The sequence below is a fragment of the Pipra filicauda genome, unplaced genomic scaffold (assembly GCF_003945595.2).
Source record: "Pipra filicauda isolate LSUMZ 115617 unplaced genomic scaffold, ASM394559v2 scaffold66_size7647185_pilon, whole genome shotgun sequence".
Classification (NCBI taxonomy): domain Eukaryota; kingdom Metazoa; phylum Chordata; class Aves; order Passeriformes; family Pipridae; genus Pipra; species Pipra filicauda.
The window spans coordinates 6577213-6865570 of record NW_024104831.1 but is presented as its reverse complement, the minus strand read 5'-3'; the positions used below and the strand labels follow the sequence as shown (position 1 = coordinate 6865570).

Genomic DNA, 288358 nt, shown 5'->3' with positions numbered 1-288358 from the left:
ACTCAGAGAGTGTTCATGTGTAGCATCTTAACTAGCTAAAAAAGTAAAATACGTACAATAGCTTAAGACAAAATGCTACTATTCACACTGTTTACAACCAAGCAGAATGATGAGCAAAGCACTAATGATGATTTTGTTCCAAATTGTGTGAATGATTTGACCCTGACTTACACGATATGCTGTTGCTGCTAGGGTGAGCCTGGCAATGTTGGTGCTGCTGGTGCTCCTGGTCCTGCTGGCCCTGGTGGAATCCCAGGAGAGAGAGGTGTTGCTGGTGTTCCAGGAGGCAAGGGTGAAAAGGTGAGGTGGACAACTGCTTTGTCACTGCATGCACAGGTTTGGGAGATGCCTGAAATTAACTTGAAAAAACCTGAAGGTTACCCCAGTTGAACTTTCATTTAGTGTGAAACTGTATTATTTAGTGAGCAAGTAGAGGTTTTGTTGGTCTAACAGACTGGCAGTCTTTTCTAAGGTTTTATTCTTATCTTTGCTCAGCATTTGGGATTGGTTTAAGTGGCAATTGGTTCTTCCCAGGATTGGGTAACAATGAACTTATCTTTACCAGAGAAATACTAAAGCTGTCTTTGAGTACAAACTTTATAGTAGGAATGGGCCTACCAATCACAAAGGACTAAGTCTCTGGATCAAATCCATGACTGCTCTAGGTGCAGTGACAATATAAGTAAATCAGTTGCAAAAAGTTTTGGATTGTATCAGTTTTCTAAAAAATCAGAAAGTATTTTAGCCAATTTAAACTCTTATATAAAGCTGTAAACTCTGGTTGCAAGTTCTGTTGCTACTTCTGCTTTGCCATATAATTATCTATAAAATTGATTTTTATCTTGCTATGTACCTTTCATTCCGTATTCTCTCCTGTTCATTATTTAAAATCTAAACTGAGATTTTTAGAACTGCATTATTTGACTAAAAATCCATAGTCATTTATCATAAATGAAGTTGTAAGGAAATTTTTAAAAATTCTTTGCAAACTTTTTAAAAAACACTATGTATTGACATGCAAATTAATGCAGAAGTCTAGGCTGTATTTAGAGGAAAAAAAGACATAGAGAACAGAGTGCTGGTCTGATTTCTTGACTCTAGTGGTGGCGTGGATGTAACTTTTTGTGATATGAAACATATGGCATTTTACGTGACCACCCATATGACATCATTGTTGGTAACAGCTGTTTTCCTGCTTCAATTAGAAAGTATAACACAAATACCTAGAATAATTTTTACAGATAGCTATTTCTTGACCAAAAGTAAAGGGGTTTTGACAGCGGATTTATATTCATAATTGGTAATATACATCAACTTGGTTTTGAATTTTTAATTCCATCCAAAATTCTTGGGACCTCGTAGAAACTAAAAAGGTTTCCCATGAAAGAAGCAGACTTATAATTCTGAAAAGCATGTCAATCCTCTTTGCAAATTTTCACTTTTCAAGTCAGTACATAGTCGGAAATAAGAATGAAATAATAATCAAAGTCCATTCCCAAAAAATACCCTAGTATTATAAGCATCTTGTATGATGTCCAAGTAACATACAGATACCCAGCAAACAGTTCAAGACTTATTTCATACAAACTACTGTGTTCGTTACCAATATAATGCTTTTCTCCCCTCTGTGTATTCTAGGGTGCCCCAGGTCTGAGAGGTGATATGGGTGCAACAGGAAGAGACGGTGCTCGTGTGAGTATCTTTGGTTCTACTTGAGTTTGCCTTGCTGCACCTCAGAACTTCAGTGACTGAAAAGGATGTTCAGGACTTAAGTTTCCCCCTTATTGTGTTAGTGCTTCTTTCTGCTTATTTTAATACAAATCAATGTGATTTTGTTGCCCCTTGTCCAGGGATGTTTGAATTTAGGGGGAGAAAGAGAGAAAAGTGTTTACTTCTCATGCATCCAAGCAGAGAAATTACATGAGCAGAGAACCTTGGATTGCATAGCTGTTCACTGTGACATTATCTTCTTTAATTTCATGGGCTCAGCCCAGACAGCTAATTCTAAAGGCAGCCTGCAAAGCTACACAAAAATTATCATTAATTTGAGATTTAAGGTGCCTATCCTGGAATTAATACTTGGGAAGGAAATAACAATAATAACAATAATAATAATTGGGAAGGAAAATAACAGAATAGATCATGTGTCCTTTTATCTTGAAAACATCTAGAAGAAAGTAACACACCTTTCTCTAGGAGGAAAGAGAAAAATTATTTAAAGTACTTGCTCCTACTCACATTTTGTTAGAAATGGTGTCCTGTCTCTTGACCTGCAGGGTCTCCCTGGTGCTATTGGTGCTCCTGGCCCTGCTGGTGGTGCTGGTGATCGGGTAAGTCTACCCTTTGAATGAAAAAGCGTCTTGTTTGTTTATGCAGTTTGCCCACGCATGAATATTAAAGATGATTTCCATCTTTCTAATGTGCACAAGTTCAGTACATTTTTCAGACTTGGGAGGCAACTTTATTGGGACTATTCAGCAAAGTTTGCCATAGGACCCCAAACCTTTTCCTAAAAGGGCGGGGAAGTGATGCACATCTACATGGTACTGTGTTATATGGGGAGAAGATTCTGATTCAGGCTTTGGCTGAATTCTTCCCAGTCAAAGTTAAGCTCCACAACCCTTCTCACAGTGTGAGAAGGGGTTTTGATAAAGTGATGAATAACCACATATTATCTCAGAATGATCCTGTCTGAGAATTGTTAGAAATTATTAATACAGGGTGGGTCAAAAAAAGAAGCATTTTCAGCAACATCTCCTCCAGTGGAGACACAGGGGACTGCACCAGTACCACAAGGTCACCCCTATTCTGGTTACAGCAAGGCCTTTCCCCACAGTGTCATAATGTTTTCTGCTATCTGTTTAAGGGTGAAGGAGGTCCTGCTGGTCCTGCTGGTCCTGCTGGTGCCCGTGGTATCCCTGTAAGTAGCAATTTCTGCAACTATTCTTGTGTCAAAGACATGATGTTCAGAAAACTGCCCTTTTAAAGCCCAATCCAACCGTTCCTCTCTTCTTTGTTCTCTCTTTAGGGTGAACGTGGTGAGCCTGGTCCCGTAGGTCCAAGTGGATTTGCTGGACCCCCTGTGAGTTCCGTTTGTGTTTTCCTGATATTGATGCCATGCCATTCCTCTCTTTCCTTTGCAAGAGTTCTAGCTCCTCATTCTGTCTGTTTTTCTGCCTGTAGGGTGCAGCTGGTCAGCCTGGTGCTAAAGGCGAGCGTGGGCCTAAAGGACCTAAGGGTGAAGTTGGACCGACAGGTGCTATTGGCCCAATCGGTGCTTCTGGACCACCAGTAAGTGAACTGTGTCTTGTTAAAATGCACAGTTCTTAACTGTGCCATGCAGGCAATACACTAATCTGAAGGCCTTGAGTTTTGAAAAAGTAATTAAAAAAAGAAACAAAACTTCAAGACAAATTAGGCTGTGTGGAAAGTCACCATACTGATTTTTCACGCATTATATAAACTTTGTCAATCTATTTATGTGGGCTCAGATTGTGAGTCTGGAACTGAAACAAGGAGAAAAAAACCCAAACACCTACTTTTCACCTTGCTCTGAAGATCAGCAAAATCAGTCTATCTTGGGCCATTCAGGGAGAGATTGTGGGTAAGTTCTGAGCTGAGGATGTTGATACCTTTTTCTCAAATTCAGGATGTGCTGTCACAGACTAGTTTTCAGACTCAGTCATCCAGAAGTGCATGTGGAAATTTGTTCATGCACCCACTTGCACACAGGCTTTTCATGTGCTACCAGCATTATAGCCCAAAGCTATATTCTGCTTCACATGCATGCAGCCCATTATTGGGGAACTGGTTGAATCATGCAGAAAGTCAGACCCAGGTAGTTCAAATACCATAAAGTGTTGCAAGATAACATGACTTGGGGTACTTACTGTATAATTTTAATAGACCAACACCAGGCTCTTGCACTATGTGGATGTGTAAGTCACACAGTGCAAAAGGGGGACTTACTGGTTTTGCCCTACTTTCACATTTTGATTTCCAGATTTGTTTAGATGCACATAACATTTGCAAGGAAATTCATTTGAATCATAAATGCCTTATATGCAACTCTTCCTAGGCCTTATGATGCTGATTTTAAATGTCTGTGAGAACTTAATACCCTAGTACCAGGATAGTTATCCTCCTGCTGGAGTAAAAATTACCCTTAGCTATCACAAGAGAGACACTGAGCCCTTATTGTAAATAGGGAACATTAACTGCCTTTGCTTATTCCATCTCTCTTTTTCAATCCTTCATACCTAGGGTCCTGCTGGTGCTGCTGGTCCTGCTGGCCCTCGTGGTGATGCTGGTCCTCCTGTAAGTCTTCAAACTTTTGGTACTGATGTTGTTGCTTTTCATGAAGTTATTGTTGCTTTTAAAATTAATCTTCCTTTTCACTATCATTTTTAGGGCATGACTGGTTTCCCTGGTGCTGCTGGAAGAGTTGGTCCTCCTGGCCCTGCTGTAAGTAACTAATGAAGTTCTAATGGGAGATAAATAAGAAGTTGCTTTGGTTAGGGATAATCCTAAATTTTGTTTCATTGACACAAATTCTAATTGCACTAGATATCTCAGATCCCTATAGGATTGGATAAGAAAAAAAATCTAACTGTTCAGACTCCCAGAGTAGGAGCTAGGCATTTAATTCTTGGGGGTTTTTTACAGCGTGTCAAGCATTCTTACTCATCTTGAAGTGCCCAATCATTTGCAAAATCTGTGTTCATTTGCTTTTGTTCAAATCAATGGCTACACAGTTATTCCTGGTGGATTGGAATAAGGACATCATGTCCAATGTGCAAAAGCATATTAAGGTTATCTTGTATCCACACTTTCTAAACTATCTGCAGTTCCAGCCCCTGTCTTGAGCACGGAAATGTCTCATTATGTTTTAGAATGTGAATCCCTGCTTATTTATTTTTCAGCCAGAAAATCTCATTCCAGATTGACATTTGAAATGTTTCTTTTCAAAGGTGTTTCCAACCTTTACCAAAAAGTAATTCTTTCCCTAGATACCCTAGATATAAATAAATTTTAAATCCCAGTATCTAAAGCAAATAATCCTGTTGAATTGGAAGAGGTTGGGTTTTTTTCTCATAGATTTTATAATTGCAATTAATGTCTCCAGAGAGCGCTAAATCTATATTTTCCCACCAAATTATGCCGCTTTCACCTGCCCTGATTAAAAAAAAACTCAGTTCAATAACCCTACAGCTATCCTCTGCTGACAAAGCTATAGAAGTTGCTGCATCAGAGTAGCTGATAACGTGTTTATTGCAAAGCACATCTTTTTTACATGGACTTAAAGTGAAGTTTATCTCTGATATCCCCAGTTAATGGGTCTATATTGTAATGATGTCATATTCATACTCGATCCTAGGGCATCACTGGTCCCCCTGGTCCTCCTGGCCCAGCTGGCAAAGATGGTCCTAGAGGTCTGCGTGGTGATGTTGGACCAGTTGGCCGCACTGGTGAACAAGGTATTGCTGGCCCGCCTGGCTTTGCTGGTGAGAAAGGTCCATCTGGAGAGGCCGGTGCTGCTGTAAGTTACTGAGTATAACAGCTCGTTAAAGGTGTTTCTCTTATGTAAATGTTATGGCTTCTAAGATACTTTCGATGTTTGTGAAGGGCTTTTGTGTTTTACCCACAAATTTAGCAAAGCTTTTAAATAGTTCCAGTGAGACACAAGAAATTGTTTATAGGTGTGTTTGACAAACACGCCTTTAAAAAGTGAACCTGATCCCTGGATCAGGTTTTTTTTGCTCTTTGTTTTTCTTGTGGCGCGTTGTATCTTTCTCTGTAAGTGGAGCAAATGAAAGCAATATGACTAATTAGAGAAAAAATTGATACTTAGTCTGAGAAAGGGGAGCAGAGTCTCCTGCTCTGAAATTGATCATCATGGATGGAAAAGGGAACATGTAAACATCCATTTAGAACAATCTCAATTCATAGCTGCATCAGAAACTCTGATTTGTGGGGATCATGATGTTAAAGTTGTCTTCCCCCAGGTTGACTTAGAACTATGCAAATAAATTAATTAATTTTGAGTATCTTTAAGCTTGCACATCTAAATTACTGGCTTTTTTTAAGGTCATACACATTTCTGTCTTATTGAAGTGAGTACCTCTGTGAAATACTCCCATTGTTTCTCAACAAAAAAATTATAGAAATGTCTTCTGTGATCTGCAGAAGTTGCAGCTGAGAACGAAATCTTCAGTATCATTGACAGATATGTATGTTAAATTTATTATTGTCTTGTAATATAAAAATTATGCTCTTCACATCACAGGGTCCTCCTGGTACCCCAGGTCCTCAGGGTATTCTTGGTGCTCCTGGTATTCTTGGTCTGCCTGGTTCTCGGGGAGAACGTGGTCTTCCAGGCATCTCTGGAGCAACAGTGAGTATATGATTAGTAAACTGCTTTAAACAGATAATGTGTTAAAAAAAAAAAAAAAAAACCAAACCACTTGAGGTCCACTCTTATGGGAAGCCAGGGAAAAGGAGATGTAGATTCTCCTCTTTCCATTGCTGCTGGAAACAGAATATATGAACCTAACAGACTTAGAGCAATGGAAGAAATTATGACTTGTTGCAGACAAACAAGATTTGTGTCAGTAAGTGAGCATATTTCTCACTGTCATCAGAGGTTTCTGATAGTAAAATTTAGAATGAAGATAATATTTGATATAGTTAGATATGTTTCACATATCTTGATTCTTTTTCACTTCCTGAACTGGTTGCAGAGAAATATTTCTCTTAGATAAAGACCAAAAGTTCTGTAAGACTGGTTTGTGTTGTATTATAATATCACATTTTGTTACCACTGTTCCTGTATTAGGGTGAACCTGGTCCCCTGGGTGTTTCTGGTCCTCCTGGTGCCCGTGGTCCCTCTGGTCCTGTGGGTTCTCCTGGTCCAAATGGTGCTCCTGGTGAAGCTGGACGTGATGTAAGCTGTCTTATTTCCACTTCAGGTTGCTTTTCTTTTATTCTGAGGCAAAGACAAATACACAGAAAAAGTGGATGGAACTGGAGATTGTTCTGCTAGCAAACTTGTACCTTGCAATGTCTTCAGAGAAAATTATATCAGGATTTTTATAGGCATAGATTCCCATCCCCAATTAGGTGACAAATTCTTCAAGGCACAAGTTATGTCTGAAATACATTCTGGAGTCACTATCAAAATCTTTTGACTTCTTTACTTAATTACCAAGAAAGATGGAGTGGGGAAAAGATTACTTCATTGCTGGAACTGAGAACAAATAGTACGTTCCAGGGGATGTACCTTGGCTATAGAGAAGAATATATCACAAAAGCCTTGTTTATCAATAAATTTTCTTAAACATCATGTAAGACACATTATACATATCTTTCAGGGAAGTATAAAAATTGCAGTCACTTTTACTTGAGGTATCTAGTGATTCATGGTATTAAAGACAGAGCTTTTTAAAATTAAGGCTCAGAAGGCCTATGAAGCACATTACACAAAATGTTGTAATTCAGTTTTTGGAGTTGTGCAACACTCAGCACTGTTTTGGAGTCCTCACAAAACAGATACACTTAAACATTGTGGCTGAGCTACGCAGTGTTTCCCAATGCGCATTCCCTCTCCACAAAACGTAAGGTAAGTTTGCAGGGTAAAAACACTACAGAGCCAACTCTGGCCTGTGTGGCAGGCACTGCTGAACTGCAGGTTAAGGCACAATGGTGACATGAGCCCTGTGCAGAAGGGGGAATGTAGGAACACTGGAGTGGAACAAATTGTTCTCACTAACATCCTGCCTCGTGGGTGATTACTTGAAGGACAGAGTCCTGCTCCAACACCTTCATAGAGTAGCAAATAAACTTATCCATTTAATTTAACCATCCAAGTTAGTAGTTCACCTTAAAGCAGGGAATCCATACAGTGGCTATACATGACTTACACTTTGAGAACAGTTCAAGTAAAATACTAACACATTGCCTTGTTTCCTGTTAGGAGAACTATATAAAGCTTTCCCTGAAGGGGAAAGGGAAGGGAAGCGTATTTGATAACCCGAAGTATTTTTAATACAGGGCACCCACAAGTCCTGAGACTTGCAGGATCTGAAAGAGAACAGAGAATAATAATTAAAAAGAAACAAACTTTCTCTTCCATTGGAATTTTCTGAAGGAAAAGGTTCACTTTTGTACACAGTGAAACAGGTGAAGTGAGATTAACATTCACAAAGGAAGCCATTTAACCTTGTGAAGTACTACAGCGAAGTAATTTAGATTTCTGAGAAAATTAATATATCTGAGGGATTCGAGAATAGTATCTATAAGGAAGACCTTTTTGTCTTCAAGTTTGATACTATCCCATTCAATGTCTTCTTACTGTCATTGGAAGCAATTAGTCTGACACACAGTTCCTTATGAGATGAAAGGTGATGGAATTTGATTTTTTTTTCATGGTATTTTAACAGGGCAATCCTGGAAATGATGGTCCTCCAGGCCGTGATGGTGCTCCTGGTTTCAAGGTAACTTTTTTTTATTTTATTTCATTACCATGGAAGAAATATTCCAATATGTGTAAGTCAGTAGTAACACACTGTCTCTCCTGTTGTGTTCCTTTGTTCCCAGGGTGAGCGTGGAGCTCCTGGTAGTCCTGGTCCCAGTGGTGCTCTGGGTGCTCCTGGTCCTCATGGCCAAGTTGGTCCTTCTGGAAAGCCTGGAAACCGTGGTGAACCCGTAAGTTGATGAAACCTTAATTTTTTTATTAAGGTCTAAGAAGACTAAGATTTGTCCATCAGATATAAAATACCTCTCACCTCTACAACGTGTGGATAATTACTTTCTGCAGAAATGTGTTGAGCATGGAACCTTCATTAGAATAGTATACAGCAGTGCCATGTATTTTCTATTCTTGTTTCAGGGTCCTGCTGGTGTTGTCGGTCCTGCTGGTGCTTTTGGTCCAAGAGGTCTTGCTGTAAGTCTGATTTTTAAATACATTACCACATTGATGCAAAAAGAGAAAACATACTTTATTAACAAGGACTAATGACTCTGCTCAAGATACTGGCTAAAAAGTAGTGCTTAAGGACCTGTAAATATATATGGATCTAGAATCTCAATCAGCATTCTCTTTTGTGGGATTGGTCCTGAAACTTTTGGGATTGGCACTTTTCCTAGTTGTGTTAACAGGATGTAATTTATACAAATTGAGGCAACCTATGGCATAATATAGAGTGCTTATGTTTATTCCTCTGGCAACTGTGTTCCTTCCTAGGGCCCACAAGGTCCACGTGGTGAGAAAGGTGTACCTGGTGATAAGGGTCCTAGAGGTCTGCCTGGCTTGAAGGGACACAATGGATTACAGGGTCTTCCTGGTCTGGCTGTAAGTAATTGATTTTTAGGATTTTGAATAGAAAGAGTTAAAAAAAGAGGAAATAAGGTCACCCTAGGGTGGAATTATATATGCACAACCCAGCAGATTGATACCACTTACTCCATTCTGCATCATCTTTCAAAGGCCATTAAGAGTCTCTTTAACGCTCAATGCTCTTCATATAAAATGGCAAATTTTAATAGGCTTTTATTAATAATTTTAATAATTAATTATTTTAATGGCTTTAGAACTATGAGTTGCCTTGAAACTCAACTGCATTTGGCTAGCACAGAATTAAAAAAAACTCTGTCTTTTTTTTAGTCTTATTTCTTACTTTGGCCAGAAATTGTAAAGCCTCTGTATCAGAGAAGCAGAAGTAATTTATGAATTTTCTTCCCTTTTAAACTGAGGTATTGCCTTTTGGGAATTCTGAAAACCTGAAGAAACAATATAGAGAATTTTATAGGTTATCCCATTAAATACCTCTTTACGCCCTTTCTCCTTCCCTCCCAAAACAAGCATTTTATATCCCAACTCCACTAATAAATGTAATTAGCCCTAGAATACCATTCTCTAACTATAGCTCCTTCTTGAATCATGCAAATACAAACATGTGCCACTGCACTTTTTAATGACTATGCATATATCTTTCCCAATAGGGACAACACGGTGATCAAGGTCCTCCTGGTAACAATGGCCCTGCTGGCCCGAGGGTATGTGAATTTCAGAGCATATTCTAATAATTCTCCCATTACTTTTGTGCAATATATATGTACACTCCCATTTATATGAATCTCTATTTGCAGTGCTTTTACTGTAATTAAACTGTTCAAATTTCCTTTTAGGGTCCACCTGGTCCCTCTGGTCCTCCTGGTAAAGATGGTCGTAATGGTCTCCCTGGACCTATTGGCCCTGCTGGTGTGCGTGGCTCTCATGGTAGCCAAGGTCCTGCTGTGAGTATAACTCTTATTTTGCTGATTTAACACATTTATGTCACACTAGAAGCCTAGCAGTGTAGGAATATATGTGGGTTTATTTATTTAAAAAAAATATTGAAGCATTTCCCTATTAGGTTTAAACTTGAAGTCCTTATTCACTCCTTACAGCCAGACAGCAAGTACACAAAAGAGGTGTGGTAGTCCTACACTGTGCATCTTCCACTGCTTCAGCCCATAGCAATCACCACAGGGCAAGCCCATATGTGCTGCCTCCGATTAGAGCTAAGGGTGCCAGGAGTTAAGTAGGACTATGCATGTGTGGAAGCATTTAATGGAGAGAAAAATATGTCTAACAGAATGCCTCTTGTCTTTTGCTTTTGAAACACTTTAGGGTCCTCCTGGACCTCCTGGTCCCCCTGGTCCCCCTGGTCCCAATGGTGGTGGATATGAAGTTGGCTTTGATGCGGAATACTACCGGGCTGATCAGCCTTCTCTCAGACCCAAGGATTATGAAGTCGATGCCACTCTGAAAACACTGAACAACCAAATTGAGACCCTGCTGACCCCAGAAGGCTCCAAAAAGAACCCAGCTCGCACTTGTCGTGACCTAAGACTTAGCCACCCAGAATGGAGCAGTGGTATGTTGGTGCCAGATATTTGCCCTTTCTGGCTCATTTCTTTGAATGGCATCCTTGGCCACCTGACAAAAATACTAAGTGACAAAGAAGAAGTTATTGCTGTCTCCACTGAAAACAGATACATTCTGAAAAGCTCTTTATTGCTATTGCTGCACATTATTCCAAAAATTTTTCAAAATAATGCAAAAATACTTAACCCTAGATTTCAAATACAGTTGCTTATACATTAACAATCCAAAATATCTATGAATCCCGCTTATCACCTTAATATTGTTCCTAGCTGTGATATTTATGGCCTCTCTCTGAGTTCCTATATCAGACAAGTGAATATGAACTGAATGCAAAGGCTAAGCTAAGTGAACTATTGTCCACATTTCTTTCCTCAATGGCAGGCTTCTACTGGATTGATCCCAACCAAGGCTGCTCTGCAGATGCCATTAGAGTATACTGTGACTTTGCCACTGGTGAGACTTGCATCCATGCCAACCCTGACCATATTCCCGCTAAGAACTGGTATATCAACAAGAATGCCAGGGACAAGAAGCACGTATGGTTTGGTGAAACTATCAATGGTGGCAGCCAGGTAAGTGATGTATGGGAGGATGATTGTTTTCTATAACGCTGTCTGAAGACACTGACTCTCAGCAAGCAAGCAAGCAGATAAATTAAACTCTCTTAGGGGAGAAATATGGAAAACGGAACTACCTTTTATCTCAAGGGCACAGAGCTCTGGTTCTGGTTTAGGGCACAGTTTGCTAAAAGTATTTTTCAGTATTGTTCTAATATTTCTTGATGTCTACTAGTGATCAATTCAACATGACTAATTGCTATTGCTGAGGGAAGCCTGGACTGGAATATGGTACGTTAGTATAAAGACAGTCCAGAAATTCTGAAAAAGTAAGAAACCCAAATTTGCTTACTCTTTTAATGGAGATTTTTTTACATACTACACTATTCATGGAGAGATATTTATATTACACATCACAGATCCACACTGTATGCCACCGTAACATTCAGAATTATCAGTGTAAACAAAACCAAGAAATATGTTTTCTTGCACATTAAACACTGTCCCAGCCAGTTGCAAATAAATCACTTTTGTACAGCTAAGGAGGTCTAATTACAGAATTCTTAAATTAAATTGAGTTGATCTTTTGATGAAATCGAAGTGTCCAAGATCTTTAATATTAGAAGATTAGATTGATCCCACTGGGTCAAAACAATCTAGGGTCCTGTTTCTTACAGTTGCTAAAAGTAGATGCTGTAAAAAGAATTTAGGAATGAGGTAAACATTTGTAATATCCACAGACACTATTCTATTAGATTCAAAAAAGAATAAGATTCAGGGTTTTCTTGAGACAGGCAATGTTTCTGTGTATCTGTGGAAACAGGAAATTGTCTTCCTTGAACTTATTTGCTCTTGTCTCTGAATCCACATAAACTGTTAACACCATATCTCAGAACAGAGTTCTACAATTTAACTACCTTCACTCATGGATGTTGTCAGTCTACCTCCTCCTAGTTTTATTTGATATTCTTTAGCTCTGAAATTGCAATAGACAAGTGACTGCAGACTTAGGTGATTCTTGTTTTTAATGTTTCTAGAGCGACTATCACACACTTGCATTACAAACATCCAGCAGTACAACTGACTGGGTTCCTCTCTGTTTTTCAGTTTGAATACAATAGTGAAGGAGTGACCTCAAAGGATATGGCCACCCAACTTGCCTTCATGCGTCTACTGGCCAACCATGCCTCCCAGAACATCACCTACCACTGCAAGAACAGCATTGCCTACATGGATGCAGAAACTGGCAACCTTAAAAAGGCTGTAATGCTGCAGGGATCCAATGATGTTGAACTACGAGCTGAAGGCAACAGCAGATTCACTTTCAGTGTTCTTGAGGATGGATGCTCTGTAAGTAATGCATAAACCATGGGCACAGTGATTGTCCATGCTTAAGCATGTGACTGGGGACAGAGTCATGCTTTGATTTCGAATTAAATAATCAGTCAGACCAGCAAAATTTTACCCAATGAAGACAAATAGCCTACAAACCCAGCTGGCCCAGATCCTTAACAAGTGGAAAGGACTGGGCTATAAACAAATCCTACCTTGTACTGTGCAGTGTGGCAGAAAAAAAAAAAAGCTTCTCAGAGGGACAAGATCCAAATTCTGTGTAAGCCGAAGACTGATGACAAAACAGTGCACAAGCTGTAGAAGGGGCAGGATCTTTAAGACCTGAAACACTCAGGCAGGGTTCTTTGTGGATTTAACATCAGTGTAAATAAATTAATAATAGCAGTTTATGTAGAGCATCACATATACAACTTCAGAAGGTTCAAGTAAATATTTTATCTGTGTCAGAGATCTAAATTGTTGGATATTGGGTATCTGATTTGCAAACAATGGAAGCAAATTAATACAAAATTCTTTCAGAAATTATCCATTCAGGTGAAACAACTACTTAATACTATGAACAATGCAATAACAATTGTAATGAATCTTGTCTTACAGAGAAAGAACAACCAATGGGGCAAAACGATCATTGAATACAGAACAAATAAGCCATCCCGCTTGCCCATTCTTGACATTGCACCTTTGGATATTGGCAGCGCTGATCAAGAATTCAGTGTGGACGTTGGCCCAGTCTGTTTTAAATGAATGAACTAAAATTAACTTAAAGCCTCTCCCAAATTATTCTCTTGTCATTTCTTTTTATAATGAAAGCTGACTCCTTCCATTTCTTCTGTTCATCTACTTGCTTAAACTCTGGGCGAAAGAGAAGGAGAAGAACTGATTGGAGAATTGTGCAATGAAATTTAATACAGCCCCAAATGGACTTGGAAGTCTTTCAAGATTTAACACCTTGTTTTGGGAAATGTCAACCTTTGTAAAGAAAAAAAAAAACCAAAATAAAAAGTCATGAAAGTTTGCACCATTTGTGGCCTTTGAATATCTTCCACAGAGGAAGTTTAAATCCACAACTTCCAAAGGTTTAAACTACCTCATACACTAAATCAAGTGTGATCCACATCTTTTGTAGGAACTTCTCCATACAATCTGGGGTACTTTCAGTTCCACTCATTAGTGGTGCTAATTGCGTAATTACAGAGTATCTTTCCAATACTTGAAGTTCAATGGTGCTAATGACATTTAAAGTATTGCTTCTTGTTTCTTTGAAGTCTGTCTTAAAACTTAGAATGTCCTGTCTCACCCACAGCTTAAGCATGTGGATCATTTTTCCTCATCTTTGTCCTCTTCCTCCAAAATCAGGTTGCTCCTGCTTTCAAATCTCATTTCCATCTTCTACAAAGGGTAAAAAAAAAATCATTTCTCAAAAAAAGAAAGAAAATGTATTTTGTATATGTGAGATGTTTAAATAAATTGTGAAAAAAAGTAATGAAATAAAGCATGTTCAGTGTTCCAAAAGAAAGTATTTAATGAGTTAAGTTACTTGCTTAGATGCAGTGGCAGATGCTCACACCCAGATATTACAATACATTTGCATTGCTGTAACTCTATTAGCCCATTGCTGTAAAACATTTGCTTAAAGTCTTGGGAGGCTGCTTACAACTTTCTTAAGGTTGTGATTGTCTACTTGACTCTTCATTTCAACAGCATCTTTTGAAAAGATCCCAAGAAACTCACTCAGTAACTCTGTGCCTCATAGTATGAGAAGTTCAGAAGCAGAAATAATTCCTTCCTTTTTTCCAAAAGTTAAGCAGGAGTAATGGCTGAAAGACAGATCATGATCTCACTTAAAAGGTAGAAGGAAAATGAAGCTTCTGTCTTACACTTGGAGACAGAAAGCTCCTGGCTCTTGAGAGAGCTGTACTGGCTGGTGCTGTGCTGTAATCAGCAGAACTGTGCCTGTGCGCTTTAGAAAGGATGTGCAGAAGTCTGTGAAAGGAATCTCAAATTTAGTTGTCTTGTCAGGAAGCTCAGGGTTGTTAGGCCCTTATTCGGTTCTGTATGAGACACAGAACTACCTGCTGTTGCTAACCTTAATAATTTACCTTCGCAAAAGACACCGCGAGAAGCAAAGACTGTTCTTCTCTGAGACCTTTTAAGAGAGTGCTAAAAGCACTAAATGATCTGCAATTCCAACAGCCATGTTTTTGGAATTGAGAACATGCTTGGGACAACGCAGAGAGGCCCATGAAGACAACAGCAAAAGCAGGTAAGGGGAGAGATGAGACAGGCTTAGTCAGCGGGAACTCCCAAAGGGAAGCATGAAGAAAATATCCAGACTGAAGTCCCTGTAACCTGAAGAAAGCACCACTCCAAAAGTTAACAGTGGAGAGACTGAAGCAGCTCCAAATGTTGCAAGGAGGAATAACCACTAAAAACTGTTTCTAAAGACATTTTTTGTCTTGGTTGCAATGAACTGATTAAGAAAAAAATTGTATTGCTTTCTAGCTACCGAAATTGGTTCTTTGGGTGAAATGAAACAACTTTTCCCAAATGCTATTTCTGAAGACCCTTAGTGAAACAGCAGAGCAGTTCTTCGGCATTTCCACCGGTGTTGTGCACCACCTACTGACTCACATGCTAATTACTGGCCCCTGAAGAATATTTCTTTAGGGGTTTTTTTCCTGAATTCACAGTCATTTTTACTGTCAAAATATTTTGAACTGCCTGTGGCTGTTTCTCCAAAACATCAGGCTCAGAACTCACCCTAAAACTATATAAACACATCAGAACAAAACCCATCCAAACCAGGAAACCTTCTGGTAGCAAACTGCATGCTCACTCAGGGCGGAAAAAATACAATAATAATTTAGTCTTTCATTTGTCGAGTTCTGTGAATCTGAAATTATCTTCTCTCTGTATTGGTCTAAAGGAAAGGTTTTTTTCTTCATGGAATCACAGAATCTTCTGAGTTGGAAGGGACTCACAATGATCATCAAGTCCGACTCTTAAGCAAATGGTCCATACAAGAATCAAACCCACAACCTTGATATTAGTTGCACCATGCTCTAACCAATTAAGCTAATCTCAGGGCTGAGATCCTTCCTCCATAATAAGTTCTTCTGGGCAATTTTATCCAAAAGGGTTTACCACTACCTTTTGGCAACATTTGGTATTTAACATCTTGAGGTGTTAGAGTTTGCTCCCCATTTCTGGTAAATTCTCTACAACAGTGCCTAGAATGTGTGGCAAGAAGAGTCACCCAAACAGAGCCTGCCTTAATTTGGGAAAAATGTTTTTCACAATTTTTCTGGTTAATAGTCTTTTTTACCTTCTTGTTTATTTTTATCTTTCAGCATTTAACGGGGAATAAGACTAATTCCTCAGTTTGAAAGAACATCCATTGCTGTTATGGCTATACCTGCCTCTATACCACGTTTGGTTTACCACAGTCATCTGAAATTTAAATTCCTGCAGAAACTGCATACCCAAAGTTATTGGTTCCCCAGATTCTGCAATGATATCCTAAAGACCTCTGCTTATTCTTCTGAGGAGGAGCAAAGAGGGCAAACTGCATCCATGCAGACCGCCTGCCTCACAATACACAGAGTCGAACTAGAGTTCTCCATAGTTTCTCTCAGCTACTTTAATAAGCTATAGATACAAGAGAAACAAGATAGATACAATAGATACAAATAGATACAATAGGTCCTTTGAACTTTTTTCAGTTCCATATATGGTTCTAGGGTACTGACTTCAAATACTTTGTTTCAAATAGTTCCTGTAGCTTTTGAAACTATTGTTTTACTAGCAGCATCCAATCTGCTGAATAGCTTAAGAGTTAATGTTAAGAATTTCTTCCCTGTGCAAGACAAGCTGGTGGTTAGTGCCTGTAGATGAAAATGTCCTTGGCTGTCTCCAGGTGAGAGGAACTAGCATTTCATGTCCCTCCTCCTGAGCTGGGATGACCTCAACTGCTTTGGGAGCATGAGCTCTTTGTCCCTCCTGGAGATTCAGGAGCTACATTTCTACCCCCCACCTACATATGTCCCACAGATTAACCATTTAATAGGCAGGAAAACAGTACTGTTTCTAAGACCTTGCTCATGTTTAGGACAGTGCTTCTCTGGCCCTGTATACAATGATATTACCATCTCTATAGCCTTTACTGTTGTCTGTATATCAGCACTTGGGTATCCATTTGTAGTGGGTTGATCCTGGCTGGACTCCAGGTACTCATTACAGCTGCTCTCTCATTCTCCCTCTGCAACTGGACAGAGGAGAGGAAAAGAGAAAACAGCAAAGGACTCATGAATTGAGATAACAGCTGGAAGAGGTCACTTACTGATTACCTTCACAGGCGAAACAGACTCAAAGTGGGGATATTACTTAAATTTATTACTAACAGGATCAGAGCAAAAGAGTGAGAAGTAAAATAATCTTAAAAACACCTTCTCTCCATCCCTCCTTCCTTCCATGTTCTCCTTCCTCCCCCTCAGCAGTGCAGGGGAATGAGGAATGGGGCTTATGGTCAGTTGCTTTCTACTGCTGCTCAGAGACAGGAGTCCTTCCCCTGCTCCTGTGGGGTCCCTCCCACCGGAGACAGTCCTTGATGGACCTCTCCACCATGAATCAATCCCTCACGCAATAGTTATTCCCAAACTGCTGTCCTGTGGGTCACTTCTCCATGGGGTGCAGTCCTTCATAAATGAGCTGTACCAATGTGGATCCCCCACAGGGGCCACCAGTCCTACCCGGGAAAAACCTGCTCCAGCGTGGGCTTCCCTCTCCAAGGGCTGCAGGTCTCTGGCAGGACCCTGCTCCATCTTGGGCCTCCCAAGGGGTCACAGATTCCTTCAGGCATCCACCTGATCCAGCATGGGCTCCTCCATGGGCTGCAGGTGGGTCTCTGCACCCCAATGGTCCTCCATGGGCTGCAGGGGCACAGCTGCTCCACCATGGGCTGCACCACGACCTGCAGGGGCCTCAGCTCTGGTGCCTGGAGCACCTTCTCCCCCTCCTTCTGCACTGACCTTGTTGTCTGCACTGTTCCTATGTTCTCACTCTGCTCTTCCCTGGCTGGAATTCTCATCTGCGCAACAACCTTTGGTGCTTAAATATGTTACCACAGAGACATTACTATCACTCCTAATTGGCTCAGCCTTGGCCGGTGGCAGGAAGCCCACCCTGGAGCTGACTTGGCTGCACCAGACAGGGGAAGCTTCTAGCAGCTTCTAACAGAAGCCACCCCTGTTGCCCCCCCGCTACCAAAACCTAGCCACAGAAACCCACTACACCATTCCAGATGTGACCACTTTGTTAATAAAATTATGAGCCAAGGACTGACCTTTGGATTGAGTTGCTCTCTCACTTTCCTTCTAGGTCCATAGCAATGTTCTTATATTTTCCTTATCCTCTGCTCCAGAAGGACTTTTTGGTCTAAAAATCTGTTCTCTATGTTAACCCTGCATAAGTACTGTGGAAATTTCATATGCAACAACTCAGCAGCTGTTTTCTGTGGGTTTTGTCTGAACAACTCTTTTACCTCCTTGCCACACACATGATAATGCGCTGCCCAAACACAATATGAAGACTATTTGCATTGGTTCCTACTGACCCCTTCATCTGTTTCTTAGTATGGTTATGAAGTGTAATAGATTTTTCAGTGAAACTCATAGCCTTTTACTATCTGAAGCTCTGAAATTTAGGATAGCATGATGTTCTAAAAAAATATTAATTTTAAACTCATTATCTGATACGATCTGAATCTAGTGTGTTGAAAACCAACTGGAATTTGTATTCCGTTCCCAAGTTGCTTTGCACTCTTCTGCCACCTGGAGGGCACAGAGGCACCTTCTGAAAACTAGAAACTGCTTTTCTTGCTCCTTATTTGAAGAGTAGAAGCACTCTGTCAAAGCCAACAGACAATATCAAAGATCTCATCTGGTTTTATTAGCAGCTCTATTGCACCTAGATCAAGGCCAGAATTTTTTCTTGGCTATCGGCTCATCTCTTCACCATGTAATTGTCAGCTTCCTGCTCCCAAGTTGATTGAATGCTGGAGTTTTTGCCTTCAACTTTGAAAGCAGCATTTTGATTGCCTCTTTCCTAGTATTTAGATACTTATGCTCCAGCACTAAGAAAGGAAGACATCTCAGAAAGATTGAATTCTTGCACATACCATGAAAACAGGACTGTGGAGAGAGAGCTCTGTGAGAGAAGGGCTGCCTCATAGAATAGAATCACAGCATCACAGAATGTTTAGGGGTTGCAACAGACCTTAAAGATCATCTAATTCCAAACCCCCTGCCATGCACTCTAGACCAGGTTGCTCAAGGCCTCGTCCAATCTGGCTTTGAACATTCTGTGGGGGACAGTGCTCAAAGTGTCAGGGCATCCACAACTTCCCTAGGCAACCTGTCCAGGGTCTAACCATCCTCACAGTAAAAAATTTCTTCCTAATGTCTAATCTATATTTCCTCTCTTTCAATTTGTACCCATTACTACTTGTCCTATCACTGAAGTTCCTGCAAAGAGTCCACAAGAGAGCTGCTGAAGGATAATGGGCTTCAGTGGTTTCACTGCATATGGATTTGTTCTGGGTTTAGGCTTTAGAGAAAGTCATATACTGTTAGTATATGACTACACTTGTACTATCTCAGTACAAGTGTTTTTAAAGCATAAGCAAAAACATGCACAGGACATTTAAAGCTAGAAGCAAACAATAACAGCTGTCCTGTAGATTCCAACTCCCCAAGCTTTTACACAAAATTCCTGAAAGTGACACAACTACTCAGTTATCTGTTAATTCCTAAATGACAAATCTTTGCTAAGCCTGAGGGGCACAGTAGTCCATGTTGATATTTTGTATAAATATGTTTACATTTCAACATAATAAAATAACACATACACTTTAGAGCTCACAGCAACACAACAGAGCACCATACAGAAAAAACAAATATGATAGAACAAGGAACACTGCAATATTCTTCTTAAATGAAACCATTTCTATGCAATTTCAGTTTAGAATAATGACACATGGAAATATTTTAGTCTGTTCATCCATTGCTGATACTTCAGCAAACTAGGGTTTCAATGAACCCGAGGCTAACAAAGAATTCTAAATTTCCAAAATTTCATAGAATAGTTAGGATTGGAAAGGGATCTTAAGGTCATCTGATTCCAAGCCCCTGCCATGGCAGAGGAAAGGGAAGAACACGTCCCTGGGTGGGCTTGAACCACCAACCTTTCGGTTAACAGCCGAACGCACTTACCAATTGCGCCACAGAGACTCCCTTGTTCCTGTAACTTTCATAATAAAATATAATTTCCACTTCCAAAATAAATTTATCTCCCTAAAAATAATGATTTCAAGTAGCAGGCATTTAGTGCAGAGGTGCTAAAAGAGAACATGGTAATCCTATGGCATTGGTATTGCTGGCAGCCAGAAGAGAAGGCTTCTAGTGTTCCACAAATGCAACACAGCTTGGACAGTGGCTGGGTTGGCTTCCAAAGGCTGCCCCATAAATATAAAGAATTCTGAATATTAAGGAGGCACATCTGGGAGCATAAGGGGAAACCAGGAAGAGGAACAATATGAAAACAAAGTGTTGATAAAAAAAGAATTACTCAATTTGACAAGGAACTAACAGTGACTGCCATTTTCCCTCAACCAGGAGTCAAGAAAAGAGAGGGGGGAAATAGAAAAAAATTGTACCTGAATACCAAAAAAACTCATCTAAATTGAAAATTCTTAACCCATAACCCTGATGGATACAAAGCTTCGAGGATAAGAATCTAAGCAGCTGAAAGAAAAATAGATTTGCATTAGTGAGCTGAGCAGAGTCCCAGCCTGGACTCAGAACTGTGTAGCTGCACAGAGATGACACAACCCATGATGCAGAAAGGTGTAGTCCCTTGACTGTCCTTAATGAAAGGGGACAGATGACATAAGCATTTGCAGTCTGCCTATTTCCTTTTCCTGTCTTCATCACTCCAATCCACATCTGTTTTGGACGCACAGAAACCCTAAACAAAAGCACTATTAAGCTTCATATTATAGAACTGCAGATGTATTTATCTCTTAGGGATAAAGTTAAGTATGGCCTTCATACATGTGATTTCATAACTACTTCACCTAATATCAGCTTGACTTCAGTACAGACTGTTGAGGAACCATTTTTATAACTTTTACAAAATTAGAAATCTGTAAAAACAGTAATTTGTGATAGAACTTCCAAGATCTTACAAGTTTGGGGGCATATTTGTTTTAGCATTTGGCTGCAACAGTACACAGGCTACAGTGCTTAATTGAACAAGTCCACTGAGAAAAAACTTTCTTACTATCTGTACTCCCTCTTCATTAATGCAATTAAATATTTGAAATAGGTGACTACCATGCATGCACACACCACATGGAAACTTGACGCTTAGGAAAAATTGATTGCCATTATGAGGCTGAAAACTCAGCAGTTAAAATGTCCGATGCCATCATTTGGTGAATACACAAAAGCTGCCAAAGCAAAAGCTGCACTGCTGAAAATAATACACTGTCTAGGAACATGTTGGAAATGCAGCTTTATTTCTGGAATTGCAATATGACCGGCACAATCCAGCAATGCTTCTCCATTTAAATTGAGAAGTGATATGGTTTGGGGTATGGCAAATCCTACTAATTAATTATTCAACACTTAACCTGTAAGTTAATGTAGGGAATATTCCAGTTATTGTATATAACAAATCATCATCACGGCTGGGCTTCGTGAACAAAGATTTGGGAAGGGCTCTACCCACGTTTTTTACAAGCGCACTTGGCTAAAATGGCCAATACGAGATAGACAAGTCCAGTTGCAAAAGGCACAGCAGAAAGACTCCTTAGGTGGTATATTCTGCAAGACACGATTCTTTCCGTGTTGTCTTTTCTCCTTGAGAGTGACCCTGCCTTCTGAAAAGAAGCAGCAGTGTTGTAGATGGTGTGTCTCCAGACCTCCCCATTGGAGGCCAGAGTAGACCAGTTATGTTGATCAATATGGCCAAGGCTGAGATGTTGTTTCAGGGAGTCTTCTCTTTAGGGCTCCTCTCTTGTGGCAGCCGGTGGCAAGTTCACCATAAAGCAAGATCTTAGGGAGGCGGTGGTCCTTCATCTTTGAGACGTGCCCTGCCCAGCACAGCTGTGTTCTCAGCAACATGGCCTCTATACTTGTGACTGCTGCCTGTTCTAGAACAGATGTATTGGTCACGTAATCTGACCAGTAAATGTTTAGGATTGTTATACAACAAATAGTATGTTCCTTATGAACACATGAATATTTTCCTCATGAAACTTATAGATTAAAGGTAATTTAATTTTTCTTCCATCATTGGTCCTTATATTCCTTGCTATATATACTTGTGAAAAATTAATTACACTCTTATAAACATATAAAAACTTTAAAGGGAAAATATCATATGAGAATGCCCTACTATTCCTCTGACTGAAAATGTTTAAATACCAGCTCTCTATAATAGCTGACTTTATACTATAGTAGCCATTTTATCTTCTTACATGTTTCCAGTCCTTGTGACTGCCTTGTGCCTTTGACTGAGGACAGCAGCTCCAACTCCAGAACATGGAGTAATGCTGTAATGCTGAAGGAGATCTACCATGAACGAAGCTTATCAGCAAAATTGTATGTGCATGCCAGGTCTGACCCATGGCACAAAGTTCTCCTTCTATGTACACTGAGCCTGCCAAACTAAGTCAGGAAGCATTAAAGGAAGAACTATCTCATCTAAATTATACCTGTGTAAATTACATCTATCCAATTTAAACTTATTTTCTAAATTGAATAGAAATTTGCCATTCCTCCTCATTCACCTTATTCTAACTTATGAGTAAATTACCAGCATTCTAGTGAGTGTTTTCAGTTAGAGGTGTTAAAAAATATTTAAATTGCTCCTTAAAGTGTAAAATGCATGTGAAATGAGGACAAAGAAAGCTAAGCACTAACAGAAATATTTTAACAAACAATAAAGTTTGTTCACAGTATGAAGGCTTTGAAAGTTCTTGGCTTTTTGAATGATACATGAGACAAAAATTATGCATCAATGGGAATTTTTCATTTATGGAGTAAAATAACCCATACTACAACCAGAATTGAGGTGGTTGGTTTGTTTGGATTTTTGTTGTCATTTTAGTTTGGTTTTGTTGCCTTTTTTTTTTTTTTTTTTTTTTAAGAAAAACATAACCCAGTAACCACCCATCTGTATACTTTGGAGTTTAAGGGATACCTTTTCTCCCTCTATCCCTGAGAGAATAAACCTAAGCACTTTAATATAGTGTTTTTATAATTTAAAAACAATGCTGAGAAAGTGATTAACAGGCATACTTGAATAGAAAAAAATATAGATTATATGTCAGCAGATAGTAAAGACATTGGTTGGATGGAAATGAACATATCAATATCAATACATTGAACATATAGTAATAGAGGAATACCTGAACTTAAATTTTGCATGCACATTACATTGTGTTTATTCAGGTAATATTTCAAAATAAAACATTGCTTGAGTGGATAGACTTCCTGTTTTTTGTTTCAAATATTTCACTGTTTTCCCCCCCACACACAGTTATTTTTTTCATCTATTATTAAATGAATAATCAAATTCAATGATTTTCAGAACTTCCAGAGTAGCGTTTCTTGAATGACAGGGAAATGGAAGGTTGGTGAAATGAAAATGGAACTTTTTGTGTGTTCAGAACCCAGATTGTTCATTATTATTGTTTACCTGTTCGGTTAAAAAAAACCAAAATAAACAACATTTTTTCTGTTCCTTTTTTTCCGGCCAATCCTAATGAAAAGAATTCTGCTGGATCTGAGGGAATCTGTCTAGCACAGTACGTACTTCATAATCACCCAAGGCTTGGCAACTGCTCACTGTTTATTTGCCATATTTGTTTCCCATATTTATCTGACTGTGTACTGCACACTTTTCCTAAGTTCTATATTTGTTTATATGGTTTATATGTGGTTACTTTATTTTGTGGAAATGTCTTTCCTGTGACAGCTTGTCCTGCTCCGGGCCTGGAGGGTTCAGTGGCTGCCTCCCAACTCCCCTGCTGTTGAGGGACTGGACTCAGAGCCCAGATTTGCTGCCCTGTATCTTTTCCCAGGTACAACTCAGGCAGCTGCTTGTGGAGGAACAGGATTTCCCTTTTTGTAAGACTTCAGCAATCATTTCATGTATCCCCTCAAATCCAGCTAAATCCATGGGGGTTGGCCTCTTCTCCCAGGCAACTATTGATAGGACAAGAAGACTTAGTCTTAAACTGCACCAGGGGAGGCTTAAGTGGACATTAGGAAGAGTTTCTTCACAGAAAGGATGGTTAGATATTGAAACAGGCTGCCCAGGGGGGTGGTGGAATCACCATTCCTGGAGGTGTTTAAGGAAAGGCTGGATGTGGCACTTAGTGCCATGGTTTAGTTGACATGGTGGTGTTGGGTCATAGGTTGGACTCGATCTCAGACATCTTTTCCAACCTTATTGATTCTGTGATTGTGTCAACTTCCTTGTACACTTACCCGCGTTCAGAGGGAGTGAGCGTCTCCCAGCCTGGAATGACCACTCCCTTGTCAATAGAAGAGTGACAAGTACTTAAAATCGCATTATTTAGCAAGAAGCTCTCACTGTCCAGTGCCAGCCGTCACGCATAGGGTACTCCTTCACGGAGCACGGTCCCAACGAGGTCCCCACCACCGCCCCCTCAGCCGCGGGGCCCGGACCGAGCAGGGCGGGACCCACCGGCACCCACCGCAGCCCCACGGCGGCCGCGGGGCGGGGAGTCGAGCGCTGGGGCCGCCCGCTGGCGGCCGAGAGGAAGCGGCAGCGCCAGGAGGGCGGCAGTGGCTCCGCCCCGGCTGCAGCGGGGCGTGGGGCTGCTCTCGGCCGCGGCGGCGGGGACGGCGGCAGCCGGCGGGGTCCGCGTTGGCCGCCGGCGGGGACCCAGTGCTGCCCCGCCGCGCCCGCCCGCCCCATCGCACGCTGTTGTCATGGAGGAGCCAAGATGGCGGCGCTGGCCTACACCGGGGGCAAGCGGGAGATCAACTACTACTTCAGCGTGAGGAGCGCCAAGGCGCTGGCGCTGGGCGCCGTCCTGCTCCTCACCGCCTGCCACGCCGCCTCCCGCCGCTATCGAGGTGAGGGGGCGGCCGCGGGCGCGCCGCGGGGGGCCGCGGCTGCCGGGCAGGGGAGGCGGAGCCCCGGGACCGCGGCCGTGCGGGGAGGGCGGCGGGTTCCCCCGCCCGGGGCAGCCGTGGCGGGCCGGGGGGCGGCGGAGGTGGCAAGCGCGGCCCTTCCCCGGCGGGCCGGGGCGGCGGGGCAGGTCGGCGGGAGACGAGCGGGGACCCGGCCCGCGGGGCCCGACCGGGGGGTCACTGCAGTTCCCGCCATCCGGGCGAGGCCGAGGGGGGTGAGCGGGGCTGGCGGGGCCGCGGCGATGCGGTGTTTGCACCGAGAGCGCAGCGCAGCTCCCGGGGCCCGGCCTGCGGCAGGTGAAGCTGCAGGGCTAGAAGGTGGCTTCTTCCCTGTCACTTGTTCCCTTACGGGATGATTAATTACCTTGGCAATTAGTGGTTAAAGTCTTAATTGGTATGAGACTTGGTGTACGTAATTTCACTCCTTGAACCATCGCCTCGAACATAACAGAGTCCGGCCGCGCTGGCAGATGAAGCGAGCCGAGGAGCTGTTCGGTTTCACGCGTTGTCAGTGGCCGTGGAACAGGCGGTGACCGAGCTCCGGGACCGACCGCAGCCGTGCCCGTGCCCGCCTCTGCACGGGGCGCCGCGGTCACGGGGCGCTGGGAGCTCCGCCGGCTCCGCTTCTCCGGGGTTGTTTTGGCCTCGGAGCAGCGAATCTTGGCGTGATCCGTAAATGCAAATGGAAATGCTGAAGGAAATATTTTCTTGTTTCCTTGTCACGCTAAAAAATGTGGTATGTTTCTGTGGGCAAATCAGAAAGTTGATCCATAGAGAGATCACTGCGGCTGTGCTTGTTGTAGGACAAATGGTGTCGGGTTCTAACACCTGCTGCCAGCATCCATGCAAGGCAAGGCTGAGGCAGTTCGCTGTGGAAATGGGGAAGGGGGTAGGGATCTTTATGGATACAGTTCCCCAGGTTCACCCTCTGGCTGGCATGTCAATAAGTCTGATAAACTGACTAGTGTTAAGTTGGAAGACACAGAAGCATTTACTAAATTCTAGAGGAGCTCAAGCATGAGGGAATTAAACTTGCCTGTTGTGCAGTGTTCTTAAGGCACAAGAGAGTCACAAAACTAGACAGGAGGAGGGTGGCAAGACCAGCCTAAGAGAATAGGGACTGCCATGTCAAGCAGGTTACAGGGAAACTAAAATATGCATAATTTCAATATATTTTGGGAGAGTTAATTAGAGGGGTGAGTCACAGATTCAAAATGGTGAGAGTCTACTGGACTTTATGTGAGTTGATATAGTCTGTATGGATTGTTACAAACCTTTCAACAAGTTTTTTTTTGCCTAAATCTTTTAGTTTTTTGAAGCAATTAGAGGGTGAGAGGTTTTCCTGTAATTGTTTAAAAGGTAGGAGGACATGGAAGTCAGAGAGAATAGAGAGTTACCAGTTTGGGCTTCTTTGAACAAGTAGCATTCAGAAGAATGAGTGGTTTAGGAAAGGAGGGTGGAAGATTTGTAGCAGACAAGAGTTTTTGGGATAGATAAAAGCAGAGGTGCTTGAGAAATCATTCTGCAACCCTGCGGTGATATCAGACATCTGAAGTCCAGCAAATGTCACAATACTCTTGGCAACTAATGAAAAAAGCAGATTTTACTGTGATACTGCACAACTAAAGCTAACTGGCACCTCACTTATTGTTAGTGGTGTTGGTCACCTCCTCTTAGTAGTGGTATAATAGAACTTGAAAAGCATGAACAAAGGAGTAACACAAACAGCAGAAGAATCAAACAGCTTCTCTATAAGAAGTAATGAAATGGAATGAAACTCTGTAGCCTGAACAGAAACTTAGTAACTTGTTAATGGTCTCAAATATTACAAATTATTGGGGAAAGGTAAATTCGTTGTGATTGTGTCATAACACAAAAAGTATCAACTGAAAAATGAAATTAGCAGGCAATATATTTAAAATTATCAGAAGAAAGCACTTTTTTTTCTACACAAGACATTCTGTACCAAGATTTTATACCAAAAATACTCCCAAAAAATGTTGTCCTGATTTGCAGAGGGTGGATGAGGTGGGCCTGCAAACAGGCTCAAAGTTACCAGGCTGTGAAAGCTGGGCTCTGCCAGGGAAGGGATTGCTGTGCTTTTCATGCTTTTATGCTTTTTCTTTTGTCTGATTGTCATTACATGTAAAGGTTTTAGCTAATTTTGGCCTCAGTCATGCAAGTACATATTATAGATAGGAGCAGCCCAGTGCAATTCCCAGTCAAACTTGCCTGTATTAAAGTTAATTGTATGAAAAAATGCTGGACTGGGGTTATGGAAGGTCAGGGAAACTTATATTTATGGGTCACCAGCAGCACTAGTAGATTCTCTTTAAAACTACATTTTTTTTATTTTGAATGATAGAGAACAATTGAATTTCCAATTTTTCGAAACAGAGAGTGTGCCTTTTAGAGAAAGCATTGTGAAACTTAGTCTGTTTGGACTGAATGAAGACTTAGAGATTTCACAATTTTGGTGGAATAACCATGATTTTGAGGAATGATAAATTAGAATAATGAGCATAATAAAATTCAGAGAAATTATACACTTTGTATAACTATACTGTAGTGTAGCTATACCAACATAAAAGGTAATATGTTGGAAGGATAACTTACACAAAGGAAGAGTTTAAGAAGAATGTTCTGTGTTTTGTGTATAGAATGGCTCTTGGAATTCTTTTTCTCAGGTTTTAGGTTGGGGTTTTTTGTTGTTGTGTTTGGGTTTTTTTCTTTTAACATCTCATTACTGGCTAAGAAAAGGGTGTGGTATATTAATATGAGCATTGTTCTTCAGCTGATATTTCATTTCCTAAGCCAGACTTGGGCATTTCTGGAGGAACTGTCTGGTCTGTAACCTCCAGTTTACTTTCTTGGCTGCTGTTCCAGTCTGGTTTTATTCCCCTCCCTCATCTTCTCCTCATGACTTCTACTATTATGTTTAAAGGAAGATTTCAGACATCAGTAACTCTCCTAATGAGTTTCTGGAGCTTTCTAATATTGCTCAGTGCAACAGTAAGATATTCAGTACCTGGAGTTGGGAGGGAAGGTGTAACTTCTTGACCTGAAATATTGTCTCTCTGTTTAAAATGTATACAATGTGTGATGTTTGGAATGTTACATCAGTGAACATACTGTAGATGGAGGATTGTTTCATTTGTGGGTAACTATGGAGTACTGAGGAACCAAGCTTGGGTCATGAACTCAAGATACAGATATTCTTCTGTCTTGAAAACCTAAATGAGGGAGGATTGATAGTGGTCTACAGATCATAATAGACATGAGTCCAGACTGCCTTTTCCTATGGAAGAACAAGGGACTGCCAAGTAAATAGTAGAAACTGCATTTAAAATAAAGGCAGGTGATTCTTCAAGCATCAGCTGTGGGTATGGAAAACTCTTTTAGAAGGATGCTCTGGATGCCAAAAGCTGAGGACTGCATGTCCAGTTGAGGAAGTCCCTGGACTAAACATAGTTGGAAGAATATTAGACAAGATCATAATGTTTACTTGCCTTCTTCTTATTCATCTCTGAGCATCTGTTTATGGCCCCTGTTGAAGGCTAGACTGACCATTGGTCTGACCATGAATAATTGTTCCTATTTCCTTATGTATCTTTTTCAGCAAGTTAATGGATTTCAGAGGGAATCTGATTAGTGATAGATATTCTTTTATATGGTTCACTCATATCACTTTGATACATCTCCTAGTTTTCATCATCTGCAAAGTGGCGGACTTTGTAGCAGTAATAACTCTGAGTCACCTATTCTCATTATCAGCGAGAATGTGTCATGTTGCTTTTGATTAGATTGGTTTTTTATTGTTCCTGACCGTTTCATTATTCTGCAACTTACTCAAAATGATAGTTTACATAAGTGTGCATGTTTGAGAATTAGAGAAATTGTGTTGCTTGAAAGCCAAAATATAAGTTGAGTTTAATGAAGTCAAGGTTTCACAGAAAGTGTCAAGTAGGGGCAGCAGTACATTGTTTCTGCACAAGCAGCACAAGTCCCTACCATTTCATTCACCACCATTTCCCTGGTTGTCAGTGCTCGGAAATGCCAAGTATGACAAAAATGTTGGAGGGCAACTTCTCTTGCAGTGAATGGTGTTCTGTTGCATTCAGTTATAAGGCAGCAGATTCTGATGTGGAGTTGGGAAGATAACAGTCACTGATTGCATAACTTTATTTATAAGAAATTAACATGACTGAAACATCATCACCTGTAAAGTGATTAATCTTAATTACTGTAAAACTTAAGGAGTGGAAAAGGTACCTGAAGTCCTTAATGATCAGCAAATTCTTGTGTAAATGTTTTGGGTTTTTTCTGCATTTTAACCCAGCAGGTTAACTCACCTGTTCTAAGGTGACTGGTAAGTCTTAAGCAGGGAGATGTAATAAACTTTCTTCCCAATCTTATGTTGAGATTCATGTTCTATACAAGATGCTGTGCATGATGATTCTGTGTAGAAGATTATTATATTGAACAATTGTATTCTTTAATTTCATATTCCGATGTACTCTGGATAGTAGATAGCACAGTGAATTGGCATCTTTTAAAGGAAATACCATTCTAGGTCACAACATCTTTCTGATAACAGAAGTGGGATCACTAACGTTTTGGGTAGAGGGTTGTGATTTACAGAGCAGGGCGGTATAATAAACAAGAAGGCAACTTGCAGAAACTTGTGCAGGATGTTTTTATGATAAGTTATATTTGTTTACTACCATTGATTGTTCCAATTCTTGTGTTTCAAATATTGTCAAATTATTTTTTATAATAGCAGTGGAGCTATGTTTTACATTTCATGCAGCTGAATTCTAATCGTAATATAACATTTTCAAGGTGGTGATACATGTGAGTATCTTCTGTCCAGTGGGAGATTTCTTGGAGAAAAAGTATGGCAACCTCACAGTTGTATGATGCATAAGTATAAAAATAGGTAAGGAAACTCATGTCTTCTGTTCATCTGCATAGAAAGAAGAGTCGTTGTTTGACTACAGCTGTAGTAATTGCAGTGTCTTTTATTGTTCACTTCATAGCTGGTTCTCTAGGCTTTCAAAAATATACAGTATATGTCAGAAAGAAATCTTTTCTTTGTACATTATGTGTATGTCTACAGTGCTTACCATAGTTGTATTTCTATATAAAAATATAAATAAATATTGGTGATAGAGGTACTGGTGTGAGTTATGGAGAGCCACATGAGACTGCATAGCTTCATATGTCACTCTCAGATTGCTGAAAGGGAAAATGCTGACCTTATGTGTCAAATTGCAAGTAAAAATATCCCAAATAAAATTACTAATCACTTTGTTTCACCTACTGGTAAGAAAACTTTTTTTTTTTTTTTTTTTTAAGAATTATGCTGTACGTTACCATTTTGAAACTACTGTTTGAAACAACTGTATTTGTAGCACCACAGAATAGGAAAGCCTGCATGGTTCTTTGCCTAATCATATTGTTCACATTCATTTTCATTTCTGTGCAAATTGCACTGAAGTTTTTATTGATGCAGCATGTTTAGAAAAAGATTTATCATACCTTAGTTATCTATATTGCTCTGTAGATTTTCAAAATACTTTTTTTCTGACATATAAATTTCCTGTAACATGAATGTTGCTGTTTTGTTTTACAGTGAAGCAAAAAGTTGCCTCATAGACAAACATATTGTGTTCATAGGAGATTCTAGAATTCGACAGCTGTTCTATTCATTTATAAAACTCATAAATCCTCAAGTCAAAGAAGAGGGAAATAAGGTGAGATAGTTTATTTTGATGATTTTTTTTGTTTCTTCCCAATTTACCTTATAACTCTTTTCCAAACTTCAGAAAATCAAGAAATGATATTGTTTGCTGACCTAGCCCTCAGGAAGGGAAGTGCAGAAAGATCTTTTGAAGAATAACAAGATTAGACCAAAATAATTGTTTGGATACAGATGAGATGATTGTAAATCTGAGAAGGGAACTAGGAAGCTCAAGAGAAAGCTTGCAGCAGTCTGGGAATAAATAAATGAAGCTGACTTGTCCCATAGCAACTTATGTTTCATATTTGGTATCTTGATGAGAAAATAATTGTTCCTTTATGTGTTTTTAAATAATAGTAGTTCATGTCTTATAATTTGTCATTTAAAATGTCAGTTAAATTGCTGATCTAATCTGTTCATACAAATTTGTGGGGCAATGACAGATTTCCAGGTTTAACTTGAAGCTGAAACTAAAAATAGCTTCTGGTCTTACCTTCCTTTTGATCACTGATGAAGAGCTGTCTGAATTTTATAAGGTAAAGAATGTAAACAGCAGCTTGCTGGGGGAAACAGTAAGAAAGGATTTAGCTCTATCATTTGTTGGACAGAATATTGATTTCTTTTGCTATATTGTACGTCTTAGGCACATAGTTTCATAGATGTATGTACATATGTGAGGGAAAAGACACATTTCACTTTCAACAGTGCATCAGATTTGTCAATTATTTAGTAATTCTGTCATTTAGAAGTTCAGGCTGGTGGCTTGTCCAGCACACAACATGAAGCCGCTTTCACTTGTCAAAACAAGATGCTTGATTGATCCAAGAACCCAGGTTTTCCTAGTCAGTTGGTTAGGTCACAGTTACTTCCCAAAAGTGATGCTGAGATGATAGAGTGCTATAATTGATTTTGAGTCAAAAGTATTATTTGTCAAGTGTTATTGAAATCAGGATCTCAGTTTGTGGAAGAGAAGTAAACTTATTCTTTTGGACCATGATTGAAACTAATTCTGTATTTAGTATATTTTAAAGGAGTAATGTGTATGCATATTTGAGTCCTTCCTTTCTGATTTCTTACAGTTTCACTCAGCAAATTTAATAATGTGTTCCAGATTTTACTTCTGCCTAAGATTATTTTCTTTTATTTTTTAATTAAAACTGTTGGTTGTTATGTGTGAAGGAGATGGGCAGATGAAAAGGTTGGGGAAAGGCAGTGTAAGAAAAGAAAGAGGGAAAAGGTCTTAAGTTTTTCTTGTGTTGGCAGGCTAAATTTAGAAAAATATTTGATACATTTGTAACAGAGCGAACAGAAAGCATTTCAGACTTTGTTGGCTAGATTTCTTCCAGGAAGAATAATCGTTTATTTGAGTAGCTTGTTTTATCAAGAAAGTAACATCAACATTTTGTATGAGTACAGTGACAAGTTTATACAAGAAAAATCCTTTCCACTGAAGATAAACTTTTGGGTGAGAGCAAGTTAGCATAGGAATGTAAATATTTTGTTTTCATTCTGAAAGTTTTTCTTACTTTGTTTTTATTGTTTCGGGGGTTTTTTGACAGCATGGAAATATCCCATTTGAAGATAAATCTGCTTCAATTAAAGTGGTAAGTTTTTATCTAGCGTTAAATTGCAAGCCATAAGCATGTTATTATTTCATACAATGTAAATGAAATTGCAGTCAGAGCTGAAAAATTAAAAGAAGGTTTAGACCGTCAGTATTCTTTATAAATATTTCACAGGTATTTCAGAGTGTATCTTCATATACTGTATTTTGAGAGACTTTGGCATTGAGTACTTGTATTCTGTGTTAGTTTTGGGCATAAGCTCTGGAAATGTGTATAATTTTTCTTTGTATCAGATCTTATAATTTGGCCTTCCCAAGAATAGCTTTTGCCAGGAAGTGTACTCTTTCACTGCTGTAAGAATATGTATGTGGGGCTAACTTCCTTGGATTGGTAATGCTAATTGCTGTTGAGCTTTCTATGCTATCCAAACAAGTATTCCTTCCACTGTTTTTGCATTAAGAAATAAACACAATGTTGATTATAATGTGGATATTTAAAAAAGAAAACAAACAAAATGCTTGAGGGTAGGTTTTCTGAAGGACTCTGTTCTCTTCTGCCCTGGCAGTGGAAAGGCTGTCCTCAATAGCTTTCTTTGCTTCCTATGACAGCTGTCAGCAGTGCAGGGATTCTGCTAGTCATGTATTTGTTTATGCCTTGGAGACAACTCATTCTCTATTCACGAAAACCAAAGAAGCAGTGTATTTGCTGAGTTGTCTGCAAGTGAGTTTTCAGTACCTGTTTGTGTACATGGTTAAGATTTAGGGTTTAGAATAACATTTTAGGGTGTAAGGCCATGGCAGTTCAAGCCTGTGCTGTTCCAGTCCCTTTCCCTTCACAGTATGTTCCTGTGTTTGTGCTGTAACTATTCCTGATACAGCTGTGGAGTGGGCTGTTTTAGGAGTCAATTCAGCCAAAAAGTTACCTTGTAGGATTCCTTTTTGATCAGGTCTGATGTGGCTCATCGTATGGTTATCTGAATGCTGGAAAAGGCAGGACAGAACTCAAGGCAGGACAAACAGGCCAGTGCAGTGTGATTTGCGTTGGCCTGACCTGACACAGGATTACATCTTCAAAACTCCTTAAACCTTGGTAGGTGCCTAACAACCAAGATTTTAGATGGCAGGTCTGGGCTTTTAGGAGATGTCTGGGTAGTTAAGAATATATTTGGAGTCTGCTGCTTCCTTGTTTTGATACTATATTGTTCTTGGCATTATTGGTATGGTAGCTGAATTTCCACGTTCAGAACGGCTGTGACCCAGTAACCTAAATGTGGAAAATACTTGACCAACAAAAGAGAAAATTACTGGGAACAAGCGGAGAGTTTAATTTTGCCCTTTCTAGTCATCATAGTGACCTTCTGTCCTTCAGCAGAGGACTGTGTGGTTGTTAACATTATTGCCAAATAATGAATTGACAGTACTCAAGTGAAGTACCAGAATCTTTAGGTCAGTGCAAACGGAAGATAAGGACTTCCTTTCTGCTGGTAATGTTTCTGCATTCCAACTTTTCTCACAATAGTTTCTGCATATGTAATCCCTGCCATTTCACTTTAATATGTATTTTTAGACCATTTGATAGTGCTGCACCTGAGGAGTAACTAGATGCTAGGAAGTCATGGCTTTGCCTGGGAGACATAATAGTACTAGCCAAAGTCTAGACTGACTTCTAGAAGGTTGAGCACTACTCCTGGCATCTGAAAGAATGCCGGTAGGTAATGTGTTTAATAGCCATGGCACTGTTAGATTTAAACAGCTGATAATTTTTGAAGTTGTAAGGTAAATTGTTAGGTTTTATTTTTGTTTGAAAATTGTGATTTCATGCTATCAATTATGTTATGCTCTGGAGCAAAGAAAATCTGCTGGTAAAAATGTGGAAAATTGAACGAAAAGCAAATTTTAATGAATAAGTTATAGATGTGACCATAGATTTATCCCTGATCACATAGGAAACCCAAGGACATCCAATTTGGCAACTGTTAAAAAATTACCTTCTTGGTGAAATCCCAACTCCTGAACCAGAAATGAAAATTTGGAGTTTTTTTATGAGGGAAAAGTTTTGTGGGATTGCTGCCTTTTTTTGCCTTTGCTTTCTGTTTTCCACGCTAGACCAAGGTGTCAGGCTTTTCATACTAACTATAAGGGAAATCTCACTTGGGGCCGAATGGTTTTCCATTACAGTTGAGTTGATGGCATTAGTCTGTTTTTTTGAATTTTTTGTTTTTAGTCTACTGATTGCTTTTTAACTTACAGAGTAACTCTGCCTTTGTCTTACAGGATTTTCTATGGTATCCAGAAGTTAATGGCTCTATGAGGCAACGTATCAAATCTTGGACTGAGGTTTGTCTTAAGAGATCTGAAATTTGAAGTCAAAGTAGTGAAAAGGGGATGTTTACTAGCTTATATGTTTCTGGGTGTCTTCTGGTCTCCAAAGGACGACTTCACTCGGACCAAAAAACCCCAAAGCAAACCAGAAAAACCCTACTCCCTAGGAGGAGGTTAATTCACCCTGTTAAAAGCTGCAAGGATTTCACTCTGATCTAGTGTTTCAATTCCTCTGTGTCTGCAATAACTCCACTTTAATGTGACCAAATATTTCGATCCTTTGGTCCATTCCAACTTGCGATATATTATGATTCTATGATTTTATATTTATGTTAATTTGAGTGTTTCAGACTGAAAGACAAAGGTGATCTGCAAAGTCAAGGTTTTCTTGATTTTATTTGTTTTGAATATTTCCCTCAATTAACATCCTATTAATTTTAGATGTTTCAATTATGATGCAGGTTGTCATGTTATTTTGTATGTAATTCTGATAACAAGTCATATGTTTGCAGATTGGCAACTAAATACTTTTTCTTTTTTCCATTGTTAACCTTTAAATAGCCTGGAGTTATTATCAGTGGTAGCCCTGAATGATTCTTTTGCTACCCTATAGGTCATTCTTGCACACCACCTTCCATCAGGATAGTTGAAGTTACCATTTGGTTTTCTTTTTCTATGATTACTACAAAAAAATGAGAGGTGCTAAGCCCTTGCTGTGCCAGAGCAGAACTCATACTGAGGTGGTCAGGACTGTTTCCTTCTGCTCTTCTGTTTGACTACATGTGCTGGTCCTTGTCCTGGATAGAACTGTCAGACCTGGAGCAACAACTGGTCACCTCAGTCATACAACAGATGTTTGAAAATGCTAAGACAGGCTGAGACAAAAAGTACTTCAGTAGTGTGATCTAGAGATTACTTGACCTTAGGAGAAGAAGTTTAAATAGCTTTTAAAGAGAAATACACTACTAAATTAATAATGATTGTAAGTGCTTATTGATACTTCACGCTTTTGCAGCTGCTATTTTGTGAAAATTCAGGTATATCACAAGTTGATGTTCTCTGTAATATGTCTGCAGTCTACTATTTTGTAACCATTAGCTAATGGACAAGTGAGTCACAGTTAATTAAGATATGAATTGTAATAATAGGTATAATTTATGAATATTTTAAAACTAATTCCTTTTTACTTTTGTGTCTTAGGGTTCTGTGGCAAAACCTCATATAATTGTAGTAGGAGCTGCCACGGTAAGTTAGACATATGTGGGACATTTTAGTAAAGAAGGAAGTTTTGTAGGATGTTCTAAGGAGAACATTAATGCTCTCAAGTTGGTTACAGGATGAAGTCGTTAAACCCAATTTATAATAAAAAGTCTACTCTCAGTGAATTTGCTGTTACAAGTAGTTTTAAAATATAAGGTGTATTTTATTGTAGCTGTGTAAGGTACAGTACTTGCTTTTTGTCAGCAATACTGGTTAATAAGCATTGATTAGCTCTAACCTAGCTAATAAAGAAGCTTTAATTAAAAGCAGATTATTAATTTAAAATTTTAAATGAAAGTACTTGCATACTAACTAAGATGCATTTTTAATTAACTGTTTTCAGTCACAAAATACTGCTTTTGAGCATGGTCCAATTTGGAATGGTCTTTTTGACCACACTTATTTCCCTTAGATTTATGTGGGTAAAAATGAATAATTCAACCACCAAAGAGATTGCGGTTCCTGAATCTTCTTCCACTGGAAGTTTCCACAACTGCTATGTGCTGCAGTGTCACAGTAAACAAGGCTGACAAGGACCAGAAGAGGTCTCCTAACCCATCAGTTTGCCACAAGGCAGGATCAGTTATACTTGTGTTGCACTTTGCAATAGTCAACCAATTCTTTAAAACTTCCAGGGATGGAATTTAACAGCCCCTCCTAAATATTCTATTCTAGTAGTTCACTGGTACTGGGAATCAAGAGTTGAACAAGTGCCCGTCTCATTATTTCCATGTTTAATATCCCTTACTTCCAAATATTTGGGAATTGGAATTTGAAAGGGATTAGCTGTTATATTTTCATACCAGCTGAAATGTAAAGAGGGGAAAATGTGTTCCATTATAAATAAAATCCTTTGGAAAAAGTTTTGTTTAGGGATGCTTCAGGCATTCTACCAGTCTGGAAGCTGCTGAGCATACCAATCTAAGGGTGAATTCCCTCAATTTTAAGGGAATGTCATGTGTGTATGGAGACCTCCACACATTTCCTGAGGGATGAGGAATTCTCTTTTGCCTTTAGGTGAACCCCTAAATTCCCATCTTTTGTAGGATTCACATAAATATTTGAGCTCTAGGATTCATAGTAAGCCTAGAATATCTCTTCTCAGTCTGAGAATGTAGCATGTATTACTAGCACGAGTCATTGTATTTCACACAGAAAATGCCATTATATATGGATAGTGTTCTGGCATGCAGAAGGTCAGGTTGCAAAGCTACAGGACTCTTAGCTAAATAATGTCCTTTGCTCATATGTAAAACATTAGCCATTGCTGCTTGTCCTTTGTGGACAGCAGGAGATACAAACTAACAATATGCAAGTGAGGCTCAGCTCTTCTTAACACCAGTATATTTACACAAAACATTAATAGTGATATCTAAAGTGGGACAAAGATAAACATCCCCTATTTTAAGGATCTTGCGAAAAAATAAAAGGTTCAAAAACCAGATGCATCAGCAACCTCCTCACAGCTGACACTGCTGTGGTAACCTGCCACTAGATTAAACTGGTGTGTGCTCTTGGACTTGTCAGCATTTTGAAACTTCCTTTTATCTTTTAACTTAGCTTTCAGTTTGGTCATGCTGCTTTGGCCTGGACGTGTCTGTCTTAAGATGTCAACTGCGTGACAGTTTATAAATAGAAGCAAAGTCTTACAAGCTGGAGAAACTCCAGCTCGTACAAAACTCAGTTGCTTGCTTATTTTGGGAAAAGGAACTACTCAGAGAATGTCACTATAGTGTCCTGCTTCTTAATTCCTGACTTCCTGTTGAATGGAATATGCTGTTTTAACTGTCTGTTAAATACTGTAGGTGAATCACTAGTACAGATGTAGCTACTGGGAGAAAGAAACTGCCTTTTTTTTTTTTTCAGTGTGTGAGCTCTCAGAGCAGCTGCATGTTATTTTGTTTCATGAAGTATTAATTTATATTCAGTAATATTCTGAGGAAGTGCATTAATTGGTGGCTTACATCAAAATTTTTATGTAGATATTTAGAAATAACTATGAGTTTACTACATTCAGGCTAATTGTTTTGGGTTTTTTTTTCCATTTGTTTACTAAATTAGTATAGATACAGTAATACTTAAAAAAAATGCTAAATCCATTTTTTCTACAATGTGGGAAATTCTTTTCAGAAGTTAGGAGAAATTCTAGTGTGGCTATATCATTCTCCCAGTCATTTCATTTAGAAGATTAAACCGCAAATTAAATGGGCTCTTTTTCTTTTTTTTTTCTCTGTGGGCATCTGCAAAACAGATGGAAATGTTGGAACTCGATACCACCATCAAGTTTTGTTTGCACGCATCTCTTGCTGTGGTCAGTTTTCCTAGAGTAGAATTGACCGAATTGGACATGCTTTTTAGTGGCTTTGCTACTTCATTGTTGATTAAAGTCAGGAGACTTTGAATTAAAACACCTTGTGTAATTTAATTTATGAAAAGTCAAATGTGCCTAAGTTGAATGTTATATACTCTGCATTTAAATGATCTGTTTGAATGTAATTACCTGCTTGGTCCGAAAGAAATTTTTTAGCACTTTTGAATAGAAAACTAAGGAAATCTAGCTATATAGAAATAATGACAAATAGCTACCGACAGAGCAAGGGAATCGGTGAATTAAGAGTCTTCAGGCATACAGGTTCTCAATCTATTTCTTTATTTCTTCAGTGGTCTATCAAGATTCACAATGGCAGCAACGAAGCCCTTGCACAATATAAAATCAATATCACTTCAATTGCACCTCTTTTGGAAAAATTAGCAAAAAGTAGTGATGTTTACTGGGTCTTACAAGGTAAAGTAGTGAACAGTAGGTAACCATTTGTACCGTCACTGTCTGTTGAATCATTGTCTTGTAGGATATGGAAAAGTTAGTCCATACTGCTTACTTGCAGATTTAAAAGGGTGTTGGTTAAGTTTCAGTCTGGCTTTTCTTGCAGTCTTAACTAGCTGATGCCTAACTAGCTGCTACTAGTGATGGAGATTCCAAAGCTCTCTCAGGAAGATCTTTTGCCTTATGAACTCTTAATTCTTTGTTAGCTTACTCTGAGACTCAATGTGCCAGGTCTGTTCTCTCTGTGCTGTGCTCCATACATGCCTCCTGGGAGTCAAGAACACAAGCAAATGAAATAGCAGAATTCCTGTGATTTTGTTCTATTAAATTTTCAAATTACATTAATAATAGGAGAGGTTCAACAAGTGCATCCTCTATGTGTGTCTAGAATAAATAGACATGCTTTTGAGAATACAGAGAATTTAGGTGTGTAGAATGAAACTTGCTTCTGTGCACCGAGATCAGAAATCATGGTTCACAATAAGTCAGTGAGATTTTTATCATGGTGCCAAGCTTACATTCTTTTGCTTTTCTTCAATAAAACTAAATTATATCCCTGACACTGAACAATGATCTCATAGTGACAATGTGCTCCTGGTTTCTTTGCCATAGAGCACAGCATTTTATATTATCACCTCAGTTAGAAAAGTAGGCACATTTTGAGCCCTGATAGCAATTTACTCAGTTGTACCCTTACAGTCACATCCAAGTTCCTCTCAAAGATGGTTCTAGAGGTAAATCTGAATCAACAAATTAATCTTCTTGCATTCCTTTCAAAACCATGTTTATAACAGATGCAATTAGCTGTCAGACATGTCCCCCCATTCTGTTGCTAAAGATCTAGTCCATTTGAGTAATCTGTGAGCTCTTTAATGAAACGAGTGGAGAAGCAGCCTGTACACAGAGTTGTCTAGACATTGTCCAAAAGTAGGCACAAGTTAGCTAAAGTAAATCAACTTGCATCTCATAGGGTGTGTCACATCAGCAGCTTTTCACAGCAACTTATTGATCTCCAGCTGACCTTTTGATCTAGAATCCTGTACAGCTTTGGTGTTAAGCTTTATATAATTTCTGAAGCCTGTAGGCAATTAAGTTGTCCATTTTTCTGTAAAGCTGAGATTCTGCTATCAAACTGGAATCAAGAGAAGCAAGTGGAATATGCTTATGGAGTGTGACTTAGAGAAATGAGAAGCTTTTTTTTTTTTCACAGAAACTAGAGGGTTTGGGAGAGTTTTTTATTTTTTTTCTGTATGTCTATTCAGCTGCTTGTCTTCTGTCCTCTTTCCTTTGGAGACTTATCATGAGGGATTCCATTACTGAGAGAAGGAATAAGCAGCTCTGCACTCCAGCATTATATGCCTTTCGTAGGTTTGGGGAAATTAAACAGGCGTTCATGTCTGGCCAGAGCTTTCTAATCTGTAAATATATATGCATGACTAGGGAATGGTGATAAGAGCATTTAATCATGAACAACTCTAGTAACTGTAGCAGTCATTTATTCCTTGCTGTACATTTTTTGTACCATTAAACAGTTGTACACCTAATTGTACAATAACCACCTAAATGAAAGTAGCCTGTACAACTTGACCTAAGCAAATGTCTTTGACAAGCTGAAGATTAATGTACTCGTTCCTTGTTCTTTGAAATTCAGATCCTGTTTATGAAGATATGCTGAGTGAAAGTCGGAAAATGATCACTAATGAGAAAATAGATGCTTATAATGAAGCAGCTGTTCGTATTCTAAACAGCAGCTCCCGAAATTCCAAAGCTAAAGTTAAAGTGTTCAGTGTATCAAAATTGATAGCACAAGAAACTATCATGAAGTCTGCAGATGGCCTGCATCTCCCTGAATCAAGCAGAGATACAGTAAGTGTTTTTATAACTGGTCAACATTAAAAAGTAATAATAGTAAAACAAGATTTGAAGTGAATGTTCTTCAGTGGCAATGTATAAATGTAACAAGGACTGCATTCATCAGATTTTGTTCAGAAAATCCCAGTAGGTGGGAGTGCAGTTTTACAGGAGTTTTAAAAAGCACATTAGTGTGTAGCTATTTTAAAATAGCTGTTAATCCACTAGATCTTTCAGATATTGAGTGCAAACTTTGTGCCTTCACGTGCAAAAATGAGCTAAAGTGATAATGACTTGTAAAGCAGTGCTAAGAAGTAAGTCTTAAATTTTCACCTGTCCAGAAAATTTTGGTTGGTAAGGAAGATGAAGAAGATAAGAAAACATACAATATACGCCTTCCTGGTTGCATGGAGTGCCTCTGACTTTATTTCTTCTCTTTAACTTACCAATACATATATGCATGAAGTGAGCCTCTCTGAGCGTTGTCAGTCTGCTCCTCTTGTGAAAGAGCTCTCTTGTTGTGTCACTTTTGGTTCTACTCCTTTGCAGGTTTCAGTTGCTTTAAAGTACTTGATGAACTAAATATCCTCTCACCCCAGGTTTCAATCTCGTTGTCGTGTTTTAGAGACTTGCACTACTGTGCCCCTTTAGGACCCAAGTTTGTGAGCAGTTTTTCATTTACAGTCCATTTAGCTCTTTATAGCACTTCTTACAGCGAGTAGAGCAAACACTTCTCTTCTAAGATTAGGATTTTTTGCTTACCTCTAGAAGCTCAAGCATTTTTTGTTTGGAAGAGGTATTTTGTCTGGACTGCTGAATGCAAGTGGGTGTATGGTAGAACTGTGCAATTTTATCTTTGTATGATAAGGGAGAATTGCACATGTTTTATGTCAGTGCATGAGCTTGAAAAAAATTTCTTATTGTGTAAATATTAACTTTTTTATTGGAGTCTAATTAACAAAACTTTTTTTTTGGCAGAATGCAATGATTCTTATGAATGTCTACTGCAATAAGATAATGAAGCCCATTGATGGCTCCTGCTGCCAGCCTCAGCCTCCTCTCACTCTGATACAGAAGATGGCTTTCTGTTTTTTTACTTTGTCCATTATTGGATATTTAATTATCAGTTTAATTCATCGGAATAATTATCGGAAGAACAAATCATGCACTGATTTGGAAAGCGGAGAAGAGAAGAAACCTTCCATCAGCACGCCTAACGTTTCTACTTTAGAGATGCTTCTACACTGCTTTTGCAAACTTGGTCTAATCATGACCTATTTTTATCTGTGTGACAGAGCAAATCTTTTCATGAAGGAAAATAAATTTTACACACATTCATCTTTCTTCATACCAATCGTCTATATCTTGGTTTTGGGGGTATTTTATACTGAAAACACCAAAGAGGTAATGTTCACATTGACATCCAGCTTATAATGTTGTTTCCTAATTTGTGTGTAAATAACCAATTGCTAAATATTGAAAGTTAATTTTTCAAAGCCAGTATAACTCATCTGCAGAAATGCCTTTGTAAGCAATATAGTGTTTGTATGGAATTGGATGCAAAAGCTTTTTGAAACTATATGTCTGTGAGCACTTAAGCTGTTCTCACAGAGTCAAATTGGAAGTAAGCAGAGATCAGCTATAAGAGAGTGTAGATCATGTTAAGATCTGGTAGACCTATGTCCACCAGGCAGAAGATTTTTACAGTTGAGACCCATTTACTCATAAGGTGGTTTATTGCTTTGAACTTTTCTCCTCATTTTGTACGTGTTCCTTGTTCTTTTTGGAATAGCAACACTCTTGTTTTGTTTTGCATTAGACTAAAGTGTTAAATAGAGAACAGACTGATGAATGGAAGGGCTGGATGCAACTTGTTATTTTGATTTATCATATCTCTGGAGCAAGCACTGTAAGTGATTTGAAATTTATTTTTTTTTTTCTGCTGGGAATGCAATTTGGGTATGTTATTTGAAAGGGAAAGATAGTGTAAATGTGTGTTAGAATTGAATTCCTGGAGTTTTAAACATGGTATAAGGAGAATTAGTTTTTCTCTCTATTTCAAGTGTAGACTTGATTGATAAAAGCATTATATACATTACTTGACCAGTGAAAAAATGTACTTCTTTCCTCTATGTAGAATATTACTTTAATTTATTTTTAATTGCTAGCAAGATTCTTTTTTATGTTCTGAATTGAAACTGCTGAAGGTGAGCTTTCAAAGAACCCTTAAGTCTTTCTTAACTGGTAGTTAGAATATGGAAAGTATAGAGCAATAAATAGGAGAAAATGATTTTAACATCAAAGAGGTTAGGGCACCAGAAGAGCATAGTAAGAAACAGGGAAATGTACCATAGGGTTTCTTTCCTTAGTTAAATCTGGTTTACTACAATGCAGAAAAATCATAAAATAGAGGTGGGAAAAGGAAATCCGAAAGCATTTACGTGGCCATTAATAAAAGGTACTTTATTTTTCTCAACAGTTTTTGCCTGTGTACATGCACATTCGAGTTCTGGTTGCTGCGTATCTGTTCCAAACAGGTTATGGGCACTTCTCATATTTTTGGATAAAAGGAGACTTTGGTGTATACAGAGTGTGTCAGGTGAGAATATCTACTTACTGTTTTTATAAAGAAATCTGTTCAGATAGCAAAATATCCATAATATATCCATCCTCCCTAAATGATGTGATATCAGATCACTTAAAAAAGGTTTGCACAGTAAAAATGGCTGTTGTGTCTATGTAATCTGATCTGTTTAGTCGGTAGTGTTTATCTAATACGAACCTAAATCGTATAAATGGTACTTACAATGTAGAAAATTTAGTATGTATACTCTAAAATATCGAGACAAATATTTTCTAATAAATAGCAATGGAGGTTCCATTGCAGTATCAATTTACAATATATATTAATATATAAGTAATGATCCAGGCAGGCTTCCAAAGGTGGTGTTGGAGCTACATTTATTACTAAAGAAAGCTAATTTTCACACCATAACAATACTGGGAAATGTACCTGGTTTCGTGGCTTTCCTCCACGTTTTTGCAGCATGTATTGTAGCAGTTTACATTTATTTTTTTTTAGTATGTGTCTTTTATTGCTGTTAAGTGGTACACTGTCATGTGACTCAGGTCATTGTGCTTATTAAATGTATGTCTACAGCCTAATTGCAGTGCTGATAATGGCATTACCTCGCTTTAACTGAGCTAGCCCAGGTAGCTGTGGGAGTGAAAACAGAGAGATTAACAGCATCCAGCAACTGGAATACTTGGTCCTCAGCCTGGGAAATAGTCAGGTCTGGTTAACCTTATTTTCATTGCAATCTCTACCCAAGCAGTGTAGGACAGGTCCAGAACCACATAATCAGCCTGCAGTCTTACATTGCATTTTTGATCTTCCCTGAGATACTTGCCCATGTTTCCACTGAAATATAATCACCCTGTGAGATGTAAATATGTAGATATTTTTGTACAGTGCTAAAGAAACATGTCCCCTACATCTCTCACTTTGCCTCCCAGTTTATATATCCTCTGTCTTCTCTGACACCCTTCAGGTTTTATTCCGTCTCAATTTCTTGGTTGTGGTACTGTGCATAGTGATGGACCGACCTTACCAGTTCTACTACTTTGTGCCATTAGTCACTGTTTGGTTTATGATCATTTATGTCACCTTAGCTATGTGGCCTCAGATTGTCCAGAAGAAAGCAAATGGTAAGATTTTTTTCTCTTCTTTCTGCTGTAAAACATTTGCATGTTACTACAATGATAATCATAGAGAAAATGGCATTATTAGTAGATCTCAGTCTCTTTGCAGCACAGCACAGCTGTTCACAGAAATACAGTTTGTCATAGATGAATTATGTGAGTTGAAAAAGTTAACAGGTGATAACTAAACTCTGCCTCTGGCTGCAGTCACATTAGAATACTTTTTAATAGGTTTTGATCATCAGAAATGTGTTTTATCAGGAATTGAAATATTACTGAATGCAAATTAAAACCATAGTTTGCACTGTCTATGCTTGCTGAGACTGTGTCTGTCCTGGGCTAATAGGTACTAATAGGTTCACTAATATGAACAGGGAGTGTTTAGACTTTCCTGTTCTGCTTTGCCAATGTGTCTCATCCATCTTGAGCACCAGTTCTGCCATATCTGGCCAAATACGAACATGGGGTTTGTAGTCTTAGTATCTAAGATTAAGTCAGCTATTATGTCTTGTGATAAAAGTATTTTAAATAAAAATTTAGGTGAAATCTCAGTTTACATTATGCGTTGCTATTCATTGAAAAAGCTGTCATTATGTCATAAATGCTTATTATTTAATTCACCTAAATTAGAACTACAACCTTAGAAGTCTTAAATCCTCTTTCCCTATGGATGGAGGAGTATCTCCATTTGATATTCTGCAGATATGACAGTGAATTATACCAAATATGTACTAGGAATAGATGCTGCAAAAATACACTTAAAAGTAGTTTCACATGGTATCTCAAAGGCAAATAGCTTCAATTTTATTTTCCTTTAAGTACAAAGGCACTTCTATTCCAGAAACAGAGAAATTACTTGTGTGTACTTCGGAGCAATAGTGTACTGTGAAACTAGAAAATCTTTCAATGTCAGCTTTCAGTCGTTTATGTCCCTGTTTACTGTTTACAGCCAATTTATATGGCAGGAGAGGGAGATGATCTCTGTTGCAGTGTTGAGGCTTAGGTAGAGCTTAATATCAGTCGACAGGTTTGAGGAGTAGTTTCTCAGGCTTCTTTTAACAAGATACTTGTCCTTAATAACCTGAAGTTGAGCTTTGGAGTACAAGCAGTACCCCAGAGTTTAATAATATTTTCTCTATTTGTTTCACATGACAAAAGCTGTTGGGTATTTTTATATATTTATTTATTTACATTCACCTAGAGTAAGGACTGCCTGTGCAGAGTGTTTGGGAAAGCAGAGGTTTTAAAGTACAATTTCTGTTTGAACACCTAAATTCTCATCTTCCTGTATGTATGTTGTCCCTGTCCTAGACATGAGGCTCAGTTTAGGATTAATAGGTTGTTAATTGCTGTGAATGTTTATTTTAATTGGTTAAAGTAAAATTTAAATGTAAATAGCGATAAAATATTGCTGGTAATATTTAAACGTTTATTTATGAATGGATCTATTACAAAGCACAGCTACATTAAATAAGTGGCAATTATTATTTAATGTGTCCTGGGTTTTGCTATTGAAAAATTAATGACAGTATAATGATTAATTTATTTCTTCCTCAGGGAACTGCCTATGGCACTTTGGTTTACTGCTGAAACTGATTTCCTTACTGACATGTATATATTTTCTGTCATATTCTCAGGTTTGTAAATCTTGACTATTAATGACCTTAGAGTATATTATTGCCTGTCTCTACTTCTTAATGTGCTCATAACTTGTATGTTTGCTCCAGTATCATAAATACAGAACCAAAAAAAAAAAAAAAAAGAAAAAAAGAACCTTTTGGTTTCTTTTCGTATTTGAATTGGTTTGGATGCTGGAAAAAAACTCAATTCTGTATCTTACTCATTGGTTTGTTATCTTGACACATTTTCTGTGTACTACTACTACTACAAATGTAATAAATACAAAGGTCTCTGCTTTGGTTTTGGGGTGAGGTTTTTTAATGTGCTTAAAGTTCCTGATATTTGGCAGCATATGGTGATATGTGTGGTGATATGATGTCTCTGAGAGACGCATCAAAAGCCTGGTTCACAGGCTAAATTAGGGACTTACTGCATGCAGTCAGTACAGCTGACAGAAATCAGGGCAGAGTTTGTCACTCTAGGATCTTACAGGGGAGTTTGTGTGGTTTTAATCCTTCACTGGTTTTAAGCCTTTTGTACTGTAGGCATCTGTAGAGTGTGTTTTTGTTATCACAGCGTATCAGTGGATCTCTCCCTTTAAGTCAGCAGTACAAAATGAAAGATGTGCCAATAGCTTTATGGGAGGCAAAACTGAAACCCTCTTTCATGTGAAGAAGTTTTTTTTTCTTTTTTTCTTTTTTTTTTTTTTGTGTGGAAAGACTTCCAAGGAACCCTGTAATTTTACTAATGCCACATAGCCATTGAAATAGGGATGAAATAATATTAAAGACAGCGTACTGATTTAAATTTAGTAAATACAGTTGACATCCAAGTTAAAGCATTTGCCATGTTTATCTTTTACAGGGTACATTTGAGAAGATATTTTCATTTTGGCCATTGTCCAAGTGCTTTGAACTGAATGGGAATGTCTATGAATGGTGGTTTAGGTGGAAGCTGGATCGCTATGTATGTAACATTTGCATAAATTTATACTGGTCTTTTAAGTGTATTTTTTAATAGAGGGGGGAGGGGAGGGAGGGTTGTGTTTTCCTTTCCTCCAGAGAAAACAGGAGTTTGCCCCACTGTTTAATAAAAGACTAAGCTGCATTCATCTTAGTTCTGCAAATGTCTGTCAAAACCTTGCTTAAAAGAAGTTGCAAAAGGAAGTTGATTTATTTGCTTCTGGATTTAAAAAATAAATTCATAAAGTGTCCTAGATTTGTCTTATCTCAGAAATTTTACTGTGAAAATTTAACACCTGTAGCACTTCAGGCTGTTGTGGTAGCTTTCTTAGTAATACTTTTTGCAAGTTGTATCAATTAAGGATGTATTTCTTTTAAGATAGCATTAAAATCAGGGTCTGGATGCCCAAACCAGACTATTCTTGCACATACTTTTTAATGGTTTTCCAGGGGGAAAGTGCTTTTTTTCCCAGTTACTGACCCTACAGTGTGGGGGAATAGAACTGGGAGACATTCGGGTTTTTTTCTTTTGCTTTCTTGATAAAGGTAAATGCAGTTTCTAAGATGGGAGCATTTATCTGCTAAACTTACACTTAATGGGATCACTTGCATGCTTTTCCCTCTGGGGCTCTTCAGTAGCTGGAATTTGGGGAGCACACTGTTGTCACACCCTGGGCTGCCCCCAGCAGCAGCACGTGCTGTTTTGGACTCGGAGCCTTGTTGCTGTGGACCCAGGAAGGCTTAAAATAAACACAGAAGAGAAGCACCACATGGGCCTGAAACAGCCTGGTGCTGACAGCTAATGAGAACTTGGCGTAAGATCGCAGAACGCTCTGTTGAAGAATTGTGTCTGTGAGAAAGGGAAGCACTTGTCCTGCTTCTCAAATGTTTTCACCTGCCAACTTGGGAGAAAGCCAGAGACTTGTGGTTTTTCCCCAGAGAAAACCTTTTTCAGTGTTGGCACTGATTGCAGAGAGGATAGTAGGTACTTGAAAGCTTCTTGACAAGCTTTGTCAAGACTTGACAAGCATTGTCTTGTCTCTAATGCTCTCTGAAGCATTAGCAAAAGTTGGGGTTTTTTGTAGTTTGTAGTTTTTGTAGTTAAAAATGCAGTTTATGACTACCTAGTGTAGAAAGTCTGTTTTTGTTTGCTTCAGTAAATCTGGGAAAGGACCTTTTGAAATGTAGCTTTAAAAATAGTTTATCTTGTAGCATTTCTATTAAGTGTTTGTACCTAAGTACTTGTAAAGGCCATGAAATACTCTTTGCATTCTATTCGTCTTTTACAGGTGGTTTTTCATGGGATGCTGTTTGCTTTTATTTATCTGGCATTGCAGAAACGTCAGATGATATCAGAAGGAAAAGGAGATCCTCTTTTCTCCAACAGAGTTTCAAATGTTTTATTATTTATTTCAGTTGTCTCCTTTTTGGTACGTACCAACTATAACCTAGTATAATCAGGTTTGTAAATATTTAAATAAGTTTTCAGAAGTTCTTGTTTAGAAAATACCTTAAGAAATGAAATCTTGATCTGGAGATATTTCAGCTGTGTTTTTCTGTACAGCCCTACCTATCTACTCATTAAAATATTTTTCTGTTCAGTCAACTGTAGATAAAAACATCATCACTCTTTCAGTTAATTGCAAAGGTTACAAGAAAATTGGATCATAAAAATAAAATGGTAGATAATGCATCTCTGATCTCCACCCTTGATTGCTTCTTTATTTGTGATGAAAAAAATTGTATGAATAAGTATAGTATTCACCAGTTGCAAAGAATTTGAGAGAGACACAAAACTAAGCCAAATGTAGGGTTTTTTTCTACTAGTGTCTCACATCTTAGTGAACAATACACCACTAAAGCAACTCAAAATACCATACTCTTGTTTCATTTTTAAATGTTACATACAATTGCTACACAGACTGATTTTTTTTTTTTATATCATTTAGACCTACTCTATTTGGGCTAGTAGCTGTAAAAACAAGACAGAGTGCAATGAGCTACATCCTTCTGTTTCTGTGGTGCAGGTAATTTTAATTATAGTCCTTTTCATTACAGTCATAGAATCTAGTCTGTTCTTATTTGGTCTTGTTTTTAAATTGTTTTTAAATATATTTGTGCCTTAGCGTGGAATGTCAGATATTGCACTTCATTCTCATGTCTGAAAGTGAAAAAGGGTTTAATGACATTGCTCAGTTTTTCATTGCCTTTAAGCACTGAAATTGGACACTGTGACTGTGTTTTTGATTAACCTGGATGTCCCTAGCGTAGGTTTCATATGCACCGTTTCAGTCCACACCCAACTTTTGACTATTTGAGTAGCAGTAGAAAAGAAGGCAGCTGTAGGAAAGCACGAATGTTTGTGAGGTATTACTGTAGGAAGCAACCTATGTCACTTTTAGGCATAGAAGAGGTGAGCCACAGGGGCGTGCATGTGGTTTTTTTAAATTTAGATTTTCCTCTTGCTTTGTCCCCTGCTCACTAAGCACCAGGTGTCTGATTCTGTGCCCTCTGTTTCTTTTTCTTAGTAGTTTGTCCTGCTCTCTTGAAAGGCAGCATGCATGACTTAATTTTTTAATATTAATTTGTCCATCCTGACACCCTGTCTTTAAAAATTGAGGGTTAATTCAGATTTGTGGCCACTTTTATTTTAGGCTGGCATGGTGTAACACGTTTTGTGGCCATGCCTAGTAACCGTATAGTAACAGCTGTCAACATCAAGGCCATGATTCTGCTGGAGATGTAAATGTGACCTGCTATGCTTTAAGAATGTGTGTAAGAGATTTTCAGTTTCAATGCCTACTTTGTTAAGTATAAACTGCTTGGATTTTTGTTTGGTTTAGATAGATATTAGATATTAAAAAAATTTTAATGCATGAAGCAGTTCACTTCAGGCAGTGAATATGAATAAACCTTTTATCTGTTTGTAATTGGCTTGTCATCCACAGTTGCTTTTTTTTGTTTTACTTTTTTTTTAAAAAAAAAAGATTTTAGCTTTCATCCTCATCAGGAACATTCCTGGATATGTCCGATCTGTGTATAGCTCGTTCTTTGCCTGGTTTGGCAAAATTTCTTTAGAGGTAAGTAGAATGACCAGAACTACAGTGAACTGAAACTTAGAAATGTAAGGATGTTTTATCTAAATCTTCATATAACACATAGTGAAAACATTTATTGGTTTACTCAATACCATGCTGTGGTGTTTGACCTCTTTTAGCATTATAGCTTCTGTTACACTTAAAAATCACAACTGAAATAGCAGTCTCACATTAGCAAGTTAATTCTTGTGCTATTTTGGGGGACAGAGTGATTTAAGGTTGTGAGGGTGGGGATTTAATGCTGGAGTATGCTGTGAGATGTATGGAGTTGGAAGATAAAAATTTAAGCCAGTTGAAGAATCAGCATGAATTATACTTACTAGTGTAAGTAGACTTATAAATGTGTTTGCCCTAGAAAGCTTTTTGTGAATAATTAACAAATGTAACTTTACAAACAATGTATATGTATATGTAGTACATGATTTTGTGGGGGTTTTTTAAAGGATCACATTCCATTCTTCCAATTTCTGATGAATTTTAGGTGCTGGTCAACTGCAGGGATCTGTGCATTCATCAGTTGAAGCATTATCTCTTATTTCTAGGCTTGTTAGTTCAGACCCTCACCAGAGAGACTAACTGAGCAGAGGTGGATTCTTCCTCTGCTCTGACAGAATGTATCCCATGCTCCTCGGAGCCTTATTTGGTTAAGGGCCAAGCAAACCCATTTCACTGTGTGTTCTTACAAGCTCATAGTTTTGTCTTATAGTGAAGACGTGGAATGCAACTTCTGATTTAAACAGAAGTATGTCAGTTGATGCAACAGTAATAATTATATGGCTTTAGGTAAGTAAAAATATTTATAAATATTATTAAACACCTTCTTTTTTCTTTCAGCTTTTCATTTGCCAATACCATATTTGGCTGGCAGCAGACACAAAGGGGATCTTGGTGCTCATTCCTGGATATCCAATGTTTAATGTTCTTGTCAGCACTTTTATATTTGTGTGTGTGGCACATGAAATTTCTCAGATCACTAATGACCTAGCACAGATTGTGGTTCCTAAAGATAACTCAACTCTGCTGAAAAGGTTGCTATGCATAGCTGGATTTTTTTCTGGACTACACCTCTTCTCAGCAATTCAAGATCAGTCAAGGCATTAACTTGGAGACTTTCTTCAGGTTTACTGTTTGTGTGCCTGAACAAAAATTCTCAACTGGAGGTACAAGAAGACATTTAAATTAAGCGTGTGGAAAATGTATATAGCGCAAATGTACATATTTTGTGTGGAAATAGCCTTCTCAAATAATCTGAGAAACAAGTGTGCACTGTACAGAATTGCATGTGAAAATGAGTCTTTTCTACTGGATGTATGTTTCTGTTTACATATCTGTTTAAACGTGACACGAAGAAGTGAGGTGGTTTAGCAGCATCATGGGCGTCTCACGGGACTGAGCCGGCACTGCGGGAGCCGAGTGGAGAGCGGGTGTTACACGTCGCACGTGCCGCCATCATTCCCAGCAGGAACAAAACTGAGCAAACCTGTGATCCTTCGGAATGGCCCCTTCTGGCTGATGTGAAACCAGGGCATTTTTCTGAACAAAAGGGTAATTTTTTGTTTAGGAATCAGTATTTCGGGTGGAAATAGTACATATTATATGCAACCCTTTATAAATGGAAATAAAAAGTAATCATCAGTTGAGTGATTGAAGATTATATACAAGTTTACGTAATATTTTATGGGAGTTTTTTTTAGAAATTTAAGATGTTTTCACAAATATGGTGAATTCTGAGATTAAATTTTTTTATAAAGAAAGTTTGATTTTTTTTTTCCCCCTAAAATTGATAATCCATAAGTTTTACACTAATTCATCTAATTGTGTGTAATTCCCTGTACAACCCCCATGAACAAACAGATGAATAATTTTCAGAGACTGAGTTCAAGATGGAGAATTTTTGGAATACCTTTTCAAATGAAATCACATCATATCCACTCCATCAGATCTTAAGGAAATTGGAGAACAGGGAGATGGTGATCACTGAAGCTTTCACTGAGTTTGTAGGTGACCTTGAACTAGGTCTCATTAGGGAACTGGTGCCATATTCTATCCAGTAATAATATTTTCATTTAAAAGGATGCAAGTCAAGGACGCAAGCCACTCTGTTGGTATGAGGAGAAGGTACTGAGTGGTCATCTTTGTTCCATGCAGATGGTTGAATCTCAGAATTACAAGTGAAATGAGATTGCAGCTGTTTGGAGGAACCTTTTTTCCCATCCTTCTTAGCAGTGCTCATCTTTCTTATTAACTCTTTCCTTTAGAAAAAAACCCTAAAATTAAAAGAAATAGTCCTTCAGTGTGGCAGTGACATGCTGTTGTTTACATTCTACTTATCAGTGAAGTTATGGACATTTCTTCCTGTTTGTGGGTTTGATTCAAGTAATAGTTTGACCTTTAGTTGCTTTTTCATTTTATTCTTCTCCTGATTATTTGTTAGCAGTCAAAAAACATGAGCACAGTATTATCTTCCAAGCATGTGTGCAATTATGTATGATTATAAACAACATGAGTCCTAATTTGTACCATATTTACCATCCCATGCATGTTCTTGATCTTATTCCAGGTAAAACATTGAATTCAAACTTGCAGCCATGAACGAGTGCAAAAGAAAATTTGTGAGAATGGCTTCAACTTTTTTTTTTTTTTTGGTGGAGAACAGTTTTCTTTTAAAACTTGTTTTAACAGTTTTCATCATAAAAACACTAAAAAATCAATCATTCACTTGCCCCAAATTCAGCAGTTTTACTAAGCCTGCCAGCTATTTTAAAGCTATTGGAAAGATACTCAGCTGTTTGTTCTGTGTGTGCATTACTCCTGATGTTTGGGAAGTTAAACCTCCTCAAAAAATACCTATGAGTGACTGAAGGAAAGGGTGTAGGTGAACACCGTAGACAGGGATAGCATGCATAACCTTCATCTATGCCAGTATTTTGAGCAACAGGAACTGTGAGTTTGAGGGATAACTTTTGTTTTGTTCTTCACAACTTAAGTATTGTAGATATAATTCTATTTATCTGTTGTACAGACTTGGTTAAAAGATTTATTTTTAATGTTTGAAATAATGCACTTGTTTACTATTACTGTATGTGGGATAAATATATTTTCTTTTCAGGTTATGTAAAAATATGAAGTAATTTAAACATTAAATAAATGTGCTGTGGATGCTTATTTTTGTAATGGGAGCAGCATCAATTAAGTAAAAACTTTTTATTGCTTGACTCGAGCTGCGCTTCGGTTCACTGTTCAGCCTGCCTGGAATCACGGTTTAGTATTGCAGTTTGTCCAGAGCTCTGCACTTCTGGATACCGTTCCTTCGAGGTATTCACTGTATCACAAATTATGTCTGATGCAACGCAGGAAGAAAGATTCTTCTGCAGTAAATGGCACTGTCCCTGCTCTGATGAAATTACAGTTCCAGTAGCCAAAACCACCCTGGAGCTCAGGTGTCCTCAGCAGAATTCTGCAGTGGAGGCGTAGAATACTTTTCTGCCCAGGTTAGAAGGCAGGAACTCCGAGGCACAGCTCTGCAGGAAAGGACAGGAACTGACTTGGGTTTTCTTTGGTCTGGCAACATCAAGAAACCAAACCCATCTTTAAGATTCGTTTGGGTTAAGGAATTTAGCTTCTAACTGAGCTACTTAAATCCCATACTAAATAGAAGGGGCTCCTTGAGCAAAGGACTCAGTGGTGGTTCCTATCCCCAGAGCTCCGTGTATAATCAGGGAGATAGTATCAACACAGGCACCTGAACTAAGTGCTGCAAACACTCTCCATCCTCTCTAGTCGTGACACCTGCTTAGGCATCGCCCCCAGCTAAAACAAACCCTGCACCATCAGCTCCACCCCAGTTCTCAGACACCGACCATCCAGTATTGTTTCAGTAATGTTAACAGCTGTAACACAGTGTTCTTTGGGCATCATTTTGTAAATTAACCAGGCAACAACTTCACTCCTTCATGTTTTCCTATTTATTAGATTTTACATTTCAGATATGTACAAAGACAGCGGCAGGGCTTTCTATTTAATTTGATTGCAACTTAATCAATATAATATCAGTTCATACTGCCATCATAGGTTAAAAGAGGCTGTGAATTTACTGTCTTAATTAATTCTTTAGCCATTAAGTGTCTTTAACCAGCTTTATAAATCTATGCTTTCAGAATAATTGTTTTAATAAGTAAAAATAAATAATTTGTTATTAAACTTACCTCAGATAAATGAAGCTTTCAGTCATAAAATAGGTCAGGTATGCTTAATACCTGAGTCACCTACATCATCAGATTTTTTTCAAAATAGGTGGAACCTCCACTGCTACAAACTAATTTTTTATGCATGTACATAACAGCGTGAGACATTTCCTTAAATATATTGGCACTGTTACATTAATACAAATAAGGTGGGAGCAGCTCAACTGGTAGTTCATTGATTGTCATGTCATCCTCAAGTTACCAGAAATTGTTATGATCCAAACCCAATACTATTTACAAAGTTCAGTCTTAGGTTGCATTAAAAACCATTATTTAAAATCCATTCCATTCATTTCAGTTTCAAAACACTGGCAGCTCATACCTTTGAAAACAGTAGTATAAACTAACAGAAACCAAATGCTGATTGTATTCAATTTTTTTTTCACAGCTTGAGTAAAAGATGTAAATGTCTAATTTACTATAAGCCTCAGTGGGCAGTTTTGTGATTCACTTTTCCCTGCTAACCATGCAAGCTGCTGGAAAGGGGGGGAGGGCATGTCTCTGAGGAAGCTGATTGACTGGGGAAGTCTTCCCTGGTGCCTTTTGGATGAGTTAGCAAGGTGTGATGGATGTCACTTTGAAAGTGAGTAGGAATGGCTCTTTATTCCAACTGTTTCAGAAACTGCCTTAATTTTTCAACTTTAATGCCTGTAGCTTGAGCTACCTCTCCTGGTCTAACAACCACCAGCGAGATTCCTATGGAATTCCTATGCATTTGCTCCCAAGTTCTGTGGGCTGTGCTGAGCATTCAGGGCAGCTTTGCAAACTGACATTGGAGGTTTGACAATACACAAGTATGTACTATGTCCTGAGCACTGATTATATACTTTGCTGCAAGAGTTATCATACTTGTTGCACAAAATTTGTCTAAAAAGCAGCTCAGGACTTGTTCTAACTATCTGCTGAGATGCTGCATTCAGGTTCGAGCCTATAAACACGTTTGCTTAAAAATTAAAATAAGTTTTTGTTTTGACAGAACAGGGTCATAACTGTAAAAAGAAAAAAAAAGCAAAACCAAAAGTGACTACCTTGGTCTTTTTACAAATTCTAATAACCTCATTTTACAAATTCCTTTTATCCTCAGTCTTAAATTCCAGAATTACTCAAATTTCTCTTAGCAGAGACCCCACAAACCTCAGCTAAGGAAATGTAGTCAGCATTTAGTAATTTTAAAGCAGACGCAGTTTTCTGCTTACAATGCAATGTCCTGATGAGCATACAGCTTCTGAAAGAGAAAATATTACAGAAAAAAAGACAAAGCGTAAGTGTCAGCTTAAAACAATACAATGCTTTGAGGTAAAACCCCAAGAAATGTTGGTGTGAGCTGTTACAGCTGCAGACCCTGAAGTCCTGTGTTATGCTGTATTTGAAGATTTAAAGAAGCATCAGAAACTCATTTAAAATCTTGTGAAAAGTGTCAGGAGATAAATTATCACTGTCTATTGAAAGATATGGAAACCTCAGTACAGATCCTTTTAACAAAGTCCATATTTTTAAGCTTTCAGCTGCAGGGACAAATGCCTCTCAAAGTAACCACCTCCCAGGAAAGTATGTCTTAAATCAACTCCTTTTTATGGTTGATTAGATAGCTTGTTCTCCCACAACTCTTTGTACTCCAAAAAGAACAAAGAACGTGGAGGATACAAAAAAATTACCTGCATTGCAAACATCACAAAAAATTTTAAAGATTTTTTTTGAAGAGTTAGTCCAAGTATACAGTAACAAAATTAACCATTTTTTATTTGCACACATTAATTTCTGCCTACAGTAGTTTGCAACAGTTTCTTGTAAGATAATCAGATGAATGAATGGACAGATTTTAAATGTTTTATTGCTTACAAGTTTTCAAATATGGTAAATATCTCGTAAAAGAACAGAAATCCAATTTTCATCAGGAGTAGTTTTAGTTATTTTGTTTGAGATTTTATTTCTGGGGTTTTTTTCCAAAAATAATTTTTCTCATTATCTTTGATATTCTCTAAAAAATTAATGCCTAAAAATGTGAAGTACTATTTCTGAGCCTCATCTTATTGCACAAGTTTTTGTGCTTATATACTACTGCTTTTCCTGTGCAAATATAAGGCAATTTTATCATCCCATTAAACACTCTGAAATCCTTTGAAGTTTTGATTTCCCTGTTAAAACTTTCAGGAGAGATCACAAGACAGAATAAAGCTTGATATTTATTAATACATATAGATATATATATAGATATGAAAGATTATTATCTGAATGTAACAAATATAAAAAGTTATCAGTGTTTACAAATTGTCAAAAATGTCCAAAGTACAAAAGGATACAGTACATTAGTTATATGGAAGTGATTGTACTCTCTGGCACTGAAAGCATCGTAATACTGTGGGCATGCACAATATACACCAGAAAAACTCATGCATCAACCAGAACAAATAAGGAAGTAAGACAATTTGCTGCCTTCTCTGATTACAAATTCATTGCTTCTGTTAGTTTTCTTTCCTCAGGAATACCATTTACCTGCAAATAGATGAGAATCTTTATAATCCATCAGTGGCACATGATGCTTCAACAATATTGAACTGTCAATTGAGAGCACAGCACATAAATAGTATTTATGAGTCCCTTATCAACAACCACATTGGAGAAACACTGCAAGTACAACCTGGACCAAGAGACGACATACACATGACAGAGCTTTGCTTGCTTTCTTCTGGGAAGGGAGAACACTGGGAAAAGGTTGTTTAACTGGGAGTTTATCTTTCTGTTTGGGATCTAACAGGCCTCATAGTCAGACTGAAGCACAAACCAGAAAAGGCAGTACACGGTGTACATGCAATATTTAGTCTTTTGCATTATACCCTATAAACTTTCTCATCTAAACACCTTAAACAGTCCTCATGAATTCCGACTATTGACAGAGAGACAACTACAAAACTTAATGTATCTTTTCATATTGGAGACCAGTAGCAATTTTCATCAGTGTAATATAAATGTTAGATGTGAGTGGTCACCTTTCACACAATTCTTTCCCAGTTAGTTTCTAACCTTGTGAAATAGCCAAGCATTATGTCACCTACTAACTCTGCCTTTTTAGTTAAGGTTAAAATAAAACCATTTCTTATTGGGGATTCAAATAGTTCCTGAAAAGGACAGTGGTTATTAGCCATGGTCTGCTCTTCAAATTACTAAATATGGCCAACTGAAGATTTAAAATAGAAATTTCTTATTCATAGTAATCACTGATAGTATGTTAACAATCCTGAATATATTACTGGGAATTTGAATTTTCTGTACAAAAGGAAGAAAATTTATCAATGAAAATCTAGGTTTTTTTGACCTCAGGTGTTTTATTTCTGTAAATTTCTTACTTGAACAGATGAATAAAATTGATTGCTAAGTTTGTACTCATGCTACGAAAAAAACTTAGTAGTAGCTGAATTTTGTTTTAAATTATAACTTTCTAAAAATCTAACCTTCTGACAACAGGAGTCATAGATACCCTGAAGATACCACAGAAGATAAACTGAAGAGGCACATGCCATCATGTCATGGAAGTGCTTGCAGGTTCACCTGCACATCTGAGTTACAAAGCTTATTATAAACTAAGTCATTATAAACTAAGAGGAGAGGAGGAAACACTGTCTGTCCCAAAAACATTCCAACACCTGCCCCTCCCCACCTCGGATTTCTGAGAGCTTGTCACAAGCAGTGTCTGTGATGAATATGAAAGAACAGTTGTATTCTACAAAAATTATGTGCTACAGAAAATATAGACACAGGAGGATTTTTAAGATCTATTTTTAGGCAGTTTTTCAGTGCGACTCACAAGTGCCAAACCCATGCTAGCTTGTATTTCATACCTTTTCAAAAATTCCTCTCTGCTGTCACCATACAGCACTACCAGCTGATTTTGCATCTTTTTTTACTGCAAGACACACTGGAATTCTTGTAACAAAACAGTCATAGCAGAAGAGTAGCACTGTGTGACATTTTTATTCTGCCTTCTAAATGTCTGCAGTAGTCAGTGTGAAGAGCTGTGCTAAATGTCAACCCAAACCAGTGCTGGAGGCTTTGGATCAAGGCTTTGACTGCCAGGGTCATCAGCCATTTCCAGCATATGTGCAATAAAGCACACAAATAGCAAAGCTAGCAGAACTACAGTCAGGCTTTTTATAACTGCTTTTAATTTCCAGATAACAACACAACCCGCATGGGCAAAAAAATCTATTATATACTTGCCTCAAATCTTTGAAATGTTGTCATACGAAATTCTCCTTTAATCCCCGAAAGCAGTAATGAAGAAGAAGGATTTTCAATGAAAAGAAAGAGTTGCTTATGTAACTCCTAAGTTAAAAGAAATCTTCCACTTGGAGCTGTAGTTCCCATATTATGTTCAATACATATGTATCTCTCTAGTGTTTTGCTTAAATACCTCTTTGAATATTTAAAAATTGTGCTTTGGCCTCTATCTGTTCCCTGTGTGATTCTTACCCCCTTTCACATGGCTCTATGGCTATAGCTTTTTCTCAAACCTTGAGGTGGCAAGTGGAGAGACCAGTCAAGCCTTAGTCTGACAGGGCATTCCTGACCTCCATCAGTGCATGAGCATTTGTGAAAAGATACAAAAGTGATGACTAAGACAGGGGAAACCTGAAGCATGCATATGTGCCTCACCACAGATTCCCCAGTATCGACCCTTTATGTCTAATAACAGCAATTAAAGAACTCCTTCAGAGCTTAACTAGTACTGGTGGGAATTAAAAATCTGGGTTTCCTACCGAGTGTCAGAGAATCCCAACCATGTAACTACATTTGGGAATCTGGCTGTAGCTTCATGTTGTAACAGAAAATTATTTATACGAGGTTTCTAACTCAGCTGTACCCAATTCCAGGGTCTCATGCAGAGTCCTAATGTAGCATTTCGCCCACCTGTTCAGTCATTCCCATCCCACAATTTTCAATGCTGTATCAAAAAAAAAAAATTGGAATGACAATGCTGTAATACTTTACTATATTTGAGAATTATTTCCACTGTCTATAGACTGTATACATTTTGACTAGTGATTCCTCCACACTAGTCACTTAATAGTTACAGTATTCTCTGAGTACTGACCTGCACACTGCTGCTGTGGAATCTGAGTCTGATGTGGCAGGTTCCTATAAAAAAACATTTAATATCTTTAATGCTTCCATACAAAGTCTGAACTGTCTTATGATGAAAGCTGAGTATTTACACTTCATTTTTTTTGCTTATGAAGCAATAATCTATTTTCAGTATGCAAATACAGTTGTCCAAAGGTTAGCCAAGTCCATGAAACAAAGAAAACTAGTGCTAAAGTAGTTCCTATTATTTCACTTATCAGCTAGGTTCAAAGGCTCAGACTTGGTGAAATGCCAGAGGTAACAAGAGTCACCATGGGTTTCTGATGTTAAGCAAAGTTTGGTTTCTGTAAGCGATGGGTACAGCAAAGGTGACAGCATTTGCCACTTAGTTATCGACACTGGAATGAATGAACAGTCAGCCAGTTTTATGGGTTGGACCAGTTCACTTATCAAGGCAAAGTTACATTTTTGTGCCCTGCTTCAGTGTCTGTTTTCACAGTTACCATATATTAAGGTGTTTTTACAGAAAGGAATTAAGGGTTGGAATATAGGTGAAGCAGATAAATACTTTATGTACAACTCAAGAAAGCCTTTGGTACAAGATTTGGCACCCCAGTCATAAAAAACTGCTATTCTGAATAAAGAAGCCCTAAAAGACAGGGCAGAGCACTTTGATGCAGTTGTACAAGGAATAATTTATACAGCTGTACTTCCTGGAGACTTTAGCTTTGGGACAGGGAGAAGAAAACACGGAACTACATTATGAAGGGAATTCAGGACAAGCATGTGTAAATTAGGGCCTAGTTAGTGCTGCCACTGGACCACTGGGACCATGCAGGCCTGCCAGCAGAGGAGCTACCAGCTCGAGATGGTGTTGTAGAGATGGCATTGAAAAATGCCAACCACTTCTGAGACCACTGCCTCAGATCTGCTCAGCCCCAGGCACCTCAAGCAAATCTTACCAGAAATGCCTTTTTGCTACAGCACTATGGACTTGTCTAAACTAGAATGTGTGCAAAGCACTGTGTGGGTTTGTCTTAGTAGCTTCATTAAGTTACTGGTAAATGAACTCTAAAGAACAGGAATGAGTATTTTTCTGGTTTCTGTCTTGGAGAGAGGGTGGCAACAATGGAAACGGGTGAGAGCTCTAAGTGTTTTCCTTGACGGGTCTGTATTTTTTATCTGTGTAATGGAATATGTTCTTCTGTTCAACATGAACATTTCAAACATAAACCATGTGTGACAGGTACATGACTAACCATTTACAAAGTCTGGATTTCCTGGTATGAAACTACCACCAACCTGGTGGTAGTTTTATACCAGAACTCCAAAGACATTGGTTGAGAGACAGGGTGTCTAAAATAGAACAGTTTTAATTGATTCCTCTATCAAAAGTAGTTTTTCTCCAAAATATTCACACATCTAACTGTTCCATGCAAAGCCTCTTGGTAAGCTTTCAGACTGAAAGCCAGCCATCTAATTTTATAACAGAAGGCCTTTCTTGCTGCTGGAAATGCAGACATCAGAGCAATCCTGAACTGAGAGTCAGTACTGAAACCTCCATAAGAAACACATTTCCGAAGGCATGCACCGGAATCTACAGTTAAAATGTGCAACACAGTGAGCATTAAGAAATAAAATCTAAACACTTACTGCTGTGTTTGCATCAGTGGCATGCTGGTATTGTCGTAGCTGTCCGTGTGAAGGGGCGGGACAATTTCCCCAGTCACAGGGTGAAACACGGGAAGCGTTGAAAGAGGCCACGCGATCTCTCTGTTTTTAGACATGTCACGAAGCTCTTTGGTTGATTTCTGTATAGCACTGTGGTGGACCAACTGGATGCTATGTCAAAAGGAAATAAAATAGTGAATACATATTTTAAGTGCTCTACCAAAATGGATAGATTTTTACAATTATTATTATTCTTAAAAATATAAGGACTTTGACGCATGCTACAGACTCTACAGTGCAGCAATTACTGTACCTTTACATAGTTAAATTAATAAATATTGCCTTTATTTAATTTTTAAGGCAGTAATTATTCTATTAGATTTTTTCTGCCTGAATAGATATTTCTCATAGGATCCAAGACTGTGCAATTTATGGCTAATGTTCCATTTATTTGCTGCAGTTAAAATAAAAGCTTTGGTTAACTCCTGATTCTTGTGGTAGATTCATAAAAGCTCATAAATTAATTTTAAAACACTCCATAGTATAGACCCTGGATACCTTCCAGGATACTTCTTCTCCTGGTCACTGCCTTTAAGAGACAGGCTGGTAAGTCCAATAACCAGGAGTATAAATGGCATATTAACATATTTATTCTAACAACACTATTTTATTTTGAATTATGAGTCGTTAATTTCAAACCCTTTTTATTCTGGTCTTCTATCCTTGCCAGGACTCTGATTTAAAAGCAGCTTTCACATTTATGAATTAAACCATGGTTTAGAGAGAATGAAAGAAGATTATGACACACATGTATGAAGCATGACGAGCTACTGAGAATGAAAATTAAATGGTAAAAGAAAAATAACAGGAAAGAAGACACTTACTCTGGTGTTTGCATGTTTCTCTTTTCCCTAAAAACAAAACAAAATTTATGAATTAAATAATAGCATTGATAGTTGGAACATTAAATCTATCTGATGATGAAAATAGTACATGATGTAGGAATGCTGACAAGGTTATTGCTAAACGCAACTTGGCAGCATTTGCAACGGGGTTTATGAAGAGGCCTTGATGAACGGACATAGAGAGATGTGATAATGGTGACAGACATACACACACAGACACACACACAGAGGGAAATGAAAATGCAGGTTAAAGAACAAGCTTCTGGCTAAAATAAATTCTGTGACAAAATGAAATTGTAGTTTGTGTAAGAAATGGCAGGAATCACGTTACTTGCTGCTTTCCTTTTATGTGTTTTTCTTTTATAGTATGTCTAAATTCAGTTATTCTCAACCAGGTTTATGTTATGAAGGTTAGCATTTTAGAAATTACTTAACATCCTCCTGAACCAATGATCTTTTATTAGTATTTTATTTGCTGGGGGCATTTTGGAGAGCTGTGCACATGTGGAGATTTTGGGGAGTTTTGTGCATATGTTGAGCATTTTAAACCCTTCCGCTAGAACAACTAAAGGCCCTATGTCCACTTGCTTGGAAATGAGTCCATGTGCTTAGGTGAGAAATAGTCCAGCATTTCAAGAAGATATCTTTTGGCCTGTTTTAAAGGTTTATAATGAACCAAATGGAATTATTCTAACGAATAGTCCTCTATGCGTTATAATCTTAGAAAAGTCTACAGTTACTTATTAGCGTGTTAAAGTACTCACACTCCTTCCCGTCGGCAGCACATGATATAGGCAAGGATTAGAAAAAGCACCAGTGCTATTGCCGAGGGCACTGCCAGTGTAATTAGGAAATCCGAGTAATAGTCTCTGCTTTTCAGTGTGTCAGAAGGTGGCTTGTATTCTCCACCATCAGGTAATATTCCCTCTCCACGAATCACTTCCTGAAAGGTGGAAACTTGTTTTGTATTGTCAACCTGATACCCAGGGGAAAAAAAAAAGAAGAAGAAAAAAAAAGATGATCAAATAACAAAGTAACAGAATGTAAAAACAGGCAGTATCTAACCAACGATAACATATAAAAGGATCCATATTACATGTTAGACAAATTCTATACAATTTTATCCAATCACTTTTTTTACTCAATAGAACCTTACATTTTATGAAAGCTTCTGATCAATGTGATAGTAATGTTATAATATGACTCTGTTTCATGCCTACCAGAGATACCATGGTTTTTACAGATTAATTTCAGGCATACGTCACACAAACAGTAGTTGAGTAAAAATTCAGTAAACATCCCTAGTGCAAACTAATTCTTTAGTACTGATTTCTTTTTGATGAATTAATCCATTTCTTACTAGTCTTCCTAAATAACAATACTGCCCTCTCTTGTATGAGTGTGGCAGAGATGAGAGTCACATACCTATGACTTTCTTCCTCCTCCTTAGCCTTCAGTGCTTTCCATCCAGTGCTCAAAAAAGCAAGAGGCATCAACTGAGCTGCTGAGGGCTGAGCAGCTCATTGCCTGCCCCACACACCCAGTGCAGGAGGCACCACAACAGGAGATGTGCATTTAGTTGATCAGTCGGAGTTTCAAGGGGTTTTTTTTTAATTCAACTAACCTTCAGAAGGCTGCATTCCTGGTCACAAGTAATTTTGTTTTTATATTTTTTTATGTCTATACCTAATGTTCCTCAAAATACAACCTTGTTTTGCTACTGAATTTCCTATTGCATTTGACTGCCTTTCCCAGATGACTTTTTAACTTTCTGCCTCTGTTTTCTTGTTATCTTTAGTTAGATATTAAATTTTATCAGTGTTGGCTTAAGACTCTCTTCAGATCATTAATAAAAATCAAATATATTTGCATACATGGTTGAACTTTTGTCTGACTGTTCATTGAGAAATCTTGCAACTTATGGTCATTTCTTTATAATTTACACTTTAGGTAACAACTTATGCAATGGATGAACAGATTTTCATGGAATGCCAGAAATTTTGCTGAGCCTAAAATGCACACATATATGTATATTACTAGTGCAACACAGTTTGCAAAACAAAAATTAACTTATGTATTCTCCACTCATTAATTCCGCAGTACCTTTTAGGTACCCTGAGTTCCACCTGGCTGCTTAGCTGAATCTCAAACCCTAACAAATGCACAAAAAATATTGATGTACTTTTTATGTGACTGACAAAAGCCCACACACAAAGTGAGAATAAGCTATCAAAAAGCAGCATTAAGAAGAAGCATTTATTACCTTGTCCCTCTTTGCAGAATTTGGGACCCCCAAACTTGAATCCACTCTTTGATTTGGTGCTAACTGCCTATGTCACCTCATAAAAATGGGAAGAAGAGGTTATGATGGCTGTATTTTTAATCACTTATCTACGTTGTGATTATGGGAAATAGAGCTCAACTCCCTCCCAGCCCATGGCAGAGGAGAATTCCTGCCCCTTGGCTTGCCTTGTGAAAAGCAGACTGTGATTAGATAGAGAGAAGCTCGCCTCCCTTTTCCCTTTGATGAACCAGGTTACAGCAGCAATGCTGCTGGCAACAGTAAACACCCCTAAGACTGTTTAAATTCAGTTATTGTGGCAAGCCGCCAAAACAAATGTTGAATTCAAGAAGGTTGAGTTATAGGCTGCTGCAGAAAATTAGACTTCTCTGAGAGCCTGTTCCTGTTACACATCCCAAGGTGATCTCTACTTTTATCAAACCAGCATGGCAATGCTGCTTCATGATTACTTTATGAGCCACTGCTACTATCAGACCTTTTTTTCTGAAGTACTCCTAACCAGCCACTCTTCATTCTGCATGAACACTGCTGTGTGCACTATACCTCTGCTGCTCCTTTTAAAATTCACCCTGTTTCCTAAGGCTGTTTCTCCAACTTCTCAAGATCTTTCTGAATGCTATCTGGTCCTTCCATGCAGCTGCAGAGCCTTTCAGTTTCACGGAGACTGCAAATTTAATTTAATAAGCCCATTTCATCATCCAGCTATTAATGAAGAATAGCAAGGAATTATTGACAATTATTCTAGGATTATGGCTACCAGCCAGCTCTTCACTAGGTCCTAGCTTCACCTAGGCCACGTTCCTCAGCTTGTTTGTGAGACAGTATTAAAAAACCTTACCATAAAGGAATGACATCTGCTGCTGCACCTCTGTTCTACTTCTGTCTTGTAGGAGGAAACTGAAGACTTGACATAGTTTGTTCTTCACAAAGACTAGCTACCTTCTGCTGTTTTTCAGGTGCTGGTAAGTATTGCTGTGTACACTTGTGCCTTTTGCAATTTCTCAACAGAAGGCCAATAAAATGTAAATAACCTGGATATTCTTTTGAAAACAAGTATTTCTGAGTTTTCTAGCAGCTTTCCTAATTTATAGTGTATAGGAAGAAATGACTTGAAGTTATTCAATCAATTTTGTGTATGAATAACTTTTCTCATACTCAATATGTTTTTTCCACTATAAAAAGCATTTAATATCTCCCTTTCAGCTTCCTTCTCAGTAATGTGTGAAGCAGCTCAACAATTATCTAAATTTACTTTATGTACCTTCACCATCATTGTTCAAACTTTGCAACATTCTCTTCCAATACTGTATTATTTCTTGATTTTCCTTACTGGAACTAAAAAAAAAATAATCTTAAAAAGCCTCTTTAGGAGTTATACTCCTTCCATGGCAAATAGTCTACTGTTTGGTTATCATTTTTCTTGTGTTTGAGAAAAATGTTCCCATTTATTTTCATTTACTTCATCAACATTATTTTCTTTTCATTTCAAACATGAAATATGTTGTAGACAATTTCCAGAAACAGTTTTTTAACAGCATAAAAATGCTATTTAACTGGTCAGTGCTCTAGAATCAATATCTGAGAAAACATACATATATATAGACACACACTTTTTTTTAGGAAAGCAAGTGTAACTAGCAGTATTAGCATTCTAAATTAATGAACTACATGTACCCAAATAATTATCTCATTACTTTTAGTTCTGTAAGGCCTGGAGTTCTCTGGCCATTTATAGCATTCACTGCTAGTGAAAACAAATATGGTGGTTTCACTGGGGCTCACCCCTAAAAGAATTTAGCCAACATAGCAAAATCCTTTCACAACCTTAAGCGTGTCTGGTAGATGGAAAAAAAAGTCAGTCACAATAAAGTGCAACTGGCAAAGTTGTCTGGCCAGGCTGGCCAAACTCGCACCTGTACTTCTACAAACATCATTTTTATGCAATAATAAAATAACTCACCAGAGAGATTTTACACCAGTCAATATGAAATTGAGTACGAAATTTTTTATCACAGGTTATTACAGGCTCCATTTCTTGACTGCACCTCAGCTGATTTTGTGGGTTTTCCACTTCTCGTAAACAGGAAGAGAATGGAACATCTGCCCCAACCATCACATACACACTGCAGAAAAAGAGGAGTGACAGACCAGCAGGATGTCTCACAAATCCCCACAGCACAATTATATACTCTTCCAAACATTACTGCTGTTTACAGCAACATTCAGCTGTTCTTTAAAGACTGAAATTACTTTTAAAAATTATTTTTCTTCATAGTATACTTTATCTAAGCATACGAAAAACTGACTGAAATCAAAAGGATTTTTCTAGCTGCACATTACAACATACTCTGTTTTCCCCCATAATGTAAATATTTGCTTACCAGCAGAAGTGTCAATTTCCATGCAGTCACAGAGCTCCAGGTGTAGTTTCCTCATATAAGTAAATCAGTACTACTTTTGAAAATTGGATTAAAATAGTGTCATTTTATCTTAAGGAAATCTTTAGTCTTGTTCATCATAGTATTTTTGAAGAGTTTCCTCCCATGTTTTCAAACTAAATTCACGATGACTAGTTATTTCTAAACCTAATACTAATATGAATCTGCCAAATCCCCAGCTCTTCCTAAAAGATTCCATACTGTAGCTATGCTCTGCCAACAAAATTTCCTTCAGAATACTGAAAGCTGAATGTAAACTTAATAATTCATTTAGCATTACCATACATAAAATAAGAGCTACTACACTAATTGTCATATTTAGATATATAGAATTCTGCTGGAAAATACAGTCTGCTGCACTGGATAATAATGTACCAATGGACCCTGAAACAGAAATTAGGTCCTGGTTGCCACTTGGTATATCAGGCATTATCTAACTAAATATTTGAAGTGTAGCCACTTGTATTAAGTGGTTCTGCTATTACTCTGGCTAATACAGAAATGACTTGCCTCCTTTAAATGTGCTCAAAACCTCCAGATACACAAAAAGGCTCTGAAACAAGATTTTCTGCACCCATCTCAAATTTTGAACCGTCAGCCCTTTCTCAGATATTATTTGACACCAAAATATCTAAATTGTCTAAAAATAAATAGGCATCTTTATTTTCACCCTGGAAAAGCCCTATCACAATCAGACTTTGAAAAGACTGAATCCTTATTAGTTTCCAAGAGAAGTACAGTATTTCAGAACAGAATTTATGGTTATGAATCAGAACTGGAAATAGTGCATTCCTGAAGTTTACACTAAGTGACCTGAGCTCCCCAGATACCTCAGGTTATGACTTTCAGAAGAAAGTCCACAGTGCTCCTGAATCACATAACTAACTAAGTGAGTACAGCTAGAAATTACACTGTTATATGCTAAATGCTTTTAGAAATTTAAGTGTCCCTGTAACCTATGCTTTATCACACCTTGCTTCAAAATTCTGAGTTTCATGAATTGGAAACCATTAAAAACTTGAAAAGCATGCCAAATGACTGCTCAGAAGTAAAACTGGAATTACAAAATAAGCATATTTACTACCAACTGGTTCATAATTAATGGAATTTGTTAGTATTCCTTGGACTGTAACATCAAACAGGAGCTGTTGCCTGTTGTAATGGTATCTATCATAGTAAACCTGTACTATAATTAGGGCTCAGAACACCAGTGATCTTATTATATCTAAGTCCAAAATATAAAACAGCAATTGCAAAATTTCTAGAAAGCCTGAAAAAATATTAAGCTTTTCAGTAAGAAAACAAAGTGTAAAGCAAAAACATCAGACTGACACATGTGCTTACCCCTCTTTCATGTCATTAATAGGAAGTGGAACTCTCCCTCCCCTGTCAAGGGCTGAAGTGATGTTTATAGCATTCAAGCGCTCTGGCTGCCACACATTTTTCACTGCTCCGAGGAAGTCACCAAGAACTTCACTTGCTAACATTTCTTCTACATTCATATTCCTTATGAAGAATTCCGCTTGATATGGTAAAGGAAAATCTAGTTGTGATGAAAGAGTGTTGCATTAAACAAAGGCTCCAATATCTGAAGTAATGATTAATGTAATACTACTTTAAGATTATACAGCTTTCCAAAATTCTTGTATTTGAATTAGTTCATTTTGAACCTAATGTGATTATATTTAATTCAATAGTGAGTACCATTAGCTGTTACTCGAGCTGAAAATCTTCAGTTATTTATAAAGCAACTGGGACTGGAGAAGAGGACTGGAGGAAAAAAGTCTCACCTGGTAAAACCTCGTGAAACAGATAAAGTTACATTCATGTTAATTTGCGGGTCAAAACTGATCTGCAGCAACAATGGATTCCAACCCACAACACTGCATAATGTAAATAGGTAAATATGATGAAAAGAACTAATTTTAAGGACTAAATGTCTATATATGCCTTAACCTGTTTTTTTCTGAATCTGCCTACATAAGTGTTCTTTGCATAAGGCACATGCAGAACTAAGAAAACTAAACAACATGCAGAAAGAGAGGGAAATCCTTCATGTAAAGTCCATTTGAAAAGACAGGGAGAAATTTAAAATTAAAACCAGTTTAATTAAAAACAAAAAAGCTAACTTTTTTTTACGAGTGAGGAAAAGCAGTCCTGTATGACAGAAATAATCCATCTTAAATTAACAAAATTAATTAAAGCAGGAAAAATTCTCTTATTTCTCCTTTGTGCCCCTGCATTTGGCTTGAACACTGGACAACTATTTTACAGTATTTTTTATCTCGAAAAATCAAAGCCTATGAGATGGCTTTGCTTATTCAGTTCAAAACACAACAAGCTATTTTCTGTACATACCTTCTGCTGACATTATATTAATGATCAAATTATGTCTTGCTGTCTCAAAGGTACGCCTGTTGTACGCAGTGATCTGGAGTGAAAAAGATATGATTGCAAAACAATGCAAAAATAAAAATTAGGTAAATGAAACATCCGTGAAAATTAAACTGGTAATTCAGAAACACTTATCCCCTTTTAAATGCTTTGCCTCCTTATTTTGAAATGTATGAACATTCATTTGCTAATATAAAATAAAATTTGAAAGGTAAGGTCAATTTATTTAATGCAGTACTACCTTCAAGGCAGAATACTAGAGTTTTCTTGACCAGTCTGTAGCCAAATACAATTATCCAAGAAATGTATGTCAAAATAATATTTTGGCCCTGACAGAAGTGTTCTACCACACGTGTATTCTTTCTTTTCTGTTTTCTTTAAGAACAACCATAAGCAACCATTTTCCCATCCAGCCTCCAAACCCCTCCATCAATACTGTAAGATCTACATTCATTAATAGCTCCTAGAGAACTAAACTAGACAGAGATTTTTTTTTTAAAGCAAAAAGTGTTGGGATTCTCATCTCTGAGACGGGGGTTTAGTTTTAGCTCTAGACCCAGTAAAGTCATACTCCATGAATGGATTCACAAATGTTGCTCCAACATAAGTAGTTTTAAAAAAATCTTGAAATCTGTAACTATAGGGGAAGTGAAAACTAGGGGGTAGATGCAACATTCTTGCAACTTATTTTTGGAAACATACACCTTCATGATTAAAATATGCAAGTATATCAATCTTAAACTTTAAATATCTAGGATGCCTGAAATGTGTGCAAGTGGTTACTTCCCAGTGGTGACTGTACTCCGAAGTTGTACTATATCAAGTGCTCATTCATAAGAAACACTGAATGAAGCGGGATATCAGTATAAATATGTACTATTTTTGCTACTTTTTTTCCCCTGAAAGTTGATAAATCTTTTATGAAACAAACTTACAAAAACTAATCTTCTTTCTAATTTTAGACTTTATTTCACTCATTTCAGAGACAAAGGAGAGGCAGAGGAGTGACAATAGTGACAGAACTATGTTGCTTCTCAGCAAACAGCTACAAACTATTGTGACATTGACTATTATACAAACAAAGTAACAGATGTAGCACTTTTTTAAGGTATTTGAATGAAAAGGAAAAATGCTGTGGAATATCTTCTGCAGGTTCATTTAAGTGGAGAAGGAAAAGCTTACCTGACACAATTAGATCTTGTGTAATTTAACAATTTCATTACAAAATTAACAGAAAATATATTTCTGAGATTTCTCCAATCCTCAATTCTGTTAATTTTTCAAAGGGTTGTAACAGAAGTTACAAATCCCCTGGTTGTAAAAGCTCTATACAGGAGCACAACAGTACCCACTTTGAGCCTGCACTCCAGCAGTGGGAGCTGCCAGTGTGGCCATGCCCCAGCACCAAGGAATAGCAACGGCAGCAGAGATTGCCCTGTCCTGAATATTCATTCAAACACAAACTGTCTTTGCACAGCTTTCATAGGAGCTGAGCTCAAGAATGTTACCTGCTGTACTGCAGTGCTGTGCATAATGTTAGGCTCTTCTAATCATGAGGTCTCCTCCAATAAATTGACCTACCCATGACATCCTCTCAGGACACGACAAAGTTATACTCAGGTCAGGAATATGTAACCACTCAGATGGCACTAGGAAGTGGATCAAATGCCATCTGCCCTCCTCACGTACCATAGAATTAATTCAAAAGCCACATCTGACACTAGGACTGCAAAGAATTAACTTGTATGGTAGGCAACATTTAGTTCAGATATAAGCTTGGGGTCATGCTTAGAATGGAGGTCTTGATATAGATCCTAGACTCTAAAAGCACGTGCCATTTAAAAACTGGCAATTTTAAATAATGGCTTCCTCTACAGAAAGCTAAGCAGTCTGTAAGAGCTTCTGCACATGATTAATTCTCAGATGTCATTAGTCCTGCTGAAATCAAAACTGAATCATGTATATAAAATTAACCATGGGTGAAATTATCTACATTATAACTTAACATCCAGAGGTGCCATTCTTGAGGAAGAAAAACTATATCAAATGCAATTTAGAAAAAAAAAACCACCATTAAGGGTCTAAGACAAATGTACTACTGCTGCAGCAAAATGGCTGGAGCAAGATAATGTGCAGATTTCTTAAACACTGTGAACCACACAGTGTCTGATTCAGTCTGCTGTCTATGAAATACATGGCAGAAAATATACTCCTTTTTCCCTTTCAATTGCTGCTCAGTGAATAAGTAGCGCTTTTAAACATTTGGATAGCTAATTGTCAAAAATAAAGTTTTGTCATGGTTAACACTTTTATGAACAGAATTACATACATGTAAGTGCTAACTAAAATCTAACAATAAACATGAATAATGAACAAGGGAATACTCGATGAAAAGGAATTAATAAAACTCCCACAAACCAAAACTAAATAAAGCCCCACAACTGTTTATTGACTCAAACCTATTTTCCAGTGGGGAGAAGTCTGTCCCATATTTAGGTTGAATGTTACAAAGTTCAGAATTCAGTTATTCTTCAAGTACAGTTGTTTACAAAGATTTTTTGTTCTGTATTTTAAATAAAACTTTTATATAGTCATCATTTACTGAATGCCTCTTAGAAAGTTAAAAAGACAAAAAACAAAAAGTATTGCATGTAGAAGTATTAAGCTTAACTAGTTATTGCTACTTATTTGTTACACCTTAAAAGTAAACTATAAAATGTCATATAATCTGTCTTTCTCTCAAAAGAGGATAAAATGGTACCTAAGAGAAAACGTTAATGTCACAAGTCTGTCCCTGCATTACAATCTTTTATATAACTATTGGAATTAACTTTTCAAAAATAAGGGGCAATATTTGTTGACAGTTCTGAATCCTACACTCTAAAACTTTTTGAACATTTGAAAGAAAATACCTCAATGATGGTTGGTTTGCCCACATTTTCTACAGTTGGTGAGCCATACAGCACTCCATCACTGTATGGTGTCCTTTGTATATAGCGGAGCCATCCAGGTCTGTCAGGGTAACCCATTAAATTGGTATTAAATGTTATAGGATCATTACTTATTTCACCTAGATAAGAAAAATTATATTAGAATATTTACAAGAAAATGCTATATGCTTTGATTTTGATGTTTCCACTAGAAAGTCTTATTCTGGCTGCCAGTTATGTTTTCTGAACCTTTCCAAAATGAAAAAAAAAATTGCTAACCTTTACTATATTAGAAGTATGTGAACTCCAACTTAGCACTTTTAAGTATTAAGAAAGTCACACATGAAAAGTGTAACCAACTGCAGAGATAATATACTGGCACTTCCTACAGTCCTGGCCAACTGAGTGCTCATGTTCAGTAACTAGCGGGTTTGATTTTTAGAGCTCAGTTCCACACAGAATTGAAGCATCTCACCTCCTCACAGACAAAAGCACAAAGGTTTCAGTCCTTTAATTCTCTCCCCGTCCCAAGTTTCTTTTATGTTTTTAATGATGGCTCCAGGTACTCAATGTACCTGGGAGGGCTTACTGTAAAGAGTGGCTGTGTAATCACCAATGCCTAAAAGCTTCTGTTAGCATCAGGACATACACACACGTCTTCAGCACCAACAGCCTGGCAGTCATTTTTCTTCAGCAAACACATTGATTCAAAGAAGGGCCAGACACTCCTGTGAAATGGATCCACTGATGGCTACTAAATACAATGGTCCAGCTGCAATCTGTAGAAGTCCCTCAAGTCAAACCACTACCTTCATTCTTGTGGTTCTCATTGATACTCTTAAAAATGCCTGAGTCCGACTTGTTTATTTTAGCTTTTGTACATGAAATCAAGCATGGCTGAACACTACCAGATCCTCACTGCTGAGGCAGCATCCAGCTGAGGCACAGAATCCAGTCAAATCCCTTATGAGCCTGCAGACACCTCTGCCTCATGCTCCAACTCAGCTTTCAGATGACAACAGCAGGCACTTTAGGACAAATGTTGAGAGAAGAAAACAGGCAGGCTGGCACAGAAGGCAGAAACTGAGCCCACTGAGGAATGAAGAGCTGTCATCTCCTCCAGAGAGGAACAAAAAGACCGAGACCTGTTGCCAGATTAGTCTTCAGGTACACATTTACACATCTGGTTATGAGTAAAATTAACCAGAACCAGACCAAACCAGCACCCGGGTGTGTAACACAACTTCCCTCGCAATTCCCTCAGGACATCTCAGTAACCTAATCTATCGCATTCATAACAAAATTCCCAGCATCACAAATGATTCAGGGAAAATTCTGAAAGCCACCTGTGAGACATTTTGGTTAGCCCTTCCTTCATCAAGGAATTATGCTAATTATCCAGCAGACAAAAATAAAAGGACCATGGTAACATCTTGCCTTACAGTGAATTTCTGATATGATCACAATCATCTACGGGGACAGCAATTTCAGTAGGACCTGAAATCAGATTCCTATTGCCAGGAATGTTGAGAGAGGTTGCAGCTGTAAGGACAATCCATCATTAGTAAAATTTCCAGGTTCCTTCCATCTGTTTGCCAAATCTGGGAGGAAACTGGGACAGAGGCAAACTTCACTCTGCCAGTCACCATGACATAAATGAAGACTCAGGTATTCATGTCAGAAAAAACATCAATTTTTCAAAGAGAAGAAATTTTTAAAACATTTGGGTTTACTTATGACAAAATTTAAGCAATGCTAACAGAAGCTTATTTTTAATTTAAAGTGAGTCTTGATAACAGCACTCTCAAATCAATTCAAGAGCTTATTAATGAATCAGGTTTTGATTATGTGTGCACTGTACAGGTATTACAGGTTTTTCATATTTTATAGGAAAATATGGTAGCCACATTTACATAAATTGGATATATTTATATATTTATTATACCTTTTTATTGTAGATAAACATGTAGGGCTGAATGGTTTCTCTTTCTCTTCCCACCCTCCAGATTGCTTACACATATTCTAACCTGCCAATGATCAATCTTTTAGCTTTGGTGTACACCAAAACACCATACTTAAGAAATCACAGGTCCTTCTCTAAAAACAAATGCTTACTAATATTAAAATGTTTCTAAATGTAGGAAAAAGGCTGAATCCAAAGGAATATTTGTTTTAAATTAAAGAAAACATTATTATGTAGTCTCACATTTGTTTTAATCTCCTATTTTGTCTCATGTTTACTATATGCTTTCAAAGTCCTCCTTCATATAGACTACCGGATACTATGTCTGAGACAGGGATCAGCTAACGGGCAATTTTAACAGACATAATTATTAAACGTCCACAATTTCATATTTAATGCAAAAGTGAATAACAGGAACACTTCCTCATATCATATATATATATAATGTATTATTACACCTTCCAAATTAACTACATTTTTTCACAACACACAGTTATATGCATCTTTTCACAAATTATCACAAACCAGAATATTTTAAAAGTGTGAGACCACATATTTTATTCAATTTGAATATACTTCAATAGAAACTAAAACCTGTCCTTTTTATGTTATATGTTGAACTCTGAGGTACACTAAGTAGACTTCAATTTCTTAAAACAGTAATTTTTCTACATTTGTATATAATATGGAAGATCTTAGTATCCCATACCAGGCTTTGGGTAAGGAGGAAATTCCCCCTTAAAGTACTCTCTCTCCAAAACATGAACAAACAGGACTCCAGCAGAAGGGTATACATTCCGATCAGAGTGCACCCTAGACAGAATCGTGTACACTGAAAAGCAGAAGGAGAAATAAGAGACAGAAAAAAGGCAAAAGTGAGACATGCTCTAGGGAACTCCATGCATTTCAACAGCAATGCGGGCATCGGGAAAGGAAAGCAACAAATATTAGATACCTGTTTATTAGTTTTTTAAAAGGTTACAGAGATTGAAGAACAGAATGCAGGGCAGACCTTTTCTTTGCCCAACAGGATCCTTTCCAAGACTGCAGTAAATAAACCTGTCTATGTTAAGATTTCAGAAGTTATACAAGCTCTTTAATTTTATTGTTATAAAAAAGAGGAAGGCTACTGTAATTTTATAGTTTGTTTATTTGTAGAATTACATGAACAAAAATACATTAAATTATGACACAATCATGTTTCCTTGGTTTTTACATAAAAAAGGAACATGAGGAATACAGAGAAACCTTAGCAATTCATGGTACTGATTCCCCACTGACTGGAAACAGCAGACTTTTCAGTTCTTATGCAGAAAAGAACAAAGCAATTCACTTCAGCTGACTTCTCTGAGTTCTTAAAGCTAGAATTTCTCAGACCAGCAGGTTCAGATAACATACATCTAAAATTTTGGTTAGAGAGTTCATTAGTGAAGACATTGTGCTTGTATTGAAGGATAAAACAGAAGGACATGGATAATTATAGGCCAGTCAGATGAAACTAATTCCAAACAAAAAAAAATGAAGCCCTGTTTTGCAAGAGTAACAATTAAAAGCCTAAAGGGAAATTAATTAAGAACAACCAGAATATGTAAAAGCAATATGTTATTTTTTATTTAGTACAAAATTAGTTGATAAAGGCATATCTTTTTTTAGGTATAACATATTCAAGGCTGTACTACATACACATTTTAATGAATTAGAAGAAAAAAGAAATTATTATGATAAATTGGATAAGAAACCACTTTAATGACAAGTTTCAAAATTTAAGTATAAATTACTGATCTAATAGGTGTTTCTCATAGTATCTTAATAAGATATAATATTAATATTTTTATTACTATTGAATTTTACGTCAATGCCCTGAAAGAATCGATCATTGCTAATAAATTTTGTCAGGGACATGAGGATCACAAAAGTGGTAAATAAAGATGGTAAGTCACAGATAGACACACACAGCTACCTGCCTTGCTTGCTGAATTGAAAGAAACTTTTTGAGAAATTACATGTCTGAACAAAGACTATAGGCCATACAGCATGGAGATGCTGTCACTGGGAAGAGTGACTCCAAAAGAGACTTTAGAGTCATTGTAACAAACTCCTAGGAACAAACTCCTGGGTTCTAGAAGATAAAGGGCTAATTGCAACACTTCGATCAATAAGCACGACATATCTGAAATATGGACCAAGCTCATGTAATTTTTTCATGCTGGTGTAATTTTTTAATCCTAGTATAATTTCCCCAGCCTTATATCAACCTTCTTACTGGAGATTTGCTTAAAAAGACACTGCTAATTAGGCATTAATCACAGGCATTCTAGCCCTCTCACCACGTACTCTGTATGGAATCTATCTCACCTAATTTTAGATGCCTACAGAAAAAACATCCACCACTGAGTTAGTCAGGCTCCTTTTATAGTCAGTGGAGAAGACACAGACGCTTCTAGGGGTTGATTAATTTGATTTCTCTTGTAAAATGAGATGAATCACGTCCTATATTCCAGGCTATGGTGACTAGATCTCCATGGACTGCAGAGGCACCTGAGAGGAGATGCAGACATCTGTAATGTAGACCTCCACATTTAGTTACGCACTTCCCACTCTTCAAGCTTTATATTGCAGAATTAATAGTCTCAAGTTCTGGATATACTAGTCATCAAATTCCACAGCATTTGCTTTTTCCCATTTTTGAAAACTGCTTTCAACACAGTTCTGAACAGAACATTTTTCTAATAATTTTATCTTAGTGATAAAATTAAAACAATCCTGAAATTTAAATTTATTACAATTCTGTGTGGTTAATAAACCAGTTACTGTAATTTTCATTACATAAACTTAAATACAGTAACATTGCTCTTTGATTTATTTACTTAAAATTAGTAAATGATGATCCAAAAAACCTTTGCATTCAATTCTGTGAATGAGCTGTAAAAAACAGAAGGAAACTAATTAATTTCCTTTAACATATTTTCAAGAAAAGCTGAAAAAGTACAATAACATTAATAGAGCAGAAAAGCTGACAAAAACATGGTGGCTGGTTGACAATGCATCACATACCTAGAAAAATCTATTTTTCCATCTCTGATGCTTTGCCTCAACAACGAAAATCCATTTCAAACAGGAAGAACAGTGAAAAAGTAATGTACCACAAGCATAAGTTTCTCCATGATGAGTAGTTTCAGAAAAAAAGAAGGATAATAGCAGTTACTGGAAAACCCCATATAACATTTATTTCGTCTGTTATAGGAAACCTATTGCCACCAATAAATGCCTGCCCATCCCTAGCAATGAAACATCCCCAGCTGCTGAAGTAAGTGTGCCAATAAGGATTTGAGGCAGATATAAAACACTGATCTTGGTGGAATTCTAGAAACATCTCTCAGAAGAGAAAAACCCACAGATCTATTTTATCTTGGAATGACAAACACATTGTAATGACACAAGTATAGAGATTAAGAATTCAAAAGTTCTTGCTCCCCTTGTAAGAGAAGCCCTCTTCTTTTTCCCCTACAAAGTTTCTTCAAAATTAGAAGGAAAATGATGAGTCTTCAGCCCACTACCTCTATCACTCCAGCTTTTCAATAATGAAACAAGTGAAATGCTATTTTCTTCACAAGTCTTTTCATAAGACTTCCTGAGAATGGAGATGAATGTGTAATCATCTTAGGTGATCTCGGGATGAAAGTGATTATGCTTAACAACTTCTAGATGCTAATCTAATACAGTAGACTGCCAGCTGTGAACTGCCTGGGCAAATTCCCTGTGGTAGACAAAAATCTCAATGAGATTGTGAAAGGCTTCTGTAAAACTAATATGGGAAATTGAAAATCTCCACTACATAGGATCACATCAGATCCCTGCTAGAAAAAAAAGACAGTATCAGCTACATTGACAGCACTGTTTTCTTCTTTCTTGTTTCCAGATCCCTTTGGAGGCCTTTCTGTAGATCTCAAGGGTTTTTTTGTTGGTCTTGAACATGGGCACAGCCAGGACTTCAGCCAGGATTATATCAGCCTGCATCCCAGAGCCTGTTATCAGACATAAAAAAACTCCATCTCCAGAAATTTCAGAAGGTTCACCATGTTGGTTGAAGCCTGTATGTGGATGATCTTCAGAAAAAAATCCATCTGGAATTTTTTTTCTGGGAATTTCGATGGGTCCTCTCCCCATTGATATTTAGCAGATGAAGCATAATCCCAGAAATAACTTGATCTGGAGGGCAATTCAGACTGTCTGCTGGGATGGGCAACCAGTGCAAAGCTTTTTCTCAGCTAGCGTGCAACAGCTACAATATTCCATGTGTACTTGCATAAATGACAGTAAAATCTTTTACATTTATATGTGAGAAGATTTTTTTAAATTGTTACAGGAAAGTTATTGTATTAAGTGAACTGCAGAGGTATCTCCAAGCAACCAGCCAGGATAAGAAAATGTGCAGTATTAGATTTACACATTGCCATTATTTCAAGCAAAGCTACAGGAACAGGAAAAGTCAGAGAAGACTCACAAGGACACACAGGTCTGTGAATGTTTGAAGACTGAGGAAATGTTAAGTTTTCCAAACTACTTACCTTAACACAGCATCCTATTCCTAAGACACGGACATGACTGAATAAACAAGAGTAATATTAAAAGCAGGTTTGACTGAACCAACATGGGATTTAAATTTTCGACCTAAACTCACCATTCTTCTGAACAGCCTTTATTCTGCTGATAATATAACTGTGGGCTCGCTTAGTCGTCCAGTTAACAGTTCCATTATTGCCATCAGCAGAGCTTAGCAAAAAAGCTTTTCAGAATAAAACAAATGCAAAAAAAAAAATTAGATCAACAGAATTCCATAAACAATCTGATCAAATGGGATCGGATGCCTTCTAAACCACGTTTTGGTTTTAGTCAGAGTTTAGGAACCACAGGTTAAAAAAAATGGTGGCGTTTGATTTGAATATATAAACATATAATAATCTTTCTGACAGCCACCTTTTTGACACCCATTTTTCCAAATAAGCTAAGTTTACACTAAATGCTTAAACCTCTGCAGACGCTTCTGGTGACATAATTGTACTAATAATAAAGATGACAAAGAGCATTCTCTGGTAAATGTATTTGCACTGGCAAAATCTCACATAGAGGTAAAAACATATATAAAGTAACTTTCACCGGCACAGTATATTTTGGCCAAAGAAGGGAAAGTAATATAACCAAGAGCACAGCTTTGCTTGTATAACAATGTTTATACAAAAGACACGTGGGGCTCATTGCCTTGCCTTGCAGGCATAACCAATAATCAATTTTGAAAAAAGGACCCACTAAAAATGGTTGTCTATATTCCAAACAGCAAGGACACAGCCTGAAATCAGCTGGATCTGTGCTGCTGAAGGAGGAAGAAGTTTTGAATGTGGTGAGGAGCAAATGATTACAGGAGAAAACAAGCAGCTGTGGAGCTGACAAAAAGACTCCATTTCACCAGTAGCAGAACTGCCTGAGAAAGCTCCCTCCTCACTTCCCACTTTTTTGTTTCTGTTATTCTGTGATGAATAATAGATATATCAGCTCTTTGTACAGTTACAAGCCAACTGAAAATGCAGAGGGAAGGAAATGCAGTAAGGAAAGGGAAAGTAGACATAATAAGTAGTCTTTATCTTCAAATATTTTGGGAGTGAGAACTCATGTCAAACCCCAGTTCAAAGATGTTATTGGATTACCATCCTAATTTCCTTGTAAAAACAGCAATACCAGAAACATCAAGTAGCAGTATTTGTGTACAGACACACTGGTTTGCAGGAAGAAATGAACACCTCTTGGCAAATACTCCAAGTATGTGAATATCATTTACACTAGAAGCTTAAACATCTGTGGAAACTTCTGACCTGCTACACCAGTCAGCTATGACATTAGAGATATTGCATTCTCCAAACAGAATTTAGGAAGCCAAACAGATCCAGCTTAAGCAGTAATGAAGATACACAATACTTAATCTATGCATGTAAGACAGACTTATTAATGATAAGGTACACAAAACACCAAAAACTGAACTGAGGATGAAGTGTAATAAAAAAAATAATGCACTTTTAACGAATTTTTAATTTTATTTATTTACTAAATTTAATAATTTAATTAATGCAATAATTAACATACCAACACAATAACATTTCTAAATTATACATTTCTGTTAAATTTCTTTAGATTTTTAATATACATAAAGGATCTGATTTAACAAAAAACTATTATTTATGTCCACTGGTTTACATATGTCTGGCAAGACAGACAACTTCTTCTCTGCTGAACTGATCCACATATATTGAAAATCTTAATATAATACCATCCTAGGGATTATGAAATTCAATACTGCATAGGACCTTCAGTGTAAATGTTAGTAATTCTTGAAACGCTCAAGAAATTCCAAAAAAGGTAAAACAAAGTTGTTCCAATATTTCAACAGGATGAGCTGAGCAATCAGAGGCTTGTCAGCTACAAATCAGCACCAATACCAGACAAAACAACTAATACAAAATTAGATGACTGAATTACTAAATGAAAAAATAGTATCATAGTTATCACAGTCCTTGTCAAAAGTATTATACTTATCATCATCCTTATTAAGGATATTATCCCTCTTTTTAGACACTTTTGATGAGCCCACAAGTTTTTCCTGATAAAGATAGCAATACTGACACATTACACTTAGCTATGCAGCTAATAATTTTAGCATATGTAAATGGAATTGAAAAAAAGGAGAAAGACAAGTTCCACGTGTATTTTTAAACATAAATGATCAGTAAGTGTCTTTGATTTGGGTTCAGAAGTTGTGCTATGTTTACCTGTGGGGATTGAAGAAGTTACCTGTTTACTTCTCCGTGTCATGCTGCATTTTACAGGGGAACTGGAAAAGCAGCCAGTGTGCCTGTTTTCAAATCAGTGTGCCAGTTTACGATGTGGTATTTGCACATATATCACCACCTATTTCATTTCAAATGACAGGTGTGAGAAGCAAGAGAACACAGCTACTAAAAAGTTAATTTGTTATATGAGATTTCTAGAGGGCCTCACAAGGTTCTGGCATTAGCCTTATGCAACTGGAGTAGGGGGGAGGAGTGGGGGAGAGAGAGAATGACTTAAATGTATAAAATACAATGAACAGAATTTCCAGATAAAAACAAAGGCTAGGAGGCTGACATATAATAGAGATGACATGCTCCTAACAGAGAACAGTCTGCATTCTCTGGTAAAAGGTGATCAGTGATGTGCACTTCAATAAAATAAAAGGTAACTGCACACCAAGAACAAAGGCAGCAGCATGCCATGCACACCACAGAGCACGCAATTCAGGGATGCTCAACTTTGATAACAGAAATGTAAGTCAGGAAGTAACTGGTTGAACAGAGGCTTTCAGCAGAAGACTGGTTAGAACAGCTGACACGTAAACAGCAACATCAAGGAGGAACAGGGAGATTTTATTTTTGTACTTGACACAGATATGATCACTGTTCAAATACTCTGTCTAGCAGAGCCTTCAAGAAGCACAGTGACAACATCACGAAGGCTTTGGGAAGATCTGAATGTGATTAAAGGATGACAAAAGAGGCCTTATACTACAGAATGCAGGGATTCAAACCATGCATTTTATCAAAGAGATAGTTTAGAATTAATTTAATCAGCCTTGTACTCACTCCTAAAAAAATGTTAATAGTGTCAGGCTTTTCAGTTTGTTGCACACATTGCCACAGTTGCTGGAGAACGCACCACGGTCTCTAACAGCAGGAATAACTCTGTGCCTGGTACTCAAACAAGCCCAGGTGAAGCACATCACAGTGTTTTCATTCTCTTTACTTCAATTATATTTTTTGTAATTAATATTTTAATTTTATTTTCCTTTTTTCTTTAATTATAATTGCATCAATTTATAACTATAAATTATAGTATTATATGAAGTATATTACTTTATACTATTTTTCCCTTTCTTTAATTTTATTTGCATATGGTTTACGCAAAGATTTTAAGTATTACTATTTACCAACAGAGTATTTAACAGAGAAGATACCCACAACAATTTCTGCCCAGCTAACAAGCAAAAAAGGACCTAAGTATCATGGACCAACTTCACCTTCCCCATTCCTTTACTGCACTCTGACATCCACACAGCATCCTACACCCTAACCTATCCTCTTATTGCTTCTTTGAAGTAGGATCTCAAGCCCATCTCTCCCACTATTAAAGCAACATGCAGCTCCAGCTCTCAAAAGCTGTCTTTCCTTCTCTCCTACACCTCCGCCTTCACCTGGGACCTGACATAAACATGTGCTTGCTACTTTCATGCCACAGACGAGGACCTCAGGCCATGCTTACACTGCCCCTTACTCTTTTACAGCAGAACTCTGCTCCAAAAAACTACCCTTGTACTCCTCTAGCGCATATCCCATCTGGCTCAGTCTTCCTTCCTGCATCCTGAGCTGGAAGCACAGGTCCATACACAGTGCAGATTTCCGAAGGGCTGCCAAGAACCATGGAGCAGAACAATCAGAAACTGGCACCTCCGAGCTGAAACAAAACATCTGTAAAGAGGGAACTCTCTGCATTGAGGTGTTTGGCCCACAGTTCAAATCAGAGCCTGTACCCAGGCAGTTCATGAGGATCCACTGGTGTCCACACTGAGATATTTGCCCAGTAGGTCACACTGTCCATCACAGGAGGCACGAAGTTGCAGCACCACCTACTTATTCTCCCTCCTCTTCCAACCTCCATGCACCTTCCTTTTACCTAATACACAGTACATGGGAGAAACTTACTATGAATGAAAGTGGATTCTCTCAGTGGAAATTCACATTGAGAGTGGACATTTTCTAACAGATAAAATCCTCTTCAATGACAGCTACTACATAAGAAATAAGAATCAATTTGTGTTAGTTCTCCGCTGCAGATTGTTCAGGTTCCTCTGCACTCCATTTATTTGAACCGTGTAAAAGTCCAAATCAACACCAGAAATGTTTCTCAGCTCTATACTATCTTTGTTCAGTAGGCAATGGTTTTCTACCTGTTCCTGTGCTATTCATTGATTACTGTAACATCTGAACATTTCTCCAAAATCATTCAAGAAAAGTAACTGAATAAAGCATTTTGCCAGTCTCACTGTGAAACTTCAGCACTTGCATTCTTGGGAATGCTGCAAATTAAGTACTGGGAGAACAAAAACCTCATTATTTACTAATAGAAGCATTTGCCCACCAGCATTCTCCTTCCTACTGCAGGCCTGACAAGAGAACTGAATTGAGTTAGCATTTCCATGAAGGTGAGGAAAACACTGTCAGTTCCTGTGGTTCCTGCCCGAGGCCCATGGTGTAACCATGAGGTATGACCAAGCAACCCTGTAAGCCTGCTATTCCAGGATGCCTCCTACATTTCTATCATCTTTTGATATGAATTATCAGAGTATCCCTGCAAATACATTCCAAATTTCTAAGGTGGCAACTGATCTGAAAGACTAAGGAATTCAGAAAAGTCATCGATCTCAAGACGCTAAGATTTCTGTCTGCTCCGTAGGTTGTTCTTTCTAACTTCTCATCTTCATGGCTTGGATTGTCACTAAAAATAACCTACATTTAAAAGGCATTTTGGCTGTTTGTGTTGCAATTGGAACAACATTTAGACACATCATGTTTATATAAACCTTATTTTTTTGGCCTTACATGATGAGCACCATAACTATGCTATTAACAAAACAATGTATCATTTCAACCTATGTAATATGTTCATGTTCATTTCAACACAAAGATACTTGTCAGTGAATACCGAAACCATGCCTTCAGCTCTCAATCTGTTGCACTTTGTTTCACACTGAAAACACTTCAGCAAGATACCCATGCAAAAATTCCTGTCAGGTTAGAGGACTTCTTAGTTCTACTACTTCTTGCTACTACTTGCTTGAAAAGCAGTTCAGCTGATTAGGAGGGAGATTAATATTTGCATTCTCTGGTTTCTTGTCTCTTCTCCTCTGTTTCCTTCAAATTCTTACGGAAGTAATCAAAACTAGCAACACCCTCTTTTCCTCTAGAGGTCTGCCAAAGGAGGGCACTCCACACTGATAGTTTCTGCTGTAAATTTATCAGTATCTATTCAAGAAGAGCGCAACAGCTATACCAATATAGATATTCTTGTCCAGGTTTTAAATTATTTTTTCTTAGTTTGCTTGGAAACAACCTTTCTTCTAAAGAAAGGGTTTTACTTTGGTGACTGCAACTCCTGAGGTACTTTAATGAACTTCTACCCAAATCTAAAAACACTATGGAGCAAAACTAAGCCTCTCTACACACTGAACAGTTACATCTAGATGTGAATTTCTGCTATAAAGCTCACTTCTTACTGGCTTTGGGACCTCTAAGATGTCTCTCTGTAAGCTATATTGCCTATAAATAATGTGCTTCTGTAATGAAAAGCACACTAATGGAATGGCTACCCTTCCCCTTGTGTAATTACTTATTCGAGCAAGTACTCATTGATAATAGATTTTATTTATTGATCTGGGTCAGATTAGTACAAAGACTTGACAGGCAACATCTTCTCAGGCAGACACCTAGAGGCTCTCTGAAGGAAACCTCTTTCTTTGTCCTTACGTTTGCATCCAGAAAAGCAAAAAGGGCAGGTTTGCCATGGCTTTAGTCTGAAAACACCCATCATCTGTGAAATGTTCTGCCTCCTTGTGCAGGGTGCGGCTGAGCAAGTATTGCCAACAGCTCTTGTCCTGTCAACAGTGGGACAAGTGTAGGGATACACAGATTTCAGTGAACAAATTTTGTGTGTGCATTAGTTTTCAGCCGATGACCCAATTCACATTATCAGTGTACAAGTTACTCAATGCCAAGGAAAGCAGTGAAAATCCCTAGCCATGGAAGGGCAGAAGAATGTTTTCTGGCAGCAATGCAGCTGTGAGATTACCGTGACCACATAACCACAGCTTCCAAGGTGGGAACTAATGAGCTCCTTCCCCTTTTTGACCCCTTTATAATAGGGAAGAAGGAAGATGATTCCATCATTCTAAAACTCCCTATTCCTGGGATGAAAGAGGGGTTCCAGGGACAACATGGGCACTGACAACTAACTCCTTAAGTGCAGAAATACAGGGCAAAAACACTGGCCACAGTCATTTCAAACATTTTGATGACCACCCTCTCTGCGGAAGCAGAATATGAGGGCAATTCATTGCTCTGCCAAACTAATATGACAGACATCTCTACTAGTGTAATCTAGTAAGCTTCTATGAAGTCTGTTATTATGAAGCCAAAGAACAACTAACTAGTTTGCATTAGAAATGCTTAATCCTAAATGTCACTTCCCACAACAAAGTCCCATTTTTTCCTATCAGTGGAGGAAAATGATCATAGCTAGCATTTGAGAGCCAATACCTTCAATTTGAGTACTATACTAGCCCCCTTGGAGCAACTGTTGAACTTCTCAAACCCTCTTACACCCTTAAAACTGTTAAATCTCTTGAAATCTCTGCATTTTGAAATAATGTTTTGCTACGAGGAAGATAGGGGAGCATTAAGAGGGGGACAACCCAGACTTCTGACAGCAGCTACCCGCTTCCAAAAAGCCTTTACATTTCATGCATTTTTAAGAAATGCAAAAAGCATAAGTTTCTTCTGTAGATCAAGTTGTACAAAAGAAATGGGAAAAACTAATCTGTATTAGTTGAGGAGTACTAAAAAAAAAATCTGTTTACAAATCTTGTGCTACTTCTCATGTTCCATTTTGTCTGCAAGATGTCTTTTGCCTCGTTAAGTAATGCTGCTGTACTGTAGACTCTACTGAAGACCAGGATTCAAAAGAACAGATTTTCTGATGGGCTACGGCTCATCCCAGAGCCAGCAGACAAGGCTGGAAGTTCTTTGCTTAAGGAGAATGGAGGGGAGCTCAGGTGAGCTCCTGGGACATTTTGCATCATTCAGATCAGAAACATACTACACATCTCCACCTTGATGAAGAATAAATTTTGTATAAATATTTCTTAAAAGAATGTAGCAGAACTAAAGTTCATGCCTCCTTCTATACATCAGTTTCAAACCATGTATTCTTCTGTTTTAACTAATGAAATCCAACTGAACCGAGCTTAGAAAGGTCTGAATTTGAAGTGGAAAAGTTATCACTAAAAAACCTTAAGAACTCTTCCCTTTCCATGTAGCCTGGAAAGGACATGTGGATTAAGCTCACAACTCAGCTTCTTTCTGTTGAACTTTTTAAAAGCCATTATTTCAGTTGACACGGAAAGTTTATCTTAACTTCTCCTAGTTCTTTCTTGGTTGCTATCCCACAACCAGTCATGGAGGGGGAGGCAGAAGAGGCAGGAAGAATTTCCACTTAAGGAGTAAGCAGTACCTTGCATTTAACAAATGCAAAGTTTTATCCTCACATTGAACAACTTCACACTTAGGTTCTTACCACATCTTAAACGTAACCAATGCTTCATGTCAATTCTGATGTCAATATCTATGACAAGCATGGCCATACACTTAAAGAAGCACTAAAAGCATACCCAGACAGTATTTGAGAGGATATGGAGCAGACTGCTTGCAGATGACACACCACCAACCTCTCAGACGTCAAAATAAGCAAAAGAAATAGGATTTCTTGCTATTGGCTTGCTCTTGGTGTAACAAGTCTCACAAAGGCACTTCTGCAGCTGGGCTGCTGTTAAGTGGTATCTGTATTTCAACGTGAAGAACCTTGTGGGTGTGAAACCTGCCTACTGCATGAAAGCCAATATTTACATGCATTACGGACCAAGATCCAGGCTTTTTTCTGCAGTCGTAATTCTGACACAGCTGGATAAAATGGTCAGATGAGACATGAGGGGGAAGAGGGGCAACACGAAAGCCAACCCCGCACCCACAACAGCCCATCCCTCCGGTAAGGCACCACCGAGTCGAGGGAGCGGAGAAGCGCAGCGGGCCAGGCCCAGTGCCCGGGAGCGGAGCCGTCCGCGCCATCCAGCGGCTCTGAGCCAGGCCTGGCTTCCAAGCCCTCCCGGCAATCCCGCTCCACCCTGGCCGGCCGCCCCTGGGCTCCCTCAGCCCGGGGCCCCGCCGGCCTCGGGCGCTGCCTCCGCGCCGGGAGGGGCTGCGGCGGGTGAGAGGCGGGGGCGCGCAGGCCGCCATCCCTGCGCCGCCCGCGGAGCGCCCTCGGGAACCGGGAGCCACGGGATGGGGAGTGCCGAGGCAGCTCGGACCCCGCACCGCCGGGAGGCACAGGGCGGGGGGAACGGGGCGCGCAGCGAGCCGCAGCCGAAGGGCAAGGCGGGGGACAGCGGCGCCGGCGGGAGGGGACGAGAAGCCCGGGGCGAGGGGGCACCGCGGCGCAGGCCGGCGGCTGCCGGCGAGGCCCTATCCCGCTCGCCCCGGGGAGACGCGCCGGGACCGACCTGTCAGCAGGAGGGTGGTGAGGGCGCTGTGCGGCCACGGCCCCGCCGCGCAGCACCGCATCGCTCCCCGCTCCTCCGCCTGCTGCTGCCGACACCACCGCCGCCGCATCCTCCGTGCCACGAAGTGCCGCCACTGCCACTCCCGCCGCCGCTGCCTCGCCCGGCGGCGGCCGCAGCATCCTCCCCCTCCCGCTCCGCTCCTCCCCGCCCCGCCCCTCCGGCCGTCTCCTGGCAGCGCGGCCGGGACGTGCCGGGCATGCCGGGAGGAGCCGCCCGCCGCCAGGGAGGGGTGGGAGCGGGAGGAGGGATGGTCCGTGCGCGCTTCCTGGGCAGGGGGGCCAGGGGGACACGGTGCTCCTGTGGGCTCCTGGTGGGGTCGGGGGCTGCCCCCCTCCCGTCCCGCGGGGCAGATGTGGCGGAACGAAGCCGTGGTGCGCCGGGTTGGAAGGGGAAGGCAAGGCAGCTGCTGAGGCACCTCGCTGCTCCCCTCGCCCAGCTCCATGCTCTCCCTTGAAGCCGGGACACCAGCAGTAGGGGAGGACGTCGTGGCGAAAGCTCTTGCAATATCAGGTTTCTGAACATCTTACCCCGTCTTACTGGAGAGGATCCAGCGGAGGGTCACAAGATGATTACACGTCTAGAGCATCTCTTATGAGGAGACACTGTGGGAGCTGGGCCTCTTCAGTCTAGAGAAGACCGAGAGGGGATCTCATTAATGCATATAAGTATCTCAAAGGCAGGTGTAAGAGGATAGTGCTCACCTCTTTTCAGTGGTGCCAGAGACAGGACAAGAAGCAATGGCCATAAACTAAACCACAAGAAGTTTCACCTCAACATGAGGAAGAACATCACGTTGGGAGTGGTAGAGGACTGGAACAGGCTGCCCGGGGAGGTCGGGGAGTCACCCTCTCTGGAGACATTAAAAATCCACCTGGGTGCATTCCTATGTAACGTGCATTAGGTGACCTTGTCCTGGCAGGGCAGTTGGATAAAATGAACTCCGGAGGTCCCTTCCAACCCTAACAATTCTGTGATTCTGTGAGACCAGCAGTAAAGTAGGATAGGACACCTGGCAGGCTTGCCTGGTGCATGCAGATGTGGGTGTGCTCTTGGAGGGCATTGTGACAAAAGCCCTTGCAACAGCATTTTTCTGAATATCTCACCCCATGTTAAGCCTAGATCCCTATTCTACATGTAAATCCAAAGTGGTTTGGTTTTTTCAGCATTCAACAGCTGCCCCTGCAGCTGGTGGAATTGTCAGTTAGGTGTCTGGAGGGAATGGTCAGGGTGTCAGCTCCAGGCTTCCCCATGCGTTGTACCCAATTTTCTATGTCAGGTCCAACCATTCCATGCTGCCTCACTTCACACTGTCTGTATTATGCTTTCTGGACTAATTGCTGATTTTTGACTGCCATTTAATGTCTGTGGCATAGCCCAAAATCTATGGCAGTGTTTGCTCTGCTGTGGAAGCAAACCCCCCTGTGGAGGAAGGAAAAATATTGTCAAAATGCAGTTCTTGGGTATGGTGATGTATTTTGCGGGTAGGTGCATGTATATATCATATATAACCACTTAAGAAAAAGTGCTATGTAAATACACATTTTTGTTCAGAGAGCTACTCAGCTTTCTGTATGGCACATATAAGAATAGTCCCTACACTAGAACTAAATATTCCACAACTAAAGCCTCAGCTCAACTAGGTTTTTTTACATTTATTTTCACATGCTGGTGGGTTGTCATGTTTGATATTTGTAAATTGCAGTAAGTCTTCCATTATCCATGGTATATAACCTTCCTTCCTTTGTCCTGCATACAGAAGTTTGATTTCTCATGGAATTCCATAAGCATTTCTACTCTACTGAGCCAGATGTATTTGTAAAAAAGTAATAATTGTATGCTTTTGAGGTTTGGAAGGAAGAAGTATAATCTGGCTTACTCAAACTATATTGACCTTATTGACCTCTTTATAAGCAGGGGGAAAAAGACAATTGTGGAAGACTTTACCCTGTCTGGCTTTAGTCTTGTTACAGCTCTAAATTTCCAGTAATCCATCTCATGAAGTGGAACTTTACGTATCAAGAGGCTCTTCAGTATAAATATTCTGTCTGTCATTAAGGTGCAAAATACTTTGGTGTTTTAGTCAGCCAGCTCATTATCCCAGATAAAGGATTTTTTTTAATTCTCTTTCCACTGAGACTTTCAGAATATATTTAATTTTTAATTTGACTACATAGATATTTAAAAGCAGAAATCACACTCCTTCACTTACCTGTGCCTAGAAGTACTCTTCTGTTTCATGGCACTTTATAATTTTGAGTAGACCTACTTCCACTGTGAAGTTAATGTAATTTTTTTGATTCGTTCCTTTATGGAAGTGTTAAAGCCATACAGGTGCAGCTGTGCCATAAGAATCTTGGGTACCTAGCTCATCCTGTGATGGTAATGTTTAGACTAATGAGTGAGAATACTGATACCTTTCCAAAAATAATTTTTATGCTAGCAAAGTGTCCGATTTTTGTAAGCATCTGTACTGTCATCAGATTATTCATTACCATTTTCTTTCTAAGTATTACGTGTGAAAATTTTATTCCTATAGACACTATAAAACTGTCAACATTATTCAGCAGCGTAGTAATGTTCAGTGCTCTACCACCTTTGCATAGTAAGAAGGCTCTGTTTGTCTAAAACATGTTTGTGGGATGTACTGCCTGAGAAGGAAAGGTTATGTGTCATGGGTATGTAAACAAGTGCCACAAAAGCCTGCCTTGTCCCACTGCTTCCTTCGTAGCAGCCCTTGTGCGTGGGTGGGTATCTATGTCTTTTTTTGTTAGTTGTATCTTAAGGAATTCCAAAGGATCCAGCACTAACCCAGCCCCACAAGACAGACTTCGACTCACCTGAGAAGCTTCAGGTAATGCAGTGACACTTAAGAATTCTACCCTTACATTCACAAAATGAAGTGATATGGACAAAACAGCTTCTTTAAATCAGCCACCAATGACTTGATATTGGTTAGAAATACTCCCTCTGTAAGTATTTCTTTCTCTTTGTACTGTAATTTAACAGACTGTATTGAAATAAATTGAAAGGGAGCAGTGATGAGATCTTTTTATAGAAATGATTCTGTATTCCATATTCGTATTTAGTGCTTTTACTTTGGCAAGGAGAAGAGCTGGCTTCTAACACTTAGTACAGTAGGTTTTAGCTAAAACTTTTTAATTCCAGAGTATAAGCCCCTCATTGTTTAAGGATGCAAAAGAGACAGTTACTGTTCCCTCGTGCATTCCGCAGAAGGTTCAAAGGTTTATTTTGTTCTTCAGACGCGTTAGGCAGTCGACTTCATGCAGAAGGACTACAACCTAATCCATTTGCCTCTGTCTTTTAGAGCACAGGTGCTTCCAGCTTGATCTTCATAGGTACTAAATGCTTGCAAGCGTTCAGTGTTTCTGAAGATCAGCCCACATAGATGAAAGAAGGAAAAAGAGTCTTTTTTGTCCTTCCCTTTTTTTTTTTGAACTCTTGTGAGAAAAATCTTTGTATATTGTTGTATAGCTTTCAAGGTTAGCAATGAGTATACCAAGTTATGATGTAAGACATAAAAAGATCAACTACAATTCTTGTTTCAGTTTGCAAGTCCTGAGGAGTTTATAATAACACCTTTCATTACGTTCCAATGATTCTTATTTCTTTTGTGCTTCTGTCTTTCCGCTGTTTACTGGAAGCCTTTGGCATGTTAATGTGGCAATTTGTGACAGCAGTATACTAGTTGTTTTTATGCAGTGTTTAGCTAAATGTTTTATATGTGACAGTGTTACAGGATACTATATACAGCAAAAAATTTTTTAAAAATTTAAAAAATTTTGGTATTATGTGAAATTCACCTTACAGATGCTTATTGAAACAATGCATATTATTCAAAAGTAACTTTCAGAGTTGAACAAAAACAGAATTTAATGAGCTGTGGTTTTAGCAGATTTAGCCCATGCATTTTGTCCTTTACTGGAATTTAAAAGTATTAAGAGGAGCTCAGAAGATCAAATTATATAATGCAGTAGTTTTCTCTAGAATTTGGCATATATTTTTGGAAATAATATGTGCTCAGAGAAAGGAGGTTATATATATTCAGATATGGAAGTGATAAACAGGAACAAATAAAAAGAAAATACTTGGAAGAAATAAGAAGCACACTCTAAGTTAAAACAGCCCACAGGCGACTTGAGTTTGCTGAACCAGCAGTTTTATAGCCAGCAGCCCTGTGTGACTTTGGCCTTATTTTAGAGGTTACAGTTTCACATGTCTGTGTAATACTTGTGGCTTTTAAGACATGCACTACTGCACCTGAAATACTGATTCTTGTCAATATTATTGAGAGCTTTCACTCCTTTATATGTGTTTTTTCTTTTAAGAGAAAATTTCATTTCAAACATACTTGCTGCTGGTTGCTCACTGATGGCTCGTACCTTAGCTTAGAAGAAAAAAGTATTGACTGTGGTTTTCATCAAAATTTTTCCTGTGGTCAAAGCTTTTAGGGAATGTGTTCATTCAGAGAATTAATATTTCTATCTGGGTTTGAAAGTGCTATTCTAGAAAGATACAAAAATAGCTAGACAGTGGTAAGTTTGATTTTTCTTTCCCTTTCCTTTGTGTTGGGAAAAGCTGCATCTTGTAGACTAGCACAGAGAATAAATACTTTACATATACTGATTTACCGTGGATGGGGGAAATAGTGCCAGAACCATTATCTGAACCTTGTAAAATGTCTGTCTGTAGTATTCATATTAGTATTCATATTAGTAGTCTTCTTAGTCTAGTATAAATATCACTAAATTAATATTTTCCTCATCTTTTCTGTGACCTTTGCTATTCCTAAATCTCTAGGTTTTAAATTGGCTTAATTTCTTGTAAATTCTGCATAAAGACATTAGTCTGATGAAAAATTAGTTAAAAATTCTGAACTAATTCTTGCCTCTTCACTTTTCATCAGTTCTTAAGTTATCTACAAAAATCCCTTGTTTCATCATTTTTTGTAATCCACAGCGAGGCAAACCTCTCCCCCCTGGGAAGGTAAGAGTGCGTGTCTGTTCAAAAGCATATGTGAAATACAATTATCAGAGTTAATGGATGAAAAATGGGAGCTTCTAAATGCTGCTAACCTGTGGCTGCCCAAAGCTATGCACCTTTTGTGGAAAATGTAACTAAGTAAGATCCTCTGTACTTCAGAGGTCCTCCTTGTCGAAAAAGGAGAATATTTATCATTTGAATTAATTTTTTTTTTGTTTTCCTTTTTAGCAGAGCATAGGCCCTGGAGTGCAGCTGCATAATAATACACTCCCTGTATGCACAGATGCACAGAACTAGCTCAAAAGAAATTATTAGAGAAAACAATGGGCTAGATGAGGACATTGGCAAATGCAAACCAAGTGAATAAATCCTAATCTCTGGTAATAATGTCCATCTCTTCTCCCTTGACCAAATAATTTCTCACCAAATTTACTGGAAAGGGTTGACATTTTCCTAGAACCAGGATTTTTAGCAAATGTAGCTTAGCATCTGTGAAATGTGATCTAGACTGAAAGTTGCATGTTCTCTTTAGGGGTTTCATGTGCGTTGTCAGAGGTGAGACTGCGTATGTCTGTGAACTTAAATCCTTTATTATGTTTGATGCAGTAAATCACTGGTGCTTTGGAGAAATAGTTCCCATATCAAGATGGAATATATGAATGATTTGGGGAATGGAACACACCTAGCAGGAACTCTTGCAGGTTCCAAACCTTGGATGTCAGCGTTGTGTTGGCCAGGTTATGCAACACACAGATCCCAGCTTCATTAGGAATTCTCAGCCCAAAGAAGCTGAAACATGGGCCAACAGTGAAAAATGTGCAGTTACTCATATGGGAGTAGTCAGCACCTAGAGATTAAGGCAATAACTTTGAAAAAAACAAGTTAATCATACATCCTAGATGAGTAAAGCAGGGTGTTGGACTTATACCTGGAGTCAGCTCTTGCCAAGAGTGTGGGAGTTGCAGAAACTTCTCAAAGGAGCAGAGCAAAAGCTTGTGACAGGTGTGTTATGTGCAGTCTCCAGAAAACGGTTTGATGAAAAATTGAATGTTTCCAGCCTGAAGGCATGAAGTTTGAAAGTGATGTTGGGAGGAAGGGCCAAGGTTCTCACAGAACAAAGAATAAGTTTTCTTTCTGTTTCAGAACAAACTTTGCTTGGAGGAAGAGTGAAATACTTGCATGTTTTCTTTTAAATAAGTATCACGTGCTCTCTTATGGGTTTGTGTGACATATTACCTAATATGGAGAGATACAGGCTGAAAGTGGCTCTTTAAGGGTAGCAGTTAAGAAAGAGTAAAAAAATAAAGAGCATACCACACAGTACAATAATCAGATTTACAACAAGGAGAACGTGGAGGCTGGAAGGGCAGAATGCAGCTGTAGTTTCAGGATTGTTGAATGTGGTTCTGTCTAAACTGAAATCCAAAGGCGTGCCTTATCTAAACACATCTGAACTAGTTTTGAGTAATGGGGAGTTCATGTCTAGGATTTTAGGCTAGTTTTCTGTCTTATATAGATGTGGTTTTGGGAGGTGGTTATTGTGAGAGCAGCAAACATTAACATTTGTTCCCCAGAGAATAAGTACCAAGGGAGACAGATGTTTTTAGTTTTCAGAAAAAATGCCATATACAAACAAGATTGTGATCAGGTGACTCTGTTGTTTAACTGCCATGTCTTCACACGTGGAGTGCTTGTGTCTTTTGGCAAGTAGAACATATTTTGTTTTGGAGAAACTAATCTTTGTGTTGCGGTGTTTGTGACTGGCAAAGTAACTAAATAGCAGTTGCCAAACCTCTCATCTAATGAAATATTGTGGGGAAATGTAACAGAGAGAGTTACTGAATTGCAGGATTTCATCTGAAGAGGTGAAGGACCGGCCAGCTAAAGGCAGGTGATCAGAGAAACTAGAAATTAATCTGGGAAGGAACAGCCTAGACAGAGTCTTATCCTTTACTACTCTCATTGACTTCAGTAGGAACTGAGAATTTTGCACCCTGGAAAATTAGATTATTTCAAATTTGGGAGCCCCATGAGTTAATGCATTAGTCTTTTTTCATGAACATTCATGTTTCAAGATTTACCAGTCTATCACAGGTTTTTTACTGTCTCTGGATAAGGTTTCTGTATCTGATTATAGTAAATCATCTATAATCATGGTAAAGTATCCAAGGTAGATGAAGAGTATAGTGATTGCAGTAGACTGCAAGTAGTGCTTTTATCTAGTGAGTGAAGGTGGACATTACCACCATTAACTGGGAATGCTGTTTAATCTAGGCCTCTAATCTTAGGGAGGGGGAGAAGGAAGGGTTGATATGGAAGTCAGAACTCCTGTGATCCTCACATTTTGAAGGGGTTTGTGCAGGACTGAAAATTTGGCAAAGCTTTCCTTAATAGTCAGATTTCTGGGTCTAGTCCTTTCCATACATGCTGCTGGCCTGTTCTGCTTCAGATTCATAGGATTCAAAATTCTTCTTTACAGCTTCTTCTGCAATAGGAGAAGGAAGGTGATTTCTGACTCTTCTAGGTTTGCTTCTCTGTCACATGGAAATAAGCTACGGCTTCCTGGCAGCCCAGTCTTTTTGCCTTCACGCTAAGGGTTTGAATTATGTGAACCTGTATTATTATATATTATTATACACCATCTTTCTGGATTTTTTAATGCAAAAAGCTGAGTACCAGGTTAATAAATCTGACCACAAAACATCCTTAGTACCTGACAGTCCTGGTTTCACAAGTGTTGTAAAAAATAAGCTCTATAGTGGACTCCTCAGGTTTTTATAAGAATTTTTAAAAACATTTATTTATTATTTTCCAATAGACCCTAGCTGTCTTTTGATTTGAAGTAATTTGTAAGAGATTGAACTTAAGTGCAGCATTATTATAGGTTTTTAAGACAAATTGTAGTCGTGATCTGTCACTTCCATAGTTTTTGCATTGTTGGCGAATCTGGATTTTAAATGAAGTTGGATTTCATTGCTGTGAAGTGTTCTGCACAATGAAAACCTTCATCTGTGCCATTTTCTCCTGCAAAACAAATTCTATCCCAAGTACAGGCCACAGATATAAAGCTTCTTGATTTAATGTTATAAATTGTATCTGCTGGCATTCTGAAAATTTTACGTGTTTTACCACAGAATAAGACCTCTATTTCCCCTAGCAACTCTGAATTATTTTGAAGATTTGTTTTAAATCTTTGTCTACATGTGTATCTTCCTGTCCTATTGATTAGAGCTTTTACCTTTAAATCTCTCAGTTGCTTTTATTCAAGTATTTAAAATGCAACCTTGATTTATGCATGAAATTTTAGTAGATAAAGGTTAAAAATAACTTTCCAATTTTTAATTGTGAGTTCCTTGTCAATCACTTCATCCTTTAACTCGGAAAGATAGCGTATGTCCTGTATTTCCTTACACATATGAAATGTACCCTGCTCTTTCCAACATATTTGTGCAGAAATGGTTTTGATCTTTTGTGTACGGATCTGCAAACATTGCAGAACAATATGTAGACCTTTCTGCTTGACTGTGTGCAGTCCCTCATGCTCTTTCTTGCCACTTGATGTAGGTTGGCTGCTGGGAGGAGTGAGTTGGATGCCCACAATGATGGTGGGAGGGATTAACACCCAAGTTTTGAGGCCTGACTCATTTGTCATCCTTTCTGTACCTTGTATCCTTTCTGTATATTCTTGTGAATACATGTTGTCAGTCTGGTTATTTAGGTCTAAAGGAGTGAAATAAGTTAAGAGAAGTCTCAGGTACCTTGTGTTTGCCAGAAGTGTTTGTTTACGGTACTGAAGGTGACAGTTCTGTTTATCTTTAGGCTAAAAGGTTTAAACCAGCAGTCAGATAATAAAATAATGAGCTGTATGCAACCAGTGGAATATTCTGGAACCCAAGGAAAGCGATGATTGGAAAACAGTTTCTTTCAGTTGTGTTTTACAAGTTAGTAAATGGAATCCTAAAAATAAGTGTAAAGAGACTAGATACTCTGAAGCAGATCAGTCATTTCTGCAAAGCCCCGGATTTCGCTACCTATTGTAGCAACCATGTGTGTTAAAAACTATGGAGAAGATCCCTACAGAGCATGTGAAGATGGAGCAGAGAGATATTCAGTAATATGAAATTGCACTACACTGTAAGGGTCCAGAGAGAGAGTAGAACTGAAGTATTTTGAACTGCAGACCAGATACAAAAAAGTGACTGTACACTGAAGATATATTTTTGCCATAGAGCAAGGAAACACTCCTGCCTTCCTTGCTTTCTAGCGTTGCAGCCTTTCCAAACATGGGAGTTTTGGGCAGTGTCATATACAGAAGATTTTTGGTGTGCTTTGTTTTTTGTTTTATTTTTTTTTCAGTAATGCACAAGTAGCTTAATTTGAAACTACAAGCTTAGTTAAAATACAACAAGATAAATTTGTATTTTATTGTGAATATACATTTTAATAAAGCTTAAACCACTCAAAATTGCCTAACTCAAGAACAAATTTGAATATTTGCCCTGTAAAAGTAACATTCCATTTTAAGCAGGTGCCATCCCCTGAGTTGCAAAGTTGTTGCCAACAGCCAAGCAAACCATACAAGTCCTTCAGTTTGAATAGAGGTTTCTTGATTGGCTTTTATTTGAGAGAGGGAGAGTAGTTTGTATTTTTAGAAGGAAGGGAAAGACAGGGAGTTGTTTTGCTTTTACAAGGAATAAATGTCCTATATATATATGAACTAAAGACATGTGTGTTCTCATCAAAGTGTCAGAACAAAGACAAAGTCTCTGCATGAGAGAGCTTACTGTGTAGGAGGACCTTTATGTAGCAGATCAGCTGCATTAAGCTAGAAATTACAGTATTTAATTCACTGTGAAGTTCTAATAGGAACCTGTCTCACAGGCCATCTAGAAAGTTGTGTGCAGAAGTTCTTGTTTGGTTCAGGAATACTCAAACTCAACTTTTCATGGGTAAAAAAAAATCCCCAGAAATATGTAATATATTCAGAATTATATGTATGGTAGTGATATGTTTTGGAAGGATTCGGTGAAAGTTTGCTGCAGGGGGTAGGAAGTGACTTTGTATTACCAGTACCAGAATGGAGTCAGATTGGAAGTGCCAATACAATTGAGTTGAGATATTGAGTATAAGATTGAAAGAAAAATCTGAAAGATCAGAAAGAATAGAATAAGCAAAATTGGAAATATTTGCTTGCTAGGATGGAGGAAAACAGTGAAGTGATTCATGGTTTGTAAGAGGGAATGCCTTTGTGAAAGTGTAGCAATTGTGGGAGTACCAAGTAGGAATTAAAAAAAGCAACAGGGGAGGTAGCAGTAGTTTAAGAACTTCAGAAGAAAGACAGTCAGAACTCAGACAAAGGTTTCAGCCACAGGGAGTGACAGAAAGGACTTGCTTGTTTTTCCAGGACATATTGTAAAGGAGGAATCAACAGGACTTGGCTAAATACTCAGAGAGGTGGGAGAGAAGAATGACTACAAAATGATGTGTTGTTCTGACAAACAGGAGAATGTTGGAGCTGCAAAAGCACAGAAAAGTGCTTTTGATGGGAGCAACTGCTGTGAGATTATAAACACAGTCAGGTATTAAGTATAATTGAACAGAGCTGAATACTCCCATTGAAATTGCCAGACTGAAGATCCTGATATTTAACTAGGTGTGACAGCAAATTATGGCTTTTAATTGGCATTTCTGTGCCTTTCTCTCCCGTTTATGCTTTGGAACTAGGTGCAAAGAGCCTTTGATAATCATGTAACAAAAGGTGGCTTGTATAGGCCAAATGCATAGTTTTTTGGGCGTGCAGGAAGTATAGCAAATATGCCTAAATGTGACAAGACAGGCCATAGCTTGCAATAAGAGCTCACATGATCAAATTAGTATCTGACTGACTTCAAGTGTGGGTACTGTGACTGCTGCAGTATGGCTGAGCTTTGTCTTAAAGCTTTAAATATTGGGATGGGAACATTCACGGAACACGGTAGATTCTCTAAGATCTCATCAATTCACACATTCCTGTAATTACTAAAGAAATAAAACCAACGAAGTTATGTTTAGTTTTACTTCAGCTGCCTACTTTGAGTTCAAGTAGTCATTATTTATGAGAATATTTAGTATTGTACAGAACAGAAGTCCTATGAGGAGTAGCTGAGGGAGCTGTGGTTGTTTAGCCTGCAGAGGAGAAGTCTCGGGAGGGACCTCATCACTCTCTACAATGACCTGAAAGGAGGTTGTAGCCAGGTGGGGGTCGGTCTCTTCTCCCAAGTAACAAGGGATAGGACAAGAGGAAATGGCCTCAAGTTGTACCAGGTGAGTGTAGACTGGATATTAGGAAAAATTTCTTCCCCCAAAAGAGTTGCCAACCACTGAAATAGACTGCCCAGGGAAGTGGTTGATTCACCATCCCTGGGAGTATTTAAAAGATGTGTAGATGTGGTGCTTGAGGACATGTTTTACTGGTGAACTTGGCAGTGCTGGGTTAACAGTTAGACTTGATGAACTTGAAGGTCTTTTCAACCTAAACAATTCTATGATTCTATAATTTTTGCCAGAGGTGAAAGACTTTGTATCACCACCTCCTTGTTAATGTCTGTAACTTGAACTCTGTCTTAAACAGTTTAGCAAAGCTTTGGTTTTATGAGTTCATATCAAGAAGAACATAAATTATATTTCAAAACTAGATAATTAGATTCTTTAGAATAATCTTGAGAAGTGTGCTGCCAGCAAAGTTGTCCTTTGATTTAAAGATGCCATTAAATCTGGAATTGATGTTTATGTTCAGAAGGCTGTTTGATGTTCTTTTTTCCCTTCTGCATTTTTATCTACTTAATTCCCTTCTACATTTATCTACTTAAATGTAAAGATCACTAGGACTATTTAGTAAGTAAGATCATGCTTAGATGTGAGTTAAAGCTGCTGAAACCAAACCTAAATCCTGCCTGCCCCTTTTTCCCTCCTCCATCCTTCCAAAGATGAGATATAATACTTGTCAATGCTATACTTACATCATAAACTTACAAAGCACAGAAAGGTCCAAAATTAATTCTCTTTCTAGTAGCCCTGGAGATGACAGCTATATATCTACAAAGAGGTTTTTGCACTGTTTCTACTGAAATTCAAACTCAAAATTTTTCCAGCCCTTGACCAAGATTTTGTGCATCATTAAGTGAGTAATCATCACAGATGCTTCTTTTTTTCTGAAAGAATAGTAAACACTTGTTCTCTCTTTGCATGACTGAATTTCACAACAAAGAAACAAAAAGTTCTGTCTCTCAATCTCTTTTACTCAAGATTAGCTGCAAATTGTGTAGGACACTGTACAGCTTTGGTCAGCTTGTTGGGGAATAAAACTCATTTTTCTCACTGGCATTGTGTAACTTAAGTTATATTGAAAAGGCAAGATGTTAATTGCATGGTTGTGTGAGTTGTTAATCACAGACTGTTGGAGCTCAGCATTTCCTATATCACAACAGTCATCCATTATTACTTCTAACAGGTCTTTTCCTCACCTAAATGTAAATGTCAGAATAGTAAATGCCATTTACAGGAGCGCTTAATTACCAGAACTGTTGGAGTTGCTCTAGCTGTACTTTCAGAGTCCTCAACAGAATTTTAGGTTATTGGTGCCACTTCAGTATTGTCTAAGTTACAAAGCATTGAAGGATCTTTTAGGAATGCCTAAACCAGATCTTAAGCAAGGTTAACTGAGACTGTAACAGCCCAGTTGAATGGCTTTTTGTGTTTCATGGCAGCTTTACGGTCTGTGATGAGAAAAATGGTTGTTTTCTCAGAAAGCAGGGTAAGTGCGCAACAAGAAATCGATGCACACTGGAATCTCAGCTTCTGTGAAGAAAGACTGCAACTAGTAAAGCATAATATTGTAACTAAATCGTATGAATGATGCCCTGTAAGAGATCTTGTATTACTTTCTGATGTTCCTTGGGGAAAATGATGAGATTTTGTCCTGGCCATCTAAATAAAAATTTTCAAAGCTAGATGTTTACTGATGAGTATGTAGATTTATGTCATAATCTCATCTGGCTAAATTTTATGTCTCTATGCTCACTTTCTAATAAATGAAGAGAGAGAGGTAGATCATACCAGGCTGATATAAGTCTCTTGAGGTAAGGTGAATGCCTTGCTGATGATGCTTATCTGTCTTTCCAGGAGGGCTCTGGCAGTTAAATGGCTAAACTTAAGTGAAATGAATGTCTTCAGTGATGAAAACCTCCTTGAACAAGTATCTAAAAATGAAAGTGATAGATAATGTACTCTCTAAACTTACATCAGCAGATCAGTTTTATCACTGTTTGCTTTTATGATGGTATCTGGGAACTCTAGGTATGAACAAGAAGGTTGAGGCTGTTCACAAAATAAAAAGCCAGTCCTAACTCCCAGAGTTTACAGGCTAAGTATAAAACAAGATGACAGAAGGAGTAAAAGGGGCAGTGAGAATGCCTGGGTCAGTTGAAGTCACAAACCATCAACAACCCAATAATCAAATTCAAATTTTGCAGACTTAATAGCAAAAGAGCTTTACAGAGCGACTTGGAAGTTGATAGGATTGTAACTGTGGGGATGTTTCCCTGTGAGGGGAAGGAGTCATAGAGACGTATGTTTGGAAAGCAAATACGTAGTTGCTGTGAACTGATGGGAAATTAGACCCTAGTTTAGAGCACAGTTTGTATTTTACAAGTAGAATTTGTTATATTTCAGTTTGTGCCCATTGTTTTTATCCTGTTACTGGGAACTACTGAAAAGAGCCTGGCTCCATGTTTTTTACACACTCCCATCCAATATTTATACACACTGACAAGATCTCCCTGAGCTTTCTATTCTCCAATCTGTTCTCCAAGAACAGCCCCAGCTCTCCCAGCCTCTCCTCATATGACAGTTGCTTCAGTCACTCAGTCACCTTCATGGCCCTTCACTGTAATTGTTCCAGTTTAATTTTTATTTTGCACTGGGGAGCCCAGAACTTGACTCAGTACTCCAGGTGTGTCTTACCAGTGCTGAGTAGAGGGAGGGGAAGGATCACCTCTCTCAACCTACTGGCAACATTTTTCTTTATATAGCCCAGAAGGATGTTGGCCATCTTTGCCAACATCTTACAAAGTTTGGCTTGACAGAAGCCAGAGAACTGAGTTAAAGTATGAATATAGTGAACTTTGGGTGACGGAAGCCAGAGAATTGAATTAAAGTGAACTTTGGATGGCGTGGTCCCCATGTAATTTGTGATCCAATTTTCTCAGTCATGAGCTGTACCAGGCATATCCACCATGAGGTGTTAGTAAGAGAAGTTGCTTTATACCGATACTATTTCCATTGCTGGAGTGATGCATATGACTTTTGTATAGTATCTTTAAGTGAAATTTTTTTAGGCTCAGGAACAACTCCTGTTGAAATCGAGAAGAACTGAATCTCATGATTCTGGAAAACAGTTTAGTTAATCTGCTGACAGTTTCTGGATCCTGAGCTGGAAAGGAGGCATCTTGGCCAGGAGAGGAATACAGACTGCCTCTTGTCCCAGCTGCTGCACACTGGACGAAGGAGAGCAAAGATGGCACCTTCTGTGAGAGCAAAACAAGTTGCATGATTAGGGGAGGCTGGAGTGCAGGGTGGGACGTGCAAGGGGAGGAGTAACTAACTCCATAACAGAAGGGAGATAGAAAAACTCCTGAGTAACCACTAGGCCAGCTTGCATCCAAGATGAGGAGGAAGAGACTTTAAAGGAACATGGGAACAAGGCAGGGGAACTGGGTGGAGGTTAAAATGGAAAGCCTTTCCATATGTTCCGTTCAGAAACTAGATGCTGTGGAATTTCCATATAAGGCAGAGGTTGATTTAGGGTCCTTCACACTCACCTGTAGAACCATTACTGAACTTACCTAGGTGATGTAAGTACTGATGACAAGGAAGTGTGGAAATTTCTTCTGGAGTTGGATGCTACTACTGATTAAAACACTTTGAAGTAAAGACTTTCTAGCGGTATAGACAATTTGTCTGATCCCAAATTTCTTTCACTAAGCTACTGCTGTTTCCTGACCTCATGAAATGGCACTGTGTGGGAGCTACACACTTCACATGCAATTCCAAAAGATGGCAACCTTAGGCTTCCAAACTGGGGCCTTTGCTGAACAGCTCCACAGCTCCTAACAGCTTGTTCACAGTGGCGAATGTTCAGAAATTCTGGGTTCTCCCAGGCTGAACCTATTTTTATCCACCTGTTCTATTTTTCATGTGTTTCTACATATAAGACAGCATGTATACGATTTAGTTAAAAAATGGGCATCTTCTCAAATGAATTTCTGTGCCTAAAGGAAGGGGAGATTAGGAAATCTTAGATCTGTGACTTCCATTGTCTACGGGAGTGAGGCTCTGTTATCAATCTGTGCTGATGCTCCTGTGGCACAGTGATAAAGCAGAGGCAGTTTGGCAAAAACATGGGTAAGGAACTATTTAATTTGATGAACTGTAGTATATTTGCTCGTCTTAGTCAATTATTAAGGCTTTATACACACAGTCCACTAGTCTTGTCCACATCAGTGAACTTCAAATGACAATCACTACCATTTTGCATAATTCTGGATAGATATACTCTTGAGACAAAATAAGATATGTAGTCTTCATACTACATTCATTCTCATGCTTTAAGATCCATCTTTTCCCTTGGTTAGTATTTATTTTTTGATTTGATCTTTGTGTCCAATTCCTGATTTTTTTGTGGTTTTATTTTCATCATGAATCTTACTTGTGAGTAGTTAAGGACAGAAACTTCACAGACAAATTAATCAAAAATGTAGTTATTTTAGAAAGTTTTATCAAATCATGTAAATTCAACTGAATTTGCATTCACAAAGATAGAAAATTCTGATGCCTAAGTCTAAATTCTGTTGTTTTGTAACAAATGCTGCTTTTGTATTACAGGATCATTACTGGATGGAAAATCAAGCATCTTGCTTATTTTCCAAAAGTCATGTTTAGGAACCATCAGCTTGGAAATTCTATCTTGGTTTGGCTTAAAGCCAGATTTTGAAATCTCAGCTTTCATGAAGCAGAAATGTCTTTCTCCACACAGCCCTAGTGGCAGGGCCAAAGTCTGAGCCCCACTCTGTTTTATGCCAAAGCTTTTTACTTCTGCAATTGTTCATCAGCTTCTTCCCCTTCCCAGTCCAGGGATAAAAATTTATTTCTTGTTTCGGTTGTACCAGTTCCTTATGATTTCCCCTTCCTTACTTGTGCTGCACTGCAGGGATAAGTATTGGCCTAGACTATTACTGTCTTTCCTTCATGTAGGCCACAGAACTGGGAGAGAATTTTGAGAGCACTTTTACTGCTTTTGGCTTTTGTGCAGAAAGCTTGTGATTTTCATACAGCCTGTAGGAATATTTTCCTCCCACAGTGTTGGTTGGTCAGTCTATTTTAACCAACTCAATATTCTAATAGTTTTGTATCACATTCATATTACTCTTCTTAGGTTTATTGCTTGAATAGGAAAGATTTCAGACAGAGATCTTATCTCTATGAGGTTTATCCTGTGCTACAACTCCCATTACTGAATGCCTCAGCATCTCAATGTTCAGTACATTTATCCTTGCCGCCCCAGTGGAATACAAAGCTTAATTTCTATCTATTTTTAACAAATGGAAACAGTGGTCCATAGAGGCTAGATTTCATCTAGCCTTCAGAGTGAAGAAATAGAAAACAGGCTCCTGTACATAACTTTCAGGTGTTTGGCACCCTAATTGCCTCTGTTAAACAATTGGGGTGATGGATGTTGCGTATGGGGAAGGCTGATCTGAAAGAGTCAGCGTTCTCAGCAGGAAGCTGCTCTGAGCCAATTAGTGAGAACAGGGATGTTTCAGGAATCCTGCCTCCTTCTGCAGCTTTGGCATTTAGCTCTCTGTGGGCCATAGGCACCTCCTTCCCTTGGCACACTGCCTCTATTGCCAGTGCATGCAAGCTCTGAGCTCTGGTCTATGTTTTTATCCTTCTATGTCATTTATTAAAAAAAAAACCCAGCACACAAAACCTCACCAAACCCAGGGTGGTTTCTCTCTTCCTCACACCCCTTATACTTGAATCAGTAGCATAAGCTTTAACTAAGAAGTTTATAAGGGCTTGCTGCTCAGTTGGGCATGTTGAACTTGCATCTCCCAGGTCCTGGGGGAATGCCCAAGTGAGCAGGCTGCCCGGGAGGCTGGAGCTGGGGAGGGAGCGGTGCTGCCAAGGCTGTGTGAGTAGGCTGAGAGGAATGCGGGAATCCTGGGGCCTGGAGGAGGATGATTCCTGGCCTGGCTCTCCCGGCAGGGAGGAGTAACTTCTGGCCTCTGTTCCCAGCTTCCAGACTTGTTTGTGCATTTTAAACACAACTCCAAAACAAGTCCAAGGAGTGCAATCTGTATTTTTGTTATTCTGCTTGAAGCCCTAACTGCTCAGGGGTGAACATACATTCATGTCTTCTGTTCCCCTCCCCCTGCTACATCTACCCTCCAGCCTCGTATTTAAACATGTTGAGGAGGCAGGAGACAGAGAGGAGGCAGGAGAAGAACAACTTGCTGAAGAAATCTTTAACTCAGGTGTCTCCTGTTTTTTCCCAGTGAGTGCTCTAACCATCAGGATACTGTATGAAAATAAACACAACAATTTCTTCCTCTCTGGCTGTGTTTTAAAAGAAAATGTTCACCTCTTTGTTTTGTGAAGTACTCTGGCCTCCTGCTGTAGGCTGGGTGTGTTCTGAGCACAGGTATTGGCTCCTTGGGGGCCAGAGTGGCACCTGGGGATTTGGGGTCTTCAGTTAGAATAGGCATGTGACACAATTGCCAAGCTGTTTCATTTTCTGCTTCCATAGAAATAGAATTTTTAGAAAACTTCCAGGTTTAAGTGAGAGGTGTCCTTTGGAGTAGGAACTTGTAGATGCTTGGTTTATGGTTTTGGAATTGCTATAAAATCATATAGATGTTCTCTGTTGAATGTAGTCTTAACTGAGTAGGACCTCACATTAGTGCCCTTGCTCCTTTTCCTGTCTCTTTGCCTATTCTGTTTCCAAATCTGTTTAAAAAAATAAAAATAGTTATTAATCATAGTTTCTATCATAATTATGTCTCTGTAATATCATTACAACCACTTCTTTCAATCATCCATCTTGTTTTAAATCTGTGTAACAACTTCTTTCTACAGAAGATAATTAGATTCAATTATAAGCATAGCGGGTTTTTTAGGAAATACTGTCATTATTGAACCTACTGCTTTTCATTCATCAAAAATCAGAATTTAATAGAACACTCATACAGTTTATAAAATTTTGTATATAAGTCAACCCTTTCTTGTCTCTCACTTTTTAATGTAACCTCTTCCGTATTTTTTTTGTTGAAGGTGCTGGGCCAGTTTACTACTTGCTCCATCAAATTAATTTATAGTAGAGGTTCAGTGAAACAATCTTGCTGTTTCAAGGGAGATGGTAGATGTACCTCTCGTGATAGAATTTTATCCATAAATTTAGATACAACTTCTCTCAGAAAACACTGTGAACTAATTTCAGCCTAATACTGTACTCTTTATATTATGCTGATTACATTGCTCTCTGTTCAGACAAAATATACATCTTTATTCCAGTGCCTTTTTTCCCTAAAAATCTCATAAACTAAAAATCAACATGGCAAATTACTCATTTCTACATTATTATTTGGCAAAAGTGAAACAGTGGATGATTTGCCATCCAAGGTCTGGACAAAATTTGAAAGTAGTTAAGATTTTCCCCTTCAGAAACCTAATTCTCTCCGTAATTATTGTAATTTCTGTGGCGCACAAAGCCCCTCTCAAACTTCACTGGGGATAGTTTCCATGGGAACCAGAGAATGAGAACTGATGAGTCTTGAAACAGTCAAATAATAATCTTCCTTTTTACAAGTGGGCAAAGATTTACTTCTCCAGTGTTTAATGGAAGGCACTAGAGCTTATTATGTTTTGAAGGAGAGGAAAAAAAAAGACATCTGGAAGGAGGCCAGGTGTGCTTTGTACACCTGTAGGGTTCATAATTTCTGTATTAAAAGGGAAAACCACTACATTCTCCTGTGTTTGTAGGCTTCCTGAATTATAGGAATGGAAACTTTCTGTTAAATTCAAACACTCGCAGTCCAGGGAAGTTGAGGCGGGAGTAGCAGTCATGAGGAGGTGAGTTGATTACATGTGTGGTAGAGGTAGAGAACCACGTCATGAACACAAAATTTTAGAGGCTGTTGAATGATCCTGCAGAAACCAGCCCTTAGGAAGGCTTTCCAGGTGCTAGGATTGACCTGACTCCAGAATTGAACTCTCCTGGTTTTTGTACAATGTTAAGTGCCCTCTTACCACGACTGAGTATTAGCAAGAATGGAGGTTGTTTATTGCAATTTCTTGTCAGGGAGAAGACTCCCTCAAGAGTGATCTGAAGTAATGAATAAAGTCACTCTGAAGTCCAATGAGGTGCTCTGCTAAGCTGGCCATTATTTGGTTGTCATAGTTGTAGTCATTGGGATTATTATCCTGAAACACTGAGAACACCATGTTTCCATTCCTGTGAGAAAAAAATATGGAAAACATAGAGGAATGTCTTCCCTCCTTTAGATCTTTGACATTGTTGTGAAAGATGACTTCCAAAAGAAGAAGAAAGTAAGTTCCGCAGATCTTGCAGCAAACTTGCAGTTCTCTGTAAATGCTGATGTGTAGAAAAGACCAGAAATCTGTTCCTAACACAGAAATAAATTTGACCAATATGTGGAGTTTTAATATAGCACAATTTAAACTTGAATTATAGAAGGGTAAATGGCAAGGTATGTTTTTAAAAAATATATTTTATCTTAAACTCATTTTTATGTTCTTTACCATCATCTGCTTTTCCAGTGGTTTTGCGTTTGAGTATTTAATATAAACCTTTGTGTAATTATTTTGATCTCTATTTCACAAACATAAAGAGAGGAAAATGAAAAGTGCACATAGAGTATTATTACAGTGTTTGGAAAAACGTGGGGTTTTTTTTGCAATTAGTTGAAATAATAGAACCTGAAGGAGAATATTGTTATCTCTGCATTGTATAATATATCAAATATAGGTGTGATTAATGATCTAATCCAGTGATTAAATTAAGAAATCCCATTTCTGTCTCTTGCCAGTAATTAATATGTTGTAAACACTGAAGGCAATTACTGTATTTAAAAATGAGGACTGAAAATTTAAAATATTTTTTCTTAGCGTGTGGATGGAGATAAATAAAATGAAATGCTTGCATTAAAAAAAATAGTGTGAAATGAATTTTTCTACTTTAAATAAGTATTTTGGTGGGATTATGAGATATGAACCCAGTTGTATTACTGAGGAGGATGGGGTGGCAGATGAAGCACAGTTCTGCTCTGTCTTTGGGTCACCTTATTTTGGCACCCTTAGCCATGCACTAAGTGATGCTGCAAGCAAGAGCTGTGCAGTTTAAATGTGTAAAGTGGTGCCCATTTTGTTCCTGAATTCTAATATCGGATTTCCTACTGTATTTTAAATGCCTTCATGTAAATTACTGCCCTTTGCAGGTCTGCTGATCAAAAATAAACACAAATAAAGATTATTTCATGGGTTTAATGCCTAGGAGACTTTATTCACTTCTTACTATTCACTTCTTACTTCTTGTTTAAGTATTTACCCAGTTCTTTAATTTGCTATTAGCTTTATACATTTTGTCTGCCTTGACTTCCAGAAGTGAAGAACAGCACAAAAATTCTTCATTCCTGTGACCAGCTGACCTAACTGAAGTTATTCTGGGAAAGAGACTGCTCCTTCCCTTTCCTACGGTCTGTAAAACAGGCTTGTTGTGGATGTGGCATGTAGCAAGCCACCAAATGCTAATATTGGTGGGCTGCTTAACACCACATTCCCTACTGTTCTCTGAGCTAGATCTCTAATTGCTGACCACAAACACTAGGCAAGATGATTATTAGAGGAGAAACTGAAGACTTTTACCACTGATGAATCATAAATCTCAAACACTTTTTCTTTTAGAGAAAAAGACATCGAGGCTACTGCTTATCTTGAAGGTCTGGGTGACACAGTGAGGAAGAACGTGAGGATAATCATATGGGAACAACAGAAATGGTGGTGGTTCCTAAACATCTGATAGGAGACAGTGGAACAAAGGACAGGGCTGATACAACTGCCATTTCATCACAGCATGCCCAAATCAAACAGCATCGTTTCCTGGGAGATCGAACAATGCTGCGTGCCTATTAATCATGAGAGAAGCTCTCTGCTGCTCTCACAAGTCCTCCAAAACCTGCCTAACTCAAGTGGGCGAGGATCAGCCCACCCATGACAAACTGCTGCGGCTTTGTCCTACATACTGTATATTATCAAAAATGTTATGTCTGCTCTGAACAAAATGTCCAAGTGTGATAAATGTGGGCAATACTTCAAGAAAGTGGGCTTGTCTTCATGAGAAAATTGTACCAACTTTAAGTTGGGTTAATTTATTTTAATTAGGCTAATCTACAGACCTTCCTGAGACAATCTTTTTTTTGTAAATATTGCTGTCACGCTCACTGAAATAAATGTTTTGTGCAGATTACTGTGCTTCTAAATTGGTCAGAAATCACATCAAATTTGCAGTGACTTTCTCGAGTAGCTATGGTTATATGCTCTGGTCTTCTTTACATTGAACTCTTAGTTCCCTCTGTTTATTTTACAAATGTAGGTGCTTTAAGAAGGTTTTCAGTGAAGCAGCAGGCATTTTCTTCCCCCACAAAGAGAGCCTCTATTTCTGAAGATTAGAGAAAGCTTTGTGTAGTCCTGACTATGGAATGTACAGCCAAACTCTTCTCAAACTGCATGTGGTAGTCCTCACTGCTGGAATTAATCTAAGTTTGATATAGTACAAGTCAGAGTTAATGATACAGCTCTTTTTATTATTGAAAATCTTGGTAGAACAATACTAATGGAAATTTCACTCTACTTTTGTGAAGTGCAATATTCCAGCAGAAGGCAAAACTATCAGATATACATTTTTTTTTCTTACATATCCAAGGAAAGAATGAATGTTTACTCGGTAAGTAAGCTTTTCGTTGAAGAAATACAAGCATCAAATAATTTAGAATCACTAAAAATCTGTTTACTTTGTGCTTATTCTCTGATATTATGCTTGACTGTCAGTCATCTGTGTTTTATTGTGTTTTACTATTTGAACTTCATTATGAGATGAAAAACTTGAAGGCACTTTTAAAATGTAAGCTAGGTTAGAAAAAGCACTGTTCAGGATGTCACAAGAGTAGTTTAAAAGAAGCTTCTTACTGTGACATTCATGTCTAACATCAATATGCTGGGGCAAGTATAATAGTAACAAGAATAACAGTAGTTGTTAAAAAAGTCTGATTCCCAGGGAAGGGGAGAAGCATGAAAGCAGAGTTATTTTAATGACCCAGCAAGAAAGTTCTGCCACCAAAATCCTTATTACTTGTTTATGTAGTCTTGTGTAAACGCAAAATATTTTGTTTATTTAAAAGATGCAATGTATATTTTATGTTGTTTCTTCCAATTATGCATGCCAAATATATTTTACCTTACAGAAATCTTTGAGGCAATTATTCGAGAATTTGGCAAGAAGTAACTTAATGACCACTAAGTAGTCCTTCAAACAAGAAGTCGCTCTTTCATCTGTGAAAAGTAAACCTAAAACTGTAAGTAAGGTTAGGTAAGAGAGAAAAAGAGTAGGCTAAGCATCAAACTAGTTCAACTTTTACAATAGTGGGAAGCAGCTCAGGAATTACAACCCATTTATCATTATTTCCAGCTACTCTACATTCCTTTTTAGCTTAGGCAGATATTACAATGTGTATGACATATCCTAGGATTATTTTTACAATCATCATACTGTTTATATCTGAAAATATATCAGATCCCCCCTTTACCATACCACTTCTTGAGTTAAACTTACCGAAGTCTCTTTTTTTAAGGAAAGAAAGGACTGCTAGACCAGAATATCCTAAAGCAACTGGCAAGGAATTTGTTCAGGACCAAGCAAAAGCAGTACCCCAAAAATAACTACAATTTGGTATGTTGGAAGCGTAACCTTCCCCAGAGCTGATCTGTTTCTGATTTCACTGAAATTAAAGGCTGTCTTCTGTTCAGTTTTTGTAGCAGAGGATTTAGACTCACAGGAACTCAGCAGATGCCCTGGTGATACGCTAGTTAAGCTTAAGTGACTCAAGCAATGCTGACTTAGACTAAAAGAGGATCTACTCTAATAAGCGGGGTTATGTTTTTGTCCTTGGTAACATGATGGTGGCTTACACTGCAATCTGATAGGGTTTTATACTGTTCTCTTTTCAAGAGGCAAAATGTTCCCACAATGTATTTGGGGTTTTGGCAATTTGGTAGCAGGAGGCTACAGTGGTAGCTTCTGTGTGAAGATAATAGAAGCTGCTCTTGTGTCTGATAGAGCCGATGCCAGCTCCAAGATGGACCCTCCACTGACCAAGGCTGAGCCCATCAGTGGCAGTGGTAGAGCCTTTGGGATAACATAGTTAAGAAGGGGAACAAAGTTATATGTGGAAGCAATTACAGCCAGATAAGACAGGATTGAGAATATGTGAGAGAAACAACTCTGCAGACATCAAAGCCAGAGAATAAGGAGGGGGAGGAGGTGCTGCAGGCGCTGGAGCAGAGATTTCCCTGCAGCCTGTGGTGCAGACCATGGTGAGACAAGCTGTCCACCTGCAGCCCATGAAGGTCCATGGTGGAGCAGAGATCTACCTGCAGCCCATGGAGGTCCACAGTGGAGCAGAGATTCACCTGTAGCCCATGGAGGACACCATTCTGGCACAGTCCTGAAGGAGGCTGTGACCCCGTGGGAAGCCCGTGCTGGAGTAGGCTCCTGGCAGGACCTGTGGCCCTAAGGAGAGAGGAGCCAACACTGGAGCAGGTGTGCTGTCAGGAGGTGTGACCTCACAGGGGGCCTGCCCCAGAGCAGTCTGTTCCTGAGGGACTGCACCCTGTGGAAGGGGCACACATTGGAGCAGGGAAAGAGTGTGAGGAGTCCTCCTCCTGAGGAGGAAGGAGTGAGTGGCAGACACAACGTCTGATGAACTGACTGCAACCTCCACTCCCTGTCCCCCTGAGCTGGAGGGGGAGGAGGTAGAGAATTTGGGAGTAAAGTTGAGCCCAGGAAAAAGGGAGGGGTAGGGAAGATTTGCTTTTTATTTCCTCATTATCCTGATTATTTTGGTAATAAATTAAACTAATTTCCCCAAATTGAGTCTGTTTTACCCATGATGATAACTGCTGAGTGATCTCTCTCTGCCCTTATACCAACCCACGAGCCTTTTGTTATATTTTCTCTGCTCTGTCCAGCTGAGGAGGGGAGTGATAGATCAGCTTTGGTGAGCAGCTGCTGTCCAGCCAGGATCAATCACAAAGCACTCCCACACAAGCTCTAGAAAGACTGAGTTCATGACTGTGTTTTGGGAGACTTGTACCACTATGTGCCAGGCCTTCTTGACCTCTCAAAACAATGGCCCCGGGGAAAAATACTTTGCTTGCTTCCCTCTCCTTGTCTATTTATTCCTCAGTGGTCCTGTGGACTGAACCCTTGCCTATGTATAAGAGAAAAGGGTAAAGAGAAAGGAGCAATACTGGGAGCTCTGCTCCTGCTTGTTTGGGCAAGCAAATCTATAGACTGTGTAGTCAAGGGGCATGGAGATGACCTTCTCCTTGTTTTCTCTATCTAAACGTGGCATCCTAATGTGGGAGGTGCAGAAGCATTTCACATACTGTTCTCTGCTCTGTAACCATATAGAGCAAGACCACAGCATGTGTGGCAGGAAAAGATTATGCCACAGGAGGGGCTTAGTAGTTAGCTTTCCTCTATTATGAACTGTGATTAGCTCAACTAAGAAGAAGCAGGGCAAAAGGAGAGTTTCTGCATCCTACTGTGAAGAAGGTTATGTCTTCTGTTTTGGTATTGATGGCTACTAGACTGTAGCTATCTACATGGCCACAACCCTCCAGCAGAACTCCTTTCGGTCTATATCCTTTTCATTCAGAAAGTTTGAAAAGAGGTAAAAAATTATGTAGGATTCTGATCTGGATTCATTGGTTGAATATACACACTCAGCTTTCAAAGTGTACATACAAATAACTATGACACAGCCAAATATTTAAGACTTCTGCTTTTTTTTTTTTTTAGAAGATATCACCTCCCATTGCCTTGTTTACTTTACATAGTTTTGCACATATTTGAAATAACAGAATCAATTATACCTACCTAAGGTATGTAAAATAGATAAATAAACACAAAATCAATTCCCTTTTCCAAAAGCAACACAGAACAAGTGGTAACTTTCTAATTAACGTGAATCTCTAGTTTTAGAACATTTTAAGGCAGTACAGCCTGCAACAATTACTCTTACTTTAAAAACAGTCTGTTTTGCGATGAGTTATGTTCAGCCCTCAGAAGGGAAAAGTTAAAGAAACATTGTCATAATGATGTCCAAGATTAGCACGCTAATTAAAAAAATATAGTTCTCCTCTGGAGCGTCTATTTTTTTTTTCTCCAATTTTGAGCCTTCCATGAAGAACACAGACTGTTATGTATGTGTCCTCTTTAAAATTTCTTGTGTTACAGATGAATCAGTTAGTGAAGAATTCATGACTCATTCCTACAAAAAAATTTCTTGAACTTCCCCACCTATGTGGCCTGAAGATCATACCCCTACTGACTTATCTTCTAGCAAGCTTTCTCATTTCATCAGCAAGAAGTTCTTAATTTTCTTTTTGATATTGCATCCATGAGGATATGGTTGTTGAGTTATCACTGAAATGGAAGGCATGATCAAACTCAAGATTTCTAGCATTACAATCTGACTACAAGCACAGCTGGTATGTATCATGGGTAATCATATATTCTGTGGGACAAAGTATTACAGGTAGTTTTAGGCTGAAAACTAGTGTGTATCTTAGTAAGGGTATTAATTGCAGATGGTTGGATATTTGATTTCAAGTTTATGCTTTTCAAGCTTACTACAAATGAAATGGAAAAGGCAAAACTTTAAACAAGGCTATATAGTCAGTGATTTCCATTCAATGCTGAATCATATGGTTTACATCTACCAAGATGTAAATTTGGTTTATATCTCTGCTAGAGTGTTATGGCCATGTAGATAGCTACAGCCTAGTGGAAAACCCTCCATCAATACCAAAGGACAAATAATAGAAGTGGGCAGAAGGTTGAGTTTCTCAAAGAGCAGTATAGCAGAAGTCATTCCTTGCAATTAGATGGTTTGACAGAGCAAAGGTTTTAGTGAAAGAAGGCAGAAAAAAATTAAGGCTTGAATTTTGAGATCCTGAATCCCTGAAATTCCTGCTAGCATTTGTTGCCAGACTGAAGACCACAGGGATAGAAAGGGTACCTGCTATGTATAAACAGGGAAAATAGTATATGCAATTTTTCTAAAACTTATCTGTATGAACTGAGCCATAAAAATTAAGGGCAGGCAGGGAGTGGATTACTTGCACTCAGAGATCCTAAAGTGACTTGTCCAGCTTGTTGTTTGGTCATAATAGGTATTTTTCTCATTTCTTTAGTAATATGAGATATACAGTGTCCTTTGAAGGATCCTTTACTTACCCTTTTGTATTACTACTGCATCCCAGTTTTATTCAGCATATTAAAAGAATTGTCCAAGTGGTAACATATACATTTATATTTCCCTAAAATGTCTTCTCCTTCTTCTGCTTTGCCCCCCACTATTTCAACATTCATTCCCAATTTTTGTTCTATCACCAACAGATAGTTCTGCTGACTATTTTGTGAGTTCAGTACTATAGCAGCACTGGATGCAAGCTTCAGCAAATCTATTTAAAAGGTAAATAGGAAGTGTTTGGGGCATTTAAGGTAGTGCTCTGGGCAAAATTCAGAAAGCCTGCCTAAAAATAAGTAGTTTAGCCTTATACATGTATTGTCTTTATTTATACCTTTATAGTACAGGTTCAGAGTCCTAAACTTAACTTTCAAACAATCCAGTGCTTTCTGCCATTTGGGAGGTCTGCAAATATTTCCTTTTCTGGTGATCAGGATGGTTCAATATACTCAGAAAGATATTCCCCATTCTCTTTACTGGTTCACAGTGTTCCTATGTGGCCCATAATTTTTAAGCATAATGAATTCAAGAAAACCGTAGCATAATTTGATGATTTAAGAATCTTTATCCTTATAAAAAACCCCAGGATTTGGTGTCTTGGTACAATGTAAAATAGTTAAAATAGCAGAATTTCATTGAGTGTTTTCTCTTTGCAAAGGAAAAGATTTTTTTCCAACTCATAAGTTGCCTCAGTTGTTTTTCTAAACTTAAAACAGGTAACAAACCAGGTGTATCCTTTGTTATGACACTCCAGTGATTTTTATATTGAGAAGTCATGAGAAGATCTTTGTAAAAAAATGATCCATCCATGATAATGCCACCATCTGCTGTCCAAGAAGAATGGAGAGCAATGAAAACGAGAAATAGCAAAATCTCAAACTCACTTGGTGCAGACTCCCTCCAGCAATCCACAAATCTTATTCAGGCATCTGGCAGGGACTTGGCAGCTTTGCAGTTGTGGGAAGTGAAAAATGATCATAGTTAAACTTATGCCTAGCATTCTCTTATTTTTTACAAAGATGGTAAAATAGTAATGTGGTACCCATTTGCAGGCATGCATCTATGTATAGCTTCAGATGCCCCCCCCCAACAAAGCACTGAACTGCTGAGAACATCACGCATGGGCGAACTGTAGTGGTAGTGAATTTGGGTTTGATTAAACTCCCACTCTCTCAGCTGTTTCTGAAGATTTGGTGCACTGTATTCTTTTTCCTTCTCTGAATGGCACTGAGCATTACCAGTAGTAGCACCATGAGTTACTACTACCTCATACTATATTAAATATCCATTTACTTTTTTTCCTTGCAGTGACATAATAGAAGAATCTTTTTGATGAGATTAGTCTCTTCACTGCCTGTATATGCTCTGTTTACCTACAGCTGGGAATTTTTGGGACTGATTAGATGGTGTCTCTACCATACAACCTACATGAACCAAAGCCAGTGATTTCATGCCTGATAGGCATCATAGACAAGGCATCAGTGGAACTCTCGAAGCTGCCTATATAGAGGCATCGACACATGCAGCCAACTTTTCCTTTGTTTCTGTAATTTTAATCCCTATCTGAAAATTCCACTACATCTAAAATAGATAAGTAACAAGGGTCAAGGTCTTTTGCTCCTCATGCACTCCTTACAACTTCCCTCTCAGATCTGACAGGTTGTTGGCAGTTTTGTACCCATCTGTATTTTTCTTCTGCCTCCACCTCCTCACCATCTCTTCCTAAATGTGTTCTTTCTTTCACACTGCACAGTGTGAAACTAATGCAGACTGCTGGGTGGTAGGTCTAAACTAGCTTAGACATCTGTAATCTCACTTTCCTTCACTCACCCTTCAGTCCAGCCCTCTCTCTCCACCCTTCTTTACACCAGTTTTTCTTAGATGACAGGATAGTCCTTGGAAGAGAGGCTAGGCATTTGTAAGAGGTGTATTACACCAGGCATTGCCACACAATAGAAGGAAAGAATAGTAATATGAGGAAAAACTAGTAATATGACCTCATTATAAAGCATTTTAGCATAACTTGAATTTATGTAAAGCCCTCGGTAAAACAGTTAAAATTCTTCATCCTATTTGTTCTTGGTTCTGCATCCCCTCCTGTTCACTTGTTGTATACTCTGGTATGTTCACTTCTATTGGGCTATCAGGCAGCCTGCTTGCAGTACCTGCTTTTGCTGTCCAGAAACTAGCACATACAAATATTTAGGTCCAAACCCTACTATCAGCTTATTTACTAAGTGCTCTTGTTATTGTGCTAAAGTGTGCATGACTCCATGCCTAAATGAATGAAAGTGGTCGCCTTTAACAGGGGGCACTTGAATAATTTGTGGCCTTCTCAGTTCCGAGTGCCATTCGGCAGATGCATCCTGGAGCCCTTCATTCTCTTCGTCATTTCACAGTAAAGATACAAATGACCAAATCGGACATAACTTGTTTGGTGAAAATGGATGGTTGAGTTGTGTGTAAATATACCTTGCCTTGGTAGCAGGAGTGCTGTTTGCCTCTGGTTCAGATAGAACCATCTCCTCATGGAGAACTAAGGATCCATTACCTAAACCCACTGTGCAGGTCTATTCAAACACTTGCTAATACAAGTTACAGCTTCTCAAGTTCTTCTAGAGATGCGTCTCGTCCCTTCTGAGAGAGCGTGCATCTACTTTGTTCTTATCAGAAATATGTGCTGCATCAGAGTATTCAGAACAGAAAGCAGCTTTTCAGAATGCAACCCTTTTCTCGAAGAACAGGAAATGGAGCTTCCAAATAATGGAAGCTTTAATTTTCTAGCTGTCTTGGGTGGATTTAGCCCCTGACTTAACAGTGAAATGACAAGAGGTTTCCCTTGTATAGCAATGCACGATGTACTTACAGAGCTAACAGAACATAACTCTGCAGACAAATAGAGAAACTCAGTATGTTTTTCCACTTTTTCTCCCACATTTTTTCCACAAGTGGTGTCTCCAGGAGGCTTGGACACACGTGTGAGGAGGGAGGCAGTGCCCCTTTCCCCCGACAGGGTGCGCCAAAGAACTGCTCTTCACCCGCCTCAACGGCCTCACACTTGAACTTGGGCTTTTTATGTTACACACCTGAAAGTTTAGTATTAGACCCGTTACTCAGTGGGTGGGATTGTGATCTTTCTTTTATGTTACCCTGGTGGCTTGATGGTCTTGCCTGTGCAAAGCTGGCTACCTTATAGCAGCTATTGCTGGGTAATTTTGTCTTGGGCAATGGCCCAGACCCTTCAAAAGCTTGTGTCTCCTGCCTCATGCAATTGCTTGTTCTGTTTCATGCAAATATTTATGTAATCCTATTCATCTATAATGTTATACTGATTAATGTGAGTGTCCCTTCCCTTTCCTAAAAATAGCATAGTTAAATCTGTAGACTTTGATTCATTAACTCTTATGTCTGTGTTTCAACATGATGGCAGTGTTCTCATTTTTCTTTTCAATGGTGTGATGAAGTGGTCACCCTTCTTGATTTCACTTTCTCTTTACACAAGTGCTTTATTGTTCACACAGAACTCTTATTTATAGACACCTCTAACTGGTAACCTGTATTTCTACAGTGACTGCAGCACAGTGATATTGTTTCTATGCTTTGGCAAAGGACACAGCTTTTCCAAAATAATAGAATATTTTTAGCTGGCCTACGTTCATGATCTGATGCCACACAGAACACAGTAATTAAGTATTTAATGCTTTTATGCACTAAATTAAACTAACTAGCAAATCTAGCTTTAAGAGAGAATTTTCACTGAGGGTGTGTTACCAAGACAGTACCTGTAAGGTAGGGGAAAATGTAATCAAAGGACACGGCAGGTAACAAAGATATGGCACTATGGAATTATATTTGGTTCTACATTCTATAAGTGACACATTGCTATTTTGAGCTAAACAGCTGTTCTCTCATTTTTATTTATTCAAGTTACTAAATTTTTTTAAAGGAGAAACTAATTCCACTAATGCAACCATAACCAGCCTACATTCATGTTACCAGGAGGGCTTGGTGCACAGACTACTAAGATGTGAGCTCAAATAGAGGCATAAGCATCAGCTTCAGGGTGGAGCAATCCATACAAATTTTTTCCCACTTGCCAAGAGATTGCACACTGCAAGGCAGCAGTGGTGTGCTGTATTTTGTGAACTTCGGCCTCTCTTTCTTTCTTTCTCCAAGAAGTCATCTGTTGCTGTTTCCAGAATGGCAGTATAGGCTCCAAAGTGCCACTAAATTTGAACAGTCAGCTGGAAAAGGTGAAAACTGAACTTCCTGTCTTCTCCTCTTCATGACCCAAAATGTTATCTGATTTACCAAGGCAGAGATTCCTTCAGTAATCAGATTTACTTATGTATTATTTACTGAGAGTGTCATGTACACTCATAAGCTGTGATCATCAAGTATGTTTCTCCTCCTAGCGTACTTCTCCCTCTTCTCCCAGTTTGGCTCACTAAGTGTTTTTTAAGAATAACAATGGATATTTACTGCACAAGAAATACTCTTAGATAATACACAAACTGCCAAACCCCATTATTTTCTGTATTCGAAATTCAAACTGTTAAGAAAAACTTCATTTCAATAGAAAATTAATTTTGTTACAATAAGAAAATATTTACATGAAGAGATAATTATTAAATTATTATAGTGAGGCTCTCAACTATCTCTTATGTCTGCTTTTCTGGTTTGAAATAGTTGAATTAGTAACATTTCCAAGTCTGAATCTTTCTCATTGATGTTGGAGAGTTTCCTATACCGTGTATCTACATATGATACTTATCTGATGAATCAAGGTATGTGACATGTACCATTGACCTTGCAGGATCTTACTCTTTTTGTCAACTAATCTGTTTTGTGGAATGTTTCCTAACAATTTCCCCACCTGAATAGTTTAAGATGAAATATAAGTTTTGCCAGGATGGATTCTTAGCAAACACTAACAGACCGAACATTTAGCCTTTTCCTTTTTTGTAAGATCAAATATTTTCTGCAACTAGCTGCCATCATTCTATCTAGGCTGGTAACTAATAGTTTTATGTGTTGTGCTATAAATACAGAGTTCAATGTTGAGAGTTCATGAGGGAAAGATGGGGGAAATACAGCTCTTTTGAATATTCTTAGGATTTCCAACTTTTAATGCAGGCAGAATCACTATTTCAAAGTAAGTAGTTGTATGCAGTGTATAATTCATGTTTTTCCCCCTTGAAAATTCTATTTTATTCTAGTCATAGCTGTGCATTTTTTGAATAATTTAAAAGCAGAATGTTTAAGAATGAATGTGAGAATCTCCTCACACTAACTGAGAAAAGGCTACTACTAGCCTGAGTTTAGGCCTTCATGTGCTAATATTTGCCTTTCTCATAAACTGCTAGAATACGCAGTTTTGTTATCATTAGCAGAGATTTTCTTCAGATCTTTCAGGACAAAGTTCTTTTTTTGATGTTATTCTCGAGCTTTTAAGTAGTTTGACATGTTCTATGTAAAAACAGCACAATCTTCTGAAGTTGCCAAATTAGTGAGATTAATGAGCTCCCATTTTTAACTATTAATGGCTTCCTATATAAAAGAATTATACTTACTGCCATCACAGATTGTTCATGTTTGAAACTACAGGTTATCAACTTATTATTGTAGCTGTTTCCAGTTTTAGTCTCCTGCTATTCTGATACAGGGCAACTCTCGAACGTTCTTTATCTGCCAAAATGTATGTGTCTTGTTCAGACCAGATCTTTTTATTGAAATTGGATTATGTAATAAGAATTCATGAGTGTTAAGAAATAGAACTCAATTCTGTTTATGTTATGATATGTATAGGGAAGAAAAACCTCCTTCCTGCCAGTGGTTTGGCAGGATAGCAGATACAGGCTTTCTTAGACAAAGATCAAATGAAGTAAATAGTTTCCATTTCTATGTGTACATACAGGTATTATCTTGCAAGATTTGAAAGATACTGACAGAAGACAGATGATGGAATGACTTTCTTCTTTTGCCTGAGCAAAAAAAAATTGCATTGCTGCTCTGCTGTGCAAATAAATCACTATCTCAAGTCCTGAGTGGTGTAAAAGCACAGAAGTGGCTTGAAACAACTCATCAGTGACATCCAAATAGTCCTGTTTGTAAATATAACTCACAAATCTAGAATAAACAGAAAGTCAACTGTTTTCAGTGTTGCAGGACTGCACCAAAACTGGTTTTTAAAGATATCAAGTATGATTTAAAGTGATTCCATAAGGTTAAACAACTTGGATCTCTCCCTGTCATATGTGCAAATTCAGAATCCTTTGAATGGTGTTGCTACTGCAGTGCAAGTAAAATGACAGTCATACTCTATCATATGTAAATATTAAACTGAACAGATTTTAAATTCCCATTGGCTGGGAAATGGAGTAATTCCATAACCTCAGTGAAGTTATTTTGATTTTATAGTAACATAGTATAGCCCTTGGTCTCTTATCTTCTCTAATGTATGTTGTGTGGAATTTTAATGTTGCTCAGGAATTAACAGACGTATCAATCATACTTTAGCAAAGCCTCAAAATACTTTCTAGTCATATGGATTATCACGAAAATACTGAAAATGTAAAAGGACACGCAATTCTGATTTTAATAGTTAGCTGCATGGCTGTGCTCATATATGAAGAATCTGTTTTGAAAAGTGACATAGGAATTGAAACAAAATATAATTTAAAATTGTAGAATTTATAATGATATGTTTCACATAGGCACTGTGTAAATAAGGATGTAGATTGAAAATTTTTTGTTAAGTGATTATAATGTAAGTTTGAATACCTTAGATGCCAGTGACCAAAGCTGAACTTCTAAATGGGGTCCAAACTGTCTCTGATGGAGCAGCCAAAATTGCCAGTAGTTTCTATACATCCTGGCTGCTATGAACCTGAGGTGATATCAAAGGGATGTGAAATTACTTAAAATAATTTTGCATTAGATTGTGTGTCAAAGCTGAGTATTGTCTGTTTGAACATCTATGCTGTCTACTTACAGCACATGTAAGGAAAACATAAATGTAATAATTTAATGTGTGTTGCTTCTATCAGCATCAGTGAGTCATCTTGTTTCCTTACTTTCTACTAAAGTGTAATATAGAGGTTGTTTGCACTACTCTGCCACGAAATAGTACAAATGTTCTTTTAGGTACATTGTTTAACATATATATCATAGGTAAGAAGGGGCCATTTTGTTTGCACAACTTGTGTTAGAAAATAGATTTAAAAATATCTGTGGCTCCAGTTATGTAGATATGGTAGTGGATACTTTCCCAATTATCTTTATATAATTAGAAGTGAATTAGTCTCTTTAAAATTGCTTCAGTTGTTTCATTGATTGTTTAATGTTTGCTTGTGTCTCTTTTTTTGCTTGTAACTGTGAATTATAGAACTCTTACAGATACCTATCTGGTACATGTTAAGCTCTTCAACCACTCTTCCTGCTTAGACAAAATTCACAAAGGGAGTAGAATGTTTAAATTTCTGTTTTATGTCTCTATTCTTCTTCAATGACACTTGAAGTTCTGTTAATGTATTTTTATCTCCAAAAGTCAAGAAGCTCTCTAAGTGTTCCTACAGCTTCCTGTCTACAAAATCATACAGATAGAAAAGCACTGCCAGAAAGGCTGGGCCTCAGATACGGTATGTTTATAATTTAATAGGGAATGTCCTGCTTAAGTTGCAATATTTTCAGTCCTTGTGCAGGGAATCACCTGCAGGACTTCTTACCACAGGCAGCTGTGAAACAGTCATTCCCTTATTCTTCTGGTTTGGGAAAGGGTTTCGGAAGGGTTTCCATGACTGCTTTTGAAGCTCAGGAGCTGCCTATATGCTGGCTCATGACATATCTCATCAGATCTCCTTTTCTCCCTGCTGTGCTAGCCTGCTTTGGCATGGCCACACTCAGTAGCACTCAGGGCATCCCAAATACCCCGGACCTCCTTCTGTGCCTCTGTCTACAGGCAACAGGAGCCTGTGCTGGGGCCATGCAGTGCACCAGGACGGGTTATTTCCAGCAGTGGGAAAAACACTATTGAAACATCTTCACTTCTGTTCCTGGCCTCTCGTATATTTATTTCTCAAAATGCTGGTTTTCAATCTAACAAGATTTGTTGTTTGCCTGTCAATACTAACATGCTGGTTACTTAAACATCATTGAGAAAAACCGTTTTGAGCTGCATCCCCTTGGTGCAAATTAGATTAACTAGAGATTGACACCTGTGAACACTTGAATGGTATATAGTACCTGTGCTTCAGTGTCATTAAAACTAATGGATCTATATACGGCATGTCTTTATTTTCAGTCACCGCTGTCTTTATTCTGTGTGCATAATAATTAGTTTTCGGAATTTGCAGTGTACATCCCCAGGCCATTTTCTGGATATTTATGCAATTAGTTTAATGAACTTTGCTTAGGAGTTGCTATGTGATTAACAGTCATTACCTTCTTGGATTGCCAGTTTTACAAATTACCTAGAGATTTCATGTTCCGCAATTAAGTTTTCTTATTCGCAGCATAAAGCCAAAACATTTTTGTGGTAAACTCGCCCAGCTAACGAACAACAAAGGCATGCTGGTTGTGATTGTGCTCCAGGGGTGATCCACTGAGATCCTCCGTCCCTGTCAGGAGCTGCCAGAACAAGCGATGCCAACGGAGCTGTGCGCGGTTTCCCGGGGTTCGTCACCAGCACGTTCCTCACTGGGGCGGGCTGGGTGAATGGATCAACAGAGGGAGGGAACACGCCGGGTCTCGATCTGCAGGGAGCTCTCCGTGCGCCCGGTGCCCGGCGCGACCGCGGGTTTCCCGCAGCGGGAAGGAGCGGGAGATTTCCCGGGACCCGGGGCACTGCCCCTCCCGCCGGGGGCGGGCGCGCTGTCTCCGCCGACACGGGCGGGTGCCGAGCCGGCCCAGTCCGCAGGGGTCAGGCTGGAAACGAGCGCTCCCGGGGCGGGAAGGAGGGGATAAGCCGGGGCGGGGGCAGCCAGCGGGGATCGGCGCCGGCGGCGTGGCCGCGGCCGGGCCCGTCCTTCGCCGCTCGGCGGTCACCGCCCCGGGCCGGACTGCAGCGGGCTCGCCGCCTCCCCCGCCCCGCCGGCGGAGCGAACCACCGAGTCTCTCCGAGGAGGTGAGGCACCTGTCACCCGCGGGCGGCGGCGGCGGGCGGCGGCCCCGCGGCGGGCGACGGCGGCGGCTCGGGGCGCGTCCCGCGGGGGGGGGGGCGCGGCGGCCGCGCCAGGGCGGCGGGGCGGGCGGCGGCGGGAGCGCGGCTGCGGCGGGCGCGGCGCCTCAGCCTCCCCCGCGCCGCCGCCGCGGGTGTGCGCGCGGAGCCGTGTCCGTGCCCCGCTGCCGCCGCCGCCGCCGCCGCTGCCTGCAATGGCGTTGAGGCGACGCGGCGGCGGCTGCTGCCTCCTGTCAGGCGGGCGGCGGCAGCGGCCGCTCTGCGCAGAGGAGGCGCGGGGGCAACGCTGAGCCGGGCGGTCGGGGGAGCCCGTCGCGGCTGTAGGCTGGGTAAGGCGGGGTGCGCGCTCGGAGGGAGAGGCGCCGGGCTCCGTGAGGAGCAGCCCTGGCACCGGGCTTTTGTTCCACGGGGGCGGCGGGCGGCTGCCGGGGCACTGCCCCGCCGCAAGGTGCTGCCGCCCGCGGCTCCTGCCCGGCGGCGCGGCACGGCTGCCCGGGGAGGAGCCGCCGCGGGGGCTCCAGCGCTGTCCGCTCGGGTTAAGTTTATTGCCTTCTGCGAGAGCGGCGGGTCTCGCCGAGAGCCGCTGCCGCGTGGCCTTTCCAGTCGCCCGTGGCGACCGGCGGGAGCAGGGCGCGGTGGCTCCGGGCGGTGGTGCCGGCACCGTGTGTGCAGCGGGCAGAGCGAGGCGTCCCCGCCTCGGGGGGAGCGGCGGCGGCGCGGCAGGGCGAGGGCTGGGGAGGAGGGACGGAAGGGAAGAGAAGGGAGAGGGTTTGGCTCTGGGTGACCGCCGTGCTGCCCTTCGCTGGGCTGCGGGGACCGGGAACGAGCCCCTCGGGCCGGGGACGGGAGCGGGTCCAGCCCCTGGCTCCGTTTCTGCGTCTCCGCGTTGGGCACCTCCAGGCTCTTCCAGGTGTTAAAGCCGCTGCCCGTGACAAGGGGCAACTTTCTCTAACGGGATTTCACTTTCTTTACCATGTCAGCTGAGGATGTTAACTTTGGGTGCATTTTTTTGAATTCCCTCGAGCTGATGTTTAACTTGCCTTTCTAAGCATATTACCTTTGATTGTATTTCTGCCATTATGTTTCTATGAGAGAGGAAAGATTGTCTTGCAGTGGCTCGCATTTCGTGTCACATTGCCTTTCCTTTGCGTGCGTATTTGTGCCATGGTACTTGTGAATGATAAGATGTGATAATCTGTTCTTTCACTATGGAATGATGTTATAGATTGTAAATTTTTCAAAAGTCAATTTGAAAAAGTTTGTAATGATAAGTTTTCATGTGTCTGCACAGGTTGGGTTTTTGGGGTTTTTTTAGTATTTTTTTGTATACGTCTCAAATAACAGTAGGTGGAAATTGTGACATTTAAAGTAACAGTACCTGACATGGTTCAGAAAACCCTCCTTTCTATTGCAGGTTGAATCAGCCCTTGTTCTTGAGTCCTTGGTCGTGCTGCTTTGTCGGAATTGGCTGCATGTGTTTAGATATTTGCCTCCAGATCTTCTGTCGAGTATGTTCCTGCTGAAGAGCAGTGGCCTCTGAGGAAAAACACTCCTCAAGCGGAATCTCAGCTGTGACAAACTACTGAGAGTGGTGCCAGAGAAACTATGCAAGCAGGTTTTGTGGTCCTGGAGTAAACATGATGAAAACAGAGTCTTCAGGAGAAAGATCAACCCTCCGAAGTGCCTCTCCTCACAGAAATGCTTACAGAACTGAGTTCCAGGCGCTGAAAAGCACCTTTGACAAACCGAAATCAGATGGAGACCAAAAAGCGAAAGAGGAAGGAGAGGCCTCGCAGAGCAGGGGAAGGAAATACGGCTCAAATGTCAATCGGATCAAGAACTTATTTATGCAGATGGGCATGGAGCCCACTGAAAGTGCTGGAGTTGCCCCTAAAACCAGGGGGAAGGGTGGCCCTGCATCACCTCAAAGACGAATTAGGCCTAAAGAATTTGTAGAAAAAGCAGATGGTTCAATTGTAAAATTGGAATCATCTGTCTCAGAAAGGATTAGTAGATTTGATACTATCCATGATGGTCCTTCCTATTCCAAGTTTACTGAAACTCGAAAGATGTTTGAGCGAAATGCTCATGAAATGGGACACTCAAATCGCTATTCCCCAAAGAAAGAGAAAATCGTTTCCAACGAGCTTCCAGATGAGTGGTGTAGCTCCAAGTCTCACAGAGGCAGCACTGATTCACTGGACAGTCTTAGCCCAAGGACAGAGACCGTCTCTCCAACTGTGAGTCAGCTCAGCGCAGTTTTTGAAAACACCGACTCACACAATGCAATCGTTGTAGAAAAGTCAGAAAACAACGAAGAGTACTCTGTAACCGGTCACTATCCACTAAACCTCTCATCTAGTGTCACAAGTATCTCCTCCCCGGTTGCAAACCTTGAGGGTTTCAGTCCTTTGAAAGAGGCTAGCACATGGTCTCCCCCAGCCAAACAGAGTACAGGCGTGATGTCTGCTGAGAATTCTCAGCAAACTAACACGCCTTCAACACCAAGACAGAAAGTGTCTACAGGCATTTCAGCAGGTTCAAAAACAACTGAAGAAATAAAGAAGAGGACAGAGGCAAGTGCTGATTCTGTTGAGAGCTCTGCAACAGGTCAACAGGATTTGGTCAGCATGCTTGACAGCGAAAGACCTGTGGACCGCTGTTCTAGGAGTAAGTCAAAAACAGAGGCAGGAGTTTTGGTGCAACAAAAGGAACAGTCAGAAAATACAGAAGGTATCTTTGATCGACCCGAAGCAGCAGAATTAACAAGAAATGTAGCTTCAGGTGGTGATTTTGCCACAGATGCGGTTTCAGATACTACTGAGTCCCATTATGATGAGACAAATGAAAAAGATGTGAATGAAGATGTGATTAATTTTCAGAGTTCCCACGTGTACATGCACTCTGACTATAATGTGTATCGGGTACGATCCAGATATAATTCTGACTGGGGAGAGACAGGTACAGAACAGGATGATTTAGATGACAGTGATGAAAATAACTGTTATGAACCTGATATGGAATATTCTGAAATTAATGGACTGCCAGATGAAGACGAAATCCCAGCCAACAGAAAAATACAGTTCAGCCGGGCTCCAATTAAGGTAAAGTTTCTTATGTTGGTTAATTTTCAAATGCAGCTTTATTTGAAGGAGATTTTGACATCTGATCTCCTCTCTGAAAAAATTGTAGAGGATCTTTTGATACATGTTTTTATTGCAGTCAACCAGTGAACATAATCTTAAATGAAGTAAGGCAGCCGAGCTCTGATGAACTCGTGTAATTTCTTAGACTTCTTGGAAATTGAGAATGACAGCTGCGTTTGTGAAGTTTGAGAATTTAGCATGCATGTTTTGGCTTCCAAGACTGAACTGTAACCACATGGTGGAATGTCGATGTGGGTATTTGGTGGCCTTTGTGCTGCTTGTTTCATTTCATTTGAAATCACAACTTCTTTAGATTGAATGGCTTTTCCTCAGCTCTCAGCAGATATTCTTTAAAATACCTGTATTTAAAGACTCTGTCATGAAATAGAGTGGGATTCTGTAGTGGAGGACTGTTAATACTCTGCATCTGTATTCTGTGTCATCTTTTCTAGTAGCATTGTCACTTTTTAAAACTTTAAAACAATACATGTTTATCTAGTATATCTTAGTGCTACAGAAAGGTGAAGTCAGTTGACTGAAATACCTAATGAAAGGTGTGTATTTTGCAGAGCTGTTATGATGTAGTTTTAAGTACCTTGAAGTTACAGCTAAGAGTATGTTTCAGTGCAAGAAGGAATAACTAGTCAATAACTAGTCATGTTTTGTTGTACCAGCTTTTCACTGCTGAGTCTCGGGGTTGAGTATTTTACTTCCAAGGTTGTTTTAGTGCATGTATGTGGTGGTTTGGCCTGGCTGAAGATGCTAGATGTCTCAAATGGACAATTCAAAAACATAGTAATTTTTGCAGAAATGACTCTTAAAACAGCCATATATCATCGAGTACTTGAAATGCAAACACTCTAAAATTAAAAATATGTAATTGAAGTTGACTATTTTCATTATGTGAGCTTAGCAATGAAAATCACTAAATCAATGAACAGAAGTTCCCCTTTTGAAGTAATGGGATTTACAAAATCTGCATTTACACTGCATATGGTTTAAGGTAGGGTAAGATGTATATTGTATTACGAAATTTTCATCTGAAGGAAGCAACCAGGTATTCACATCTGTTTATTGTGGGGTGGAGAGAGAAGAATAGTCCTGTGTTCTTCATGCTTTGAAAGACTGTTTTTTACACTGAAACAAAACATTCCAAGACAAGATAGTGCATTTTATTTTGTTTTGTTAGTATTTTATTCAGGCTTGCATCATGAACCAAAAATTCTATGTGTTTATGCTTCCTCTAGATTATTCCCATAATTGAACTAGGTAGTTTTGTTGAATTTTGGGGAGGCGAAGAGAAGATTTTTATTACAAAGAATTATGGAAGTTGTCACCTCGCTTCCTTCCCCTGCAGGCTGTACTAACAGATAAGATGATCTCGCTTCTAAAGGTCTACCAGTTGTTTATGATGGTTCCAACAAATGATAATCCAGAAAGTGACTCTGCTGATCTTATTCTTGTGTTGGTCAGATTTTTCTGCTGTTTCTGAAAGAGCTAACTGTGACATTCTTACTTCAGTATATTGTGGTTGTCTGTCTGAATCATGCTGTCATGCCAAGTGCTATAAGAGCATTTTCTCAATTATTTAGTTATAAATCTTTTTTTTTTCAAGTTTTTCATGCTATGTTCATTTCAGATTACAAATTATACAGTAATAATAACAGTCCATCAGGAAAATGCTCTAAAAGTCATTTGTGTAAATAATGAAAGAGTACATTTGTCATGGGTTTAAGCATAAAGCACTCTTAACAAGCTTATACAAAGTAAAAGAATCATTGCTTTAATTATTGTAGCATCTTTATTGTAGATAGGAAGAAAATAGAATAAAAGCTGCTCTGGGGGTGAACATTGTAGGAGGGATTGGGAGGTTTGGGAGAGCCCCTGCTTTTTTGTCTGTGGTACCTCCAGTACATGCAATCTTTTAGTCATGTGGGGAAGCAGAAGTGATACCATGTGGAAAGCTTGCACTAGGAGGAAGAAGTGCATCAAAAGTTGTGGAAAATTAAAAGCTTCTTCTCGAGCCTTCCTCCCTTTTCTCTGCAATGCTCTGTAGTTCCCTTGGCAGTGTCAAGCGGTGTAAGCCCTGGCAGGCTGCCAGTGCCATCAGGTCACTGCTGGGCCACGCTGCCGCGGGCAGGGACCCAGGAAGGGCAGCTGGAAAATCCCCTGGTGAGTCCTCGTGGCTTCTGAGTCTCTGGGCTCCTGCACTCCTTCTCCAACAGCATTGCCAATTCAACATACTGCTAGGAGGTTGTGAACTGGCTCTGGCAAGAGGTTTCTGCCTAGCAGATAGGTATCAGTGAGCAGTGTAGGCACCATGGGGGACTTGCATTCTGTCCCCTTGCACAGTGCTAGTGGATGAACTTACCCAGTAACTCCCTGTACCCATCTGTTATGTGGGGATGATGCTTACTAACTGAATAGACAGCAACTACTTAAGAATTTTTCTGTTCTACACTATTTTGTGTATTAGTGGTTATAACTGGTTTCATTAATAATTTGCTGAATTATTATGGTGTGATTGAGAGAGGAAAATATAAAGCAATGTAGGAGTATTTTCTGAACTGTTGAAAATCAATTTCTGTTTATGAAAATGAAGCAATTTGTACTTAACTACTCTGCTAGATAGTGGTGTGCAAAGTCCAACCAAAACTCTAGATGTTTAGTGCTGGTTTTGCATTATTGTACCTTCACTCTCCTCCTGCAGGTGAGCTCTGAAATAATTAACAAAGTTGGCATTTGTATGTGTAACCTGTGAAATCCATGGATAGTTATTGTCATAAAGTTGTTACTTGAAGGTCTCAGCAGATTTAGATAAACATCTTTGGACTATTTTTCTGTATGATTTTTCAGGTAGACATGTTGAGGGACTTTTTGTCCCTCTAGGGGAAATGCTGGGGGCTATGAGAAGTAGTGAAGTATAGGCAGAAGGATGAGACTGATAAAGACTGAATTCTGCTTGTCTCCCGAGCAGGAAGATGACCCAGTTATTGACAAACTCACTATAAACATTCAAGTCAATGCATGCAGGAAATCCTACTCTGTTACAGTCTGTAATTTTGCTATCAGAGATCCCATCCTCCATGGGCCATTTGCTCTGGTCTGGGATTATGGGGTATATTTGCTGATCTCATCTCTGTTGTAAGTCCCTTTAGGAGTAAGTGACAGCCTATGGGCCGCTGCAGGCTTGGAGAGTTTCTAGGTATTTGGAGTGTGGCATCACTGATATGAGTAGTTCTGTGTGTAGGTGGGAGCTTTATCAGCCCTGGCCTGCTCTTGTGATGAGGTATTGCGTTTGTGCTCAGGGATAGAACTGAAGCTTTCCAAGGTGAGTGTAAGAGGTGAAAAAGATAAGTAGATGTGTTGAGGAAAAAATACCCTAGTTTTGCCAGGGATACTTTTCTACAAAAAAACCCACCAAAAAAACCCACCAAACCAGCAGTTTGGTGATTTATTGTTTTTTTTGTTGAGTTTTGCAGGGTTTCCTGAGGGTTGGGTTGTTATGCCGCTTCCCAAACACTGCGGGCTAATTGGACAAGGATTGCCAGTAGTGCAGAATTCATTATCTCCTGGCTTTCCATGCTCTAGCAAATGGAAATTTATTGATTGTCCAAATCATAGTCCTTTTTGAGCTACACTTCCTCCATCCTGGGTACAATTAGAATGGAAGGGTAATGTTCACCTCTTCTCTTTCCAAGTCCAGAATTTCTGCTGTCTTGATAGCTGATGGCTGCATCTTCAGTTAGTGCCTGGATTTTGGCACCAGGTACACGTTAAACCATTTAAAGCTGTTAGCAGCAATTGGTGTCGCCTGCTGAGTCTCGTTTTGCAACCTTCTGCTCCTCTGACTTGCTCCTACCAGCCGAGGGATTGGGTAGTATGTGATCAGACCGTATGGCAGACAGCAGGTAACTTGTGGTACTGTATGGGATTTTAGCTCAAGCTGCTGCTGCAGTTTTCAATGTTCCATAAGGCTTCCTCAGGATGCAGTGGTGAAGGGACATCTCTGCAGACCTCTGTAAGTTTTGGGGTAGATGGGAGAAAGGGTAACAGGAAGGAAGGTGTATAGCAAATGGCTCTTCCATGCTTCAGCTAAATCAGTACTAAGGGATTATAATCATAGTGCTTGTGCCTCATGTTGTGCTTCCTCTCTTTTGTCATGCAGCATGACTGAATTTTATACCCCACAACACCAGTTTTCCAGATCATATTTTGTTCAGATGGTCTTCAGGAGTTGGAACTTGTGCTTCTCTTTATCTCTCTCTTGCCTTTGAAGACATTTTACCAGTGCTCTGACTGTAGTTCAGTGTAGAATACAAATGGTATTTGTGTTTAAAGTTGTTTTGAATTTTTTTTATGAACTATGTGGTGATTTTTCTTATTAAAAATCAGTTCAAGGAATGAATCGTTCTTTTAGTTATTCCTCATTTCTGTCACTAAAATCATAGAATCATACAGTGGTTTGAGTTAGAAAGGATCTTAAAGATCATATAGTTCCAACACTGCCATGGGCAGGGACACCTTTCACGACAACACTGTGGACACTTTCAGAGATGGGACATCCATAATTTCTCTGGGCAACCTGTTCACCACTCTTGCAGTAAAGATTTTTTCCTAAATATCTAATCTAAACCTATTTTCAGTTTGAAGCCATTCCCCCTTTCTTGTAAGCCTCCCTTCAGGTACTGGAAGGCTGCAATTAGGTCACCCCTCTTTTCCAGGTTGAAGAATCCCAATTCTCTCAGTCTTTCCTTGTTGGAGAGATGCTCCATCCCTCTATCTAGGTGGCCTTCTTCTGCATCTGCTCCAACAGGTCCATGTCCTTCCTGTGCTGAGGACTCCAGAGCTGGATGCAGCATTCCATGTGGGGTCTCACCATAGCAGAGTAGAGGGGCAGAATCACCTCCCTTGACCTGCTGCCCACGCTGCTGATGATGCAGCCCAGGATATAATTGGCTTTCTGGACTGCAGATGCACGTTGCTGGCTCATGTCCAACCTCTCATCCACCAGCAACCCCAAGTCCTTCTTAGCAGAGCTGCTCTTGATATGTCCATCCCTCAGCCTGTACTGATACCAGGGGTTACCCTGGCAAAAAAAGTTCAGGAATGTAAATAGTGGCGGAGAAAGAATGTGAAACAATCTGACACTAATTACTTTTAGAAATATTTACTCTAAAGTATCATTGTTGTTTGTCTGGTAAACATCAAAATAAAGTATGCTGAAAACATTTTCAAATTTTAGTGTTAAAAAAAAGTATTTCTTTGCCTGATTAAGTGTTTAGTACTGTATTTACCTGTTGCTATAATGTTGATGAACTATTTTGGATCATAGGAGTCATAAGAGAAGATTACCCATCTGCAAGCATTGTACAGACCATGGCTTCAAACTTGCCAGTGCTTCTATTTGTGTTTTACTTAAGTGAATACTGACTTGGATTTAGGTGATCTCCAGATCTTCCTCCCACCCGCAGTGAGGCTGTGATTCTATAAATAAAGCAGTACCGGTGCATGTTAGGATACTTGTTGTTTAAGGCCAGTGTGGAAGATAGGACTTGCAGAAAAATCATGAGGCTATGTTAGATTTAAAATGATTACAGCATCTGAGAAATCTGTCCACTTTTGAATGGGTTAATTATGAAAGCTTACAGATAAAGAAAGATTTGTAGCTCTTTCTGAAATCACTGAAAGAATATTTTACTTTCCTTAAATCTGGTTCCCTACTCCAGTTCCTCTTTCGGGTAGAAGCCTAGAAAATAAGAGAGCTAATGTGTATGTCTCAAACATCAGTAGTCAGATAGCTGTGGAGTGTAGGATTGTTGGTAATAATACACTGAAGAATAAAATGTGGCTGGAGAAGTGGGCCATATGGACATAGGGCAGCACATTTCTGGGACAAATGTCCTTGTTCTGGCTCCTGGAGATAAGCACTACACAATACACCACAAGCACAGGAATGAGACTGAGAAAGGGGCATGGCATGTTGTCCGAAGGCTGACCCAGTAGCGGGGGATTAAGGCCTCCAAGAACCCTCAAAGCCCTCTGACCCATTTCCAGAAAGGTATAGAAGATCAGACTACACAGGATAAATAATTTGTGTAGAAAGCAAGAAACTTATCTCCAGGGCGGGGAACAGTTATCTGTAGAAAGATATCCCCATGAAGCCCAGGCATGTACATACCCCAGGACCTTGGGCATCCCATCAGCTGTATAAATGCTGGAACCAAGACTGGCAATCTTTTTCTCTCTCTCTCTTTCCCCCTCTCCCCCCCTCCACCCTTCCTCTTCCTCACTTCCCCCCCCCCCATTAACCCCCACTCTGTTTACCCTATACCTTTGTTCAAAACCCACTGCCATGTGCTTATACTAGGAGATAGGGACTAACTTATACCAATTTCCATGCCAAGTGCATAATTTACTAATAAAACTTTGTAAGCTTTTGTGGACCCTCTGTCTTTTATTGTCCCTTTCGACCACTAGCATCTATGAATCTTGGGAACTCCTTCCCCGTAAGGGTGGGACACCACAGCCCATGCTTTGCTTACAGCGTTAGGAATGGATGATAGTTTTGGCTAAAGCACAAAACTAGGTATTAAGTAGGCTAAGCCTCTGTCTCCTATAGTGTTGAATATATTACTGGATCATATGCTGGTATTTGAATTCTGTAAAATGGGCAGCAAGTTTGTAATTTGTTTAGTCTGTTGCCTTAAATCCATCTTTACTTGTGAAGTAGTTTGACATACAGAGCTATCTCTTGGGTAGCTTGGAACGTGTCTATTCTGCTACATAAAACGAACTTACACTTTTTTCAGGTATTGTCAACTATGGGGAATTCTACTGACTTAAGCAGTAATAAAATGTGTTGTACTGCAAGGATTGTCATACTAACTTTGATTATTTGTAAAAGTTAACAGTGTAAAAAAGCAGGTTCTTTGTTCTGGTGGTGGGATATATAGAGCATTTCTGGGACCTGTTCTCTTATTTCAGTTGCATTTGTTATGAAAGATCTTTTTATGAAAAGCAGAACCTTTTATATATATATTTTTCAGGGAAAGGAATGAGAAGTAAATATTAAGGATTCAAAGACTGGATGCTCTGCGATAAGAAACAGCAAAGGGATAAAGCATTCCAGAACAAGTTATTATTTTGGTTCTTAGAAGGCATTGTACATGGATATCTCATATTATTGACTTGAAATTTTGTACCTTCAGTGGATGAGTCTTTCATACACAGTGATTTCAGGTGCCAAAGAGTTTTCTTGTGTTAAGTATACATGGAGTTATTGGAATACAGTAGATGGGATAAAGTTATTTGCCTACCACAATGTGCTGTGGAGACTTGAACTCTTGTATAGGTCATAATTTCCCTACTAATTCTAAAGATCAGTAATTCCTGGATGCAATGTTCACACACAGTTCTTGAACTAAAAAGAAATAATGTTGCGAAATAATGTTGCTTTAAAGTAGGTTTCATGAGCATGGAGGGCATTCTAGGATAACTGTTTGTAGCAACCAAGTTTGGATTGAATAATTGGCATCAGAGGTTTATGTGGTTTCGATTGAAAGGGGTTTCCAATTAAAGTTTTGGATTTCAAAAATGCAGACTGAGAAACTGTAGGGAAATGGTTTGAAATTAGTTGAACCAAAGAGCAAAGGGAGCTCTTTGATTCAGAATTAGAAAAAGTGCATAAGATTTGCATCTCAAGAAAAAGCAGAATACGCAAGCAGAATGACTGCAGACCTAATCAGAAAAAAAGCCAGCCAAAGAGAACATCATAAGCTAGCCAAGGACTTGGAAGGAGTGGCAAAAGTGGTTGTTCAAAAAATGAAGAATGTCATAAGGTTCAGAAGCCTTAAATGCAAATAAGAAGTTGCCAGAAGTCAAGCTGAGTTTGACCTTCTAAAGGAAAATAATCCAAGCAGTAAAAAGCTATTTATCCATTAAAAATGAAACAAGAAAGGAAGCTGGGCATTATGCAGTGAGCATAAAGTTATGATTAGAGTTATCGTCCTCAGTTTATATTACAATTTTGCCTTCATTTTTGGTGCAGTAGGTCATGTTGAATGTGGAATCGGGATTAAGAGTGAAATAAATGTATACAGGTGGAAACTGTTACCATGGAAATTCATATAGTGAAAGGAAGAAGAAACTTAGAAGCTCCTAGTGCTCAGGTTTGTATGGGGTTGGGTCAAAGGAGTTGTATTTTAGAAAAATCTTGTAGCAAACATTTCAAAACAAACAACACTAGCAAAATAGAGATAGTATTTAACTGCAGAAGAGCAAATGCAGTAGCTATTTTTCAGAAAGTGGAGAAGAGGTGGTTCTGGCAGCCTGAAAATTATTAATATTTTCTTTTTTTTTATTTTCTGTAGCACAGCAATAGCACAGCAAACACTTTTAAAAGAATCAAAGGCAGGGAGACAAATGGAATACATGTAAATGGATTTATCAGAGGCGGTATATGTCAGAATAAATTAGGATCTGCCTTTGATAAGATAAAAGACCATGTTAAAAATTTCAGTAGTTCTGTCTCAGAAAGTTGGAGCACACTAATGACACTTGCTTTTGACGGAAAATAGGGAAGCCTTATCATTGCATAGGATTACAGTAAAATACGGGTGACTGGGAGGACTTGAGTAGTGTGAATGGATTTATGAGCTCAGAAATTTCATGGTAAACTAGTAACTGATTTGTAGGGGACAACTGCTAAGGAGAAAGCCACTCTGTGACTTGCTAGCACAGAATGACATCGTGGTGCGATGCAGCTGTGAGGAAGGGAAATAGCATTCTAGATATGAGGCAAAATATTTTGGAAGTGGTAGGGAATTGTGGGTGTCATTTTATAACTCGCTAAGGAGACTTCATCTGGAACGTGTCTGGTGGATTCTGCTTAAGGCAAGTGTGTTTGCAGGAAGAGCTTCAGCAACTCGGTGCTCTTATCTGTCTTTTTCTTGGTTAATTTTGTCATAAAACAAGGGCCTTAAGAAATTTGTCTTGGCCAGTGAGTGATGACAAAGCCTGAAAAAGAGCATAATTAAATCTCTGGTATATTCATAAAGAAAAGGTACCTGAAGTCTTAGGGGCAGCATTCCACTTTTAAGGTGGAATTGAACATTTTCCAAATAAGATTAAAGAATTGTAATAGCAGGCACTCTTTTTCTATGTTCCTAATAGATTACTGTGTTGTCTAATAGTGTCTGTTAGTCCTGTTAAGTGTTGCTATTTCCTTCAGCACCGTTGAACTTGCAGGCCACAATAATGTATTTTAAAAAGTACCCTGTATTTCTGTAGTGAAACAATACAAAGCAATAGCTATTATTCTGTGGTGTCCTTTTTAATGTAGAAAGTGTTCTGGTGAGGGAAGCAAATTTTACTTCAGTTACTTACTAGAGTTGATTCAAGAGACCTGCCGGATCAAAGAGATACTTTCATATGATAAAGTCACTGGAAGAGGTGAATTCAGAATTTATCTCCGAGACTCACTTGTGTTATTACACATACAACTGCACTTCTTAGTCTGTGCATATCTGTAACTTCTGATGTTCCTCCCTGCAGTTTCCATCTGCCTTAGTATTCAGTGCATAATCTCAAGGGCATAAGATGCTGGTTCACATTGAAAGGATATCTTTTAATATTCAGTCTATGCTGCATGTAGACCTAGGGACTTTTATTTGATAAAATATACCTGTATTTCAAATTCACTATTCACATTATTTTTTAAGAGCAATAAACTATAGAGGTTTTTAAGTCATGCTATCAAACTGCTTTCTAATAGATCTAGATCATGGCCTTTTTGATAAAAAATATCCCAATGTTTTATCTAGCCTTGTAATCATCTTTACATCTTTATAAAGTTGCAGTCATCTTTAAGATAGACCGTGACGTATTTAGGTACTGACATACTTAGATTCCTTAGGTGTGTAGAATCTGACATACTTAAATATTTACCTGTTAGCTCAGCCTTCTCAGAAGCCCAAAGATATTTGCTCATTAATGTTGACTTGGGTGATTGCCCGGTAGATTTCATTGTGTTTAAGCAGAATACTCAAATTATTTTAATACTATATTTTCACAAGGGCGAACCAGAGAGACCTCATTAATCCACAGGTTTAGAGCACTCTTGAAAAAGATAATTTAACAGTGTGTCAAAGTGCACTAACACAAATGAGAATGTTTCAGTATGATCTTTGATATGAAGAGACTGCCAGACTCTTTATTCCCCTTTGCCCAGCATTTTCCTCTGAAGTAGTTGGTCAGTTTTATCTCCTCTCTATTAGTAGGTTGACTGAAAACTGCTTTCTTGATGTTTTGCACATTTCTTTCATGTTGATATTTAAGGTGTGGTGGGAGGGAAATACTATTAAACAGAGGGGTTCTTTTTTCTTCTTTTTTTTTTCCCCTCTCTTTCTCTCTGTGTGGCCAGTAAAGCAGTTTCCAGGCTTAACAGCTGTAGATCCAAAGTAACTGCTGAGACTTACTGTGGTTTACTGCAAGTGCATGACACAGTCATTACCAGTAAACTTTGACCATTAAAAGGGGAAGTTATGCCTGACCAACCTCATAGCCATCTACAATGAAAATGACTGACTTGATAGGTGAGGAGAGAGCAGTGGATATTGTCTACATTCACTTCAGTAAGGTTTTTGACATACTATATTCATAGAGAAGCTTGTTAAATGTGGGCTGGATAAGCAGATAGTGTAGTAGCTTGGAAACTGGCTGAAGACAGAGGTGGAAGACATAAACTTCATGAAGTTCAACAGGGAGAAATGCAGAATCCTGCACCTCGTGGGGGAAAAGTCCCATGCACCATTATATTCTGGAGGCCACCCAGTTGGTGGATCCTCTTCAGCTTTTCAGAAGAGGATCTGGGGTTCTGTAGAAGTTGAACCAACAAAGTACCCATATAGCAAGGAAGACTAATGATGTTCTGGGCTGTGTTAGGATGAGTGCTGCCATCAGGTCGAGGGAGGCAATCCGTCCTCTGCACTCAGGACTGGTGAGGCCACACCTGGAGTTCTGGGTCTTGTTCTGGGCTCCCCAGAACAAGAGACTGGAGAAAGTCCAGTGAAGGCCCATGAAGATGATTACAGCTCTGGAGCATCTCTTCTGTGAGGAAAGGCTGAGAGAACTGGGACTGTTCAGCCTGGAGAAGTGAAGGCTTGAGGGTGGTCTTATTAGTGTATATAAATACTTGAAGGGAAGGTGCAGGATCTTTCAGTTTTGCCCAGTGAATGGACCAAGGGCAGTAAGTGCAAACTGAAACACAGGAGGTTCCCTCTGAACATCAGGAAACACTTCTTCCCGGAGAGGATGACTAAGCACGTACGGGTTACCCAGGGAGGCTGTGCATACTCCATCTTTGGAGATACTTAAAAGCTGTCTGGAAATGGTCCTGGACAAGCAGTACTGTGCTTGAGCAAGGGGGTTGGACCAGATGATTTTCATAGTTCCCTTCCAACTTCTGCCATCCTGCAGTTCTGTGGCTTAAATCAGAGAAAAATTATTTTTCTGATAGTGAACTTTGGCAAAGGAAGCAGCTAAATTGCATCCAAGATGAATTCTTTTACTTTTATTATTTGTAAAATATATTAAGTGACCTCTTATATTATTTATCAAGTTCTAAGAATGCATGGTTTTGCAAATCCGGGGGTTATGCAGCAATTCCAGTAGGTTTGATTGTAATAGGTAATGTTGTTTAAAGATATATGAGCATTTTAGCAAGAATTCATTGAATATAGCTTGAAATTTTACCTGTACTTACAGATAATTAAGTTTAAGGATTGATAGTAGACTTTTAATGTTTCTTCTTAATGAGAGGCCCACGACTGTCAATCAAAAGAGCTACCTAATAAAGGATTTTAAGGGGTTTTTTTGGACGTATTGTATACATGAGCAGATTGACCTAACTTATAAGTAACATTTAACAAAATGCAAAAATTTTGGGTGAAATATTTAAATAAATATTATGAGTTAAATATTTATGATTAAGAGGAAAAATTTCAAATAGCCTGTACAAAAATAAAACTGTTGAGGAGTAGTGTTCATTTGCAGCAGAGGCAAAGCCCTCTAACATTTTGCATTTAGCAGTAGCTGAATTCTGTATGGGTGTTGCTGTCCTGCAGTTAGGTAAGCCTTGGTTGGGATGGGAACGTGTTCTTAGTGCTCAGTTGAGTCCAAGTACTCAAAAGCTGTTGTTAAACTGGTAAATAATCCCATACTGTGCTGTACACCTTCAGTGAACTTTGTAAAATGTACTGAGCTGCTAATTTTATCTAGTTTATCTGTGAAATCTTTCTGATAATAATAGAGAGAGGTGTTTTCTGGTTTTGTAAAGCTCAAGAACTCCCAGAAGATAGGCCAGTATGTATGGCTGAAGATGACCAACAGCCATTTATAAAACTTGAGAGGGGTTAATGAGAAGTTTTTTGAGTAGCACTATGAGTAAAGGGAATAAAAGATAGTGGATAGTACAAAGTAAATTGTTCTTCACTCCTTTGGCTTAAAAGTGGTTCTATTAAAGTGAACCTCTTGTGCCCATATATGATTTATGTTATTTATTTTATTTTTCTAGTGAAAAGGGTCACTTATGTCTCTAAGCCCTGTAGTTAATCCATGCCATTAAGAACTGCAAGTTTCTGAGCTCGAGAAATCTGGATTTAGCTTGAGAATGCTGTGCTGCTGGAAGCTAAATCCAGCCAAGAGAACCATGGGAGTTTGGGAGGGGTGGTGGCAGAGCGGTGGAGTCTCCTACCCCAGCTGGGTGATGGGGTGGGAGTGCAGGCTGGGTCGGAGCCTGGTCAGCACCCAGCACTGTTGCCTGGCTGGATCCTGCCGGGGCTTTCATAAGCCAGTGGTACTCGGTAGCACTGCACTTGCAGCATTTTGGTTTCCAAGAAGCTGTAGGGCAGGTTTGTGGCCCGTTTTTAAGAGCTAACCACTTCCGTCTGCATCACTAGTCCCTCAATTAGAGCATTATCCAAAATAGGAGTTGAACCCTTTCTTCTCCAATTTGGCCCCCCTCCCTCTGATTGATTCTGGAGACTTCCAGGGCTGCTGTTTTCTGATGGCCTAGGACATAATTCCCTCTTTTATCCTCAGTTTACTTGTTTTCTAGGGCTGCATACTTGACATTTTACATTACATTAAAAAAATAGAAAAGAAAACAAACAAGCTTTCTTAATTGTCAGTTTATATTTTTTCATTGCTTTACATAGAGCATATTCATCACTCAAAAGAGTGAACATTTTACTGTGCTACATTTTTTCCACCGTTTATTTTGTTGCGACCTTATATGTGGATTTTGTTTATTGTATTTTATTATTTCTAATAAGTAAATAATGTGTGAAATATGTAGCTTCATATCCATAAAGACTCTGTAAATGCTCTTCATTTTCTGGTTCTTCTTCTCTCTACTGATCTTTCTGATCTCATGCTTTGCTTTTGATAGCTTACTTCTTTATTGTGCGAGAGACAACAAAATCTAGATGTGCCATATGTTCTGTTCCTTATTTTCCTTAAAACTGTTGCTGACACCTGAGAGGAGAGAAAGTGTTTTCTCTGGTCTGTGTTGTGTGGAGTATCGGCTTCATTTGGCCAATTTATAGGCAGATCTGCTGCCGACGCTTTTTAGAAGATACACTTATACACCTAGAAAACTAAGAATTAAAAGAACTAACTTATTTGTGTATGAAGATACTTGACTAATAACATATTGCAGTGGTAATTCATCAAGAGGCTTTGAAAGATACATCTTTGTCTTAAAAATTCTGTAGTTTATATTTACATGGTAGACATAATGCTTCCAAGGGTGTGGGGCTTGCTTTCACTGCAAGAGTTTTTGCAGTGTAGGGCAAACATGCCAGGAGGGTGTAGCAAAAACGGCTGTTAAGGGTAAGCATGGCATCAGGAGAGCTGCAAAACTGACAGACAGTGCTTCCTTTTCTCACGGATCTGTGGCAGCAAGTAAACTCAACAGAATGGGAAAGTTTGGAACAAACAACTTCAGAGAGTGGTGTAATGCAGCAAAATAAGGTAGCACTTAATGTCAAAAAGCTTGTCAAATTGAGGTGGCTTAGGGGAATTTTTCTCAAAGATAGAAGAATAATTATGATTATTAGAAGGTGAGGGGGAACCATTGCATGAATTGCTAGTACACTTGCCACCTGTGTTAAAAGCCTAGCAGTGAGATTGTAGGGTATTTTTTAGCTAAGATGATAACAACTGTGCACCTTTTTTCTCTGCTTTGACTTTGTTTTCCCAAAGCAACCAGCCCTGGGAATTGCAGTCTGTTATGCAAGGAGCCTAAAACAGTGCACTGAACATGTAGTCTGCTGTCTAATTTTACTAAGTGCTGGTGGGATGGTCTCTTCATCCCCTTAAAAGAATTGTGTCAGAAAATGTCTGCTCCAGGTAGATCTTTAATGAAACCGTGAACTGATACTTCACTGGAAACAGATTTGATATCTGTTAGTATTCAAAGAGATGCAAGCTATTTTACTAAGAAAGCGAATAACTTTAAGTACTTTAGATCTATAACTAAAAAAAAAAATCCTGCACTTTGGGTGACAGTTTATAACAAGTGGCATCAACTTTGTCAAAGAGGGTGTTGTGCCTTCAGTTGAAAGCAGTTCTCGAGTTTAATTACTAGTCAGTGAGTCTCCTTTGTGTGATCACATCTCACCTTTCTAAGCTGATCAACTTTATGCTCAGAAAAACTTTGCTGATGCTTAACGGAATTTCTTACTTACTGATCATGAAGTGCATGTATATCATCTCGTGCAGGCTGACAGCTTTCCGGATGTGTTGCAAATCTATAATAAAATTTTATAAAAAACTTCGGCTTGTCCGTACAGTTAATAAAAGAGCTTGGATAAATAAATAAAAGATAACCATCTTTGGAACATGTGATAAGGAAGGGGACGCAGACCTCCATAATTTTCTAGAAGAGCATCTACCTAAACACTATGCTGTAGGTTACACTGTGTTCTTCTATCCTTTCGGTTGAACATGGGGCCAAAAGAATTGTCTGTACAGGATGAACTTGCAGGTCCTGGCACGAGAAAGAACACAAGAGCAAATATGATCATGTAGCTTAATATTTAGACCATTCCCCTTTGGCACTGAGGGCAGCTTTGGGATCTGAGATATGCTGAAAGGCTTGTTAAAGTGAAACAGGTTGGGAGCTATTAGATTTAAAAAGAGATTCTTGTATGTAAGGGGAAATTGGATATTAACTCCCACATATTGGATGAGTGTTATAAGCACTTGGCCTTTTATATGAAGTGCACCACTGTCATCTCTTCCTCTCCTGGATAAGCTTTCATGAAGAGAGTTAGATCTTTCTTGGTTTTTTGATCAAATACGACAGTTGCCTGCCTTCAGGAGGCACTTGTAGGCTTTGAGGCCTGAGTAAAGGAGGCATCTGTGTGCACTCTTATTAGGGCTGTAAGCTGGAAGTCAGGAAGACTGCAGTACTCACTAAATTAATTCTTGACTCTAGGCAGGGCCTTGGTCAGTGTTTATGCATACTTTGTGGAGCACCACCCTTAGCACAACTTCATTTCCCTTTGGATTTTGTGAGGGTTTTAAGTGCTCAACTTCAGGTTTTTACTTCAGTCAGTACATAAATGTGGTGTTTTCCTTTGACCGGTTGATAAGGCCATATGTACTTTACTGAATTGCAGTCCCCAGTTAGTGAAAACAGATAATATTTGTTTCTTAAGCCAGACTCTTCTTCTGGATGCTTTTCCATCCTGTTTCCTTCAGTCACAATATCAGTTGAAACCTGACTTTTTTTTTGGGGTTGTCTCTCCCATTATTCTACTTGAAAGTGGTGACTGGGAGGTGAGAAAGGCTAACATTTAACTTCACTACTCTAAAGCAACTTGAATGTGGAGCATTCCCCAGGGGGGAGGGTAGGGGGAGAGATAAATAAAACATCAATGAATAAAGAAGCTAGAATATTTTAAAACCAGGCTAAGCAGGATAGGCTTTCTTATTCATGTCTTGAGGACATGGGCAGGGCCTTATCGAGGTATTCGCTTTGTGGCTAGAATGTCTCTTTGTCTGCATAATGAATAAAAATAAGCACAACAGATAGTAGTAGGGAGGGAAACAGTCAGAGGAAGATGAAATAGTGCTCAGTTATGCAACAGGGATTAGTGGAAGAGAGAGGAGTAGAACTAAAACCTTCAAATTTTAATAGAAAATAAAAATTGTAAAACAGCTTTTGAGGAATCTTATGATGCTGATGAATTGATGTCATAATACTACAGAAAGAAAATATTATTCGCTGTTTACAGTGTGTGCTCACTGACCTGTGGGTAAATGAGGTTGAGGTACAAGTGAAATCTGGGGAAAGAGCCTGTGGCTGCAGCCACCCATGTTGGAGCATTTGCCTCCTGCCTGCACCACTGCTCTCTCCCTTCGCCATTTTGGTTTGAGAGAACTTGTTCGTGGTCCTCAACATCTCCAAAATACACTCCCACACTGTCGTAGCTCTTTACTAACTGTGAAACCAGGTTTCAGAAATTGTGAAAAGGTGTGTAGTGTTCTGTGGACAGAATTGTACCTCCCATGTAACTGGCTGACAAGAGTGGGTTTGTTGTCGGTGATATATCTTCCGCAGAACAGAAACTGAAATTATTATAGAGGAAGTAAAGGAAAGCAGCTTCAACCCGTGCTTTGAGTTCCTAGTGTTTTTATGATAGTGCTGACTTTATTCTCTGCAGCAGTCCAATGTGACTTGATACTTGCTTGAAAATATTATCTGTCATGGATGTAATTATATGCTTGGCCAATAGAAGTTGGAAACAAATTACAGTTCCCGGAATCTGTTCTCCTTTTATTTCTATTGTGCTATCAAGCTGTGTTCTGGAAACAAGAGATTTAAGGGTGGGGGGACTGCCATGGGGAATATATGTATATATATTGCTGCAGGCAGCAATATAAATTAGATGTACCTGAATTAAAATTAAGTAAGACAGGTTGGTACCAAAAGCAGTCTAGTTGTAACTGTTTGATGCCCAATAAAAGACTAATTTACTTCCCAATATAGTCATATATTTTGTCTTATTTTATGTGCTACATAAAATAAGCCAAGTAAGTTTTCCTTACTGAGACAGCCTCTCCAAATGCTAATTGCTGATGGATGGTTACAGAATTTGCTAATAATTATATACTCCTCACAACAAGAGATTGTGAACTTATTTGATGCTTTCACAGAATTTTATTTATGGTAATTCAGGGATGTAGTTTAGAAAGCTTCCAATTTGAAAACAAAATTCCTTTCAGGATTAGACTGAGTATCTGGGATCCTGTGTGCAACTAAAGGAGGCAAGCACAGACTTCTGGTAGGCTTTTTTTCAGGATGCAACATTTGAAGAATAAGGGATTTTTCTCTTACGTTTGAAGGTGATGGCGGGTTCATCTACATGTCAGTCTGTTGAGGGAGCTGTATGTTGGTTTATGTCTTTTACAGATGGTGGCCTTTTTTTCTTTTTCCTGTGGTTGTTTAGAGCATGTTTACACAGCAAGTGCGGTGACTCTTCCTGTGCTAACCTACAACTGAAGGTGCTGGGAGGCTTGATGCAGAGATGTTAAGCTAGCATAATTATTCCTTCCTGTTGTGAAGCTCTCTGGACTTCTAGTCTTTTGAGTACCTTCCAGGATGATAAGACCTAGAGGGGGTTTTTTGTGCTATTGTGTGCTATAGACTTTGATTTGGGGTTTTTGTTTTGGTTTGCTAAATTGTGGGCAGGTGTGGGACAGTAGAATCCTGCTTGTTGGTGAGCCACATAAGTTAGCACCTCACCCCAGTGCAGTGAAGTCTCCTTTAGCCAAGCTGAAATTTTGGGGTTTGGTATTGAGGATTTTTTCTCTGTGTGCATATCTTAAGAAAATGTATTCTTTATTGTGTTGTGTAAGTTGTTGTAAGGGTCATTATATAATGTGGAGGATTTTGTCTTTGAATCTGCAGAAGATATTTTTGCCATCATGCGACTCCATCTTGCTTATTATCAAACTTTTTTCTAGTACTGAAAATTAAGAAATTAGTACACAAGAAGCATGTAATGGCATATGACAATTTTATGTGAACTAGGACTATTTGCACTGAGTGTTTTGGTTTATATTCTATTTATTTGGTTTCTATTCTATTTCGGTTTATATTCTATTTCAGTTTATATTCTTACAGCAACCTGATGAATTTTTACAGTAGATGATGGTGTTTCCAGTTGAGAAGCGGCTTACAGGATTGAACTCTGAGAAGTATTTCAGATGATATGAGCTGGTCTTTTCTCTCCCAGACCTTTTCCAAAGCTTTCAGAAATGCTATTTGGAGCACTGAAGAATAAAACTAAAATAGTTTTCCACAGTATAGTATAACAAAAGTGAATCCAAGTGAATCAATTGCATATAATATGCCACATTGATGTATTTAAAATAAATAAAATCAACTATCCAATATAGGCCCTGACAAAACCACAAAAATTTTACCCTCATGTGCCCTCCATGTTGTGTCCTTGGGCTGTGGCTGCATGTCAGAGTTTCTACCCCATCTAGGAAATAGCAGATGCTTAGCAGCAGCACAGCACATTTTTCAGAAAGCGACTCTTCCACCTTCGGAGTAGAAAATGGTCCTCCCGTCCCCATGCAGACTGGTAGTAACTTGCCTGTTCTGGACACAAAATCATAATTTTTTTCAGACTGACTGTGTGTATATTCATATCTTCAGTTAAAAACCTTGCCTGAGAACGTATTATTCATGTTTTGCCTTGAATTCAAATTTTAGTGTGGATTGATATTGCAAATGGATATATGTTGTGCAATTTGTGCAGGAGGAAAAAGCAAACAACATCTAGAAGGTACTATGTAAGGCCAGCTATTTTTACTTCTCCATATTATGTTTTAATTTGCTCTAAATTATGGGTTTCTCTGTGACTGAAAAACTTGTGCCTTCTGGTTTTCACAGTCAATTTAGATATTTGCTGAATCATGACATCCAAATAAAAAATTGCAAATATCAAGTACTGTATTTAAGTACTGTATTTAGTGATAATTAGGTTCGCACATACGAAATAAATGTGAATAAGCGAGATATTTTTCTGCGTTGTTACCTAAGTGTATTTCTCAAAATTGCATTGCCTAAAGTTTTAAACCTGAAAAAAACCCCTTATCAGGCTTCAGAAGTTCGTTTTTGTTGAGCTCACCTATTTTCAGTGGCATTTGTAGTGGAACTAAACTGGGGACCTGTGGAGGCCTAGACCCCATACTTCTGCCGTCTCAATAGTTTTGAACACTTTCCAGATTTCCTGTTGCTGCCAAGATCCGTGTCCCTGGTTTACCATACCTGATAGCCATGCAACAGAAAGCTGGGAGGTGGTCTGGATTGCATGAGCACTGAAGGGCTCATCTCCTGCTCCTGCTTGTACTGTTAAGGGAGAAGTGTCATCTCCTCTGGCCCCACAGCAGGTTTGCAGACACCATTCATGAACTTGCAGCTTAAACATTAGAAACACGATTCTAAACAGTCCTATTCCACTTTGTGTAAAATAAATAGATCTTAGGCTTATCTATATAGCTACAGTTCAGCAGCCTCTCTTCTATTTCCATATTGTGCCTCCTAAATGTTTTGAGTTACTTATCACCCTGATGGCTTCCCCATGGTTAGTCCAGTTGCCTTGGAAACCAGTTCGCCCCCACATCTAATCTCTGAACTGATGAAATAATATGTACTGCTGCAAATGAATTTGAAAAAAGCTTTCTCCTGTCTTAATTGAAGAATGTTAATCTCTTTGTTCCAGAAGTATCAGAATTTCAGAAGGTTTTTTTCAGGTTCAAGTAAAATGTTTCACTCATTTTTCATTTTCATCATTGAAAATCTGGCAAAGAGAATTAACCTTATTGTATATTTTGAAGAAGATGTAAATATCTCTTGCCACCAACTACTTGCAAGTAAAAATTAAAAAAAAAAAATGAAGAGGCACAAAGCTGTTTTACTAATAGTTGAGGCTAATTTATACAGCTGTTAAATCAGGGTAGCAACAGCATTTCAGTGAATGATTCTTGTTCAGAAATGTCTTCTGGTACAGTTGTGCATAGCTGCTGCACAGTTGCAAAGAGGAGATGAAAAAAAGAAAGAAAAAGAGACTAATTTTTTCTTGTTAGTTTCTTCTTTAGTTTTCACAGTGTATTTACTGGTATTGTGCTGATCTCCACGCTATTACAATTTCAATTTCTAACTCGCATAACAAACAAACTCTAGAAGTTTTTTCCAGTTTTGTGGTCACAACATAGAAGCTGATTTTTCTTATTATCTTTTGGTAATTTATCCTAATTATATCAAGATTTATGAAACTATTTTTGGAGGTTTTATCTGGGATATAGAAGTTGAAAAACAGAATAATATTTTATTTTCCATGCACTTATCTGTTATTTCTGGGGACCTTTCCTGAAAATTAAACTAAGAGAAAGCTCAATTTGCCACCACATTTCATTGTGGTGTCATGCTTTCTAAGCAGAACTATGTATGCTTTTGTCTTCTAGTGTATTTAAGATGATGCTTTTTGACAGTTTTTATAATAGCAAAATCATACATTGGATGACATGAGAGATTTTTAAAAAGTAATTAATAATTTTAAGTGTATAATGAATTGTAATAAAAATATTTTATTTGTGCTGGTACAATAAGTAGTTGATCTACAGTTTTCTCATTCATGTATTTTTTTTTCAGTATGGTCATCTGCTTCTCCCTCTTTTTGACACATTCAGGTCATTGAAGCATTTCCTGAGGGTGATGAGGGCTTTCATATATTGTTAGATATGTTTATTGCAGAGTTCAGGTAAAAAATTTTCATCCTGAAAATTTATATAGAGTCAAAAGGATTCTAGAATTTTTAATAGAATATTTTTCCCCCTAAAGATTCATCAAGTACGAAAACTGTTTAATTGAGAGGAAAAACATTAGAGAGCAGGAGTTATAGACTTAGCTGAAAAGAACTGCAGTTTTCCTTGTTTGTAGTCTACTTATGGTTACCTGCTAAGATTTTAATAATTAGAGACCAAAGATTTGGAGGTAGGATTTAATAAGAAATTTTATTAGGGTTCATAGAAAATCTCTTAAAAACTTAGAATGTTGATGGAAAGTGTGTGTAGAACCTATTATAATGAATCAATTCCTTTTTTTCCGCATTCCTCTGGGAGAAAATAAGTGTGGATTGCATGACTTGTACTTCTTTGTTATTTGGGAAAAAAACAGGATGGCTGAAATCAGAGGAAAATGTGATAGATTTTTAGTTACTGTGGATTTACACCATAGCAGATTTAACTAAAGTCCTGAATATAGATGGAATATTTTCCAGTGGTTTAAAAGCATTTAAAATAAACAGGAAGCTCATCAGGAGTAATTAGCATAGATTCACCAGGGAGAACTCATGCTTGACCAGCTAGATACCACTTGTGATGAAATGACTGGCCTGGTAGATGAGAGGAGGGCAGTGTGTCTTGTCCAGCTTGACTTTATTAAGGCTTTCAGCACTGTCTCCTCTAACACCTTCACAAAGAAGCTGATGAAGTGTGGGCTGGATGAGCAGACAGTGAAGTGGGCTGAAAATTGACTGAATGACTGAGCTCAGAGGCGCAAAGCCAAACTGGAGAACAGTAACTAGCAGTGTACCCCACGAGTCCATACTGGGCCAGGTCCGGTGCGACACCTTCGTTAATGATGGATGATGGAGCAGAGTATACTCTCAGTAAGTTTGCTTATGTCACAGATCTGGGAGGAGTGACTGATATGCCAGAGGGTCATGCTGTCATCCAGGGAGACTTCGACAGGAGAAATTGGTGGACAGGAACTTCTTGAAGCTCAACAAGAAATGCAGAGTCCTGCACCTGGGGATGAACAAACCCATGTACTCCATGTGTTGGGGGCTGCCCATCTGGAAAGCATCTATGCAGAAGAGAAGCAGGGGGCCTGGTTAACACTGATTTGAACATGAGCCAGTGATGTGTCATTTGTGTGTACCTAAGGAGAAAACTCTTTTACTGTGACGGTCACTGAACACTGGTACAGGTTGCCCAGAGAGATTGTGAAGTCTCTTTCCTTCCAGATGTTCAGAAGCTGTCTGTTCGTGGTCCTGGGCAACTGGCTCTAGGTGGCCCTGCTTGAGCAGGGAGGTAGGACCAGATAATCTCCAGAGGTCCCTGCCAACATCAACCATTCTGCGAGTCTGTGACACTTGTTTGGAGCATTTCTGTAACTTTAGATAGATAACAGTGATGAGGTTTTTTTTCTGCCAGTGCTGTGGAATTGTAAATTAGGTAAATTGGGCAAACAGGTCACGTCATTGAGTAGATTGAAAGCAGAGCAGTCATACCAGTGAGAAACTACTGGATAGACATTCCTGAGAATTGAAGAATGCTTTTACCAGTGATGCTGACCCAAAAAGCAACTCTAAAGGTAGCTGATTATGTAAAATTTGGAGATGTAAGGAATATTAAAAAAGAAACAGTTGACCTTTAACAGCTGTGAGATTACAGTCAATCAGAAGGGCAATGAAGTCATGTACTTTTGGGTTTATGACTGACATCTCCTGGAAATTCAGGAGAAAGGAGGAAATGTCTGGATTTGCTGTTGATCATAGAACTAGTACAATTAGTGTACTGAGGTTATGTGGCCATGTATTAAGCAAGTGTGTGTTACTAGAAATACAGTGAGATATTTTTACTGCAGGTAGTGAAGGTCTGGGAAAACCTAACCCGAGGGGCTGTTTACAGTTCCGATGTCTTGCCTTTAAAAAAACTTTACTTTGCACTGGAATGTATGGGAGGACAGAGCTGACAATAATGGGATCTAAGAAAGCTGTGAGTGAATTTAGGATGGAAAGTAGAGGACAGTTGTCACCACCAGAGCAGTGTGCCTTGAATCTTCATATTGGGATAGAAGGCATATAACAGTATTAAGGAGGACTTCAGTAAATCCATGAAAGAGATTATAAAGTACCCCGCAGGAGCAGGAGAATTAGAAGGGACCTCCTGGTTTCTGTTTATGTTACAGTGTCCTAAATGAAATGTCTTAGCTTCTCTCTGTGTGCTGAATCAAACCAGTGGCAGAAGAATTAATGCTTGCAAAAGCATGCTTTTCCACTTCATTTTGGCAGGTTTATCACACAAGAGCTATTAATTTTTCTAATATGTTATAAATGACAAACTCTAAAATGCTGCTTATATCAAGTATAGTTCTGTTTGCATGGTGAAGCTCATTCTTTATGAAAAAGCTGCAGTAGAACTATTCTGCTTTCTGTCAGAGTAATTAATTAAATTGAACCAAGAAACACAGGAACTGAGATTTCTGGTGTGGTTACATCAGTGGATGCTGCCTCAAAGTACAGGGCTAAATACTTCAGTAGATAGCTAGGCACCTTGTCTATTTTTGCTGTGTGCTTCCCCATAAGTGTTTTTAGGCAAATACATTGTGAACCAGCTTTCCACCAGGAACAGCTGATTCACAGTCTCTCCAGGTCACAGAAAAGCCTGCATAATGAGAAAAAGAAACCCTGTTACTGAAGAAGGAGATAATTTTTTCTTCTTCATTGATATTTCAGAGTTCTCATGTATTTATGGGTGGAAGTGAATAAAGCACCTCAAAGTTCATCTAGACCTAATACCTCCATTTCTGATTGGTTCTTAGCCACTTAGTTTTGTGTTCTGAATTGAAGTACGGGACAAAATCTACCAGATTGTTAAGTAATCTATCTTGAGCATTACCTCGCCAAGAGTAGATGTAAGAGAAAAATAGGTAAAAGCTGATGTGAGGCAGTCACCTTAAGGTTTATGGGCACTGACAATCTAGTCAGTATAGTCAGTGTAATTAATATAATCCTGAGGGAGATGTCTGAAATAGATAGGAGAATTAGTTTGCAAATGAGCCTTTTTCTTCTCTACGTTAACTGTGAAGTTTGCCTTAGCTATTAAAATACTGAAAATTAAAACTGAACTGCAATGTGACAGGTCACATGAGATAGACTGCCATTATGTAACAGTTCATAGTATTCTGTAAGCCAAACTTCAAATGCATTAGGGCTGTATTTTAAGTAGCATTTTTAACTAAAACAAAATCGCAGACTGTAGAAACAGCTTCTTTATCCTGGGTTTTCAGATTCAGTATCTGGATACCTAAGAACTCAAAATTAACAAGGACTTTTCCAATTATATCATTAACGATTCTGAGCCTTGTGTCTTAAGACTTTATGGGTCTTATGTCACACCTGTGTTGAAAAGATAATTTATCTTTTCTCATTCTTGGACCCTACTTATTAAATTCCTACGGTTTTGTTGGATAAGTGTCTTTTAGTATATGACCATCTCATTGGTTATGTCACATATGCACAAGGAAATGGAAGTAATATTCTGCTGGACTTTTCTAAAAGCTGGTGGCTTTTCAGAGCAATCACAACAGTGGGATTGTTACACAGAGTGTTTAATGATGTGTTTCTGCACAACTTCAGAACTTCAAGGTAATTGGAGCTATGTATTGTTTTTGTTTCTGTAAAGCACCAGGGTAGTTGAACAGGTATATGTAGATGTACATTCTAAAATTTAAAAACAGCATTTGAGAAGGCATAAAAGTTAGTGTTAAATTAGTGTTAATAATTTGGGAAGAGTTTTCTCTCAAGTGTTTCACAAGCCTTTTCACCTCTTCAGTCTTCAGTAAGTTAAAATGGTTTTAATGTGCTTCAAGAGTGAGAGTTTTTTCTCTGACTAGTGTGCTCTCCTACATTACCACAAACTTGAATTTATTTTACTTCTTCTGTAAAGTGCCGTATAAATTAAGCACTGAATTATGATAGAATCATAGAATACCAGGTTTGAAGGGACCTCAAGGATTATCTGGTCCAGTCTTTCTTGGCAAAGCACAGTCTAGACAACCCATCACCCTGTTCAGCTGGATCTTCAAGGTGTCAAATTGGGCAGTTCACCACTTCCCTGGGGAGATTATTCCAGTGACTGGTGGTTTTCATTGTGAAAATTTTTCCTCTTATATCCAGTCAGAATCTCCCCAGGATTAACTTGTATCCATTGCTCCTCCTCTTTTCTATATGATTCCTTCTAAAAAAGGAATCTTCTTTATAGCCATTCTTTAAATACTGTAACATGGTGATAAGGTCTCCACTAAACCTTTTTTTCTCAAGGCTGGACAAACCCAGCTCTCGTAGTCTTTCCTCAGGCAACAAGCTTCCTTGTCGTTTGGTCATCTTTGTGACCCTTCTCTGGACCCTCTCCTGCCTGTCCACATCCTTGTGCATATCTGAGACCAAAACTGAACACAGTGTTCCAGGACTGCTGAGTAGAGTGGGATAATGACCTTTTTAGTTACAGGTGGCTCTGAGGTTAAGCACAGGTTTCTACTCAATATGGGTAGCACTGGCAATGGAAGAAAATGCAAAAATAAAAGATACACGAAAATATAAAGCAGATTCAGCATAAATCCATTTTCTTTTGTGAGCTCCAAAAAACTACAAATTCTGCATATTAAACAGTAAGAACCGTAATACTTCCCAATGTGTAACTGCTCATGCCAGTTAATAACATGATCAATCTAGAGGCAGTGTGGAATGGTCTATTAATTGCTGGTAGGTTTGTAAAGTGTCCAGGTTGTGCTTCTTCAGCTATATCTTCTGGTGGAAGACAGACTTCTTCTGACAAAGTTCACTTTTGCATATTGATAGTCTTAATCATTGCTAGTTTTAAATTGATGGAACATTGATCTTAGAAGGGCAAATCACTTTGGAAGCTCACTTTTTTAAGTATGCTAGTCTACATTTAGATGATGACATAAAAACAACTATTTACTGTGTGTCAAAGACTTCATAGTTTTGCTGTGTGAACTGGGCCTAATTACACTTTTTAATGAAATTATGAATTTTTGGCCAATAGTATTTCCTTTCTTTGGAAAATGAAAATTACCTCTTCCCCACAAAAAAATAATCTGCTGTTAGTTTTGGTGGAAACAGTGTATAGCTGAAAAGAACTGCCCAGGAGATATTGAAGCATTAAGCCTTGATTTAAAATATCAGAATGTTGTATTAGTTCCAGTTAAAAATGTTTTTAATCAATTTGGGCTTAAGTCAGCCTGTTTAGTGTCCCGAGGGAGCTGTAGTTAGATTCTTCATGTCTTTCTCTTCCATTATGGCTTCGGCTACACAGCTGGACTCTATGTATTCACTGCTGCCAAGTGATTCCTGGTTTGATTGTAGCAAATCAGGAAGTGGGAAGACCCAAGTATCACAGGAGATCTTCTACCAAGGAATATTAAATTGCTCATAGTGTTTTTGAATTTTTCATTTGAATTATTATATATAGTGGCTACATTCTGCATTATCTTCACTAAGGAAATGTTGATATTCTTTTTTTGCCAGTGCTCAAAATCCAAACACTCTCTAATAGTTAAAAATGTTGTTTGTTGACTTCCATTACTGACTAGGGTTAAGATGAGCTTGTGCTGGACATGCTACTTTGATTTCAGGAATGGACGCTGGGAAGACAAAATGTCTAGGACAGAGATCTCTTTTGGGGAACCTTCTTGGTAATGCATCCTTGCCTGTAGTTCTGAATGTAACTTGGAAACTCTCACTGTGCAGCATACATCAACATGCCATGTATCAGTGTTCAGCATCTCTAGTGCCTTTTCATTTAAGGGGGTCTTCTTTGTATCATCTTCCTGACTCCTGCTCTTCTATGCTTACCATGCCTGTGGATGAAAAGACTTCTGTCTCCTACTATATAGGTTTCTTTCCTGTTACAGTGCCAATTTCGTAAAATTCAAGAGTTTTTAAACCACTAGTGTAGGTTGAATTCTTTCTGTATTTTTACACCTACTTTACATTGCACTGACGACATTAAAGGGTCAACAGAGCTTGCAGAAATGACCTGGCTTTATAAATTGAGTGTGTCATGTTCTTGCTGATGTAATTATATTTGCACCAATTCAAATATGAACTTTTTATTGCTACAAGTATTTTTTTCCCAGATTTTAGAAATGGACCCAGCCCTTGAATTCAGGTGCTAGCCTAGGGAAAATCCTCAGTTCATCTGGTTAACATTTTATGTCTGAGCTGAGCATAACCTGGATTTCTCACCCTGTAATTTTAATTCATTCTTCATTCAGGCATTTCACAGTAACTTTTCCTAACAAATTACCTCATTAAATTTTGTAAATAAGACCTGTTCCACTTGGCTGCTTGCGCCATTGGTTGTATTAAAGAACTAATTAGATGCACAAACCATTTATTAAAAAAAATTACACTCTCCCGGTTCCATAGCCCAAACAATCTGACAGTTTCTGTAACAGCAGTGAAATGAAAGTAGCTCCAATCACCAGGAAGATGCTATATTTGCTATATAATAGGTTTTAATGGTTTTGTCAATGAAATATTTTGAAGCTGGGAATTAATCAGCATCATAATGTCTGCATCTTATTTTAGCTCTCTGCAGTTATTTGAAAGGCACGTTTTCCTTTTCAGTGAATAAAAATTCTAGCCTCAACATATGAATTCTTGTCATTTTGCTCATTTAAGCTTTTGTTTACATCCTTTTCCCGATAGATTAAGCAAACAGCTGCTCTTTGATTGTAGCATCTTATTTTGACTTGAAATTTCAAAATGTGCATTTCGTGAAAGGTCTAAGCAAATGGATTTCTTTTGTTTGTCTTGTTCAAAAGAAAGCAGTTTGAAGACTATTAAGAGTATTACTGTGCTACTGTCAATGTTCTTGTGGTTAGGACGTATCACTGTTTTCCCCTATCAGTACGTGGATGCAGGGGTTTTGGGAACTGACAGGAAGTATTACTACATGAGAGAAATCGTTATTTAGTTGTCCATTAATGAAAGGGCTTTGGAGTAATTTTGCTGACTGAAATGCCAGTATGGATTGGTCTGATCACTAGCTGAGAGTGACAGAAAATACTGACGGATTGTGATGACATTCTTTTGATACAGAAGAGAAAAGAAGCAAAAGAAAAATAGCAGCCATCTGCACACCATCAAGTCTTGAGGGTGATGAAAATGAAGACCTTGTAGACCAACTGTTATGAATGTATGCCATTACTTGTTCTATGTTTTTTTTAATATTGTTGTGTTTGTTTTCATTTCAGTTGTTTTGTTTAGTTGTTTTTAATTGTTGTAGACTCGTGTCCTACATGAATACAGTTTTTTGGCACATTAAATTGTACCCCAGAGAAGCAGATGAGCAAATTTAGTTGCTGATGCTTAAATGGCACAATACACAATTCACTAGCTTTTAAAATAAATATTGTAGTTCTAACTACCTATTAGCATCTAGGGGTTTAGATTTCCAAACTCCTGGGTTTGGTTTTGTTTGATATTGTTGCCATAAGAGTGTAAAAGCTGCTGAATGTTGTAGCCTTCATGTCTTTCCCAAAACTCTTGGTATCTCTAAGTGCTCATACCATAGGGGTAAAAATAAAATCAGTTATTCCTAGTCCACTAAACAATGACTGAATTCTGCTGGTATTAAAATCAGCATGAAGAGAATGCTGTCAGTGATCTCTCCATCCTTTTTTTTCCCCTCAAAAGGGGAAGGTTAAGGTCTGAAGAGGCAGATATAGGTTTTTATTCCTTTTGCGTGCTTATGAACAATATCGCTGACAGGTTTTGGGCAGCCATCCAACAGCTACAGAGGGCAGAAGTTGGGAAGACCCATGGTACTCTGGAGCTTACAAGGACCAAGCTGCCCCTCTAGGGAGAAAGGAGGGAGTAGAAGAAATTCTGTTTTATACTCTGTGCATGTAAACCAAATGTTGCCTTTCTGCTTGTATTTAGAGTTTGCCTGAGTCATCAGTCCTGTTCCTTGAAACCCTTTGCTAACTGTTCAGCATATTTTGCATAAATTCTTAATAAGTCACTGTGTAGCAGTTATTAAATAGACATTTTCATTGACAAGTAGAAATTTCTTCACATGTTGTTTTCCTTGCATCTGTTAAGAGATGGTCCTTGTGAGCAGAAGGAGCAGGAAGCATGGCTAACCATCCACAAAATGGGGTATTTACTTCTCCAATGAAGATTCACATTTGCCCTCTCCATTTCTAACCTTGATGCCAGTTCAAGTCAAATCAAGCCTGTGCTTATTGACTTGCCAGAGTTTCCTGACAGAAAACATTACTCTTGGCAAATTACAAAATGGCTAGGAGTATCAGACAAAATAACTGACGCTTCACTGCAGTAATATAAATGACCTAAATACCCAGTTCTGTTGGAGTCTTTTGGTGTGTTAAAATTTTAGACCTTTTGTAGAGTACAATTTGCACGCAATGTAGAAATGTCACCATAACAAAATACCTTAACAGTCTTTTAAGGAGCTCTGTTAATCAAAAATATTCTCAAATAAATGTAAAGTCATTGTAATTACTATTTTGTTGATGGTTAGTAGCATGTCGTCTCTGTGATCCCTTTGGAAGAATGTTAACTTTCATCTTTTCAACATGCTGGCACATCCCCAAGGCTATGAAAAATCGAGAGTCTAGGGATGCAGGAATTAAATGCATTTCCAAATGCTGCTTTTTTCCCCTACATCTTTTAAGTTAATTTATCTTTCTTTTTTTCAAGTTCCAATAGCTTATTTTTTTTACATGGTTTCTAAAACTGAATAGCACCTCCTAATTGTAAGTGATTCAGGCTTAACATTTTTCCTTTGCAAAAGCACTGCCATGGCTTACTGAGATGTTGAGCACCCACCTCACTTGCTAATTTTTATGGGAGCTGGAAGCATTCAGCTTTCATGGAAATAGCAGTCAAGATGTCTCAAGCGGAGGACTTAAAAGCTGTTGCTCTAAAAATGGAAGGCTGCTTTTGGAGTAGTCCTATATTTGAAGTGGGGAGGGAGGGTTCTGCATTAATTTGCTCCTTTTTAGTTTGATTCTGAATCAGCTTCACTGAGAGATTTGAGGTTGGGATGGGGGGTGGGTTCCAGGCTTGGATGCACCAAGGGTACATATAGGACAGAGGGAAAGTGGAGGGGGCCATAACTGTGCTTCGATGTCCCCCACCACAACTGAGAGCCCTGGCAGAACTCTGTGACCCTGTCTGTATCTGTTCAGGCTGGGTTTTAACAGTGGCCTTACATGCAGCAGAGATTAATATAAAGAACCTCCATTTAAGATACTGTATTTTAATATGGTGATGTGTAGAGGTGATATAGGTTCAAATTCAAGGCAGCCTTGGATTTCTTGGTGAATTGTACCCATCAGAGACCCTGTGTATATTAGGGGTCTTTGATCCTGGTAACTGTGCACTAGAGCAATTATGAGGATGAGCTCCATGGGCAGATTGTCAACGCAAAGCAATGTTTGTTGAGCACCACAATTGGGTAACATGCAAGGGAATGGCATTGCTTTAAAATCCTGCCTGGTGTTGCTGTAGCGTGCCGGTGTGAGAGGATCTTTTAAGGGAAATATCAAAGGAGGATTTCAGTAATGGAGACAGGGCTACAGCTTTCTCTAAGAAAGGTGGGTAAGCAGGTGACCTCTAGGGTGTTCTGCTTTTACTTACTGCATTTTCAATAATTAACTGTACAGAAGAGTTACTGGGCAAGAGCACGTGTCTGCAAATGTTGTTGCTTTGGAACTTAAATAATACATTTACTTGTCATCTGAAATGAAGCAAATTTTAAGTGCTGAAAAGAGAAGGAACTAAAGAAGGATAGTGAATGTAGAATTGAGAAATGTGAGGTTAGGGATGAAGTTGATGCCAGGCCAGTTGTTCTGACGTACTAACCTTCTTTCCTGCTGGAGGGTGCAGTGGAGAGGAGGTAATATGACTAGTACAGCATCACGCTCAGAGCATTTCTGAGTCGTAAACTGAAAAGCAAACCATCTGTCCATTTTGATATAATGGCACAAGAATTTTTTTCCACAAAGATTTCACAGGGTTACTCCATTTTTCAGTTTTACTTCAAGTTTCAGGTTGTTTTTTTTCATTCAAACTTTCTATCTTGTTTCTAGAATTAATGTGCGCATGGTAATTTGTATTTATAACCTCTCTTGATGCTTGTTTAGCCATACATCTTATGGAAATTCCTATATCACATTACTTGTATGGAGTCATATATATGCCACTCTATTGGGATTTTTAATTCGTATTTCCTCCTGCTCTGCTCAGCCAACCATAATACCATGGAGAAATATTCTGTCTTGAGGGCAGGAATAAAATTTATGGAAATAAAATTGATATCTGAGATCTGTTCTTGAAGGTCGTCTCCACTTACATCTGCCCTCTATTTGCTGCAGTGACAAGGATGTGTTGCATGAAAAGGAGAGTGAAACTCCGTGATTGCATCCTTTCCTCACATATCCTATTTAGCAGCCTGTGTGTGACCATTTCAAAGGCCTGCTGAGCTGCATTACTGAAACTACAGGTCACAACTAACAATTATGCAAGTTAATTACTCTCTCCTCGATTGTGAAAGGCTTATATAAGGGTTTCTTTTTAAAACATGTATAATTGCCTTGAAGAAAAAGCTGCTATTATTTCCAGGAGAACACATTGTATAATAGAAGTCAAAGCAAGAATCTACCCTGAAGCTTCCTCTCAGAGATGGTTTAGCCCAGATCCCTAAAAATAAAGTCCTGTAGGGCAGGTTCATGCATACTTTGAACTATCTGCATGACTGGGAACTTCATTTTCAAACATCTACATTTTATTTCAGGGACCTATGGTATTTGATGTTTTGAAAAAAAAAAAAAAAAGAGGAGTTCTTTTTTAGATATCTTCAAGCACTGATCTTCAACCAAAAATAGTATTACGTGTGTAGAGCATTTGGGAATAGTTAGATCCAGAGTAACTGGGAAAATTAAAAACATGGCTGCTGTGAAACATCTATTTTAATATGGCACAAATAATTTAACATACAGTTGTTTCCGGGTTCAATTTTGGAAATGTAAAGTGGTTTAAAAAAAGCTACTAAATTCAGTACAAAAGCAGTAATTCCATTCCCTCTGGAGCCAATCCGGTGTGTAACACAGCTCCTTTTGACTTTTACTGTCTGTGGGTTTTCATGTAGGTGGAAAACTTGCCACAAAATAATAATCGGATAGTACTCGACATTTCTAAAAAATGTTTTTTTCCCCCACCAGATTTACAGCCTACACAGTGAAGTTATGTACTTGTATCATGAGAAAATGTAATTTAGGAAAGCAAGAATTTACTGAGTATAATGTCTCAAATGGCAGAGGGGAATACATTCTCAGTATTGGGCCTTTATAAAAGAAAAAAATGTTAGTAATCTCTTAGTTATGTCTTGAATATTTGCAAATTCAGATAAACCAGAATGTACCATGTGGATGTATTTTTCACTAAAAATCAGCGGGTACCAAACCTATAGCTGAAGCAGTATAGAAGTAAAAGACATTGACAAAAGTCCTTTTTATGACCACTGGTAATAAATGGAATCTGAAATAGGCAGCAGTACAAAATTGGCATAATACCATTGGCACATAGTGAGGTGTTTTCAGTCCCCTCTCTTTAACTGTAATGACTGCAGTGCTCAAGATATTTTTAAAATTTAAAACAAAACAAGTGGAATCCAATTTAGAAAAATCCGTGTGCATTTAAATGTAAGGTAGTAGAACAGTATTTTTTTTAGACAAACAGTGTTATTTTAAAAGGTATCTTATTAAGACTTCTTATTTTGGAGTACCCAAGTGGTTTTAGTTTGCATGTGTTTTGGCTGAGATTCTCTGTTCTTAACTGTATATGGAAAAAACTGTAATTTATTAAGCGTCAGACTGACTATCCTGTTCATGGGGAGATGGGGATATCATTAAACTTGTGTAAGATAAATAGATTTACCGTGGCCATTATAAACATTTTGTTAGGTGTAATAGATGATGAGTCTATGATGATGTTTACTGAACCTGCATGCTTTTGTAGACCGAGTTTGATGGTACCTTTGTCTCATTAGGCCAGCGTGCTCACAGGCTGTCTCCATAGAGTAATAAACAATTCTTGAATTAGGAGTATACATAAATAAAGTAATGGGTCTAAAATGTAGTATCATGATATGGTTGTTTCAAGGAGTTCAAATCAACTGCTTTGTTATATCTCTGACTTTGAGAAGTGGGGTGTGTAACTGCAGCTTGCTGCTGTTTCGGCCCTATCTCAATGGTAACATGGAGCAAAAGTTCATTAAATTCATGATTGCTATAAAAAGCCTGAAGCTTAACTCATGTCTTGCTGGAGAAAATGTTGTAAGAAGCAACTATATAGCCTCAGGTTGTGTGTGCCTGTAATAACTATTTACCATCTATCATATACCATTTGAAATGGCTGCTTTCATACCTCCAAAATGCAGTGACAGCAGCAATTTTTTTCCAGTCGCTGGACTGATACTATGGATTTATGTTAGTAGAATGTGGGTGCATCTTCCATTTCTGCTTCCAGTAGTATATTCTGGCCAAGTTGCATGAATTCAACTCCCAGATATTGCCAGAAAGAACAGAATAGAAATAAACTTTTATAATGTTCTTATCTTGAGAACTTAAAATGTTTCATTAAGACTCCTGTCAACATATGTTGGGATGTCATTCTAATACAATGAGTTTAGTTGACAATAAGCTTTGTGCTTTATTGGGGGTATTTTGTTCCTTCTGGACATCTTGGCAATTCCTTGGAATATTTTTTTAAATATTATCTTAGATGACTGAATGCTTTTTGCTTTATGTTTGAACTGCCACATATGCCTAACATCTTTGTCAGTTCTCTGATTTGGGACTGCACTGGTATCAGAATCTTGATAAAAGTTGCATGCAAGAGCTATTTTCTGTCTTGAACCCTCCCTAGAGTTGAGATACAGTACAAGTTTGAAGACAGGTTGGTGACAACTCTTGAAGTTAAACAGTGCAGCTGTCATTTTCTAGAAATGATAGTAAGCAAGCTACTGGCAGTTGCTCTTTTGTTCCCTAGAAGTGCTGAAGCAAGCGGACCTCCAAGAGAGAACTTTCTCAAAAATATGGAAGGAGTAAGTAAGAAAAGGAGAAGTATATTCAGTACGTCCAGCTCCAAAACTACAGCTTAACAGGAGGAAGTAACTGGAGTTGGTAAAACCAGCTCAGCTTCCTAAACTGCAACAGATCAGGACCTTGGTAAAGAAAATTGTCTGTTTGTCAAGTGCTGTGATTTATGCCCTTGTAAAGTCATACTTTCTGAGTTGATGATAGCTGGTCACACAGTTGCATAGTTTCAAGTTTAAATGCAAAGGAAACAGTGAGAATTACACAGCCCTGGGAGAAAGAAAGAGAACAGCATCCTATTGCAAGGACAACAGCAACCTGCAAGTTTCAGCAGGTTTTCATCAGGCTTGTCTGGAAGCATCACACAAGCCTCAGCTTCATTCCTCTTCAGAAGGAATTCTTGAAGTTTGTCGTGTTTTGTTTCTTTGTTTGTTGTATGTGCCTTAAGTGTTGAAGAAAGACTATTTCTCTGACAGGGAAGATAATTTTGGAGAGAATAATTTGCTATCAGAAGTTCTTCATGAAGTTTGTTGAAAAAAATAAAAAAACAAACCAAAGTTCTATTACTTTTTTTTTTGTTCCAAAACTGCATTCTACTAACTGTAGAGATATTATTATGTATAGTGCTAAAAGAAAGAAGGTAGTTCTAAATCAGACTTCCAATTTAAAGAAAGAAAGCATTTACAATGAAAAATTTGTCTAGCTTGGTGTCATCATGGTTTTCAGGAAATGAAAAATAAAGAAAACCAGTAGATGTTAAATAGAATGCAAAACTAATCCCAAAGAGTGCACCTATTCATAATTTTTAAGGTTTTACAGCTGGCTTTTTAAGTCACAATTGAGATAAATTGAATGAGGTCTTAGGTATTCTTTAACCATTTGGGAAACACATCCTTTTCTTTTAGAATATTTCTTCTTCCAGTAATTGCAAAACCAAAACAAATCTGGCTATTTATTTCTGTCCAGAGTTGCTCTTTTAAATCAAGTGAAAGGTTGAGCAGTCATCTGCTCTTTCTCTGGGAAAATTTTATATGAGTTCTTCAAAATGTATATCAGAAGAAGGAAAAATTCTGAACTTTTGAATTTCTTTAGAAGTACACTCAGCCTATTTTAGAATACAAGAGTGATTCTTGATATGAATCAGATGTATTTCCCTGGCTTTTGCTATTTGACTGATTCTTAATAGCTTCTGGTAGACACTGTAATGAGGTACTGTTATCTTGGTCTCGATGTCTTAATTGTTTTAAATGGAAAAATACTGTGGATGACACAGTGGGAAGCAGAAGAAACTTTCACTGACATTCTTCCAAATAAGGAATAACACGGTACCCTTTTTCCCACATAGTGTATTGAAAAGTATGTAATGCTCTTCTAAACCTTCTACTGGCAAAGAAAACCTTCAGGGAGATCTTTGGTGGTGTGAGTCAGCACTGGGGCTCCTTGGCATCCCCGGGAGCGTGGAGGGCCGAAGGGAGGTTGATCGCCAGCGTGGTCCTGGACAACCCAGTGAGTGGTGCCTGCTTGGCACCTGAGAGTGGTGGCAGTACTATCCAGTGATCCAGGTGGCTACATTCAAGTGGTGAGGTTCTGGGATCAAACAAGTGTACAGGTAAAAATATTTCTTCCGAGAAGATTGAGGATTTGTTCTGTTCCCTGGTACATTTTTGAAGATGGAGAAATGAACACAAAAAGCCTTTAGCAGAAAAACTAGTATCAAAGGAAAGTAATAATGCAGTCCTTGTAAAGAGACGTAAGAGAAGGTTGTTGCTGGAAAACTTCCAGAAACTTTGGAGAATAGTAATTTTCAAGAAATAATTCTTATGCGCTTGGGAAAAAAAAAGCGCTAAATAACTCTTTGAGGCCATTTGAAAGAATACTGCATGAAACAATAGAAGTTCTCCTCTTTAATATTGGAAAACCTTAATCGGAACACTAAGAATTGCATTGAGAAATTAAGCACAGGAAGCATGTGTACATGCTCGTGCACACAGAGAGTTGTATATTATACATAAATACCTGGAAGGCACTGTAGAATAAGTGTATCTACATGGATTTATTGAAGCATTAAGTGAAACTTAAATAGGAGAACAATTTGTGATGGCATCCTTTGGGCAAATGTATCTGCTGGTAGAGAACTATATGCAGCTTATGCTTTAAAACAGGTGGAAAATCTCTATGCAGCTCTTACAGAATTCTCTGTATTAAATTGAAGCTGAATGTTTACTGCTATTTATGGAATTCAATCACGATGTATACCTGACCGTTCTGTCCTTAATGATTTTGTGTGGAAGTGCATGGAGAGAAAATGTCTTTTGGCAAGCCCCCATGGCTCTTAATACTTAAATAAACTGATCTTGCTTAAATTAAACCTGCCCTATATACTCCACACAAATAATTATATTTACCACAAGATAAATATTATATCACTTTTTGGGGGGAGGGTGAATAGAGAAGGATTTCTCTCTATTAATTTTCACTTTGTTTAGTACCAGAGAAAAGCTGATCATATGGAGGAAGATATTTTACGTTTTTACTTTTTTGTGTTTTGAAATGTAAATCTTGTGTTTTGTGGTGCAAAAACCTTTTCTTTGATTGTCAGGGAAGACAAAAATAGCTGTATCAAACAATGTGCTTTTTCTCTCTGATTTTTAATTCCAAGTAAATTTACCTTTAAAAGTATCGGTTTATATTACTTGTGGTAAGAGAAATGGTGATATTAAGGAACCACTTTCATGTGGTGACAACTGTCTAAAACTAGCTCATGCATACCAAACAGGGTTTGAAAATCACTAGACATTGAGAATATAGTCAAACTGTTTGTGAGCAGAAACCGTCCTGAAAGGCTAAGAGAGTGTTAGAACTTAACCATGATATTTACACTGTAGCTTGTGGCAGTTTTTTTCATTTTAAGCTCTTTCCAGGAGCCATTAATTTAGCTATGAAAAATTGCTTCAAGCTTCAGTTTTTTAATACAGTATGTCAAGGTGAAAAACCCACAGAAATTGGCTCATCAGGTTTTGAGTTCCAGGAATGTTCCAAAAGCTGCTGAGATCAGGAAATCTATAAAGGCCTGGTTGAAAATCAGTATAATCAGGCATTAAAAGAATTTCAGTTCACACCTTCTATAAATGAACAGATGAAACTTATTTTAAACTAAACATTAGGTAATATATTTTTAAAAATTCTTGGCTAAATCTTCGGTGGAAATGCTACACTATAAAAAATCTATTCTAACGTCAAAGTGTAAGGTGCTCCACTGCTTGCTCAGCATGTTCTGAGAGGGAAACAAGTAGGAAAGAGGAATTACTTTTACATTAGTAGTCCAAGAGTCCAGGTAAACTTCTCCAATGTGCTTTGGAAGAGTCACAGTGTCTTGTTATGGATTCGGAAGAGTATGAAATGTTTTTTTCTTGTGATTGCTTTATAATCAGCCTTTTAACTTGTTCTGAATAAATGTCTGACAGATCACTTATCATACAGATGCGTGAGTCTTGGAGAAGCATATGCGTTATTGACTGAATAGTTGGATTTCCTCCTGCCCTGTGGGCGAAATATGAGCATGTTCAAGACACAGTGTCCGTGTCTGCATAGAGATCCCTCCTCTTGGTTGCAACTCCTGCCTGCAGTACAGCCACCTGCAGTTCCATACAGCTCTTTCTGTCAGCCCCACAGCTCTCCTTGCTGTTGCATCAGGATGATTTTCACATGTTGGGTTTAGTGTGGCCAGTGGAGAACTGGCCACACTTATAATATCCTTCCTGTGTTAATTCACGTACAGTGCTCATGCTGTAAAGAAAGCAAGCGCCTGTTCACACTTCTGGGCAGTAGAAGAGGTGGTGAGACTGTTGCGTAAGGGCTTCGTTTGAAGGGTTATACAGTAGTTAATAAAATTTATATTTCAACAGTATTTCCCTTTTTAGGTTTTATTTGTTCAAGAAGATTTAAATAGTGCTTAAGGAGTGGGCTCGAAGTGTGGGAGGTTGCCCGCCTGCCTTCAGGTATCAGAAAGCAGGCTCGTCTGCCTGCTGGGCTGGGGCTCCCTGACAGCCTCCTCTGGGGTGTGCGTGGGTTCCCCGTGCTACTCCTAATGAGGTTTCTCTTCTCAGCTGTGGGGTGGAGATGCTACAGCCATTGTTCAAATAGGAAAGCAAGCTTCCTAACCTGAAATGACGTGGTGTGAATGCTCTTCCCCTGTAATGTCATATAAAGAGAACAGGAAAATGTAGGGTAAAAGAGAAGAGGCGTGAGGAGTTCAACGAGGATGACTAGGTGAGGATTGCGGAGTCAGTACAAGTAATGCAGGTGAAAGCATATGAGGGAGGACAGGAGCAGAAGGGAAGTAAAGCAGTTTTCACAAGGGTCTCTCTCTGGTCCTGCCACACTAACCCAAAAACATCCTGACAATCCTATGTGCAACTTTAACTGTCAAAAATAGTTATGACACTGGTTCACAATTGGGCTTTTGAAAGACCCCCTGAGCTGGATACTCAGTTGTTTTTAATACCATGTTTAAATAGCCAAGGAAATGGATACCTTCCAAATGATTGATATTTTAGCTAAAGGTGAGGGAAATAACCTGGGCATGAACTTAGGCATGTCACTCAATGCTACAGTGTTTTGTCTTTTGGATGGTGTTGATTGTATCAAGTCACATAAGTCAATTTAACATTGTTCTTCCAAATCCTGTTTACACAAGTGTTTAGATAAAACTATCATCATCTCTATGTTGCCATTGTCACTATTTTTTAGGCATCAAGCACTGTGTTGACTCTTGAACATAGTCCCTGCTGCAGCATGGCCTCTTAAGGTTTATTCTGTGCTATAAAAAGCATTTTCCTTAGTTCTCCAAGTGTGCTGCAGTGCACACTGCTACGGTTTCTGGAGCAGATAACACAACTGGTAAGAGTGTTGTGTAAGACTTCAGTAAGTATTCCAGAAATAGCAATTCTTTTAATGCAGATAGGTCTTCCCAGTGGGACCCCAGAGCTCTGGAGGCACTGCTTGGGTTGAACTTGTGGATGCTGTGCAGCTGGCATGGTTGGAAGGAACTTCTTTCTCTTCTTCCATTCTAGCAGTCATTTCAGTCTACCTTTGTTGAGCTGCAGCTCCATGATGTTAGCTACCAGGATGGACCGAGCCACTGAACTCACCTGAAAAAAAAGTTACCTTATAAAAAGAGGAATTAGTTATTAGAGACACTTTGAGATTGGTTTACCTGGCACGAAGCAGCAAACTCCTGCTCTCTCAGGCTTTTGGATGATTCTTAACATCCAGAGCACAACTGCAGAAATTAGGTGGTGTTTCTGCTCTATCTGACGGAAACACACAGGATCAGATGCTGCTGCTATTAAAATCACAGTCCCTTTTCAGGAAATCTGACTCGATATCTTTCCAGGCCACCAAATGCTATTTAAAGAACAAACGGGAAAGAAAAAACCCCAAATGCTACAGAAATGTAACAACAATGTCCTGAGTTAAAAGTAAAGCTAACGAACTTCAAGCTTGTTTGCATTAAAGTAAAAGAACGTTTTTGAAAGCTGTGCTAGAACTCACTCCCTCAAGAGTGGATTTTTTTCTGTAGATGTTTTCCTAATAGATACTTCTGCAGCTTTACATTTTGTGTTAAATCCCTAAAAGGTAGGAGAGATATTAGTATAACTGAAGATAATAAGGTAATTCCTCTAGAATTTCCTTCGATGTAACCAAGCCCCCTTTGCCTCAGAAGGGCTTGGTGGCTTTAGTTGTTTTCTTTACAGCCTTTCCATGAGATCTGTGGGCATAACAAAACTATTATGAAAGAGGAGTGTTTAGTGTATTCATTGATATGTTATCTATATGTAGAGTCCTGCTTTGTTTTGCTTTGCAGCAGTAACTCCCACTTTTCACAAACATCAGAGCTGAAGCCGAATACAGGATGTACAGGAAGCACAAAAAAATAGTTTCTTTTTGCTAGAGATTACCCTTAGTAAATTGCAACAATAAGTTTTCCCTGTTGCTTTTGCCATGAAGTTTAACTAATCAGTAAAACACTTAAACTTTAGAACATGAAGTTGCAGTGCTTTGTACGACAATTAGCTTGTAAAAAACGTACCTTTCAAGAGCAGCAGCAGAGGTCATGGCACGTTCCTTTCCTGTGTTAAGGAAGAACAATCAAATATATGTGAAATTCATTCAAAGTTTTCAAATTAGGAAAAAAGAATCCAGTCTGCTTGGGAAAATAAAGGACTCATTTGCATAGCCAAAGCTAGATATATAAAAGGTACACTGTATGGGAAGTAAACTCCCCCAAATGGTTAAATCTATTTGTACTGGAAATTGATTTTCTAAATTAGCTTTCAAGTGTGCCACTGTTATTTCATTGACATAATGAGAAGAGTGAGATTTGCCTGCACTGAAGTACACATAGCTCAGAATTGTAATTAATTTAGGAATGGACTTAAACAGCTCCCCAAACTGGTATGTTAATTAACACATTTGAAAAATAAAGGCCATTTTGGTGACTGTTTCTGTAGTTTTGCTTCTGAGTGCTAATGTGATTGCTATAATCTAGCGACAGCTGTCACAAAGAATTATTATTTGTCTTTATTCAGTATTTCTGGTATGTAAGTTGCTTGTTAGTATAATTACTCCTGTTTATAGATTCCACTTGTCTTCCTGCCAGAGGTTTAGTGGCATATTTTATTTTGGCAATAATATATCAGTCTTTCACATCTTTACCTGATGTTGTCATATTGTCTCCTTAAACACACATATAGTTCATTAAAGATTTTGAGGTGTCTTTGCTGCTTTGCTTCCTTCTGTTGTGCATTATGCTTCCTTGTTCTTTTTTTATCTACCTTAAAAGTCCATTTATATCCCTTATCCTTTTCTGGCATGTGTTTCTGGTTTTGTGATTTTTTTTAATGGCTGACAATAGAAGGAAAGAAAATGCAGGGTGTGTAGCCTCACCTCAGCCAGCCGACCCTTCAGCATTTTTGCAGCACTTGCAGTAAGACAAACGTGGGCTGCTCCTAGACAGTTTAGCATGTCTGTCAGCCTGGTTAGTGGGTTGTTTACTGTGTAACTATACTGACTTCAAACAACAAAGATTTTGGAAGAAGGGTGGGTAGGAGAAATAGTGGCTAGAGCTATGGCACTTGTCAGCTATTTGAGGTTTACTGTGTTCACGGGAGTCATCAGGCTTCGATAAGCTGGAGCACTCTGCTGAGTTACTGAACTGCAGATGGAAAATTAGAGTGCCAATTAACTCCTTTTCTGAGTAAAGGTATTACTGATTGTGGAAAGCCCTTCATGGTGGCATCACTGGCTTGCTGGAGTTTAAAGAGGGGTCAGGGTTACCACCTCTATGCAGGCTTTTGGTATGACAGACACCTGCAAAATCTTTTTTGTTCAACCTTATGCTTTGTTGCTGCTGCTCAGATTGAACAGCACATTTATGCAGACCTTTAATTTGAAATCAATTGCTATCCATTTAAATATGTGTAAGTCTGGCTAGTGTTCAAGGAACTATAGTCCAGGTCCATCCCTAGGATGACAGCCAGCAGCAAGGCATCCAGGCATGTTCCCCAGCAGCATCCCTGACGGGGAGCTGCTCTTACTGGATAGAGAAAAGCATTAAAAGAGAAAAGGTGGCAAGAAAGTGAACAGGAAAGTGGCAGGAAAGGGATGAGGAGAGGACAGCAGGCAAAACAATGGGAAAACTGCAGTTGTCTTGCTGAAATTATTATTCTGCATAACTGTGGTCCTTCTTACACCGGAATGTGAGACTGGCAGGATCCTCCCAGTCTGGGATATGATTTCTAGTTTGGTAGATACCATCTTTGGTTGTTTTGATATTAAGTGAAATTCTCAGTGAAGTGCAGTTAATGTATATGGCAAGAAAACACTGTTTGCAAGGTTTAGTGGTTCTATACATGAGAGAGGGTTCCTTTTAACTTTATATTTTTTTAAAATAGCAAACTATCTTTCATTACATCTCTGAGATTTAATATCTATTATTACACTTGAAGAGGAATCAATGGACTTCCTTTACTTCTCCATGCTCAATGAAGCAAAACATTCTCAAGTTGAGATCTAATTTAGAATAAACAGATTAAAACCAAAAAGAAATTAAGCAACCTTTCTATACTGGGAAGTCTCTCACTGACTTGGAACGGAAGCTGAATTGAATTCTTAGCAGGGAAGAAAATGTACTTTACAGGTGTTCTGTCTGCCTATCTTCCCAAATTTTCTTTCATAAGGAGTTTTTTGCCTCCAGTGGCCAGCAGCCCTTCTCCTTCTCTAGCTTCCCTGCCCAGGAATGCAAGCCCTGTGCTCCCTCATCAGTTTGTAGGGGTAGACTTCTTCTATATGAAAGGGCCGGTAATGCATGTGGGAAATTTTCAGTAAAGTTTTGTTGTCGTTCACATGCATGTCGTATAAAGTAAAAGCAATGCCCTTGTTTTTGTTCCTCATCACCATAACTATTCTCTGAGTTATAACTGGCTGTTGCCTGGATTTAACTGTGATGTGATTTATCTCTTCAAAATACTCTGACTGCTGTTTACTTCAGTACTTTGAGTGTTAATTCTTATGTGCAGAGCTTATTGTTGTCCCTTAAGAAGAGGAAACGAGACCATGTAGGCTCTCCTTTGCATTCCATATGTTCAAACAATTATAAAAGAGCTTATGATGAGCCTGACACCACAGTGTAGCACCTCAGACTGCGCTCCCTTTGTTCTGCTAGGAAGGATTCTTGCATCTGGAAAAAATATCTTACAAGTCCGTATTATGGGGTTTTTTACTTTTTGTTGCAAGTAGCAAATACTTTTTTCATGTTGTGGCACAAGCTGTGTACATGGGTTTAGAAAGATTATTGCAAAAATGATGAAGCAATACAAGTTTTACAGTGTAAAAGCTTGGAGTTCTGCTTTCACATTCATTTACATATTTGTTGGCACTGTGATAGCTGCTTTTATTTTGTCATAGGCAGTTCAGTCATAAATCAGCTAGGTGTTTTATTTCTGTCCATCCATAGTTATGACTATATTCATTTTAGGTGAATTTGTTATTTGGATGGTATCTCCTGTTGTGAGCATTGAGCCAAGTCTTTAGCGTGGTTAGGCTGTTGTCAATCAGTGATATTCTGCCAGGGTGTACATAGTATCTGTTTCGTTGTCTTTAATGAGAACTATAGGAAAGATTAATTGAATGAAACCACAGATGGCATTCCAAGATGTCATTCCATTAAATTGGAAGTTGCCAGTTTACAGTAATGGCGGGTTTTTTTCTGGTGTTGTTACCTTTTGATCTTTCAAAACTGTTTCATTTAAAACAAGAGTCCCAGGCTTCCCTAAATGTTATTTCTTGAAGCAAAATCAGAGTAACAATACGAGAGGTAGAGGAAGGGGGGAGAAAATTAATCCTTCAGTGAGCTATCATTTTCAGATGTTAAGCATCCCTGGAAAAATATAGCCTTAGGATAACATTTCTCAACCTTGCTCTAATTTGAGTCATCATTTCTTTGGGTTTGAATTTAGAATAAATGAATTTAACATCTTAAGAATATTTAAGAAATTTCCAAATACTGTAATTTTCATTAATTATTTAAATATACGTATAAGAATACAGATTTCAAAGAGTGTAGGCACTTTAGCCTGTTTGCAATGAGGAATAGTTGTATGCAGCCTCTAAACTATGTTTCAGACTCTTTTTCATCACAAGATGAACATAAGAATATATATAAAATTATATATTTGAATAAATGAAAATTTATTATGTTTGTGTCCTCCAGTAAGTTTTAAATGTGATTTTAAAATGTCATTTAAGAAGTTTGGTGAATAAAACATTTATAAACATTAAACATAAAAGCAGAAAACCATTTCTGTTTTATTTTTAAGAATAACTATCTCACATCAATACAAGGAACCTACATTAACAACCCTTTCCATAAAGCACATGGTGAAAAAGTGTCAGCATGATATAAGTACGCCCTTGCTTTCTTTCTTGCAGCTTATCTGTGCTTAGATTATATTTGTATAATGCACAAGATATTTACCTACATGTCTGTGGCAGAGACTTCTGTAATATTTTTATCATGGTACCTAAGAAGTTTGCTAGATGTAGGCTAGAAAACCAGAACGATCTGATTCTGAAGTGGGGGAAGAGGAGAAGGAGTAAGATTGTAATCAGATTCCTCTTGTATTATCACTGAGAATTTATTTTTATGGCTGGTCTATTTTAATAATTAAGGGAATTGTGCTAGCTTGAGAATTTATTTTCTTTTACAATTCCAGTAAGATTTTTCATGTAAGCTTGCTTTTCTTCTGAGAGGTGAGTTCCTAAAGCCCTTCTCTACTTTCTTCAGCGAGCACTGGACTGGCACTCAGCACAGACTTGTGTGAAGGAGAGGGAGTTCAAAGAACAGCTATTAATCTGTCTAATGAATAAAATCCTTTGTAAGCACCATAACATTTTGAAAGCGAGTGAGTTCCTGCATACTCAACAGATCTGATTACCCTGTGACAATTACAGTAGACTATTGTAGAGGGTGAAAAGGCCTTTAGAGACATTGAAGCATATAATAATGTAATGGAAGTCAGCTTTAGTTTGTTAGTAATATTCAGTTCAAGGTTAGGTTTTATGGCACCTCTTCCTTCTGCATATGTTCATCTCTTGTTTTAGCTTATAGAGCTTTTCTGGAAGTTAATTTTATTTGATCTGACTTTTTGTCCCACACATCCCTTCTTATTAGAACAAGTCTTAAATAGACTTCTGGTATTTCTTTGTTTCCTTTAAATGTCTGCGGCCTATTTGATGTCTGTAGGAATATTTCTCTGCAAAGCTGTATCTGCTCTGTGAAACTGAATATGGTGTGACCACTGTCACAGTCATTCCTACTGTTAAATTGCTAAGATTAGTTATATACTAATATAGATACAGCCTGAAATCTCAGCCCTTTTGTGAGTACCGGCTGTAGCAATCCACAGCGGCATCTCAGGTCACCAGCCTATGTTTGCAGTGGTTTTTGAGGCCTGAGAGTTAGGAAAGTGGAAGGGGCTTGTGTGTCTGGGCCAGAAAAGGGCTATGGATAGAGAAGTATATAAAAAACTTTCTTTGAGAGCTGTCTTAAAGAAAGGATGTTGGTGTATCAACCATGAGGGGAAAATGAACGGATGTTGCCCTTTGTCCCATCACTGAATGTGTCTACATCCTTTCCTGGCAGTCTTGTGTTTATACAGGAGAGGGACCTCACAAATATCTTCCCCACTCCACTTTCTGTCTCCTGTCCTTGCCTTGAGCTGGTGATGGTGTAGGAACACAGGCCATGCTGGTTGCAACTTCAGCATTGGTTTAAACAGCAAACCTGCACTAGCTGCAAGTCAAGTGGCCACAAATACATCCCGATTGTAGGGCAAGCAGAAGTTTTTAAAAGCAGAGATAGCCTAATTTACTTCTGTCAGAGCCTTTTGTTAGGGGGTGGGTTGTTCTGATTCTCGTGGCAGGCTTGCAGATCTGCTTCTAGTCTTCTGTTACCACTTTGTAAGGAGAGAATACCATCATAAGTATGGAGAATTTTGAATAAAATGCAAAACTTCCAGTAGTGCATCTGAATCTTAATTACAGCACAAGGACTTCCACTGCACTCTGGTTTAGCAATGTGTCTGGGACAGGCAGTCACAAGCTTCAGAGTAGCAGTGCTAATTATCTCTAATCCAGATTACTTACATTGTTTAGTATCTGCCTAGGACAGTAGATACTTCTTTCCAAAATGAAGGAGCTTTGGTTTATACTTCTGAAATTAACTTCAGGTACACAATAAACTTTGACTTTCTCCTTCTTTGTACAAGAATTTTTTTGAAATAGGTACTTTTTATAGCTTGGCAGAAATAACTAGGAACACTGTAAATGGGAAAATTGGCAGATACAGTGTGAGGACCTGTTTTTTTAAGAGTAATGTTTTGTGCACTTTCCATGCATCTGGGGAGAAGTCTTTTCTGCACAAGGGGAGGTTTCGCCCCAAGTAAGATGAGTAAGATGCAAGGAAAAATGCTGTATGAACTTGAAGTATGTGCAACTCAAAGGAAGCTGAATGTCTGTAAGATGAAGTATTGTCTAGAGTCAATGTGTACATTACCAAGATGAGATTAAAGAAATTATTCTCAGTCTGTTTAAAAAAAATGCTGTATAATGTTTTGTCCTGTCTCTTGATTCAATGTCCAGTCTTTATTTTATAGTTTTCACTTTCCTTTATACTTACCCTTACTGTTTATTCCACTGTCCACTGTGATTATCTTACTCAGCCTGGATAGGTATTGCTGACATTTTTATTTGCTTCTGAACCATTTTCTGAATAGACCTGCCGAACAGATTAAGGCTCATGTTTTTCTTACGTGCTTCTTGGAGAAAGTGCATCAATGCTGATGCAAAATAAATACTTAAAATTTTATGTGAAACACTTGACTCCCCCCAGCCTCTGACATCAGGCTAGGGTGGTAGTAGCCAGCCATGATGACATTTGAAAAGGCACAGTGTTTCTCTGAGCAGTGATAATGTAAAATGCAGATTAGGAGACTGCAGAAGGATAAGAAAGAATACTACCATTGGCCACAACCTCACATATCCCTGCTCTTCCAAACAACCAGGGGAAGGGAGGAGTGAGGGAACACCTGCATTGGGTAATTAAGAATAGCAGTGACTTGAATTCTCATCTTTTCTCCTCTCTATATGTAAAGACCCAGAAAAAATGTAGGAAACTCCTTATTTCCATTCCTTGGCAAAACTTGATCAATGGCTGGGTAACTTCTTACTTGAATCTGTCATAAGAAATAGTGCTAATTATTTATAAGCAATATATCACTACCCTGTGTTTAAGAAAGGAAACCTTTACTTCATTACTGTCACTGAGCTTTTGATCTTTAATATTCTTGCAGTCTAGTAATCTGTTAATGTTTAAGAGAGTACCTCCTAAAGCGATTATCCACTTCTTTCTGTTTATAGCTGGATTACAGATCATTAGCAATCTTCAGATTCTTGTGTATAAGGAAGTGGAATGAGAACTGCATACAGACAAGATATTTGATACTGTACTTGTGGGAAGAACTAAGTTGCTAAGCCACTTAGGTAGGCAACAGATGGGGGAGAGTAGGTTAAGCCTTTCCTGATATGTCATAGCCTTTCACTATGAGCAAATAGGGTTCACTTTGGACTAAAGATAGACTTCTGTTTATTATGTGTCTGATTAGATCACAGTAACCGATGGGATATAAATACAATATTTTCTAGTGCTAATCAGTCTTCTGATTTGGACAATCTACTTTTTGTAATACAAGATTGTTTTTCATTTCCATTTTTAGGTAAATTTAAATAATTACACCACTCTCTAAAATTATTATATTTCTATTCTAGCAATATCTGTACAACTCTTAAAACATAGTCCAAATACTGCTTTCCTAAATAGAATTTCCAGCAAAAAGAACTATATAGAAGCAAAATTCATCGCAGATTGTCTTTTTATCGATAGTCCTATTTCTGTAAACTTGAACTTAGAGATAGGGTGCTGAATTTTTATACAGGCTATATATGTTTCAGAAATAGATCATAAAATCTTTTCTCAGACAGAGTTTAGGTTTCCTGATGTATGATGTTGAAGAGTTGTGCTTGACTCTTGTGTTTCAGGAACTACTTGTGGCTTACAGAATGCTGTTTAAAAAACAGGTAATGTACAGCAGCTCTGTGATTAGGAATCCATCATTGTATTACATTAAAATTACAGTATCACAATAAAGGATTGTTCAAGAACTCGAGGAAAAGTGAGTCAAATAGGAAAACCCTACACTAGTTGATGAGTTCCATTCATCACAGCATTAAATGCTGTTGACAGATGTGCATTTTTAGGCTTTAGGACATACTGTTTATCACTGAATGTAATGCAAGAACTGTTCATGGTAGTTGGTGCACAGTAGTGGAAAGAGAAAATATAGTACATGAGTAGGTATGAAGTTTCTTTAATGACAAGTAATAACAATTTAATGAGAGACTGTCAGAGAGAATTATTCTGTTCTGTGCAGAGAATGCCTCTTTCCCCTTCCTTGTAGCCTTTTACAAAGCTTAAACTTTCTACTTATAAAAGGATTTCCAGTGTTGAAAGTATAAAATTGTTTCTAGGTATGAAGTTTCTTTAATGACAAGTAATAACAATTTAATGAGAGACTGTCAGAGAGAATTATTCTGTTCTGTGCAGAGAATGCCTCTTTCCCCTTCCTTGTAGCCTTTTACAAAGCTTAAACTTTCTACTTATAAAAGGATTTCCAGTGTTGAAAGTATAAAATTGTTTCTCCAGTTGCACCAATATGATATTTACAATCTGATTGCCTCCTTTCCCTCACAGTTAAGGTATATTTTTCTGGTTGCTGGCAAATTTATAACAGAGAAGGCCAGCACCAGGGGGTTAAAAATAAGAAATTTCAGGAGAAGCCCCCACTGCAGAACAGGGGCCAAAATGCATGTGTGTTTTGAGGAACAGGGCAGAAGATCAAGCTCTGCATCAGACTCACTGGCCTGATTGCAGTAGCAGGGAAGAAGTTGTATGGGAAGAGATGTGGAGAGGTGATATGGGAGGTAGGGACTGGGTGATAAAAGATTGCAAAATGTAACACTTTAATCTTAGGAAACACTTCAAAAAAAGGCTTTAAAGTTGTCATTTGGGGATTTATCTCAGTCTTGACCACCACTGTTTGACTAATTATCTGATGCATTGATGCAGAATTTTCTTGTACCCATACACAGGAGCACGGACTGGTGTCACAGGGCAGTTGAGCTCAAAAAGGGACATGAGGACACCTTCTTATCCAGCCCTTACTCAGGGCAGGTGAAGGCAGACCAGTTTGCTCGGGGCTCAGCCCATTTCAATTTTGCATCTTCCCAAAGCCAGGAAGATTCTGGAGTCTTTCTGGGTGCCCTGTTCCCACACTGGAGCATCATCACAGGGAGAAATCTTGCTTACTTCTAACAAGAATTTGCCACATGCGGGCTTGTGTCTGTGGTTTCTCGTCCTTTCCCTTGGGAGCTCCAGTCCCTCTCTAATCCCTGCTCTGAGGCAGATGAAGGCAGTGGTGAGGTTCACCCTTGCCTGCTGTGACCCTTGCATGGTTCAGACATAATCCACATGTAGGAGGGACGGGATTCTGGGAGACACCAGCCAAGGGCCTTTCAGCACAGCTGTTGATCTGACCTGCAGGGAGTTCACCATGCTGGTTGGGATGATCGTTCTTTTCCATCTTGGAATCTGCATGGACATTCTGGGAAACTCTTCAAATGATCACATTGTAAGTAAAAAAACCCCAACCAAGCAAATAAAGCAAAACAAAACAAACAACAAAAAACCTCAACGAAAATAAAAAAAAAAACAAACCACAGCAAATCCATTGAGTATATTATCTTTTATTTTAGATACATTACTGATTTATTAGTGTTTAATCCAAATTTTCCTTCACTTTTAAAGTTAGTTATATTTTATATGTGGGTTATTTAAGTACTTGTTAGTAAGATATCTAATATATTAATAGTACATATCAATATACAAATGTTAAATGATTATACATAATAGGTATACAAAATTTAAGTTAAAGCACAAAAATAAACATACCTACAAAATATTGAACTATTCAAAAGATTGATACAATAAACCTATATTACATTTACATATATTCAGTATGTACTTTTTTACCAAGCTTTGTTTGTTGAGGGAGGAGATTGTTTTTTAAACTTTACATGTTGAATGAAATTTTCCTTCTTCCACTTCATGAATATGCTACTTCATGGATTATAATGTGAGAGAACTGCTAAACACAAAATCATAGTCAAAAATTGGTCGGTGCCATGGGGCAGTTATACAGATTGTCATTGGCTCCTCCCTGGTGAGTAAAGGTGTTACAGAATTTTTAACATACCAAAAAAATCAATCAGTGTGCTAGGATTAGCTAATATCTGATGCCTTAGGAAAGGATAGTGCAACTTTTAATCCTGCAGCCTTCTTTAATAAAAATGTGTCAGAGAAGATTTATGCAATGTTTTACCTTACAGAAGCATGTTGAGGGATGGATAGTAGAACTCTGAATTGTTGTCCCACACAAAGGCTAAATTACTCTTCTATCCATAACAGGCAATTCTGAGGCTATTTTTCTGTAATGTCTAAATGTGTAATTATGTCTTGAAAAAAGTGTAGGTTTTTTTAAATGTTAGTAGAGAAATAATGGACTGATATGATACTGGAAGTATATTTTGAAGAATGCTTGTGTAATACATATCATTTCAGTGTTCAGTTTGCTGTGCAGATACATGATGCTTTTTAACTAAAGGATTGCATCACTCTCTAGGTTTTTGCCTGTTCTCTAGAAGTCCCTGAGTAAGGAATGGGAGTGCAGGGCTCAGAATATGAGGGTTGTTTCCTGGTCAGCATTTAAGTTTTTGCTCTCTGACTGACATTTGGGAATTAGTTTCCGCTTATGACAGTGATAATACTATTGCTTAAATAGTTAAGAAATTAATTTTTTTTAACCTGTAGTATATAAATACATATATAGCATATACAAAATGTACAAGCAGAGATTTAAATGGTGATCTTGTAAAACAGCTTTGCATTTTGTTGTTTTTGAGAATCAGTACTGTTCATATTTAAGTTATTCTTTGATTGCTTTCAAAAGTCTGCATTACAGAATTTAGCCATGCAGGATTTTTTTACAGCCATGTACCATATACCCACATGCCAGTAAAAGCAAGTTAAAGCAAAATAACAAAGGAAAGCAATATGTGATTAAAATATCAATTCAGTTGTCAGGATACTGTATGCAGATTGTCTGGATAACTGAAGAACAGAAATAGCATCTGTTCTAAATTGCATAAATAAATATTGACTTGTGTTAAGAGAGAAGAGTTTAAAAAAAAAAAAGAAAAATAGAAGAGGCAAGAAGAATATGTTCTTGTGTCAGACTGTAGATGAGGAAATCACGTGGTTCTTTATAAAAGACTAACTTTTACCCCTTATTTATTGACAAAGAGAATGAACAGTAACATAGCCTTGTTTAATTTATCTTTTCGTTAAAAATACAGAAAAGAATTCTTAATTAGCAATTTCTAATACTTTCAGGAGTATTTTATTTGTCATGGTCCCTTTGTGTGTTTGGGTCCTGTAGCAAGACAAAGCAAAAAGGAGTTTGTTAAGATCTTTGTATCTCTCCTATTTGTGTACTAACATGGTTGCCTTCCCTGAGCATCCTTGCCTTTTCTTTGCCTGTCATGTTAGCACTTGGGAAGTTCATGAGCCAGCATGAACTTCTCTTCAGGAGAGACATTCTCTGAAAACAGGTACAGCTGTGCCTTATCTGGGAACTTTTAGGATAGTTTTGGTGTCTTAGCAGGTGATGAACCTTTGTAAAAGCCTCAATATTTTCCAATTCAGTGTATACCTCTGATTTTTTTTAATCAGTTGCTTGGTAGTATCACATCTCTCTGATCTGTTGTTTGTTTTCATTCAATTTGTTTCCTTAAAAGATCAGTCTAGGTTGGCTAATGAATAGTCCCTTTTTTCTTTAGCCTATTTTTCTTCTGTTGTCTTTATGTTGAAAGAACTTTTTTGGCTTAGTTCACAGCAAAACTTCTGTAGCAGGGGTGTCTGGCACTTTTAATTTTGCTTTTATCAAAGCTGAATTTATATCCATTATATACCATATATACGCATAATGACTATGTTCCTTTTTTTTAAGTCTTTCTGATACCATTTTACCTATTTAAGTACTTAAAGTCATGAACTTTCAGGGGAAGGGAGGTTTTTGCCTGAAAATAGTTTACGTGGTCAAAGAAAGGAGTCTTTTAAAATATGGATGTTTAAAATGCTGATACATGTTGAGTTTACAGAGTCAGAGATGTAATTCCTTTTCTACTAGGCTGTGTTTGACCAGCAGTCACATAATAGGCTTTGATAGTCATGTTCTTGTGAAGGAGTATTTCTTAGGAAAACTCAACCATCACGTCACCTGCTTTCACTTAAATTCACAATAGAACTAGCAAATGGGTACAAGAGAAAAAATCAAGTTGTCTTGGTATGAATGTCCACCAACCTGCCTGCCTGGTTAACTTTCTGTGAAGCATGGGAATTATTGAGCCCATCGTGTTCCTTGTGGGATGATGGCATGCTCCTTTCTAAAGGGGAAAGAAACCGGGCATTAAGTTCTCATACATGTGAAGTATAGCAAGAAGGTTAGATTCCAGACCCATTTCTTTGCCACAGTGCTGAAAGGAGGAGAGGTTGAGCCTCAGCTGAAGGACACACTAGTAACATATATTATGTATTATAATTACTATTCTAATAGTTATTAGGTGATAATAATCCGGCACAAATTTTTACCTGTGTTGTTTTACTGCTGAAGTTTTGTAGAACTGGTGAGCATCTACTTTTTGAGTTTACTGGCTGTATCAGGATTCAAGGGTGAAAATAAATTTGCTCTGCTCTCAACTTCCTGTTTTTACTCATTTCTCAAACTTGTCTTTAGATATGACTGTTGAAATGTGAATTTTGGGCACATAAAATAACATTTAATATTCCAATGTTAACTTTAATACTTTTTTAGTAGGCTGCATCCTTTCTGACAGCCACTGTACCCCCATATGCAGGTGCTTTTACATACATGTCAGTTAAATCCTGAAAATAGTTTGAAGAAAAAATGGTATATTATATACATGGTCAATTTGTGCAATGAGGAGACCATTTTAATAAATTGGTGAAAGTCGTGTGACTCTTACAATATAGAAAGTGCTATCTTAATTTAGAGAAGAAATTGTCCTTTGGGAAAACAAGTCTTTTTAATAGGGTCTTTTAAATGGATGGCTAAAGGAAGTCATAAATATGTTGATATAGAATTTTTATAATATCTAATTGATATTTGGTCAGTTATAAATGCTTCCTTTGAAATACTAATCTACTGGCATGTTATTGGACAGATTTTCTTGTACACCAACTTTAGAGGATATCTACAAAAATAATTTAAATCGGTTTCATTTGACTTTTCTAGAGAAAAAAAAATCAAAATCAGTTCTGATCTCATCCATGATACGAACATGTAATGAAGTGCAATAAACTTCTGACTTGTTCAGTTTGATTTGTAGCAGAGGACCAGACAGGATATGAGGAATTTTTCATATGGATTTCTTTCATCCCACAGGGAAATAAACTAATATATGTAACTTTTAAATTAGAAATTGATGCTGATCATTTCATAACAGATGCATCTGAGTCCAGTATAAAGTGAAGCTTCTTTAGCACTGAAACTGTTCCTCATAGGTCACGCAGCCACAACAATGGTTAAGTAGGATGAACCCTTATGCCTCCCTGCCTTTTGAGATCCAGCTCTCCAGGTAGTCTCATTCACTCACCAGTTCTAAGCATAAACAAGTTTTGTTTCAGACACAGTAAATGTAATGGATTGCTTGTATTGCTTTGCGTGCCAACTATTGCTTTTGAAGTGCTTCTATTTTACAGTGTAAAGCTGTAGCAATCATAAAATGTGATATTTCTGGTTGGCAAAGTTCCTTGGATAATAGCATTAACCTTTTGACATTTATTTGAATAAGTATATTGGATTTCTTTGCCTTCTGTTTAAAGTTGCCCAGAAGCATAAGGTTGATTTTTTTTCTTGGACATCAAGGATGTGAAATGTTCCCTCCTGCTCTGCCTGCTGTCAGCACCAGGGGCTTGTCTCCTGTCTGCAGGAGGGGTGGGCAGCTGAGACTAGCTTTCTGGGGAGCATTGCTTTCCTCTCCCTGCTCACAACCTGCCAGCCCTTTTCCTTCAGCAAGGGGTGCTGTGGGTCCTCAGGCAAATAGAGGAGTGTCCTTGGGCTTTGTATGCCCGTGTAACCTGTGCCTTAGTTAAACCAGTGCTGTTCCTTGCACCCTCTGTAACCAGGGAATACCTGTTCATGGGTAAAACAGCATGTAGCACCTTGACTGGATTTTAAGTAATGGGGAATATAATTAAAAAATACTTTGGAAATAATATTTTATAATTTATAATTAATTAACATATTTATGAAATAATATTACTTTTCTATAACCATCTCCTTTTATTTGATCTATGCAATTTTGACCTGCAGTCCAGAGTATGATTTTGCAACTGTATCAAAACATGTCTGCATCTTTCAGTCATTTTGCTCTTGGATAGTACTCAGCATTTCCATCTGCTAGACTTTGCTAGACTTATATACTATTTTTCTCCAATTTCATTTCTCTTAGAAGTACTTCTAAATCTCACAAAAAAAAAATCCACTGCTGTTCTTCTTTTGAAGTTGTGATTTTGGCTTTTGGATTGTAAGCTTCATGCAGCAAATTGAGCTGTTACATGCCCTCCAGCCAAAAGTGACTTCTGCAGTTGCAATCTTTGCTTTTCTCTGGTACTGAGCCATCATGAAAGGTGTACCCTGTACTATCTTCAGTCTCACTCTTAGCTGGTAACCCAGATGCTTAGGTAGACATACTGGATCTGTCCTCACTGTAATCTGTGGTGAGGTCGGGTAGAGTTTGGATGGCTTACCTGGTGTTTCACAGAAGCACATCACTGAACTGCTGGGATACCTCGTCCCAACCGAATAACCAAACTGCTGTCAAAAAAATTGTTAAAAATGCAAAGTCATGCTGTAGGATCCTCAGCATTTAGGATACCGCTGCAATAATTTTTTTATAAACATTATTTAAGACCTTATTGAAGACAAACAAATGGGACTGAGTCCATGGAGTGCCAGTATATCTCTCAGTGTACTCGTCAATACATGCAAACTGCCAGATTCGAGGCTTTTATCTCACCATAATTTGGTGTGTATTTTATTTTACCTCATAATTCATAGCAAAGAGAACCGTTTACTGTAAAAGTACTGCTTGCTTTTACTACCTAGTATCATGTTGTATTTTCATGGCCATTATTTGAGAAGAGCTTTTTCTCCACGTTGTTTCTAGCACTTGAGAACTGTACACAGAGACTGTCCTGGGTGCATTATATGCACCACATTAGTTTCATTTGAGAGGGCTTTGTTACTAAATGTGAGCTCTTGGTTTTGTATTGTGGGATCATTAAGGTTTAATGAAAACCACATGAGTGGCTTCATGGAGGAGGTGTGATATTTTAATCGCTCAGTTACGGGTGGTCTGTTTGGTGGCCTGCACATTAGCAACAGGCTGTGTAGTGGTAGATAAAAGATTTGTTTTGTTGTAACTGGCAGTGGCAAGCTCTTATGGTAGTAGGATAGCAGTTTGAGGTAACTTCCATGAGGGAGGGTTAACCTGGATTTAATTATCTTGCATTGAGCACAGAGGGATTTTCATCCAGGTGATTATCATGTAGCAGTAGTCTCTTGCTGACTAATTTCTGGTTCCCTACATAAGTCCCCAGTTAAGTAAGCATTTTTTGAAAAGCAAAGTGACAATCTTTAAATTGTTCTTATTACTCAGTGGAAGGATTTTGTCCTCATCTGTTTTGGCAGAAATCAATATAAGCCATAAGACTTGTTTTGGTAGAGCAAAGAAAAAGCTTGAATATGAAGAACAACTCTTGTATCTAAAATGCATTTTGTGTATGTGTGATGGAACCCATTTTGTGCATCTGGTTTTCAAGCACCTGTCCTGGAAAAAAGCTCGAAAAAGTTTGCTGGGTTAATAAAATGCAAGTTCTTTCCGAAACAGAGACATGATGGATTTTCTATAAATTTCCCTCTTGTTAGCCAGAAGTCATAACATTAGGACAAAACAATTATGGTTTGTATTTTTATTGTACTTTTTTTGTTGAGTTACATTATGACATTTATCAGAAATAAAATTAAGCTTAGGGCATGGAAGATGGAGAATTTTCACTATTTGAAAGCTTGAATTTAAGGTGCATTTTGACAGTTACCCTTTTAGGCAAGACAAGCTTTTAACCTAAAGGTAGATAAAGTAATATTAATTTAATACTGTTTTTATGAGGCCTGCCCGATCAGATAAAATAATTTTTTAAAACTTGAGTCGAAGCAATGTACCTTTCAGGGTAAATGGGCCAAAAACATACATGATATATTCAAGTTGCTTTTAATTGGAAGTACTATCAAACAGTTTTCAGTTAACTGTCATAAGGTTACCAGTTCCCTGCATCATTTTCTGTGACAGCCACTTACTGTTGATGTTCTCTGTGGTACCAAAACCACTTAGCCATTTGTGTTAAAATTTCTTTTGGAAAATTAAAAAAAGTAATAAATGCTCTACACTGTCCAGTGTTGCAGTTGCAATTTAAAGCTTGAATGCCTTTTTGTTCTCCAGTATTTCGTGCACTGCTCTTCTTTTTTTATGGTAATTCTGTGCTGCTTGAAATGGGGTGATGCTCATGCTTCTGTAGCTTTTTAAAATTTAAAGGAGGAGGGGAGATTTGCCTTTTCCTTTGAAAAAAAAGTGGAGGGAATCCATTTCATATTTGCTGAATCCTTCTGCCAACACTTTGTTATTTGGTCCTGACCCCGGAGAGTGACCTGCATGGTCTATGTGTGGCTCTTATACCCAGCTTTCACATCTGAGGATGGATGGACTCCTGTGCTCAAGCTGCAAGAATGCATTCATGCAGCTGCCTTGTATCTGTAGCTAATCCTGTTGGTTGTGAGCAACAAACATGTTTGGATAATATTTTACCTTCTGGCATGCACTTTTATTGGGTTTACTCTTGAATAATCTGTGAAAACATTTCTTGCCTTCAAGACTAGAATGGTCGATAGCATCCTTTACTGCAAGCAATTGAAAGATAAAACTTGAGCTGATTATAGACAAAACTGTGTTTGTGGATTTTTAGTTTACCAGTACAGTAGAAAAGGCTTTTAAAAATTGTCATTTCACGCTCTTTCTTAATTATTTTATTTGCAAGCAAGAGGTGCTCTTTCAATAAGATTTTTTTTAGAATCTCAGAGTGTTTAATCAGTAACAATAAGGTTAAAATTCAAGTTTTTAGGATTGAAGTTTTACCAGCTTGGCTGTTTTGATGTCCAACCACATACTTATTTTCTCACACGACCTGTATCTAACTAATTCCCTCATCCACGACAGTGGTTTTATTCACCATTGTTTTGGGTTTTTTTAGGGGTAAGAAGCAACCAGGAGTTACATATAGTTTGTACCAATTGTCTGTTGTGCAGTATCCCAGTGAATGTTAACATTATCACTTATGTTTTCCTTGACCTAGTACTCACTTTTTGTTAGTAATACTAAAGAAGGACTTGGAAGGACTGCTTTGAATTGCTTTCTGTTTTTCTTACGTTTGATCTACAGAGAGTTGATTAAGAACAATAGTCATGCCCAGGAAAAGAAGCCTTTCAGCGTTGATGAGTATTCTTGAAACTATAACTATAAATCTATTTTAGGACGTGCTTCTAAAAAACTTGAGTGTGTACTTTTTTTTTTTTACTTAGGGATTCATAAAAATAGCTAAGGTTATGTGTGTAAATGTATTCTAGCAAAATTTTCTAAGATTACTTTGCTGACTTCCTCTAGTGGTTCATTCACAGTTCTTAGTTTAGGCATCATTGCCAGTTTCTTTAGACAATGAACACTAGTTGACTTAAAAATATTTAGATGTCAGGATTTTTTTGAGATATTTGGGTACGTTCTCTTATTCATTATATTAGACTGGGGTAGCCATTGAAATCGTGCTAAGATTACTGAAAGGCTTACAGTATTGGCTTTGTAGCCTGTCATACACAGATTACACACGTTTTAATCTGTTATCTGGAGTATGTCCAGCTTCTGCTAAATGGTGTCTGTTTTACTTTTAAAAGAAATGTGCAGCTGTTTGTAGCGAAAATACAGTTACTGTGAGTGACAGTGATACCAGCTGTATGCTGCACACTTCAGCTGCTGGAATAACTGAGCAGCACACTCATAGATGTCCCTGCTCTGTTTGCTGCATTGACACAACATACAGAGAGGTTCTTCCATAGCCTTTGCAGTTCTCTGTCATTGCACAGGGTAAACAGCAGTTTCTCCTGCTCTGCTTGGGCGAATCTGGACAGAAAGCTAAGCCTCATGTTTTAGTTTCCCTCACAAAGGTGGAATATTTGTCTTGAGCTTCACTTATTTCTATCTTAAGCAGGTCAAGAAGTTGCATCTGGAAGACAGAAAGCTCAGAAGACTCAAGTCAGCTGTAAAGGTCTGGGAGTTTCTTGGCTGTACGTCAGCTTCCCCAGCCATCTCCACTGCTGGCATGTGGCAGGGACAGCACTGGGCTCACATTTAACCCCGTATCTGTCTCTGTACCCAATAATGGATCTCTATAGACATGGTGCCCTACCTGCTGCTCTGCCTGAAAGTAGCATGCAGGGACTATTAAGGGCACGCACAGGGAGATGCTTGGTCAACCCCAGAGCAGTAAAGCAAGAGGTGTTGGTGGAGAAGGTTCATATTCATTCTTCCACATACGGAAATGGTATCAATGCAGCCAGCAAAGGTCTTCTGCTTTGCTTTTTTGAGGCCTAGCAATAACAACCCTGCTATAAGTGTTACCTAGCCTTACCTCAATGTCTTTGACACCCCATGCCATAGACATGGGAAATCTGCTGAAATAAGGGGGGAGTCATGCTGAAAGCTGGGATGCCCACAACCTGGTCCCTGTGGAGTTCCCCAGATGCATTCTCAGGATGACAGCACTGGGTGCTGAACTTTCATTTGGTTCTCCAGAATTTCAGATCCATCACAGATTGGTATATAGGAAATGTCTATAATAAATTTGAAATTATGTAGTAAATTTGGGCACAAAGAGTAGGATTGTGTAAAATCTTTATGTAAGCAAACCTCGTTGTAGCTTCTATGCTTATCTAATTTTTCCACAGTATGTGGGGTAGAGTGAAAACCAATTGTGATATAGACTCCCATCTCTTCCTCTTGGGGTTGATGAAGTTTTTTGCTATTGTTTTCAGGAGGGTAATACCAGACTTTGTGCCTGATGTCATAACAAATGTTGAAGTTGAAAAATGTCCAAGAACAGTGTTGAATTGAGTCACTTTAAATGTATTTATCTTGAATCCCCACTTTGTGGCATTATTGCTGTAGTCTCATCCCAAGCTAGCATTATTCATTAATACCAGCTTATCCCCTGTGATCCGTCTTTCTCTTTGTCTGTTTGTTTGGATATACTTTCTGCACACATTTGTAACCTTCTGTTTCTTAGTCCATTAATGCCATCTTTTAAATTTCAGTTAGAGCTGGTGTGTTTGAACCAGCTATGCAGTCAGACCTGGGAACCCCTATTCTTGGCTTGTGTAGCCCACATACCATATTAGGAGGCATTAGGGAGACTGAATTCCTCTGGAAATACAGACTGTCTCATTTTTGAAGCACTGGTATGATTAACTGTAATGTAATACACTTGGTATGAATTCTTAATGGATAAACATTCTTTTGCTTACTCTAGGCAGTTTTACATCTTACTGGGATGCAATTCATTGTGCTAAACAGTGCAAATGTGAAACTATCATTAAAAAAAAATGCAGTCAGCCAAAATGAATTCTGCCTGCAGGTGCAATTAAGGGATTGGTAAGTCTACAGTATGAAGTAACTGAGTAGTGATCTGGCACTGAGAATGTGGCATTGCACTGCCCATTTGAAAGATGTTTACAAAATACGGCAAACCGTTTTCTGTATTACAGAAGCTTTTCCATTAATCCTCTTAGGCTCTGCCTGTTTGTCCATTTTTATATACAATCAATGGCATTAACAGGCTGTATGGCTGCAAGACTCTTACCAAATAAATGCAACACCCCATTAATTGGTCTCTTTTATATCGCTGCATGGTGAAGTTAATGTGAATGTAGCAATAGGCTACCAAAGGCTTCAGATTCCTTAGAATCATAAGAGTTCCATTGCTGTAGAAAAATACCTTCTTGCACTAGAAACGAAATAGATACCCTATGTGGCATGTGCCACCTTAAATTGGGGAAATATGTTTACCCTGTACAGAAGGCCAGTTGATATCTGGTATCTAATGTCATACTTAGCTATGCTTCAGCTCAGGAGCCGTGTACTTAAATAATGAATAGTCTGTGTGCTGGCATGTGCAGAGGAAGAGTTTATTACATCTCTTGTGTCTTTCTTAATAGAATATAATAGAATTTCCCACGCTCATCTTAGACTGTAAGCACTATATTTAGTAATCTCATCTCTGTTAAAGAATTCATTAAGAACTTCTCATTTAAAAAAAAATAATTTAAGATTTTTAAGTGAACTTATTGTGAAAGGTGGTGATGAGACAGCTTTAGAGATTCAGAAAGGCTCCTGCTATGGTCTGGCATGGAGGTACATTTGCTTTTTGTGCCTTGGTCTGAGGCAAGGCTGTAAAGTCCTCTGGTTTCTGGCACTGGAGATCCTTCTCCCTGGCTCATGCAGCCTTTGCTGCGTCTGCAGACTATTAGTAAGACTGACAATTAGTACTAAATGCAGTAGCTCCTGGGAAGGAGACAAGATATGTGAGAAAGCAATAAAAAACCTTTGGGAGAGTTCCACCTTTGCACCCTAAAAAAGCACAATATGTGTATTGATGATATTGATATTTTTAATAGTGAGAAAATCAGACACAAAATCAGACTGTTTCCACCTAACTCTTTTCTTCCACCACTGCTTTCTTCTCTGCTTTAAGTAAAGGGATAGAGAGCAATGTGTAGTATTTATAGTACACTTTTAAGATTTTTTTAAATATAAATACATATAAAAGAATTGTATTCACTTTTGTTCAAAGTATGTAATAATTTCACAATAAAGACTCACAATAAAACTCAAGTTGAATGAATTCTCTCTGTATAATTTACTCAGCAAATTTTCTAAATTAATGCCTATGATCACTTTTTTATGTCCTTCTTTTCCTTTGAATCATTTTCTTAACAGTTCTGACATCTGTAAATAAATAAAAGGAATTGCTTGTGAATTTTTTTTGTGGATTCATTTTTAGGGAATACGTAGGTTACACGATTTATCCCTGCTGAGAAGTATTTTAAATAGAATGCTCTATGCATAGTCAATATTTTGTTTCAAATGGTTGCCTCTGAGAACATTTGTGGCATTTTTACTCCATGTTCGGACATCCTGACTTGTAGGCTGAGGGAGACTGAAGTTGCTGGGAGAAGAAACACTGATGTGTTGATTCATGGTGACATTGCTACTGTATGGCAGCCTGTACTAATTGGTACCAGAAGCAGCATTTACTCTTGGCTGGCTCATGTGTCACACTCTTAAAGGCAGAAGATAAATAGCACCATTGGTTACGATGTAAACTGGCAGCAGCGCAAGGATCTGGAAGAAATACTGCAACAGATTCAGGAATAAATGTCTAGGGACAGAAACAGCAACTTGCTTCGTGCTGTCCTATCTGTTTAAATTTTTTGGACACCAGAGGTCCAGACTGGAGCCTGTACTGTAGTATAATTAATTTGTCAAACTCGACTCACTACAAACATTCTCATTTGCATGCTTATTTCCATGTTCAAAGATACTATGGGTTCTTGAGCATGCTAGTTTGTTACCTTGGCAATAGAGGGGCTTGCCAAAATATCTGCTGTCATGTAGGAAATGAATTTTCTTCTTAAGTATTCTTGTTCATATTTTTATGATTTTTCTGTGTAGCATGGCTCTCTGAGTGCTCTTGTTGCAACTGCTTCTTCATTCTGCTGGAAGGAGGCACTCTCAAGGTGTAGGCAAATGTTTATACTTTTTCCTGAAACAGAGGTGCAGTGAGAGTCAGCCAGAGGCATTCAGGCTTAAAGGTCAGTACTTCAGTGCTGTAGGCAATAAGGTGTTAACATTGCTGTACCTAGATCTCTAATCTGTCCAGGATCTGTGAAAGAAGTCTGGCAGGAGGGGACTTCCTGACAAACCCTGAGCTTTATGGGAATGCAGTATGGTGGAGTTGTCTCTTTTCCCTGCAATTGTCAAGCTGCTGTTGTAAAAAACACATAATTTTTTTCTTCCTGATTTTTATTCTCTGTGTCTAAATAGCAGATTACTGACCAAAAATAGAAAGTAGAAGATATAAACAGTTACAAAGTACATTTTTGTCAGTAACTTACAGTGATGCAAAGTAGAGTTTAAAAAAAGGCAAGGTCAGAGCAAAAGAATTAATTACATATGAAGTGTACCTATGAGGTACACAACACTCAAAAGTCTCCTAGGTATTCATATATGATCAGTAAGATCTGGAAGAGTCACCTTATTGGTCATTTATTCCTCCCATTACACTGTTCCATCCAAGCTGCTGCATTACAAAAACCTACCCACTATCCAAGAAGATTTAGACCCAGGTCTGCAAAACTCGTCGAAGAGAATTCAGTGAAAATCATTTAGTCTGTACCAGAGAAAAACAGGACAGTATTGCAATTTCCCATTTGTAATAATGGTTATGACAAAAAAAAATTGTGAGAAGAAAAAAAATAACTAATGGAATTGTAACCCATTACTATATACCAAAAAAGCCCCAGGAATATTCAGACAAGTCTATTTGTACATATGTCAACTCCAGGTTTCAGTGCACCTTACTGTTTTACTCACTTACTAAAACAAACACACAGCAACCCTAAGAGCTGTGCAAGTGGCAAATTCCCTTTGAGCTGTGGTTTTACTCTTCAGTACCAGGGCTTACTTTTACTTGCTAATTACTCTGACCTGTCTTCATTAAGAGTAACAGCATGAAGTTTTCACATGGGGCACACATCTCATTTACAGTAACAGTGATTTTGTATTTTTTTGCTCTGTAGACAAGGAGGAATGTAAATTGAAACAAAACTAGTACATCAGCAATAAAACAAGTACACACTGAGTAAATAATAAATGAATATAAATAATAAATTTTACTGATTCTAGGAAATTACCTAATGAAGACAGGTGTTTTAAAAAGTCACACCTGAAAGTGAGCCAAGTAGCAGGAACAGGGGATCTGATCCATATGTAGTACCACCGAGGCAATTTCAGTTCATGTTTTGGACCAAAACTGCACTTTATAAAATTTAAGATTCTAGCTTCAGTGAAAGAAGTTTAAAAGAGAATTTTGCTCGTTTCTTTAACTGCTTATAACATGAAGCAAACGCACCCTCGTGTCACAGGGCTAATAAATGCGTGTGATTAGTCCATGTATTTTAATGCTTGTGTCCCACCAGGCAATGCAAATGTGGCACAATTTGGAGTTAACATCAGTTGGGTGGTTCTCCCCATAGACAGACCAGATGCAGGACATGCTGTAGTGGATGGAGGTGTACGGGTGTCAGATGAGATGTGTCAGCACTGCTGCAGGACAGTGGCACTGAGGTTTCCAGCTAGAACTGGTCTTTATGACTGTTCCAACAGACAAAAGGCTTGATAACGTGCCAGTTGCCTGAAACAAGAATATCTAGAGATAGTATTTTCCAGTTCGGACACAAAACTGGGAAGAACTGTTGACTCCCTCAAAGGCAGGGAGGCCCTGCAGAGAGACCTCAGCAGGAGTGGGCAACCACCAACCATATGAAGTTCAGCAGGGGGAAATGCCAGATTCTGCACCTGGGATGGGGCAACACTGGATCTTTGTACAGACTGGGAACTGAGATGCTGGAAAGCAGTGCCGTGGAAAGGGACCAGTGGGATCCTGGTCAATGGCAAGTTGAATATGAGTCAGCAATGCCCTGGCAGCCAGGAGGGCCAACTGTGTCCTGGGGGGCATCAGACAAAGCATCACCAGCCGGTCAATGGAGGGGATTGTCCTGCTCTGCCCTGCACTGATGCAGCCTCCCATTGAATATTGTGGCAATTTTGGTCACTGCAATATAAGAAAGATATTAAGCTGTTAGAGAGTGTCCAAAGGAGGGCAATGAAGATGGTGAAGGGCTTTGAGGGGAAGCTGTATGAGGAGTGTCTGAGGTCACTTGATCTGTTCAGCCTGCAGAAGACTGAGGGGAGACCTCATTGCAGTTACAACTTCCTCGTGAGGGGAAGAAGAGGGACAGGCACTGATCTCTTCTCTGTGGTGACCAGTGACAGGACCCGTGGGAATGGCCTGAGGTTGTGTCATGGAAGGTTTAGGTTGGATATTAGAAAAAGATTCTTCACCCAGAGGGTGATTGGACACTGGAACAGCTCCCCAGGGAAGTTGTCACAGCACCAAGCCTGACAGAGTTCAAGAAGCATTTGAACAATGCTCTCAGGCACATGGTGTGACTCTTGGGGATGGTCCTGTGCAGGGCTAAGAGTTGGACTCAATGATCCTTGTTGGGATCCTTCCAACTCAGCATATTCTGTGATTCTGTGAACAGTTTGTCTGTGTGTGGCAGCAGTTGCTCCTGTCTCCCTGTCATATATCTGAAGAGGTCTCTCTGGAATGTAGAAGTCTAGGGTCCAGATACTTCCAGAATTTCAGAAACTAGAAACTGCTGTGCCAGAGTTTCAGGACACTTAAAACAGATCTTTCTCCTACAGAGCTTTCTGAGGGAAACTCCAGGCTTGGATTTGATGTTAGATGATCGGTTTCTTTCAATATTGCCACTGTCTAATTCCCATCTGTGTCTCACCCCTGCAATTGCATCTTGGGAAGACTTGTCTCCTTGATGCTTCCTTGCTGAAGCATTAGTGACAGCTAATGCCCACGCAGGCTTTAGGGGAGCACGAAGCCAGGAAAGCTGGAGGAAGCCTCCTCACTGATTCATTTGCTTTGACTGTGACAAAACAACCACATTGCAGAGAAAAGACTCTTTAAAAGAAGCCACCAATTGCAGACATTGCCAGAGCTTCCTCTCCTCACTGAAGCTGTGCTGTAGAAAGACTTCAAAGCAGAACGTAATGGTCAAACTGTGATTTCTTTTCCTCTCATTAGCTTCTTGATCACAGCCAGAGAGGGAATCCTCAGTGCTGTGCCTTCCTCCTGCCCTTGCAGGATGCAGCACAGGAATTCTCACAACTTTTTGTGCTTCAAGTACAACACCATAAGTCAGTGTCATGTCCTTGAATATGACTGATTCTTCCTGAGACACTCTTACAGCTCTTCCTCGGTTATCTCTCCACAAGAGAATTTTTCATCTTTAGTGGAGGAAACCCAGTAGTCCAGTTTGGTATATTCAAAACAGATGATTGTAAAATTGCTCTGAAGAAATTGGCAGCTACCCTGCAAATGTACCTGTTCCTTCTCACAGAGGGGCTGTTGCATGCTGTTCTGGACTTAGAGACTTCTCTAGACTGAGAAAGTATTGAGGGTCTCATCCACAGCTTCAAATGTTTTTCTGAATGTCCGATTTCCAAACTACTTACTTAGCCACTAAGTTTCCTCATTTGGATTCTTGCAAAAGATCACAACAAAACTTGTGCCATTTTTTGCAGCTGCTTTCCTGTGGTGGATGACATCACATCTTTTTTTTTTTTGCTTGTTTTTGCTTTCCGAACACAGGCATGAGGAGCAGGCATTATGACAGCATAGCAATAGCAGGTGAAGGCATGATTTCTTAATTGATATTGCACAGTGATCCCCAGTGTACATTAACTGTGGCCCCTGATGTTGAATGTCATAAATTGAATGTCAGAGAGATTATTTATGTGTGAGTAAGACTTGAGTAACTGAAGGTGTGGTAGAACAGCTGCTGCAACGAGGTACCATCCACCAATATGCAGTTTGTACTTGATTCTTTGTCTTTGCTGACCACTAGTTATTGGAGGGGTAAAAAGCCCAGTCGGCAGCAGCCAAACTTGGGATCAGGTCTTGTTCCTTAGCACAACTTGCAAGGACACTACAGTCATAACCAGCACACACTCAATATGTTTGGGACTTTCTTAAATAGATTTATGGAATCATAGAATGGCCTAGAAGGTACCTTAAGTATCATCTAGTTACAATCCCTCTGCCTTGGGCAGGGACAGTTTTCACTTGACCAGGTTGCTCAGAGCTCCATCCATACTGACCTTGAACACTTTCAGAAATGGGGCATCTACAACCTCTCTGGGCAACCTGTTCCAGTGCCTCACCACCCTCATAGTAAAGATTTTTTTCCTAATAACTAATTTAAACGTACCCTCAGCTGGAAGCCATTCCCTCTTATCCTGTATCATAAATACAGGACATAAAATCTCCATCTTTCTTGTAGGCTCCCTTCAGATACTGAAGGCCACAATTAGGTTACCCCCAAGCCTTTTCTTTTCTAGGCTGAACAATCCCAATTCTCTTAGCCTTACATCAGATAAGACAGTTTTTATGTTGCATAGTTTATAGTATGAAACACTAATAACGTGGTTTATGTAGCACCAAACTGGCTAGCCCATGGGGAGAACAGCCCACGTGATTCTTTATAGTTCCTCCATTCTGACTTTCTTTAAAAAAATAAAAAAAAAAGGCTTGTCACTACTTACTGGTTGCGGGCAGCTAAATTCTGTAAAGATTCTTGGTTGTTAAGAACTATGGGAAAATGCCCCAAACTTTTGAAACTTTGCCTTTTTTCAAAAATAATCGGTTTCCATTTTTCTGATCTTACTCCTAAAAATTAAGTACTGTAACAAAAATGTAGGTTTTTTTCTGAATTAGTCCGCAATATATTTTTATAGTTAGTGACATGTCTTTTCTGGTTTGTGCTCTGTCAACTGCCCTCTGAAAGAGAAACAAGTGGTCACGTATGTATGTGTACATATGATTTCCCTGGGGTTGCCACCCAGGGTGCCTAACAATAATACCTGCTTCTTTGATAATACAGTTTATTATTATTTTGGTGCTGTCTCATTTACTGATGACCCCTTTTCCTTTCACTTTAGAGAACACAGAAGTATGTTCTGTTGGCAGCAGTTCTTCAAGGTTTGTTTTGACATCTCATCAGTGCTGGCTTTTTGTTTCAGCTGTTGCTGGATTACAAGTGCTGTTGTAAATCCTAGTAAATGCACAGGTGAACTCTATGGAAACTTATTTTTTTCTAAATACCTGAGGTGGTAAAATCAGAGATTAAGATAGTATATTGGATTTTCCTGAAAAAGAGCATTCTTTAAGTAATGACTAAGTAGATTTATTGTACCGGGTACTTGGCCAGAGTGACAGCAAACCCAAATCTGTGAAATCACAGGGAATGGGAGAATTCCCATGAGTCTGAAATCCCACGCACACTCTGGGAAACACAGTGGCAACAGATGTGGGGAAAGTGAAATAGTTCTACTTGAATCAAGTTAACCATACCTTGAGGAAAAAGTTATAAATGTTTATCTTATTTTTAGCAAAGTAAAACTTGAGTGACAGTTCTCATGACTGTACTGAGCAAGCAGTTTGTTACTGTGGTGGATAGATTGTTTCACAAAGAAAGAAAGTTTCCAAGCACAAATTTTTTTTTCTTCCATTTAACACCCAGGGATTCATTTAATAGAATCAGGCAACCATTAAATTTGATTGTACAAAATGAGATAAATTACATACAAGAATATCCTCCTTCTTCCCCTAATTCAGGGAAGTCAACAGCATTGTTCAAGGTAGTGGGCAAAAATATGTGACCAATGTACAAAAGACTGAGTTAATGCCAGATAGGAAATATAGACCTTAATGCAGTCAATGATCCTACAGTCTCAGACTGAATGCTTAGGTAAGATACTAGATAAGAACGGCATGATGTATTTGGAGACATAATGATAGCTGTATTCACCACCAGCAGTATCTTCAGTTCCCTTTTAGTGTGATTATCCAAATATTCCAAAACAGTGAGCAGAATCCAAGAAGCCATCTCTTCTGTCTAATCTGATTCAAGAAAGATCGTCCCAAACCAGAATTTTATACGATTTTATGTTTAGAAAGAAAATTATCTGGAAGCATATCCAGTCATTTTGCAACAAATCTGAAACTGCTGCCATGATATACTAATGCCAGTCATTGAACACAAGGAAAAGAATGGGATCAGTTAACATAATAAAAAGAAATCCAGAAATAAATATACTCATTTTGTGCTATAGTTTTTCCCTATACCTCACTCTCAGCTATTCTTTGTCTTCAGCAAACAGTATCTCCATTTTCCTTGATGTGATTCATCTCTGTTCACATTTGAGGCACAGGTCTCTCTCATCATGTTGATGAGATAATTCAAGCTAAACTAACAGCTGTTGTTTTTAACCTGTATTTGCTTGCATAATTGTTGCATTTCAGACCTAAAGGTTTGTGGTTGAACCTTAGCTCAGTAGTATTTTAGTTGCATCTAGCAATACTGACTCATCCTCGTTTGGTTGATGTCAGCATGAATGAGGTTGGGTTTCAACATGGACATTGTACTTCTCCTTATACTTGTTTCTGCATCAGTGTCTTTTCTCCAATCATACAAGTACTAAAGCAGCATCAAAAATTCAGCAGCATTGGACAGCATTCAGTATGTGATTAATCTTAATTAGCTTTGGTGTATATTTATGAAGACTTCCTAGGAACATAGTTTAAAAAGCCTTTTTCTTGGATCAGAATCACTAAAAATCAGTGTGAGATAAATTTGTAGATTCTTGTAAAATGTTTATCATCTCAGTCTTCTTGGCAGAGGAAATTGATTGTTTCACATTGATGTAAAATACAAGAGTTAAAATTCCCATCGAGCAACTAACATCTTTTCTGTTTTGTCCACTACTTTATATAAAGCTGGGAGGTTTTTTTTCAGTAGCTTTGTGGTAGCCATAACACAGTTAATATATTTAAAATAGAACTTAATGGTATTTTTTATTGCAACTTTAATACACTTGCTATTTAAATGAAATTAATGTTCGCTAACAGCTTTTTGGGCAGGTGAAACCTCAGATGGAAATGAGCCCAGCTCCTGGCATTGCACTGTCCACCAAGCTGCCGTGCTTGCTCCAGGGGCAGTAGCTTTGGAGCCTCCACGAAAGGTGCTGAGAGAATAGGCTTCTGTAGACCTGAATATATGTGTAGCTATGTAGCACGGTGCAGTGTTTTATGTTGTAAGAGGAGCAGAGATAAAGGAAAACATGGCTACCAATTGTATCTTCTGTAATGTGTCTGTAAAAGAGGAAGGGGAGATATGGGAAATAGTTTTCCTTTATTTGAAGTAATGAATGTGATATATCCCTGGGACTAAAGCTCAGTAGAATTATTACCCCTAATAATGCATATTCTTTCCTTACTGCCAAATGTGGACAGTTAAGTGAATTGGGCTGGCAAATTCTGAATTCTAAAATATGCAAATATACTTTTCCTGACTAAAGTTCCTGAAGGTCTGACTCGTCACTGATTGAAGGCCATGTGAAAGTATGATAGAAAGTAGCATAAATAATATAATCAGGTTAATGCTGTCACTGTTAAATTACTGCTTTAGAGCTGAAATAAACCTGTAAACCTGGTTACTTAAAAAATACCCATGGCTGTGTATATTACTATCCTAAAAAAGTGAATACATAATATGGATCATAATCTCTGATGATATCCATAGGCATCGTAAATGTAGATGAATAATCTTCTGGTCTGGCTTTGTTAGGTGAATGCAAACTGGAACTTCATTAGGAGTAAAGACTAAAATATAGACACTATAAAGATTATAATTTCAATGTATTTGACTCTTATGTCTGTGAATGTTTACTAATAGTGCATTCTTAATGAGTTAAGTATTTTAAATATTGACATGCATAGACCAACGCAGTCATTAAAGATCACCTTTTCATTTATAATCAAAACCAATAAAAACTTATACTCAGTTGACTTTTGCAACCATACTTGTGCTTTCTCGAATGAAAGAGCACAAATTTAGAAACTTGAAGTTTGAATGAACAGGAGAAATTTGTCTTTTAAAAGCCTTTTCAAAATCTGCAACATCACAGGACAAAAGCAGTAGCTAATTTCATAAGTTGGAGGTTTTTTTAGAGTAGGTAGCTGAGTGATTTTTGGTCTATTTCTTCAGGTTTTCAATACATACTCTAATGAAGATTATGACAGGAGAAATGATGAAGTTGACCCAGTTGCTGCGTCTGCTGAATATGAACTCGAGAAGCGTGTGGAAAAGCTGGAGCTCTTCCCAGTCGAACTAGAAAAAGGTATGGTGTCTGTGTGCCATTTCCAGTTCCTGTGACACTGACCTACAAGTCCGAGGAAGTCCACACATGTATACAGAGCTTATCTTGAATTTCCATGAATCTGTTGTAGTCACCTTGGCTTTTTGGATTTCAAGAATTATTCAGTAAGGAATTAAAGAAGCAGCTCAAAGAGAAGCAGTTTTTACTTTCCTTAAAAGAATTGTTTTGTAACACTCCATTAACACATGGCTTTTGCACAGTCTTTGATGTGATATGTTCATTCTTCACTGGGGGAGTAAAAATCTTGACTGTTTCTCTAAGCTCCTCATAAGGGTGAAAGTGATATTTTTTGTGTGTAATTAAAACAGTAGTCACATAGATTTTTTTGAAAAGAAGTAAAATAATATTAATGTTATTGACATGGAAAGGCAAGAGGGACCAAAGCATAAATATTTACCTACCAAATAGCTGTACATATCAAATGTAAGAATTTTCTACTTTCTCTGCTTTTTTACAGATGAAGATGGACTTGGTATAAGCATTATTGGAATGGGAGTTGGAGCAGATGCAGGTCTTGAAAAACTGGGAATATTTGTCAAAACAGTAACAGAAGGTGGGACAGCAGAAAGAGATGGCAGGTAAACTAGACTCTGTATTTGGACATTTTCTCAGCAATGGTTACTATAAATGATGATTTTCACAGGAAATAGTTGTTTGCTTAATGTATGTCACGATTACCCAAAGCTGTAGAGTTCAGAGACTCCATTGGTAAGGTCTAAATACCTGATGTGGTTATGAGAAGACACCAAATTGGTACAGGGAGTTTAAACTGTTTAAGGAGAACAGAATTGCCAAAGATGTGTGTTTGTGACTACTGAAATCCCAGATGGTTTAGCATGAGTAAAGCTGGTGATTCCAAACTGTGTATAACTTTTGAAGGTAGTTTAGATTTTAAAGGTGTTGAGCTCCCACCTGTTCTTTTCACTTCAAGCCAGCTTTGGACAAGCAGTACTTAAGATAAAGAGTTTTATTCAACATTTGATTATTTGATCTCTTTCCAGAGAGATCTGGACAGGCTGGGTGGATGGGCTGAGGACAATTGCATGAGGTTCAGTAAGCAAAGTGCCAGATCCTGCACTTGGGTCATAGCAAACCCACGGGGCGCTACAGACTGGGGAGAAGAGTGGCTTAAGAGCTGCTCAGCAGAAAGGGACTTGGAGGTGCTGATTGACAGGTGGCTTGATATGAGCCAGCAGTGTGCCCAGGTGGCTAAGAAGGCCAGTGGCATCTTGGCCTGTATCAGAAATAGTGTGGCCATCAGGAAGTAATTGTCCCTCTGTACTTGGCACTGGTGTGGCTGCACCTCAAATCCTATGTTCAGTTTTGGGCCCCTCACTTCAAGAAAGACATTGAGGTGCTGGAGCATGTCCAGAGAAGGGCAACAAAAAGTGTCTAGAAAGTGAGAGAAGTGGCTGAGGGAACTGGGCTGTTTAGTATGGAGAAGAGGAGACTCGGGGAGGACTGTATCATTCTTTACAACTCCCAGAAGGGAGACTGTAGCAAGGTGGGGGTCAGTCTCTCCTGCCATGTCGCAAGAGAAAGGACAAGAGGAAATGGCCTTGTGTCATGAGAGGTTCAGATTAGGTATTAGAACTTTTTTTTTTCACTGAAAGAGGGGTTAGGCATTGGAATAAGTTGCCCAGGGAGATGGTGGAGTCACTGGAATTGTTTAAGAGGCGTCTGGATGTGGCACCTGGGATTATGGTTTAGGAGTGATTGTGATGATAGGTTGATGGTTGGAATAGATGATCTTGAAGATCTTTTCCAACCTTGATGATTATGTGATTAGGAAAATAATTAGTGTATCTGAATGTTTAAACTGGTACTAAATGCACTCCTTTTAAGTTTACTAACACAGACTGTTAGTATTTCTTATTATGGCTAGTCTTCTGTTCCAGAGTTCAGTTTTCACCTACAGCATTGCAAGTACAATAATCAACTTGAATAGGAAGCTGTACCATAAATCTTGCCCAATAAAGAAATGTAGGTGTTTGTAGTCTTATATGATGCTCATACAAAACCTGCTTGCTTCAAGAATTGCTTATTTGGTGTGTTGAGGTTAAAGGAATTCCTTTAGAGCATGAAATATTCCTATCATATGGGACAAGTTATCTGTGTTTTACACAATACCTGTCACAATAAGGCCAATGTTACTGTCTAATAATTTAATAATGAAAAGTATTTTCAAGTATCTTCCATACAATTTGTCATTTTGTCCCAGTGCATAACCTTTGTAAATTTGCGTGCCAATAAAATATTACTTATCTGATACATAAGCTATTAAAACAACTTATATACATTCTCTTTGTTTACAACCATTAATGATTTGTTATATTAGTTATAAATAATATGAACGTTTTATTTATAAGTCAAAGTAAGAATGAACTCTTAAAAAGGTGATACTGTCTTCTGAAAAATGTATTGCAGTAACACGTTCCTTATTGATGAACAACTCTACCTTTTCAGCCAGGCAAAAAGTCATTCTGCTGTGGAAACCCCACAAAAATTGAATAAGAAGATTCTAAAATGCAGGGGATTGCAAAGTTTAATAACATTGCTCTGAAACTACTGAGGTATATCATCATCTAGATTGGACTTGGAGGTGTCTATACAGATCTTGGCAGTAAGATACCAAGTTGAAGGCCAAGTACTGATTTATAACAGGCTTAAACATAATGAAGGAAAATGAAGAAGCTGACACCTCAAGATGTCATGACTTTATCCATTACTTTAAATTTCAGTGAATGTTTTTCTGAAGGGTGTGCTTGACCTCAGCCAAAAGGCATTAAGCTCACGACTGGCATTCTTTGTGAAATTCTCTGGTTGAAAATCAGTCACTCATTACTGCTCTGTGATGATCTGTAATTTCTTTCCCTCTCATTATTCACATGTTTGAGTGGGCTACAGAAGTTAATGTTCCATCACAAGTCTCTTCTTTCATTTCCCTAGATGGCATCTGAAAGGAGCTTGTCAGCTGAGGAAAAATAAAATCATTCTTTGACCATTCTAATATTTGTGTTGGTTTTCAACTGGCAGAATGTTCAGTCAGCTGAGAAATAGCACTCCGATTTTCTCTTTGAGAGCCTGACTGATCATTCACTTGGGAAAGGGATATGTAATCCTCTCAGTCAGGAGCAGACGGTTCTATAATAAAGTGCATCAACTGTAAAGGGTCCTGTTAACTTCATCTTTGTGAAAAGCCTAGTTAATCATTAACACTGATAGCAAAACAAGGTCTCATAATGAAAATAAAACTATATTTCAACAGTTGCATCAGATATTCTGAATAATCACATAGCACTATTCAACCAGGTTCTTCTGAAGCTACAGTTTAAAACATTACAGTATCTGTAGGATAGCTCCTGTCTTTCATTGAAAGACCCATCAAATTGTGATATACAGTACTTGCCTCCCATGGAAACACAAAATCTGTACAAAAGGGTTTCCCAGTAATTGAGCACCACTGGCTTGATTCGTGTTGCTTCAGACAGACAGGTAGAGTTTATTTGTCATATTAAAAGGCATTGTATACCAATATTTAACAAAGAAGGGTGCTTTAAGATGAACCCAAAGGCAAGCATGTTGATAAGTAATAGGAGAGGTTATTACTGCTGTGTAAAATAGGGAATCAGTCATTAGACTGAATATGAAAAACAAAAACTTATCCTGGATGAATCAATCCATGACTGCTTCTTTCAAATTATTGTGGTGATGAGTCATTCACATTTTAAAGTATTTTCATAACATTGGGAACAGCAGTTTTGAAACATTACATAGTTCTTAACGTGAGCTCTAAAAGTTGTCTCTGAAGAGGTGAAATTTTTCATTTTGTCATGCAGAGCAGTAATTGTGCTGGTAATTTGTTCAACCTTGGTTGGTTCACTTCTGTAGCTGCTACTTCATTCTAATCTGCAGGCAAAGTTTAAAGTCATGAGCATAAGAAAATAATTGTCAGAAGAATTACAAATTTTGCTAATAATGATAAAAGCAGTTACATGTCTATAATTCAGGCTTTGGCAACTTGAGCCTAATTTTTCATTCATGTTTGAAATTAGATTTGAGAGACAGAGGAGGCCTAGAGCTCCTGGCAGAGGGAGCTCTAACAGGAAGGCTGGCCTTTGTATATTGTTTGATATGTATGTGTGTTTATGTATAATTAAAATATATGTATATGTAGAAAGAAAGGGGGTTTGGAGAACAGTGGCCGTAAAAATAAGAGTTGGAAATTAATTTAGGAGCTATATAAACAAGAAAGGAGAAACAAAATATGCCTGAAGGACAAATGGAACTAGACTGAATCAAGATAGAGCCACTTACAAAGTTTTAGGCAACAGTTCTCTAACATAATGTTTCATCACCTGAAATACTGTAACTGTGGCTCTGTCTGAACTCTGCTAATCCACTGCACAGTGATGTACAGTGTTGTATATAAACTGTCATCTAAAAGGAATCTGTTCTTCCACCATTTTCAGCCAAGAGAGTGACAGTTTCCCTCTCAGTCAGCACCAACTTCTTAAAAGTTCTTTTCTAGGAACTCCTGCAGCCGTCTGACTGCACCTCATGTTCACTGAAGTAAAAACAAAAATCAAAATTCAATAAATATTAATGTGATAGGTGTATTTCTTAAATGCTTCGGTGAAAATTGAAATAAAATTCTGAGAATAAAATACCTAATATGATTTTCAAAATAGTTTATAGGCTGTCTTCTTCAAGGGAGATCCTGCCCAGAAGACAGTGATAATCTGTGGTGTGAGGCTACCAAAGAATAAATATTGTACTTCTTACTCATCAGTGGAATCCAAAGAACAGAAAATACTGCTTGAACACATGTAAAACTGCAAAGCATTGCATCAGACTTGAAAGAGAAACTGGTGCTCCAAGTCAAAATGCTTCAACCCTGTGTTGAAGCCTCTGTTGTTCTTTGAAAAGAAGTCTTATCACTAAGATATCCTAAGATATTAAATATATTAATGTAGGTACTTTCATATAATTTAAATAGGATTTTTTCATAGCTGTTTCTTGGTTCCTTTGTAAACTGTGTGGTTTGGATCAATAGAATCCCTGTAAGTACTGGAAAATTGCTCCCTTTGACTAGTTCTATATGTGTTTGTTTTTTAAGTTTTGACACTATTGGAGATCATGCATTTGTGGAGGATAGTGCAGCAGCCATCTTCCAAGGATTTGTAATCCAGATGACTCCAGTGCCTGTTCTAGGGATTTTGTAGCAGTGCTTGCTTTAGATAAAAGTGGCATGGTTTTCCTTCTGTCTAACTTTTTCTGCATCAAACAGTATATCAGCTATAAATAGGTGTTTGGTTTCAGAAAGAAAGGCCTCATTAAAACAGTCCAAAGTCTTGTTAATGTGTGCAGCAAGATCACATCTACACTGGAAATTCATTTTTTTGGAGCAAGTTAGATGAAATATCTTAAGAGAGTATGTCACAATTAAGTCTAATACATAAGCCCTTTTCTTCACAGATGAGCAGGTTTAGTTAAATATCACATTTTTTTCCATTATCATGAAATACCAGAGCTATATCTTACGCTGTTTTTCAAGATTGGCTTAGGAAAAAATTATATAAGAGCTGTTGAAGTATCTCAATCATATGACAAATTCCATATTGCCGTATTGCATTGCCGTATTTCTATACAAGGAAAGGGACTGGATAATTGATGCTATTAATTGTAGTAACTTAGAAGTTGGATTTGCGAGATGTCTGCATGCAAGGAATGATGCATTTTTCGTATTTACCTCAGTCATTTTATGACTGAGCTTTTGTTTAAAGTCTAGCTAGAAAGATCTCTCTGTGCTAACTTTTGCTGAAGATTCCCAAGAATTCACACATTTGTTTATGTATTTGTGTTTTTTCCCTGAAAGGATCCAAGTGAATGACCAAATTGTGGAAGTTGATGGCATCAGTCTGGTTGGTGTTACTCAAAATTTTGCTGCAACTGTTCTTAGAAACACCAAAGAGAAAGTCAGGTGAGTATTTTAGTAGGAAAAAAAAATTGTAATTTAATACTTAAGATTACCTGGCTTCCTTCACAGGACTTTCAGTATTCCCTGGTGGAATCAGAGTTTTTCGACTTCTTCATGTCTTCTTTCCTTTGATCCCAAGAGAGGGAAAAGATACAGTATTACAGTTTTGTTTTGGTTTAGATTTTGAAAATATGACCACTGAGACAAACTGAACTTGCAGATAGATGACCATGGTCTCAACTACTGGTCTAGATCTCCATGGGTTCACACTGTTTGTATTAATTGGAATGACGAAGGTCATAGGTGTTGATCAGATGGAAACTGTGCTGCCACTGATCACCTCCCTGCTCTTCCCGTGGGGAGACTGGCCACGTTAGTGCCCCAGGGTTGGAGGAGTTAGGTGGTGAGCCCTCTGGTGCTTGCAGATACCACCTCAGCACAGAGAAGAGGAGAACACTGAATGCAGTAGTGTTAACAGCTACCAAATTGAGGAAGGCAATGTCCCAATATTAATTCATTGAGCTACCTAGCTCCTGGCACCATCTCTGGGTTTCTCTCTGCTCCTATACTGTCCCTGTAAAAATCCATAAGATAATGAATAGGCTAGAAAATGTAACATACACTGCAAGTAAAAGTCTGAACTAATGTAAATGCAAAGTTGTAAAATGTCTGTAAATTAATAAGAACGTTGTTTGCCTAGAAATGAACTGGTTTGCCACTTAAAACCCCGTGCAGACACAAAGCTTTTCTGTTTAACAGCTTGTTAATTTCAGTAAAGATTTAACTCTACAAAATAAACCCCAAAATATCTTTGGCATCCTTTAAAGCAACAGCCATTCTGTAGTCACCCTTTGGTTCTCTTTCAAAATCTTCTTTAGGGAATAGAACTGAATTCTTTAATTAATGAGATCAGAGCTGAGTTCTTTTGAACCATGACTAAACTATGTGTGGTAATATATGCAGACCCCCTCAGATTGTGGTGCTATATGTTGGCGTGCACATTTCCACTATAATTCCATGGCTGTTCCTGTACAACATTAAGAAAACAATGCTGGGATGTGGATTCTGCAAAGAATCTTGGGGGTGGTTGATCAAGGTTTTATTTGAAAGAGGTTATTTAGGAAAAAAAAAAATTAGAAATTGTAGTGTAATTACAGGTGAATACATTTTTGTGTGACATCTACAGTTTAAGCTACATCAGTACTATTTCTGCAAAGACTCACACATGCTATAAGTGTTCCAACTGAGCTAACTATAAAAATGAGTATATACTTTATTAGGTTTTCTGCAGAATTGGGACCTTGAAATATAAAATCCTTATGACAGAGAATAATGTGTTCCTGTGTTTCAGTACACAAAGCAAATGTTATGTATATTTTGTGTTTGATGTTTTAGCTCAAAAGAAAAAAAGAAAGCACTTACATAAAACATATGTATTAGATACATTTATAATCAGCTTAGTTCGTGTAATAATTATTGCATAAGTTACAGAATAGAGTACTTGTTTCCGTGGAAAAATAATAGAAGGAAGAAACATAAAACGATTTTCACACAGAACTCCCAGAGTCTTCTCCCAGGAAGTAAATTACAGTGAGACTGGTTGCAATCTAGACTCTTGTTCAAAATAGGGGGCTGTAAAAAGTATTACTTCACTGCTGTTGAGCTTACATTGTCAAGTGTACTATATATCCTGTGCACTAGGATCATTGGCTTCTGACAGGTCTCATTTATCAAAGAGATATGTGTGTTTCTACATTTTTCCTTGCAAGTAAGCTTAAGATATTGAGCTTCCATGGAAAAAAATGACCCAGTGCATTAGTGTCACAATTAGACAAAAAGCCTTCATAAAATATTATTCATTTAACAATACAATTTTAAATACAATCTGATTTGTAATATAAAATAATATTAAATTATGAATAAATAAACCAGATACAAAATAATCTATATGTACACTAGACTACTGTGCTTAGCAGCATCTTACTAATATATATGTCTCTAACTAGAGAAAAAATGGGGAGAATGTGGCGCAGCTCCCCCTATTTTTTGTTTCATTTAAAAATTCATGGGGGAAAAAAAACCCTCTTAAACACCACTTTTCTGCTTTATGCAGGCCAGGCAAGAAATGCATGATTTCTTCCCTGGTTTGTGGTAGGCTAGGAGCAAGACTTTACAAGATGGCCAGGCATTGTGTGGCACAGGATCCTGGCTTCTGGTCTGGTCCTGGATGGTTTTGCTGTCTGATACTCTGCATTGGTTTTAGCTACTCAAAACTAAAAATGGTTCCAGAAAGCTGTTTTTTTTAGATTTCAAGATGCTTGGATTTTTGGCTTCAATGTAGGTTTGAATATTTGCTTGTAAAGAGAGAGCTAATATTGATGAATTTAGATATGAAAGAAAATGAGGTATTTTTACCTCCCTTACTGTTTTTGTTTTGATGTGTGACAAAAGAGCCTTGCCTGCTGCTCATTCTGTGGAGAGAACAATTGGTTTCTGACAGATCCTCTTTCCCACTTACAGCTGTATCAGAGCTAGGATTGAGAAGTTCCTCATCTCCACCTTCTTTGGCAGACAGTGCCCACCTCTGCACCTGAATTGCTCCAGAACACTAGGGGCAATTTAAGGGGGTCTTCTTGGGGCAAAATCCCACTCTTGCCCCCAGCTGTCAGCTGTCACCTCCCTGTTGGCAGTGCAGGGAGGGAGGTGCTACTGACCTTTGTGTGCACCATTCCCATGGCAGCTGCCATTAATGATCTGCGTCGCTGTGGGAGGCTGGAGCAGTGGAAAAGGTTGCTGCTTTATAAATACCTTCTGCCGTTCCTGCAAGAAGGGGTGTCCCTGCTGAACTACAAGTGTGTAGGCAGTGTATAATCTCACACCCCACCTAATTCAAGGCAAGGCAGCTTCATGAATCCTTCTTTCACAGGGGAAACCACATTCATACTTAGTCACATATCTGCTCTTTAATAGTGTCAGTTTGATGGATTTTATAGAACTGCTTTAGTAAGCATAGTTATCTTTGTGATCATAGCATGCAAAATCTGTACCTTCTGCCTGGTGTCCTGCGCACACAGAGATATGTGTGCATTTCACTGGCATTACTTTACATTTATAACCCGCAGCATTACGCATATGCAATCGTTTTGTCCTTAATCTAGTCAAAGTGCCTGCTGGTTTTCGTAGCAGGGTTTATTATGTGAGATCAGTTGTAAAGAAAGGACATAGATGAATAGAATGACATTAAAGCCACTTCTTAATTCTTTGCAATAAATGCAGTCAATACCTCTTCAGAGAGCTTGCGTAATACCAATACTTAGTGATTTATTTTTCCCCTTTGAGCCTTCTGAACATTTTGACTGATACTGAGTGGAAATCGTTGACCTAGAATAGATTTTTACAGTTCTTCTACCAGAAGAAAAATCTATCCAGACTGTCTGTAGCTGACACAGTAAAGAATTTGTGAGAATGAAGACATGGCTTTTACCTTTTGAACTGGTTTAGGTGAGGCTGAGAGGAAAGAAGAGAAAATAAGCATCTGTGATTATTTTATCTACTGTTTGCGGTATTGGACCATCCAACAGAGTTGTCATACCATAATGGGAGATCATTGACTCAGCCAATTTGGCTTCTCCAGTGATAATAAATTAAATTATTCTTTCTTATAATGTTTTATAGAAAGATAATCAGTACCCACCAGATGTACTCTGGTAGCCTATGAGGCAAAGGAAAGAGAGGGAATTCTTTCATAATCCCAGCTGGCAATCAGCTTCTGTTTTTCGGGATGAGAATTAATGTCCTCGTGACTCTAATCTGGCAAATACAGCTATGAATGCTGTTTCAATTGATGTAAATATCAAGTCTTCTTCATAATTTTGCTTAACTATTTAGTTTACTAATATCTCATATTAGTGGATTTCAGAGTTTGACTACATACAGGAGGGATTTTCCTTTGAAATGTGTGTAGTTTTCAATATCGTTGAGTGTTGACCCTGCTCTAAGATTAATGGATCAGTCAGAGGGCAGTGCCACACTAATACCACTAATTGTTCTGTGCTTCTTTTGACCCCATTTAGGATGTAATCCATGAGCTTGAGGTTTGTGAGTGGTGCCTGCAATCATAAAAGATAGGATAAGGAGACAGCTTGACAGTGGGAATCCTATCCTGTCATGGAGCTTCTCCTTTGTTATTTTGTTTGAATACCATGGACTGTAGTATTGAGTATCAAACCTGAAGTTCTTTGAAGCTGCTTGGGTTATGCTGAACCTTTGTGATCCCACTCTTTCCCCTGTTCATCGTAATGAAAGGGTGCTGGGAGACCCTACTGTCTTCGCCAGAAAAAGCTCACTCAAAGAGCTGTATCCTTCCAGGGAATTTTATTTTTTTTCTTGAACACCCTCACAAGAAAGAAAATCTAGTTCTTGCATAATGAAGACTTTATCCTTTTATCATACTTACCTAGTCTCTGTCTCTTCTAGAACAAATATGGGAGCTTTCAGTGGGGACTGCACTTCTTTGCCTTATTGGATGCAAAGATTTGCGCTCATGCAGCTCTGGGAAAGGGCAGGATCCCAGGAAAGGAGGAATTGGTTCTGGGAAGTCTTACTGCATTGATAAGTAGAAAGAGTCTTGCATGAGAGAGTCATTGGAAAATCCCAGTCCTTCCCATGCTGCTTGTATGCTTTTAGCATTATTACTTTCCTCTAAAAGGTTTCTTTAAAGTTAACCAAATTCAGTGTTTTACTGGAGAGGCAAATTTTAAATTCCGTGTCCTCCTTCCGTATCCCATTGTATGAATGTGACTGAACATTTTCTCTGCTTTCCAAACTGTTGCTAAGCACTGAGCGGATGCTCTCATGGTATTTTCTGAGTCAGTTCTTGATGTTTTAAGGAACCATGCAGAACCTGTGCAAAACCTCTTTGGTGTCTCATGATTTGTACCGCTCTGAAAGTTATTAATCGTATTAATTCTAGCCTACCAATGATTTTACCTGCTTTTGTTTAATTAAATTCTGCTGAAATGCATCAGTCTTCCCATCTTAAATAATTGGTTAGCCAATTTTGCCATGTTTAATTAATCTTCTAGATCATTGAAGAGTATGTTCTAACAATAGCAGTGTAACTATCAGACCCTGTGGCTTTTCACTATTAACTATTCTCTGTTCTAATAAAGAATCATCTATTACCATTTTTTTGTTTTTTCTTATCTGGACAGTTTTAATTCAAAGCAGGGTTCTGTCTCAACTTTCAATCCTGGTTCACAGCCTAATTTCTTTATCTCCTACTGAACTGCAAATGCAATCTTTCAGACAAGTTTTTACTTTTCTTTTATTTAGCTCTTACACAATGAGCAGTTAAAGGGTGAAAAGTGAAAATAATCACTTGTTCATTAACATCAACTTGAAATTCATTTATTCCTTCTTCAGCTAATTCTTCATCCCATCTTGAGCTGATTTTTTTCTGAAAAATACACTGTTTCAGAAAATAGTATTTGTATACCTGCTGTTAGTTTTGTTTGCCATCACAGCATCTGAAAAGGTAATTTATACAGTCGTGTCTTTGCAAGCACTAAGACAGTATACAGGACAGATGAAGTCTACCTCAGGATCTAACCAGCAGCAGTATACCCTGGTGGGAATGCTGTTTGTTGACAGTAGCACTGAACAGCATGGCTTTATTTTTGTAACTCCTTTGCCTAGATAATAGTCTTCTCTTCTTCCAGTGGGCATGCCTGTGCAGATTTTCTTCTACTCCTTCTAGCTTTGCCTGCCTGTGCTCTTACACTATGAAACAGCTGGGTCCTTTAAACATTTGCAGGCATTCTCCATAATGCAGATCCACATTGTGATAGAGGCAGGACTTCTAATTCCTGGGTAATGAGACAGGACCCAAAAAGCAAAGGATACCACACTCCATATCTGATTCAGAGAGCTGGATTGTGTAATCTGTTTTCTGGCTGGGGGTTGTGGTTTTGTTCTTTTCTTCCTTGTCTGTTTCTTTTTCCTTGAATCCAAGTGCAAGAGCAAAGAAGAGAAAAAGAAAAGGAAAGAAAAGCCCTTTGCCTCTGCAATGCTGATTGCTGAGCTGGGACTTCGTGCTGAGCTGCTTAAGAAGCCACGTGTGCTTGGTGCACTTTCTGCTTCTTTGATAAACCCAAATCGTGGATCCTACAAAAACTAAATATGTGGTGCTGTGTGCCGAAATAGTGTAAATTTCTCCTGTTTATTCCACTATGGTTATACTAAATATTCCATAATATAAGCTGTTTTCTTTTTGGTCTCTGCAAAGAACTCCTACAAGCGCTGGTAATGACTGTAAGACTACCAGGAGTAGCATGTTGAACATGAAAAACTACCCATAAGTACTCTGACCCCTTAGCACAGGCGAGGTAAGGCTGCATTCATCACTGCTTAGCTGGTTTATATGCCTTGGCTGTGCTTGTTGTAGTAGGCAGTCTGTGCCTTGAACTGTTCTTCACACTAAGGCCAGCTGGCACCGGAGTGGTCAGTGCTCTTACCCTTAAAGTTTTGTACCTTTCTGGGCAGGGAGGCTGTATATAAATTGCTCACTGGAAACCCAATCCAAGCTAACTCGTAGTCTTTGCTGACTCCTGGGCTTTGTCTGAGTATTCTTCAGTAGAATATTAATTAACATGGGCCAAACTGTTTCAGAGACTCAGTGATTTAATATGATTTTAATATGATAATCAATTACTAGTACTTGGAATCATTCCCTGGCACTGTTTAATTTACTGGCATAAACATAGCCCCTATGTCCTGAGATCTTGCTAATTTTAATTTTATGGTAAGTTATTTCTTGAAATATTTGCACATTTGGATGGGAAATTATATTTTTGAGTTTGAAATATATATAGAAATCTTTATTTAAAGATTTTGTCTGAATTATAAGCTATCGTGCTAGGTATTGCAGTATTGTTTTTACAGTTAAGTGTAACATGAATGAATAAGACTCAGTGGGGCTGGATTTCATTAGGAGCAGCTTTTTTTTTTTTTGTTTTCCTGGGAAAAGGAACAACTTGACAGGTTTTGCATCACTTTGTCCTCAAATTGGTTGGATCTAAACATGAACTTCTATCCTTGCAACTGAAATATTATCATATGTTTATTTAGCTAATTCTTTTACTCTTTCATCCAAGTTACTATGTTGTAGAAGCTCCCACACAGTTTTGATACACCTTGATTAATGGGATACAACAATGTGACAGCTGGGCAGAAATATCCACTGTTCATTGTTGCAGGATAACTCACCAAACTACAGGGATGGTGCTGTAGGAGCATTTATTTGGACTGTGCTGTGGGGACGGTGCAGCTTGCCTAGAATCTGGATCACATAATCGTCCAGATTAAGGATGTGGCCTGAACCCAGCATCTTACATCTGACCCATCTGACCCATTTTCTTCCTGGATTTCTTCCCTATTGATGTCAGCAAGGGTGAGGGAAGACAGATCTTACCTCAGAAAGCAATCAGGTTTTAGAAACATTCCCAGGTAGTACTTGTACCTTCTGAACAGAGCTGACTGCATTCAGGTATGTTAAAGTATAGATTTACAAATGTGTTTCTTTGAGCTGGCCATTCCCATAAGGATTGTGTGGTGCTGTAGCAAATGCTGATTAAATGATCATCCTGTATTCAAGGAAACCTTTTAAGCAAACACTGTGTTGGGATACAGCCAGGCTGTCTGGGAGAGATGGAATTGATTCTTAACCTCCACTCTCAGAGGAACAGAGCAATGTAAGGACCAGAACCTGGAGAGGTGCCAAAATATTGAATGCCTTGGCTAATTTTTAAGTACTCTTGAGTAAAGCTAATGTGTCAGTGAGGCCCTATATTAGAATTGATTTCTGTGGGAATAATTAATCTAAGTGCATTATTATTAGTATGTGGGTTTTTTACATGACTTTCTAATCGTCTGACTCAATATCCATTTAGTGTTGATACCAGAATAGCTTATCAGAGGCTTGTATCCAATATGCTCTGGGGACACTGCTGAGGCTTTTCTGGCATGTGAGCTATTACTTTGCTGCTCACCCACCAGCACCACTGATACCATTGCTGGCCTAGAAGGCCAACCACATCCTGGTTGGCATCAAGGGAGGAATGGCCATCAGGTTGAGGGAGGTTGTTCTGACCCTCTACTCTGCCTTTGTGAGACCCCACCTGGAATACTGCATCCAGCTCAGGGGTCCCCAGCACAAGGAAGACACGGACCTGTTGGAGCAAGTCCAAGGAGGGCCACAAAGATGATCAGAGGGATTGAGCACCTCTCCTGTGAAGACAGTTTGAGAGTGCTGGCGTTGTTCAGCCTGGAAAAGAGAACATTCCGGCGAGACCTTATAGTAGCCTTCCAGTACTGAAAATAAAAAATAGGGAGAGTGACTTTTTGCACAGACAGATGTAAAGGACAAGGGGGAACAATTTGAAACCAAAAGAGGAGAGACTTAGATTAGATGTTAGGAATAAGTTCTTCACTCAGAGGGTAGTGAGGCACTGGAACAGGTTTCTCAGAGAAGTCGGGGATGACCTGTCCCTGAAGTGTTCAAGGCCAGGTTGGATGGGGCTCCAATCTAGTAAAAGGTGTCTCTGCTCATAGTGTGGTCCTTTCCAACCCCAAGCTGGTAAGTTGGAGTCACGCTGTCTGTCTTTAAATTCAAGGTAGCTTACTTTATCCTGGGTCTGTGGACAAGGATGGAGGCTGCAGAACTTCTGCACGACAGTTCAGCTTACTGGCAACTCTGTCTCTAGGGTCCTTGAAGGCTCTTCCCCAGAGTTTGCTTATCTGTGCTGGCTTTACATAGCCAGCATCCAGCACTGGACAGGTTGCCCTCTCAGATGTTTCCTGTGTATGATAGCTTCATCAGTCATTGCTCCTTTCATTGGCTGATGGTTGTCACTTTGTTGTGTTACTTTGGGTGCTGATCTCCAAGCAGAGTTGTTCACGTTTGTTAGTTTTGGGTCACTACCTTCACTCACCTTTTTTATTTCCTTCTGCCGGTCACCCTCAGTTCCTCTTGGTTCCAGCTAGTAGCTTTAAAGATTGCTGTGCACATGCTTGTCTCTGGTGCAAGGGAGAGCTGGGTGGAGTAGGCACCATTAGCAAGGTTGCAGGTGAGGCTAGAGGGGCTAACAGGTGGGACTGCTGTTCACAGGATCTTCAACAGCCTGGAGGAATGAGCTGACAGAAACATCACAATGGAAGGGCAGATGTGAGTCCTGTATCTGAGGTAGCATATCCCTATGTGACACTGTGAGCTAGAGAGCAGCTGTGCAGGCAACACCCTGAGAAGAGGTGGAAAGAACCATCTTCAGTCTAAAGAAAAGAAAGAGATGCCAGGCATCTTACTGCTGTCTCAACTACCTTCCAGGAGGTAGAAGGGGTAAACCCAGGTTCTTTGTACTCTCAGTACAGGGACAGGATAACAGGCAATGAACAGAAGTTACAGCAAGGGTGATTCTGCTCAAGGCCATGACAAAGTTGGCCTTGCTTTGAAGTCAGGGGCTTAGGGTAGACCAGAGTTTCCTTCCAACCTAAATTATTCAATGATAGGAAGAGTCTTTATGAGTTTTAGATCATTTTATCTGAAAAATTGTAGTGGAAGCTCACAGGCTGTGAATTCCTTATGTGTAGTCAGTGACTTCTGCAGTTGACTGCTGTTTAAGAGGGGTTGATCTTGTTCATGAAACCCAGAAAAATTGCAGCTTGTGCTGCTGTGACTAAATAAAACTGCCTTCTTAACACAGTTCACACTCCTTTTAGCACTTTGGATTAATTATATGGCTGTTATCGTAATGGAAGCAGCCAGAGTAGGTAATTGAAGACACCTTGAAATAAATGAGATAAATGGTAGCAGAAGCAGCATCAGAGAAAAACCATTTTTAAAACCATTTTTAAAATCATAGAATCATAGAATGGTTTGTATTGGAAGGGACATTAAAGATCATCTAGTTCCAACTCCCCTGCCATGGACAGGGACACCCTCCACTTGAGCAGGTTGCTCAAAGCCCCATCCAACCTGGCTTTGAACACTTCCAGGCATCCAACTGTTAAACTCCCCCAAATACAATGAATTTTACTGTATATTTTTATTGACCACGCTGTATTTTTGAAAGGCAAACCCCCTATTCTTTATTTCTTAGAATGAGTTTGCTGTATTCTTACATGATTTTTGTTGAATTTAAGGGAACCATGCTAAATTATTTTTAACTAAGCAGTTAATGCCTGAAGTATTTTTAGGACAAATCATTAACCCAGGTCATTAAAAATCTGTGCTGCAGGACTTCAGTTTTCCATCACAGATTTGGTGCCTTCACAATTTTTTTTAGTACCAAAGTTATTTTCAAAGTGGAAATATTTTTGATTTAATCCTTGTAATGATGTTTCTGATTCCTGTAGTTGGTAAAAAACATAATAAGTTATCTACTGTTATTTCAAGAAGCACAGGTCTGCAGATCATCATTTAATAAAAGCTAGAAATATGCAGAAAGCTCTGTATCAGGTGTGCTATAAAATATTTAAATCATGGATTTCAGGAGATGTAGGAGTTGCTGACAGTTTCACTAGAATGCTTTTCATAACCACCACTACTGTAATTAATTTTCAATTTCTCAAGGTACTTCATTCTTTTAGATATTCTTAAATCCAAGATATAGTCAAATATTAATTATATTCCTGTCTCTGTCCCTGTTTATTTTAACCACAAACACAAAGAATATTTCACTAAATTCCATCTAACTCTGAATGTCAAGGTCAGTTCATGCCCTGCTTCTCTCTCCTCTCTCTTTCTTTTTTGCTCACATCAGAAATAATCAGTAAGGATCTGAGATTTAGTACAGTGATGGGAGTATCACAGATTTGCTGGGTTTTATTTTACATTTGCTGGCTTTAATAATTAAGAGGAATGTTATTGTGGTGTGATTTAAAGGCTTTAAAACCCTCATTTATCTCATATCCAGAAACATAACCATTACCGTAAATATATTACTGTTGATAGAATTTATAGTTCTTTCTTATAATACTTTTGGCCCTTGAGACTAATTAATCAAGTCTGAAATGCATGTGCTTAATTTTGGGTGGCAAGAGTAATTTGAAAAATATAATTAGCCCCTTCGTTGAAGTGTGCGTGTTATGGTTCAGTGACTAATTTTCTGGTCAGTGAATCACAACCTTATGTCTCTTTCTCATATTTAAACACTTCAGATTATGATAGTTCTTGTATTTAAAGCCATTTTATGCATAAAGATCTAATTCAGGCTTAGAGTTTTAATAACTGCCTTTGCTTCATGGTTTTCTAAGAGAGTAATATTTATTCATCTGTCTTTAAACTTTATGGCTTATCTTAGTTACAAGTTAATTATATGCATCATGGTATTCTAAAGGTCATGGAATGTAACATGACAATAGGTTTAGTTTGCTTGGTAAAAGCTGTAATTGCTGGCAACATAGTATTTATTCCATTTTACAAATTTACAGTTCTTTATCTAGAACTGACATCAATCATAGATTGAATGCTTCTAAAAATTTATTTTCAGACACTTTGGAAATGTCTCACTCTAAAGCAGTAAATTGTATGAAGATAAAACATTCCTTATGTATTTCTGTTTTGGAAAACATTTGCTTTAAACTTTGTCATTGCTTGGAGGCTTTTATTAATGTATCATCTAACAGCTTCAGGTATCACTGAGGAACTTCATTTTGACATGTGATTCCAGCCTTGAAAATCACATCACTGTGAACTGTAAGTGGCTTTGGCATGAGAAGAAAAATTCAATTAATAAGGTTTTTACATCCTACCCAAATTTGTCTGTATGAAAAAATAATTACATTACAGTCTAATGTGTCAAAACCACTCCTGAATAATCAGGAGTTACCAGACTTGAGATGCATTACATATTGTCTGTTCGAAGTTTTCAGTGTACAAAAATGATTATATGAAGTATTTAGAGTCCCTTTCCAAGGGAGGGGTATTATTAGGCAGAGGGCCGGAGGGAATACAATATTTGCATCACTTTGCGTGGTTCCCTAATTTGCCACATTGGTGATTTCCCTTGTGTATACAAACAGGGTGCTCTCTCTACTATGTGTAAGTAATATACTCATGCAAAATGTTGCTTAAAATGTTTGTTTAAAATAGAAGTTATTTTTTTCCCTTTTTACTTTTAATCTGTTTTTACATTAGAGGAGACAAACACATAGCAAATATGGGTTAAATAATTTTTACCTTATGTAGTAATACCTAAAGTTCATTGTTCTTCCCAGTTGAGTCTGAATACATGACTGGTTTAATCTTTGTAATACTTGGCTCTAAAATTAAAAATCAGAGGAAACAGGATCTGTCTATGAGTCAGTATGCAGAACAGATGAAGTGTAAGGGCCATGAAGAAACATTCTTTTTCTTTCAGCCCAACATCTTAATCATTACTGAGAACTAACGTCATATTTTGTAATAGTGGGATATGAGTGCCAAGCTGTGATCTGTTTTGATAAGGATTAAAATGCTGATGTTATTGTCTTGATTTTGTTCCAGTTTCTGCTGTATTTTCTATTAATGTTTTTAAGCTAACGCACTTTCTTGACAATTATTTTCAGAGCACCTTGTGTCATTATTTCAAAGGTAGTCACTCATTCTCACCTTTCTTATCCTTTTGGAAGAAAGTACTGACTCGGATGTTTTGATGATGTTGAAATAATCTCCAAATTGTAGTCCTTTCTGTATGCCTGACTTCATAGAGTCTGAAAAATTGTTTGGCTTAGGAAATGGACCCAGGGTCATCCATTCATGAGAAGTTGGATGACAAATCCTAAGGGCTTTTAACAGTGATAGGCAGTACTAATGAAAAGAATTTTCATACATGGGATATAATGCACATTTCAGCTTCTCCTTCAAATAATAAATTAATAATTTGAGCCAAATGTTGTGGAAACAAGTAATTTACCATATGCAGTATCTCAGTGTCACCTTATTGTGCTTTTCAGCTCCACATAATAATTGTTTCATCTGTAATTACCCAGTTGTCTTTCTAGCCTGCTAAGAAAATATTCCTTCAGCTTGACATCTTTAAAGTGTGCTTTTATTCAGTTGTTTACAGTGTGTTGGTCCTGTGTAATGGGTGTTTATCATTAGTTCTATAGATAGCAATATATCTAATTATGGTTATGCCGCTGTGCTGAGAAAAAAAGTTACAGTCCAAACCAATTCTGAGTTCCAGTTGCAGAAAGCAGGATTAGGAAGCAGTTTTGTAAGTCTCAAACAAGAAAGAGGCACTTCCCTTGTCTTTTGTTAGGCCAAAGAAATGTGCTCCCAATGTTCAGCAGTAGCTAACAGTGGAGAAAAACATTCCTTAGCAACAGAAGTTCATGAAATAAAATAAAAATTTAAATGCGGCTTAAAATTATGGAAGTAGCATCTGTCAGATTTAAAAATGTGAAAATAGGTTCTCTTTTATAGACAGGAGGAAGACAAATATAAAAGCTCAGAAACAGAAGATAAATTCTAAGTCAAGGTGGAAAAGTTACTCTGGTGTACGTACCTTTCACTCTAAGCTGCCAGAAGTGCGCCTTGTGCTGTTACTGTATATCTGTAAGAGTCTGGTCTAATGCAGCCTTCTGGGAAACACATGGCTCTAAAGGGAATGGAAGTGATGATACTTTTAAAAAAAAATTGTTCTGCTCTAGGTCTGTGTCTGTAACTACTGAAGTTTGGAGTGAAGGCTTTAGTGGTCGCTTCTGTTTTCCCCCTTCTGTCATGTGACCAGACCCGTCATGGTCTGATCACTCCTAGTCCTGCACACAGTGCCCTTCTGACAAATGTCAGCCACAGAACATATTTGAAACAATCACAGCTACATATCTTCGGAGAAAAAGGCTACCCTCTGTACTAGACACAGCTAAAATGGTAGAACTTTGGTAAACAACAGGAGTAATATTTTTTCACTAATTTTTTGTATAGGTTTGTAATTGGACGAGAAAAACCGGGACAAGTGAGTGAGGTTGCGCAGCTGATTAGCCAAACTCTAGAACAAGAACGCCGCCAGAGAGAGCTGCTGGAGCAGCATTATGCACAGTATGATGCAGATGATGATGAGGTAACAGAATGACTAGCGTTTCACTATTTGGTGTTTTTTGATGTTCCATTTTCTATTCCTGATTCCTTCTTTTTAATTATCGCTTAGAGGTCAGCTTCTGGGCCTCTCCATTACCTTTGCTGCTGATTTTCACAGATTGATGATGAATCTTATTTGAAGAACAAAGTTACAGGAAAGCTTTTCATCATGGATTTAATGTTTTGTTCCAGAAGAGCATATAACAAATTGGTTGATGCTTCTCTAATCACTGCTCTTCATCTGAAAGCATATACCTTTCTGAAATAAGGGAATAAAGTTTGTTTAGTTGTGCACTCAAACATTAGATTTTTGTGAAAACTGGTAGAAGTTGCCTTCTGACTTTTAGAGGGGTTGAGGAAGTTTTAGACCTTTTTTTTGTTTTTCTGGAAGAGTTGATGTTCTTAATTCAGAACATTTTCTGAAAATTCTGGCTAAGACCCCTCCTTCCACACACTGCTTTTTGTTCCTGTGTGAACAGATATTCCACAGGATAGAGAATTAATCTAGCTTGTCTGAAGTCTAGATTAATGTTCACAATTAGTGCCTGATGTCCCAATACAGTGGTTTTGAAACTAACAACTTCATGCAGTAGATTTTCCATAGTTTCTTCGCATTCTCTTAAAATTCCTACTATACCTAAATACCAAGATACTTGGAAAGATTAGTGAGAGAGCTTTTTCAGAAACTACTGTCTGTGTTACTTCCTAAATTAGCTGTTGGGTTAAGGTAAAAGGCAGTTGTTGCAACAAACTGCTTCCATATAGCCTAAGCATACTTCCATCATTTCATATCATCTTGAATAATATTATTTGAAATGTCAGATTCCACGTATTAGTGTGTTTTTGTCCTGGGCCAGATTTTTTATTATATTTGTGTAAGGAAACCGAGAAGGGGAAATGCATGCTATGCATTTATTCCAGTTTAGTTTTTCTTTTTAGAAAAGAAATACTCTTGATATAAAATCAGGATACACTTGGATTTTGAAACATGCTGTTAAATTAGGAATAGGTCAGAACAATCAGAAGTGTCCCAACAGACTAAGTAAAAATCCTGTCTAGCCCCAGTAATGCTTTCACTTACTTTAATTTCCACTGATATTAAAAATATTTTAGTATGTTTTAAAATTAATCATGTCACAGGGACATATTTAACTGTTCTAAATAAAATTGTACTCGTCAATATACATGCATATGTATGTGTGCCTGTGTGAGGCCACAATGGCTGGAAAATCCATATTCTCTCTGTTCGCTCCTCAAACTACAGAAACATGCAAGTCTTCTAACTTCTATTTAGTCTAGAATTAAATTCAAGATAAGTTTCTTGAAGCAGCTCTATTATCTCCTCAAAACCAAAATGGAGACAACTAGCCTTTGGAGTAAGACTTACCATAACTCATCACAGCGTGCTGGAGATGTCAGGGTTCAAAGACCTGCGATACCATCTTATTTTGAACATAGTCTGATAGCTTTCATATTGGCAAGGGAGGTGTGTCCCAAGTACCTGATGATCAGATCTTTCTTGGTTTGTGGGTGTGGGGCTGAAGGCAGACCTGTGTGAGTAATTGATGTGTCACACCTTTTATCTATAGGATGCATCCACCTGTAAAAAAACTGAAAGGTTTGTGTTTCTTACCTTCATGCACCATACAGGTGGTGTTACTCAAGATCAGGGAAAAAAACCCTGTTGTTAAAACCATATAGATCAATACTGATCCTGGAAGTACTTCAGCATTCAATAGGGATTGTTGCTATGAGGATGCTTATGGTAACACTGTCATACTGATGACCATGCAAGTGTTCCTCAGTACAATAGTGAAAGAGGACAAGGATGAGTAGGCATTAGTAGGTCTCAGGTACCTTTCGTGATGTGTCTTGTTGTCCTTCAATTCAGTGATTACGAACTCTTAAGTCCTGTTCACTGCATACATTTTTAACACAAAAATACTAGATCCACAAAGTGTTTTCTACTGGTAGAGTCTTTGCATCATAGAGAGTTTTTCCCTGATTTTTCTCTAATTAAGAGTTAAAGGTATCTTCTCTTATTGTAGCATTACACTGAGGATGATGACCATCTCCGTGACCATGACATGTGCTTTTTGGGCGTTAGTGTTTGCAGTGCAAAGGTGACTTTTGTGCAGTATTATGAGGAAAGGAGGAAAAAGAAAGGAAAAGACATCTAGCAGGGAAGATCCAAATGATCTCATCAATGATTACTTTTGGAAGAAGGAATTAAGTCTGAGAACAAATCAAGTACTTGAGTTCTTAAAAAATGCATTGGGATCATTGAAGGTTGTACCCTTTTCCTACTAGATGCCATATATATATTTGAGAATATATATTTGGGAGGCGGTGGTAAACATTATCAGAATAGTTGCTGGGGTTTAGTTACTAAAATATGCAATGCAGTGTGTTTCCTTTCTTAATTAAGAGACTTACCAGAAATAGATTATATTGGAAACCTGCAGTAATCCTGAATATTTTTTTTTTTTGATCACCTGACTATGCCATCCAAGTAAACTCATGCGACTTGTGCCATTCCCACACAACTGACATGAAGTTAGCTATGATCTAATGCACATTAGCCACAGTTCAAAGACATTTTTGGTCACCACAAGGACTTCTGCTCCCTTTACTGTCAAATATGAGTATTACTACTTTGAGCTTACCTTGCTCTCTGAGGACAAATATGGCTGGGTTTATGTTGCTCTATGCGACACCACTGCCAGCCTTGCATTCTTTGTCTCTGGTAAGCAGGGCTTCTTTTGGGCAAGAAAATTTCAGTTTACACTGTCTGAATGAATGTTTACAAATGTACAAAAAACCCTACCCTTTTAAGTCCATTTCATCAAATTGTGATTCTGACTGCATGGAGTTCAGGAGTATTTGGATTGCCAGTGTAAGAGGTTTTGCATTGAGGTGGCACAGAATTATACAGGATTTGCTCAGTCTTAGAGCTGTCAAACCATCCTATTAATTTTCATACAGTCCTTAAAATATGGTAAATGGATCTCCAGGTACAGTGCTGCATAAATAAACAAGAAAATTATTTTTATTCAACCCTCCTTTGAGACTGCCAAATGCTGAGGCTCAGAGACTTTACTACAAGGACAGCAATAACCTATCTGTTTTCCGGAGCAGGAAATAAGTGATCAGTGTTTTGAGTCCTGGAGTCACTGCACATGACTGTGTTTGCTAGAGCTGGTCAAATCACAGGAAGAGAGTATGTGTCAGGCATGTACAAGTTCTGGTGTTTTATCTTGCTGTGCCACCAGCTGGCTGAATTTCCTCTGTTTTGAAACTGCTGACAGTCTTCATAGCCCAAGGAGCATCTAGGTATTTTAGAAGAATCCAAGTTCCTTAAAAAAGCAGCATTTTGAGATAGTTTTGATTTCTGCCAGCCAGTCGACACTGGACTTGAGTTAGATACTAAATTTAGAGACACATGTTAACCTGCTGTAACTTCTCATTCCATTGCCTTGCAGAAGTGTTACATGACAACCATTTTTTGGCAAAGATTCACACTAATAGACATAATGTTTCTAAAATATATATCATTTACTATATAAATAAGACTGAAGAAAACATAACTTACTGTATAAATGCCCTGCATTCCTGCATTTGAGAACCTGCTGTTACCATGGGCTGCAGGTTGTCACAGGATTGTAGGATGCTTTCAGATGCTCCTTCATTAAAGTTTTTGCATGGAAACTCAAAAACCTTGTTCAGAACTGATGAACACTAAAAGAAAAGTGATGCTCACAATGGGATCTGTGCCAAGACTAGCAGGATAAATGTGCAATAGCTTACAATTTGTTGTTAAGCTCCCACGAACCAGTAGTACCAGTTATTTCTCGACTATGATGTATGGTAGGCAGCATTGGCATTTCTTGATGAGTCTGTAACTGAGATAACTACTATAAAGCTGGGAGAGTATGTTGCCTCTAGATAGCTTGTTGCAGAGTTTACTCATCACTAGTTTGTCTAGCTTCCTAAAGTCCCATATCCTTTTGATTTGTTGTATCCTGTCAGAAAATAAAGCTCAAAGGCTTTGAAGTAGGCACTGTCTTTGTATTTCCTACTTAGTGTGCTAAGTATGACCTGAATCTGTATCCTTGATTAAACCCTTTTGAATTCCTTGTGTTAACACAGTGTTCTGTGCACATGAGTCAAATTCTGACATTTCTTGGAATTTTAATATGAACTTGGCATTATCTTCTTCATGTTCTGCAGTGAGTGACAAAATTACATAGAGCAGATGACCTGTTCCCCTGAAGGCTGCATATGGTGATGCAGAATGTGAAATTAATAAGATATTGCAGAATTCTGTTCACTGGCCATGGACAAGTAGTTTAATGCAAGTGGTGTTTTAATATATCTTAATATCATTAATAGTCATATGAATATTTTTTTCTTTTTAAATTTTCATTCATCAGGACATTCTGAGAGCAAAGCAACATTGGAACCATTGAAGCAAATCTTGACACATGCAAAAAGAAAAATGTCGCAGTGTGCTTGAATGTTTAACACCCAAAGAATACATTTGCTAAACCAGATCTTTCAGAGAGTACGTTTTTTCCAACATCATTAATATGACACATTCCCGTAAAAGCAATGATTAAACTATACCATTATATTTTTCTTCGCCCTTTTGGAAGCATTAAGTGTGAGCCATCAAAAAATAATCAAATGAAAAGATGGGCTTGAGTTATTTTTATAGTTCCCTGATTGTGGGAGAGTTTCAGCAGGAACAAAGATGTAGCTTGATGCAGCCTTTGTTATGGTGATTTGGGGAAGGTCTGTCTGCGTTATCCTGGCTGGTGCTGCTGCTCTTTCTTTCTACTTGAGAGTGTTAGGCCCATTTCAGGAATTTATAAGGCAGTTAAACAATGCAAGCAACACATTTTCCATGTACAAGTGGAAAATTGCAGCTCATATTGATAATTTCATGCTATTAGCTGTGATAGCATATAGCAAAATGGAATGGCTAGTATCAGAACCTATTGCTTTGGATGGTATAAGCTTAAGCCCTAGGTGCTACTGAAATGAGAAATAGGGCTTTTGCATGGATGAATTTTGCTCAGCAACACAGAATGAAGAGTCCGAGATTTTCCTTCAAGACTATGTAAGTTTTCATTGACTATTGAATAAAAAAATACTATTATTGTTGTCAGCTAAGAAAACAAAATGTATTGCAGGAAACCTCAGGGAGTTATAATAACAACTGTTCTCTTACAGGACTTTGTTATTTTGAAGTAATAAAAATTTTTTCTGTGCCTTGCTACTTCTTGTAAAATGCTGAATTTCCCATTCCAGCTTACTGGCACTGTCTGAACAACCTTCTGGTAGTTTCACATGAAACAAAAGTCAGCAGAGATAATTTTTTTCGGGGAAAGTATGTTCCATGTAATTCACGATGTATATTTTCTTAATGTACACATTGGTTCTTTTGAACCTGTAATTTGTTGTTCATGTGACTGTAAGATGAAGTCCCTTCCTTTTGAAGATGAAAACAAAAGTCTCATTTATTTCTGTGTTCTGTAATGTGTTTGTGTCATCCTGTTGTCGTGTTTACCTGAGTGGTGCTTTGCTTTGACAAGTACTTTTTTCATTAATTGAAGCAAAAATGACTGTGCTCATTGACACTCATTATGTACAATTTGAAGCAAGATTTTCCTTTGTGTTCATTTTTAACTGCTTGATGTTCCTCTTCAAACACTCAGGCTCCTGAGGCCAGTAGAATATTGCCTACTCTTGAATTTTTTCCCCATAATTTAGTCCTTCATGTGTGTTCATTTTTCTTTTTGTATTCAGTAATTCTTTTTAGTTTAAGTCTTTGGAGAAATCAGTTTTAACTAATTTCATTTGGTTTATTATTTTGCCAAAATTGATAAATGTGATTTGGATTTTGCATTAAATTAATAATTCCTTTAAAATACACATGTAGCTGAGCTAGATCTGGGTTCTTTTACGTAAACAGGGCATGAGTTTGCTGGTTAAGGATCCTGTTTCTGCCTCCTCTTTGCATGCTTCAGAGATTTCCTTGCAACTGCTAATGGACCTGCCAAGATGCTTTTTTGAACTTAGAAACTATAGTTGTGTATTACCTTAGAGATTTTTTTAGGGATAATAACTGCAGAATCAATAGTCCATGGACTGTTAATATTTTGTCCACACAGTAATTCATTTCACTGAATTTTCGCTGGGATTTTAAGAGTTAGTTGTTCTGCTTCTGGTTGCCCTGACAGTATGTAAAGGTAGTGTTATGCTCCTGAAAAAAGCCAAGGGAGTTAGTAGTCAAATTTTCTGTTTAGAAGGAACTGCAAATAGCCACAGGGAATAAAATAGAAACAGAAGTTACTACAACTGTAGTGTGACAGAAGATTTTTGTGTGTGTGTATGATATCTAGACATACAGAATGATAAATTTAATTTCAGGTGTTTTTTTGTTTAGTTGTAATCCTTACATGCCTGAAAACTCCAGTGAGATGGATTATGTTGTTTTTTGCTTCTGTTTTAAGAAGCAAAACCAGCTGTTAACCTTTTTTGTTGAAGACTACTGTGATTCTTAGGCATATGTTCTTAGTACATATCAAGTATATAAAATAAGTGGATACTGTTTGTTTCATTGGAGAATATGTTACTATTTACAGAAGTCAAGATAGTTCACCTGAAAAGTGCCTCACTTTACAGTAATGTTTAAATATGGATGGGTTGTGCCTGTTGGTGACTTACCTTCTTTTTGGTAGTTCTTTTACTCTCAGAAAATGTTACTGAATAATGTTATGCCTTCTATGTGTTCTGACTTACTTTATTTTTTAAAAACTTTAATGGTTTTTTAAAAAAAAAAGAATATAGATTTTTCATGATCTTTAGAGGTCCATCCTAACTCAAACTATTCTATGATTCTTCCTGCTACTCCTCAAAAAATGGTAATATTTTATTGTGGGTATATCACCTTGTTGTTGGATGCATACATGTATCTTTTCTGTCTGTGTGTACTTGTGCACCTGGATTTAACATGCTTCCGTGCACTGCTTTTTAGTTGAGAGAGATTCACATAAGCCTTAACAAAACTGGGAAACTAAACTAAGGTAGGATCTGGGATTTGAACTGTTTTTCAAGCAGTTGAATTCTTACCTGTTGTTTTGAGAAGTCCTTTTGTCAAAAAAAATGACAATAATAGACAATTTTAGTGCTACAGGGAATATATTTCTGATAATAATATTATGTTTCTTCATATAAGGAACTGAAAGCTCATGAACAAAAACTTGAGTAGTTCTGTCAAAATTTTGGTGGTGTTACTGTATAAACGTAAGAAAGACTGCACCCCTTCCCCCACACCTCCTTTTCCATGTATTTATTGAGTCCCAAGCTTTATAAATCCAGATGTGGCCCTGGGAGAAGTGTGTGCTTTATAACACGTTTGCATAGTCATTTGCACAGCCAGCAGACTATTTGTGATCCATAGGCGATGTGCTCCAGCTTCCAGAGGGAGCGCCACGGAAGCGAGGTGGTACCACCCACCTTAGATATGGGGAGAGATGAGCACAGGAATACGTGCAAGAGGTTGTCTAGGCAACTTGGGGTTCAATATTGCAAGCCTTTTCAATATTGTTTTGTTTTATTTTGTTTACTCTTGAGATACTGATTGCAGCTTATGATTTTTTAAAATTGTTTTGTCAGCAAATTGTACACAGCTCATGGTTTACTAGCTCAAGAAAAACCCACCTTTTCAGTTTAAAACTAGCTCAAAGCAGCTCATTCAGGACGAACTCTGATTTCAGTCTCTGAACTTGTCTCTAACACTCAGTTTCTTTTTCCTACTGTTGTCTTTCTGTGTGGGTGTGACTTTTCTATCATTAATTTGTTTATAAAGAACAAACCAATGAATTTTCAAATTCACCATGGAATATCACTGGAGAATTACTTCCTCCAGTTGACTTTACCAAAGACCAATCAAGATCCTGTTGGTCCTATTCTTTTATTTCTGTTTGGAAAAGATTTCTTGTTAAATCTGAAATAAATTTGGAGGGTTCTTCCTGCGGAAAAGAGGTCTCACTTGGAAAGTGAAAACATTGAAATACAGAACCAGTAATGCTTAAGAACTAAATTCTTATTGCTTAAGACACTATTTTCTCTCTTAATGTACCAAAATACTACTGTGGAGTTGTATTTTGTCTCGTAGAATTCATAAGTACTGGGGTTATAGTCAAAGAAAAAGATAACCTTTATTGTATGCAAAATGACTTTGCACAGTAGCTTAATTATTCTTTGAACAGTCTCTGCCTAATTAGAGGATAACTGGAATTTCTTAAATGCTGTAAAATTAAGACAGGGGAATATGCTACAGATGAAGAAGATGAAGACATGGGACCTGTCCTTCCAGGAGGTGACATGGCTATTGAAGTGTTCGATCTCCCTGAAAATGATGAAATGTTCTCCCCTAGTGATGTGGACACCAGCAAACTTGCTCATAAATTCAAAGAGGTACGTTACAGGTCAGAAAATACTCCTGAAATACCACATTGAATTACATTTCTAGTCATCTCATTGCTCAGAGCTTGTTTTTTCTCTTCAAAACTAGAGTTGATTTCTAGCTATTTGTATCCCAGTACTTCTGAACTACTCAAAATTTCTACTTAAAAGAAGTGGAACTATTCTTTGGAGTTGTTTTGGCATCAGCTTTAAGGTGACTGTTGTACTGGTGGTGGATAAATTTATAAATTAACTTTTTAGTACAGAAGTTATTCTGCCTCGGCACTTAGTTTGACAAGGAAGACAAAGTGCAAGTTAATTCATTACTAGCAGATTGCTGGGGTTTGGCGTGGGTGTTTTTTTGTTGGCTTTAGTTTATTGATTAGTTGGTTTGTTGATTTTGGTTTTTGTAAGATTCCAATAAAAGATGATCAGGAAAGCAGACAGCAAATGTTAAATTTCAGTGAAAAGGGACATGTGGAGCTTATCCTATACCATTACACAGCAACTCATCAATGTACAGTAGTGTCATATGTTTAGCCATGTGTTTAGAAAGATGCCGTATCGGGGAAGCAGGCATATTTTAAGCTGGTGTTTCACCGAACTGTGGTTACAGAGTTTGTATAGCACCCACCTCTACCAAGTGTGGCTTGAATCAGTGGTGTTCATTGTGGTTATTGAATTCATTTAACTTCACATACCGAAGTACTGAGAGACATTTCTTCTGTATTTTAGTCTATGCTTCTGATGCGGCTTCTTTTTGAGCTTTCCTGAATTCTGATGCAAATAATGATATGAAACAATGGATTTATCTAAGCTCACAGTAGTGGGTTGAGTGATGGCAATAAGGAACTTTTTTTTTTTTTTCAAATACAGGAAGATAGAAGGATTGAAAGTAGCCAGAACCTCATAGGATATTTGAGTAGCAGAACCTGGGCTGACAAAGGAGTTTTAGAATACTGAGACTCCCCTTTTTGTCCTTCTTCAATTGTCCTCTCCTCTTCCCTCCACTCAAACCAGATATTTTAGTGTCTATAAATGTGTTGCTCCTACTCTCTAGTGAGAGTAATGTATGGAAAGTAAATGAGCAACCAGTTTTTCTCTTTTCTGCTGATACTCTTTTCAGCCTTTGTGTGCCTACTGTTATTCATCATTATTTCCTGAAGTTTTTTTACTTTAGTTAAATTATAATTTTCTCACTCCATATTTCAAGTTCCAGGCTCTTAGACACATTAGTAGAACAGTTTACTTAATTTTCTAATACTTTGCATCACACATATTAACACTTTCTCAAAGTGGTGGGAAGATGCTACCATTCTACGTGTGCCAGTGGGGGTGCCGAGGCCGTGCAAACCACAGATGCAGTGATGGGCAAGAGGACCTTTGAATACATTACAAGTAAAACTATACTTAAATAAACTATGTTTCCATAAACTCGGGCTGTTGCCGTACTTGAGCTTGTCCAAACTGATTTGAAGCTATTTACAGACCTGTGTGATATAATGGCCTCAAAACGCTGATGTAGAGGAGACCAGATGAAGGTACTTTGGGATCCTCAAGTGTAAGTGCAGATGAGAGCCTGAGAAAAAAACATTAAATGCTCCTGCATAAGAGCAGACTCTTTCTCGCTGGCCCACGCAGTTACGAGCATGCCACTTCTGTTTCACTGGTTGTATTTAACAGTACACAGCTGTATTTTGTTGGCTGATGCAGAGTGAGTACATGTATTTTTCTTGGTATTTGCCCTGAATTCTTTAAACACTAGAGGACTTGTTCACGATCACACTGCACAAGCCCACACAGTGTTTTCTGGAATTGTATTTAAAGAACAACTGTTCGTTCTTGTTCTTACTCCGGAGATTAATGAAAGTATTAAACAAGTGGGTAGGACATAATCTTTAAGCATAATAGTTTGACCTAATTAGTTGAATTCAGTCCTTGCAATGAAAAATGTGCTCACATGTTCTGAGAGCACTCCTATTTGAAATGCCTTGCTTTTTGGAATGAAAGAAGAGAGATGGGCATTCCTGGGTCAATCATTGTACTTCTGCAAATCTTGTTTTCCTGGCTGTAGAACAGAAAAATGGGACTGATTTTTCTTAACTGCTTTGAGAGAGCTAGAAACTTTATTTTAGCCGTGATGATTGAAGAGAGAGGTGTTCTGTAGGGAGAAGGGACATCCTATGTAAAAATTTGTGATTATATTTCATGTCTTAAATATATGAAAAATGGATTGTCATTATATGCAAAAAATATATAATGATTATGTAAAAATTGTCATGGAGATTATTAGATTCTATTGCATACCTTCCTTCCCAGTGCACATGTGATATTTTAACATTTGCTAGCCTTTCATCCCTTTCTACGCTTTGCAGTCTTAGATTAATTCAATCCATTTTTGCTCTGAAAGTTATTTTTCATAAGAAGTTTTATTGTTTTGAAGAAAGTTAATCAGCTTTTCAAGACATATTTGGATAGGAAATGTGCCAAAAATTACTCAAAATGTCCTTGTTAAAATGAAACCATCACAATTTTATATTGACTTAAAAACCATAAAAATACAAAATGAGATGTGCCAAGAATTTGTCTGGCATTATATAGAACATGGAATAAAGATTCTGATCCCCTTTTGGAAACTTTCTGAAAAAATTTTAGCTATGGAGTCTAGATTTGCTTGCCAAACAGTTGACCTTCCCTGTTGTTTAGTCTAACCTATAAATGTGTTGGTATTTGTCATCTATTCTGCAAGCATAATTAGTTCTTTAAAAATGTACATATCCAGCTACACATTTGTCTGTTCAGCAGAAAAGTGTCTTTTTTCCTTCTGCCTCAGTGGGATCTGCTGTACCATGTACTGATTCAATGATCTGACTGGGTGCTCAGTATTTATTTTTTTAACTTAATAACAGAGAGCATAAAAATAACTGTTAGAACCATCTGTACCTGAGCAAATCATCATTTATGCAACAATGTGGAGTTTACTTGTATGTAATAATAAGCTCTTTTAAGTGCTCCTTGTGGATCTGTGGGGGTTTAGAAGAGATGGGAATGGACTATCAGCAGGTAGCCTAAGGGTTTGAGTCTTGGTTTTTTGATTTCATTATTAAGTCTACAAAGGGCAAAATTTAGCTCATCCATTCTTCCCCTAATTTTCTCTCATCAGAGAAAAATGAGGTAGCAGAACTAAGTAGTGGGCTGGACATTTTGTAAACACCATAACATTTTTAGATGGTTCTTGAGTAATTTTTCACTACTCACAGGAATGGAATGAGAAAAAGCCATTCTCAGTCTCTAAAAATTGCAGATCAGAGGTTGGATTGAGTGAGCTCAAAAATTGCAAGTAACCTCTTTCAAATTCTAGTTAAAGTATCTCCTTAGTTTCCTCTAGTATGTATATTTACAATAAGGTACATGTCCTTCTCAGCTTCCTGGCCTACTGAGTGCAGTAGCTTCACTGGCCACTTCTTGCTGTTAAGACCAGCTCCAGGGCTGCTGAGTGCCCCATTTCCAGCTGCACTGGCATCTCTCCATGCTGGACCAGTAGCCCTGCTCTCCTATGGCACTTCCTCAGGAACCCTGTTTGATCCACAGATTAGCTGCATGCTCCAGACAGGTTCGGTCTGGTGCCTTGGTCATTCCACCTGCCAGTGTGCCTGGTGTGCCTCCACATCTTGCGTTTCTGCAAGCTGTCACAGTCAGTGCCTGGTTTCATTTGAAATGAAATCTTACGTCTGCTCTCACTGAGCATGTGAAAAGTTGTAACACTTTTCAGTGCAAAGTAAAAAAGTAAGTGTAAGTAACATGATCTTGGGGACTGGAAGTGTTTACAGTCTCCTGTGGAGACAGCAACCAAGAAGTGAGCATTGGAAAGAAGATTCCTAAAGTGTTCCTCAGGTGGAACTGATTGAGTCGGTGTCTCCTTTATTCTGTCCAATTAGATCAATGAAGGCTGGTTTGCAAACCAAACTGCTTCTGGGAATATGCATTTCCTATGCCACGAGAAGGGCATTCAAGAGACTTCATAAAAAGGGAATTTCTAAATAAGCTCAGCCTTTCTCAGAGATACTGATCAGCTCTGTGATAGCTCCTGTTATCTTGAAAATTATTCCTCTCTTCCAGAAGCATTTATCCTTTGAATTACTTGCACAATTTTACTAACAGCCTGGTCTTCAAGAACATAGCCTTTGCTTCACCAGAGATGATAGTTTCTAGTTCAGTACAATGCCCTCACATACTCCATTAGATCAACATAAGCTATTCCCTAAAGCTTATGTTAATCTTGTAAGAGAAGTAACCCCCGTGTAAAACATGCTTTTCTGTAACTATTCCTTCTATTTATAAATAATGGACAAAGGCCTTGTCTTCACTGCAGTGCCAGCTCAGGCTGTAATTGCCCTTGCCCTCAACTCCGTACCCAACACGCACAAGTCACTGATTCAGTTTAAGGGTTTGGGGCCCGTGAGAAGTTTGTCCTTGCTGCCTGCTTTAAATAATAAGCAGCAGGGATTGGGATGCATGCCAGTGTTGGGTAAATGATCATTTCCATTTGGATTAGGGTTATGCTGTTGAAGTTGTGGTTCAATTCATACTTCCGAGCATTCTTGGAGCCTGTGAATAGCAGACCTTTGGGGTAAAATTAAAGATGTTTCGGAACATTGCATATTACACTCAAAATAATAACTATTCCCTTCACAGGATCAGAGTATTGTTGGTTAGTACAAAAGAAATCCCCCATTAAGTGTGCAGGTGGATGCCAGGTCCTCCCCACCAACCCTTTCACTGTACAGATCCACTGTTGTTGTGGCACGCTGCTTGGTGGTGGAACTACAATCTTTAGCACACTGCCGGGGCTCTTAATCTGCTTGCAATCATTTTGTGTGCTTGAATGCTGTTGCTGTTATTTACAGTTTCCCTGTGTAACTGCTCTCATTTGAGATTAGCTAGCTTGAGCAGAATAACTCCAGCTAATCAGGGAGAAGTTTACCTTTTTTTCTTGCATGAAATAAATGTGTGGAATCTTCCCTCAAGGTTTTCCTGAGTTCTTGAGTTGTTAAATCACTTATTTCCATATTTGCTTTTTTGTAACATGCCTGCTTTAATCAATGCAGTGGGACTTTCCGACAGCACTGGGACGTATTTCACATTCATATCAGAGGAGAGCAAAGCCCAGCAGGATAATATCTATTTTTTTAAGCATAAGACATTTCGTTTTGCTAAACAGATTGGATGTTCTGATTTGAAATTATGAGTGGTTAAACGGCATCCTATCTTTAATTAGGTTGCACAGACTGAGTCATTTTGCAAGCTAGACATTTTAATTTACAATCTACTGCACTGCAGCACTCTTCGGGGCCTTCTGCTATGTAATAAGGTATTCAACTTGCAGCACAGGCTTTAAAAATACCGGAGTACTCTGTGACTTCACTTGTTTATTTTATATTTTCAATTCTAGTTGCAAATCAAACATGCAGTTACAGAAGCTGAAATTCAGAAGCTGAAGACGAAGGTAAGAATCAATATATGGTTAATACATATAATACAGTTTTCTTCATACAAAATCAAATCTGAAGACATGTATGTGGGTGGAGAAGTCAACATCCTTATGGAAGGCTGATTAAGAAGCACAGTGGCTCAGCTAAATCTTGTCTTGGTGTATATTCTATATGCAAAGTTTCAAGTAAAATCTTAAGTGCTGCTGTTAAAAGAAAATTCCAACTTTTGTAGCTTCAATTAAACATACATTTTAAGGGGTATCATAATGACTATACAGCAGATTTCTAGTGTTAAAATTGTAATGCATTTTCTCAGGTTTTAAAATTGTATTTGGATTGAATATTCAAGTCCAAGTTAGTAGGTTTTTTATTTACCAGTGATGTTAAAGTATCCTGTTTATGCTACTTTGCTTTTTTTGACATTTTAAAAAAACCTGATCTGTTTAAATGTATTTAATAGAAATTATTTTTTATATACAGAAGAAAAAGTGTTGTTATATCCTGTTGCAGTTCTATTCAAAAGATACTCTAGAAAAGAAAAATATTACCAGTTTAAAAGAAAACATCTCACAATCAGTTGCTAGTTATTAGATTGAATTTGCTATAGCAATAAAAATGAATTGGTTTTTTTTGTACTAGGGTAACCTTTATGAGAACTCAGCTAATAATTCAGTTGTTCAGTAATACCAGGTTTTATAATGACATCCTGCTCTTTGAGTCTGAATACATTATAAGAAATAAAAACAAGATAAAGATAAAATTGAACTTCAGAAAAAGATTTTAGATTATTATTTCTTCTTAGCAGCATTTGCACTCACTATGTATTTTGCATGGTGTTTATCAAATCTGCATAAATTATTGTTAAAAACAAATTTAAAGTGCAACTGTTTTCTGTAAGGACAATTTCTATTGTAGTGTGTCAGTTCAGAAGGTCAGAAATCTTTTCTTCCTCTGCTTTCCAGTTCCAGTCTAGCAATTGGAGCCACAAGGTCGATCCCTTGGGATTGTGCCGAGCCCCGTTGACTTGATAACAACAATGTGTGGGTGTAAATATTCATCTGTGCAAATTCATTTGCCAGATAAGGGTTAATGTGCCTTTTTGTGTTGGATCTCTTTACCTTTATTGTATTTTCAATAGAGCTGAAGAAATTGTGAGTAGTTTAAGTATATTTATTACTAATAAAACTGAAAACAAATTAATTTTTTTGTGTGTATCATCCATGATTGCTAGCAGAACTGTCTAGAGCCAATTAAACAGTCTTGATAAGTAAAAAAGGGTGTTTAAGGCATTTTTTGTTCTCTGGATATTCTGGGAGCTAAAACACACAAGCTGCTGAACAATCCTACCCTTATCCAGCACCAAACACTGAAACCTGCAAGTGGCTTCAGTTAGGAAGTGAGACACCAAACACACACACACAAAAAACTGGATATCAGATTCCCCCTCCCCAAAATAAGAAATGTCATCATTTTATGAAAGTGTATCAATGCTTTATAGCTAGCACCTGAGCCACATGCATATAGCAAAATGCATCCCCAGTGCTGACTGATTAACCCTGCCCTTTGCCCGAGTACTCCACTGTTGACATTTTCAAATGTCAGTCAGTCAGATAGGTTACTATAACCCAGAGAAGCATAGAGGCTGCACTGGTACACTGAGCAAAAGCTCTACTTGGTTTTATGAGGAAGAATAATGTACGTATCAGCCTGTTTTCTTTGTCCTGGAACACTCTTTTCACTGCTAGCATATTACTAGTGTTGTTACTAATTTACTGATTTTCACCATTCATGTTGCTTGAATTAATCCTGAACTATAAGGCAGCTTTTTATGGACTGCATCTCCACTCCTTTGTTCAGCTGCAGGCTGCTGAGAATGAGAAGGTGAGGTGGGAATTGGAGAAGACCCAACTCCAGCAGAACATTGAGGAGAATAAGGAAAGGATGATGAAATTAGAGAGTTACTGGATTGAGGCACAAACCCTGTGTCACACGGTGAATGAACATCTCAAGGAGACACAAAGCCAGTATCAGGCTCTGGAGAAGAAATATAACAAGGCAAAGAAATTAATCAAGGATTTTCAGCAAAAGTAAGCAGCTACACCAGGGGCAGCAAATGACTTAGTGGCCAGATAGGAAACATGTATGTGATATATTTTGAAATATGAACCTCCCTGTTAAACACCTGTAAGGTAAACACTATTTTTCACTTCTTTTTTTCATGAAAACTTGGACTCTTTATTGTGGAAAAATATTACTAGTATTTGAGCTGTAGTCATACTGTAGCTAAATAAAGACTTGGTGTGTAGTATTCCAGGTTGGAATGTTTCAGAATTACTGGATAATTCATTGTGAATACAAACAACAAAGAGTAATCATAGTAAAGCATTTGATTAGCCAGGTTTGCAGGAATTTATATTGGTATTGTGTCAGCTGGATTCATTCCTGCTGTGTACTAATGTGACATCAAGTAAAATATTGTTTTGTTACATTTTACATTTTATTTTTCTTCTTGTAGTTACCAAGAACGTTTCAGTTGAGTTGAGCTAACTCATGATTACCTGACCCCCTCTGTTTCATGTGGTCCCTTCTCCCTGATGGCTAGCAAGAATAATAACATCTTACATTTCTATAACAGCTTCCATTGCCCAAATTCCTTTTTTTTTTCCCAGCAAGTTTTTAATTTTCTGCTGAAATATACATGTTTCAAGAAGAAAACTCAAAAACATACAGCAATGTCAAGTGACAACTGGGACTGCAAAAATTACTTTCCTGTCCCATTAAAACAGGAGTTAGATTGTCAAAATGCCGTTACCGGTCTTGGAATTTCGGGACTGTTCCAGAACTAGTTTACATCTTATGTGCTTTCTATCACAAATGTCTTTGATATTCAAAATAAAAAGAGATAGGGAAAGTTGCTAGAATGAATTTTGATAGCCTTTCTGTTGTTATTCTCCTTTATATTAGTAGAATATCTAGTCGGTTGGTTTTAATTATTTCAGACTCCTAAACTGACCTAACAAATTTCCTTATAGCTTACAAGAAAATTTGATTTGTACCAGAAAAGTTACATATGTCCTTTCTGTGAAGGAGTGCAGTCATACTGTAGTAAAACAGAGATTTTGCTCCATTTCCCACAACAGAGAACAATGTAAACTAAGATAATGTTGTTTCTGTTGTAAATACAGATTATGAAAAAATTTGGTTTAACTTTTTTGATGATCAATTAGAACTGAGATTTTTTTTCCAGATAAATTGCTTTTACCATTTCTGTATCATCACCTAGCATGTTCACTTAGACTAATAGCTTAGGGTTTTGTCCTGACTGCAGTTTCATAGTCCTTATTAAGTAAGTGAGAAATTATTTGGTAAGGACAGATTTTTCGGATGCATAGCTTAAAATTTTTCAGAAGATTTTATTTTCTGTTTGAGTCTGATTGCTTTGATGACAGCAAATACATTTTTATTTTTTTCTAAGAGAACTTGACTTCATCAAACGCCAGGAAGCTGAACGAAAGAAAATAGAAGATTTGGAGAAAGCACACCTTGCAGAAGTTCAAGGCTTACAAGCTCGTGTGAGTAGCATTTACTCTTATATTTTAAGAATGAGACTAATAAAAAAAATGTCTGATATTCTGGAAAAATAACATATCTAATGGAGAAGATGTATTGGGATATGTGTTTTGGGTAATACTATGTTGTATTTCTTTCAGATACAAGACTTGGAAGCAGAAGTTTTCAGGCTAATGAAGCAAAATGGGAGCCAGGTTAACAATAACAACAACATTTTTGAAAGGCAGACATCTTTTGGAGAAGTTTCTAGAGGAGATCCAGTGGAAAATATAGATACTAAGCAAGTGACCTGCCTGGATGGCTTAAGTCAAGGTTGGTTTGAAACGAACCGTAGCTCCTATGAATCATAGATTGATTTGAGTTGGAAGAACCTTAAAGTTGGTCTAGTCCCAACCCCCCTGCCGTGTGCAAGGACACTCCCACTAGACCAGGTTGCTCAAGGCCTTGTCCAGCCTGGCTGTGAACACTGTCAAGGATAGAGCATCCACAGCCTCCTTGGGCAACCTGTGTCAGTGTCTGACCATCCTCACAGTAAAGAATTTCTTCCTAATATCTAACCTAAATTTTCCCTCTTCCAATTTGTATCCATCACTCCTTGTCTTGTCACTACATTTCCTGACAAAGAGTCCCACTTCAGCTTCCCAGTACTGGAAGGTTGCTATGAGGTCTCCACACAGCCTTCTCTTCAATAGCCCAAACTTTTCTCAACCTGTCTTCATAGCGGGGGTGCTTCAGTCCTCTTAGCAACCTCACGACACTCCTCTGGATTTGATCCAACAGTTCCATGTCCTTCTTGTGCTGGCGACCCCAGAGCTGGACACAGCACTCCAAGTGAGGTCTCACAAGAGCAGAGTAGAGGGGCAGAATCGCCTCCCTCAACCTGCTGGCCACACTCCTTTTAATGGAGCCAATTCCATTGGTTTTCTGGGCTGTGAGCGCACACTGGCAGCTCGTGTTGAGTTTTTCATCGACCATCACCCCTGAGTCCTTCTCTGCAGGGCAGCTCTCAGCCACTTCTCTGCCCGACCTGTAGGTGTGCCTGGGGTTGCTGTGCCCCAGGCATAGGGCCCAATGATGTGTGTAAACAGCATGGTTATCATTTAGGATTTAAAAGAAACAATTAATAATGCTAGGACGTTGATATTTTTCCAAAATTCAGTATCTAATGACAGCTGTATCAGTGTATTCTACCTAATAATGCCAATATAGAGTCCCAGAATAGCTGTATAATGTATATTCTAAAAGAAACGGAACTAAATGTTAGTATAGCAAAGATCACTACTGATTGCCTAAAGCCATCAACATTTAGGTTTAATTTGATGCTTCTGATATTTTAATAAAGTAGGAGGAAATTGTGTTTTCTCCTGTGTTCCTAAATCTGTCCCTTAATTACCCAACCACCAAAGATCAAACAAGAACAAAGTTACCAGAATGAGAAAACAATGTTAAATCCACCATTTTTAATGGTTCTCTGCAAGTTCTAATCTTACCTTGGTACAGACATCAAAAGGAACGTTGTAGGTGGCACTCACCATTTCTCAGGATGGAACCTTTTGTGAATAAAATGCAAATTCTTTACTAGCACATTAATTAAAAAACTTATTCAGCTATAGCACAGCCTGATTTACAACATAAGATTTGTAAGACTTTTTTCCTACATTACCAAGAAACAAAACAGTTTGTGCCAACGTTGAGATCTGGATAGATGCTGTCAGCAGGGTGGCTCTACCTTTTCTTTGTTTCACGTAGAAAAGATAATTCTCATTTATAGGCTGTGCCAGTGAAAACATACAGATAACTTCCACAGCTTAGTTACAGTTCTGTAATTGCAAGTTGCTTCTCACTGTTGAAGGATATGCAGAATTAAAGCCAATTTAGGCCCACAGCCTTGGGAAAAAAACCTGTTTGATGCAGGGGTAGGCAATACTTATTCTGAAATAAGATCTTTGAAATCACATGTTGAAGGTGTTGGAATTTTGACAAGGGAGCACCAAACTTTGTTCCTATAAACTATAATATTATTTATTTCTCTGGTGAAAAAAATGTAATACATTGTGAAATAAATTAATTTCTAGCAAGTATAGAGGTGTTTTATTAAAATTGATATTTTAGCAGTCATTTCATGTGTGGACCCAAGCAATATTGCTTAAAAAGAGATCAATATGAATTACATTATTAACAAATATAAATAAGAACTAGTCCTGCTGAAATGATGTTAGGTGATATGCAGCCCTTGTGGAATTGACTTCTGCAAATCTTCACAGAGCTTCTTTCTATCAAATTTTTATTGTACTGAAATCTCTGAAGTTCAGAAAAGCACTCAGGGGGAGAAGTCTGTATTTCTACCTAGGGACTCAGTAAAAAATATAAACCATTTAATACTTAGCAACTCTGTTAACACAAAACCTTTCAGTAGTTTGCATCAGGAGAGGGAAGTGTGTTTTCTTTACCTGACTCACAAAAATCATGTTTGCATCTACTCTTGTAACAATGTCAATGCACATCTATGGCTCAAGAGCTAAAATCCAGGAATTTCTACATACAAAAAAAATTGTAAAATTCTTTCTAAAAATTTGAAAATTCTTTGTATAGCATTAAAATTCTGCATGTCTGTGCTTCAAAAGTATGTTTTCCAATTGATGCATTTGCATGAAAATTTTCAAGGAACTGTCTTTTTTCATTGCAAAAATGTTCTTCTGGAGCAATGCTACCAGTGTTAATTACTTCTGGGACCTAAAATAGATGAATTTAAATGCCCAAGTTTAACCACCTGAATACAAACACCAATTATTTACTGGGAAAAATAGATAAATTGCCAATCATTTTTTGCAAGCAGAAGTAGCATAGTTAGACCTTAGATTCCAGGCTGGATTTGTGTTTTTAAGAGATCCCTAAATGTTCTGTAGCACTCTTTGACTTCCATATACCTTTTCCAGTAAATTCTGTATCAGTCCCTGAAGTCTGTATCAGACTGTAATGTAGTGATACTTGCTGTGCCAACAAAGAGCCTAGGTGTCCATATTGTTCTTGTTTAACCCTTTTAAGAAAAGGACCTGCCATTAACCCATGGATCTTTGCAAAGGAACTATAAACATCAGGGAAGATGTCCACGATGTTTTGGAGTGCAAGCAGAATCCCTCTGGGTTCTGTGTGTCGCACACGCTGCCTTTGTGACATTCACATTGGTGCTTCAGTCTCTTTTCTGGCTCTTGTTTGGCGAGTATAACACGTACTCCTTGATCAAGCCTCTACATTAGGTTCCTGGAGTAGGACTGCATGTACACAACCACATCCCTTAATTTTTGTTCAGAAGTTTGCAGGACTGTCTTCCCTCAGAAAATTAGGTTATGGAAAAATATAATATTTGAATTAAGATAGTATCAAGTATGGTTTTGCTTCCATATGATCTGGGATATTTGTTACATTCCTGCATATTAATAGACTTGGGAAGAAATAATGGATGCAACTTGATGGTCACAAGTATTCAAGCATATCTCTTCCTAACACTGCTGGTGCTCTGGCCATGTTTAGCATCGTGACAGACTGTACGACTCCTCAGACTGTAACATAACCTGATGCTGAGCTTAAGGGGCTGCCAGTAACATCAGTGGAAGTTGGAAAGAGAAAAAAACCATTGTGGCCCACAGAATTCTTCTGTTGCTTTGCCGGGGAATATTAGAAACCTGAGGATTGTGGTTTTTTTGCAAATGTACAATTTATTCTGAAAGTCCAGAAGAATACATGAAGTGGGTTGTAGCTTTCTGTTTTAGTGGTCATGAGCTGTATCTGCAGTAAAGAATCAAGATATTTACTGTCAGTGGTTTGAAATCTAAACAGTTCAGTGCTGAGGTCGTCTTTGACAATATTTACTCATCTCTGCAAGTGCCCATTCAGGCCACTTTGTGGCTGTACTTTCTGGGTGCCTTTGGATACTCAGGGACGCATCAGTTCACAGAAGGAGATTTTGAAGTCTGTCAGCCTGTATAATGGAAAAAGAGTGGGAAGACAGGGAAGCTCTTTCCTGCTCCACAGTGCTATTGAAATAATTCAGATACAAGACCATGGGAGTCAAGTGGTTGAACATCTGATGAAAGAAAGTCTACTTAGATTTTCTCTGAGAGCAAAATAAAACCTGTTATGACTTTTATGTGAGAGATGCACCAGTCTCCCTAATGGGTTGGGAGATTTCTAGGGAAATGTGTGAGATGTGTGTTTGTCCTTGGAGGAGTGAAGGCTGGATGCTCTCTGCAGAAGCAGGAGCTGAAACTGGGGATAACAACACATGTGGCTGGAGCAGAGACCATCTGACAACAGCCCAGTTCCACTGCAACAACGTGTGGTGAGCAGGGCAGGACCAGTGATGGGGTGGAGGAAGCAGGAAGCTCCAGGCCCAGATGGTATTTTGCTTTAACAAAGCCAATATGACCAGTTCTGTGAATACTGTTTGCATAATTTCAGCAGTGAACGGAAGGGATGTATGAAAGTGTGTACTACTGAAAGAACAAATGTAAGCAGTTCAAGCCATGACAATGTGCAATTATCCTATGGAGTACTTAGGACAGAAGCCTAATTACAAGTCAGACAATGCTAATTATTTTGTATTATTCTGTGACTGAAAAATTTCACTCTTACTCAAAGAACAGTAAAAATATCTTTAAGATCAGATTCTTATTAATTAATGTGTTATGAATGCAGTACTTAGACAAGTAAAGTTATCTAATGGGTTATGGTTTGATTTATACTGTCAGAATTGAAAAAAAATTATTAAAACCATAAAAAATCTGTTCCTTTTCTGGTGTAAAATGCAGACACACCTTTTAAAATGTTTTTGTCTTAGTTACTACAGCTTTGTAAAGTGATAAATTTGCTTCAATACTCAGATTTCATTTGAATGGATTATTGATAGCTAAGAAAAGTGAAGCTATGTTAGCTTTTGTTGTAGAGGCAAGCCATATATGAAGTGTTCAGTATACTTTGCTCACAAGACATTCAGGCACAGGGTGGCTTTGAAACTAGGCAGGTAAGATGGTTTCATTGTTCCATTTTTATGTGAAATATTCCCCCAATTTTCATGTATCACATAGTGGTGTTTAAGCTGTGATGGAGGAAAATTCTCTGCAGACCAAGCACATGTAAGTCCTTCTGAAGTAGTCTAAGTGGACCTGCTTTCTGGGCTAGTATAGATGGGCTTGTGTGGTCCTTCATGTAACTATGGGAATAATTTGCTGAATTCTTAAATATCTGGAGTTGATTCTTTGCTATGCACTTACTGAATCTGTGTAGATAAACTTGTTTATGCAAATGACTTCTTTTTTCTTGAGGATACTTTAGCAGTTACAAAGATACAGGTACAAGTAAAATGTGTCTTTTCTAACCTAAATGATTCTATGATTCTATGCAAAGTGCATGTGTTTGCATGAACTTCCTCTGTTAGGAAGAAGTAGTGAAAGATTGTTCTGTTAAATAGCTCCAAATCGTGTTTCCATGTAGATTTCAATGAAGCAGTTCCAGAAACAGAGAGACTGGACTCCAAAGCTCTGAAGACTCGAGCTCAGCTGTCAGTGAAGAACAAGAGGCAGAGGCCTTCCAGAACCAGGCTGTACGATAGCATCAGTTCAACTGATGGAGAGGACAGCCTTGAACGAAAGGTGAGAAGGACTCTAGCCCCTCTTTCAGGCTTCCTATGGAATGCTAGATTGCCCCTGTAAGTCATCCTCTATCTATCCTTTCATTGTAGCACAGGCAGTATTTATTCTTCTGTGGCCAGTCTGCTGTGAATGTCCTTGAGTAATGTGCGAGTCCAGTCTCCTTTTGAGTCAGCACACCTGGTTTTTTGATTTTGTTGTGTTTTTACTGGAATTGTGGTCTTTTGGATTTACATGTGCTTTATAATTCAGAATGGGTCCTTTCATTTATGCAGGAGGTGAAAGGAGCTGGAATTGTGCATTTCTCTATTTGTTAATTTGTTAACAGAATTGTTTTGTCCTATTCTGATTTCTGTCTGGAAGCAAATACCAATAAACAACACTGTGTGTGGTATCAAAGGGTAATGCCATGAATCACTAGAGCGTTTCGTACAAATAGAAAGCTAAATAATGAATAAAAGAATTGCATGTTCAAAGTAAATCTTGCTCTGTTTGCTTACTAAGTGGTATAACCTGCTTTATAATCTCTTATACCAACAGCCATCACACAGTTACAGTAGTCCCATGCACATTTCAAAATCACCACTGCCCTTATGCATGAGAGCATCCTCACCAGCATCAGATTCTGGTGCTTCCTCCCTCTCCCCCGTGGCTAGCAGTGCAACAATCTCACTTGACAACCTAACTGAAAACCAAGAAGAAGAACAGCACCACAAAGGAGGTGTCCTTTCCCCATATGCTTGGGGAGGCACTCCACTTTCATCTCCTTCAAAATCTGGGCACAGCTCTGAAGCATCTCCTTTGCATCACCCAGCTGGCAGGAATATTTTACAGGATAAAGGTATTACTACTTTTTTTACAATAAATTGATGCATCATTTTGCTCACTTACACCTATTTAATGACCTTTTGTTGTATAGTAGGACCTTAACAACTAGAAGGTCATCATCTCATAACTTCTTTTGCCTACCTGGAAGTCAGAAAATTTCAAATGACCTTGTCTGATGGTATAAGAAAAGGACAAAGTTTAAAATGGGATAGGGAACTGCTTACTTTCTTCTTTTTTTTTTTTTTTTTTGCTTTCTTGGAGCTCACTGAAAAAAAAAAAAAGAAAAGTTGCCTTTAAGAGAGTGTTGTATTGTGTTTTTTTAAAAAACAACAGTATTTGACCTTGGGACATCTCTGTGTTACAAAAATGCTTAACACAGTGTACTTACTCAAGTAATGTGATTTTGGCACTGCTAGATGATTCTTTTGGAGGGTGTGGAAAGGAGTGTAAAGCAAGAACAACAGAGTGTAGCTTTTAATTGCTGAGAGGCAGCACAGTCTAGATTTAACATGAGGTTGGTGTCTGGGCACTCTTCATTTACGGAAGAAAAAAGCAGCAGGTAATTTTTTGGGGAGATTGTCCTCATTGGTTTTAATTTAATTCAGATTCTTTAAATGCTAGGTGGATAAAACAGGATGCAATCATACATAGGTCAGATAAAGTGGTAAACACCAGTTTATTATATGAATTAACAATATGATATGTCACAGAATACTGAGCTCTCCTTTTCAGATACCTTTGGAAGTCAAAATTAGCATTTGGCACAACTTCAGCATTCTTAGCTATGCAGCTTGCATTCTCAAACTGTCACATAAGCTAAAATACATGATAAAAACCATTTATAAGTGAGGGCTGCAGGAATAGGCCTAGATAGGTTCATTACAGACTTCGACTTACTTGAATTAACTGAAAAGAAAAATTTTTTGTTCTGTTTTTGTGGGTTAAATTGTTAATGATTCGAAGTTAAATTCAATATTTGAGTTTTGCAAGTAAAAATAAGGGTGTGAACGTAAGACTGTGACTTTCCAAACTCATACTTCAGCTTGAGTGTGATTGGTTTATCAGGAAAGCCCTAAATCCTGCATTTCCAACTGAGGTATGAAAAATACCTTTGTAAAAATTTAGTGGAAATGAGCCTTGTAGTGTAAGGAATAGGGTATTACATTCCGCCCACTGTGTCACTCTTTCCATTTTAGGTTTGAAAAATAATCTCTGTCTAAATATTGATGTCATGCTTTCCCTGCTGTGACCATTAAGTAAACAACCTGTGCTTTTGTGTGTATCCAGGCTCTGATGACTAGTGAATTAGAATTAACCAGAGCAATTTAGTTTCAAATGGAAAAATTGCATTAATAAGTCCTAAAATAAAGAAACATACCAAAGCAGTTGTTTGGCAACAAGTGCTGTAGCAATACTATTTTAATTGATTGTTAATTTGGCTGTTAAACTCATACAGCTCAGAAAATAAAAAGAGACACTGTATTTGTTCTAAGTGTTCAGGTGAGGTTTTTTTTAGAGATGGAAAGAGAGCACATCTGTGGGCAAGTGTGTGTCCATTGGTTAATCTCTCATTAGCAAAAGTGAGCATTAGCAAGCTCACACTTTTCTTTTGTTCTTTTTCTTATGAGATTCTGCAGTGTTGTGGGAAGGGCTGAAGTGGTGTGAGATCAGTTTCATTGCAAAATGATGAGGAATTTTGCTTATTTGGCTTTTACTTCCAGCTTTTCCATGTGTATGTGATGAATTTGTTTTCTTCAATTCTGCCTGCTTTGTGCAACAGCATCCTTTGATAAAGCTGTGAGGTGACCCCTGTGGGCAGTACTCGCTGATGTGAGGCTACCTGCAGTGGGGGTGTGACCTTGGGGAAGAAAGTTAAGTGTAGTCTCCTTTCACATCCATCAGCCACAGATTACTTACACACCAGCTTGAGACTGGAAGTGATGGATTAAACAGCTTCTGTGTGATTTATTCTGAGGAATAGGCTTTCAGTTTACCTCTCTGAAGAAGTACAAGGAGTTGGGGAAGGTGGACCCATCCAGGGTGGCTGAAGTCCCCTCCTGGCCCGATGGGGCACCTGCAGCTCTGGCTCGTGGTCACTGCCGTGTGCCAAGCACTGTGTACTTCCCTGCATGCAAGACCCTGTAGATTCGGATGTACTCTGCCATGAAGCTGGTTTTGGGACCTAGCCTATCTATTTGCCACTGTATCTTATAGCCAGCACAAGTATTTTCCCCAGTAAGTCATTGTCATTCAGAGGGCCCTGGCTGGCCCAAGCTGTGTGAGAGGGGGAATATTGTGATACAAGACCCTGAATAGAAGATTACCATACCAGGTAGCTGCTACGTGTCCTTGCTGAGCTCTCCAGATTTTTTTTTCTACTACACCAGCAAAACCTCCATTTCACTGACTTTCATTAACAAGTTTCTCAAAAAACCACACTGCCCCTTGGCCCCCAAGCCTGTGAATAGCTAGTGTGAAAATAAACTTTGCAAGTTTTTACTTGAAAGTGGCAATTTTGGCAGTGGTTAAATGAGAAGTGTGCAGTGAAAAGTGAAAGAGAAACCATAAGAGGAGACAGAAGAGGAGTGTGCATGGTGTAAGGTTGATGCAGAGTGTGTATTGCCTAAAGTTCTCCTTAACTTCCCTAGGGAATGGATTTCTTCTGAGGAGACTTCACCTTGCTTTTGTCATTCTTCATATTACTTTTTTTTTTGTTTGCTTTTTTGGCATGAAATTACTTGTCATTTGTTCTTGATTTTTTTTTTTTAACATAAAGACTTGTGTTGGTAGAAACAGTATGGCTTTTAGAGTGGGGGTATTGCAAGAGGCTTATTTTCCTGCTTTACAAAGGATTTATGAACCAGTTGCACACTAAATTTTTTACTTGAATGAAAACTTGGGTGGATATTATCCTCAAAGCAGCACACAAAATTCTGTACACAGAGTTGACTGTCCTGTGGTAGTGCTGTGGTATTTTGGGTTAATTCCGAGGGCTTAATTTATATCAGCCACGGTAGGAGAAATCCACAAACCCAGCAGTGCTCTCAGTTAAAAGTTGCTCTATGTCTGAGGTCACATTGCAAAAGCCACCAAACCACAAGTGATATGAGTGAATGAGCTTCATTTGCTTCCTCTAGAGTACTTGGGAACAGTCCTTATGTTTTAAGAGTAACTGTGTCTGAATTTTTTAGCTACTATATGTTTTCTTTTGGCTTCCATATAGATTTCACAGGATGTTTTCCAGACTCAGATTCATTGTTTTGGCTTTATAGGTACTGCAGACTGTTTCCTCTTTAGGCTTTAACAGTGTTTGTAGAAGAGATAAAAAATTGATAGATGTCTCAGGGCAGATTTATTAACTAAGCTACTTTTAGTTCTTTCTTTCTTTGGTGTTTGGGTTTTTTTGTTGTTTTGTTTTGTTCTTTTTTTTTTGGTTGGGTAGGTGGTTGTTTTTTTTTTTAAATTCAGGGTGGTTAGATTTCAAGTTAAATGTTTAGTTTAACAAAGACGTTCAGGCTAAACAGATGAACTATTTTGTAGCATGTCCATCATAAAGGGTACCCTTGACTCCAGATTTAAAGAAAGCATTTCAGGAGTTGTTTTGGAAGTAAACACACATACAAAATGAATTCTGTAAAAAGAAACTCACAGCTACTGCTGAGTTTAAAAATGGATTCATTATTACCTGTAAATCTCTTGTGTTGTTTGATTTATTACATATTCATTAAAACTCAACCAAAATTACCTTTCCATTTTCTTCAATTAAAAATAAGGTTTCTTCATGTGTATTTTCAAATTCTGATTTTTCCTATTCCTGTTCATACCATCTTCCTAAAATAGAGAATTCCCCTATTTAAATTGTGTACTCACACATATGTTTGTATGCATATCTAATTATGAAAAGATACACAAGGTGTTCTGGGTGGAAAGTAGCATTTAAAATTAATAATGTACATTCTTCCATGTACAAATGTATCCTAGATGGTGCCACATGTGCTCAGGCAGCAAGAACAACTAGCCCTACTATAGGGCATACAGAAAGACTAAAGCGAAAACTTGCAGATCTTGGGTAAGCATTTTGTTATAAAAAAATACTTCTTTTTTTCATAAAAAGGATTGAGAGTAAAATTTCAAAGATGTTTTCTGATGTTTTCTAATATTTTTGTAGGGCTCCCTTGAGAAGGAATTCAAACAAGGGCAAGAAGCGGAAAGAGAAAGAAGCTATTAGGGTGACCTATGGCAGTAGGTATGGGTGAAAATTGAGGATGCAAGAAATGATATGCCAGAAACATTGGAAAAACCTAATCATCCTAGCAGATGGAACATTAACAGTCCCACTGACTTCATAAATAAGTGTTAAGCTTTGAGATAACCTTCTGAGCTTACAAACCTAGATTCCTTGGCTAGGAAAAGACTAACATATGATCTAAAAATACTTGGAGGTTTATAGTGTCATAGAATCATAGAATATCTCAAGGTGGAAGTGACTCACAAGGATCATCATGTCCAACTCGATCACTACTGCTGTTGCATCCACTAATGGGATTTGCAGAAATAGATTTTCAGAGGAGGCTTACAAGATGCACACAGTCAGTTGATAAAACCCATGAACCAGAAACCTTGACACAATTCCATATATTTTTTTTAAAAAACCCCCAGAGCGAGGTTGGGCAGCAGCTGTTCACTGCAGCTTTGCAGCGCCCACATTAGGAATGCTTTCAGGTTTTTTTTAAATGAAGATGAACATCAGAAGCTGAAAATAGATAGGAAAAATGCTGATTGCATGTCATGTCACCAACTTTCAGGCAAGGAATTTTGAATTCCCTGTGAGATCTGATGAGACCACATCGCCAGCATCTGGACTCTGAATAAATAAATGAATATTCAAAATGACAGGAGGCAAACTTCTCTGCAAAAGCTAGTGTAGATTTTTGCTGGAGGCCTCTCCTTATGTACTCATGAGTACATAAGTACAAAATCACAGCTACAGGCATGATACCTGATTCCAGGTATGAAAGACATTAATGTCAGGAGGGCAAAGCAAACTTAATATGTTCCAAAAGTCTAGAAAGGACATAACAACTCAAAAACTGCTCATAAAGCAATGCAAAAGAAAACCTACATGATAAAAGTGCTATTGGAAGAAAGCAAAGCTTGAATGCTACTCAGAAAATCATTGTGGTGGAAAACTAGTATGTAGCCATTTGTGGAGTTCTCCTGACAGTCTAATATATGGAGACCCAATGACAAGTATGTTGTGTGGCTCCGTAAAATTGGAAAAGCAAAAGAAATCTTAGCCTGCTGACTTGCTCTCTCAAGCACACTGTACCAAAGTGCAGTGTTCTGTCTCAGCATACATTTGTACATTTATATGCTGCAAATACCTGGCAGGATCTTTGGTGATCTTAGGCAGCAGTCATCGCCTCTGTGCTGTTGTCTGAAAACCTGTTGCATTGTGTCTGCTTCCAGTGTTACCTGGAGTTAGTGATACCCACTGCTGGGTTTCCTTAGTGACAGGGGGAGATTTGTTAAAGCCAAATCTACACTTCTGTGTGGCTGTGAGGCAGCTAGTACCCTTAGCAGGGTATTAGACATCATGTAGCATTTACATACAAAGGCACAGGGCAGGGGAAATGAATGTATACTTGTTTGTAAGAACTTGATATGTCCCTTATACCAACACACTATGTTACAGATGTTTGTGAGATCCCATAGGTATCTTCTTTAGAGACATCAGATCTCAGCACAGAGAGATCAGTTGCTTATTAGACCATTTGATATATCAGTTATATGCTTAATATTTCTTTATTACAGTTCAATATTTCAGTGTTACAGTTGCTGAAAGTAAAGTTTCATTCTGCTTTCAAAGTTGAAATTTATGAACATTTGTAAGTCACACTGTGCCTCTGTAAACTGGGAGTTTATTATTTCAGTACAACTATTTAAACAGCCATTGTCACTTTTGTTACTAACTCCAAAGAATTTGCCTTAGAAGAAATGTGAGGATGTTTTCTCTACAAGTCCAAAGCTGTATAAGCTCTTTGAAAGAAGGAACATGATGGAAAGACAGCATCCTGTTATAATCATATCAATTACAGCAACTGATTGTTGTAGAATTAATCACACTTTTAGATGAATGTTGCATGCTTGTTTGCCATTGCCAGAAAGTAGCACTCAGGATGTGTACATAAAATCCTGAATTATTTCCTAAAACTACCGCTAATATTAGAGATACAAAAAATTCCCCATTTAAATAAGAAGCATATATTTCCCTACTTGAAGCTAGGTGGTTTGGGGAACATAATTTTTTTTTCTTTCTACTTTCAAGCAAGATTAGAGGATGAGGGAGAAGTATAGGTCTGGGTCAGATATATCTTTCTTTATGTAGTGAAATGGAAGTAGGATTCTCCTTCTGCTTCCACAGGTAGGAGTCCTTTGACAACCTCACTTTCATCCATACAGAAAAGAAGCTTCACAATATACAAAGATCTAGTGATTATGTTAATTATGATTTAGAAGCTGTCCAGAAGCTTGAAGTTGAGGGAGATTTACATGCGTGGCTTTTACATATGGGTGCTAAGAGCAGTGAGATTTTAGTGCTCTGAAGCAGTAATGTATATGTTGATGTAATTAATATGATTCTATGACATATGCATGAGTTTTTTGAGACAGACACTTTGCATAGTTGTTTTTAATTTACATACTATAATACTGACTTGATATACTTCACGAATAATTTAGGTGTTTTAGTTTATAACTGTTACTTTTGCCTTGATCACTGCAATCTTTGTTACTACAAAGAGAGAAGCTGATAAAGTCCCATAACTGTTTCTTTAATTTTTCTATAATATTTTTAATATTTATTAAATTTAAAAGCAAGATAATAGTACTTCATCGATATTTAGCTGTTGTAACAAAGACACATCTCCATAGATGGATACATATGCATTTAATTCATTATGCCTGTGCTTGAAATCCAAGGCAAATCTTCTCTGGGAACCAGAGCCCGTTTGGGTCAGTGCTGAGTCTAATTATTTAATCATGCTGAGATACCGCTGTGGCTCAGAAATGAACCAACACAACATGTGGCTTCTTGATGGAGCTGGTTCTCATCCGAGCGGTGGGAGTTACAGGCATTTTCAGCTGGCATCTGTCTCCATTTGCTGGGTGTATGTTGTCTAAGAGAGCTTGATGTAGAAAAAGAATCAAAACAACACACTTTCTTTTTCTTCTGAGAGAGGGATTTCAGGCATGCCCCTACCAGCTGCATGCCACTCAGTTCTTTAGTCAGTTACAGGGAATGTCACTCTTTCCACAATTAACTGCATCTAGCATTTTGTTTTCTCTTCTTTTATAGTCTAACACATATTCCTGCTCCTTTCTCCTAAACAGGACTGTCAGAGAGATGCTGCAGAAATCATCAAACACAAAATCTTTAGCAGAACGATCCTCCTCTCTCCCACACTGTGTACCAGTCACATGGTATGGAGAGAGTGGCAAAGGATCCAATTCTTCTAGCAACCTGCCATCACCTACCAGCTCAACTGAACCCTCCTCTGAAAATTTAAGTCCAGCTAAAAAAGGGTCAAAGGTAGAAAATAAAAACTACCTTATTCCCACTGTGTTGAGTAGCATAATTGGCTTTGTGTTTCTGGAAAAAAGAACAGGCCAATATGTGACTACTACAATAAACAGTGCATGGTGTTCATTGTACGGTAACAGCCCATCCAAACAGAACATCTCTGTCACTGTACCATTCCACATTCTACCTTTTTACTCTATCTTAATGTACATTATTTCAGTAAACTAACTGTGATGTGCTGTACCGTAACAAAAGCAAATGGTGCCAGTGGAAATTAGCATTTGGATCCACTGAACAAATGCTAGATTTGTGTGTTCAGTTGTAGATATTTTCTTCATTCTTCAGAACTGGTAGTGGGAATATGTACCCATGTTGAAGTGAGATGTTTGCAAGTGAAGAAATGCTGTATGCCGTCAGTCATCTGCCTTTTCTCCCCGAATAATGAAATCTGTTTGTCATGCATGCTTGCTGTTGGATTTAATTCTCTGTATGAAGATGCTTGAACTGTAAATATGAACTATTGTAATTAATACATCTGTGTTATTCCTTTCTATGTGCATGAATGTTTCAGCATGATAACTCCTTAAATAACCCTCCGTTATTGCAATATATTTAGCATTTCATGTTTATTTTCACTTCTGGAAAATATTTCTCTGCCTGTATCTTCTTATGATTTTTAGCAGTTAATTTTTTATATTAGTCTGGTAAAAAGAAACAGATATGGTTTTCAACTTTATGTACAGGACTATGAATCAGAAATCTAATTTCTCTGTCTTCTACAACCAAATGCATGTTCATAATAGCAGTTTCCACAGGCATTTCTTACTCTTTTGATGCCAAAAGCTGGTGATACCTTACTTCTGCTGTGCACTAAACTATGCAAGGTCATAGCTGTTCTTGTGTTACCTGGCAGGGAGAGCTACACAAGGCTTACCCCAGTCAAAATCAGATTAATAGAGAAGACAACCAATGAAATCTGTGAAGATTAAAGAGAAAATCAGTTACATCTTTCTTTTGGAAACAAAAATAATTATTGGAGCTGTAAATCCTTTTAGTGTCTTTAAACAAACATTGTATAAAAATGATTTTCAAACAGGGAAAAAAGCGCACCCTTTTAGATAGCATTAGGTTGAGGCTTTAGGGGATTGTCCTGCTGTCATAATTATTAGCAGACCTTGGCTGTCTTGTGGTTTTCCTATAGAAAATTAAATTTTAAAGGCTTAAATTTATTGTAAAGCTGAAGCTTGCACAAAGTAGAGGTGAAAGAAAAACCAGAGTACTTAAAAAAGAAAAATATGTTCTTCACACAACAGGCAGTAGAGCTGTTGAACTCCTGGCCTAAGAACGCTGTGTGGGCTAAGGAAGCAGCTAAGGAAGCTGCTGAGATGTGCTTCTCCCCTATAAAGAGCTGGGAAAAACAGAACAGGAATTCTAAATGTAGGTGAGAGAAAACCAATCATAAAAACATTCTTATGTTCTCTCTAAAGTCTGCAGGCTTTTAAATTAAGAGTGCCTGTACTGCTATTAAGGCTTTCAAAGCACAACATACCAATATTAAGTTGGATTTCCAGCAAAACTTAAGAGGATCAACACTTGATATTTTTTGGAAGACTTTGTGTTTTCAGGAAAGATAGTTCAAATATCTTGGGGGGGTCAGGTAAAAGGATAGCTTTTTTAGTGTTGTTTTTATTTGTTTCACTTTTTAAAGTGAACACCAAAAATGAATTTAATACTCATTTAGATGTTAGAGTAGAGATTAGAGGTCTGTGTATTGTCAAGTGTATTTTCAACTTAAATGGAATATCATGGTGTACTTAATTTTTTATATATTTTGGTTTCTTTGTTGTTCTCCCTCTAACGTGAAATACTTGTTAGTTTTTGTCTTATTCTAATGGTAATTCTGTTGTATTCTTGAAAAATATGTGCCTGCTTTTGCTATAATTTGCTGTAAGGTGTGATGTCTCTCATTGCTTTGTTAAGAAAAAAGAGGGTTTGTTTTATGGTTTTTAGTTCAGTAAATAACATTCAATATCCAAAGATCTCTTTTACTTTCGGGTTTTTTTCTAAAGGCATAGACAAACAGGGAGGATCCTTTTACTTTTTTGGGAGAGTATTTGGGACTCAGAAATGGATTCACAGGATATTCTTGCTCCTTCAATAGGAATTTTCACTCCTCTCTGTTCATTAATCTTCTGTCCTATTCTTTGTGCTACTGCCTGTGCTACTCTTCTCCTAAATATTTGGAGGACAGTAAATGCTAGTGATTAACCTGCAGAAGCAGTAATTTAACTTCAGGATGAGAGCCAGCATCTTAAGAGTCTGGAAATGGCTTTAAAACACCTTTGTTATTCATTGAGGCATTAAGCTGGTAAAAGTGTCTCTTGAAGTACACAGTGGTAAAAATACTGTGTATTCTATAAATATTAACAATTAAAAAATTAGGCTTCCTCATGTGCATTTTAATTGGTTTGGTAAATGATTGAAATCACTCCTGAGCTATGCCAACCTGGAAGACAAAAAGCAAATTTCCCTTTTGAATGCACATATGCAATCATTTGTTCATTCTCACTCCTCTTTTTGTCCACAGAATTTCACATTCAACGATGATTTCAGTCCCAGCAGCACAAGTTCAGCTGATTTGAGTGGTTTAGGAGCAGAACCTAAAACCCCAGGCTTCTCACACTCCTTAGCATTGTCATCAGATGAGGTATGCTGATGAAATTGTTTAATTTGGGAAATAGTTATTTTCTTTCTCCAATGGCATCTTGCTTGATTACTTGAATAATAAAGGGAATTTTTTAGGCAATAGAATTGGAGAAGAAAATTAATCTTGGTTTCTAGATTAAGATTTTTCTTGTTCATATAATAATGACTTTAAATAAATACCCTGTGGTATTATCGTAGGAAAGTGGAATGCAGTTGGTTTCCTAAGAGATGCTATATCCTCAGATACTGTATCCTCACACATTTTAATAAATTTTCCCTACACTCTAAATATATACATGTGAACCCATAGGTGTATATATGTAAATACACTAAATTAGGCATAACTGAGACAATTTGATATACCAAACCTACACTGTAGTTTGGTAAATATAGTTGAGACGTAAGGTGAATTAACCCACACTAATTTTTACCCTGATAAAATGACCTGTATATACAGTAATTGTGTGTTACTGTACCTGAATGTATGTCTATTGATTATATTGTGTGTATTAATCCACTTTGCATTCTTTGTGCTTGCTTTGCACAGTGCATTTGAATTCAGTTTCTTCAAACTAGAGTTTTTAAACAATGATAAAGTAAAAAGGCATTCCTAACCGTATAAATTGGTGACATAATTGAGCTGAATGTAACGTATTGAAAATATTCTTCTTATGATACTAGTTTTGTAACTCAGTTGTCAGTGAGGCTGCACAATTTGACAGTAGCTGACAGCAAATCCTGTGGACTCAGGAAACCTGTGCATTTGTTCTTTTACTAATACTCCATACTTCACATTTTTCATGTGAGATTTGAGCCAGATTTTTTTCCCAGACATGAGGAACTTGAAGTATCTTTTTTTTTCTGTATGATAGATTTTTCTATTACTGCTTGCATGATTTACTTGGTTTTAAGAATGAGGGCTGTTCTGCACAACCCCATTTGCCAAACTGCAAATCTACAAACCCAACTGTTCTTTGGACATTCCTTACTGCAGGTAGTTAAGGGCAGTAATTCATAACAAAAGGAGACTGCAGACAGGCCTGTATATCCTGTGAATTACTGAAAACAACAAAGTCATCATTTGCACTTTTTTTACTGTTAGTACTATCTTAATAATACATTTAATTATCTCACCATGTTTAATACCCCCTATGTTATGTATTTGATTGTGACAATGCCCTGTTCTGAGTGGTATTGAATTAAAAGCTTGAAAATGCTTTCTTTTTGCATGTTCAACTCTCTACTTTATCGTTTCTAAAATATCAAGCCTGAACAGGTCTATAAAAATGAATGTGTTTTCTCCATCCTCTGCTGTGTGCCAAATTGCTGCCTCCAAATGAGGCAGTGTGTTCAGCAAGAGCTGCAGTGGAAACCACCCCAGCCACCCTGGCCAGGAGTTAGGCCAGTGCTGCTCTTCAGCCTCTCATAGTGCATTGCTGCAAGCACTGCTTTGCTCTGGCTCCTCCAGGGTGGGGAGGGAATCCAGTTCTTGCAGGCAGTTCTCTTCTAATTAAGGAGCTTTTACTCTCGGAAATGGAGTCATCAGGGAGATTCCCACCAGTTCTAGAGTGTTGAGATAAGGAACTCCAAAGGTGTTTCATTGACATAATGTCAGGTTTAGCTGCCAAATCATGTGTGTGCTGAGCTTTCAACATAACATCTTTGCTTCTGGAAATAGTTTTTCAAAAGAAATCTTTGTGGTTTTGAGTAGCCATATCTGTTTGCAAATCTTAGTGCTGCCCTTACCTGAACTTTTACATGCTGTTCCATGTTTGGTATTGTGTTTCTATAATGCTTTTCTTTCCCATTTCTTTGTTGCTCCCTCACTCAGAGCCTGGATATGATTGATGATGAGGTGAGATACTAGTGTGCTGTTGTGGTGAATCTTGTGACCATCGCGTGGCAATGTATCGTCTCTTTTGCAGAGTCACATTTCTTGTTTTATGGTGTTGTGTGGTGAACCCCCTTGTTGGAGCAGAACATGCAGGTGTCACTGGCTCCTCTTTCCTTGAGTTCCCCTCTCCTTTTTGCTAAGAGTTTTCAAGGCCACAGCAAACTGCAGTTTTTGCAGTATGCTGGGAGGGGCAGGAGAGTCAGTGTCAAAGCAAATCTACAAGGCCAAGCATCAGCTGCACTGTGCTCCTGCTGGCAACAGGAGAAGGAAAAGATAGTGCTTAAACCATCTTTTCCCCAGCCCTGAGAACTGGACAGCCAGAAGCTGAGAGAGCTCCCAGCATCATCTAACTCAGTGTAAAAACTGCTGCAACAGCAGACAGCTGCTGCAGCCTGTAGCAGCTGCTTTGCTGACCACAGCCAGGACAGAGTAGCTTTTGTTTCAGCCCCACTGGCATACCCCTGGGTGGAATAAAATGCCAGAGCAGGGACATGGGGCTACTCCGGCAGCTGATATCCCACCTGCCCTTTGTGGTACGGTTTGTGCTGTCATCTGCAGCAGTGATGAGAGCAGGGCCAGGGCTGTGGGATCACTGTGTGTTCCATACTGCTCCTCTGTGTCATCGCATGAATCTTCCATAGATAGTACCAGTCTCACTGGCTGTTTGATGTCATCACTTTAAACTTTGCAGTGGTTTTCTGAGGGTTTCTTTTTCCCCTCAAATTTCTTGTTTTACAGCTTAAACAAATCATAAATATCTGTGAATGAGCCAAGGAGGTGGAATGCACAATTCGTTGCATCCTTTAGAAACCTTATAATTTGAAGGATAAAAATCTTGTGGGGGAATCGAGCATACCTGGTTTGAATTGTGCCACCTGGCCCTTTGAATCCCTGTTTGAGTTAAAAGGAATGCCAGTTCCTTTTTCTTCTATGGTTCTATAGATAAAAGATTTTTTGGGTACCTTGTACTTGTTCTTGGGTGTCTGGTTAGATAGACATGTAATATAGCAGTGTGAAATTGTTATTATTGTAGTGTAAAGATTGTAGTGTACCTCTTGTACAATACAAGAGGTATTGTACAGATACCTCTGCTGCTGGCGGTTTGTGCAGGAAAATGTTGTTACTCATCTGTTACCCTTTCAATAATAATGTAGCATGTTTTTGTCACAGATCCTCGACGATGGACAATCGCCTAAGCACAGTCATTGTCAGAGTCGTGCTGTTCACGAGTGGAGTGTGCAGCAGGTTTCCCACTGGTTAATGAGCCTGAACCTTGAACAGTATGTTGCTGAATTCAGTGCCCAAAACATTAACGGGGAGCATCTCCTTCAGCTGGATGGGAGTAAGCTCAAGGTAATTAACTGACTGGGCTTCAAGAGTAACTATGGTATTTTTTGTCATTTACATAATCTTAAAGGCAGTAAGAATTCGTTCAGAAAGCAGTAAATCCCTGCATGTGGAGTGGTGATAGACTAGAATAATAACACAGAGTATAAAGCCACAGCAACACTTCAAGAAATTCCCATATGCACTTGGATTCAGAAGCTTCAGAAATAGAGGGCAATTGCTTTGTGAAAATTCTTGGTGTATATAATGTACCCGCATTTGCCTGTGTAAATCATATAGCAGCATGTGTAAGTGGTATTTGCATGCATACATTTCTTATCCCTCTCTGTTCTGTGAAAGGATGATTCAGAGAAGGTAGTGGACAGAAACATATCAGAACTAGCAACAGAATAATGGATTAGTGGGATACTGGAGGCATAAGCTGATACCATTTGTACTGTATTAGAACTAAATATAGGATGTATAAAGTATGCATTGTTTCTTGTAGTGAAAATGCAAACCTACTTCTGTAAAAAATAATTACAGGAAGGAGTTGTGGGAAGCTCAGCAGATCTGAAAGTCCAAGTTTGGTGTTTCCTTTCTGCATTTTTTTGATGGCACTTCACTAACTCTAGGGGTTTTAGAAGAGTGCAAGTGAACTTTTGACTAAGGCATAGCAGTGAAAATTGGGAAGTCTTGTTCTATGTAGACTTAGATGACTTCAAGAAAATAGTTTATTTGCCTTACTTGATCAATGAAATCAACATTGGTAGTGGCAATGAGATCTCATTCTTTAATATTCTAGACGTGAAAGGCATGGAAAGTAGTACTTACAGATCAGATCTGAGTCTGTCTCAGATCTACTTAGTTGTTACAGTCGTCTACCTAAGAGTTACTATTAGAATATGAAAAAAAATTGTGACAGATTAAACCATATGAAATTCTTTAATTTTTTTCTCCACTTCAGGCTCTTGGTATGACATCTTCCCAGGACAGAGCAATCATTAAAAAAAAGCTAAAGGAAATGAAAGCATCCTTGGAGAAGGCTCGCAAAGCTCAAGAGAAAATGGAAAAGCAAAGGGAAAAGCTTCGGAAGAAGGAACAAGAGCAACTGCAGAGGAGATCGAAGAAAACAGAGAAGTGTTCATCAGATGCAACAGAGGGCACTAATGAGCAGTGATAAGGAGAAGTGCGGCTGTGTTCAGAAAGTGGAGGCACGTCAAGGGAAGAGGAGCTCATATCCACTGGTGCCCCTTCAGCTTTGTTGTATTCATCACCCAAGATCGTGTACAGAGAAATGGGGCTATACATAGAATGACTAGGGAAATTTATATTGTGTAGTTTTCTTTTCCCGCATATCCAGTTCACGCTTGTTGTTGTTGCCATGTGAAACAACCCCAGCTCTTCGGTTTGTTTTGTTCTTGCTGCCAGCTAACAGATTTCATATTTGTGTGGTGGTGTTTCCTTCCAAACTACTCTTCTCTATTGAGCTGTGTGTGTTTGGTCACTTCAATAACCAGCATGATGCCAAGGAGCATGGTCCACTGCTTCACCTCTTCTGAATAGGATGGCCAGTCAATACAATTGGTGAACATTTCTTCAGCTGGGTAAAAGGAGTTGTGCTCTGTCTGATAAGACTTGACTTCACTTTCTAACTGGAAGTTCACCTTCTTTACAGTGTTTGGATACTCAGTTCCATCTGCTGGAGTAAGTTTCATCCTGTGTCAGTACCTTTAAGCGACACTGCTCGGGAAACACAACTGTTCAATGACTTCTTCTTATACACTGGAGATAAGACAGGAGAGTCAATATTCCCCCTGGGTAAAAGACAGGAGGTGAAACTCTTTCTGTTAACTGTACAATAGTTAATCCAGGAAGGAGGCAAAGCCTTAAATGGTTATGTGGGTTTACACAGAAATCTGAGGATAACATTTATCCTTTAGATATCTGAGCAAGGATAAATTTCTAACTAGAGCACAGCATATATATCTGTATAAATTTCATTGTGCTCCCAGTGTGTAGGCAACTTTCTTATAGCACACTCCACTTTCTTTTTCATGTGTTTTGAACAGGAAACTAGGTTTATTTTGTTTCGAGGTTTTGGGGTTTTTTTTTAGGAAAAACACCACATCTTCAGATTCATTCTCCAACAAGCATTGGAAGAATAAGCTTTGTGCTCTGCTATTATGAAGCTGTTGTTAGAAACAATTATCCGACTTGAGTCTGCTAAAGATTTCTATTTTTTACAGAACTGCACTTTAAAAAGAGGAAGACGAGTGATTCTGGTTAAAATTAAATTCAGTACATTGCTTTTAAGGTCAGTGCTGCCATGGAGATGATGGTTACTAAGTCCAAAGCTCCCACATTTTAACTGCTTTGACTGATGTGTTTAAAGAATATCCCCACCAAAACCTGCATTTTGGGGCATTGGCTGTAGAATGTTGGCTTAGCAGTGGTCATATTATATCTTTCAGAGATTCCCGTGGTGTGTGAGGTCATCGGTGAAGCCTGCTTTGTAGTTTTGACTATGACAAACAGAAGCAGTGTAGGGTGTTACTGCCTCTTAAGTGCAGCATTAAACTATACAGTATTTCTTCAAAAGAATGGGGAGACAACAGGCAAATGTCCACAATGAGAAGCTGGGGTTTATTAGCTTTACAGTTGAAGCTAACTATGTAGCAGTTGAGAAGCGCCACTTCCCATTCATGCATCCTGGAAGTGGCGGTCTTCATCTGGTTGTGCCAACCCATATATTGTTTTAGATGGTGACATAAAGTTAGAATCTTGAACTTAAAAACATGCCAGCCTGAAATTGCAAATACCGAATTCTTTTGAAGAAAACGTCTGTTTTAGTTTGGCTTGGCTTCTCTTCTGCTCTGCACTTTGCAGCATTCAAATTCATTTCTACAAAGTTCTCTGAAGCTCAGGTTTGAAACACTTGGGGTGCACTGCTTATAGTTACATTTCTTTTGATTCTAATCATTTCTTTGACATATAAAATGGTCTATAAACTGAGACAGTGTAGTTCATTCAAAATTAATACACGGCAGATCTACTTAGCATTAGCTTTATTTTTCCTTCCAAATCCAATTTCTACAGGTTTTTGATGTATATTTTATTCATCTCTAAAACTGAAATTACCATAAAAGATACTTTCTGATATTTCTGAAGGCTTGCGATATTTTTCTTGAGATAGACCACTGGCAGAAAAATACACCTGCTAACAAAAATTACACATTGCAGTAAATCTTTCTGTGCTCTTTATAGGAGAAAAATTATACAAATGTTTAACAGCCTCATAAAACTAGCATTCTTTGAGTAAGAGAAGTTATCTGGAAGAAACTGGAAATTTAATCTCTTAAATACAATGTTGATAAATGCATTTGATGATGATTTTCTTTTTAAGTTATGTTTACACTGTAGTAGTGTTTAAGTGGTTGTATATAGTAATCTCAGGTGGTGTCCCCATTTTATGTTCTTTGTTTTCTTAGAAACCTGAGCAGACTGCTTGACTGAGTTTTCATTCTTGCTGCTTAGAACAGTGCCTAGTTAATCTCTTTGTAAATTGTGTTCTTATTCTGCAGAATAACTAATTCGACTTAAGTCCTTTAAGTATTCAGGGGATTTTTACTGCTTCGTGATAATGTAATTTTGTTATTCTCAGACTACAAGAAAAAAACCCAACAAACAAAAGCCTAACTTAAAAAAATAGTAGCTTAAATTTAAAATAAAACTATTAAAATGCATTTTGATCAACATGTGAAAACTAAGCAAACAGAACAATGTCAAGAATTTTACTCTTCTTTCTGTGATGAAAGAGATTTATGTGGTTCCTTTTATTAAATATGCTACTCGATCTTGGGATGTGTAGAAATGTCACTGGATAACAGACATAAAGCATAGTTTGAAACTTTTCTTGCTGTTCTGCAGGATCTTTAAAATTGTGTTGCCTTTTTTCCCCTTGTACTGTGTAATGACATGAAACAAAAGATGGATGTCTCATCATTCTTAACCCAAACTTCCTGTAAACCAGTGTTAAGTCAGAGTAATATGGGGTTTGATGTAATAAGAAGAAACAAATTTCTGGACTAAATGTCTTGACAGATTTTCTCATTTGGCTCACTTGCAGGTGTACTTGTTGCCTACTTTGTGTATTTATTTCTGGAGCTAAAGCTGTTTTGATTAGTCTGACTTGCCTGGCCACCATTAAACTGCTGTGCAGGCAGTGTGGAGTTTCCATGCGCTTGTGTCATCATTACACCCAGGTGACCACAGCAGGCTGATGAAGTTATTTTCTCTCTGGTTTGGGTGGTAGGCCAGTTCTGTAAACTCTAGTTTCTGCTCATTGCTGCAGTATTTCCAGGTTGTGAATATATTGAGCCTCTAAAAAGGTGAAGAAAGGACAGTTAGCAAAAAAAATGGAACTCTCAGAAAGAGAAAATAAAAGATACAACACTGCAAGTTACTTTAGTCTGGAAAAATCTATTATACTGACATTGTGAAGGAAGTTGTACCTCCTTGCTCTGTTCAAATCAGCCAAATATACTGACATTGTTGGTTCCAGCTTGTATTTTCCCGTGTGGTGGGTTCCTGCACCCATGCAACTTCCGTGTCAAAACTCCCAATTTAGTTTCAGTCTGCCTAGGGAGATCAGGACCAGGGTGTAAGGAAGGAGCAGAACTCATTCATTGCAGCACACAGAGATTGCCCACTGCTGTTTGCACTTCACTCCCTGCTCTGAGCAGGTCTGGTGGGGGTTGTTGTAAGTGGAGCTAGTCCTAGATCATGGGTTAGAATTGCACAGAGGAACAGAAGCCAGTAATAAAAAGCCGGACAGAGTTGGGTGATGTTTGTATTTCAGTGTATACAAATGCTTTTGTATTTTTTTAACTTCTTATATTTTTTTTGCAATGGCATCTGTTGTGCTGTGACTGTAGTCTGCTGCAGGGATACCACAAGAATTGAGCTTCACTAGAATTACTGAGCAGCTTTCCTTTGAAACTTGCCAGCCCTCAGCTCTCATTAACGCTGAGCATTAGGGTTGTGTTTGACGCTGAGCATTAGGGTTCCTCATACTTTATTGCTTCCATCAAGGCCTCCTCTCCTCCTGAGCTGCTCCACCTTCACCTCCTGGCTCACAGACTGGCAAGTAAGAGGTGGGCAATGATATATCATTTTTGAGAATTAATTGTGTTTCACTTCTAAGAGAAAGAAATGCCATTTTGTAATAGTGCAGAATCCAGTTCTACAGTAGTAAGGAAGAGGATCCTCATTTACTTGAGTGCCTGTATTCTAGGAAGGAATTTTCTGCTTTTAATCCCAACTTTGATTTCTGTTGTAGCACTTTCAGGAGTTTGTTTTTGAGCAGGATAACAGGTGTCATCCGAGGCAACTTGCCCGCTCACCACAGGGGAGTGTGGGTCATCTGCACATAGCACGGTCCCTTTTGTTAGCCTCCTCTATGGATTTCACTGTACCTTTTCAACCTCTAAAACTGATTTTTCAAAGCTGTGGCACCTTAGTCATGACACTGAGCCCTCCAATCCCTCCATATAAAATGTGCTTTCTGCTCCTAACCGGCCGTACTGATACTTCTGCTCTCGGCATCAAGTAATTATTTTAAAAATGCACATCTTACAGGAAGGTTTGGCTATAGTGCCTTGGGCTGCCTGTTTCTTTGGGAAGTGTGGACTGTGTTAAGAACAAGCTGTAGGGTTTGTGAAACTTGCAGCATTAGGCGGGTCTCTTCTTCCAGAGAGGTGAGGAGGGCTCACAGTTCATGAGATCGGATCCAACCCACCTAAACCAGGAGCCTGGGCCTCCTGATGGGTTTCCAGTGGGAGGTTTGCTGCTGACACCGGTGGAAGTGGATTTGGGCCCCAATGTAGAAATGTCTGGAGGAAAGGGGGATCACAGGGCACCAGACATAAGGAATAACCAGCCCATTTGGAAGTGGAGGGTGCACAGTGAACCTCTTCTGACTATACTTTCCCATATACATTTACTGTCTGAACAACTGCTTTCATATTTCCCAGTCATGTTGTGATGGTATCTCACTGGTCACTGACATGTGTTACACATATTGCTAGAAGACCAGGCAGCTAAAAGACTAAAATGCACTGTGCTAACTGTAAAAATTGGCTTCTTACATTGTTTCTTTTTATATGGTTAAAGAGATGGTTGCGCTCCAGATTTTTTCATTTTTCTTGTCTTTTTTTAAAGAGATCAAATGTATATGAAGTGCATGTTATCCTGAACTTTTTGTTTGTACATGTTGATGTCTGATCACCTGCATGAAGGACACAGTAGTGCCATGTCTGAGCTTGTTCTCTTGTGCTTGGTTGATATGAACTTCTCTAGATTGTTGAGTTTTCCCCAAGATAACTTTGGTTAATATTTAGTTATTGGGAGACATCAAAACAAAACATCATGGTGGCCCTTTGTTTTCTTACAGTTTAAATACAAACAACAAAGCCTTGTGGTTTAATTTGTTAGTGTAAATAAATTTCTTGCCAATGAGTATTATTGTTGTTAGACAACGAATGCAATAAAATGAGAAATCCTGAATCTTTATTAGAATTTGTATCGAGTCCTCACTTTTCTGACCATTTGTTGGTCATTCCAGAAGAAATATTAAATGGTGAGCACAACTGGACAGCTGCATGGGCCAGACTGGGGGGTGGGGTTGGATATGGACCTTGCCCTGCTTGTTCTTTCCTTCCTTCTGCTCAGCCAAAGATTATTTTAATCCTAGCTCATGGCCAAATTGGCATGATTCACAGGGCTCCAAGTGGGTCTCATTTACAATCTGTAATTATGTAAAAAGAAGTGAAAAAAAAAAAAGAGTAAGGACAGAGAATTACTCTTTTTTTCATATGCTGATGAAATGTAGAGTGCAATCTTTTGCTGCAGGTTGATGTAAAAATAGGCTGCTTTCACACTGATACTGGTCAGTGTTTGTTTAAAAGACTTGAATTAGTTTTGGTATATAAAAAAAATTACCATTTTATATTTAAGTGTAGCTTAGTTACAACGGGCACTTTATACACTCAAAGTACACCAGTTCTTCTACTGAACATATTTAATATATCTTTATTTATTTGATTTTAGTAGAGGATTAAATAAAGGAAAAGCAGAGGGTGCAGACTGTCCAATTTGTGTAGTCATTTCAGCGGATTTACATCTGGCAGAATCTAGGCCAAATACTCTGCACCTAATCTGTTTAACCCAGTTCGTGTTTCCCAACAACTGAATCATAAACCTTACTTTCTGCTAATATGGCCACCACCTGCAAGAAGATAAAAAGAATCTTCAATCCATAAAATTATTATCTTAATTAAAGGAGATATACTAAGAGGCTCCAAGTCCACAATTGACATGTAAAATGTGTCTCCTCAACAGCTTCCTAAGCCATATATACATACATTTTTCTTGTCTGTGCAAGTTGTCCCAGCTGCAGTTTGGTTTCTGAAATACCCAGAACTGCTCCAGTCTCTACAGCTTGTTAAAAATGATGTGTTATGCCCTCCTCCAGGTTGCAAGCATGGATTTTCCCTATGCAGGTTACGTTGTGATTGAGAGGCCAGGCTTGAGCTGCATCTTCCACCACTGCTGTTTCTGCACTGAGGCCTCCAGTGCATTTATGAAGTGGTGATGTCATGCCAAGAGGTAGAAGCTGTACCCCAGCATGGCTCTTGCCGTCTCTGTCCTGCTCAGCATCACTTGAATGAACGGTGGCCCAGCTTCAATTCCCGCCTCTGCACTGCAAGGCTGGGATACCTGTAGAGAAGGCTGGCAATGGGCTTCCAATGATCCTCACCTCAGGTTAAAATTCAAAATGTTACATCAAGTACCTACAATCTCTCTTCTCTCAAATGTTGTGAGAAAAGATAGGGCACATCGCTTTCCTGTGGTTCAGTCTGCAGGCAGACGGATGGGAAAGCCTTCAGCACAGGAGTCATTTAGAACAGAAAAAAAAGCCAGTGATGAGTGAAGACAACCTTTATTTTCTGGAAGGCTAAAACCAACAAAAAAGTAAAAGTTTGACAAGATCCAACAATGTGTGGATTTGCTTATTTGAAGATGTTTTAAGCCACTGTAAAATTTGAAGTTAATGTTTTTATGGGTTACTTCTGCCACTGCTGAGGGAAATGGTTATTGCGTTTCTACAAACACAGAGTAAATCCAGGACCAGCAGAGTGGCTGATCAGCATTTCAGTGTGTTACTGCCACTAATGCGTGATATAACTCTTTAGGAGATGGCACTTTAGAACAAATACTGGCACAATCCCAAAATAACCACTTTAGAATGCTTGTGCAGACTGTTGATGGCTAATCATGAACAAGTTAATAGCCCAACTTCTCACTGCTGTGAGAACTTTCTTCAGAGCAGTCCTTTCAGCTTGGGCTCTGGGAATGATGTCTGTTCCTCAAGACTGTAAATGGATTACACGTTCCTGTAGGAAAGTACGCCACTTCCAAGGGAAGCTGAAAGTGTCCCGCAGGGAGAGAAGTTGCTAAGGAGTGAGCAGCAAAGCCAGGGTTAGGTAATGCCAAAGGCAAGTACAAGGAAGGGATGAGACAAAAGCCGCGCTCATTCAAGGCCAGCTCTGCTCTGTGGAAGGGCTGCACGCCATGGTCAGCGAGATTCAAAACTGTGATCCAAATGGTTGAGTCCTTGTCACCAAAGCCTTTGTGAGCAGACAGTGAAGCCTGGGCAGCCCTCAAGTCTGCAGATCAACTGTGAGCATTTTGGAGAGGAGCTGTGAACGCAGTTTGTGCACAGACCTGCTAATGCAGGGCTGCCACCAAGAGACAAGTCAGTTGGCCACGCGGTTAACTAATGCTCAAGTCTCCCCTTCTGGCCATCGGTAACCCCCGCAGCATGTGCCATTTGTACCAGTACATGCATGTGAAACAGCTTTCTGCCATGGCAGCAGGGGGAAGCTGCTGGCATCAGGAAGGGCGCAGTGACTGAGCCAAACATGCCCACTGGCTCAGTTCTTCAACCTCACAGAACTTCTTTGTGCCCAGGGACTTGCCTTACACCAAGCAGGGTCTGTTCCAGCGAGCTTGGGGCAGCACAGGGTGCAGCAGATGCTTTTTGGGGGCAGGAGATGGGTGATGTGGCAAGACCCACAGCTGTGCACAGGAAGGGGGATGACATCGTCCCTCCTGTACAGCAACACTGCCTCAGCCACGAGCCCTGGCACGGACTCCTTGCTCTGGTTAGAGCTGTCCCTTTCCGTCAGGGAAGGAGCAGCAGATCTTTTCCTACCAGTGGATGAAAGCCATTAGGCTTGTTAGAAAGGAAAAGCACAGGAGCCAAGAGGTGTCAGTACCCACATTTGTTCTTCAGGGCCACTGCTCACCCAAACCTCAGCCTGCAGTACTGCCTCCTCTCAGCCAGAATGGGAAAATCCAGACAGAGGAGGGTTTGCACATACTCTGCCTCCTGCCTCAGTGTTTGAGCCACTACAGAGTGGGTTATTTTCTCTGTGTTGTAGGCACAAGTACTCCTGTGTTTTCAAAGTACTTGGACTTTGAAATGGACTTTCCATGTACTCTCCAGACTAGAGGGGCTGTGGCTGGTGGTGGAGCAGACTGCAGGAGGGAACAGCAAAGCTAGCATAGCAATTGGCACCCCAGGGACTGGCTCTCTCTCCTCCCAGGCTCGCCCTTCAGGAGCAGCCTGTCTTTTTTCTCCATAGAATGGGGGAAGGACTGCAGTGAGGAAAAACTACTGCATCAGCTGGAGGATACAGAGGGGCTGGCAGCCCTAGGGAGGTCTGTCTGGTGGCAGCATTTGGAGGGGCTGCCAAGATGCTGAGAAGGGCCAGTGCAGGCATGTGTAGGAAGCACAGCAGCAACCCCTGCAGGAGAGCCACCACAGGTAACACAGAACCTTTAGCTGGATGTCAGCATCTCTCACAAAACTGGAGGGCTGATCACAGCTGGGAACTTGGAAGGACAAAAAGAGCAGCAGGAGCTGCTCTGTGGGTAAGGATATCTACACTAATGCAAGAAGAGCTCACTCCATGAGCAGGAAACCAAGTGGTGGCCAAAACAGGGGTTTCTGGCATCTTGCTGTGCACACTGGAGAGCACCAAAGTGATTTCCAGCTTCAAAGGACATTCTGTTCAGTTCACTGAAAGTGACTACTAACACTATTGCAAAACCACCAGCTGATGGAAACCTGGATAGGCTGTTTAGCAGTGTGAGACACTATCAGTAACTGATGCTAGATAAACGGGAAGGGGTGCCTGCTGCACAGTAGCACAGTGGGAATCAGCTCCAGACTGACTGAAGATAAACACACAACATGTGTGACCAAGGCTTGGGGGTAGTCGCTGTGGCAAAGTGTCCAGAAATGCTCCCTTTTCTGTGACAGACAACAGTAATTGCTAATGCACTTCTCAATGAAGGTGCTCAAGACGTTTCCCACTCTTTAAGAGTAAAAAAAGCTTTTTCAAACTCCCTTTAGAAGACTAAGTAAGAAACCACTCTGAAGTGATACCCTACTCTTTTCTCAATAGAATTAAGAAAAATTTAGGAACCTGAAGTAATGTTAGAAAATGGCTTGAAGAGGGAAGAGGACGTGGATAAAACTGAACATTTATTCACCTTCCAGTTATTCTGGAAGCATTAGGGAAAGCCAATAGGCAGATTCAGAAGAATCTCACACAGTCCCTGGGAAGGCCCAGGGGTCAGTCACAAACACACACCACACTAGTAGTCAGCAATTCTTATTTACAACATCAGTTTTCTCATGGGGGGGGGGGGGGGGGGGGGGGGGGGAAATCCAGCCAGCAGAGATGAGTTCAATGTCTGACACTTTAGTCATTTGCAATCTGAAACTGAACTTCAAGGTAACCCTTTGTTACTGATATGGGGTCCTCCCCATTACACAAATAACCTAATTTCTCACCTTCAATTACATTTCCTTCTCATTTTGGAGAGGAAGGCTAAAATACATCTCTATTATTGCAGTTAACCTTTATTGGAACAGTCTTGTTGTTAGCAAATCTAGCAGAAACTGAGTTCCCAAGGAATTAAATCCTTTCCGCTGCAGCAGATCTTACCCATGACGAGCTATAGCTCACAGTAGAGAGCTCTGTGGTAGACTGTGCCAATGAGCAGTTTTCCCTCGTAGATGGCTGCCACTGAGCTCCCCTGCAGCACAGAGCCGTTGTCAGCGTAGACACGTGTCACCACAGGCTCCTCTGAGAGGATGTTCTGGATGCGCAGAACCTGCCAGAGGGGGAGGATACATCTACTGAAATGGCCGCAGGTGGAAATGGTCCATGTATGGAGGGAACATCAGCATGTTAACTTAAACAAACTAGTTAGGGTGATCAGCTGCTGATAATTACAACCATGTGATTCCTGTGATAGGGCCTTCAGGGAAGCACAGTCCATGAAGACTGAGTTTGGGGGGTTTTTTAAGTGGTTGTGCGACAGAGACCCCATGTCTGTAAGGAAGGCAGTCATCCCCACTCCAAGGAATGTGCACAGTTTTTTCCTGCTGAAGAGTTAGTTAATATCTTCTTATTTTCATGCTTTTTCCAGACAAAATAAACAAATGCCTGGTACCATAAGTCTACTGCTATTGAACATGGTAATTTTGAGAAGTGTCTTACAGGGCGCTTCAGACAAGGCTGAAATCAAATGGACACCTACCAGCCAGCTGCACTTGTGGCCACTATTACCCTGAGGCCAGTACCTCATTGATTTCAGAAGGAAAGAAGAATTACAGTGTCACCTACTGATGAATCACACTTGCCTTGATTAATCATTACTGTGCAAACGTTTCTGGTCACGCTTTGCACTCATCAATCATGTTTAATTTGGCAAAGATGTGCTGGCTCGGTAATCAATGCAGTTCATCAGAATCTGGGTGTGGCCACAGCTGCACAGAAAGCAGCCTGAGAAGTCCAAAGTGACTGAGCTACTGGGTAGAAAGTATTCAGTTGTCACCCGAGGATCTGAACAGGTGTTTGTTAGTGAGTATATGCTGTTTGGGCTTCCACTTGAAAGCAGAAGCCAGCTTGGTCTTTGCTTTCACAAAGGCTGGCCAGGCCCTTCTCTATGTAATGCAGTTACGTTATACCAGGGTGATTTGAGCAAAACAACTTTTGGGCACAGATACAGCCAAGAGACCAGTGATGTCTCTCAAGAGGCACCTCAGAGGCAGGAGGATTTTCAGGATCATAGTAGAACAGCTTCATCCCATTGGGATGACATCCCGTCCAGATGTCTCCAGTGTGAGGTTCAATAGACAAGTTATCGACCAGAGTGTCCAGCTGTAGTGTCTATCCAACACAAAGCAAAAACAAGAAGTTAAAGCTATCAGAAGTCCTGGAAGTAAACTACAACATAATGAACAGACTTGTCCAAGACTCTCATCTGACATCTTAGATTTATTTTTTTTAAGAAATATTTTCTCCCCCAGTATTGTTTTTCTTTTCCCCTGGTATGCATCACCCCCACCTCTACACCATGAGAAACCTGCTTGCTGCTCTGAGCTTCCCCTATCAGCTCATTCACACCTACGTGTTTGTTGATTCCTTCAGTTCTTTGTGCTCTGACCCACACTGCCTGAGGCAGACTTCCACTGTGGGTCAACAGCACGCCCAAGGATTCCTCTCTGGTTGCTGGAGGGAGGGTGGAAGACCTGAAGCTCTGTAATAGGGCACACAGCACCTCTGCAACCCCACAGCAGGAGCCACCCAGACCAGAACTTTACACACAATCATGTTGACATCTCAAGCATTCATGGGGACTATTCTGTCCAAAATTCACATTTGTCTCTTTTTTATAGAACAGCAGCACCTTACCTTCACGTGAGTTAAATTCCAGTTAGTGTGTTTTTCCATAACATGAACACTATGATCAAATACATCTGCAACATAGATGTACCTTCAAAAGAAAGCAAAGCACCTCTTAGCAATGTATATGAGTAAGAAGACACGACAGTTCCTTCCGTGCAAGCCCAGCTCTTCCCATGAGGAATGCCAGCCCACAGTTCTCACACAGCAACAGACATTGCAAGCAGGCCACAGGGCACTGAAATGAAGCCAACCTGCTGAGATCCTAATGTATCTTCACACTGTGACAGTTCTATTGCAACACCAAAACAGACCTTGGAATTAGAAATCCCCAGTTATGCCTTTTTTTTTTTTTTAATTTAAGATCACCTGTCCCCACCACAGGACCGGTTGACTCGGTCACACAGACTTTAGGACGGTAGAACGTTCCCCGCTTGCAGAAACTCTGCCCTGTTAATCCCTGCAAGCAATACAGAAAAACTCCTGTATCGGCTGCTTTAAATGCAGCAACCTTTGATCTTACTGCCCATAAACTACGATGCAAAGGAGCAAACATCAAAGGAGCTGCTGAACACCAACACACGCAACCCCGTGCTGCAATCGCTCTGTACTACTTACACTGCACAGGCAGCACCTTGCCCTATATGAACCAGCTTAGACACCTGACCATGGAGGTACCATATGTACAAATCAGGATCTCTGGATTCTTCTGTGTGATCAAACAAAATCTAAGGTAAGGAGAAACTTACTTTCTATCAGGTGAAATGTTAATTCCATTGGCTGAACAAAAGCCAGTTGCCACTTCCTTAACTTCTTTTGGACTGTAGTAAACAACATTTGACCAAGTTAAACCCAAGAACACCTCTAAGAACATCAAGATGAAGTCGGTGAAGTAGTGGTCATTGGTAGCATAGAAACTATCTGGCCCCATGGCTACTATATCATTCACACTAAAAAAAAAAAAACAAAAACAAAAATAAAAAGAAATGGAGAAAGTTAAATAAAATAATGAAATGAGACGTATGAAGAAACATTTTAGGACTGCCCAGAATCCAGGCAGGACATGGTCATCCCACAGACATAAGGGTGCTGCAATTAGAGATGGTACTGCAGACAGACACTGAGCTATTTAGATCCTTTTTACTCCTTTTTTTTTTTTTTTTTTTTTTTGCGTGAGCCAGAACTGTGCAGTGCTGAGACCTGAACAGGACTATACGGCATCAACTAGAAATCTAGCTGCCTGTCCATAAGCCCTTGGAAATTCTTCTCTCTTTTCATTACGCTCAAGTGAAAAACTGAGAACAGGCAGATGCTGTGACAACTTTATCAATCTGGTCCTGTTTATCTTACAATGATTTTGCAGTAGGACAGACCAAGAAAATTTTGTATTGAAAAAAAAAGAAAAAAAGACAAAGCTAAATCTATGTTTATTTTTACAGTGTAGCATAGCAAATTCAGAATAATAAAACATCTGGAGATTCATATCTGCAATGACCTAAGAGTGGGCTACATGAAAGAAGGAGAAATGGATGCTAAGCTAATTCACTGCCATCAATCACAGCAGTGCTTAAGACTAGTTGAGTGGGACAACTATTAAAAATCTAATTTACAGAAGAGATTGGAGAAACATTGCTTTTGATTACATAGATAAGAAGTAATCAATAAGAGAAACAGGGATGCTGGTTAAAGGGGAAATATCACATATTAATAATACCTTAAAACCAAAAATCATCCTACATTGGATTTCATTCAAAGCAGCCTGTTCTGGAGGAAGATGGTACGTGGGTCCCATACCTTGCCAGAAGATCATGTTGAATGGTTTTCAGGTGTAAAAGAGAATTGTCATCTTCTACAAATTTAAACAATTCTACTGTGCTCTTCTGATGGGGATGGTTCACAACAAAGAGGTACACGGTGTCATCTTAAAAAAAGAAATGGAAACAGCTGAATTCTCTGCAGCAGCTTTCATGGCTGAGCACCCCCAGTGCTGATGCAGCCTCTAGTACAGAGCACGTGCCAAGTTTGGTGCATTTGTGTCAGGGCTCTTCAGAGGCAGAGGGACAAGTATCCATGTACTGCGGGATGCATCTGCAACAAGGTCCAGATCTCCAGCTACATTTCTCCCAGCCTCACTCAGGGACCTGCTGGGTAAACTACATGTTTGCTATTTCTATCAAGGAAGAAAGAAATCACAACCTCATCCTTGTGCCTAAGCCAATGGGTTTTGCAATCTGTGAAACAGCCACAGTCAACTGGAAGAAGAATCTCAAAGAGCCAGTTTGGGCTCTTTGGTTTGTTTATTACATCCTCTGAGAAAGCAGAAGGAGCTCCTGTATCCTGTGTAAGGCTGCAGCCCTTCTGCCCAGCCCTTCTGGTAAGACCTTGAATTAGCCACCACTGATTTCTCCAACACCTTCCCTTAAAGGGTGACTTGTATGGAGACACAGGTCAAGCTGCAGCAATGGTTCTCTTAATATCTGCAGACTTCTAATTGCCCTTCTAAAATCCCCAGTGAAAGGACAGGCAAAAAGATACTTTATTGGTAGTCAGAACCTGACACAGGAGAACATATCTTGGAGAGGAGAACCTGGCTTGGCCGAAGAGTAACAGAGGTTTTGGTAATTTACAGAGACTTGATAATTTATTGTTTTGCCACAAAATTTTCCACTCTGGGCATTACCAGTTGGTGAAGGATGTATCTCCTCAAAATACCTGAACCCAGTGTGAGACAAGTGTAAACTGGCAAAATAAATTTTCTGTGGTTTTCAACTCAAACTTTTTCATGTTTCCTTTCCTTTTAATATACAGGACATCTTTCTGTTTTAAACAGACTGAGATTATGTGCAAGGTTGTTTCCTTTGATAGATGACATTTAGAAAATAGCCCAACAAAGACAAAAACCCCCCAAACCCTTTTGTCTCCTTGCAAGAGCAAGCTATTGTGTGTGCTGCAAAGGGATTTCTGTTTGTGCTCTTTAGGACAATATTTGCCACCACCTCAAGCTGTTTACCTCTGTCTACATAGGTGCTGATTCCATGAGGGTTAAATGATGACAGATCAAACCCTCGGCTGATTCTCAGTTCCACTGCCCTGGGATAGTCTTCATTCAAATCCATCAAAAATATTTCACCTGGCTTGTCTGGAGCAAAGCTCTTTAATCCTGGATATTTCAAGCCCTATAGAATCAAAACATAAGAAAATTATTCCTGGATAAAAAGTAAACAGGAGCATCACAGAGCTGAAAATGCTGGAGTCTTGCTCTGACTTGCAAGAATACATCAGGATGTCCCCTTGCTTCAGCCTGCTGAGCCACAATGGAGGTGGAGGGAATGGCCCTGCTCGCTCTATCCAGCCCTCAGTCACAGTGCAAAGGGAGCAAACTGTATGGAGGGTGCAAGGAGCCACGCCCAAGGCACCACAGCCCCCACTGCAGCCACAGTCTGTGTGCCAAACCCCTTTACAAACTGACACTGGGGGGGAACCAGGCACCACTACAACATGGTAAAGCCATGAGGAACAGCAGCAGCGCAACAGATCATGATTTCTTGTATGCATTTTGCAACATTATCATTCCCTGGGTGTCCCTGGAACACGCAGATGAAAACATCAGCTTTTGTTTTAGAAAATGATCACCTGCCATCCTGATTGCAAAAGAAAGCTGGAAAACCTATGTCCTAAAGGTTAAAAAAAGTCAGGAACAACATAATCAACAAACAAAATCTGATTTTTTTTTTTAATTTTGAAATTCAGACATCTTAACATGGCAGAGGACTGACATTTCAACATTTCAATGAAGTAGCTTGAAAGAAAGTCAAGGTTACGTGGGCAGATAAGTCAGTGCAATATACATGCTTCAGAGCCACCAACACCACCTCTGCGTCAAGAAGTGCACTTGCTCAAGCAGAAGGGAATGACAGCTAAGCCAACACAAGACTGGGCTGTTCTTAGGAAGCCAGCCAGCCTTGTAGAAAAAAATTCTCCCTCCTGATATTTTCACCTATGGCTTCTGCAGGTAAGGAAGAAGCAGGACCCTGCATGGGAAGGTGCCATGGGCACTTACAGAGCTGATGAAAGCTAGTCCATTGGGAAGTATGTCGATGTCTTCGGAACCAGCTTCTGAAAACAAAGATAAACAGGGTTTTTCAGGTGACGTTAGATATTTCCCATAGAAAAAAAAATCCTCTTTAGTACAATTCCAGCGCTCATGAATGCCCCTTTCTGGTATGACTGAGCACGCGATGAAGTTCAGAGGAAAAGATCATTCTGCGTTAAAAGTGGTAGCAGAAGACAGCATGTCAGGTTAGGAAATAGTACTGCAGCTCACTTCGTTTTGGGGGCTTAGGAGTGCCCCTGCAGTGGCCAGGCAGCCTCTCACCCAGCTCCATGTGCCCCCGGACAGTGTGGGATGAATCACCAGGTTCTGAAGACAATGTTTTGCAGCAATTAGTGTGGGCAACGAGATTTCCAGGTCAGGACCATCCCCATGACTCGGGCCTCAGGCTTGCATAAGGCAGCTCTGAGAATTGTGCACGCTAATTCTCCTGGTTGAGCTAGGACACTTCACGAAGATGGATTGCTAAATATTTAGTTAAAGCTCTCAAATTTCAGAGAACCTACTAAATCCATAACAGCTAAGGGCTTTAATAGTTAGATCACACTTTTCACTGCAGGTAATCATTTCCAGTATTACCAATTCCTGTATATCCTGTAATATTTTTCCCTGGTAGGAAAGAAGATAAAACAAAAGCCCTTTAGTGGAGAGGAACCAGAACCCCCAGTTCATCCATCCAGGAAAGTTTCTCCCCAGCTCAGACCTGGGAAGATGCAGTGGCACAACTTCTCACTGAGGGCCAGGGTCAGCACCTTCTCAGCCTCAGGAAACCCCTGCTCCACTCCATGACTCCAACAAGCAGAGCATCCCTGCCTTCTGAAGAGCAAAAGGTCTGAAGATTCATTTTGGGGAGAGACAGCCTGTTATCCCACCCCTGGGTTTTTGTCTGAGTTTTCACTGGGCTCAGGCAGGAAGCAAACATCTGCACTGATGTGTCCAGAGACACAGTGTCCTCTGCCAGGGGAAGTTTAGGTTAGATATTAGGAAGAAATTCTTTACAGACAGGGTGATGGGCGGCCCAGGGAAGTGGAGGATTCTCCGTCCCTGGGGGTTTTTAAGAAGAGACTGGATGTGGCACTTAGTGCCATGGTCTAGTAACCATGACGGTAGTGGATCAAGGGTTGGACTTGATGATCTTGGAGGTCTTTTCCAACCCGTCTGATTTTATGATTCTATGATTTAGAGCCTGTATTTTCCAATTAAAGTTTTGAATTGGGGCTTTTTTTTAATCTCAGCTTACACTCTCATTTAAACCAGCAACTCCTTTTCTTTGCCTTAGTCTTTCCACGTGTGGGTTAATTTATAAAATGGGGTTAGTGGCGATTCTCCACTTCCCGGGATTGCTGGGAGGATAAAAGCACAAATAAATGCTGAGAGGCTCAATTGCCATGGTGACATGAGCTAGACAGACTGCTTTTGCTGGCAGCACACACTGGTGAGTGAATAAACAGAGATATAATCATTTATTGCTACTGAATCAGTGAGGCTGCCAAGCAGAAAGATGAGCAGGCTAATTGGGAGCAGATAATTAAAAACTACAAGTTTCCGGTGGAAGGAGAGCGCTCAGAGCCCCACACCCAATTGCTTGGGAAGAAAGTGCCCAGCAAAGCACTTTTCAGGCACTTCATGGCCAGGTCGTGGTATGTGTGGAAGCGACTGAGTGCCATCAGAAGAGCAGTGAAATGCTGATTCAGCACAACCCTGCTGAGCCAGCACCAGGGAGACAGTGAGGAGGAGATGGGGACACAGCCAGCCGCAGGGAAGCTCACGGGCTCTCCTCTGGGCCCCATTTTGGGAGGGCTGTTGCAGGTGTTATATGGCATGAGAGAGATAGGAACTGCTTTATTAGGTATCAGTTACCTGCAGGATATTGCTTATTTGTATCACTGAGCCCAGCTTGTCCATTCGATTATCTAAACAGGCAGCATTTAAAAACATTAACAAATATTGAGAACAATTACTACCTACTCTAGAAGTGTTGTTCTTTATTTTATCTTAGATTGATGTATTCTGCAGGTGTATCTAACAATAAAAACCCCATCTGGATTTCATGTCCAAAAGCACGAGACTATTTTGCCTATATCCCAGGAATTGTTCCAGGATGAAAGTATTTCTGGCAACTTCTTCTGTAGCTTCTTGAACTTTAGGAATTAGAACAGGAGATATGGTTACTTTATTATAAACCAGTAACATGATTAGGCACCAATAAAAATCAGAAGCTACTGTTTATTTTAGAAATATAGCCTTTCCTACGTATTGGTGAATGAAGTTTTTTTGCAATTTTTTATTGGTTTGTTCAATGTTTGCATTTGTGCTTGCATAGCACAGTATCTGAAAAGCAGAATAGATCAAAGTCTTAAAAACAGAGATACAGAAAAGATGAAATTGCAGAAAGAAAAGGGGATAGTTTAAGATGATTTTGCTCACAGCTGATCCAGCCTTGGGACCTATGTCTCACTTAGGAGTTCAGAAGGACTGTTTTAAACATTAAAATAAAGACATAATGTTTATTCAACTTTATCATAGCACTTTAATGGAAAAAGGCCCAGGAGGCCAAGAGGTCCATGGAGAAAGGCATTCTTACACAAAGGCACCCACAGGAGCAATCTTACAGATCTGAGTACAGCAAACCCTCTGGTCTGAATAGTGCTACCTATGCAGCAACTAGGCTTTAGGGATCCTTGATCTCCCTGAATAATATAACCTCCCTAGTCATAGCAAACGAATTTTGGAAGATATTTGAGTGAACATGCCAACTTTTAAGTTTGCACAAATCCTTTGTTATTTCTCTTTCTGCCACATTGGACATGCTGAATTAATTTTTGGCATATTAATTTTTCTAAAGAGCTGTAAACAACAGAGCAAAGGCAAGACAAGGCGCAGAGCTCAGTGTGCAGGGACAGTGTTAGAGGAGCACAGCAAGAAGCAGAAATGAAGCTCTGTAAATTGATCCACTGCAACCTCCAAGCAGAGATGGGTTCTCAGAATTCACCTAATCTCCACGTAAATGTCAGGCACTGAAAACGAAATGCTGTTAGGAAATGAAATACAACTTTATTTTTCATTTCCAGCTTTATCCATTCCTCAACACAATAATCATGTTGCAAAAAAGTCTTAAAAAGATTGCAACAGTGAAATGCTTAAAAGAATTATATTAATCACCATCAAAAAAGCATTATTCAGAATCTTGTATGAGTAAATTACAGCTCAGTCTAGAAGACCTGGAATTTTTTTCAAATGCAATTCTGTACATAACCTCAGGCAAATGAACTCAGCACATACTCATTCGTGGCAGTAATTTGACTTTACAAAGATGCTTGAATCCTGACACAAGGAAGAAGCGAGATTTATGAAATCAACTCAGTGACTCAGCAAGCTCAAAGGCAAGGCTGTTAAAGCTCATCCAATGACGTTTTTACATATGCAAAATCCAGGCAAATTTCAAAAGAATTTAAGACATTTCTGAAAATACTAAGGAGGGGAGCCATTAAGCTTAAAATTATTATCTGGGGAAAGGGAGACACAAAAAAGCAATCAATTTCAAAGCTATCCATTTTATACACTGGTTATCCTAATCAGAGAGAAAAAAAAAAACAAGACAGAAACACTGGTGTGTGCTAAACACATGATCCAAAGTACAAAGTCAACATTTTGGCCACTTTGTTAGCAAACATAACCCCTTGCTCTTTGAAACCACACAGCTGCATTGCACAACCGCGCTGGGCTCCTGCCTGCCATTGGCACCACGCGGTACGAGCCAGCTCCTAAATCTCCACAAAATGCGGCACTAAGGCGGGCAATCCTGGCTGGCATTTAGCAGCCGCTCCTTCACCACATGCCTGTGGTCTTCTCCAAAAGCTTGCACCCTTGCAGCATGTTCTGTCTTCAAGATGTCACTACCGTCTGACAGACACCTGTAGGTACCTGCCTGAAGAGCCAACATGCCCTCATCTAAAAGCCAGATCATTTCCTAAGTGGCTCAGCAATGGAGAAGTGTTTGCAAGGTACTCAATTTCAAGAAAAGGAACAGAAACTTTAAATACCAAAGGCAAAAAGCATTATATCAAACTAGTTTTTCAGCACAATTTTCTTCCTGCAGTTTCTCCCTACCTCCAAGTCCGAGTAACAAATGAAAGTCAAATGAGCACTTTGTTTTTTGGGATCAGGCTTGGAAGCTGACTTTAAGAAGCAGTTACAAAATAAGGCTGGACAAAAGCAAGGCACTCGGTTATTTTAAGCACATACCGATTCCTTTAATGAGCCGGCAGTTCGGGAGTGTTACTGGGGCTACTTCCCGTGAAGCATTGAGTCTGTTCCTGCAAGAGAAAAGAGCGGGGTTAACAGCACACAGCCAGTTTTAAAACAGGTAACACTCCTAGTTTTTAGTTTTATTGTCTGCTCCATTGCAGCAACAAATCAGCCATAAGATACTGAATAGACAAACCCCAGAACTGCAGCAGCAAATGCTCCAAATCACTGTGGTAGTTACATATGTCCAGGGATTAAGTGGTTGTTCCACACTGAGTAACTTCGGAAACCTGATTTTGTTCATGAGTGTCAGGAACAAGCTTTCATGGCCCACCCCAGCTCAGACAATAAAATAAGACAGCCAAATTTTCTTCAGGTTTCAGTCACTTAACTATAGTAGTATCCCACAGTTAGGACCAGCATTTCAGATGAGGAGAGGACGACCTTCTACTCCAACCCAATGGCTGTATTTGCTGATCATGCCATCAGCAGTTGCACCTTCCTCATTTCTTACTCCACATTCAAAGGTAGTGATAGCACTGTTGCAAGGCAGGAGTACTCATTTCCTTACAACAAGCAGGACTTGGTAGTACAATTTTCAGCAATTACCCTGTCCCTTCTGCTTCTCTCCTGATACCACTCCAAGCATCACTCTTCAGCAGTGCTTATTTCATTCTCAAGTACCCAAAAAACTCAGTCTCTGGCTCATGCTTCACTGAACAAGCAGATACAGACAGGTATCTGTCTGTAGACAGATACGAGTTCCTATTTCTCAATTTCCTCCATTCCAAGTTGTTTGCAAATCCTTATGAAAGACACCTCACTACCAGGATTGCTGTGTTTGACCATGCTGGTCCACAGTGCTCTAAGGAAATATATTGTATTTCTACATGAAAATGTCAGGGTAGCGTACTAGAATATTTCTTTCTTTTTTTTTTTTTTTTGCCCCCAGAAGAAAGCATTTAACCTAACATAGTTACTCCTTTGCATGTCTATCCTATGCATGTGTTGAGGCTATTGCTCCAACCACAGGAAATTCTGAATGCAAAGATCCCATAGCAAAACCTTGCCATGTTTATGTCATAGTTTTAGGCATAAACATAAACTAAACAGCAGTATCAGTCAGTGATATGAAAAGTATGTGCTACAGCTGAGCGTCGTATGGTATGTCAGTCCTGCCTGTTTTTAATCACTTAAAATATGAATTGCAAATTGCTTCAATGCTGTATCATCGACATAGGTTGTTAACATAAGGCCAAAAGAAAAGATGGAAAAGGGTAAAAAGTGCAGAGGACAGCAAGGGAAAAGAACCAAGTTAAACTCTCCCAAGCCCTCTCTCTCCAGCCCAGGAGTACTGACAGAGAATTACACTGGCTCCCAGCTGACAAACAGCACAGGAGGAATATCAGCTCCCCCATTGCCCACTGGCAACTTGGCACAGCCAAATCCACCAAGCACCCAAGGGTGGCTCAAGGCAATCCTGCCTGAAGTTTGCACTGCTGCCTGCTTAGGGCTTTTCCCTGTTTTCATCAGCTTTTCCCAGGCAGGCTGCAAGCCACCCCGAGCCAAAAGCACAGCAGGAACTCAGCTAGCAGCCAGAGAGGGATGATGATATCCTGACAGCATTCCCAGGGAAACACTTCATGGGCTGGAATGAGAGTAATTCAAAAGGACGCTAGTCACAAGGCTGCAGCACATATAGAGGCTTTTCCAAAATGTGTCAGTTTATCTACCTCACACAGCCTGAGCCACTCAGCCAGATGGCCTAGATAACTAACTGGCCGTACCAAGAACACAGGAGGCCTGCAATATATGGAGGATGCGACTTCAAAAAAAAGAAGGAACTTTTGCTACTTGGTGCAACCCCAATGCACGGCACCTTGTCCCACTGTTTCTCTTTCCAGTTTCAGTCCCACGCCCACTGTCCCACTTCATGGGACACAGAGGATAGGCCTTTCCTTCAGCAGGAACCCGTTGCATATTCAAAGACCTCTCTTTCAGTTTTCCTCATCTCTAGACTTACCAACCCTGGATTTTTGGGTTTTGGTTTTGAGGGGTTTTTTTGACAGGATTGAAAATCACTTCTTATTTTGGTTTTGTTCCCAATTCTTTTAAAACTGTCAGCATCTTTCTGGAAGTAGGCTGCTGTTTTGAACATAGTATGCAAGTTCAGTGCCCTATGGGTACAGTGTTACAAAATGATAACATTGTATGTGAATATATAAATACATATGAACAATATCGTATGCACATTGTTCTGAGGAAAACAGTAACACACATTTTATAATTATATAATTCACATTCACATTTTACAAATTAGCTCAGCGCTTTCTTCAGAGAACGAGCAGTTTAAAATGTCGATAGGGGAATTGGTGTCATTTCAGCTGGTAACACAGAACTTCACCTGTTTTCTGCTGTACGTGCCACAAAATACCAAACTCAGAAGGAACAGCAAAGACTCTTTGCTGGATTTCTGCCTTCTAGGTGGGGAATGGATAACAGAGACACACAGCAAGAGCTAATTACCCACAGTTTCTCTTAATTGTGTTAAATGACTTTTAGAGTACTTTGTGAACTGAAGTTGTGTGTTTCCAAACTCAGCAACCATCCTAAGACCTCTGCTACGCTGGAGTTTGCTGAAAACACAGCACGCAGGAAAAACCCACAGAGAGCTACAGAGACAGGGGGGATCCTGTTTTTATCAGGAGATTATTCTTTACCAGATTTCCAATATTGCATTTGTTCATTCAGTTTGGAGGAGATGTGGGGACCGTTGCTCTCTACAGCCCTTTGAAATGTCTCACCCCAGTAAAGCCAGGGAATGTTTTCCAGCTCTGCCATCCCAGCTTGTGTGACTCCAGGGCAGGAGGGTTCTTCTACCGCTGTGGTTATCACTAATGCCTGAGGTGGATTTAGCGCGAGATGAAAACACATCTATGTGAGGTACCTGGGTCCAGGCAGTATAGCCCCCCTTCTGTAATTACCTACAATTACCCAAAATTCAATTAGCTGGGTGTTGTTGCTTTGAAATTGAGCATTTGGAGTCCTTGTGGACATGAGCAAAATTATAATGATGTAGTTGCCTTTTAACACAGTAATTCACCACCACTTTTCTGACCTGAAATGACCAGTTATGTGTTTGGTAGCTTTCAGGACAGAAACTGCTGTAACACCATGGCATGAGGATCATGATATGGCTGGGTATTTCAGCTACAGCGAGGTCACATCTTAGGATCACCAAAGCCTGTGCTCCGTCAGAGGAAACCTCATGTACACAGGGGCTATTTGTTATCCAGAGGTCAGCTTTGGCAGAAAGTAACACACGTTTCTGACAAACTGATTTCCACTTACTGTTTGGCCAGTTGGTGGGAGATGAGGTAAATTCGCAGATATTGGGTTTTGATATACCCCGGTTAACTGCAGCCTCTGTAAAAACAGAGGTACTGGCCCCCTGCCCCAGGGCACCCTCTCCCTTTGGCCTCCTGGCTCCCAGCATCTTCCCAGGGAGAGTTTCACATCCTCCCACTGCAAAGGGCATTTCCATTGCACAAATGCTCCCGAAGTTAGTTTTTGAAGAAAGAGGATGAAAAAGGCATCGCAGTGCTTAGTTTTTCTCTGGGGAAAAACGGTTCCCTTGATAATGATGATGGTAGCGATGGTGATGACAATGAAGAACCCTTCCCCTCTGGCTGCCACTGCACTTGTGCAAGTGCGGGTGTCCGCCGAAGTCGAGCCCCAGCCCGGGAGCTGCGGTGCCCGCCAGCTCGAAGGGCGGAGGGGAGCCCTCGCCGCCCTGTGCCCGCCTCAGCCCCGCGGCAGGATCCGGCTGCCGCCCCCCACCCGCGGGCCACCCCCGTCCCGCACCGCCGGCACCGCGACCCGCCGCTCCGAAACCCCGCAGGGCGGCTCCTACCGAAAGGCCAGCAGCCGCTCCGCCACCAGGGCTGCCGCTATCCCGACAAGAGCCACCACCAGCAGCTTCCCCATGGCCGATCCCCGCTCCCGACTCTGCCCCGTCCCGACCCGTCCCGCCCCGCCTGCCCGGGCCGCCCCCGGGGCCCGGCGCCGCGCTCCCGCCGGCAGCGCCCTCCCATCCCATTGCCTCCTCGCCCCGCCCGGCCGTGCCCCGCTCCCGCGGCACCCTCCGCCCGCCTCAGGGACGCGGGAGCCGGACAGTGGCCCTCTGGAGGCTGCATGCTACAGGTCCCATGGGAAAGGCAGGTGGACCAAGTTCCAGCTCTGCTATTAAAAAAAAAAAAAAAAAAAAAAAAAAAAAAAAAAAAGAAAAGTGTTGTACGAAAATAAGTGTGTCTGACCAAGACTATGTGATGCAGAATGTGCAAGTACTCCGTGTACACCTCTAGGCTGAGATGTACATGCTAATACATGTGCACTAACAGCAAAGTTTCCCCCAGAATAATTCCTCCACTGCCATGCTCCCACCAATAGCTTTCTCCCGTGTGCAGGACAAGGGCTACAGAATCCACCTTGGGGCTCCAGGGTTCCTCCATGCAGCAATCTGCTTTTGCATCATCTGCAGCACTGGCCTCCTTGGCCTTTTGCTTTTTTGGGGAACACACGGTAGCGGGTTAATGCCCTCCCTTAGCAGTTATCTTTCCCTCCCCTGCACAGTGAATGCCCTCACCTGCAAGGTTCACATTCCTTTGCGCTTCCCCGAAAGTCTGAGCAATCACTAAAAAGGCCTTCTCTGCTCTTCTTACCCTTGCCCTTGAGGCCAAGCAGATGCTCCACATTTAACAACACTTAAAGTAAAGCGTGCTGGAGAAGAGGAGGCACCCTGAAATATCTTTTCCTCTCCATTTTACCATAGCCCTTTTCCTTTTTTGGGTCCTTGATTACTTTGGAATTATAGGTAGATGAGATTTTTTTTGGAGGAATGCATGGGGTTGCTGTGACCAAAGTGCAGGCCCCAGCACTTGGCCCATGTTGAACATCATACCACTGGCTTCAGGCCATCAGTCCAGCCTGTCCAGATCCCTCCACAGAGCCTTTCTACCCTCCAACAGATCAACACTTCTGCCCAACTTGGTGTCATCTGCAAACTGACTGAGAGTGTACTCAATCCCCTCTTCCAGATCATTGATAAAGGTATTAAACAGTACTGGCCCCAATACTGAGCCCTGGGGAACACCACTAGTGAATGGTCACCACCTGGATCTATACCACCGCTCTCTGGGACTGGCCATCCAGTCAGTTTTTTACCCAGCAAACAGTGCACCCATCCAAGCCATGAGCACTTCCTCCAGGAGAATTCTGTGGGAAATTATGTCAATAGCCTTAGGTAGACACATCCACAGTCTTTCCCTCGTCCACTAGGTGGGTCACCCTGTAATAGGAGGAGGCCAGGTTGGTCAAGCAGGACCTGCCTTTCACAAACCTATGCTGGCTGTGCCTGATCCCCTGATTGTCCAGCACATGCTGCATGACAGCACTCAAGATGATCTGCTCCATGACCTTCCCTGCCACTGAGGTCAGGTTGACAGGACTGTTTATAGTCATGCATTGCAGCACTCCAGTTGTGTGAGTCTTTCCACCCTATTTCCATGACAACAACTATCCCACAGATTTTCCTGCTGCTTAATGGCTTCCTGCCCCTCCTGTTTGTTGCCCGTGCTACATGCATTGGTGTAGATGCACTTCATTTGGGCTATTGATCCTGCCACTTTTTTTGGGGTAGGAACCCTAAGACATGCTTGACCATTTTCATGTGCTGCTGTGATTTCTAACACACAGTAACCCCTACGTCTTTGCTGCTGGATGGATCTCCATCCATCTCCATACCCCTGCAACTGAGGCAGCAGACTGAAGGAACTTGCTAGCATACCATCCATCAAACATTGATTTACTACCTCCAGGCTTATCTCTAATTATTAATAACGGTTTTATCCCTTTTCCCCTTCAAATCTAGTTTAAGGCTCTTCCAATGAGCCCTTCTAATTCCTGTGCAGAGATCCTTTCCCCCTTTGAGACAGATGTACCCCGTCTGTCACCAACAGGCCTGATGTCGTCTAGATTGACCTATCATCAAAAATCCTAGATTCTGCTGTTTTACACAAGACCGGTTCTATATCTCAGGTTTCACAGCACCACTTTATTAGCATAGTATTTTTCATTTATTTATTTACACCACAGTTTAATGTGCAAGAGCATATACTGCTTACTGCCTGGTACTCAATTTTTGCACAAGGTGAGTGCAACTCATTTGATAAACTGTTAGTGTCTGGAGGGGAGATGTAGACAACAGAGATGGTATAAGATTGCAAGAGCGGCCATACTGTGTAAGATGAAGGGTTCATCTAACTGAAGATCCAACAAAGGCAGTAGGCATGGGCTTACGAAGAGTAAGGAAATGGGGGGCAAGTTGGATAAATCACCAAAGATTCTTTCTCAGCTCCTAAATCTTTTCAGCTCAGTATGACGAGGTTTACCTTTTTAGTAACTCCTAATTGATCTATGATTCAAGTACTTTAATGCCTTTCCTTGAAGTGAGTTGTGCTTTTACCATATTTTTGCTGATGTCAAACCAGCTAGGCACCCTGTATGGTCACAGCAGGAAAACAACTACTTTGAGGTAGCAATTCATATGAAAGGTGCCTAAAATACATCAAGAAATCTTTCCTAAGAAATGGTCATTTCGCTGCAGTCATTGGAAAGGAGCCTACAGTGACTAATTCAAATGCAGAAATCTGCTCTGTAGATTTCTGAAGGTAGATAGAGCGAATCTCCCTTGAAGTCTCTGCTCATCAAATCACCCTTGACTAAATAAAGACCTTGGGTTTCTAAGCAGCCTACCTCCTCAGCACATCCCCATCCAGCCTGGCATCTGCCCAATGGCACTGTCGGCATCTGCTGTGGCTTTCCCTCAGCAGCATGCCCCGGCTGGTCAAGTGGCTGCAGCAATGCTGGAAAACCCATGAATGCTCTTTGGTTCCAAATCTCTCTGAGGTCTTTGCTTTGGAGCACTCAGGAGACACTTGGAGTGACCTCTTGCCACAGAGCAAAAGACTAAAAGCAGGAATGAGTTGTGTGCATATAATCAGCTGGAGAGGGATAATGTACCAAGCCTGGGAGTGGAGGAAGTGAGCAGAGCAAGAGATAGGAGAAGTCATATGCTAATTTAGTCATTTAGACTCCTCTGCAGTCAAGAAAGGAAAAGAAGTCCTCTGAAAACATGTCCAAGCATGGATTTATTCCATCTGGGAAAGCATGCATGAAGTAGAACAAGTAGTACTCTGTAGATGCCCAGCCTCCCTCCTTCCTTCTCTCTCCCAGTTCATAATAGATGGAAATGAGACAACTTGCTGAGAAAATAAAGGGTTGTATTTGAAAGTAAAGGGAAATTCTTCTACTAAAAACTTTGGAAGTCTTAAATCTTTCATTTGTAAAAAGTATGTGCTTCCCTATCACATATCAGGATCTTTTTAAACAGATAAGATACAGAAGCTATGTACACATGGATTTGGATTTTACAACAAACTATTTCAAAATGCATCATTCTTCAGTCATTAATGAAGGACAATGTGTTTTACCAAACAAACTTTAAAAAAGCTGAAACTCTCTTTTTATCCATATTTTACTCTCTTTAATAGTGATGTTAATCTGAAGTAAATCCACTGATATCTGCATTGCCAAAGTATTTACAAGGGATTTGCACTAAAGATTAAAGGTCAGAATATTGTTCTAGAGCACTTTGGGGGGCTGATCTGAGTAAATACCGAGGCATACAGTGCAGGCATGATTGTATTAACTGGACTGTTCAGACCATGGGGGGCATCGAGGGACCCAAGCTCTGGAGGGCATTGAGGACAAATCTGATTGACAACTAGAGATGAGTCAGGCTGTGTTCATTGACACAAGGCTCCTTTACAAATACTGAATAAAATTCAGAAGAGGACATGTGGGCATGAAGACGAGGCAGATGTTGCTATAGTTTATCTGTAAAAACAAGCAGAAATGTCAACACTGTGAAAGGTTCAGAGGGAGTCTAATGAGATCTTAAACGGAACTCATTGGTTTTACAAATACAGATCTTAAGACTGGGTTAATGTAAAGGCTATGTCCATCAGATTGCTGCTGACACACAGGTGCTGAACGAGCTTCAGGTAAAAATTAAAACTGGTAGGCAAGAAAGCTGCTTTCCACAAAACCAGGCAGAAATCAGCAAAGCCTGTGGTTTGCCTATGGAAAGATGAGAGAAAAGGCTTCTAAAGCTGTAGATCATAGAAATGACAAGATTCTCTACAAATGCTGTTGCCCAAAACCACTTTAACCCTGTTAGCTGATCAATGGAAAATTGCAGATGCCTTGCTCAAATACCTCAGCAATTTCTTAAACCTTGCATTCTTCAGCTCTGCTAGAGTTAAAACCACTTCTCAGCTCCCCATTCAAAAGCAGGGAGTAGAGATTCCTACAGCCACTGAGCAGTTGCCACAGAGAAAGGCAAAGTCCCTGTTCACACCCTACCACTGCACATAATTACAGTGTCATCAACTAGTTAGTAAACTGGAGTTCACCACTATCACCTAATAAAGAGATGGTATCTCAAGGTGTTCAAGAAGACAGATGCATAGTGCCTTTTACAATGAAAAAGGTAAAAACACTCCTGCAGAGACACCAAGGCATATTGACTTTCTTAACTGCTGAGAAAAATACATGTCACAATGACATCAGTGGATTTGTGGGTGAGGGTGTTGAAAAGGTTCTTGCAGAAATGCTCTGGCTTACAGCCCTGTCCTGCCTCAAAACAAGCCAAAGTCTCTACTGGGTCTTTGCAGAGCTATCTGAAGACTACAGAACTGCCAGCCATGAGCAGCCCAGAGGCATCTGCATAAATTTGGGTATGCAAATAAGTTTCTGAACATATTTTGGTTCTTTCATGATGGCATCAGGTAATGAAGAGGTTCTCAGTGATGACAAGATGTCAGAACATGTCACTGTCAAAAACAGCCCCAAGCAAGGCTATGTCCTAGACCAGCTCTTGTTTACTGCCTTTATGCAGCAGTCTTTCTTGCTGCATCTGGAAGCAGCAGCAAAAAAAGCTGCTTTAATTATTTTATGGGTGGCAGAATTGCTAAACTGGAGAAATGCCAGCCTAAATCGAAAGTCACAGAGGTCCTCCCAGGCAATCTGCCCTTTGCTGCTGATAGTGTGCTGGGTGTGCAGGATATTACTGGTGGTTTTGATTGCAGTGCCATGGCTCAGACCTGTCGCAAGCATAAAGCAAATAATGCTGTCTTTTTCCAGGCAGAAGCATGCTGAGCCAGTAGTGTACCTTGGCAATACAATGCTTAAGTCTTGTGGTGAATTCTGCTATCTTGGCAGCAAGCTCCTCAAACACTGTGACTTGATAATAGTTGTTCAGCTAAGGGAGAGGGCCATGTGGCTTTTGAAAGATTAAAGCTGTATATGAAAGGAAGGAGGTTCCTGACTTCAAACACAAGTAAAGGAGAGCATGTTCCTGTCATCATCACTGCTCTGTGAGAGCAGGACTCTCAGGCGATACATAGCAATTGCTCCGACTCTCAGCCCAGTCTGTGTGCACTATTTTAATGCCCTTGTAAATAAATGAATAAATAAAAAGTCAATGTCCTGAACACTATCAAATATTAGCCACTGCCAAAGACTCTTGCAGTTTTAGCTACACTGGTGTGAGCACTGGTGCATGTATCACATATATGTGTTGCACATAGTTGTGTTCTGGGGTGGAAGGTGAAGTACAGTCCAATAAAACCTTACCAGCAGGCATCCAGCACTGATTTTTAGTTGTGGCATCTGTTTCATGACACAAGAGGCTTTGGGCTGGCTGATGTAGTAAAGATGATACACTGATGCTACCACAGACTCTCACCTAAATGTAACAACCCAGTGACACAGAAGAGGACTAAGAAGGAAATGCCCAATTAAGCATTACCCAGTGATATCCCTGTTTATGCATTGCAAATATCAGTGAAATTTCTTAGAGGGGAAAAGGAAAGCCCAACAAAACAACAAAAGCTGAATTTTCAGGATAAAATATCTAAGTAAAAAGATGCAAAGTGAGATCTAGAAATTCAGCAGCTTTCAAAATACTTCAACACAAAAGGAGGAAATAACCTTGACTTATAAATATAGCAACAAACAAGAAACACTCTTCTACACACTACGCTGTGATGTTTTGTGCTACAGCAAACTGCAAGCATGATAAACTGTTTTAGTACATAAAGCTTTTTATAAAGTTGGGGCTGCTTAAACTGTATTGGCACTATGAAGCATAAAGAAAAGAGGAAATTGAAGTATAGAATGAACACCGCACTGCACATTTCTTCAGAGTTCATGACCTATGTTTCCTACACCTGGTTTCTCACTTTCTAGGCTATCCCATATGTACACCCCAACCTACTTGAAGATTTACATCAGGGTAAATCCAATATAACACCATTAAGAATAAGTTACGCTTATCTCACAGTTCCAAGTCCTAGTACTGGTATGACCGGCGCTGCTTCAAATACATGAACATAGATGTTGTCTGTGGTGGTTATTACATGATACAAAGGTAAGGAGACCTTCAAATTAGACTAGTGGAGTTCTAGTTGGAGTAGTCATCCATTCTAATGCTGTGAAATGCATTTCATACTTCTTCATTGAAGGGGTGCTGGCCTGAAACTGTATAAGCGAATTGCAACTCATGCGTATACAATATGTAGCTGGAATATTTGGGGTTTCAGACAACTAGGAGCGGCAGAAACCCAAGTTAACATCCTTATCTCGAGATGGCATCAGGGGTTAGGTAGTTTGGTTGACCTGATCCCGCTGTGTTCGCACTCTTATCATGTAGTTTCATGTTCAGCTGTTGTCATGAAGGAAGAAGCAAGGGGTATTGTAAGAGGGCTCTCCTTTACCAGCAAGGGAATCACAAATGCAGAGAGAAGCCAGAGTTGCAGTGGTAGGGAGGTCATATATATGGATAAAACCACACACACATTCACCCATTATTTAGTGTATTGACAGTATGCAAAGCAAAGTGCTCACAAACCTGAGAGCAGTTTTGTAAGTAGCAGCCATTGCCTTTAGCACAGAAAGCATCCCTAGCAGGAAGTAGTAGTTTGGAGGCCAAGATAGCAAGACAGAAGAGTCAGGGCATGAGAAGTAACAGAATCAACTTTGCTTACATATTTTGGCAGCTTTGAGTAATTGCAGTCTTAAAAAACATCTGGCAGTTAGACTGGCTTGTTGCAAACCTAGTCTATGAGCCTACCTAAGCACAAGCAAGATGAATGACATATCCTCATCATCACTTTCAGTGGGAAGAACTTTACACAGGTATTTAATTGTTTTTGTATGTGTCTGGATTTGTTTTCTGAATTTTCAAACCCTTCTCGAAAAACTGATGTGAAAACTAAATATGCTCTCATAAAGCTACAACTAATAGAAAAATACTTTTATCTAATCTTTTAGGTAAACAGGGTGGGAGAGACCACTAAATAATATAGAGTGTGCACCTAAGGTCACATTCCTACACAGAGTATGATTACCCATCTTCCACTGGAATTAAGATAAATATAAAGTATAAAATCTTTCAGCTAAGATTGACTTAAGCTATAAGTGCAAATGGAAAGCAATAATATCCCTTTAGATGGGGCCGTCTAAATTATACTCACATTAAGTCTGAAAAAGCCAAGAAATTCCGAAGGTATACAGATAAATAAGATATTTTAACAATTTGCACTTGTATTCTTAATATTTACCTTCAAAAATACTTTCATTTAGGTATAACAGCATGTGAATATATATGTATGTACACTGTTATAGCAGCATATAACCATATAAAGGTATAATTCATATGGATTTATAAGCTATTTTACTTTTCTTTTAAGCATAAACTAGGAACAGATAATGTGAAAAAGACAGTAGAACCTAGTCCAACACGCACAACCATAGCCTCTCCTCTTCAAACATGTACCAAAGAGCAAAGAGTGTGGCCTTGTTAGAGCCAAAGCCTTTGCAGCATCCAAAAACATTACCGCCACCCCCATCCTTTGCACTCTGCTTTTGTGGAGGAGGTGGCACATGAGTGGCAGACAGAGAAGGCACCCATGGTGCTATAGAGCCCTGTCAGGTGTAGATATTCATCTCACTCTCAGCCTAATTCAGCTCAAGAGCAGATTGTACATGAATCCCATTAGGCTCTGATGTACCTTCTAGAAAAGAAGCTAGGCTTTGTCTTTTCTGCCTAATATCGTCACAAGGAAAACAAAGAGGAGCTAGAGAGGTATTCAGAATGGCATGTTGTACACTTGACACCCAGAAACACTATATTTATCCTCATCTTCTTGGAGTACCCTGAGTGACTGGTCCCAGCAGCCCTCCAACAGGTAGACAGCTTGAGCTATGTGGCATCAAAAGTATTAGAATTTGGCTGCCAACAGTTTTTTAGGAGACACTGCATACATTTTTTCTATGGTTCACCTTTTGTTCTAACATGAGCATAAATTTGAAGTCTAGAAGCAAAAGACTGATTTCTATTTTATAATAAGAAAGAAGCAAAGATTATATTTTAAACCTTTGATTAGCACCTTTGAGGGAACTTAACATTTCTGATCACAGTGTGAAGGTTAATGCAGAATATGTTGTGTTCCAAACATTGACCACATTAATTTGACTTGTAAATACAAGCACAATGAACAAGAAATAAGGCCATGTACCTTCATCCTTCAGCAAACTCACATATAATGATCACAAGGCTGTAGAGCACTCCAGTATCACCTGTTAAAATGTTCTTGTGATCTATTACTAAGGTCTCATCCCAATATGTACATTCTGATTTTTTAAACTCTGCTATTCATAGAAGTGGATTTTGTGGTTGGGTTTGGTTTTTTTTTCATATTAGTAGCTTCAAAACTTGTTGAATTCATGTTTTCTTATAACCTAGTGGCACAATTTTGCAATTCAGTAAAATTGCACATGGTTGAAAATTTCAGAATTCTTCTTTTAAAACCTAGGCGGGGCTTCAAGAATTGTGTAAAGTGTCTTCACTGACAGAACTAAGTGCTTTGCAAAGCTCAAAAGAAAATATGGATAGATGAGTCTGCTGGCATCGAGCTGGCCTAGGGGCTT

General features: G+C 38.9%; 5 protein-coding genes, 2 long non-coding RNA genes and 1 other non-coding gene across 22 annotated transcripts in view; 4 read left to right on the top strand and 4 right to left on the bottom strand.

The window, feature by feature from the left end:
- Positions 1-14349, top strand: part of COL1A2 (collagen type I alpha 2 chain) — a 39610-nt gene extending 25261 nt beyond the window's left edge. The window contains exons 32-52 of the mRNA XM_027749101.2: positions 193-300; positions 1639-1692; positions 2277-2330; positions 2867-2920; positions 3029-3082; positions 3184-3291; positions 4264-4317; positions 4411-4464; positions 5378-5539; positions 6287-6394; positions 6836-6943; positions 8439-8492; positions 8596-8703; positions 8888-8941; positions 9242-9349; positions 10000-10053; positions 10186-10293; positions 10670-10916; positions 11309-11499; positions 12592-12834; positions 13435-14349. Coding sequence (XP_027604902.1) covers positions 193-300; positions 1639-1692; positions 2277-2330; positions 2867-2920; positions 3029-3082; positions 3184-3291; positions 4264-4317; positions 4411-4464; positions 5378-5539; positions 6287-6394; positions 6836-6943; positions 8439-8492; positions 8596-8703; positions 8888-8941; positions 9242-9349; positions 10000-10053; positions 10186-10293; positions 10670-10916; positions 11309-11499; positions 12592-12834; positions 13435-13581 — 2232 coding nt within the window. The 3' untranslated portion in view covers positions 13582-14349. The remainder of the gene's footprint in view (positions 1-192; positions 301-1638; positions 1693-2276; positions 2331-2866; positions 2921-3028; positions 3083-3183; positions 3292-4263; positions 4318-4410; positions 4465-5377; positions 5540-6286; positions 6395-6835; positions 6944-8438; positions 8493-8595; positions 8704-8887; positions 8942-9241; positions 9350-9999; positions 10054-10185; positions 10294-10669; positions 10917-11308; positions 11500-12591; positions 12835-13434) is intronic.
- LOC114002816 lies at positions 3866-25669 on the bottom strand. 2 transcript variants are annotated; one of them, XR_003546007.2, is made up of 4 exons: positions 25429-25669; positions 6819-6985; positions 5368-6383; positions 3866-4483 (listed from the first exon to the last, which is right to left on the bottom strand). It is a non-coding gene; the product is annotated as an uncharacterized LOC114002816 (long non-coding RNA). The 2 variants fall into 2 exon arrangements; XR_005566230.1 differs by lacking the exons at positions 3866-4483; positions 25429-25669 and adding an exon at positions 24393-24743 and having other exon boundaries at positions 6220-6383.
- Positions 20050-20123, bottom strand: TRNAN-GUU. The gene has a single exon. It is a non-coding gene; the product is annotated as a tRNA-Asn (tRNA).
- On the top strand, positions 24750-53184 carry CASD1 (CAS1 domain containing 1). The gene is made up of 18 exons (XM_027749102.2): positions 24750-25007; positions 29907-30003; positions 30700-30820; positions 32367-32411; positions 34646-34708; positions 35894-35938; positions 38615-38738; positions 40429-40643; positions 41607-42032; positions 42448-42537; positions 43108-43227; positions 44180-44336; positions 45888-45967; positions 46815-46916; positions 48202-48342; positions 48862-48939; positions 49900-49992; positions 50845-53184. The coding sequence occupies exons 1-18, from the start codon at positions 24875-24877 to the stop codon at positions 51109-51111; spliced, it is 2397 nt and encodes a 798-aa protein (XP_027604903.1). The 5' UTR covers positions 24750-24874; the 3' UTR covers positions 51112-53184.
- Positions 53185-53952: 768 nt separating this feature from the next.
- SGCE (sarcoglycan epsilon) lies at positions 53953-87476 on the bottom strand. 6 transcript variants are annotated; one of them, XM_027749103.2, is made up of 13 exons: positions 87345-87476; positions 78618-78722; positions 74646-74768; positions 71956-72113; positions 69008-69080; positions 67994-68192; positions 66172-66334; positions 62674-62885; positions 61889-61915; positions 60987-61175; positions 59344-59387; positions 58470-58504; positions 53953-55479 (listed from the first exon to the last, which is right to left on the bottom strand). In XM_027749103.2, exons 1-13 carry the CDS (start codon positions 87451-87453, stop codon positions 55447-55449), a joined length of 1470 nt encoding a protein of 489 aa, XP_027604904.1. In that variant the 5' UTR covers positions 87454-87476; the 3' UTR covers positions 53953-55446. The 6 variants fall into 6 exon arrangements, with proteins under 6 accessions (XP_027604904.1, XP_027604906.1, XP_027604905.1 ...); XM_027749105.2 differs by lacking the exon at positions 58470-58504 and having other exon boundaries at positions 53953-56747; XM_027749104.2 differs by lacking the exon at positions 58470-58504.
- A 24006-nt stretch (positions 87477-111482) lies between these two features.
- LOC120324725 lies at positions 111483-120164 on the top strand. The gene is made up of 4 exons (XR_005566243.1): positions 111483-111589; positions 113035-113288; positions 114199-114274; positions 119967-120164. It is a non-coding gene; the product is annotated as an uncharacterized LOC120324725 (long non-coding RNA).
- Positions 120165-122830: 2666 nt separating this feature from the next.
- Positions 122831-260638, top strand: PPP1R9A (protein phosphatase 1 regulatory subunit 9A). Of its 6 annotated transcripts, none has more exons than XM_027749222.2 (20): positions 122831-123173; positions 124642-126331; positions 196274-196406; positions 196903-197023; positions 202324-202428; positions 216389-216524; positions 224873-225028; positions 230469-230522; positions 232366-232595; positions 233984-234080; positions 234219-234390; positions 239569-239726; positions 240264-240564; positions 244533-244620; positions 244720-244797; positions 247944-248142; positions 250721-250840; positions 252671-252694; positions 253904-254086; positions 255027-260638. In XM_027749222.2, exons 2-20 carry the CDS (start codon positions 124865-124867, stop codon positions 255237-255239), a joined length of 4035 nt encoding a protein of 1344 aa, XP_027605023.2. In that variant the 5' UTR covers positions 122831-123173; positions 124642-124864; the 3' UTR covers positions 255240-260638. The 6 variants fall into 6 exon arrangements, with proteins under 6 accessions (XP_027605023.2, XP_027605024.2, XP_027605022.2 ...); XM_027749221.2 differs by lacking the exon at positions 122831-123173 and adding an exon at positions 123413-123556; XM_039388649.1 differs by lacking the exon at positions 122831-123173 and adding an exon at positions 124114-124137.
- LOC114002862 (serum paraoxonase/arylesterase 2) lies at positions 257111-279244 on the bottom strand. Of its 4 annotated transcripts, none has more exons than XM_039388651.1 (10): positions 279159-279244; positions 275243-275313; positions 270947-271002; positions 269897-270062; positions 268681-268807; positions 267636-267836; positions 266896-266977; positions 266242-266370; positions 265141-265309; positions 257111-258442 (listed from the first exon to the last, which is right to left on the bottom strand). In XM_039388651.1, exons 1-9 carry the CDS (start codon positions 279230-279232, stop codon positions 265151-265153), a joined length of 1065 nt encoding a protein of 354 aa, XP_039244585.1. In that variant the 5' UTR covers positions 279233-279244; the 3' UTR covers positions 257111-258442; positions 265141-265150. The 4 variants fall into 4 exon arrangements, with proteins under 4 accessions (XP_039244585.1, XP_039244584.1, XP_039244586.1 ...); XM_039388650.1 differs by lacking the exon at positions 257111-258442 and adding an exon at positions 261130-262002; XM_039388652.1 differs by lacking the exon at positions 257111-258442 and adding an exon at positions 261995-262076.
- Between the last annotated feature and the right edge of the window lie 9114 nt (positions 279245-288358).

Coding starts and splice junctions, on each gene's coding strand:
- SGCE (XM_027749103.2), bottom strand. CDS start 87,453: ATGCGGCGGCGGTGGTGTCGGCAGCAGCAGGCGGAGGAGCGGGGAGCG. Junction 69,081..71,955: donor GCAAACCAACCATCATTGAG/GTATTTTCTTTC, acceptor TTTTCACTCCAG/ATCACTGCGTACAACAGGCG. Junction 58,505..59,343: donor TCCACAGCAGCAGTGTGCAG/GTCAGTACTCAG, acceptor CGGGGATTAAAG/GAGAATTTCGTATGACAACA.
- LOC114002862 (XM_039388651.1), bottom strand. CDS start 279,232: ATGGGGAAGCTGCTGGTGGTGGCTCTTGTCGGGATAGCGGCAGCCCTG. Junction 267,837..268,680: donor CAACATGATCTTCTGGCAAG/GTATGGGACCCA, acceptor TTTTTTTTTTAG/TGTGAATGATATAGTAGCCA. Junction 266,978..267,635: donor AACATTTCACCTGATAGAAA/GTAAGTTTCTCC, acceptor TTTCTTTTGAAG/GTACATCTATGTTGCAGATG.
- PPP1R9A (XM_027749222.2), top strand. CDS start 124,865: ATGATGAAAACAGAGTCTTCAGGAGAAAGATCAACCCTCCGAAGTGCC. Junction 234,391..239,568: donor CCTGGATGGCTTAAGTCAAG/GTTGGTTTGAAA, acceptor GTTTCCATGTAG/ATTTCAATGAAGCAGTTCCA. Junction 252,695..253,903: donor TGGATATGATTGATGATGAG/GTGAGATACTAG, acceptor TTTTTGTCACAG/ATCCTCGACGATGGACAATC.
- CASD1 (XM_027749102.2), top strand. CDS start 24,875: ATGGCGGCGCTGGCCTACACCGGGGGCAAGCGGGAGATCAACTACTAC. Junction 30,004..30,699: donor ATGCATAAGTATAAAAATAG/GTAAGGAAACTC, acceptor TTTGTTTTACAG/TGAAGCAAAAAGTTGCCTCA. Junction 44,337..45,887: donor TGTCCAGAAGAAAGCAAATG/GTAAGATTTTTT, acceptor TTTCTTCCTCAG/GGAACTGCCTATGGCACTTT.